The 288,358-nt window shown below is 34.9% G+C and overlaps 1 protein-coding gene and 2 long non-coding RNA genes across 3 annotated transcripts; 1 reads left to right on the top strand and 2 right to left on the bottom strand.

Annotated features, from left to right (window-relative positions):
• Nucleotides 1-37,792: 37,792 nt before the first annotated feature.
• Nucleotides 37,793-38,059, bottom strand: LOC101394054 (ATP synthase F(0) complex subunit f, mitochondrial-like). Its single transcript, XM_087432953.1, has 2 exons — nucleotides 37,939-38,059; nucleotides 37,793-37,821 (listed from the first exon to the last, which is right to left on the bottom strand). Exons 1-2 carry the CDS (start codon nucleotides 38,057-38,059, stop codon nucleotides 37,793-37,795), a joined length of 150 nt encoding a protein of 49 aa, XP_087289079.1.
• Nucleotides 38,060-94,477: 56,418 nt separating this feature from the next.
• On the top strand, nucleotides 94,478-120,136 carry LOC147916838 (uncharacterized). The gene is made up of 4 exons (XR_015552467.1): nucleotides 94,478-94,591; nucleotides 114,412-114,529; nucleotides 117,707-117,788; nucleotides 119,658-120,136. It is a non-coding gene; the product is annotated as an uncharacterized LOC147916838 (long non-coding RNA).
• Nucleotides 120,137-127,527: 7,391 nt separating this feature from the next.
• Nucleotides 127,528-225,773, bottom strand: LOC147916839 (uncharacterized). The gene is made up of 4 exons (XR_015552468.1): nucleotides 225,656-225,773; nucleotides 158,666-158,875; nucleotides 134,669-134,739; nucleotides 127,528-127,773 (listed from the first exon to the last, which is right to left on the bottom strand). It is a non-coding gene; the product is annotated as an uncharacterized LOC147916839 (long non-coding RNA).
• Nucleotides 225,774-288,358: the final 62,585 nt, after the last annotated feature.

The raw sequence follows: 288,358 nt of genomic DNA on the forward strand, positions 1-288,358 counted from the left end.
GACAATTTCCATGCTATATCACAGGAGTGAGGAGGGCAAACAAAGCACAACATGTCTGAGTTTGGGAAGGCCAAGATGGCTAGAACATGCAGGGCAGAAAAACAGAGATGTAGAACTATACAGAGAAGAAAAATTCCAGAAGCTGGCATAGGAGACACCATAAATCTTTGGCTAAATACCAACGTATGCATGGATAAGGTGAGAATCCACAAGTCCTAGTCCTAGGAAAGAAAAAAAATCACTGGGTAGCTGCGATCTAAAACATTTCCAGAGCACATAAATGACAGAGAATCATTCAAATTCCCACCAGACAGAGTGGGGAGACCGCAATAAACGCAAGCATCTTTTGATAGCAGTCTCAGAAGCGTCATACCTTATTAATGGGCCTAAACTCCCTCTGGGATAAAAGCTCCTCTACACCTGCCCTCTCTTCTCTCAAAAAGATCCATAAAATCAAGCCTTAAAGTGATAGATTAAAAACAGAAAGAAAACAACCAACCAACCAACCACTGATCCAAAAATGACTTAACTCACTTGAGAGAGAAAACCCAACACTTGAAAGGAATAGAGAAAAATCAGTAAAAAATGTGAAATTTATAATTTCCAGCCTCCAAGAAAAATTAATAGATTTTTGAAGAAGTAGAAAAATATTACCCATAACCAGGAGAAAAATAAACAGAAATGAAAGAGATGGTAAAATCTGTAGACAAAGGTATTTTAAAAGCTATTGTAAATATGCTCAATGCTCAAGTCTTTAAAGGTAAACGTGAATATAATAAATATAGCAATGGAAGATGTAGAAAAGAAGCAACTACAGTTCTTAAAGATAAAAAATACAATATTTGAGACAGACATTTCGCTGGAATTAGATTAACAATGAATTGGAGACTGCAGAACAAAGGATCAGTAAACTTGATAAAATAACAAAACAATTTTTTAAAAAGTAAAGCAAGATAAAATACGGAAATAAAAGGAATAGAGAAACAAAGATTTATGGTTTACTACCAAGCAATGTAACATACATGCAATTGGAGTGGAAAAAAAGAGAGATGGCATGGGAAAAAAAATTTGAAGAAATAATAAATAAAATATTTTCAAATATGATAAAAACTATAAACCCACAATGCAAGAAGCTCAAAAACATCTCAAGCATGAGAGCCAAAGAAAATTACACACAGACACATTAAAATCAAATTGCTGAAAATCAATGATAAAAAAAATCTTAATAGCAGCAAATGTCCAAAGTGCATTATTTTCAGAAGAACAAAGATAATAATAACAAAAGATTTATCAGGACCCATATAGTCTAGAAGACAATAAAAAATATCTTAATAAACTGACAAAAAATAAATAAAATCTTAAAATCAACAAAATATTTTTAAAAATTAAGACAAAATTAAGCTTTTTCAGACAACAAAAGCTGATAGGATCCATTGCCAGCAGACTTGCAGTAAAAAAAAATGTTAAAGGAAGTACATTAAGAAAAAAAAAACTTAGATCCTTAAAATTGAATGGAGAATGCTAAGAATGGTAAATTGGTAAATAAGGGGGTAAAGATAAAATATTTTTTCTCATTAAAACTTATTTAAGGTAATTATTTTAAACAAAAGTAATTATAATGTACTGTTGGAATTGTAACATACGTAAAAGTAAAATGTTAACAACAATAGCACAAAAAATTGGAAAGTAAATTGGAAATTTAGTGTGATAAGGATCTTACATTATATATGAGTGGTACAATATTATTTGAAAGCAGATTGTTGTAAGTTAAGGATACATATAAATTATTTGAAAGACACAAATTACCAAAACTGAGTCACAAAATAATAAAACACGTGAATAGACTTATAACGACAAAATAAATTAGATCCATATGCATATAATTTTTATAATAAAGAATACTCCATGCCTAAATGGTTTTGCCATTAAATTCTGTCATATCTTTGTGGATAACATACCATCCCTAGATAGACTTTTCAAATAATGAGGGAGGAAAATATACTTCTAGCTCACTTTTTGTGGCCAGTATTACATTTGTACCAAAAACTATATAAAGACATTACAAGAAAAGAAAATTATAGATGATATCGCGTATAAATATCAAATACTTCACAAAATATTTTGAGTCAAAATCAGAAACATATAAAATAATACATCATTACTAAGCAGGATTTATGACAGAAATGCAAGTTCGCTTTAACATTTTCAAAATCAATCAGTTTAACTCCCCATATTAACAGAATAAAATAAAAAATCTGAATATCTCAATAGATGCAGAAAAAATATTTCACAAAGTTCACACAAAGCTCATAATAAAAATACTCAGCAAATATCAATAGAAAGGAAATTCCTCAATCTGACAAAAGCATCTATGATAAAAACTTACAACAAATATCATAATTAATGGTAAATACTGAATGCTTTCTGCCTAAGATTTGGAATAACCATTTCAATTTTACATTGTAATGGAAATCCTAACCCAAGCCATAATATAATTAAAAGAAATAAAATTATACACCCTAGAAAAAAAGAAGTGAAGCTCTCTTATTCACACGAAATAGGATCATATTTGTGGAAAATGCTAGGTAAACTACAGAAAAAGCTTTTGGAACTAATAAGTCACATTAGCAAAATTGTAGGATACCACTACAAAGAAATCCATGTATTTCTATATATTAAAAATGAATAATTTGCAGTTGAAACTATACCATTTAAAATAACCTTCAAAATAATGATACATTTAACAAAATATACATAAAACCCGTGTACAGAGAACTATAAACATTGCTGAGAGAAATTAAAGAAACCTAAATAAATAGAAAGACATGAGATGTTTATGCATGAGAAGACATTATCAAGACGTCAACTGTCAACTTTTCAAAAATTGCATCCACAGGTTTCTTGCAATCCCAATCAACATCCCAGCAGGCATTTTTGTACAACATGCCAAGCTGATTCTAAAATTTGTATTGAGATGCAAATGAATTAAAATAATTTTGAAAACAAAGATAAAAGTAAAATAATTTACAATACCTGAATTCAAGATTTATCTTAGGTGTTTGATGTTGATGAGAAGGATATATTGGTGTAAGGATAAACATACAAATCAATGGAACAGAATCAAGAATTCAGAAACAGACAGCTTATAAGGTCAAATGATTTGCAACTGAGGTGCCAAAGTAATTCAGTGGAAAAAAATTCTCTAGAACAACTTAATAGCCACAAGAAAAATAATTAATCTTGACCTTTATCTCATGCTATCCATGAAATTAAGTCAATAGGATCATAAATCTAAATATAAAAGTAAAAAGCCATCTAAGGGGTGACATAGGACTAATTTTTGCAAAACCAGTACAGGCAAAGATTTCTTAGATGGGACACAAAAATCACAAACCAGAAAATATAAACTGATAAATTGGAACTCATCAAAATTTGAAATCTGATTAAATAAAATGACTCTTAAGAAAATGAAAAGGTAATCCACAGACTGAGAGAAAATATATTAAGTGTGTCAGAGGACATATATCCAGAGTATATAAAAGTTTCTTACAAATCGATAAAAAATGAAGGCTATTTGCACAGACATTTATCAAAAGGAGTTAAATGAATGACCAAAAAGCACATGAAAAAAATGAGCATAGTTACAGAAATTCAAATTAAAGACACAATGAAATATCACGACACATCATTGGAATGGGTGAAACTAAAGACTGACGATGTTGAGTGTTTGTGAAAATGTGGAGCACCTACAACTCACATTACTGTCAATTTGGCAGTTTATCTATTTCTTAAAAAGCTAAACATTCACATACCATATAACCCACTCATTTCACTCTTAATATTTACCCAAGAGAAATGAAAATGTGTGTCCTCACAAAAATATACACGCAAAAGTTCAGAGCAGCTTTATTTGTAATATCCCCAAACTAAAAACAACCCAAATATCATCAGCAACTCAGTAGATAAACTAAGTGTGGTATATGGGATGATATGTGATATGTGTGGTATGATACTATACAATGGGATCTGTAGTAAAAGGGACAAATAGATACATGCAACAGCATTGGTGAATCACAAGAAACATACAGATTAAAAGGTGTTAGTCTCAAGAGTACAAAGTGATTCAATTTACAGAAAATTTTAGAAAAGTCAAATGAAATCTATAGCTATGTAAGGTTGGAGCCAAAGGTAGGCAGAGGGAATTGACTGGGAAAGAGATTATGGTAATATTGGTTATCTTGATTGTGATGATTGGTACGCAAATGTATCTATTTGTCAAAACTCATGGAACTAATCAAATGGTTGCATTTTGTTGTATGTAAGTGAAGCCGAGTACCTAAGGGTTACTGTAAATAGTCAGTAAGAATATGGTTACCCTTAAACTTTGTTCCCAACACAGACACAGATAAAAAGAAGTTAATTCATACATCATTATAAGCTTGTTTATTTGGTGTTTTCTTATTTAACCTGAGGGGTGACTCAAGAGTCATAAGGATTTATGAGCTTGTTTTGCAGAAGAAAAAGAATGCCTTTAAGGAAGATAACCAGCCCGCCAGATGCTGCTGACACCCAGAAATCTGGTTGCCCAAGAGCTTATCTGGAGTGAAAGAAACACCCCCTTTGTTTCTCTGAAACTCCTCCTCCGGAGCCCCTTAGCTCTATAAAGACCCCTGCTTTCTTCTTTTGTCATGGTGGATTTGAGAGAACCCATCCTCCCACTTTCTTATTTTGAGCAATTTGAATAAACATTTCTCTACCTTCAAACACTAGCGTCTCAGTGATTGGCTTACTGTACATTGGGCACATGAACTTGAGATTAAGAGGTTCTGTATCATAAGTTATAATTCAATAAAGTGTATTAAAATAGGCAATAGGTAATGTGGGACCTCCACATGCTCTGCCAGTTGTTCTTGTGAGATGTACCTTCAGCTTATTTTTATGGAAAGTAAACAATAAAACAAATGGTAGAATATAATATGACTGAAAGAAATATAAATTTTTTGTTAATAAAGGTTAAATGTCCTATCCCAGAAATATCTCTTAAGAGCTCACTCTTTTAATCTCCACTTCTGAAATTGCTAATTTTCATTCCAGTTATCCCAAGAGAACAAATAAAAGGTCCATTCAAATTTAGTTTCTCCTGAGGATTCACACTCTTGAACACTGTCTCTTTACATACAAGAATGTTGAGTCACTAAGTCAGAAAAAAATAGGGTTATTTTTTCATAAACTGTCCTTATTTTTGGCTTGGTTCTTCTGGATATTTAACAAAAGAATTTACTTTACCTAGGAGTCATATTGTGATCTAAAGTGTAATAATAGTGGCTAATATTTATTTAGTCTTTACTCAATCCCGAGCTCTGTGCTTTACAGGTTTTAAGCCATTAGCCATTTAGCAGCCAAAGTAATTAAAAATAGTATAATGATGATGTAATTCAGCTACACTAGAGCACTGAGTTTTCCAAAAAGACTTAGGAAAATATACAAAATTAGTATCTGGTTTCTCTTATTCTCTCTCTAGCAGAATTTCATGACTTCAAGAAAAATGTATAGTGTCTTTACCGTTGTTAAACATGTGTGAATTTATACCTTACAGTTAGGTATTATTAATGTCAAAAAAATATGTGCTCTCTTTACATGTATATATTTAATTAAATTTGGAAATAGTATTTATTAAACTTCAAAATAAGAAACAGCAGAATCTTAAAAAACTGTCAAATTTTCAGATAAAGATTCTTTACCACAAGAAATATTGTTTCCTAACCAGCTCCTCTAGTTTGAGTAACAATGATTATGAAAAATGTTAAGTTGAAGTCATTTTTAAACATCCATATTTCAATTTTAGACAATATTGATTGACTCTCTGTTACGGAAGATGGGGAAATTTATGCTTTTTATATTTTCTCTTACCTCTCCTCCAGTTCATGTATTCTTATATCAAATAGAAAATATTTATTAATTTATATGCTTGCTTTTTTTAAGCAATGACCTTTCTTGCCTCTTAAGCTGAAGAAATTTTCCTACTGATCAGTTAACCTCTAATGAAAGGGCAAAACGTAATTTCTAAATCAAAGCACAATGACTCCTAATACTCATAACACAGGAGTGGTTTTGTCACTGACTGATGCCATGAGGAACATAATGGTGGGTTTGGAAGCATTTAACTGTTTTTCCAAGTTTTTTTTATGTTAAGGAGACAGAACCAGCAACCACCCTGAAGCTAACCAAGCCTCCCTACAAGAGCTGTGCCCATGACCTTGCCTTATTTTTAATTTGAAGATCTCTTCAAGAGGAGATTAAGCCTCATTACCATAATCTGCAGTGTACCTGGCTCTCCCTTTTGAATATTCATTCCCCAACCAAATAAAAGTTCCTTCTTCCCTTTGTTCGGGGTCGCCATGACTTTGGAAATGATTCCTCATGGCCTCCTATTTGCTGCAAATACAGTTTACTTTATGAGACAACTTCCACTGGTGTAGAGTCTTATTTAACTGGCCAGGAGGTGAGCCCACTTGGTTCAGTAACAGTTTTATAGATAAGTACCTAATTATTCGTTAGTCCCATGATCTCAGGAGATTCTTTTAAGGCTTGAATTGATTCTTCATTTTTTCCTGTTATACATAGAAACTGAAAAGTTTCCCACTTATGTAGATTAAAGCCATTTTTAGAATGAGTAAATAACTGAATCATCATAAGAAGATGGTTATTCAAGAATTTCAGTTTACATACTCAAATTGTGTGGATTTATCTGGATTACAAAATGATTATTTGCTCTGTAAAGAGATTTGCCAGATTTCTTTCAAAAGCAAATTGCCCTAGGACACTTAAAATTTATTTTGACTCATACAATGTGCGAAGTGTACATCTACAATTTAGTAACCACAAGTATGGTTCAAATAGCACACTAAAGTATGCGAGCACTTTTTCCAAATCGCATGTATCTCTCACAATGACAGCATGAGGTCAATATTATTATAATCTTTGTTTTAAATATGAGGAGACTGACACTCAAATAGATTAAACAAATTAGCCAAAGTTAGGCAGTTAATTCAAGTCTGAACCTAATCTTGTGTCATTACCAAAACTCTATGCTTATTAAAATTCTCATTCTCAGATGACCTAAGTCATTCTCTATTGACCCTTGAACTAATAACTTACAAACTCCCTCAGACTATTTTTTAAATTTGAAAGTTGATTTAAATCTATTAACTAAAAAGACAGTTTCTTCTTAAATAAATAAGGAAAATTATGGTAAATTTGTACAGGCACAAATGAACTAGCAGGCTTTCCATTGGTATTAAAATAGTGAGGTCTGTGTCATAGGTTGAGCAGGGTTGGGTAAGATTGGGTTATGAGAGGTACATATAACTTACAAATAAAAAACAAATATGCTCTTCTTTCAGCAATGGTATTCATGGTGCTTTATAGGTCATATACATTGGATTTTCACATATATTACTTTACTTGATTATCACATAAGTCCTGTGAAGTAAGTAAAGCATATACGCAATTTTATGGAAAAGAAAGCTGATAGGGTAGAAAGTAAAATGACTCACCTACGACCAAAATAACTACAAAGTTATTTGTTGGGAGTAAAAGGCAAAAAGACTTTGTTTTGACAAATTGACTCTAACTTATTTGGGACTATAAAGTCCAAGAATAGTCAATAACTCCTAAACAACATTTGGGAAAATGGCTACACCACTTATCAAATAATACAGAAGGAGAAAAATAGACAGATGGAACAGTATAGAGAGTTGACAGACTAACAGAAGTATAGAAATTTTGTTTATAATAGTTAAGTAATATTTATTTTATTTAAGGACTGGAAAATATTTTGAAAAGGAGGGACCGTTCAACAATTGGTACTGAAACAACTAATTCTGTATATAGAAAAGAAAATTTACCTCAAATTATAAAATGTCAACTTCACATGGATTTTACATTTAAATTCGAAAGGCAAAAGTATTTTTAAAAAGCTCTAGGATTTGAGGAATGAGGGAGATTTCTTAAATAAGACTCGATTCGTGCAAAGCTTAAGAGAAAGATTGATAGACTCAGCTACATTGAAATTAGAGTGTTCTGTTAAACAAAAGACATTATAAAATAAAAAGGATAAGCCACAGAGAGAATTTGTTTGTAATACATATTAATCCAAGCATCAGTATCCAGAATATAGAAAAGAAATTCTAAAATTTAATTATGAAAAGACAAACAATCCATTAGGAAGAAAGGGCTTAAAGACATAGGCAGATATTTCAGAGAGTAACACATAAACATGAAAAGATATTCAAGGCTTATTAGTAATCAGGAACATGCAAATTAAAAATCACATCCAGTATCATCATACCATTTGGCTAACTTAAAAAAAATAATAATCCGATAATATCAAGTGCTGCAGAGGATGTAGAGCTTTAGAAATTCTCATCAACTGATGGTCAATGCATACGTTCATGAAATCTGTTTTTCGTTTGCTTACTGAGATTGAAGATATGCACTCCTTAAAATCTAGAAATGATACCCATAGTTATATACTCTAGAGATATTCTTACTCATAGGTACCAGGAAACATAAAAGAATATTGATAGCAGCTCCGTATAGATACCTCCTGAAAACATCACAAATATACATTAGCAAGATAATGGATAAATATTGTGTGCAACAAAAATGAATGATCTGTAGAGCCAGCCCTGATGCCCTAGTGGTTAAAGTTCAGTGCGATCGCTTCAGCAGCTGGGGTTCAGTTCCCAGGTGCAGAACCACACCACTTGTCTGTCAGTAGCCATGTTGTGGCGGCAGTGCACGTAGGAGAACTAGGACTTACCACTAGAATATACAACTATGTACTGGGGCTTTGGAGAGGAAAAAAAAAAGAGAGAGAGGAAGATTGGTAACAGATGTTAGCTCAGGGCAAACTTTTCCCAGCAAGAAAAAATAAATGATCTATAATTAAAGGTATCAACATACCTAGAAAAAACCTAATGTTGAAAAATAGAAGCAATCACAGAAATCTATGTACATAAGAAAATATTGATGTAAATCTTTAAAAGTAAAAATATATGGATTAGGGATATTTATTATATACATGGTTTAGAGATATATATGACAAAATATATAAGAAAACTTAGAGAATGAATAATACATCATCATGGTGTGGTTATCTTTGTGGTACAGGGACAGGGCTGTGATAGGGAATAGGAATCCATTGAGCTTCTAAGGTAACAATAAAATTTTTGTTTCTTAAAGTATATGATGAACACAGGTATTCAATTCTTATTAGTTTAAAAATATGCATATGTGCATTTGTTAGTGCCATCAATCAATTCTGACTCCTAGCAACCCTGTGTACAGCAGAGCAGAACCCTGCCTGGTGTTTTAGCACCATCCTCTCACCTTTGGGCACTAATTCAGACAATTCTCCACTGCTCTTCATAGGGAATTCATGGCCAATTTTTTCAAAAGTGAGTGGTCAGGTCCTTCTTAGTCTGTCTTAGCCTGGAAGCTCCGCTGAAACCTGTCCACCATGGGTGACCCTGCTGGTATTCGAAATACTGATGGCATAGCTTTCAACATCACAGCAACAAGCAGCCACCACTGTGTGACAACCGACAGATGGTGGTGTGCTTCCCTGACTGGGCAATGAACCTAGGCCACGGCAATGAGAGCACCAAATCTTAACCACAGACCACCCAGGATGACTATCTGTGCATTGGATTTATATTTTACAGTAAAACTGTAACCACAGGCCCTCCAGGACCAGTTCAACTGACCTCATCTTATCAACAGAGTAATTAAGAGTTGTGTTTCAGGAACTTAGACCCCTTGTCCAGTTCAGGCAAGTTGAGATCACCAACCCATCAACTGGGCCTGCGCAAATGCTCGGAGAAGCTGACGTCGTAATTAATTGGCTTTTTTATGCACACTGGGCAAGAGAACCCCAATTTTGTGTAGTAACAAACTACTCCGAAGTTCTGTTTCAATCCTGGATTTGGAGGAAAAGATTGATTTTAACCTTAAATGGAAGTGATGTGGTATAGCAGAAAAAAATGCACAGGTTTTGGAACTGGACATACATAGGTTTGAATTTCCACTTGATAATTTTCAGCATTTCTAACAGCAAAACCTCAGAAAAAGTATTCTCTTGGCTTTAGTTCTCCAAAGTGTGTGTGAATTGAGAACTACAAGACTCTCGGCACATAACAACTCCATCTAAAACTCTGCACTAAGAAATGACCAAGCTCTAGCCTGGCTTCAAGCAGCTTAGGGCCGTGTCCCACATGTGGCTCCAGCCCCTCCTTAAAATGCCCACCTGAGTTTTCTCAAGGCTGCCAGGAGAATTTACTGCTTGTTCCGGCCAAAACCTGTTGGTAGGCAGATAGGCGCCTGAACCCCTTCTTAGAGGAGTTACTTTAGAACGCTTGAAATTATAAATCCTTTCTCTGTCCCTTGAGATGTAAAACTACTGCTCCAAACTGTTTTTCCATAAAAATTTCTGTCATTTCCTTTCTCCTACATTCTCACTCACTCCCAAGTTTCCTTGGTAGTTACTCCTTCTCAAATCGGTAAAGAATACATAAAAGTTTATAGGTGAAGTAAAGCACATTAAAATAGCACAGGGGAGCAGAATTTGTCACCTCAAAAGATGTCTCTTTGCCACAAGGATTATTTTAGGCTGGTTATTTTTGAGAAACAACAGACTTGGAAGAAGCTTTGAAAACCAAGTAGAAAGTTACCCTTTGTAAAAGATATTTACATTTGTAAGGGAAATCTCCATTTATAAAGATGTCTCCCTCTCTGCACCAGAAAGAGAGGGAGATGACCTTCTCTCTAGAAACTCTTAATGCAAAAGGCAACAACTTAAATCTGCATAACAAACTTATCCTTGTTTATTGTGCTTTTCCTGGTCACTTCCCATAAGTGACTCCCCCACCCTCAACACATTCTTTTGTCTTTAGCTGAAAATGGCATTTAAGATGGTGGTGTGGGACATTTTTGCAAGTTACTCAGTTTTCCAGAGTCTCTCCCATGTATACAGGAGGTATACGTTATTAACCTCCTGTTTGTTTTTCTCCTGTTAATCTGTCTCCTGTCGATTTAATTCTTAAACAAGCCCAGAAGAACTTAGAAAGGTAGAGGAGAAAATATTTTCTCCCCTACAATAGTATACCCAAAGCCCCATAAAGCAATTGCATGACTACAGAGTTCAACTCAAGTTAAAAGTTGAAACTATATGTAGCCAAGAAAATAGTTAAATGTGTAACATTTATTAGCATAAATCTGTGATTGTTAAACTTTGAGTCATAGGCTTCTCTGAATATTTATAAGACTACATATGCATTCTCTCCTTATATGTACATAAAATTGTTCTCATAATTTCCTTGAACTCAAGAAACCCTTATGGCCCATGATCTGTATATAAGAACCTCTAGCTTATGTTGTTATTTATTGAAAACCATTTCAATGCCTTAATATTTAAAAAGACAGGGATAACAAACAAGAACAACTTTTCTTACAAGATGTCAAAATTGACTTTAGTGGAGCCATTTTGAAATGGAGTTGGAGCTGCCTTGTCAGAGAAACTGCCATGCTGTCTTGAACCTTGGACTGGGCCAAACCTTTGGACTTAGCCAAAATGGCCATTGTTTTACAAGCAATTGTTTGAGAAGTCAGCAGAGAACAGACTTCTTGATCACAAAGACTGAGGATTGTGGACTTTCTGAAGATAGAATCAACAGTCAATCAATGTTTAGCCAAGACTAGGTCTCTGGGGCCGGTCCCGTGGCTTGGTGGTTAAGTGAGCGCGCTCCACTGCTGGCGACCCGGGTTCGGATCCCGGGCTCGCACCGACGCACTGCTTCTCCGGCCATGCTGAGGCCGCGTCCCACATACAGCAACTAGAAGGATGTGCAGCTATGACACACAACTATCTACTGGGGCTTTGGGGGGAAAAAATAAAAATAAATAAAATCTTTAAAAAAAAAAAAGACTAGGTCTCTGCCTCCAAATCCAATTAAAATTCTTTATATTAAGAACCTGCCTTCTTTGCCTTTAAGAGCCCCCGACTTTTACTCCCTACTGGGACACTATTTGGATTCCTACCTGAATCTGTGCTCCCCAAATTCCTCTTTGATACCAAATAAATACTTTGCCTTTTAAACTGGTTTCTGTTTTTGTAGGTTGACAGAGATAAGTTGATATTGCCCGCATAGAACTTTTTATTTTCAAATATTTCAGGTATGATTAATCAGGAGATAGGGCAAATGGAGTTTCCTAGTATGTCTTTACACTGTGTATCTTTTTACTCCTCTTCTATAACAGTAATAACCAGGAGAAATAAAAACGCTTGAGAGTAATTTACCATATCACTATGTATACTAGATGACCTTGTGTGAAAGGCTGATGAAATCTAATCAGTTATTAACGAAATCAAAAGCACCTTAATAAGGTTACATTTTGATGACCTTTTTCATTGTTGATAGTTATTCAAATATGTATTCTACAAAGGGTTTGGTGTATTTGATAATGTCATTATTAATCAATATGCAAATGTATGTTATTAAAGTGCAGTCTGTGATAGAGGATTTTACTAGCGATGAGAAAACTAATAAAGTGTCAGAAATAGAGAAAAGAAAATGTGGCATAATTATATTGCCAGCATTCTTTGAACAGTTTCCACCTATAAGAGATAGTTTAAATGTTAGAAAAAATGATTGGATAACTATATTTTGTAACTTGGCTATTGCCTTTTGAAACAGTAGATTTTGGTTAATGTTCTGGTAGACTACATTTGAAAATTCACTTTTTTTCTCTTTGAGGAAAAATAATTTTTTGCTTATCACTTAAAAAATTAATATAAATACACAAAAACATGATAATCTATTTATTCAATCAATTATTAAGCACATTAGATATATATATACACACTATATATACATAAATATATATTTATATGTGTAAATGTAGACGTGTGTGTGTATGTGTGTGTGTGTGTGTGTGTGTATATATATATATACACACACACACACACACACACACACATTTATATAACCACTCAGTTATTCAATGATTTTTGTGCCTATTATGTGCCAAATCCTGCTTTAGGTACCAGGGATCCAAATATGAATAAAATACAGTCCCTATATTCAACAAGCTCACAGCCTCCTTTGGAAGGTAGAAGTAGAAACAAATATTTATGATGCATATTATAATAAAAGTATATATTCACTTCGATAGTGGCACAAATACAGAAGAAATTCACAGTGCCTAGGCATGACATAGCATTAACCTTTCAAGAAACTTGAACTGTAGAGATATGTCTGGAACATGAGGCGCAGACATGGGTGATGGATGAGATTGGAGATCTTGTTGAACGTAATAGACATATATCAGGCAAAGTCATTTGTCCTCTATTCTATAAACAATGAAGAATAAATGACAAGTTTAATACAAAAGAGTAATAGAATTGTTTTTATGTTTTAGGGGAAAAATCATTTCATTGTATTGGGGAAAATTAAAGAAATGTGAAATAGCAGTAGAAAAATCACTTTGAAGACTACACTAAAAATCCAAGTTAGAAATTAAAAGAAAGTTCTTTAAGCCAATAGCTATATGTTGGACAAGAGATTCTGGAAATGACAGAATTGAGATACACATTACTTAACAGATATATTCAACTTAAGAGAAAAGGAATGAGAAGCTGAGGAAAACCCACATGATTTAATTGAAAAACCAGAATGTTGATAGTATCATGAACAAAAATAATGAATATCCATGGAAGGTCAAGTTCAGGAGAGAAGGTGAGAGTAAGAGGGACTAGTAATTGTTCCATGTTGGATTTGAGGTAATAAGGTGGAAATTTCCAGAAGACATTAGGGAATGTGGATTCTTGACTAGAGGTACATAAATGGAACTTATCATTTTAAGGATTATTGTCAAAACATGGTCTTTCACCTAAAAAGTTGTCAAATTGGTTTTTTTTATAGGACTAATATTTGAGTTTGTAGGGGAGGAAGAATTCTCTCCTTTCCCTTTATGGTTCTTATGGCTGGTTAAATAATTAAAATGGCATAAGGCAGGTTAACAGGAGAAAATGAAACAAAGTTTAATATGTGCACATGGGGAATTCATATAAGATGAGGAATTCCAGAGACAGGCAAAATTAGGTATATAGACCATTCTGGACTAAAGAGAAGGGAACAGGGGTCTGGGTCTTCAAAGAGAAAGGAGACAATTTACAGGAAGATGAAAAGAGTCAATGTTTGGTAAACAAATATTTGTTGAGCCATCTACAGACAATGGGACACAGAAAGAACTTTGATCAAAGGGACCTGGTTGGGTTCCTCCCTGTCTTTCACACCTAGTTCATGTTATACTGTAGTTACCTATAGTGATAGTTCCCTCCTGGAATAGGCCTTCTTGCTTAAATTCTTTTAGGCAATCAGGGGGAAAGTCATAGTTTCTTCCTGAGTCTTTTGTTCTTAAAAATAATCAGCCCAAAATAATCCTCAAGCCAAAGAGATAGATTTGGGGGTGGCAAATTCTGCTCTCCTATAAGGGTCTACCATCTACCATTGTTTTGTCTTGTGGGTACATAAGCATAATCAAGAAATACTTCTTCCCGTAAAAGATCAATAGAGTAGGAAAGATGGAAAAGTCACAAATATGTACAACTAAATGTGATATCTATAACCAAAATTTGGAAAATTATATCTGAAGTCAGTTTTTATTCAATTCACACCTTCTAAACAAGTGGTATCATCCTACCAGTTAGAAGTCAAAACAGGCCCTCTGAAATATATGTGTTGAGCCAAAAAGGACAATTTTTTAAGTCGTTGATCACATACTATTATGATTTGGGGCTGCTCATAAAGACAAACCTGAATTCTAAATAATGCCAATTAATAGGAAAACATACTAAAATTATTTTTTAAAAAGGAGATAATTCCTTAGGCACAGCTGTTGGGAAAATTCTTCTCTAATTTTATTCATGGTAAGTCTCTTCACCAATTCCCAGTAGGGATAGGATCATATGAGTTCAGAAATGAAAGAACTGTAGAAATAATCAGTCCTAAAAACCAGCTCTATTGCATTTGAGACAGGAAAGCCAGTAAATTGTGCAATTGTACTGAGTAAACTTAGGGTCTGATCTAAGTCTGAAGATAGTTTTCTGACTCCTACTCAACAATTTTATGTGAATTATTCTATCAATCAGGATAGTGTAGGGTGTGTTGCGCAAACAACGCGAAATTCTCAGTGACAACTAACATATATTTTTCTGCTCAAAATGACACGTCATTTCCACTCACGTTTAGCGGCCAAAGCAGGTCACATGGCTACTTCTGAGACTGACAGAACGGGAGTTTATAATCATCTTCCAATGAGGGGCACTAAATGTTTAGAACAATAATAAAATCTATCACAAAGACTTAGAGGACGACTTCCTCATGAAAAGAAACAGATCCAACGATAAAACTCTGCTCTGATTCAGGTACGTTCTGTGTCATGAATTCAATCACTAATTTAAAAAGAGAAGTAACAGGTGTGCAAGGGAGAGGGCATTGTATTGACCAGTGTTTCTCGGAAACTTTTTAGACTCCACACTAAATATATAAATCACATCACAGATATCTCATGAGAAAGGAAAAAAGTCAAATCACCATCTTTACTATAATTTATCTTCTATGTCTAAGGATTTTTACAATCCTATAATCATAGTTATTTCAGAGTAAGAGAGAGAAAAGGAGAGACGGAGAGAGAGAGAGAAAGAGAAACAGGTTATGAATCTGGTAATAAATAGAAATTTTCTATGTATAATAGTTTTCCTTCAACAATTACAAATAAACGGTTAGTTTTGGATACCATTCTAAAAGGAATGATTATCTCCTTGGAGAAAATTAATTTTAGTAGATCCTCATTCAATTGGTTCTCTTGCTATTGTGTTTATATCTCATTATTTAGCAAAGATCGGGAGTGAAATAGAACTAATGTATCCTATAAAATTTATCATAACAAGTCTCAGATTAAGAGACATTTATAATCTAATTCAATTAATTTAAAATGACTTTCTGAACAACTTTTAATTGCTCAGCACTCTAGCCTACAGGATGCCCAAAACATATATGATCTCTTTTAATTTTATTAGTCATGACACACTTAGAATTGTAGCAATTTATATTGCTGTCTCTGCTTCCTGAATGAGAAGACATTAAAGAAGTGGATGTGGGTTCCTACATCAGGATCCAGACTGGAAAAGAAAGCCCATGTTAGGTAGTTCAGTAGAGGGATTTAATAATCCCAACAACTGAGGAATTAGCAAGAGTGGGAAACATACAGTTGGAGACACAAAGGGAGCAACAGTGTTCCAACGTGAGTCCAGGAGCTGTAATTAAGGCAAAAGCTGCTAGATGGAGTCTGGAACATGGTGGGTGGGCCTGCCCAGCAGGAGCTAGAGCCACACAGACATTCCAGAAGCATAAAGAACGAATAATAAGGGCTTCTCCCATCCTCCTACCCTACATATTTGTGGTATCCTGTATTGGGCAAATCTAGTCCAATACAGTGGACAAGGAAGCCAGTGGACAAAGATGCTTTCAAAATGTGGTTTGAGTGAGACTCCCCATTGAGATATGGGCAGAGCATGGGAAGAGTATAATGGATCTGAATATAAAGAGGTAAGTTTTTATGACATATCTTAGTACATGAAGGGCTTTTGATTAACTGAGAATTCCCTTTCTTGGTGACTTTTGCATGTTCTCATACTTAAAATGTAGAAGAATAATATTATCCAAGAAAGAATGAAGAATAGGCTTATACTCACATGTTTTGCAAGATCTTTGCAGATAAATAGCCACAGTCCAATAAACTGAAAAATTTTGGTTCAAATCTCAGATATGAAGAGACAGTTAATAGATATCTGTAGGACTTAAAAAAGAAACTTTTGAAAGACATTCATTCCCCATACTACTCATTTACTTTCCCGACAAACTACCATAAAGTTCACCATTAAAATGGTTTCCTTTGTCATAAGGCACAAGATCTCCAGACATATCAATAATCACAGGGAAATGGTAGTACAATTACAATGGATAGTGGTCCAGGTCCACCTAAGTCCACTGATTCCTTTCAGGCTTCCATACATACACATAAGTGATACCATCACAGTCTTCTTGTTTCTAGTACTCAATGTGAAACCATCTACAGCCTAAAGATGCCCCACCTGACTTGTAGACTTAACCCAAATAGTAGGTACATAAACTGCACAGGTATGTCACCTCAAGTCATCATAGGCATAATTGCATATTGATCCAATATCGGTGATTTTATGGAAGACTAGATGAAAATTAGTGAGTAATAGCCTTCGTCTGATTACTTACTCTGTGTCACACACTTTATATGTGTTAGTGCGTAGACCATGGATTTAGATTGTCTGGGTTCAAGTCGAAATTCTCTTTGAATTTAGGCAAAAACTTTAAATTCCTTAATCTTCAATGCCCTCATCTATAAAATGTGTATTACAATAATAATAACAGTTATCATAGATTGGTTATGGATATAAAATGGGCTCATTCATCTGAAGAGCTTTATTCAATGCATGGCAGAGAGTAAGTACATACTTGTATTTTGTGTACATACGTTTAACTCTTGCATGTTGGCAAATAACTTAAATCCTCAGGAAAATGATGATATGATTGAAACATTTTTTTTTACCCACGTTTCACAAACTGAAATTCTTGGAATTCAAACTTACATGTGACTCCGCAACCAAGTTCAGCATTACATACCTATACATACGGCAATTGTGTACCCATTTAATCCAGAGCTAATACAGCTTAAATTTTATTCTCTTCTGATAAAAAAAAAAGTGACAAGAAATGACTTAGTGTGACCATTGTGGGATCTATTTAAGTTAGTGACAGCTGACTTTGTTAAAAATGACTGAGTGCAGTACCTTGGTGTTAGAATCATTTGAAGGGTCTCATTTAACTCGGGGAGTGATTGCTTTATTGTTATTTTTTCCTGAACTTTGAGAACAGAGGTTAAATAGTTGAGATTATTTCAAAGGATGTAATTAAGGTCCTTAAATAGATATTATGCTGGTTTAGAAATTTAAAAAAGCTTCAGGATATGAATTCGAGTACTGAAATTGCGTACCTGTAATATGCTTATTATAACAAATAGGCAGCTAATATGGAACGCAGCTGGGCAGTAGCCGTGGAGCCAGCCTCCAGGACATTGCATCATTATGTTATATTACTGAAGCGTACCCTCTTGCTGACATTATAATCCCTCTTTCTGCAATCTCAAGCATTTGACTAAACAGCTCATTTTCAAAATGCTACCAGATTAAAAACCTATGATCTAATGGCATTTAATTTCCCAACACTGATACAGGTTGGGTCTTTAATGAAATTAACAGAGGCCTAGCTTCTTATATTGAAAGGAAAGTTAGTGTCTAAGTCCTCATTTTACAAAGTGAGAAAATTGTGGATTTGAAAGGGAAGCAAATTGTCTGAAATCATAGACATAAGCATTGCTTGATCAGAGACTGTGACATGGGTCTTTTTGCTCAACCAACTTTAACTCTGCCTAGTTGTATTTCCAGGGACACAAGAAAAGCAAATATGCAAATTTATATTTATACTAAAAATATCTGGGCATTTATTTTCATTTAGCATAGTGGAAAAGTGAAAGGTGCTTTTTTGAGAGAATGATAACCATGTCCGTATATACAATAAAAAGCCCTGGGCTAGAACCTCAATTAAGTTACCTACCTTGTGAGATCCTTGAGGAGAGAGGCTCTATCTTATTTATCACCTTTCTTCCAAGTATTTTATGGTGCCCAGCATATGGTAAGCATGCAAAAGATGCTTGCTGAGTGAAGCTGCCTAAATTTGAACTGTGGAGGTGCCTACCTGCTGTCAGATTTGGGATATTGTCATATTTTCTGACAGCTGTGCAGGTTTTCTGACCATTGTGCAAATGCCTGTCTTATCTACTGAACTTATTTCTGAGCCAATGAAAAATGAAATGGGCTTGAAATCACTAGAAGAAAAAATTCTGCCAAACTCAAATAAAATGGTATATACAGTGTACTAATAATTCGGATCTTGGGCTCACCAAATAAAATGTTCCCACCAAATCAAATTAAAGATGCTCAACATATCAATATGTATTACAACTAGATTAATGGATCAACTACTATCGAATCATGTTCTAAATTATTCAGGAATTACTCCTGAAATACCTGTTGTATCTGATTTTCTGAAGGGGAATGTGTAGCATTTCGTAAAGAAGAGTTCCAAACTTTTGCTAATCTCAGGCAGAGGGCATAGCAGCCAAGGTAAATACTTCAAATTTCAGTGAGTAAATTTTCCATGGTCCTCGAAAAATCAGTTTTATTAAATTATAGGAAACTTCATAATTAAGAAGTTTGAGGGTTTTTTTTTAATGGAAACACTGCATTTATTGAATTCTCTTTGTCAAATATACTATGAAGCATATTTCTGCAGCATAAGTTAGTTCATACATAGTTGATAAATAGAAAGATGATGTCAGTATAATGTAAAAGTCAGATTTGTTCACCTCTGATATTTCCAAGAATCCCTGTGAACACTAAGCATGCTAACACAGCTGAGTGTGGAATGGAGAATTACAATCTTGTATACAAAGACAATTCACCCCATATTTTTCATACTTGCAGTATTTAGCCATGTGCTTAGTCTTGGAAGCACTTATTGGCCCATTTTGTTCTCTATGCTCTTTGTGACTTTTCTCTTGCCTTCATAACAGCAGCTTCAAATCCCCCTTATACTCCTTCTATCAAGCTAATTTTAGTTTTTATTAGTCTTTGCTATGGTCTATTCTATATACTAGAAAGTGAATATTACTTTTTAAATGTTTTAGAAGTAAAACTTAATCACCAGACTCTTGCAAATCCATACAATTTTGTTTTCTGTTAGCGTTTTAATTACAAGCTCACACTGATGTTTAGTGGCCTACCCAACTCTCCTTCTCCCATTAACTCTGTTATTTTTAGTCCACAATTTTGCAGAATGCAAGGTTTTGTAGGAATTCATTTATTCTACTATCATCCAATATTGGGCCACAATCTGGGGAACCTAAGATAATTAAGGTGAAACTAGAGTCTTAAAGGAGTTCAGTTTCATAAAACACTCAGACTCTGCAACTATAGATCTATAAACAAGGCATTATGAGACCTCAGAAAAGGGAAAGGTAATCCAACCTAGAGGTGGGGTTTGCCAAAAAGTTTCCAGGAGATGTTGCCACCTGGTTGAGTCAGGATGGGTAGGTGAGAAATGGAGTGGAGAACAGGACAGACCATTCCAAGCATGCTCACAGCCAACAAAAAAATAAACCAGCATGGTTTACAAAACAAACTTAGTATAAGGAGAGTTTTTCTAATTCCCAGGATGTCTAATCTGGTGCTAGAAACATAGTTATGGATTCATCATATATTTTTGGTCTGAGTTATTCTCTTTTTTGTTTGTTTGTTTTTGTTTTGTTTTGTTTGTGTGAGGAAGATTAGCCCTGAGCTAACATCTATCACCAATCCTCCTCTTATCGCTGAGCAAGATTGGCACTGGGCTAATATCCGTGTCCACCTTCCTCTACTTTTATATGGGACGCCATCACAGCATGGCTTGACAAGCGGTGCCTCAGTCAGTGCCTGGGATCCGAACCTGTGAACCCTGGGCCGCCGAAGCAGAGCTCGAGAACTTAACCACTACCCTACGGGGCCAGTCCCTGGTCTGAGTTATTCTGTAGGTTATGCAAAGATTATATTGTCAAGATTGAATGAACGACATTGAAGAGTTGGCAGTAGCAAGATGAGGGAGCAAGACAGTAATAACTAATGGAAAAAGTTTTAATACAAGAGAAAATATACCTTATTGTCAAAAAAAAATGTTTTCACAAAAAGTAGATTTTATAATAAAGCATGCAGGTTTTTATGTTGACAGCACCTACTTTACAGAAAAGAAGGAAAAAATGCTAGAAACCAAAACTAATCCAAGAGTTCACGGCCTAAGAATTGTAATTCACAAAAGAAATATTAGCATAAAACTTGGAGCCAGCAGAGTGCAGAGCACTCTCTAGACATGCAGGTTTTCAAACATTACACAAAGAAACAACAGACTGACATTTGCATTTTTTCCTGAGAATAAAAATAGTGGATTAATCTGCAGTGAACATATTCAGAATTTCATTACAAAGAAAGGCCAAAACATGAAGTCAACTCCTAAAATCAGAGGTGCAAATATGCAGTGCAAAGACCTGTGACAACTAGGCGTGTATTTAAAGGCTGGAGTCAGTAACAGCCATGGCTGGGCTTACAGGAGCAGTATAAGGAAATGCAATTCGATTCCTATTGTTATAAAACGATGTATTTCGCCTGGGCTTTTAGTGTTCTTACAATTCTATAATTAGAGATTAGTTAAGAAATGTCAGATAACCACTGTGTGGTTTCCGAAAGTGCAATATAAATTCAGAGAAGTATAAGAAATATAAGGCTTTGTTGATGCCTGGTGATTTTGAAACTTTGTGGCTATTTGATTAAAATAAACAGCTTGTTTTCAATGCACTGTTTTAAGATATTCAAGAACTAAGGGGAGAGGTATAAGCAATTATTTACAAAATATGAGATTGGATAGGTGGCCAAAAAGCAATACATAGCTTTGCTAAATAAACAGTGGTTTTGTGCAAATCTTATTTGGGGGAAAAAAAAACCAACTTTCAAAAGTCCTTCAAACTTTCTTAAAAGATTAAAATGGAGAAGATATGATCAAAGAAGGAAAAAATAAAATATTATTTGGATTAGATGACTCTATCTTTTAATCTGATGGTTTATTGTTAAAAAAATAATCTAGGTTATATTTTAACAAGTTGACTGGTTTTTCAATTTCACAATTGGAAAATATTTTAATATTTCTTCAAAGATGATATGTGCTGTTTAAACTGTGCTTCTCAATTCAATCAATTCTGCAACATTTATTAATTGCCTATTGTATGCAAAGGCATGATCCCTGCCTTTAAGAAGCTAAGATACTCATTATCACGGATAAATACACAAGATGATGGAGTGCGAAAATGGTGGCTAAATGAGCAACAAGCTGTGGGAACACAGAAGAAAAAGTCAATCTATGCTTAAAGAAATAAAGAGAGCTTTTTAGAAGAAATGCGTTTGAACTGGGCCTAAAAGTTTGGGGAGGAGTTTCATAGGGCCATCGGGAAGACAAAGGGGAAGCATACTATGGAGAAGGACTGGTTCAAACAACTGTGGGAAGGTAGGAAATCAATGTTGTTAACCAAGGTTCTTTGAGGCCTAGAATGCGTTCGGGAAAGAATAAGACCAAAGAATAGACTTGATTTGATAAAGATCATAGAGATTGGAGTAAAATTAAGAGGAATTTAAACTATACATGTTTTGGCAATAGATATCCATCAGAAATTGCTGATTAGCGGGTAAGTGGGCCAGAGTTTTCCTTTAGGAAAATTTCATTCATGCAACATGTGGAGTCTGGCTGACTCACAAAATAAAGCTCCGTCAACTGAGCAGAACTGCAAGAAAAGGCAATCAATTATGTCAATTGCCAACATCTCATAATTGGCTAAACAATATCTACCAAATTTACTTCCCTGAAAAAATAGTCACCAAAAACAGTTCTTAGTGAATCTTGTACTAATAATATTATGGTGAAATCCTATGAAATTGTTGCTATTCAACTGTTTTTGACTTACAAAAATGACAATATCATAAAGCTCACCTGAATCTAATCCATAATGACTTTGGTGCGATAAAATTAGTTCATTTATCAAGTTGTCTGATTTATGTTTCCAACAGAGTACATCTAGCCTTTATTTTTGGAGAAAAATGCTCTTGAGAATAGTGGAGAAAGTAAGGAAAAGCAAAGGTAAAAAAAAAAAGAAAGAGATGTCTGGTTTCAGCAAAATGGTGGACTGAGGTCATAGACTTCCTTTCATTCCACTGCCCTCCATTATCAAAACAAGAATGCTGAATAAAATCAAGTTATTTAAGAACAGTAGATTTATGGAAAAGCTATAAAGAAAGAAAGGAAGCTCTACGTGCTAGAAATAAAGGGGAACTTGGAACAAGTGCAACATGTCCTATAGGGACATCACCTATAGGTGATAGGCTAGTGTTTAATACTGGAGACACAGCTTTGGGCCCTGCAGGGTGGGGAGTGGGAAATGAGGCTGTTGCATAAAGAATGGAACCTTATGTTCCCTCAGTGAACAGCACATACAGAACTCTATCCACCTGCCAGGGAAGCCAGCATGAAGCTTGTATTTGCCCCACATTTTAGATGAAATTTTAAAAAATAAAATAATAAAAGCAAAACTTGCATTTCATGAAGGTACAGCAATATCCAAATTTGCAAACCAAGAAATTAACACAAGTCTGGTCTTCTGGTGGCCCAGCAGAGGCAAAAATATCATAGCACAAATCATAAGGAAATGGCAAATATAATGATGGCAAAATTTATATTGTGTTCACTGCTATTGGTATACATTGATTACTCTTGCAATCTAGCAACTCTATGAGGTAAGTCTTATTATAATCATACTTTCTACAAATAAGGAAACAGGCATGACAAGGATAGGATATATGGAGAAAGTTAAGCAAAATTGTTGAAACCGGACAGTTTGGGTCCAGAATTCATGCTCTGTTCAACCTCACTAAGATGCTTCTTCAATGTAAATAAAACTGTATTAAAATTTAAAATTAAAACAAATTTCTGGGAGCCGGCCCTGTGGCCTTGTTGTTGAGTCCAGTGTTTGGTGGCCCAGGTTCCTCCCAGGCACGAACCTACACCATTCATCAGCAGCCATGCTGTGGCAGTGACCTACATACAAAATAGAGGAAGATTGGCACAGATGTTAGCTCAGGAGGAATCTTCCTCAGCAAAAAAAAAAAAAAAAAAAAAAAAATTCTGTAAGCCACAACCCGTCTTAAACTAGGTAAAAACACAAGTCATAAATGGCAAGAAGATATAAATACACACAACTGACAAAAACTAGTAGCCAGAATATGTGTGCCTCAATTTTAAAAAAGGAAGGGGGAGACCTCAATAGAAAAATGGGCCCGGTTGTACAGACTTACTTCAGAGAAAACAGAATTTCAGTTTCAGAAGATAGGGTATTAATTGACGCTCAGTACCACTAGTACATAGAGAAATGCAGATATAAATTGTAATGTTTTATTATTTCACACGTCAGATCAAGTTTCTGAAAGGATATAGAGAAATGCTGCTAGTGGAAGTACAATTTGGTAAAATACTCTACAACCCTACACTTTCACTTCTACTTAAACACTTTAGGACAGAGCTTCCCAACCAGTGTGCTTTAAATAGATTACAGACCTGTTGAGATAATGATCTGCTTGGCCTCAGGGGTGACCAAGGGGCTCCTGGGTGATGGAGGGAAGGAATAACGAAACTGTGGTCTAGTGATACAATCGAATGCAGTAATTAATGTGAATGAACTTAACTGCATTTAACAAATGGATAAATCTCAGAAATCTAATTTTGAGTGGTTAAGAAGAAGTTTTTAGACAGCAAAAACAATTTATATTCATTGAAAAACAAAGAAAAATACTCCTAGTTGGTTAGAAGTATTTAATAAAAGTATAGAATATATATGTGAAGAATGCACACTAACTTCACGTTATCACATATTAGCTTTTTCCTGAGGAGGAATGGGAAAGATGTAGGTTAGCTCTCTCTATCTGATTTCATTTCTTAAAAAATATACATGAAGCAAATATGACAAAACGTCACCGTTTGTTAAATCTGGGTCATGAGTACATAGGTGTCTATTATGTGGTTTTTGTATTTTTGGATGCTTTTTAAATACTTCGATTAAAAATTTTTTTTGATGTTAAAGAATGAATGAAAACCAACAATATCATTAATAGTAGTCCGCTCTAACTTCACTCACTGTAGAGTCTAATTCAGAATCATAGCTAATGGACTAAAAAGACAACAAGCTCAGATGACATTGAGGAAACATGCAAATCCTCTTTAAAGGAAAAATACCATAGGGACGGCCCCGTGGCTTAGTGGTTAAGTGCGTGCGCTCTGCTTCTGGCGGCCCGGGTTCAGATCCCGGGCGCGCACCGACGCACTGGTTTTCTGGCCATGCTGAGGCCCGTCCCACATACAGCAACTAGAAGGATGTGCAGCTATGACACACAACTATCTACTGGGGCTTTGGGGAAGAAAAAAAGGAGGAGGACTGGCAATAGATGTTAGCTCAGAGCCGGTCTTCCTCAGCAAAGAGGAGGATTAGCACGGATGCTAGCTCAGGGCTGATCTTCCTCACACACACACAAAAAAAAAGGTGCTGCTTATTTAAAAAAAAAAGAAAAAAAAAAGAAAAATACCGTGATCTGTGATTTCTATTTACTGCATGTAATGTTTACTAAATAGAGACCTCATTAGAATATATCGATTTCATAGGCTATGAGGAAAGAAATTGAGTCAAAACTGTTTCAATTAGCACTGTTATACATCATTGCTCTCCTGCTACATAATGCTGACTCAGACAAATCTCATCACATTTTATCCCAAATATAACAGGTATAAATGGCCAATTACAAATCACACGGGTGCCATTATAACTTTATTTTTCTAATAGAACTTAATTTCCTTTATGAGTCCCTACTTCTATGTGGTATAAAAAATATAATGTTGCTTCAAGGTATTTTAATCTTTCAGTCTATCATAGATTTTTAAAATCAGTAAAATTCAAGTCAGATTAATAAAATAAGTGTTTAAAACTCTCTATGAACATTTTTCCCTCCTCACGGGTTTTCATATCTCCTTAGTCCTAGTTCTGTTCCTAATTTCATCAGCTTCACCTGGGCCCCTTGCCTGACAGCAGCAGGGATGCTGGTGTTAGCGTAGATTATTTCCCAAAGCTCAGTTCTTATTTGCAGAGTTCTCTAGGGCCAGCAGTCTCGAACTGCCCCAGGCTGGTGCCTGTTAGATGAATTGAATGTACTCCAACTGGCCCCCTAGCAAGTTCCTGACATGAGAGTTCCTATAGAAGCACCAACCCCCTTGCTCCCGATGAGCCTGATTAGTGGCCTTCTGTGGAGCTGGTGAGGCACCCCAGGCTCCCACTAACTTCTGCAGCCTACTCTTGGTTCCAGTGAAACAGATTTCCTCATTCCAAATTCATCTCCTTTGGAAATCATGACCAGTCTTATCTTCTGTGTAGATACAGTCCCGCACCATGGTTTTAAGGTTCTTTCCTCATATTGCCCGAATGCTAGGCTTTTCTGAGAGTTTGGCTGCTCAGAAAAGTTCAGAAAGGAAACTGATGATGCTTTTTTTTTTTTTCTTTTTTTTGTGAGGATGATCAGCCCTGAGCTAACATCCATGCTAATCCTCCTCTTTTTGCTGAGGAATACCGGCTCTGAGCTAACATCTATTGCCAATCCTCCTCCTTTTTTTCTTCCCCAAAGCCCCAGTAGATAGTTGTGTGTCATAGTCGCACATGCCTCTAGTTGCTGTATGTGGGACTGGCCTTAGCGTGGCTGGAGAAGCGGTGTGTCAGTCAGTGCACGCCCGGGATCCGAACCTGGGCCGCCAGCAGCGGAGCACGTGCACTTAACCACTAAGCCATGGCGCCAGCCCTGATGAGGCTTTGAGATCCACCCTTCCCCAACATCATTGGGTGGGTTATCTGGCAAACCACTCCTTCCCTCAGGGGTGAGGGGCTACATACACAATGATCCTCTTTGCCATTATCTCCAACTTTTGCCCAAATCTCTACAACCTAAAGCCTCATTTTTATGTCCATTTCATTGGCAAAAATGGTGCTTCCCAGCATGGGATGGGTCAGGAGAACTTACTCCTAGATAAGGGCTAATTTTTCAACTTAGCCTTTTGTAATGTTTTTATTCTCAGCAGTCATTGTTTGTGTGAAAGGAGCCAGGAAGAGAAATAGTTTCCATATTGTCCCACTTAGCTATTAAGAGCTACTAGCAGAAACCCAATCTATCGAATTGAAGAAGGAAAAAAGAGAAAGAATTCTCAGTTTAGTGCATTTATAAATTACAGTAAAAGAGTGTCGATAGAGTAAGAGTATTTTTCTTGTAAGAATTATGCAGGTTTCTCAAGAAAAAAAGGAAGTGAGGAGTGGAAGGTAGAAATCATACTACATAGATAAAATATAAAATGATTTTTATCTCAATATTTCTGTGTTTTCCATCATATACTGCATTGCACCTGATTAATGCATCGACAGTATAGGCATATAGTTAGTTGTAAAAATTCATATGGCATATGATTCTCTGTCACAAATGCAATTTAAAAAATTATTGGGGCCAGCCGGGTGGTGTAGTGGTTGAGTTCACACGCTCCACTTCGGTGGCCCGGGGTTCACGGGTTCAGATCCCCAGCACTAACCTACACACTGCTCATCAAGCCATGTTGTGGCGGCACCCCACATACGAAAAATAGAGGAAGACTGGCACAGTTGTTAACTCAGCGACAGTCTTCTTCAAGCAAAAAGAGGAAGATTGGCAACAGATGTTAGCTCAAGGCCAGCCCTCCTCATCAAAAAAAAAAAAATTATGGTACTTTTCAGTTAGCTAAACCTAAAATCAGATTTGGTTACTTAAAATATTCCCATATCTATGAATCAAATTCTAATTAAACAGTTATTTTAAAAATGTTTTTTAAAATTTCACTATGTAAAACAAAATACCTTAAGTGTATTAAGAAATAATATTTAATGAAAATTATCATAATCTGCACAAATATGAGAAAGAATAATAGTGAATTAGTCTTCAGCTATCATCAACTTAAGCTCTTAATAATCTGCGTATAGTTATAATACATTAGATAGATATGTAACACTTATATCCATGGTTGATTTGTTGTAATCATAGCAGTCTGTGTGGAAGCATGAGCAAGAGTTTAGTTACAGGTCTAAATAAGAAGAAAATGACCACAGTGTGAATAGGCCTATCAGCTGAAAGTTTCTTATTGCAGAATAAAGCTTGTTTTAGTCATTAGGACCATTCAAAGTAGTTAGCAAGATGACAAGAAAAAAGCACAATCAAAACTCAGCTATTTAGTTAACCTCTGGAAATGTATTATTATTAACAATTTCACCAAAAATTTAAAAATATTTTTTTACTCTTGGTTTGATTTTTTCCCTCAGGGTTTGCTATTCTTCTGTATTTGAGTGATTAAATTCAATATTCATTCTAAATAATCTAAAAACATTTATTACATCAGGCTATTTAATATCTCAATTCTGGAGCAATCAGTGTCACAATCACTGAGAGTGTGTCAAAATTAGAGACAAAATTTTAAAAGGCTATGTTCTAATGTAAAATAACACAACTTCTAATTAGATTCCTCCACTTCCATAATGAAACATATAGAAATTTCTATATACCTCAGTCATGTAAAATGTATCATATGCTTCACCTTTTGATTGTCTCAAGTTAGTATCAAGATCTTCCTATTTTAAAACTTCCATGTATTTATATAACAAAGGTTAATTTTGACCTGGCTTTTTTAAAGAGGCCTTCAGGATCCCCAAAGTTAATTTGCTTTTTATTTTTTTTCAAAATTCACTATACCAAAGGTTAGCTAAGTTAAACACACACACTCTACTAGAACTTTTCCAATGGCACCCTGTGAAACTCAAGTTCTGATGTCAGCAAAACCCCCTATATCCTCAAACTCTTCTCTGAATAGTTCCTTATAGTTTTAGCCTAAACTGAAATTTAGCACTCCCCTAAGGGTTTTTTCCTGTACTTTCTCCAATAGCAGCTGCATTCTCTCCCATGCCAAGGAATAGCATTGGATCTGGAGGTTGGTTAGCGCTTCTTTTCCCTTTATTACACCCCTGACCATTTCTCTTTATCCTCCATTACGATACAAAATACAACAAAACGACAACAAAAAGCCAGTTTGTAAGCTCGCACTATGAGATGCAGTTAGCTAGAGTTCACAGAACTACTCTTTATTCCTAGAGAGTTTAGCTTTTGACTCATTCTCATTCTTTCCAATCTATCTATGTTTATCATATTTCTTGGTCATTTCAATAGACCCACATGTAATCCAGGTCTCTCAACTCCTTAACTCATTCAATGATCCTGAGCTCCTCACTTCAGCAAGACACCCTCATGACTAATTTGTTGGTACTAATAATTACACTTCCTACATAACCTCATTTTTAAGCGTCCAACTCACTGATCACAAGTTTCCATTTTTCCAGCTTATTCTTTGAGTGTCCACGTTCCAACAACGCTTCCACCTAACTGGCACCAGAGATTCACTGATCCCACTATCTTTTCTTTACCCTCTCACCTCTTTCTTTCTTCAAGTTAGATCCATGATCCATTGTGATCATTATGATAATGGCTTCCTTTCACGCCACTCATCGTTTGCTCTTCTCTCTCTTCTTAGTACTCAACAGACAAAACCTCAGGCCCAGTTAAACCCAACACTTTCTGCTTCACGCTTGTGCTCTTTTAGTTGAACATAGTTGAAGAAAAACTCACAATTTATTCAACTGGCCTCAATTAAATCAATCATTCCTAACTTTCAGTGGACCATTAGTGCTATCTGTCAATCTCACAGCTTTCCTATTGTCCAATAATTTTCTCATACTGGGAAATTGGATAGACTCCTATGTCAACATTTCTAATCTCACCTCAAACCTCAGTGTAACTTCCACCCTCCACATTCTCAGCTGATGACTTGAGTTCCTATTTCTCACAGAAAATAGACACTAGATAGAGAACGTGGACATCATCCCACCTACATTTTTACTGACCTAACTGTATCTCCACATTTATACCGTGGCTTCCTTCCCCTTGCTATAGATGAACTGTTCTTACTCTTGTCTGAAGCCACTTGCAGAGTGGAACTTATATTTTCTCATCTAATCATGTTTATTATTCTAGCATTTGTCCTATATTATCATTTTTTCCTTTCTCATTGACCATTCCCATAAGAATACAAATATACGGAAAAGGGACATGTGTCAAAGCAAGGAGGCAAAATATTGTATAATATGTTTTTTTAAAAGCTTGTATAAGTCAACCAACTGGAATATAATTTGCGTGACAAAGATTACACAAAAACAGAAGTCACATTATGAAGGAGCTGGGTAAATTTTTGTTGGTCAGCCAATTAACTTTATCTCATTTCATTTCTTCTTTTTCTTCATATATTTCCCTCCAAAAATGATGTAGAGAGTAGGAATTATTTGACTACTATTTAGAGCTATGGTTGTAGTTCAGCTTTTGGTTTAATATACAATGGATAATTTCCATTTACAGATATCTTTTTATACTGTCAGAAACTATAGTTATTTCACCATTGATGTCTATGAGTTTGTAAATATTACATCAAAAAATAAAAATTATTTTATCTGAGGTTTAATCAACGTATTTAAAGTATAATTTATATCTCATTCTGCTTAATGTCACATAATAAATATAATGATTGACTACTATAACAGAAAATTTCTAGAAAATTAATTTTGAACGAGAGATAAATTGCAGGGCTAGCCCTATGTTTTTTCAATAAAATAAATATTATTTTATGCTTAAGTATCATGTTATGGTAGCAATTGTGGAAATGTGAATTAGGACTACATATATGACAATAGTAGTTAGAATGGTAAATTTCCTGGAGCATCATAATTTATTATATTTACGTGGAAAAATGCCTTTGTTCTAGGAGAATTACTGAAATAGTTCAGGAAAAAAAAGATATTTGAATCCATTATGGTAAAATGTTAGCAAAATATGGGGTGTTTATTGTATTATTCTTACAGATTTCATATAAATTTGGAAATTTTAAAAATAAAATTGGGATAAATAAAATTAAAGAACTAGAAGAATGGGATTTATTTTTAGTTAATTTCTTTAATAAAAAGATTTTTATATATATCCAAAGTAAGACAATATAAGATTTATTCAAATGGTTTATTTTTGTGTGTGTTAAAGAAAATCTTAATTAGTAATCTCCTGTCATTTATGTAACAAATTTTTATTTATCCTTATGCCATTGCATATGTTCCCTATGTTTATTTAACACCCATCCAGAATTAGATTTGAGGTAAGTTTTCAACTTACTCATCATTGTCTATATCTGTGAATATAGAAGTATTTCTTTACTCAAGTCACCTCATAGAGATGTATGGCTGACCTCAGAACACATTTTCTAAGCCTTTATTGTCCACTTCCTAAATCTGCTTGTGTGCGTGACATTTCATTTCTGGCTATGTTTCTATGTTGTGTTTATTTTTTATTATCAAAATTATTTGTTTTAAATCTAATAAAAACGAGAAAAAATTATGCTTGCTTATAAAAACATGATATTTTTAAAAACCTATTCTTTTTTTTTTTTTTTTTTTTTTTATTTATTTATTTTTCCCTCAAAGCCCCAGTAGATAGTTGTAGGTCGTAGTTGCACATCCTTCTAGTTGCTGTATGTGGGACGTGGCCTCAGCATGGCCAGAGAAGCCGTGCGTCCGTGCGCGCCTGGGATGCAAACCCGGGCCGCGAGCAGCGGAGTGTGCGCACTTAACCGTTAAGCCACGGGGCCGGTCCTAAAAACCTATTCTTAAGCATATTTGGATTTGATTTTTGGAACTTAAATATTATTCTAGGAAATTATTATTGTCAAAAACAATAATATTCTCCTGCTTTAGAATGTGTTTTACTTCATTTAAGATTTGTATATATTAGCACTATATAAATGGAATTATTCAGTTTAGCTCAATGTCCATTTTTGACAGCCTTATTAGGATAAATTTACATACAAAACAAGTCAACCATTTAAAGTATACAATTCAGTGGTTTTTACTATACTCCAGAGTTGTGCAACCATCACCGCAATTTAGGATATTGTCATCATCCTAAAAAGAAACCCCATACCCATTAGCAGTAACTCCCCATTTCCATTCCTCCCCCTCCAAACCCAATCCATAGCCCTAGGCAGTCATTAATCTACTTTTACTTAGCATAATATTTTCAAGGTTTATCCATGTGGTAGCACGTTTCAGTACTTCATTCCCTTTTATTGCTGAATAACATTGCATTGTGTTATCCATGTATCAATTGGTGGACATTTGGGTTGTCTCCACTTTGGGGCTATTATGAATAATTTGCCTGTGAGCATTTGTGTACAAGATTTTATGTGAACATATTTTTTCATTTCATTTGGGAATGGAATTTCTGTGTCATATGGTATCTCTTTGACATTTTGAGGAACAGTCAAACTCTTCTCATAGGTACAACATATTTTCACAAGAGTGATCAGATAAACTATTATTATATAATTAATTAATCAGTTATTTTAAAAGGGTGTCCTTGAGTGCAGGGACTTAGACTTATTCAAATTTATTCCCAGGAACACTTTTGTTTATTAATCATAATTGCAACTATAACCTTAAAATATTTCTTAGCTTAAAACAACTTATCCTTTGCAATTTTTATTATTTTATGCTTTGGGGGGTCAATATTTACTTCCAATTATTGACTTTTAGAAAGCATCTCAGAATCTTATACTGTTTATAGCCAAGAAGCTAATAGGTTAGGAAAAAATCTTTAAATTAGGATTTCAAAAATATCGAGCAATTTGACATTTTTTTCCATATATTTGACAACTTTTTCCTAGATTATAAACACAAATAAATTAAAGGAGTTCATATTATTAAGGACATTAGAAAGAGCTTTGCTCTCAAATTAGTCTTTTTTGTGCATGGAAAATACATTGGCCTTCCTTTGGCCTTGAGGGATACACGTGTATCTTAATAACCATAAAGAGATTAATTTACTATATTATGCTCTTCAGCATTATCCTTTTAAATTCTGTTTTATGTGGTGTATTCAAATGAAATGTGATCAAATAGAAGCTTTGAAATTAAGAATTTTAAATATCCTCTTCTCCTTCCCAAGTAACAAACTGGCTATAAAAGCAAGTCTCTGTATTAATTTGGAAACGAACAAGGACTTTGGAGTTATATCCACATTGGTCCCAGGCTGCTGTTGTATTAATTATTAGATAGATTAACTACACACTGAGCTGGCGCTTTTCATTAAACAGCTGCTAAAACACGAGGGATGAATAAGGCCTTGTGCTTTAGCTTCATGCGTGCATGCTGAGGCTGTTTAATATGCTTTAATAAGCTACCGTTTTCCATGCAGATAAATTTCACTTAGTTGGAGAATGTTCTGAGATGCCATAGGTCGGGACTTATCAATGTCTGTTGTCAACTTTCAAATAACAAAAATGTCAAACATAGGTACCTACTTAACTTTCTAAATTCATATTAAAAATATTTTAATTAAAATTTAGATAGTGTAAGTAAAGAAAATAAATACATCATGATATCAATAACCAATAAAGATAACCAGTAAAGGTCAAATGAGGCCATAAGGGTGGGTCCCTGACCAATAGGATTAGTTTCCTTATAAGAAGAAACGTCAGAGTACTCAAGCTCTCTTTTCTTCCACATGCATGCACCAAGAAAAGACCATGTGAGGACATCGCAAGAAGGAGGCCATTTGCAAGCCAGAAAGAGATCTCTCACCAGAAACTAAATCAGCTGGAACCTTCATCTTGGACTTTTAGCCTCCAGAACTGTGAGAAAATAAATTCCAGTTGTTTAAGACATGAAAAGTCTATGGCATTTTGCTATTGCAGCCCAAGCAGACTAATACACAATAAAAAGATGCAGAACCTCCATAGACTCCAAATCAAATAATCAGGAAATGTGTGATCCAAGCAATGTATAGTTTTCCTTTAAAGCACATGTTTTGTTCCATATAGCACAGTTCCAAAAAATTTCTGTAGCTACTATCATTCTTAGTGATGAGGAATTGGATGCTTTCTGCCCAAGATAGAGAACAAGTCATGGATGTCCCCTTTCATCATTCCTATTCAACACTATAATGGAAGAGTCCTAGCTATTGCATTAAGGCAATACAAATAAATAAATTTTTCCTTGAGCTTCCGTGTTGTGTATTTAAAATTCTGCTGAACAGACACAGCTAAACTCCCACAGGAGCCTCAATCTTGTCATCTCTAATCCTGAACTTACTTTCTTCTCCCCCAAATCGTCCCCTTTCTTATTTATTTCCTGTCAAAATTCATGACATTGTTATCGTCCCACTCACCTTGACTCTTTCTTTTTCCTTTCTTTCTTATCCATTCAACTAGCCAATTTTATTAGCTAACTATATCTTAAATCCGCCTTGACCTCCATAATGAACACTTTATTATCGCTCCATAAACTATCAAAGTAGGCTACATTTTTTTAAATATTAGCATTAAATACTGGATACTTACAAAAGAAAACGCATAATGTATAGCTTGAGCTTATATTGTACTTACTCTTCCAATTTAATTTGGATGAATTCACAAAGAAATGCCTGCTTGATGAAAAGGAAAAGGAAGAACAACAAAGACATGCTCCCAGGCAGAGATATCTGGATGCTGATAACTTCCCACCACTTACTCTATTCTTCTGTAACTTCATGAATGGAATAGATCCACTTGCACATATGCATGTAGTGATAATTCTCACCATTGTCAGTACATGATCATTTTAATAATTTCTATTATACAGGTAATTGATTTGTACCACAAGCCACACTCTTGCAGGTCTATTTTCTCTCTTTTGTAATACAGAAGCTGGAAAAAGGAGGGCATTTTATGCCTATGGGTTTATTTTATTTTATTTTTCTTTCATGCAAAGCTGGTTGATAACTGTGACATTTCAACCAAAGACTTATTATTATCTCATTAGTACTAAATCTCTAAATAATCAAACAAACAAGTATTAAATGCCCTAGAAGTTCACCAGCTCTATTTATATTCCAAACTTTATAAGATTCTCAGATCACTGTTGCTAGTTCTAAATTAATATATTTCACATGCAAAACAGATACATTGGAGTATTTTAATATTATATCTATTTATCCATCTCTATGGAAAATTACTTGAAAGACATAAACTACCAAACCTCACACAAGGAAAAATAGATAATCTGAATAGACCAATATCTATCAAAAAATTGGGTCAATAATTAATAACCTCCTAATTAGAAATCATCAGATCTAGAAGAAATAATAAGAATTTTCTAAAATTTCTTCCAGAGAATAGAAGCAGATGGAACACTTCATAACTCATTTTATGAGGCTGGTATTACCCTATTACCAAAACCAGATAAAGCCATTATATAAAAGAAAACTACAGATCAATATCTCTCATAAAAATAAATGTAAATATCTTCAACAAAATATTAGCAAATAAAGCACAATAGTGTATAAAATAAACATATGCTACAGTCATCTGAGATTTATTCCAGTATGTAAGGCTGGTACAACATTTGAAAATAAAATAATGTAATCCTCCAAAACACTAAGCTAAAGATGAAAAATCATATGATCATATCAATTGGTACAGGAAAACATTTTGAAAAAATACAAAGTCCATTCATGATAAAAACTCTTAGCAGGGCCGGCCCCGTGGCTTAGCGGTTAAGTGCGCGTGCGCTGCTACTGGCAGCCCGGGTTCGGATCCCGGGGATGCATCGATGCACCACTTTTCTGGCCATGCTGAGGCAGCGTCCCACATACAGCAACTAGAGGGATGTGCAACTATGACAGACAACTATCTATGGGGGCTTTGGGGGAAAAAAAGGAGGAGGATTGGCAATAGATGTTAGCTCAGAGCCGGTCTTCCTCAGCAAAAAAGGAGGATTAGCACAGGTGTTAGCTCAGGGCTGATCTTCCTCACATAAAAAAAAAAAAATTTTGGCAAACTAGGAATAGTGAAAAACTTAGTTTGACAAAGACATCTACAAAATAAAGAACACCTACAAAAAATTCTGTAGCTCCTATCATACTTAGTGATGAGGAACTGGATGCTTTCTGCCTGAGATAGAGAACAAGTCATGGATGTCCTCTTTCATCATTCTTATTCAACATTGTAATGGAAGAGTCCTAGATATTGCATTACAGCAATACAAATGACTAAAAGGTGTGCAGATTGGGAAGGAAGAAATAAAACTGTCTCTGTTTGCAGATGACATGACTTTATGTAGAAAACGCTAAAGAATTGACAAAAGTTTTCAGGATACAAAGTTAACATACAAAAGTGAAATGCTTTCCTATATAGCAGCAATGAATAATTGGCATTTGCAATTAAAAACACAATATGACTTATAATAGCACCAAAGAATAAAATATTTATATATAATTTTAACAAAATATAAGGCCTATATGTGGAAAACTACAACACTGATGAACTACATCAAAGAAGATCTAAATAAATGAAGAGATATCCATGTGCATGGATAGAAAGACTCAATATTGCTAAGATGTGAATTCTTCCAAACTTAGTTTATCGATTAAAGTCAATCCCAATCAAAATTCCAACAAACTCTTTTACAGACATTAATGAACTGATCCTAAAGTTTATATGGAAAGGCAAAGATCAAGAGTAGCCAACACAAAACTGAAGAACAACACTTGAGGACTTATATTACCAGACTTCAAGACTTACTATAAAGCTACAGTAATCAAGACAACACAAAAGTGACCAAAAAAACTAGACATATAAATCAATGGAACACAATAGGGAGCCTAGAAATCAACTCATACAAAGTGAATGGAGAAAGCATAGTCTTTTCAACAAATGGTGCCGTAGTAATTGAACATTCATATGCAAAAGAAAAGAAAAAAGAAAAAAGAATCCAGACACAGAATTTATGCCTTACAAAAAAAAAAAAAAAAACACTCAAAGTAGATCATAGACTTAAATGTAAAACACAAAACTATAAAACTTCTAGAATAAAACTTAAGAGAAAATCTAGGTGACCTTGGGTTTAGTATTGATGTTTTAAACACAACAACAAAAGCACAATCCTTGGGAGAAGAAAATCGACGTTAGTTTTGCTAAAATTAAATTTTTTTACTCTGTGAAAGACCCTGTTAAAAGAATGAAAAAACAAGTCTAGGAGAAAATATTCTCAAAACACATATCTGATTAAGGTGTCATATCCAAAATATAAAAGAATTTATGTAACCCAATAATTAGAAAACAAACAGCCCAATTAAAAAACAGACAAAATACTGCAAAAATGAGCTCATCAATGAAGATACACAGATGATAATAAGGATATGAAAATTTTCTCAAAATCATTTGGCATTAGAAATAAAAACAAAATTGAGATACAAATGTATTAAAATGGCTAAAACCAAACAAAAACAAAAACCCACAACATCAAATGCTGTTGAGATGGACAGCAGTAGGAACTCTCATTCATTGCTGGCAGAAATGGGAAACGGTACAGTCCTTTGGAAGACACTTGGGCAATTTCTTACAAGCACAAACAGTCTTACCATATGATCCAGCAATTGTGCTCCTTGTTATTTACCCAAAGGAGTTGAAAAACCTGCATGCAAATGTTCACAGCAGCTTTATTCATAATTGCCAAAATCTAGGAGCAACCAAAATGCCCTCAATAGGTGTATGCATAAACAAATTGTGGTACATCCGTACAATGGAATATTATTCAATGATAAAAAGAAATGAGCTATCAAGAAAAGAAGAGATGAACCTTAAATGCGTATTTTGTGTGTGTGTGTGTGTGTATGTACCAGTCATCTTTTATTGGGTCCTGAATTAGGATATGAAAGGATTCAAGGGTGCCGGGCAGAGGCCATGGTCAGGAATGCAGAGTGCACCTCCACACTGGGCTCTCTTCAGTGGTACTTGTGTAGCCGCTCGTGTTAGAGTTCCTTGTAAGAACGGCAGGAATTGAAAAGCTCGTAAGCTGCCAGCACCCGAGAAACTTCAGCAACGCTTCCTTTCTTCACATTGATATACTTATTGTAGTACCTATAGTAACCTCTTTGAAATGGTCCAGCAATGCCTTTACAGGTGAAATCCTGCATCAGTATCCAGGTTGGCAGCTCCCCTATTTTGACATCCAGGAGTTTCTTCTCCTTCACTGGTACCACTGACACCATCTTGGAGTCCTGGGTGTCTGCTGTCTAAAATGCATATTTAAAAAGACAGCCTGAAAAGCCTGTATGATTCCAACCTTATGACATTCTGGAAAAAAAACTGTAAAGACAGTAAAAGACACCAGTGGTTGCCAGCGATTTAGAGGGAGGGTGGGAAGATTGAAATGGGTGAACCACAGAAATTTGGGGGAGAAGCCATGAAACTATTCTGAATGATATTGTAATGGTGGATACATAGCATTATGCTTCTGGCAAAGCTCCTAGAACTTTGCAACACAGAGTCAACTTTAATGTATGTAAATTTTAAAAAATCAAACTTTTTTTTTGCTTGAATAAATTGAATTAGAAAAATCATTTATATGTTTGAGGAATCCCAGGAAGGAATACAGAGTATGACAAGATAATCTAACTATATTACAAATGAATGAAATATTCTTAGGGAAGTGAGCATAAAAGGTGCTGACCAAGTAACTTCCATAATGAGTGGAATCTTTAAGACTAAAGGTAAAGACGCTGCACATAAACTTTGTACTCTAGTTGATAAAGTATTTTATTTCCTATGGAACTATAAGTTAACAATTCTGATACAGCTATACATGTATACTGGAATTATATAATTAAGTAATCAGATAGTAGATGATGGGTGCCAATTTTTTCACCATTAGCCTGAGAGTTTCCAGATAAGTAAAGGGAGGAGTCTAGTATGATCCATGTGGTAATGGTTTAGAGTTGGCAAGATCAATATGAACTCATGTTTAGCTTAATACAGATATAGATGGTTGCATATAGAAATATCTACAGAGATATAAATATATATATACATGTTAGTATGCACAAATAATTTAAGTTGATATTCCTCCCTCAAGGAGGAGAACCAAAACTTCCTACTACTTAAATGTGAGCTGTTACTTCTTTCCAAAGAGTACAGTATGAAAAGGGGAATAAAGGGTAATTTTAAAGTGTAGAAATCTGAGAAACACTGTACCATCCTTGACATTGATCAAGGTCAATATCAACATTAACAGATCATGTTGGTAGTTGGTATGCTTGATATGAAGTGATGGAATTGGGAACTTAAGTCTGTGGTCTTCCTCCTGAAAAGCTACAATCCCAGTCTAATCACAAGGAAAACATCAAACACATTTCAATAAAGAGGCGTACTACAAAATAAATGACCAGAATATGTATAAATATCAAGATCATCAAAAACAAAGAAAGTTTGAGAAATTGTCACACCCAACCCAAGAGGAGCCTAAGGACACCTGACAACTAAATGTAATTTGCTCTCCCTGATGGAATTTTGGAACAGAAGACGACATTAGGTAAAAATTAAGGAAATGTGAATAAAGAGATGACTTTAACTTTTAAAAAAAGTTAATGGTACTACATTACTAATTGCTTAAATATAATATGATCTTGAGAATCAATATTCAGTCCCAAGATGCATGTTTTCCATAATCATCATCAAAATACTTATTATTTATTTTACTGTAACAACTTTTTGTGTGTGTGAGGAAGATTAGCCCTGAGCTAACATCTGTTGCCAGTCCTCCTCTTTTTGCTGAGGAAGGTTGGCCCTGGGTTAACATTCATGCCCATCTTCCTCTACTTTATATGTGGGATGCCTGCCACAGCATGGCGTGATAAGTGGTGTGTGGGTCTGCACCTGGGATCTAAACCAAACCGGGGCCGCCAAAGCTGAGTGCATGAACTTAACCACTACGCCACGGGGCTGGCCCCTATCTTACTGTAACAAATTTAGATAAGGATAAGAGATAGTTATAGCCTTCAGTGAAATCATATTAGTTTTTTTGCCAGTGAATATATATATTTTACTGTCAACACGTAAAAGGTATAAAAAAGAATAAAGCTGGACTATTTATTGAGCATCTACTATGAATCAAGTCATATATATGTATACACACACAAACTATACATATATACATATAACATAAATCCAAACTCATATCAGCCTTAAAGCAGTAGGCATTATTATTTCTATGTCCTAGAGAGATTATGGGATTGCCCAAGATTATTACTAATGTTTGTTAAAGCCCAAACTTACACACAAGCATGATTATTTCCAAAATACAAAATATAATCTTCATTCTAGAGTTAACAAAGAAAATATCAACATATTTTCTAGAGCTTCTATCAGCTTCTTGAGCTTGCGAGTTTCAGGTGTACTGCTGAGTAGGTGCTTAAAATAGGATACATTTAATAATATAATTCTCTTCCTGAACTCATTGTCCTTAATTCTGTTTTCTAGTATTGATGTCTCAAAAGACAACTAGAAAAAAACCTCTTGATTATGAAAATCTTAATTTATCAGATTTATTGACATAAGGGAGAAAACCATCTTGACAGAGTCTTATAGTCTAATGTCTCTATATGGGGGAAATAAAGAAAGGATTTATAGAATTTTAAGATATATGTGAGGTAATTTTGAGGCAGATTTTATAAAGTAGTAAACTGCTTGAGATTGGACAGCGTTCATGGCAATAATAGCTTTGAATTGGTGGGCAAAGAAAGTCAAAGATCTTTAAGCAAGTCTTTACTAGCAAGCTTTAATCTTAGTATGTCATATATTTAGAATGTTTGCTGTCTTACCTTTCAGGGCAGATATTTCCGAGAGCAAGCAGCTGGGTTCCTGCTTGGACTAAATGTATTTTAATATAGAGACGAGGAAGTACACAGTGACGGGAATTGTGATGGTTCTATTTCTCACCATATTTATTATGCTGTTCTTTCCTTTTCGACTGCAAGAGAAACAAAACAAAACAATGTATCTGGGGAAATAGGTTGGACATAGACATGGGATAAATTCATAAATTGTAGGAAGAATTAAGAAGTGAATTTTTCATCTAACATTTTATTATGAAAATATTCAAATATACAGAAAAATCGAAAGAATTTTGCAGTGAAAATTCATATACCTACCACGTATATTTCATAATGAACACTGTATCATACTTGCTTCTAGCCATATGTCTATAAACCCACTATTCATCCATCATTCCATCCTATATTTTATGTTTTTTATTCTCTTCAAAGCAAGTTGTAGACATAATGTGACATTTTGAAAATTAAAAAAATTAAAAAGTTTACCTTTGCAATGTCAGTGTAGAAAATTTGACCAGAAACACAGAGTTAACAAGAGGTCATACACAAAAGAGCATAAGTGGAATGCAAAAGACAAATCCTTCCAAATGAGATGAAGAAATCAGCAAGAGCTTCTCCACAGGTCCTTAATACACACAGTCCCAGGATCTATCTTGGCCTAGATACCAAAAATATATATGTACACACTGACAATCTTTTAGGAAGAAGATTGAGAACATTAATAAAATAATACTCTGTGCTAAAATATTTTAATAGTTCTTATCCTTTGAAAAAAGTGTATGCAGGGATTTTTTAACATATTTCCGATATAATCCTACCAGAAACCTTTCCAAGTATGTATTATTATCCATATTTTATTTAGGAGAGAACTGATGTTTAAAATATTTAACACATCCTCAAGGTAACAGAGCTAGTAACAGAGCTTGAGTTGAGAATCAAACCCAAATCATTAGTCTGTGTTAGGTACATGCCGTAGCTTCTTCTCTCTTAACCAAGAGGGATGAGTTTCGGCAAAACATAAACTATAGTTTAAAAATCCATAACACATAAAGATTTCTTAAAAATTTAATTTTAAAAAACCACACTATCTCTCCCCTATACACCAAATCTGAGGCTGCTTATGTTTGTGTTCAATTTGTAATTTCTATCTTTGCTTCCTGCTCCTGTTTTTCTTCTTAAAATGACTTTCACTCCCATTATTTCTTATAGTTAGAATTTATTATTTCTCTTATCTAAATGCCAGTAGTTTCCTAGGTTACAGCTAAATTCTGTGTAAGTACCACAACATTGTAATCAAAACTTCAATTATCTGTATTTGCGGCCTCATCGGTTCAGTTAAATAATGTTGTCTATACTAAGTGACAAATATCTGTATTCATATGACCTATATAGTAAAAACTCATAGCATGACCTTGAATATGTTTTGGGATATGTATGGGACAGCTTACATATTCAGTAATATTCTAAATTGATTTTTTTTCTTCTAGAATCTTCAGTTAGAATACTATACCAAGTCAATTGAAGCACTCTCTCTTTATGGGAATGTTGATTTCTGTTTCCATTAAATTTATGGAAGAAAGGAAAATGTTAAAATTGTGGCATAAAATCTCCAGAAAACCATCTCAAAATTTCATTCTATTCTATGAGTATAATCATTTCTTATGCCTTCTTGACAAAAGATATAAAGGTACCACATTATTTGCTTGGAGTTTTTGTTGCAGAATTCATTATTCTGGAGCTACTAATCATTCGTTTCTAGATAAATAGCTAATTAGAGCAGGTACAAATTTGGGAAGTATTTTCTAATTAAAAACTGGGGCATTAACATATCTATATTAGAAAATTTCAATCTATTTTTATTTTTGTAAATAAATGCAATATTTCTAATAATATTCATAAATATTCAAATTTATTTTGGATCGATAAATTCATTTAGGTTTGTTAAGAGATCATTTTGTTGAGGAATTGTATATAAAACTTTGCAAATGTTTAAATGGTGGTAACAGCATTTCCATTCTCGAGGGTAGGAATGACTTATTTTATTCCTTCCCACTTTTTTCCTCTTTCTTTTCCTGCTGTACTGAAACAATTTTAATTATGAAGGGTTGACTTTTTGAATAGACAGTTACTTTTGCAGTGTAATTTGAAGGGAGATAGGATAAATGAGTATTAACTAAATAATGTCTTTACCACAATGCCTGAAAATTCCATATTTTAAGTTTTAATTTTTTAATTCAACAAATCTTCATTAGGGGCCACTAAGCACTTGGCATAACATTATGTGCTAAGCTTGCAACTGTGTCTAAGACAGACAAGATCTATCGCATCGTGGTGCTTGCATTATAGTGAAAGAAGACAAGTAAAAGCAAATAGACAAAAATATTACAGTGTGTATAGAATCCTCTTAAGGAAAATAAAGAAATAAACAAAAGCAGGACATTGCCATTGAGAGTAGCAGGAAGAACTTAAGATTGGATGGTTGAGATTGGCCTTGCCAAGGTGATATTTAGATTAAGATCTGATAGGTAATGAGGCTGTCAATCAAAACTGGGAAAGGGAAGTAAATATTAGGGTAATATTTAGTAATAATTACTAATATTTAGTAATATTTATTAGAAACTGATGGAAAGTTTATAGAGCAGGAACGTAACAGGAGTAGGGTGAAAATTGTATGAGATGATGCATTTGGAAAGGTGGGCAGGAGCCATGTGATCAAAGCACAGTAGGCAACAACACTGTTTAATTTTTAGACATTGTAAACATTTTATTCTAAGTGCAGTGTGAAGCCATATCTATGCTTTACATGATCTTTGCACAGACACACAGAAAATTCATGTAATCCTAAAATAAGATCTTTTCCTGACTCACTATTATCATTTGTGAATCAGCTAATTGGTTTTTCTATTGAGATCATGGAAATATTGAGAGAGGGAAGAGAGATGGAGGACAAATGTTACTGAGAAGAGTGATGGGTGGAAAAGAAAATTTCCCTACTTTGAAATTCTAGCCCTGGCTGAGAGAGCTAATAATATTCTAATAATACAAAAACATCCTGAGCACATCTCCCATGGCTACAAGCAGAACGGGAAATTTACACTTAAAAGTAAATATAAGTTCTATTCCTGCCATACCACAGGGCAACAAGGCACCAGGTGATGAAATGCCAAGACTCTTGTGCCAATGCTCTGTCTCTGTCTAATTTTTCCACAGGATAGATTTCCTTTGAGAATCCTCCTAAGTCAATGATGCTGAGTCGTGTAGCTGCTTCCTAACCACTTTTTTTCTCTCCTCTAAGGAGGTAGAATAGGATAGATGAAAAGAATGGCATTAGGAATCGTAGAGTAAAATTCCTAGCTTCATAGTCACTCCTGGTTTTTATTTGTTTGTTTTCAATTTCACCAATTTTTTTTTAACTTTTGGAGACTTAATATACATATTTTGCTAAGTTGATTTTGAAACTATTTGAGATTGTTGGTGTTCCATAATTGTTTTTTATCTCACCTTATTGTCCTTTCACTCTCATAAGAGACTCCTAAGAAGTCTTGAGTTTGTGTGTGTGTTTTGAGAAAAGGGAAAGAAAAACATTTTATACAAACAAACTAGGATTTTATTGTTTAGGTGTGTATACCATGAGGGTCCTATCTTGAACCTATTGTCTTACTACAGGACACAAGTGTAATTTTCAACGATCTAACAAATAAGAACCCTAGAAATTTCTGACAGTAAGTAGACTACTAACTAAAAAGAAAGTATTCTTTCTGGCCATATATCCTGTAAAGAGTAATACTTGAAACGGACTGTTTTTGAAACTATGTAAGTTGAAGACAGGTCCAACTAGGCCTTGTTCAATTTCTGATGCCAATTTATTGAAGTAATAAAGCTCTTGAGAAAATCATAGGGCTTTGAGCAGCACTAAGGAATTAATACCTGAATCTTAGATAGAAGGATGAAAGTTAAGGAAAACAATTAGGAATTAGCATGCCCTAAATGAAAATTCAAAGGCCCACTTTAGAAAATTGGCTTTGATGTATTTTATTACCTAAGGGTATTACAGTAAAATTTTGGTTAATCAAATTTTATAGTAGTTAAAAGTTCTAACTCTTGAATATAAGAGCTGTGGGTTAGAATCCTGATTTCATCATTTCCTAGACATGGCTTTGGACAATTTCCCTCTCTCTCCGACTCAACTTTATTATCTGCAAAATTAAATTGTCTTGACAAATAAGTGAGTGTGTCATTCATATTATAAATGCTTAATAAATGTTAGTAATTATTAATTTTCACAAAGATCAAAATATTAGAAATACATACAGACATAATTTGGGGATAATATCATAATAATAAAGAAAATACTTTGAAAGTTTGTAATGTGATATGTAAATATACATTATTTTCTTTTTTGAATGAAAAGCAGTTCCAAATAAATAATATTTGAAACATATAAGAAAAAAGTAGATTTTGCTTTGTTCACCAAAGGTGAGTGAAGAGAAGCTCTGCTTATATAAAATGAATCAAAGAGTCTGATAAGTGGGTAGGCAGATATAAGATACAGGAGAAAAAAAGAAAATCTATACATTTTCTCCATTCTAGCAGTAAGCAGTTATAAAGTCTAATTTTTAAAAAATTTACTCCACTCGAAATAAAAATATACAAAATTAGGCAAAAATTTAATAAGACCTACAAGAAGATGTACAAATTTACCAAACTCCAAAGTTGCTAGCAAAAATGGAAATACATAATGTGTTACTGGAGAAGGTAATTTATTGTTGTGAAGATGCCATTTTCTTTCAGATTAATCTACCAATTTTTCATAATACCAATCAACATCATATCAGTATTTTTAAACAAAACTTGAAAAGTATATGCTAAATTTAATATGTATTGAAAAGAATTCAAGAACATCTTGAAAAAAGATAACAGAGAGAGTTTTGCCCCATTGGGTGTTAATACCAATTGTAAGTCCACTGAATTTATAACGCCATAGTATTGCACATAAACTAGTCGATGAATCTTCTCATCTTTTGTAATGTTTTCTAGGGAGATTGCTATGATCAATCTTTTAGTTTATTAATTCTCTCTTAGTGTCTGAGTCTAATTCACTACTTAATACGATGTTTTTTCTTAAATTTCAACAAACATGTTTCTCATTTCTAGAATTTCCATATGGTTGTTTATTAGATGTTTCTCTTCATTAATAAAAGTATATCATTGTTTGCTCATCTATGAGGTTGTAAAAAAATTCTTTAAACATTTTTAACATAGCTGTTTTATAATCTGTATCTGATAGTTCACACATCTGTAGTATTTTGGGGTTTAAATCTATAGTTTTTCATTTCTACTGATGTCTAATACAAGGTAGTTTACCATCAATTCTGCCTGGTGATCTTTGATGTGGACTGGTTATTTTATCTTAATCCGTGGCATTCTTAATTGAGGAAACTCTCAGAAGTGGAAAATTTCCTAATGTTTTTGCTGGAATACAGAAATATTCACCAAACTGGAACTTTTACTAGTCTCATTCAAAGGTATGTGCTAATCCCTGAGTCTCAGGTATAGCTCTCTAATCTTATTGCTGGACCAAGGCAAGACATCCCAATTGCAGTGCTATAATTGCTGTGTGCCCACAAGGCTGCACTGCCCCTCTCTGTGTCCCCCTTGTTCGTGTGTGCCATGAGAGCAATATCTCAACAAGAGGGCTCTATCATACGCATTTCTTCTAATCAGATTCCCTCATCTTATATAATTTTTCCCAGTATTGGAAGCAGATATCTAGTTAGATCCCCTCTTATAGTAAGAAAAATAATATATAGGCATATGTTTATTCTTTGTGGATTTTTATCTCTTTAGGTTTTAAATTTAAATTTATTTTTTATTTTTATTAATGTTTACAACTACTTCTCAATTTTTATTGTTATCATAGATTGATTCATGTACAATTTCCCTTTTTGGAACACATAGGTTTTTTTCTTTGTGATTTTATATAAAATTATTTTTATAAATAGCAATGTTAGTTTAAAATATATGTTTATGATAGGCTAATAAATCTGATTGATATCATTTAAGAATCTAGACTGATTTTTTTGTGTGTATGAGGAAGATCAGCCGTGAGCTAACATCCGATGCCAATCCTCCTCTTTTTGCCAAGGAAGATTGGCCCTGGGCTAACATCCGTGCCCATCTTCCTCTACTGTATATGGGACGCCGCCACAGCATGGCTTGACAAGCAGTGCAGTCAGTGTGTGCCCAGGATCCAAATCTGCGCACCCTCGGGCCACTGAGGCAGAGTGCACGCATTTAACCACTGGGCCACTGGGCTAGCCCCAAATCTAGACTGATTTTAAGGCTTATATTCCAATATCTGTTTATATTTTTACTTCATTGAGCTATTAGAAATGTAACTAATAAAATTAAAGAAAGAATTTTCCCCAATTTTGTATATTTAGAACTTTTATTATTCATTTTAATGCAAAGATAATTATTGCAATAAAATTTTGAAGTTATATCATAAGTATAAATTTTATCCTTTGTCATTATAAAATGCCATTTTAATATCATGATTCTTGGATTCAGTTTTTGATATTTATTTGCCACATCTTTATTTTAGGTATGTATCTTATAAATTCTAGTCAGTAAGATATTGTTGTTCAATCTGTAATATTTTTTCTTTTTAATATAAGAATTTACAATGCAATTATTTTAAGATCTGCTTATTGTATGCATGAATTACTGAATATCAGTTTTAAGTCTTTATTTACAATGACTAGTAAAAATTTAACCCATAAAAAAAGTAAAAGTCTAGGTAGTTTATATTAATACATAAATTTGAGACTTGAATACAGAAAATGCACAAATAAAAAGCCCCATTGGGAAATGTTCAAAAAGAAAAAGCATAAAATAGCATGTTGGAAATAAGATCACACATACGTCAGAAAAATAATGACTTAAGCATATTAAAATATTTTGCTTATGTTAACTGAAAATAAAATCTTGTAGGCTTGTTATAAGAGTAAAGTTATACACAGTACGTAAAATATTTTCAAATATATAAAGCACTATGTATATAAATAATTATTAATATTTTACTTCCTCTACAATTTGTCTGATGGGCTGAATAACACATTCTTAGAATAGCTTACTAGTGCATACAGGCTAGTTTTTTTCAGTGTGATTATAAATGAAAGCATGTTGCACTAAAAGTTTCATAAACATTTTTTATAAGAACATTAACCATCTTTCTTGCCTCTTTATTATATTTAGCTTAATTAGTAGAATTTTATGTATTTCATTTGAACTCCCAATAGCCACTAAATTTCATCTCTGTGTTAATTTTTTACAAATATTTTGGGAATCCACATTAAATTAGGGAAGCGTATCATGTGGATTTTCTCATTTGTAATGGTAATAATATTATCAACTAATACCATCAATAGTAACTACTAGCAAGTTTTCTAATTCCTATTCAAAGTGCTGCCTTAAAATAGATTTAATAATCCTCTTCCTCAAATATGTCAGGATCAAAGCAAAAGATGGAAGGATTTTTGAAAATAACATTGGTAAATATTTACTACTTTTCTTGATCCTGAAGAATCTCTAAAAGAGCTAAAGAACTTATACAAAGCAAGCCACTAAAAGGATTTTATTTGCCTCCATTAATGTCTATTCTGAAAGCTGTTTATTTGCCCTTGCATTTTGGCATCTCAAGAGAGCCATTAAAGCATTTGGGGTAATCATAAACATTATTGACAGGCAATAACTGCTTTTGAAAATATCCATCCAAAATTACTATAATAATCTCATTTGCATTACAATAGAGCTGCTTAAACTCTCAGACTATTTAGAGAAGAGAAAAAATGTGTTCCAAGCATTGTTGCTCCATAGATGATATTCTATTTGATACTAATTTTATCTCAAGGTGGAATATTGTAAGGGATTTGTATAGAAAACTTAACACGTAGAAACTAAAATTCTATTTATAAAATCTGTCATCTCTATATCTGACAAGGCTTGAGTACCAGCAACAGGAAAAGTACTATCTTTTCTCTTTATTCATCTTAAATATCTTTCATTTTTCTCACCTTCCCAACTGTTCTGTTTTTTTCTTACACTTCCAGCACGGCTTTAATTTCTCTTCAACCAAATTTATGTCACGTACACTTTACCCTCAATTAAACCCTTATTTCTCTTCCTGATACTAATCACCTATAATTAGTATTTTTATATTTTCTTCTATTAGAGGTTACATGTCCTAGAGTGCATTTCTTTAATAACTGACATAATAAAAATGTCTTCTAAATTCTACAAATGTCTGCATTATTAACCTATCAATATTGTCATTTTAATGCAATCAAGAAAATATAATAAAGAGAAAAGATGAAAATATTCAAATTGCTAGTTAAAACAGTCAAATTATACATGATTTTTTGAAGACACAAAAATATAGCATAGGCCAAAGCATTACAACTGTGAGAACCAAGGCCTCTAATACCACAGAATCTAAGATGACAGGGAAGGGAAACACATGTGATAAGGGGCAAATTCGGCTTCAATTCAAAGCTTCTCAGACAAGCGTATACCAGCTATTAGGCGCACAGCCCACATAGCAGGCATTTGTTGAGCTCATATGTCTTTTTTTTTTGAAGTATAGCGTACCAATCTCAGAATGTGTGCACTAGGCTGGCACCTTAGCTGAGAAATCAATGGATTATTCTACTTTTATACTACAGTGGCTGTCTCACATGTGATGGTGTAAATCATTAAAAACTAAAGCAAACCAAACAAACAAAAACAGTGAATCCTGTGGTCATTAGCTCATTGCTATAACTCCCTTGACAAAAGACGTGTCTGTCCTTTGGCCCAAGGCATGTTATATGACAGCATTTCAATACATTGGGCATTCTGTAAACTGTCTTGGGTGGTGGTGCTGGCTGAGGTACTGAAGGCAGAGAAGATAGTATCATACGCAAATATACACGGATTCTCTTAAAGATGAATTGCTACACCTACACGATTGAGGAGGTCCAACTAGTTAATTGGTCAACCAGAAAAATATTGCCCATCTAGGGATTAGTATCAGTCTCTCTTCCTGGCAGATTGGGTCCATGATGGCCATAGCTAGATCAGCCTTGATAAGAGTTAGCCATGTTTTAGAGTTCATCATCCCCGCTACCTGTTCATGAGCCCACTGCTCCCATACTGGGGGTAGTTGAGAGAGAGAAGCAGATTGAAGTTCATGTGTGAAAATAACCTGTCTACATGGTTATGGAGTGCCTCCTCTTAAGCAAGTGTCTTCTAATAGACATTAACATAAGACACAAAGATTCACATAATTTTACTCACTCCCATCAATAAATTCATATCTCTTCCTGGGACTTTCTTGCTTCTCTGAAATTCCACTCTTGTTTTCTGCAGGTCCCTACAAGAAGTTAGAATAAATCTATCTTTCACAACATTTATCCCTCCATACAACGTAAAACAACTCTACTGCTTAAAATAATGGGATGATTTTCTTTTACCACTGCCCTTCAGGGCTGTCCATGGGCCAGTCTTTAATGCTATAGCCATCCACTCCTGGCTAGCGTCAACATATTGCACTGGCTCATCCTTGGACACAGTTTGAGTCCTTTATTCCTCTGTTCTCAATGGGAATTTTGTCAAGCCTCTAGAGGTATATTGATGGAGAAGCACCAGAGGTATAGAAGTGGGTGACCTGATTACATAATTTCCTTGTGCCTTTGAGACTTGCCATGCTGAAGCCTAATCTTGAATGTATCACTTTCAACCTAAAATGGATTACTGCTGTGCCTGTGTAGCTTTTTGATTCAGTGTATTTTATTAACACTCTGCTCAAAATGAGAAGATCAGGTCACATAGACAATTAGTGTCCATAGTCAGGTTCTCAATTTTTTTTTTTCTGGAGTCCAATATCTTATCAGGAGTTGTTTTTCAAAAGGAAAGTAGTTGTATACCATAGACCTTCCTCCAAAAATCTATGAGTCTATACTGAGACTCTCCTAATGTGGTAGATCAAAGATGTCCACAAAGCATTTTTATCTACCTAAGACACCTCCGGAACCATGGTGGGTCTTATGGCCCATTGCAGGAAAGCCTGTCCTGGAGGCTGGAGTTATTGCAAAGCCCTCTCTTGTTCTAGGCCCCACTTGAAGGCAGTAGCCTTCCAAGTCACCTGTTAAATGAGGCAGAGTAGTATTCCTAAGATCACTGTATGTGCCTCTAAAATCCAAAGAGGACCACCAAACGTTGTGAATCTTCTTAATATGTGATGTGCAGTATCTCTTTTATCTTTGCTTTAGAGGAGATAACAAAATGCCTGGAACCACTGAAACCTAAACAATCTGTTGGCAGGACTCTAAATTTTCATAAGGTTTATTTTTCACCTTCTGGCATGAAATTATCTTATTAGCACATCTAGGTTACTTGAGAGTTTTTGCTCAGCAAGTTCAATTTGCACAATATCGCTAATCTAGAGGACCAGCATGATATTCTCCCAGTTGTCAAGATGATCAAGATCCCTGTCTATAGCTTTGCTAAGTAATGTTGCTATCATCAAGGAACTAGTTAGAAATGTAAAATTTCAGATTCCACCCCAGAACTACCTAATCAGAATCCGCATTTTAACATCTCCAGAGGATTTATATGTACATTAAAACTTAGATGCACTGGGCTACATTATGACGGAACTCAGGAGAGTTAACACAGCCTAGAGGTAAGACAGTGAAAGTACACTGCTATCTTTGGCAGGTAAAAGTGAATTCTTTAAGACCTGCTCTACTGGTGGGTGTGGAGAAAAGGCTTTGTAAAATCTATAGCCACTTACCAAGTGCTAGAGACTGTGTTGCTCTGCTCCAGTAAAGGTAAAAGATCTGACAGAACAATCTATGATTGTTAAGTTTATGTTAGTCAATTGCAATCTCACCATTATCCATCTGGTTTTTGCAAAAGCCAGAAAAGCGAATGGAGCCAGAATACGATGGAAGTCACAACTTTTGTGTGTCCAGGTTTCCTAATGACCATGTTATCTGCCCATTTTAATAATTATGTCCATCTTTCTTCTGATGAATATGCTGCCACCTGGCTTCTGTCATTCCAGAATCACGTAATCACCACTGATGGTAGCATCCAAACCATCAATCCTGGCCTACATGAGATATTCACCACTGAGCTGCCTCCTTCCTGTGCATTGTCCCTTACTTCTGTTAAAGGAGTTCCCTTCCCTTACCATTGGTAAGGAATCAGTCAGATGAGGATACCGTCACTTACATAGTAAATTGATTCTAATATAGACTTCTCTCTGAGTCTCCTGTTATTCGGCGTCTATATGAATTTAGTTAAGTTCCAACACATCATCTAATTTTCTGTACGTCGCGTTCATGTCTGAGTTTCAAGGAGACATCCCAACAAATGAACAGGAATAACTCCAAATGCCCCGACATAATATTGATTCCTTTGTTACAAGTGGGCATTCTTAGATCAGTGAGTTCTCCTATAAACAGTCTTATATTTTATTTCCTCTGGCCTAAAACCCTAAAAACCCACACACAGTTCTGTTCATGGTCTGTCACTTCTTGTCTAGTCCTGCAACTACTTAGCCTGTAGGCTATTTCTTCTGGGAGCATAGATTTTCTAGTGTAACCATTCTAAGACTTGACTCTTTTTTTATCTGAAAGCCATGAGTGTCAGTGAAGGCAGATCTTGAGGGAAAAATTGGTGCTCTTGTACGCTCTCTAGTGCAAGGTTTCAAGGGGTGGAGAGGAAGTTCTATTTTGGCAAGATGTTAATCATCGCTTCTACTATCTAGAAGTGGTTTTTTGGGGTTAAACATTCTCAGGCTTGTTAACTGAAATATTTCCATACTTGGTTTAAGAATCCCACTCTCTCACTCCCAGGGCTTTGAAATGTGACACCTTTTGAGACTGCATGTTTAATGTCTTTTTCAGCCTATTACTTTTATGATCAGATCCTGGAACTGATTTTCAGCACAGTGTTCCTAGAGTTAAAAAATGATGAGTCTTTTTTGAAACTACTGCAAAGGCTTCTGCTTTCTATAGCAAGTCTTAAGAATTAACTTCTAGCTTCCAACTTCAAGGATTTCAATCCACCAAACCTTCACAGTTTTTTAAATTATCCTTGTGCCTATACTGATAAAGTGAAGAAGCTAGTTGATATCCCAACCCCAAACTTCTCACATTCACCTCATCCCAATTAACCATAGATGAAAGCTTGAGTAATCATGATGTCACCAAATGACTAGAGCTATTACACACAATTTTTCACCTGCACTCTGGTTTCCCTTGTCTTCAGACAGGAGGACAAACCAACTCCAAAGTCAAGTCCTGAGGGTTTTCTTTTTGGCACTATTCTTGGACCTAGAATCCTAGTCTTCATTTTTCCCAGGAAAAAAAGGCCTCAAGAAAAAGTTACATGTTAACACTTTACAAGGATGGAGGAGAAGACAAGAATGGATAGAGGGATAGCCAATGCAAAGGGAAATATTATTGAGCCAGCCAAATCTCCACAATCAACGCTGCTGCTTGCTGAGTTTTGGTGGGATATCTTCAGAGAAGGCATATGAGAGCAGTGTATCTTGGAATGATCCATTGTGTGTAGGGAAGTCAAACAATTTATCTGCAGGCTTCCTCCTGTTGCTTTTCTCACATTGCTTAAATCCAAATCCTTCTCATAGGTGCCAACTTTCCCGTGATTCTGTGTTGCTAATTTAACCCTTACAAGCAACTTTTTGGACAACCAGAACTTTTGTGCATTCATGCCAGCCAAAGTATAGGAGCAATAGTCTCTCCTTGTTAGTTGGCATCTGTGCATGATGGCAGCAAGAACAGCAGTGGGAGCAGTGGGAACATGCAAGCATTAAGACTATAGGGATGGAATGAGCCTTTGATAAGTCCACTCCAGCCTGGAATCAAGGCAATGAATATTTATTGGCTGTATGCTATATAACACATGTATTATATGCTACACGTACTATATACCATATATTTTGCACATGTACAAGATATTGGATCTAAAGTAATGAATAAGAGATAAATTTACTCTACTTTCATGGAATACAGTGTTAGACTACAAATAAAGATAAGTAATGATAATAATAAGTTATAAATATTATGCTAGAAAAATAAACAATACTCTGGGATCACTCAGATTTAAAGGATCAATGAAGATTTTTCAATAAAACTATATTAAATCAAGAACTGAAAATAAATTGAGAATTAAATAGACAAAGATTATGGTAGAATGGATAAAATTAAACATTTTTTTTTAAGAAAATGGAACAGAAAGCACAAAATATTGAAAATATAAGCAGAAGATATACCACATTGGAAGATTTAAGACATTTTAAAGTGCTTGGGCTTTCAAAAAATGCTTTTATAGTAAAGAAGGGATTTTAAACATAAAAGAGAATATTTTATTGTTGGAGAGATTATTCTGACTTCAGCTGAAGAAAGAATTGAAAAACTTGTGACTAGAGACTAGAGACAAATCACGAGCTTATTGTAAATAATTTAGGAAGGTTAGTGGAATTTTGAAATGGGATTGAGTAAAATGGAGATATTAAAAAGAAAACTAAGAGGTCAAATTCACAGGTTGTGGTGATTGATTACAATGGAGGAAGTTCAGGAGAAGATTCAAGATTGTTGCCCATAATTTGGCTTTGAAATGTATAATTCTATATGCTTATATATTTTATATATTTATATATACATACACTCACACACATCTCTCTGCTTTTCTATTTCATTATACATCTGTCCTTCATTTTTCATTTTGTAGTCTTCAGAAAATTTTTCATAGGAGGGTTTTTGTGTACGTGTGTGAGGAAGACTAGCCCTGAGCTAACATCCAATGCCAATCCTCCTTTTTTTTTTGCTGAGGAAGATTGGCCCTGGGCTAACATCTGTGCTCATCTTCCTCCACTTTATATGGGACTCCATATAAAGTAGCAGCATGGCTTGAGAAGCAGTGTGTCTGTGCTCACCCGGGATCTGAACCTGCAACCTCTGGGCCACTGAAGCAGAGCGTGCGCACTTAACCGCTGCACCACAAGGTTGGCCCTATAGGAGGTTTTTTTTAATTATACAGGACAGAAATTATAATCAAACTCATTATGAATGAGATGTTTTATATTTGTATCCATTAGTTCCTGATCTAATATTTTCCCTGCTTCTTTTACTATTCACAATAGCCATAGATAGTTTGATCAATAAATATATTACTTCTGTTTTTAATTTTATTTCCCCAGAAATAAAGTTGATTTCACAAAATAGGGGGGAAATTAAACCTAAAATCATTACAAGTTACTTGTCAGAAATAAATGATAAGCTGTACTGTCATTCTCATATGCTTCACCCCAGATTCTTTCTCTGTTCTCCACTGTTAGGGTCTAATCCCTATGAACGTCATCACCCAGTTTCCCTTGCCCTCTCTTATCCCATTGGTTGCAACCAATGAGAGGTGCCAAGAGGAGACTGGAGGGCATACAGATGTTAGACTATTTATTGCCCCACTCAGTCCCTGTTTCTACTCCACAGTTTTGGCAGCATCAATAAGTCCTTACACTCTCTAGTCCTACCAGGAACCTGTGAGAGCTGGAGCTAAGGAGGGTCAAAGACATCATAAACTAAAGGAAAAATATGAGCTGTAAACTGGGACAAGGTATTACAGCATGTAAAATGGTCAGTGTATTAGTATAAAGAAGAAATAACAATTCCTACAAACCAAAGAGAAAAAGACAAACTTAGAAAGAGACAAATAGGCAAAGTATAAACAAGCATTTCACAGAAGAGGATGCACACATGGTCCAGAAGCCTGGAAGATCAACCTCACAAAATCAGGGAAATGCAAATTACTATATTCTCCCTTCCATCAAATGGCAAAATGTAAAAGTCTGACAATACCAAGTGATTGAGGAGCAACCAAAGGAACCGATTTTTATCAAACAAGTCTGGGGGATCATAAATTTGTAAACATATTTTGGAAAATATTTGACATTATCTAGTAAAGATGAACACGTATGCACCAAAAGACCCAGAAACTCATGCTGGATACATGTACAATAATTTTAATAACAGTAGTGTTCATTATTGAACAAAGAAAAAGCAATCTAAGAAAAAAATAGATAATTTTTGTTGTCTAGTCACAAAATGGAATGTTATATAGCAAGGAAAATGAATGGACAACAGTGGTGTCCAACATGAATGAATCTTAGAAATGCAATAATTATTGTAAAAAGAATTACTAATGAAAAGGTCTAAATATAAAAACATGTTTATATATTCATACATAATAATTGAAAAAGCAAGCAAATAATAAAAAAACCCAACTGTCAACATATTGTATCGAGATACACATGTACTAAAACCATACGCGCACACACACGCACAGAAATAATAAGCAAAATTTCATGCTAATAGTTACCTATTGAGGTAGAGAAAGGAAAGATATTTTATAGAGTGACACATGCAGGATTTAATAATATTCTCTTTCTTAATTTGGGTAGTAGGTATACTGGAGTATTAAAGTGTTTTTTATACCTTGTGTATATTTTACATCTATTATTTTGTATGCATCAAATATTTAATAATAAAACACAGAAAAATACTAAAGTTCCAGATGCTAGCTGGAAAAAAAAAAAAGTCTTTGAGTGTGTTGTTGGGTGTGTGGGTGCACTCTGTATGTTAATGTACATGATCCTTATATATAATGTAGTGTAATTATATAACTATGATCTACAAACAATTATGCATCAATGTGATGATTCTTCAGCTCACTCTGAAACTCTTGTGGAGCTGACAAATATGCCCTCTTCTTTTTATTTCAGCATCTTTCTCTTTACTTAATGCAGTAACATTTAATGAAGAAAAATAGTATTTCAGACTCAAAAATGAAAGGGCAGAAAAGCACACATAAAATAAAGCATCCTCCTTTCACTTCTCATGAAGGACCCACTCTTCTCACTGTGGAAAATGAAATATTGCTTGTGTAAAAATGGTCTCTGCAAAACACCCATTACATAGCCGTGAATAAACTATATATTTAATGCCCATAAATCAGATTTATTTATTAAGCTGAGCTTGGCATGCTTCAGACCCAGAGGGCTGTCCACAGAATGTGCTTTCATTTAGCTTGGCTGTATTCAGACATGAAGGCCATATCTTCCAAGAAATATTTCATAGGAGTAGATTGACCGTCACTAATTTATAAGTCTTCCAGCTGCGTAGCCTCTTTCCACTGTGTCAGAGTTTGTGGCAGGATTTTATCAGTTCCTAATGTTTTAAAACTCTGTTATGGATCTGATTTCTGTTCTTATAGCTTTTTTACAAGAGTAGTTAAAAGCTTGTGACTGAAGGGAGTAACAGTTGAGAAATATCACTACCTCTTTACCAATAAAAGAGCAATTCATGAATAGTTGACAGACATTAATAATATATTCTGCCACATTTAAATTTTGTCACCATGATATTTAGATTTTTAATTCTGCATGAAATCTTAAGACCAAATCTCAAAGGAAATATCAAGCCCATTGTTAACTTGGGAGATATATTTTGGGAAAGAAAACATGTTCATAATGTTTTAACAAGCTTGTACCTGCTAAAATGCATATATATAATCACTCTCATAGGTTTTAGAAAACATGTTTTTTCCAGTAGTTCATATTAATCAGCTTTTTATGGAAACAGTCTTTTCATTCTCTAAATAGACCTCACTATTTTTCACCTTTTCCATAACTAAATCTAAATCTGAAGGTGGTACTAAAAGCTTCTGAGAAAATCTTAAGGAAATTACAAAGGAATTAAAAGGACGCATTAGAAAGAGAGAAAGCAACATATTGTATACACTGTCAAGAAATCCTCCAGGAAAGAAAATATTCATATGTAAACAGCAACATTTCTAAGTGAAACCCAGTGTCCACCGAATCTTTGGCTCTTGTCTTGGGCATGTAGGGCTGACATGTAATCTGAATACCAGCGCTGAGGCTGAGAATAGGGAGAGATGACCTAAGGTTACTGGATTTGTGGAAAATGTAAAACTGAAGAGATAATTCAAGTGCAGTAAGGAACGATTGTGAAAATCGATTCCAGCTTGGTATATATGATATTATAACTCCTCTGACTGCTTATCCTGTTAGAATGTTTAAATACAGAATGGGTTCAAGACAGTTCAAGGGCATTGGCAATATTTATTTATTGTTTGTTTTTTACGTCAATGTGCCCCCTCTGCTTTCTCAAAATATAGAGCAGATCACACTATAGAACACACTTCAAACTGCCCAGTGGCCTCACCATTTCATTTGCCTGCTTTCATGGGATGACATAGGAGAGGGCAGAGACATAAAAGAGTCAACAAAGATCTACCCGCAAAATTGGAGCAATAAGAAAAAATGTAGTACACATAATGGTTGCTCAGTGAAAAATCAGCTTATTAAGCACTTGACTCCCGTATATTTTGGCACTTTTTTAGCAGATTGTCATCTATGCAATATATCATACTTTCTACAACTTGCAATTCAATTTATATTATCTATATCATTAAATATAAAAAATAAGATATAACTCAAAATAATTTATCATTTAATATTTTGTCTTCTGAATGTAGAGCATGTGATATTCAATTAGATCAGAAAGCAAAACAGAAAAATGAATATTTTTACGCATAAAATTTGTGCCTATCTTTGACAATATTTAGAAAACCCAAGAAATGATAGCACCTAATAAGAGATTACATTTAGTTTGCTTAAAATATTTTCAGGCTAGTATTTCAGGCCACCATCTCTTCTAAATAGTTTTGTACGTTTCTGAGCAAGTAACATAACATCTAACTAAAATTGGTTTACTCTAATAATAGATTCATTGTCTCCTTTAACTGAAAAGTCCAAGGATAATCAGCCTCAGGTATAGCTTGATAAAGATGCAAACAACATCCTAGAACATAGTTTTTCTCTCCTCAGTCTGCTGTCTACTATGCTGTGTCCATTCCTGGATGTCCCTCCACAAACGATTTTCAGAAGGCTACAAAAATTCCAGAGGCATACTCTTAGCATCAAGACCAACAGAAAAGAGACAGCATGCTTCCCTGAGGGTTCAAACATCATACCATTGGTCTTGTTGGTTCTAACCAGTCTGAACAGGGTTGTGTGCTCATCTCATGATTGAGCTAGTCACCGGATGGGAGAATTTTTCCTGAAGCACTTAGAGTAAGAGAAGGACAGTTTCTTGAAAGCAAGAGCAAGGTACTGTAAGTAACAAGATGGGGTGTGGCTGATGGGTGGGAAAGTAACAAACAAGAAACGTCCATTACAACTCCCATGCCCTGCATCTGTTCCCATACTCGAGGAAGAATATGTCAGAACCCAGAGAATATTAGGCTTCAGAGTAAGGAGATGCAGAAGTGTCCAGAACGATTTTGGTGCTGGACCAAGAGCCATTACAGTCACATGGTTACTTTTCATGAAAACAATTTATTTTTCTGTGTGGGTGCGGTGTGGGTGTGGGTGTGGGTGTGTGTGTGGTGGAGGAGTGGCTTAGTAAAGCAGCTTATGTGTTCCAGAGGCCTGGGTGTAGCCAGAACTGCTATGGGGAGAAATTTGTGCTGGAGCAAGGAAAAGAAAGACAGAGCTGATGAGTTGGCAGAAAGCTAAGCGGCTCAGGATATAAACTTTATCACCGTCTCCAAATCTTCAGTAAAGTTGCCAATTCTCAAATTATGAACAGGCATCATTATTTTATTTTGAAAGTTACTGTCAGGCTTTGGACCTGGATCGACAGCAGTTGATACCAAGGAGCATGACTAATCAGCCGAAGCCCGGTTTCTGTGTGGAGACTGAGCACTTAAGTCAGTCGAATTCAGAAATTTCAGGGATGAGTTTTGATTAAAAGAAGTTATGGGTTTGGAGATTAGACCCAAGTTCACTTTATCTCTGAGGATAGTATTGTTTGAGGGTTCTTTTCTCAGTTCAGTGAAGTGAGTATTGGAGACCACTAAACACTCAGTATCGTGTGTCCAAACCTTTCCATTATGACAAGAATTTCAGCTTTAAAAAGAAACTTGAAAATGAACCCCAGGCTTTCTAATCCCAACCTGTATGACCTTGCACACATAATGTAACCTACTCAATCTCAGTTTCCCCAATGGTAAAATTTGTCCATTTAACTTTGACACAACAGCTTTGGCCCCATTCATGACTGTTCATCCCAAAGTACTTATCAATTCCTAAAGGTAGCTCTCTACTTGAAAATCATATGCAAGAACTTAAATCAATACATAGAAGCCACCTGTTTCATTGCCTAGTATATAATAAGCCCTTAGTAATTATACACTATTTTTTCTTTACAGATAAAAATTGCACAAAAAGATTTCTCTACACACATTATTTATTATTTAACCGCAATAAAGATCATAGAATGAACAAAGAAATAAGCAAAGTCCCCTGACTTCAAGTGAATTTATTAAAGTGGATCTAGGCAATCAGGTATAGACAAAAAGATAAAAAAGAAAGAATATGTCTTTTAGTACCCATAATTTCATAAATAGTACCACTTTTGTGGAATTTCTGACATATTTGCGTTTCATTTTAGTTGAAGATACTTTACTGTTGTTGAATGGAAACTTTAAATGTGTATATCATCAAATCTGTTATTATCTTAACATATGTCATCCTTTGAAATTGTATTCCATCTCAGTTATATTAAAATACTTTTTCATATATTCTGTGTACTTTATTGCTTTAGGTTTTATTTCTATTTTATTTTGAGAATATTTAAAAATACAGAATAGTATGTTTTGTTTTTTTCAGTTGTGAATTTTATAATGATTTCAGACTATTTTTTTCTCAGTTTATAATGGATACCTTTCAGAAGAAAATTAAATTTGGTTCATGCAATTTACATGCAACTTATTGGATATTCTCTCTCGCATAATATGAGGTGTAATAGTAATATTTTAGTTGCTTTCCTTTCTCAGGAAAAGAAGAAGCCTCATAATCACAAATTTATGTATCGAGTGGCAAAAGAATAGAAGAGTCATCAAATGCATAGTCCACACAATAGGCAGAGCAAATTCAGTTTCATGTTGTGGGATATAGGGCGATGGCAAAGATTTTTTCATAACATTGACTATATTAGCAACTTTACATTGGGTAACTATGGGAAGGATAAAAGGTTGTGTTATTTTTCACTACTGAATAGCCCTCATATCCTCTTGAACATTGAAGCTTGTTTATAAGAAAATATTTTGTAAAAGATATGTATTTTCAAAAACTGATCTCTAACTGTCCATTGAAACTAAAGCAGACTAGCCTAAGCTGTTGACCAGAATGTAATTATTTATGAGGTAATAAGAGTTTTTCTCAAATGTTAAAGTGACATTTAGCAATTTTAGTTTAGAAATACTTTTATAAATGTTGTACATTGATTTATTCAATGAATATTATTTCAGAGCCTAATATGAGTGAGGTAAAGTTCTAGGTGCTAAATAAGAAGTTGGTAAGTCACAGCTCATTCTTCAAGGAGAGATAGCATTTTGGGAGGTGGTATATAAAGGGAGATATAAACAGCGTGAAATTTTATAATGCAATGTGTTAAGTGCTTTGGGCAATTAGAGCAGGTATGAAGCTCAATCTACAGACACAGCTTCATTATTAATTTTCCTGTACATTTTATACTTCATTTCTACTTTGTTTGGGAGAATCTTTAAGGAATTTCCAGGATCCCACAAACCCACAAAATAAAATTATGCCATCGTTCCAGAATTGTGTATTTTCCACGGCATCAATGTGAGGCATGGTGAGTCATCTACGATCTCATTCAGTGGGGCACTATAGGTTGCACAGCACTCTAGCTTTTCCGTATCATCCATATTTGCGGCAGAGGCAATTTTTGAAGGACCGCAGATTGTCCGGAGAGGCTCTTACCATATCACACAACCCTTTTCTCTCTAGGTTTTGCCAACTTCAACTGTTCCACTGGGAAGTTTCACAGCCACACCAAGCATAAGATGTTTCTTTCTCATTTTCTGAGCTGAAGAAAACTTTTCTTCATTATACCCAGTCAAGCGTATTTTCTTTTCCATAAGTCTCTCTTTCTTGCTTCTGACTAAAATTGTGTTTTCTATGCCCCGTGACTTCTCTCTCCTCTAGGGTTGGGATTAGGGACAAAAAAGGCATGACTATTCACAGGCTCTTTCCATTTTACTCCTTACATCATCCATACTTTTATGTTATTGCATCTTTATTGGCTGTCAGTGTCTTTGCTCATGATGACATGCCAGACATTGGCTTCTAAATGACTTTCTCAAATAAAATGAAGCAGGACTCCCTGGAGAAGCAGTTAATTCTGGGGTTCAAAGAGGGAAAGTTCACAATGATCCTGGAGAATATTGTGATGTCAAAATAAGAAAGTGCACAATAGCCAGTGTGAACCACTTCCAGTGGACAAAGTTGGAACAATTTGTCAAAAACAACAAAATAATGATAGTGTTGGTTTATAACCCATAGAATAGTCATAAACTCATACTGACATAAATAATAGAATGAATAAAGGAGAGAGAAGGGACAACTCTTCCTTATAGAAGAATTTAAATTATTAAATGTAGAATGAATAAGGGAGCTAAAAAATTATCCTAAGAACAGCACAGTAATAACTGCTGCAGGCAAGATCCACTCATAAATGCAAAATTTAGTGGTCAAAATTCTAAGAAAGAATAGAATATTTGCATCGTCACAGACTATCTTCCCCAAGATAGATATTAATTACAAAGAGAAAATAGTACCTTCATAGTGAAGAAACCTGTCAAAGATCATCTTAACCAGTGATTGAGGTCAACATTTCCAGTAATAAGACATCTTGACATCATATAACCTCAATATAATACGCTGAGAAGGCACATCACTTGTGTGGTATGCTTGCTAAAAATGCAAAACCACAATCTAGAAGTGAAAACATCAGGCAAATCCAAATAGAAGGACATTCAACAAAATAACTGACAAGTACTCTTGAAAAGTGTCAAAGTCATAAAAGATAAACACTGAAGAACTGTCACAGATTGGAGAATAAGGAGACATGACAACTAAATGCAATGTGAAATCCTAGATTGGATTCCGGAAAAGAAAAAGGACATCAATGGAAAAATTTATAAAAGCCAAATAAAGTATGTAGATTGGTTAATAGAATTGTACCAATGTTAATTTCTTGGTTTTGATAATTGCATTATGGTTATGCAAGATGTTAATATTAGAGGAAGCTAGGTAAAGGGCATATTTGAATTTCTTCATTATTTTTGCAACTTTTTGTAAATCTAAAATTATTTCAAAACAAGAAGTTAAAAAGCATACTTTAGCAGTATTATGAATATCAATAATTGCATTTAAGAGGCAATTATATTAATGTGATATATATACATATATTATCATCATCAATATATCAATTATACATATAATATTTATATATATATAAATAATACAATTATATATATAAAACAATAATGTCTGTACCAGGAAAGATGGCAGAGAAGAAAAGATTTATACGATGTTTAGAAGATTATGAGGCTTGTTGATCTAAGTGATGTGGAGTGAAGGAGTGGATAATATTAAAATTTATTTTCAGATTTCAGGCTTCAGCAAAAAGATGTCGATTATATTAGCAAATATAGATAAAATGAAACTAACTACATCTTAAGAAAAACAAGGTCAATACCAGAGAAGTTTGTATTCAATGTACCTATGGGACATCTAAAAATAGGAGAAAAAGTTGGAAGTTCAAGTCTGAATACCACAGTTAAAGTAATATATGAACAAGTTTAAGAGTGATTTTACCATCCTTACACATCTAAAAAATGTTGGAACCAAGTTCCCCTTTCTGCTAGTCTTGTGGTAGTTATTAAATGATAATCTCCTACAGAAAAAGATACTAAATGAAAATTCAAATGAACGGGAAATTATTCCGTGATGAGTTGTTCACCTAGAATTAGTGGAATTCCCACAGCAATCTGTCCAAAATATAGGCAGTAAGTTCTGTGGAGAAAAGTATATGATTATTATAATCATGTTATACCCAAAGAATCAATAATACATGATTGAAAATAAAAGTCCAATGAATGATAATGAATGAGAACATAAAGTTTTGGTAAACATTTTTTTTCTGACAAACTACATATATTAGCAAATAGGAATAAAAACATCACACAACCTGTTCTCATAAACCTGGGGCAGTTCTTCTTTCTGTCATCTGTTTCTTGCATGAACGGATCACTTCAGTCATATAGAGAGTATTCTGACTGCAGGACTAGGCAGCCCTACGTGGGGTCAGGAAATGGAGACCCCCATGAAGTGGTGGACCTGGATCCTGCGGACCAGTAGACACGCAGAGCTGCCTATAAGATGTGAGGCTCCGGGACCTAAGCTCTTCTGATACTGCGTTCATACAGGACAGTGGTGGCTCAACAGCCTCATATTCTGATATCTCATTTCACCAGTGACAAAATTACTTACAAAACCCATTTATGCTAATTAACTAACTCACAGGTGTAGATTTCTTTTTTTCTCCAGCTTTAAATATAATTGACAAAATTGTGTATATTTAAAGTGCACAACATGATAATTTGATATACATACACTTTGTGAAATGATTACCACATCAGGTTAATTAACACATCCATCATCTCTATAGTTACCTCTCTTTTTCTGTGTGTTGTGAGAACACTTAAGATCTACTCTAGGGCCAGCCCCGTGGCTTAGTGGTTAAGTGCTCGCGCTCCACTGATGGTGGCCCAGGTTCGGATCCCGGGCGTGCACCGACGCACCGCTTCTCCAGCCATGCTGAGGCCGTGCCCCACATGCAGCAACTAGAAGGATGTGCAGCTATGACATACAACTATCTACCGGGGCTTTGGGGGGAAAATAAAGAAAGAAAGAAAAAGATCTACTCTACTAGCAAATTTCAAGTATACAATACAGTATTATTAACTATAGTCAACATGTTGTACATTAGCTTCCCAGAACTTATTCACCTTATACATAAAGACGCGTACCTTTTGTCCAGTATCTCCTCATCTTCCCCACTTGCCAGCCCCTGGTAACCACCATTCTACTCTCTGTTTCTTAGAGTTCAACTTTTCTGTTTTTTTTAGATTCCACGTATAAGTGATATTATACAGTATTTGTCTTTCTCTGTCTGGCTAATTTCGCTTAGCATAATGTCCTTCAAGATCATCCATGTTGTTGCAAATGGCAAGATTTACAACTTTCTCATGGCTGAAAAATATTCCATTGTACACTAAGGTGTTGCCACAACTATCAAAATAGCAGAAAGATACGTAGTAATAGAGTAATCTAAGTCTGTTAAAAATTTGGGAATATTTGGGCTGAAGACATAATCTTAGTGAATCTTTCAAGATGCATTCATTTTATTGGAACTCTTTCCAACATGACCAGCATGACCAGTTGTGTCGCTAATAATCCTCATGAAGGCCGAGGCCTCTGGTCTATATCTACCTTTTTTTAAGAGTATAATATGGTACTATAACACTATGTGTTGCTAAAATCCAGACATACCATTCATACTTTTAATCCTGCCTATGAATTCCAATCACGTCACTAAAGGAAATCAATGCAGTCTGAAATGAAGTGTTCATTGTGAACTCACACTAGCTCTTCATCAAAGGATTAAGATCATTGACTTTAGAATGAGACAGATGTGTCTCTTGTCACAATTTATTCTCAATTTCCTTATAAATATGTACCCACTTGGAAAAGATTTTTTCTCCTTTGATTGAGATATGGATATAACAAATATTTTACTTCCCTCTCTCTGAACTTTCTATTAAAAATGACATTCAAAATCAATTAATGTAATAGAACTCATCAATAGAATAAAGGACAAAAGTCACATGAACATCTCAATAGACACTGAAAAAGAATTTGACAAAATTTAACACCCTTCATGAGAAAAACACTCAATAAGCTAGGAAGAGAAGGAAACTTCCTCATTCTGATAAAAAGCATCTGTAAAAAACCCAGAGCTAACATCACGTTTAATGGTGAAAGATTGATTACTTTCCCCCTAAAATCAGGAATGAAACAAAGATGTTCCCTTTCACCGCTTCTATTCAACATTGTTCTGGAGGTTCCAGTCAGGGTGATTAGGCAAGAAAATGAAATAAAAGGCATCCTAATTGGAAAAGAAGAAATAAAATTATATTTGCAGATAACATGATCTTGTATATAGATAATCCTAAAGAATCCACAAAAAAATCATTAGAGCTAATAAATGAGTCTAGCAAGATTACAGAGATGGAAAGTCAAGATGGCGGCATAGGCAGACTCTGAACTCACCTCGTCCTGCAGACACAGCCAATTTACAACTACTCTTGGAAAAATTACCCCTGAGAGAGAACTGAAAACTGGATACAAGGATCTCCTGACAAACGACAATCCTAATTGAGGTGGAAGAGGCAGAAATTCCCTTCTGGAGAAGAAAAACACCTACTGCACAAGCCGCAGTGCCTCACAGCCTCCTGGGAGCAGCACAAAGGTCCACAGCCCTCCCTAAGGGAGCGAGACCCTGAGCCGGGGAGCGCCCCCGCTGTAGGCATTTTTTGGACCCAGTACAATCGAGATGAGTGGCATAATATCTGACTTTGCTTGCTATTAAAACATTGGGGAGTACCTCCAAAAAAGCTGGTTCACAAAGAAATTAAAACCGGCTCTTAAAGCGCCCACGCACAAACTCATGCATTTCAGAAAGCAACCTAAAATCAGCAGAAAGAAAGGTGCACAGCCCTTTGAGGAAAAGAGACTCACCTGATAGGCTCTGAGTGCATCTTGGTGAGAGGTCTCACCTCTCACCTCCAGGGACTGCGACCATTGTCGTGGCCTGGTGCGAGCATGCCGACACAGATGCTGGCAGACGCCATTGGAGTTCTCCCTGGGGCCTGCTAGCCCAGACTCTGCCACCCACTAGAGCTCAGCCAGGGCAAGCAGCCCACCCTAGGGACTGGCCCCACCCAAGGACAAGCCCTTGGGCAACTTACGGGCCTGCTAAGGGAGCTTCCAGGATTCTCCATAGCCTGGTGAATGGGTCTGCCTCTGTAGGGCAGGGTGTGTGCAAGGAGTGGGTGGAGAGTGTGGGGCTCCCGCCTTGGAGAGACTGGGTCCACTTCAGGAGGTCCAGGCTCTATTATGGGGCAGGACTATGTTGACTGTGTGTGTGGAACTGTAGGTGGTGGGGCTTGTTAGCTGCAGAAGACTTGTGCTTCTCAAAGAGTGACATGGGGGTTTGCCCTACCTTCCAAAGCCTGAAACAACTGGGTGCTCCAGTGCCTGAGGTCAGCCCTACCCAGCTGCAATCCTCAGAGAGCTGACAAGAGACCTAAAGGCTAGAGGCTTATAGCAATTGTAAGCCCCTGAGCCTAACAACGTGCCACGCCAGGGGTCTACTCACTTAATAGAAATACAACAACAGGAATGTGCTATTAGACCTTGCAGCCAACTGTGCTGGGACCTCCCACACCTGATAAAGAGACTGAAGGGCCCACAACAGCTACACGCAGCTGAGCATTACAACAGCTGGCCAGGGGCATAGCTCAACCTCCCTGGACACCTATGGGGAGAACAACCTTGCCACAACAGAAGGACACGTAGCCCACACAGGGGCCGCTCCTGGAATATTTACAACTGGAGAGGAGAGGGAAGCACACTGCCAGGCCTCCTAAGGCATCACTTATATAAGTCACCTCTCCGAGAACAGGAGACGTAGCCAACCTACATAATACATAGACAAAAGCACAGGGAAAGAGGCAAAATGAGGAGGCAAAGGAATACGTTCCAAGTAAGGGAATAAGACAAAACCCCAGAAAAGGAACTAAGCGAAACAGAAATGAGCAACCTAACTGACAGGGAGTTCAAAAAAAGAGTATTAAGGATGCTCACTGATCTTGGGAGAAGAATGGATGAACTCAGTGAGAATGTCAATAAGGAAATGGAAGATATAAAAAAGAACCAATCAGAAATGAAGAATACAATACTGGAAATGAAAAATTCACTAGAGAGACTCAAAAGCAGAGTAGAGGATACAGAAGAATGGATCTGCAAGCTGTATGAAAGACTAGAAGAAATCATCCAAGCTGAACAGGTAAAAGAAAAAAGAATTAAAAAGAGTGAAGACAGTCTAAGGGACCTCTGGGACAATATCAAGTATACTAACATCTGTGTTATATGTGTCCCAGAAGGAGAAGAGCGAGACAAAGGGGTAGAGAATCTATTTGAAGAAATAATTGCTGAAAACTTCCCTAACCTAAGGAAGGAAACAGACATCCAGGTACAGGAATCACAGGGAGCACCAAACAAGATAAACCCAAAGAGGCCCACAGAAAGACACATCATAATTAAAATGACCAGAATCAAAGATAGAGAGAGAATCCTAAAAGCCACAAGAGAAAGAAGTTACATACAAAGGAAACCCCATAAGGCTATCAGCTGACTTCTCAGCAGAAACCTTACAGGCTAGAAGAGAGTGGCATGATACATTTAAAGTGCTAAAAGGAAAAAACTTACAGCCAAGAATACTCTACCCAGCAAGGTTATCATTCAAATTGGAAGGAGAGGTAAAAAGTTTCCCAGACAAGCAAAAATTAAAGGAGTTTGTTACCAAGAAACCAGTACTACAAGAAATGCTAAGGGTACTTATTTAAGGGGAAAAGAGAAGACCACAAATAGGAAAACATTATTTATTTCCATAATAAGAGGGTAATGGATACAAATGCACAAAAAAAAAAGGTTAGATATGGTATCAAAAACATAAAATGTGGGAGGAGGGGAGTTAAAGAGTAGAGCTTTCAGACAGAGGTCAAATTAAACAGACTATCAAATTAATTTAGACTGCTATATATGTAGGTTACTATATATGAACCCCATGGTAATCCCAAATTAGAAACCTATAATAAATACACAAAAAACTAAGAGAAAGGAACCCAAACATAATACTAAAGAAAGCCATCAAACCACAAGGGAAGAGAGCAAGAGAAGAAGAAAGGAACAGAAGAACTACTAAAACATCAAGAAAAAAAAGTTAAAAAATGGCAGTAAGTACATACTTATCAATTGCTACTTTAAACGTTAATGGACTAAATGCCCCAATTAAAAGGCATAAGGTGGTTGACTGGATAAATAAACAAGACCCATATATATGCTGCATACAAGAGACACGCTTCAGACCTAAAGACACTCACAAACTGAAAGTAAAGGGATGGAAAAAGATACTGAATGCTAATGGCAATGAAAAGAAAGCTGAGGTAGCAATACTCATATCAGAAAAAATAGACTTTAGAACAAAAACCGTAAAAAGAGACAAAGAAGGACACTACATAATGATCAAGGGAACAATCCAGCAAGAGTACATAACACTTGTAAATACCTATGCACCCAACGCAGGAACACCTAAATATATAAAGCAATTATTAACAGACATAAAAACAGAAATAGACAGTAACACAATAATAGTAGGGGACTTTAACACTCCACTTACACCAATGGATAGATCACTCAAACAGAAGATCAATAAGGAAACATTGGCCTTAAATGACACACTAGAACAGATGGACCTAATAGATATATACAGAATATTCCACCCAGAAACTGAAGAATACACATTCTTTTCAAAGGTACATGGAACATTCTCCAGGATTGATCACATATTAGGTCACAAAACAAGTTTCCATAAATTTAAGAAGATTGAAATAATACCAAGCATCTTTTCTGATCACAACAGTATGAAATTAGAAATCAACTATAGGAAGAAAGTCAGAAAAGCCACAAATATGTGGAGATTAAACAAAATGCTACTGAGCAACAATCGGGTCAATGAAGAAATCAAAGGAGAAATCAAAAAACACTTGGAGACAAATGAAAATGAAAATACGACATGCCAGAATTTATGGGATACAGGAAAAGCTGTTCTAGGAGGGAAGTTTATAGCAATACAGGCCTATCTCAACAAACAAGAAAAATCTCAAATAAACAATTTAACAATGCACCTAAAGGAACTGGAAAAAGAAGAACAAACAAAGCCCAAAATCAGTAGAAGAAGGGAAAAAATAAAAATCAGAGCAGAAATAAACGAAATAGAGACTAAAAAAAAAAGAAAAAAATTAATAAAACCAAGAGCTGGTTCTTTGAAAGGATAAACAAAATTGACAAACCTTTAGCTAGACTCACCAAGAAGAAAAGAGAGAAGGCTCAAATAAGTAAAATCAGAAATGAAAGAAGAGAAATTACAACGGACACCTCAGAAATACAAAAGATTATAAGAGAATACTATGAAAAGCTATATGCCAACCAATTTGACAATCTGGAAGAAATGGATAAATTCTTAGAATCATACAACCTTCCAAAACTGAACCAAGAAGAAATAGAAAATTTGAATAGACCAATTACCAGTAAGGAGATCAAAACAGTAATCAAAAACCTCCCCCAAAATAAAAGTCCAGGACCAGATGTTTGCCCTGGTGAATTCTACCAAACATTCAAAGAAGACTTAATACCTATCCTTCTCAAACTCTTCCAAAAAATTGAGGAGGGGGGGAAGCTCCCTAACTCATTCTACAAAGCCGACATTACCCTGATACCAAAACCAGACAAGGACAACACACAGAAAAAAAATTACAGGCCAATATCACTGAGGAACATTGATGCAAAAATCCTCAACAAAATATTAGCAAATCACATACAATAATACGTTAAAAAGATTATACACCTTTTAACGTAATAATAAATCCAGATATACCCTGGATTTATTCCAGGGATGCAGGGATGGTTCAACATTTGCAAATCAATCAATGTGATACACCACATTAATAAAATGAAGAATAAAAATCACATGATCATCTCAATAGATGCAGAGAAAGCATTTGATGAGATACAGCATCCATTTATGATAAAAACTCTGAATAAAATGGGTATAGAAGGACAATAGCTCAACATAATAAAGGCCATATATGACAAACCCACAGCTAATATCATCCTCAATGGTGAAAAACTGAAAGCTATCCCTCTAAGAACAGGAACCAGACAAGGATGCCCACTGTCACCACTCCTATTTAACATAGTACTGGAAGTCCTAGCCAGAGCAATCAGGCAAGAAAAAGAAATAAAAGGGATCCACATTGGAAAGGAAGGAGTGAAACTGTCACTATTTGCAGATGACATGATTTTATAGGTAGAAAACCCTAAAGAATCTACCAAAAAACTTTTAGAAGTAATAAACGAATATGGTAAAGTTGCAGGATACAAAATCAAATTACAAAAATCAGTTGCATTTCTATACACTAACAACAAAGTAGCAGCAAGAGAAATTAAGAATACCATCCCATTTACAATTGCAACAAAAAGAATAAAATACCTAGGAATAAACTTAACCAAAGAAGTGAAAGAGCTGTACACAGAAAACTATAAAACATTGCTGAAAGAAATTGAAGAAGACACAAAGAAATGGAAAGATATTCCCAGCTCTTGGATTGGAAGAATTAGCATAATTAAGATGTCCATACTTCCTAAATCAATCTATAGATTCAATGCAATCCCTATCAAAGTTCCAACAACATTTTTCACAGAAATAGAACAAAGAATCCTAAAATTTGTATGGAACAAGAAAAGACCCTGAATAGCTAAAGGAATCCTGAGAAAAAAGAACAAAGATGGAGGTATCATACTCTCTGATTTCAAAATATACTACAAAGCTGTAGTAACCAAAACAGCATGGTACTGGCACAAAAACAGACACAGAGATCAATGGAATAGAATCGAAAGCCCCGAAATAAACCCACACGTTTATAGACAGCTAATCTTTGACAAAGGAGCCAAGAACATACAATGGAGAGAGGAAAGTGTCTTCAACAAATGGTGTTGGGAAAACTGGACAGCCACATGCAAAAAAATGAAAGTAGACCATTACTTTGCACCATACACAAAAATTAACTCAAAATGGATTAAAGACTTGAATGTAAGACCTGAAACTATGAAACTTCTAGAAGAAAACATAGGCAGTAGGCTCTTCAACATTGGTCTTAGCAACATATTTTCAAGCACCATGTCTGACCTGACAAGAGAAACAATAGAAAAAATAAACAAATGGAACTACTTCAAACTAAAAACGTTCTGCACAGCAAAGGAAACCATCGACAAAACAAAAAGACAACCTAACAATTGGGAGAAGATATTTGCAAACCATACATCTGATAAGGGGATAATCTCCAAAATATATAAAGAACTCGTGCATCTCAACAACAAAAAAACTAACAACCCAATTAAAAAATGGGCAAAAGACCTGAACAGACATTTCTCCAAAGAAGATATACAGATGGCCAACAGACACATGAAAAGATGTTTAGCATCATTAACTATCAGGGAAATGCAAATCAAAACTACAATGAGATATCAGCTCACACCCATCAGAATGGCTATAATTAACAAGACAGGAAACAACAAGTGTTGGAGAGGATGTGGAGAGAAGGGAACTCTCATACACTGCTGGTGGGAGTGAAAACTGGTGCAGCCACTATGGAAAACAGTATGGAGATTCCTCAAAAAATTAAGGATAGAAATACCATATGATCCAGCTATTCCACTGTTGGGTATTCATCCAAAGAACTTGAAAACACCAATTCGTAAAGATACATGCACCCCTGTGTTCATTGCAGCGTTATTCACAATAGCCAAGACTTGGAAGCAACTTAAGTGCCCATCAATGGAAGAATGGATAAGGAAGATGTGGTATCTATTCACAATGGAATACTACTCAGCCATAAGAAATGATGAAATCTAGCCATTTGTGACAACATGGATGGACAATGAGGGTATTATGCAAAGTGAAATCGGTCAGATGGAGAAGGTCAAATACCATATGATCTCACTCATTAAGAGTAGATAATAACAACAACAAACACACATAGAGACAGAGATTGAATTGGTGGTTACCAGGGGGAAGGAGGGAGGGAGGAGGGTGAAAGGGATAATTAGGCACATGTATGTGGTGATGGATTGTAATTAGTATTTGGGTGGTGAACATGAGAACATGATGTAATCTGTGCAGAAATAGAAGTATAATGATGTACACCTGAAATTTATACAATGTTATAAACCAATCAATGTTACCACAATAAACCAAAAAAAAAAAAAAAAAGATTACAGAATACGTGCTTAATATACAAAAATCAATTGTGTTTGAATATGGTAGTAATAAAAAAACCAAAAACAAAATTAAGAAAACAGTTCCATTTAAATAGAATCAAAAGAAGAAAACACAGGAAACAATTTAACAAAAGACATGCAAAACATTTTCTGGAAACTACACAATGCTGTGGAAAGAAACGAAAGGATACCTAAATAGAGGAAAAGGTAGGCCATACTCATCAATTAGAAGACAACATTACGAAGATGATAGTATTCCACAAATTGATACACAGATCCAATGTAATCCTCATCAAAACCCCAGCTGACTTCTTTATAGAAATTGACAAGCTAATACTAAAATTCATATGGAAAGTCAAGGGATCCAGAATAGTCAAAACAATCTTGAAAAAGAAGAAAAATGAAAGGTTCTCAATTTCAAAACTTACTACAAAGCTACAGTAATCAAGAGAGTGTAGAACTGGCATAAGGATAAACATATAGATTAATGGAATGAGATTGTCTAGAAATCAACCTTCATGTTTTTGGTCAGTGGTTTTCAACAAAGTTTCCATGACAGTTAAATGGGGAAAGAATGGTCTCTTCAATAACACTTCTGGGACAACTGGATAACCATATGAAAAGACGGAAATTGGACGTCTATCTCATACTACATACAAAAATTAACACAAAATGTATCAAAGACTTAAACGTAAAAGGTTAATTATAATACATTTAGAAAAAACATGGAGGGTATAAATCTTCATGATCTTGGATTAGGTAATGGTTTCTTATATGTGATGCCAAAAGCACAAACAGGAAAAGGAAAAAAAAAGAAAATGAATATTATCAAAATTAAAAACTTTGTTCTTCTAATAAAACCATCAAGAAAGTCAAAAGACTATCCACCGAAGGGTGAATATTTTTACAAATCATATATCTTATAAAAGATTTATATCTAGAATATATAAAGAACCATAACAACACAATAATCGACAAATAACCCAATTAAAAATGGGCAAAGGATCTGAATAGGTATTTCTCTAAAGAAGATGTGCATGTGGCTAACAAGCACATGAAGTGATGCTTGTTATCATTAGCCATCAGGGAATTGCATATCAAAACCACAGTGAAATACCACTTCATACACACTATGTTGGATAGAATAAAAAAGACAGATAATAACAAGAGTTGCCAAAGATGTGGAGAAATTGGAACCCTCATACACGTGGTGGGAATGTGAAACGACGCGGCTGCTTGGAAAAACAGTCTAGTAGTTCCTTAAATGGTTAAACATAGAGTTACCGAATGATCCAGCAATTCTACTCCTAGGTATATATCTAAAAGAAATACAAATACATGCCCACGCAAAAACTTTTACACTAATGTTCACAGCAGCGTTGTCCATAATAGCCAAAAAATGGAAACAATCCAAATACCTAACAACTGAGGAAGGGATAAATAAAATATGATATACCCATACAATGGAACATTATTCAGCAATAAAAGTAAATTAAATACTGATACATGCTATAACATGGCTGAACCTTGAAAACACTACGCTGAGTAAAAGAAACCACTCACAAAGGACCAGATATTATATGAATCTATTTATATGACATATCCAGAATAGGCAAATCCATAGGGACAGAAAGTAGACTAATGGTCGTCTAGGGCTAGGGGACAGGGAGACTAAGGTTGACAGGTAAGGTGGGCAGAGATTTGGGGAGCATAACAAAAATGTTCTAAAATTGATTATGATGATGCTTGCACTACTCTATGAAGATATTAAAGCCATTGAATTGTACACTTTAAATGGGTGAGTTGTTTAGCATGTGAATTATATACTCATGAAGCTTTTTAAAAATAATTTTCAAGTGCTAAGAATGACAGTGACAGCCTCAGTGCTGAAAAAGGTGGAGACTGCAGGAAAGTAGGGAGTTATGGCCCATGTAAGGGCAACTGCTGTAATTCTATTCAAGCCTATTTTTGTCAATTAGGAATAGGGTCACAAGTTGCCAATTTTTCTGAGTTTACTTAAAAGAAAAAAAAAAACAAAGACCAAAAAACAGGAAATCCTGATACTAATGTAAACTCTCTTAATGCAAAATATTGTTGACTAATGCCACATTGGCCAAACAACACATTTGAAGTCAAGATTCGTCTTGCAGGTAGCCATTTTGCAACCTGTTATAATTTCCAGTATACTAATATTTCTCACGTTTGTGATTACAGGGGAGTGTGGTATCAATATGAACTTATCCATGCAATCAGTATTGTTTAGGTATGTATTATAATAATAACCATCAATATTTATTGCACATTAAAAATGTTCCAGGCCTGACCTAGGATTATAATGAATATTTTGACACCAATTCTATTAGTTAGGTCTTATTATTTTTCCCATTTTACAGATGAAGAATGTGTACTCCAGCAAGTTAAATGACTTGGCTGATGTTCTACAGTTAACAAGTGCTAAACTGGGATTTAAAAGCAGGCATCTGATGCTAGAGACTGTACTCTTGACAATTATGCTGTACTGCCTCACTACATGCTAAGCATCATGGACACACGGTCCCTGCCTTCAAGGTCCATGAAATCTAAGAAGGAGAAGATACGTGCACAATTCCAGCACAATGCAGTATGTACACTAGTGAAATACAATAGGATAGAAAGGGAAATCCCTTAACTTACGTGCAATAGTTGACACTTTAGCTGACATTTTTGATGTACAAACATGAATTTGCCAGAATGAAAAAGAGGGATAAACGATTTGAAGTGGAGAATGCTCAGCATATGCAAAGGTAGGAATGAAGAAGAATTAGAAATTTGCTCAGGAACTGTAAATACCATGATGTTACATAGAAAATGGTGTGAATACACTTGGATCTGGTTAGTGATAGATGAGGTCAAATCACAAAAGAAATAATTAAATATTATAAGTAGTGAGGAGCCTTTGAAGATTTATGCTTTAGAAGAAATACTATGGCATTAGGGTAGAGGCTGATTTTAAAAGAAGCAAGAAGATTATTTAAAAAGTGGTTACAATAGTACTAGTAAGAGATGATAGACATTCAAAGAGTAGCAAAAACATAGCTTTGTCTTTAAATGTGTGGCTAACTGGTTAATGATGTGATTGTGTGTGTGTGTGTTTCTCCAATCATTTGCTGCTGACATACATTTATGATCTTAGAAAAGTATTTGTGCATATCAAAATGTTAATTATTTAGACTGCATTTGTAACATATAATCTAAATTAAATTTGAAAAGCGAGAATAAAAACCTTTGTAGAGCAATAATAAGTATGTGGATAACAAAATTCTGATTTTAGATGCTTAAGCAAACATAGTAATTACTAACATAGATAAGAATATAAACAATGCCATCCTAACTTAAATTTCATTTCTCTATTGAGAAGTTCATTTTCCCCCTCACCACTACAAGCACTTCAGATTGCAAGGTAAAGTTTTGCAAACTGTGTCGAGTGTTGTGAAGACAAACAAGAATGAGCATATAGAAACATAATTTAAAGTATACTCATTGGATGTTTGATTCATAACCTGTTACACGTATTTGTGTTCCTCCTTTTAGAACATACTACATTACTGTGAATGAACACCTAGTATGTAAAATTTTTGGTGGGCAATACATTTCTAAAACATCTGCCACTTTTTAATTAAATTACCTCTTTGTAAATACTTTAAGATTCCATTATGGGCTGATTTAGAACGCAAATGAAGTTTTTTTTTTTATTCTTTGCAAAAGGAAAACAGTGCCACCTAATGTTGACTATCACTGGTAATATATGTGGAAGTTTACATAATCATACAGAAAAAATTGATCTTTCAAAAGATTTTCCTTAAAATAATTTTATGATTAATTAAATATTTAGGATGTATTGCATTTTAATATACTATAAAATTATAAATGATGTTATGATGTTTATATTTGCCATATATTCTTTTTATATTTTTAAGCCTATGTTTTTATGCTAAAAGAGAATTCTTGTAATTCCAAAAAGTTGTTGATGTTCTAAATTTTCTCACTTGTATTCATACAATTTTTAAAAAGTAAGAAAAATTTCAATAAAACGATATTCTTATTTTAATATTGAGAAACCCAGAACCCCATAATTATCATTAGTTTGAGTCTAAATTAGAACCCAGATATTTACGAATTAATTTAATGCTATCTTGTTATGTATTAAAATATAAAGAAAAAATTATGATTCCATCTTTAAATGTGCCTATGTGACTGAATATTATTCTTTAATTTTTATAGGAATCAGTTTTATGATCTCCTTTTAAATTTAATTTAATCCCCTGTCATTTCTCTATCATAGACAAATAAATTTAAATTAGCATATGAGAAACATGAATGCCTACTGTTGCTAGATTAAGGGGATGTGGATAATCAATTTTCCTATAACCATCTGTTCCTCAGGGAATTTACAAAATAATATTTATTGAAGTGTAACATACATACAGCAGCATGCACTGATCATATGTTGCTTGATGAATTTTCTCAAAGTGAACATGCATGTTTATCCAGAAGCCAATTCAAACAGAACATATTAGGTCCCCAGAGCACCCTCCCATCTCCCGCATTCAGACATTCCTTTAGTCACTAAATTGCCTCTGCTCCCCACCCACACACACTCAACAAAGGCAACCACTGTTCTGACTTTTATACCACAGATGGTCAGTTTATACGTGGAATTCTACAATTTGTACGTTTATATGTCTGGCTTCTTTCACTCAAAAATATGTGAGATTCATCCACGTTGATGCACGTAGCTACAGTCTGTTCATTCTCATAGGACTCTAATATGCCATTGTCTGTAATGCCACAAGTTATTTATCTATGCCATTGGTAGGGAAACTATGACCCAGAGGCCAAATCTGTCTGGCCACATTATTTTGTCACTAAAGTTGTATTGAAACACTCCCATGCCCACTTATTTATGTATTTTCTGTGGCTGCTTTCACACTACAATGGCAGAGTTGAGAAGCTGTGACAGAGACCATATGTCCTGCATATATATGTCCTAAATTATTTACCACCTGGTCTCCTATAAGAAGGGTTTGCTCACCTTGATCTATACTATGTATGATGGATATTTGATTTGTTTCTAGCTGGAGCTTTTAAGAGTAGGGCTGCTATGAACATTATTGAAAATGTAATTTGGTAAATATATGAACACATTTCTATAGGTCAATATCAAGGAGTAGAATCCTAGTTCAGCGGCTCTGGATATGTTTACTTTCAGATGATACTGGTAAAGGGTTTTCTAAAATAAGTTTACCAATTTACATTGTGTTCTAATTAAAAAACCTCTGCATCCAGGGAAAACTTGGTATATCTGCTTCATTTTAACCATTCTGCTTGGTGTGGAGTAGTGTCACATTGTGATTTTGATTTCCATTTCCTTAATAACTAATGAAGTTGAGCATCTTTTAATATGTTTACTGGCATTTGTTTATCTTCCTTCACAAGTGGCTTTTTGAAGTCTTTTCTCTGTTTCCCTGTTAGGTTGTCTTCCTTTTCTGTGTTGTGGAAATATATCATGAATGTGAGTCATTTGCAGATATGTTTATTGCAAAATATTTTTTCTACACTGTGGTTTGCGTTTTCACTCTCTGAATTACGTATTTTGAAAGAACAGAAGTTGTTAACTTCAAAGTGGTCTAATTTATGCATTTTTTTCCCTAAATGTTGGAAATGTTATTGTCCTTTTTGAGAAACTTTCGACTACTCCAAATACTTGAGGAGATTTTCCTATGTTTCCTTTTAAAAGATTTACTATGTTGCCTACACATGTGGATCCTGAAGGTGCCTGAATTTGATGTTAGTGTGTTGAGTGAGGTAGAGACTGTAGTCTGTTTTTTTTTCAGTATGAATATTCAATTTACCCAACATCATTCTAAAACACAATTCTTTCCCCACTCCACTGCAGTGTCATCTTCACCACATTGGATTTTAATGTCTTTTCTTCCACATATCAAATTTCCTTATATCTTTGGGTCTATTTTCAGATTATCTAGTATGTACCATTGTTGCTAATTGGTGCTAGTACTATAACTTCCTGTGTCTCGATATCTGGTAAGGCAACTAACCTTACATAATTTCTCAAAAATGTCTTAGGTTTTTTTTTTTTTTATGAAGATGGTAATGCTCATCAAATATTCCACATGCTGTCTTTCACTTATTTTCCTTCTTGAAGTTAGGCAGAGCCAGGTGGTTAGTCCTCTTGAACAGGTGATAGGCAGGAGTGTCACTTCTGGGCCAAAGCATTAAAGAGGAAATGTAAGTGTTCCATGCACCCTCTTCACCTCTGACATTGAGTGAAGAGGCCCATTGCTGAGCTAGGGAAAGAATAGGGTAAAAAAAAAAAAAAAAAAACACCTAGATTCCTAAGTCACCACAAGACAACTACCCTGGAGAATCACCAAACCTACAAGAGACTTTGCATGCACAAGAAAATTTGAGAGGAGAAGCCACTGAGGTTTTTAGGAAGTTTGCTATTTTAGCAAAATCCTTTACTATTCTGACTAATTCAACTAATCTTGGTAGAGTTTTTATTTCTAAGATAAAGGGCATCACTATCTATTGAAGTCTAATTACATGGAAGTTAAAGGTGCAGATGCTTTATTTATTACCATAGCCATTTCAGTTAGATAGATTATGCTGCCATCTCACTTGAAAAGCCAATGTGGATAAATAAAGGTAATGTATGCATCAGGAACAAAAGTACTCTGTCTATTGTATCTCTTAAAAGGTGCAGCAACATTTATTTCACATAGACATAGAGCCATTTACTTTTTTGGAACTTGACTTCTAGCACTAAAAGAGTCCACTTCCTTCTTGTGCCCCTTTTGATATCTTGACCTAACATAAATCAGACAAAATCTGAGGAAATGTTATTTTTCATAAGATGCTCCTCCCCTACCCCCGCCCACCATAATATAGGAGTCAAGCAAAGCCCCAGCTGGATCTCAACACAGAATTAGTTTTTCACAAAGATTTTATAACAACGAATTTCTTGGTCTTCATTCACCACTCCTACGTCTTCCGTCTTCCCCAGCAGGACACTATAAATCTCTGCACTGTTCCTGTCATATCCCTCTTCATCACTTTCTGGGAGCAATATTAGATATTTTCATTAACATCGTCTCCATATACATTTTGTGTTCTTTCCTATGTGAAACAGTTATTAAAAAGAAGGTAAGCTATGGATTTTGGGTGATTATGGTGTGTCAATGTAGGCTTATCAATTGTAACAAATGTACCACTCTGGTGAGGGGATGTTGATAATGGAGGAGGCTGTGCATGTGTGGGGACATAGGTATATGGGAAATCTCTGTACCTTCCTCTCAATTTTGCTGTGAACCTAAAACAGCTCTAAAAAAATTGAATAGGCACATTTTATAATCATATAATATACATAGCAAACATGGAAAAAAAAAGAGTGCTTGAGGCTGGCCCAATGGCATAGTTAAGTTCAATACACTCCTCTTTGGCAGCCTAGGGTTCACAGGTTTGGATCCTGGGCCCAGACCTACACCACTCATCAACCTATGCTATGGCAGCAACTCACACACAAATTAGAGGAAGATTGGCACAGATGTTAGCTCAGGGCCACTCTTCCTCACCAAAAAAAAAAAAAAAAAAGAATGCTTTAGCATTTCAAATTGTGTTTTAAAAAATCTAAACTATGTTCATTATATAGACAAAACATCACCTTTTCTACCTATATTATGAACAGGAGCAGAGATTGACCCTAAGTGAATAGATTCTTGCACTTAATATAATTATAAATTAGTTAATGTAGTATTAAACTAATTTTGAAAAATAACGCACATATGTCTAGAATTTCAAATTCATCCTATGTTAAGAAAATGTCATTTAGTGGGAGACAGAACAGACTTGCCTACCTTCTGAGATCTCCATTTAATTAATGCAGATCTCTGTGTGATTATTAGTAATATACCCAATTATTTATTCAGAGACAAGACACTGGAGCATAGACTGGTATTCATTCACAAGATAGGTTTTACCCTGTCATCCACAAATGAGTCTCCAGTTCAGTACAGGTCTTGTCAACCAATATGGCAGAGCTCTCTATTAAGAAAGAGATAATCAGGGGCGGGCCCAGTGGTGCAAGCAGTTAAGTGAGTGCGCTCCACTGCGGCAGCCCAGGGTTTGCCGGTTTAGATCCCGGGCGTGCACCAACGCACTGCTTGGCGAGCCATGCTGTGGCAGCATCCCATATAAAGTGGAGGAAGATGGGCACGGATGTTAGCACAGGGCCAGTCTTCCTCAGCAAAAAAAAAAAAAAGAGGAAAATTGGCAGATGTTAGCACAGGACTGATCTTCCTCACAAAAAGAAAAAGAGAGAGATAATCAGGTACATGTAGTTTCACGTAAAGTAGCTTACTTCATACTTCTCAAGAAAAAACACAGTCTCAAGAATCTGCTTGAGCCAAGTCATAACTTAACAAGAACAATTCCACTGTTACTATAGAAACCAGCATCAAGAGGCATCACGTTTTTGCATTCTCCCTCCCCTTCCAAATCCCCAGAGACTTTGGGCACAGAATCATAAACTAATTCCCAGCCACCAAGGTCACAAAGTCTGATGATAAGTGATGGAGACACTGCATTGGCTTGACCACTGATCCACACCTCACATTGGGACAATATAGCAAGTGCAAGCAATGAAAATCATAGATAAGGAGAGAACAGGCTTTTTCAGGATGAGCTATAAAAAGAAGCACCTAAAGTAAGAACCCAACATATGTTACATTGAAAATACTGGCAAAGCAAACTCATTCAATTACCTCCTTCCAAATCAACTGTGTATTAACATTTAAAGAACAAAAGCATTAAAATATTTAAAAATGAATAGCTCAGTGAAATAAGCTTTTCAGGAAAAATAATAACATGACATATAAATTAGTAATCAATAAATTTCTGTTTCCTATAGTTATTTAAGGGAAAAAAGGGAAAAAATGCAAAAATATTTCTGTACATGCAAAAAGATGAACACAGATTTTAGAAAATTAAGTTGTCTCACACGAGAGAAAAGAAAAAGATTAAAGGAAAATATTTCAGTAAATGTTGCTTTATAGAGTATTTCATATGTACACACACACATCCATGTATGTTCCTTTGCTGATCTTTTACTAGACATAGAACACATAAAACATGTTAACTCATTATGGTTACCTGAAGAATATTCTTTTTGGATTCAGGTGCCTTTTTAGGACCTCTTTGTGCTCATTGGAACTAAGAATCACTCACTTATGCCCCAATTATATACTTATGTTTGGGTGTGTGTGTATATATATATATATTTTCCCCACCATGTACCTCCAGATGTACGTGAACAACTTGTTCCAACTATTTCTTCTAGGATCCTATACTGTAATAATGGTACTTGGGCTCTTCTGATTAGAGTGATAGTTTCAGCTTAATGTAAGGCAGAGAGCAATGTGAGAGCTTAAGTAACTCTTTCAGATCATCTGATCCTATATACATTAAAGATATATTTTGATTCTGCATTTGGGGATACCATCAAAGTCTTGTTGTAGTTAAGCATGTATTAGGAGAATCATGGAAAGCTTCCAGGTGAGGATGTCTATAGCCCACATTCTCAAACTGCCTAACCGCATGGGCTGATCAATCCAATCCAATTTACCCAACACTTATTGAGCGCTAAAAAACATGAAAACCCTACAATCATTACTGTGGAGATATTAGATAGAAGGAAATAAATCTTATCATAAAATGTTAGAAAATGCTATTAGAATAAAGAGGATATTAAATGTTATTTTAGTATCAGAGATGGCTTCAGAGTTGCCGTTTCTTCAATGTGCTTGAAGTATAGGCGAGAGTTTGATAGAAGAGAAAGGTAGAAGAAAATTTCAGGTAAGGGAACAGCATGTACAACAACAGAGTATATGAAATATTAAAGGATGTTACTTGAGTCAATATCAATCAAGACTTTCCCAGCTCCAAATTATTATATATCAACATTCAGTATTTCTGATCTCACATTATTGTGAATTTTAGTAACTTAGATATACCTTCTATACTTCCCTTCAAGGAAAATTAATTTTAGTTCAAAAGTTACATGACCAGAGTTTCACTGCTGGATTACATTACTGATTCATGTCAGCTTCTTAAAATTTACATTTCTTTCATGCTTACTAACCTGAGGATATTTTTGAAATATTTTGTAAATTCAAAACTTGATTTTCAGTCTGGGCTTATTTCAAAATCTTTAGCAGTCTTCCTTCATTTTATTTCCCTTTTCATTTGAAGTGTTTTGCTCTGTCTTGAATAATGAGACATTGCACACTGATATTTCAATATGTTACAAAATGCAAAAACTCAGATATGGGCCAAATCTTTTAGAAATGTCAAACATCGTGGGTGAAATATCAACTGATACACAATATATTTCAATAGTTGTTAAAATTTCAGAATAAACTTAGTGTTTGTGGTTATAGTTATTCAGAAAATAGATATTAAATGTAGATATAGAGACATTGTCATAATTTTCATAGGAAAAAATCCATTTTAAGGCTATAACAACATTAATATCATTAATAGTTAATCATAGATTTTTGGTGTATTACCATTTTTACTGTATATATTTTATTATTATTAATTATAATTCTATAATTTGCAATTTAGGAATATATATCTTGATTGATTCCTTATTCTGAAGGAAACAACCAAAGTGCTTGGTTTGAAATCCCAAACCTTCCATAATTAAGTCTCAAAAAACTTGCCAAGATTTACCCCACTTTTATTTGCATGATGTCTCTAATTCTTTTGAAAATGTCTATGAGAACTTTAATCATCCCGCCTTTATGTATTGACTAGGAAAATGACATTAATTATTCTTTTTTAACCTATCCAACTAGTCTTGCATGAATTACAAAATCCAGCGGAAGTGCCGTTTTCTTCTTTGAAATCTTCCAGGTCTCACTCATCTTTTCTAATTTAACATCCTCGGTAATTTCCATTGTCTTTCTAATGACATGTAACATGCTCACGCAAAATACATTCTCATCAGTAATAGTATATTGCTACCAACTGTAACATGTCAGTCTATAAACTAGACACAATCTCCACCTTTTTCCACACACCTATCCAATATGCACTGGCAGTAATGTTAAAAACCTTTGGTATATATTACCAATCACTTTTATCCATGTACTGCCTACGACAAGTTTTCATATTATTTTACTGTTGTTATTTAAACATATAATAGAATGTATGTTTATACATTTGAATATTTATACTAGATATTCTATTCTATGTTTTGTTTATTTTATGTATTATTGCATATTATTATTTATTCTAAATATTATATGTTTCTAAAATAGAATATACCCTATGTTTGACATTATGATTATAACTTATTGTTGATTGTAACATATAGCTTATAATGTCATAAGCTTTAAACTTAGTAAACATTATTGATTTCAGAAAAAGATCTAATGCCTTTCAATATTTTAAAGAATCAAATTATTTTCAACTTTTCAGTGATAACTGTTGTCTACAAAAGTACCATGAAGGTTGTGCCAAGAATATGCATCTCTTGCCATCAACGAGTTTACAATCTAATTAATGTTAACATCTAAGCAACAACAGAAAATATAAATAATTTTGCAAGTCCTCAAACTCGTGTATTATAATGAAAGTTCATGAAAGATTTGGGGTAAGTAAATGAAGACAATAATCTTAGGGATTGTATTTCCTCATCACGTTTATGAACATCAAGGAAACAAACAATATGATAACTCAAGCCTTTCTCAAAATTTGAGCAAGTTTTATTTCTGTCATAAAAAAAGAACACTTTTCTATTCACAGTAATCTAGAATCCTCTCTGAGTTTCACCTTAATTCCTTTAATATATTTACTATCACATGAAAGAGGAAAAAGAATGGAAGTTGACTTTGTCTAACTCATAGTTACACTTTATTACTAATTTGAAAAGGTTAGATTTCTTGCAGATTTCTTCAGTTTTCTATGTTTGAGAATTAAACACTTTCCAACTTAGAACTTCTGCCCATGAGCTACAATCTTAAAGAATTGCGTGGACATCTTTTGGGTTCATCAATAGAGAAGAGAACTGCTAGATTATTAACTAAAAGAAATGTGATTTCAGGGCCGGCCCGGTAGCATGGCGGTTAAGTGCGTACACTCTGCTTCGGGGCCCAGGGTTTGGATCCTGGGCGCGCACCTATGTACCACTTGTCAAGTCATGCTAGGGTGGCATCCCATATAAAGTAGAGACAGATGGGCACAGGTGTTAGCCCAGGGCCAGTCTTCTTCAGCAAAAAAGAGGAGGATTGGCATCAGATGTTAGCTCAGGGCTGATCTTCCTCACAAAAAAAAAAAAAGAAAGAAATGTGATTGCAAATATTTGAGACCAAAAGGAGTTCAGGCACTATTTTACATATTTATGTTGATATGCTATAGTTTTATTTCTTCTATTTTATAAACAAATAAATGCACTGTATCAAAGGCTTTGACATCTGTTAATCTCAAAGAATATAAGCGAGATATATCTATCAGAGCCAATTTCACTCCAAATCTCTATACTGAACCAGGAAATAAAAGAAAAAAAAAACTCTTAAAATTGTTTATTTCCCCTTCATTGAGACCTCTCAAAAAAAAAAATAATAACAGTTATACAGGGCAAGAAATATTACAAAGCACAAATGTCTCAAGGCTTGATTAGTTGCCAAATGATGTTACTAACAATTAGTGTTAACATAATTTGAAATTCGGCATACTGTGTTTATGAAAGATATGCTCATATGCATATCTGTTAATTCTCTTTTGCGCATTTTATCTGACATCAAAAACATATTATCAATGAGATAGCATTGTCTGAAAATGGGACAAATTGCATACATTGCCATTTTAGAATATTATTGCCACCCTTTTCAATCTGTTCTGGCTAAAACTCCAATTCGCTTTGAAGATGAAGGTTTGTTTAGGTAAATCAAATAATTATAGCACTTGTATATTAAGAGTAAGACCACAGCCAATCAAAAATATTGTTTATAAAGAGTTTTAAATAGCCCCTAAAGAAGTTTAGAAAATCATAATATTGACTGAAAAGTACATAGTTTAAATCTGTATGTTTTCACTTATTGCATAATCTCATCTAAGTTATATATATGTAAGTATATACAGGTATATATGCATATATATGTATTTATGATGCACATATATATGTACATGTATAGTAGAATGACTTAAAGTAAGCATAACAAAATAGAATCAGTAGTTGAATCTGAATGCTTCTGATCGTCATGGTAACTATCAATGATCACCAGATTCACTATATTTAATTTTCACAGCAGCACTGCTTTGTCATGAATGTTCTGCTTACATAGATACACTTCATTGGCCTCGCCTTCCCCGTAGCAGCTGCAATTGAGCAGACATTTTGTAAAATGTAACTCTGTTTCCTTCCTCACAGTGAATTGGACTCAGGCTGAGCACTGGCCCAACTCGGGTGAATCAGAGTACCTTTCATGGTTATTTGTTATCTGACCTAAGAACTAGAGAAAGAAGAATGAGGCTACATATGACAAGGAAAATAGAAGTGGGAGATGGTGAACAATTACTCCTTTATTTTCACATCCCCTCCAATCCCAGTTTTTCACCTTTTTGAGGTCCCACTATATTTCCGTATCTGAATTTATGAGATGCTCTATTTGTATACTTACAATTCATTTCTGAATATACTCCTGTGAAATTGAAGTGATTTATTTATAACCAAGATAGTCTTAACAAGTATAATTACACTAACCATTTAATACATGAGGAAATTCGGCATCAGGGAAGTTAAGTATCTTTCTTCAAAGTCATACAGCTGTTGGAGGTCAGAGACATCTTTTGGACACAGTTCTGACTCCAAAGTCTGTGCTCATTCTCTTAAACCAAGATCAGGATGAGTGAGAGATTATTGATGATTCACGATCTTTTAAAATTATTCTCTATTTTCCAAATTTTCTACAATAACCATACACTTATGAATGAAAATATAAAAGTAATTTATTTTTGAAAGACATATAAAACCCATACATTCAGTAACATTCTATACTAAAAATTGAGAGCTTGGGCGTGTAATAGATATCTGGAACTGGGGATTGGAGTATTGAGTTCTGTGAGAATGGTGAAGTGTGTTGAAATGATACCAGAGACAAATTTCATCTATTTTACCTCTGTTTGTTTTTATATTTTATGGTCAATTGTTGGATATAGTCTTTGTTTGCTTAAGAGTATGTATTATGTAGTTGGGGGCTATATATATACATATATGTTCCATAATAAATCAGGTTAGTTACCCTTATTCAAGTCATCCTTACTCATACCTAAATTTTGGCGTATTCTAGCAGGTACTGAGAGAGGTTTCTAAAAAATTTTCCACTTCAATTTCAGACATGTCTCTTTTTCCCTACCGATCTGCACTTTTTTGCTGTATATATTTTGAGGCTATGCTATTAGGTGCATATAAATGTATAATTGATATGTTTTCCGGGTGTATTAAAACTTTATCATTATAAAATATCTCTTTTTAACTTTATTAATGCCTTTTGCCTTAAAGTCTGATTTAGCAGTATAAATATAGCTACATCAACTTTCTATAGGTTGACGTTTTTATTATATTTATTGTATATGATATTTTATTATATGTTTATATACAGTGGATGCCTGAAACCGTAGATAGTACTGAATCCTATATATACTATGTTTTTTCCTATACCTATAATAAAGTTAAATTTATAAATTAGGCATAGTAAGAGATTAACAACTAATAATAAAATAGAACAATTATAACAGTATACTATAATAAAATTCCAGTAGATCTTAGCATCCTCAGCATACAATTTTTTGTCTTTCCCTATTAAGTCCAGAACTTGCATCTTTTCACTTAAAGGAAACACTTTACACTTCTCTTTGACATATCTGAATTGCCAGCATCACCGCTCTTGTGCTTTGCCGCCATTATTAAGTAAAATAAAGATTACTTGAACATCAGCACTATGATACCAAGACAGTCAATCTGATAACCCAGATGGCGGTTACTAAGTGACTAACAGGTAGGTAGTATATACAGAGTGAATATGCTAAACAAAGGGATGATTACTGTTCAGGGTGGGAAGGAGCAGGAAGGAAGGTGTCAGATTTCATCACACTACTCAGAACAGTGCACAATTTAAAACTTATGAATTGTTTATTCCTGGAATTTTCCATTTAATATTTTCAGACTGCGGTTGACTTCAGGTAACTGAAACTGGGGAAAGTGAAAACATGGATAAGGGGAGACTACTAAGTGAGTGTGTGTGTATAAATAGGTATATATACATATATGTATTTATTTTTGTTTGTTTGTTTTTTTTGTTTGTTTTCAATATTTGTTTTGTTTTTTTTTTAACAGTTTAATTTTTTTTTTTTTTTAATTTTTTGTTTATTGCTGTAACATTGGTTTGTAACATTGTAAAAATTTCAGGTGTACGTCATTGTACTTCTATTTCTGCATGGACTACATCATGTTCACCACCAAAATACTAATTACAACCCATCACCACACACATGTACCGAATTATCCCTTTCACCCTCCTCCCTCCCCCCTTCCCCTCTGGTAACCACCAATCCAATCTCTGTCCCTATGTATTTGTTTATTGTTGTTATTATCTACAACTTAATGAAGGAAATCATACGGTATTTGACCTTCTCCCTCTGACTTATTTCACTTTGCATTATACCCTCAATGTCCATCCATGTTGTCACAAATGGCTGGATTTCGTCGTTTCTTATGGCTGAGTAGTATTCCATTGTGTATATATACCACAGCTTCTTTATCCATTCGTCCCTTGATGGGCACTTAGGTTGCTTCCAAGTCTTGGCTATCGTGAATAAGGCTGCAATGAACACAGGGGTGCATGTACCTTTGCAAATTGGTGTTTTCAAGTTCTTTGGTTAAATACCCAACAGTGGAATAGCTGGATCATATGGTAGTTCTATCGTTGATTTTTTGAGGAATCTCCATACTGTTTTCCATAGTGGCTGCACCAGTTTGCACTCCCACCAGCAGTGTATGAGAGTTCCCTTCTCTCCACATCCTCTCCAACACATGTTGTTTCATGTCTTGTTAATTATAGCCATTCTGACGGGCGTGAGGTGATATCTCATTGTAGTTTTGATTTGCATTTCCCTGATAGTTAGTGATTTTGAACATCTTTTCATGTGTCTGTTGGCCATCTGTAATCTGTATATCTTCTTTGGAGAAATGTCTGTTCAGGTCTTTTGCCCATTTTTTAATTGGGTTGGTAGTTTTTTTGTTGTTGAGATGCATGAGTTCTTTATATATTTTGGAGATTAAGCCCTTATCAGATGTATGGTTTGCAAATATCTTCTCCCAATTGTTAGGTTGTCTTTTCGTTTTGTTGATGGTTTCCTTTGCTGTGCAGAAGCTTTTTAGTTTGATGTAGTCCCGTTTGTTTATTTTTTCTATTGTTTCTCTTGCCCGGTCAGATGTGGTGTTTGAAAAGATGTTGCTAAGACCGATGTCGAAGAGCGTACTGCCTATGTTTTCTTCTAGAACTTTCACAGTTTCAGGTCTTACATTCAAGTCTTTAATCCATTTGGAGTTAATTTTTGTGTATGGTGTAAGGTAAGGATCTACTTTCATTTTTTTGCATGTGGCTATCCAGTTTTCCCAACACCATTTGTTGAAGAGACTTTCTTTTCCCCATTGTATGTTCTTGCCTCCTTTGTCAAAGATTAGCTGTCCATAGATGTGTGGGTTTATTTCTGGGCTTTCGATTCTATTCCATTGATCTGTGTGTCTGTTTTTGTGCCAGTACCATGCTGTTTTGGTTACTACAGCTTTGTAGTATATTTTGAAATCAGGGAGTGTGATACCTCCAGCTTTGTTCTCTTTTCTCAGGATTCCTTTAGCTATTCGGGGTCTTTTGTTGTTCCATATAAATTTTAGAATTCTTTGTTCTATTTCTGTGAAAAATGTTGTTGGAACTTTGATAGGGATTGCATTGAATCTATAGATGGCTTTAGGAAGTATGGACATCTTAACTATGTTAATTCTTCCAATCCAAGAGCACGGAATATCTTTCCATTTCTTTGTGTCTTCTTCAATTTCTTTCAGAAATGTTTTATAGTTTTCAGTGTACAGATCTTTCACCTCTTTGGTTAAGTTTATTCCTAGGTATTTAATTCTTTTGTTGCAATTGTAAATGGGATGGTATTCTTAATTTCTCTTTCTGCTACTTCGTTGTTAGTGTACAGAAATGCAACTGATTTTTGTATGTTGATTTTGTATCCTGCAACTTTACCATATTCGTTTATTACTTCTAAAAGTTTTCTGGTGGATTCTTTGGGGTTTTCTATATATAAAATCATGTCATCTGCAAATAGTGACAGTTTCACTTCTTCCTTTCCAATTTGGATCCCTTTTATTTCTTTCTCTTGCCTGATTGCTCTGGCTAGGACTTCCAATACTATGTTAAATAGGAGTGGTGACAGTGGGCATCCTTGTCTGGTTCCTGTTCTTAGAGGGATAGCTTTCAGTTTTTCACCATTGAGGATGATATTAGCTGTGGGTTTCTCATATATGGTCTTTATTATGTTGAGGTACTTTCCTTCTATACCCATTTTATTCAGAGTTTTTATCATAAATGGATGCTGGATCTTGTCAAATGCTTTCTCTGCATCTATTGAGATGATCATGTGATTTTTGTTCTTCATTTTATTAATGTGGTGTATTACGTTGATTGATTTGCGAATGTTAAACCATCCCTGCATACCTGGAATAAATCCCACTTGATCATGGTGTATAATCTTTCAACGTATTGTTGTATGCGATTTGCTAGTATTTTGTTGAGGATTTTCGCATCGATGTTCATCAGTGATATTGGCCTGTAATTTTCTTTTTTTTGTGTTGTCCTTGTCTGGTTTTGGTATCAGGGTAATGTCAGCTTCGTAGAATGAGTTAGGGAGCTTCCCCCCCTCCTCAATTGTTTGGAAGAGTTTGAGAAGGATAGGTATTAAGTCTTCTTTGAATGTTTGGTAGAATTCACCAGGGAAGCCGTCTGGTCCTGGACTTTTATTTTTGGGGAGGTTTGTGATTACTGTTTCGATCTCCTTACTGGTGATTTGTCTATTCAAATTCTCTACTTCTTCTTGATCCAGTTTTGGAAGGTTGTATGATTCTAAGAATTTATCCATTTCTTCCAGATTGTCGAATTGGTTGGCATATAGTTTTTCATAGTAGTCTCTTATAATCTTTTGTATTTCTGAGGTGTCTGTTGAAAGAGGTGTCTCCTCTTTCATTTCTGATTTTCCTTATTTGTGCCTTCTCTCTTTTTTTCTTGGTGAGTCTAGCTAAAGGTTTGTCTATTTTGTTGATCTTTTCAAAGAACCAGCTCTTGGTTTTATTAATTTTTTCTATTGTTTTTTTGGTCTCCATTTCATTTATTTCTGCTCTGATTTTTATTATTTGCCTTCTTCTACTGATTTTGGGCTTTGTTTGTTCTTTTTCCAGTTCCTTTAGGTGCATTGTTAGATTGTTTATATGAGATTTTTCTTGTTTGTTGAGATAGGCCTGTATTGCTATAAACTTCCCTCTTAGAACCGCTTTTGCTGTATCCCATAAATTCTGGCATGTTGTATTTTCATTTTCATTTGTCTCCAGGTATTTTTTGATTTCTTCTTTGATTTCTTCGTTAACCCAGTCGTTGTTCAGTAGCATTTTGTTTAATCTCCATGTATTTGTGGCTTTTCTGATTTTCTTCCTATAGTTGATTTCTAGTTTCATACCGTTGTGGTCAGAAAAGATGCTTGGTATTATTTCAATCTTCTTAAATTTATGGAGACTTGTTTTGTGGCCTAATATGTGATCAATCCTGGAGAATGTTCCATGTGCATTTGAAAAGAACGTGTATTCTTCGGTTTTTGGATGGAATGCTCTGTATATATCTACTAGGTCCATCTGTTCTAGTGTGTCGTTTAAGGCCAATGTTTCCTTATTGATCTTCTGTTTGGATGATCTATCCGTTGGTGTAAGTGGAGTGTTAAAGTCCCCTACTATTATTGTGTTACTGTCTATTTCTGTTTTTATGTCTGTTAATAATTGCTTTATATATTTAGGTGCACCTACATTGGAGTGCGTAGATATTTACAAGTGTTATATCCTCTTGTTGGATTGTTCCCTTGATCATTATGTAATGCCCTTCTTTGTCTCTTTTTACAGTTTTTGTTTTAAAGTCTATTTTGTCTGATATGAGTACTGCTACCCCAGCTTTCTTTTCATTGCCATTTGCGTGGAGTATCTTTTTCCATCCCTTCACTTTCAGTTTGTGAGTGTCTTTAGGTCTGAAGTGTGTCTCTTGTATGCAGCATATATATGGGTCTTGTTTTTTTATCCAGTCAGCCACCCTATGCCTTTTAATTGGAGCATTTAGTCCATTGACGTTTAAAGTAGCTATTGATAAGTATGTACTTACTGCCATTTTTTAACTTTTTTTTTTTCCCCTCAGTGTTTTAGTAGTCCTTCTCTGTTCCTTACTTCTTCTATACAGAATTGATGGTCACTTTAGTTTGACCTCTGTCTGAAAGCTGTACTCTTTAACTACCCTCCTCCCTCCTTTTGTGTTTTTTATATCATATCTAACCTCTTTTTTGTGCATTTGTATCCATTACGTTCTAATCGTGGAAATAGATAATTTTTCCTATTTGTGGTCTTCTCTTTTCCCCTTAAATCAGTCCCTTTAACATTTCTTGTAACACTGGTTTCTTGGTGACAAACTCCTTTAATTTTTGCTTATCTGGGAAAATTTTGATCTCTCCTTCCATTTTGAACAATAACCTTGCTGGGTAGAGTATTCTTGGCTGTAAGTTTTTTCCTTTTAGCACTTTAAATATATCGTGCCATTCTCTTCTAGCCTGTAAGGTTTCTGCTGAGAAGTCAGCTGATAGCCTTATGGGGTTTCCTTTTTATGTAACTTGACATTCTCTTGCGGCTTTTAGGATTCTCTCTTTATCTTTAATTCTGGACATTTTGATTATGATGTGTCTTGGTTTGGGCCTCTTGGGGTTTATCTTGTTTGGGGCTCTCTGTGCCTCCTGTACCTGGATGTCTGTTTCCTTCCTTAGGTTAGGGAAGTTTTCATATATTATTTCTTGAAATAGATTCTCTGCCCCCTTGTCTCGCTCTTCTCCTTCCGGGACACCTATAACACGGATGTTAGTGCGCTTGATGTTGTCCCAGAGGTCCCTTAGACTGTCCTCACTCTTTTTAATTCTTTTCTCTTTTACCTGTTCACCTTGGGTAATTTCTTCTAGTCTTTCTTCCAGCTCACAGATCCGTTCTTCTGTATCCTCTACTCTGCTTTTGAGTCCCTCTAATGATTTTTTCATTTCCAGTATTGTATTCTTCATTTCTGATTGGTTCTTTTTTATATCTTCCATTTCTTTGTTGACATTCTCACTGAGTTCATCTATTCTTCTCCCCAGATCAGTGAGCATCCTTAACACTCTTAGTTTGAACTCTCTGTCGGGTAGGTTGCTCATTTCTGTTTCACTTAGTTCCTTTTCTGGGGTTTTGTCCTGTTCCCTTACTTGGAATGTATTCTTTTGCCTCCTCATTTTGCCTCTTTCCCTGTGCTTGTGTCTACGTATTAGGTAGGTCAGCTACGTCTCCTGCTCTTGGATAGGTGACCTTATGTAAGTGATGGCTTAGGAGGCTTCCAGTGTGCTTCCCTCAGTTCTCAATGTTCCAGGGGTGACTCCTATGTGGGCTATGTGTGTCCTTCTATTGTGGCCTATTAGCTCTCCCTATAGGTGCCCAGGGAGGCTGAGTTATGCTCCTGGCCAGCTGTTGTAATGCTCAGCTGCTTGTAGTTGTTGTGGGCCCTTCAGTCTCTTTATCAGGTGTGGGGAGCCCCAGCACAGTTGGCTGTAAGTTCTAATACCACATTTGTGTTGCAGTATTTCTTTTAAGTGAGTAGGCCCCCAGTGTGGCAGGTTGTTAGGCTCAGGGCCTTACAATTGCTATAAGCCTCTAGCCTATTAGGTCTCTTGTCAGCTCTCTGAGGATTGCAGCTGGGTGGGGCTGGCCTCAGGCACAGGAGCACCCAATTGTTTCAGGCTTTGGAAGGTGGGGCAAACCTCCTATTTGGGTCTTTGAGAAGCACAAGTCTTCTGCAGCTGACAAGCCCTGTTGCCCACAGGTCCACACACACAGTCAACACAGTCCTGCCCCGTGTGAGCACCCCGACCTCCCCAAGCGGACCCAGTCTCTCCACGGCGGGAGCCCCACACACTCCGCCACCACCCCACACTCTCCACCCGCTCCTTGTGCACACCCTGCCCCACTCAAGTCAGCTCAGTTGCCAGGCTGCAGAGAATCCAGCCACCAATCTATGCAGGCCCACAGGTTGCCTGAGGGCTTGTTGTTGGGTGGGGCCAGTCTCTAGGGTGGGCTGCCTGCCCTGGCTGAGCTGGATTAAATCGGTGCTCTAGCGGGTGGAGCAGACCCTGGGCTAGCAGGTCTCAGGGAGAACTCCAATGGCGTCTGTGTCAGCACGCTCACACCAGGCCACAACAATGGCCGCCGCCAATGTCCCAGTCCCTGGAGAGGTCTCACCCCTCACCGAGATGCACTCAGGGCCTATTAGGTGAGTCTCTTGTCACCAAAGCACTGTGTACCTTTCTTTCTGGTGATTTTAGGATGCTTTCTGGAACGGGTGAGTTTGTGCACGGGCCCTTTAAGAGCCAGTTTTAGTTTCTTTGTGAATCGGGTTTTCTGGGGGTGCTACCCAATGCTTTAGTAGCAGGCAAAGTCAGATATTATGCCACTGGTGTCGATTGTGCTGGGTCCACGAAATGCCCACAGCGGGGGCGCTCCCCGGCTCAGGACCCCGCGCCTCCAGGGAGGCTGCGTACCTGTGAGCTGCTCCCGGCGGCCGTGACGCTGGCGGCTTGTGAAGGCGGCATTTTTCCTCTCCAGAAGGGAGTCTCTGTCTCTTCTACCCCAGTTAGCATTGTCCGTTGTTGCAGGAGTTCCTCTTATCCAGTTTTCAGTTCTGTCTCAGGGGTAATTTTTCCACGAGTAGTTGTAAATTGGCAGTGTCCATGGGAGGAGGTGAGTTCAGAGTCTGCCTACGCCGCCATCTTGACTCCTCTCCTCCATATATGTATTTATTTTTAAACTTTCTATATCCTTATATTTTAGATATGCTTCTTATAAAAAGAAAGGTTTTGTGGGTTTTTTTCCTCTATTTATTTATTTATTTTGTATAGATGTCATAGTAGTCTATAACATTTGAAATTTTAGTTGTACATTATTGTTTGTCTGTCACCATATAAATGAGTCCCTTCAGCCCTTGTGCTCACTCTTCCAATCCCTTTCTCCATGGTAACCACCAAACTGTTCTCTCTGTCAGTGTGTTAGTTTACCTTTCACGTATGAGTGAAATCATGCAGTCTTTGTTTTTCTCTGTCTGGTTTATTTTGCTTAACATAATACCCTCCAGGTCCATCCATGTTGTTGCAAATGGGACAGTTTTGTCTTTTTTACAGCTGAGTAGTATGCCATTGTGTATATATATATATATATATATACCACATCTTAGTTTTGTGTTTTTTTTTAAGTGGGATAATCTTTGACTTATGATTGGACTCTGGCCCACTGACATTTATTCTTAAATCAATATATTTGATATAAATCAAACTATTTTTGGATTGTTTTATCATTTTGATGGCTCTATCTCTTCTTGTTTCTCTCATTTTTTGTCTTCTGTTTGAATAATTAATTTTTATCCTCCTATTTTTTACACTCTGTTAGCTTGAAATTTACACACTGTACTATTATCATTAGTGATTTCCCTAGAGATTTCAAAATGATTCTCAACTTATCAAAGGCTAAATATCAAACACCTTTTTTCCCCTTCTACAAAAAAATTCAAGGACCATATTAAAATACAGTTCCATTTATGCCCTTCTGATTAATCCTCCTGCATCTCCAACATTCAAATTGGGAGCATTTTTCTTCTGCCAAGAGAACATCTTTTAGTACTTCCTTTTGTGTCATCAGCTGATCAAAAATTTTTCTCAGTTTTTGTCTGAAAATGTCTTTAATTTCTCTTCATCCTTGAAGACTGTTTCTTTCTGTGGAATTCCAAGTCAACAGTTTGGTGTTGCTGTTACTTTTGTTTCAAGATTTTGAAACAGGAATTAGTAAACAAGGTAAAAGGAAAATTGGCCCCAAATACTGGGCTTGCTTCTCTGAACATCATGAAATCTGGTTTCTGGCCTGCTGTGAAAGGTAACTATAGTGGCATTTCAAGTCACCTGTTGGTTAAAACAATTCCTATGTATTATTTCTCGCAAATGAATGAATTGCCTGAATGATTCTTGTCTGGGCCAGATGTGGCAGTTCTTGGCTGGGCATGCCCATGTATTTACAGATGGGTGGTGGGTTGACTAAGGGCTGGCTGGTCTAGGATGTCCTTGCCTGGGCTGGCTCAGCTCCATTCCACGTGTTATCTTGTTCTCTAGCAGGATCACATGGGCTCGTTCTAATTATAGTGACAGGGTTCCAAGAATGGAAGCTTGAATTCTCTTTTGAAACCTAGGCTCAGAACTGGCAAGTTGCCCCTTCTGCCCAATTACTTTGGCCAAAGCAAGTTCCAAGGCCAGCACAGATTTAAAAGGGCAGAAAAAAACCTCCACCTTTTGTTGGGAGGAAGCAGAGAGTCACATTTTAAAGGGCACAGATATTCCAATTAATCTATTACACCTGCTGATTCTTTATGAATTTATTAGTACCCCATTGCTTTTAAGATGATATTGAGGTATATCTTGCTTTTCTAGTTATCCTCTGAGGGAGAGTTGATCTGATTTACTTAGTCTGCCGTTACTGGAAGACTGTTATTTCTGTTTCTAGGAACTTTTATTGTACAAATTGGTACAGCTAACAATAATGGAACTATGATATTTTTGTTAACGAAAGACAATAATTATTTTAGTAGCATTGCCTTTTTTTCCCACTAAGCAGTAATATTCACTCACAGTCACACAAAGTACTCTGGCTAGGAGGTCAGGCAGTTTCTTAGTGATACTCCGTTTGTCCCCAAGGAGTTCATGTACCAGCATGCTTAGTTATGTTTACTTCAAGTGGATATGTCATGTAAATTTAGTTCTTGACATGCAATTCAGGAAATTGAGTCTCTTTTACAGTCCACTGATTGTAAAGTCCATGAACAGTTTATCGGGTAGTTTCCACTCAATCAGTCTGCCTGGTGTAATTCTTCCCAAGGGACTGAAACTCCATGTCATTATTTCAACGCCAAGTAGGTCTGCTTGCCTTGTAATAGTTGGGAATTCATGATTACCCCTTACAGGGACTTTCCAGACTTGTTATTAAACCGCTGTTTTTCTTTCCCTGTTATTCTAGCAGCAACCCCAGAAAAAAGAAGCAGTGGTAAATAAAATAAGACTATATATTGTATGCTCCATTAAACAAAGAACTTATGGGGATATTTCCTATTATTTTTCTTTTATTCTACATCAGAAAAAAGAAAATTATAAATTTGTAGAAAATATCTACTGGTTTCTCTTTCACAATGTCACTATTTTTAAATCCTGCACTCCCCCAATAACATCACTCTTTATCAAGTTATCATTAAATTGATGTTTAGCATGAGTGAAGAGTCAACATGACTTATCTCAATAGCCACTTAACTGAAGAATAATGCAGGTTTCAAAGGCCATGTGGTATTGTTCAGCACCATTATGCTTTCTTTCTTTCTTTTTTGTTTCTTTGATGAGAAAGATTAGCCCTGAGCTAACATCTGTAGTCAATCCTCCCCTTTTTGCTGAGGAAGATTGGCCCTGTGCTAACATCCATGCCCATTTTCCTCTACTTTATATGTGGTCCACCTGCCACAGCATGGCTTGAGAGTGATGCATAGGTCCACACTCGGGATCCGAACCTGTGAACCCGGGGCCCCCTGAGGTGGAGTGCACAAACTTAACCACTATGCCACCTGCCGGGCCAGCCCCATGCTTTCTTTTTTTTAATATTTATTTTTCTAAATCTGATTCACAGATACATCAGTCAGCAAATATTTGTTAATCTTCCACTTTATGACTATCACTAAACTCTGCACTTTCAGAAATAAAGATAAAAAGCATGACAAATATCCCTCTTTAGAAGAAGTGAGGTAGAAAAATACTAACATTAAAAAAAAAACCAACATCAATATTTATTGTCCAGACTAATTAAATGCATATATATACACATTTTTAATATTTATTCAGAAAATTCATGCCCTGAGACTGATTTTTAAGGACCATATAAAACACTGTAATTCCTATAAAGTCTTTCCTGTTGCTTTAAGTCTGCAAAAATGTCTACCTCCTCAGAACTCTCAAAGCAGTAAAATTTATATTAGTTTTATACATGTATCATGATCTACTTTCCTTTTGTAGTTTTTTATGACTGTATGATACTTTATTCTAGAGAATAAATACTTTGATTAGCAGAGTCTATGTCCTATTTATCTACATGTGCTCCATAATGCCCAATATAATTATCTGCACATAATAAGTGATCAATAAAGAGCAGTGAATGATTAAATAGTTATTGAACAAAAGGATAAAAATCAGTGTACATTGACTAATTTAAAATTTCTTAGAGGTTTTAAAGTAAAGAGTATCTAATAAGCAAATTTCTGAGAAGAACATTGTAGAAAAGCAGAAAGAATTAAAAAAAACAAATCTGGAGACAGTGAATATATTTTCCCAGCTGAAATAAAAGAGGCCATTGTTGATTATGGTGGATAGAATGATAATTTGAAGTCAATCTATAGAGGGACCTGAAAATCAGATGTCAGACTCTACGCTTTATGACAAATAATTAGTGTCAGTCCTGGTCTTGATTAATGGAATAACATCCTGAAAGCAAATCAACTTATCTCTCTCCTTTTCACTAACCACCAGCTGGACATGTTTGTCTTAACACATGGTATAAGTCCTGTGAACTAACAATTTCAGCCCGACTAAGCAGGGGGATTTTTCTCAAAGCATTCCTCTGCTAGACCACTTGTGCTTTACTCTATCTTTTGCTCCTGCCTACTAAAATATCAATGTAGACCTAAACTAATCTAACAAATCCCCTTCCCCACACCAACCTCAAAAGACCTACTTTGTGTGTTCTCTCTAAAGTATCACTTGGATTATTAGTACAAATCTTTTCTTTCTGCCAGTAAAACCTACAAGCCTCTTTAAAGCATTCACAGAACGCACCTCTTGTTTTAATAACAGCATCTAGCATACAGCCCGGCACACTGAACTGCCCAAGGTCTGATATTTGAACAAGCGTCTACTATGAGCATGGCCCTTTGCTAATGCCATGGGTGCTACATAGCAAAATCATGGCTTCTGCCTCCAAATGCCTACAGTCAAGTTAGACAAAAAAGATAGTCTGAAAGACGTTAAAGAACAATAAAAAAAAAACCCACAATCAATATAAAACATACGAAGTTGTCTATGCAGTGAATAGTATAGATGATTTCTTTGGTTTTAGATCTGCAGTTTTAGGAAGGAATCACAAATGAGAGAGGATTTGAGCTGAGAGTCAAAGGATCCATAAGATAAGCTAGGAGACAGGAGGACAAAGAAAAACCCAAGTGACATTTAGTCTAAACAAGTAAAAAAAGAAAACAGAGAATTATAAGGTATATTCCGTGAGTGCAGAGCAGACCAGTTTAGCAGTGCAGAAGATCATACAGGAAGTAGTAAATGGTAAAACTGGATGACCAAATCAGGGATAGATTGGGTGAAGGGGGTCAGAAGGTATAAACTTCCAGTTATAAAATAAATAAGTCATAAGAATGTAATATACAGCACGGTGACTATAGTTAATACTGTACTGCATAGTTGCTAAGAAAGTAGATCTTAAAAGTTCTCAACGTAAGAAAGGAAAATTTTGTAACTAGGTATGGTGACAGATGTTACCTAGACTTATTGTGGTGATCATTTTGCATTATATACAAATATTAAATCATTATATTCTACACCTGAAACTAATATAATGTTATACATCAATTATATCTCAAAAAAAATTAGGGATACATTATGAACACTCTTTAATGATGGCTCTGGGATGTAAGATTCAGATAGAAACTCCTCTAAGACAGAAAGTGGGAAGGCCAGAGGATCAGAGCCTTAGTCCTTCAAAAGTATCACCTGCGTGAATTGCCACCCATGTTGTTATTAAGGCAGATCAGCCAAATTCTGCCTGATTGAAATCTTAAGTTTGAGACAATTGTAAAATATTCTGATGAACATTTCTAGTAAGGCATGGAAGATGGAGGACAAAAATATAATAAGACACATATGTAGAAAACAGATTTTTGACAAATATGTAAAAGCAAGTCATTGGAGAAATGATAGTGTTTCAACAAACAATGCTGGAACAACTCAATATCCACAGGCAAAAAATGTGAGCTTTAATCCTTTTTGCACCTATAAGAAAAATTACTTCAAAGTGAATCATACACCTAAATGTAAAACCTAAAACTATAAACGTTCTAGGAGAGAACATAGGAGAAAAATCTTTATGACATTGGGTTAGGTGAGGGTTCCTCAAGTACAACGCAACAGCACAATCAACGAAAGAGTAAATTGATAAATTAGACTTCATCAAAATTAAATTTTTCTTCTCTTCAATAAGATACAGTTATAAAATGGAAAGAAAAGCCACAGACTAGTTTAACGTAATTGCAAAGCAGGGCCAGCCCCATGGCATAGCAGTTAAGTGCATGCACTCTGCTGCTGGTAGCCTGGGTTCAGATCCCGGGTGTGCACTCATGCACCCCTTGTTAGGCCATGCTGTGGCGGCGTCCCACATAAAGTAGAGGAAGATGAGCACAGATGTTAGCCCAGGGTCAGTCTTCCTCAGCAAAAAGAGGAGGATTGGCATGGATGTTAGTCAGGGCTGATTTTCCTCACAAAAAAAAAAAAACTTCCTCACAAAAAAAAAAACTTCCTCACAAAAAAAAAAAGTAATTGCAAAGCATATAAATGATAAAGGTCTTGTATCTAGAGTATATTAAGAACTCTTAAACCTGAATAATAATAAAAAACCAACCCAATAAAAATGGACCAAACATTTAAATAGTAACTTAACTGAAAAATACATGTGGATGGCAAATAAGCACGTAAAGAGATGCTCAACATTTTTGTCACTGGGAAAATGCAAATTAAAAACACAATGAAATACCACTAATCACAAGAATGGCTAAAATTAAAAGACTGACTATATGGAGTGTTGACTACTGTATGGAGGAACTGGAACTCTCCAGCTCCTCTGATGGAAATGTAGATTGGTACAACCACTTTGGAAAACAATGTGGCAGTTTCTTAAAAAGATAAGTGTACATCTACCACTTGATGTAGTTATTCCACTCCCCCAAATATCCAAGAGAAAAGAAAATATATGCCAATACATAGACTTGTGCATGAATATGCATTTGAATCAATAGTTCATACAACCTGAATAAATTTCAAAATAACTATGCTGAGTGAAATCAGTCAAAATAAGACAAAATAAGACAAAAAGAGTACATACTGTGTCATTCCGTTTTTATAAAGCTCTAGAAAAGGCAAACTAATATATAGTGACAGACTGCAGATCAGTGGTTGCCTGGAGGAAGGAACAAGGAGAAACAGGAAGGAGGATTTACAAAGAGGCACAAGGCCACTTCTGGGGGTGGTGGATATCTTCACTATTTTGACTGTACTGATGGTTTCAAGACAGCACACACATATGCAAAAACTTCTCAAATTGTACACTTTAAATATGTGCAGTTTATTGCATGTCAATTATAACTCAATAAAGGTATTCAAATTAAAAATAATAAATAATGAAGTGTGAGCAGGGACAGAAAGTATGGGGGTTTTTGGAAGTTATTTTCAGCAAAGGTGGTATTCAAACTTTGGTAACTGATTCAGATCACATAAGAAAATGGTGGACTAACATATTCCTTTCTTTTCCTTTCTCTCTCTCTCTGTCTTCCTGCCTTCTTCTCTCCTTCTTTTCTTTTTCTTTAATTATTTCTTTTGGGAAGTATGGTAAAGCAACACTGTTTGTTGGCTTACTAGTCTGATTTTGCTATTTCTAGTTTTCCACTTTTAATTGTGTCTACTATATGTAAGCTTGATTAAATATTATCTATATTCACTTCAGCTCTTGGTAAAGTTTCATCAATATTGTATGCAGCAAAAAAGTGTAGGCAAAAAAACCAAACCAAATTGCAAATGAATATAAAAGTTTAATACTAACAAAAAATTTTATTTAGTTAATTTTAAGATTTTTTTAGAATATTAATTTATTTCATATTGCAGGGTAGCACTCTGTTCTGGTAAGATTATATTTTTTTCCTTCTATGATATTCCATTGCTGAATTTTATTGCCATATAAATAAATGGAATTTAAAGAAATAAGAAACTTGACTAAGTGGTGTATATTACCTAAATGTCATTAAGATGTTATGGAGATATTTATCATTCTGGTTTTAAATCCACTTGTTTCATTCATTGTGCTACTCTAATATTTGTCTCTTTTATTTTTTTACTTAGCTAACATAAGACAGGTATAAATTCTCTTAGGTGAATCTTACATAAAATGACTATGGCTAATCTAAAACTAATTGTCTGTCTTTATAAACTGAGGTCAAAAGATCTCTGATTAAAAAGATCTTCCTTGATTGCTAAAACTGAAGTTTGTTATCTAGAAAGTCATCAATGCAGCTAAAAATGAAAATATAATTTGGTTGAAGTCAGTGTGATGAAATCTATGTGTCACTGTGAACAGTGCCTTCTACATATCAACTAAACAAGTTCGTCTTCAGATGGTATTTAATTTCCTTTATTTTTCTATGAGTCAGTTTTGTATTTGGAACAGACAAATACAAGTTAAATCATTTTATCTGCTATCATTCAGAGAGACCTTATGTAAACTGATGTTAAGTTTATCTTGTTCCACAGAAACGACAAATGATCAAATGCCTGGAGTTACTCGATATAAGTTTTTGTCTCCACCCTGAGCTGACAGCATAGTGGATCAATGCCTCAATATTTTGATATGATTGAGAAGACTTTTCTTAATTTATTTAAAGCATTTTTCTGATTATGTGCTTCAATTTTTTTTTAAGCACAGAGAAATGAATTTTTAAATATATTGTAATGTTTCTCCTCTAAAGATAAATATTTCCATCAGTTTGGTGCATCTATGGCAGCTGTAGATATGGATTGATTAATCACTTTATTTACCTATCTACCTATCTATCTGTCTATCTGTCATCTATCTATCTACCTATCTACTGCGCATTCTGAAAAGTACATGTAACTCAGTCAAATATGCAGTCTTTACGTGAATGAATGACATTGTGCACACATTTTATGTCATTTTTGTCATTGTGCAACTTGTGCTCACAATTTATGTCATTTTTCCTCTTAGATTATTGCCTTTTTCTCTATTATTTCCCATTCTTAAATCATTGATTAATTTTATAAAAGTTAGTTTCTCTTTTGCTATATTGTTTATTTGCTTTATTTTGTCATTGATTTTTCAGTTATATACCTTTTGAAAAGACATTTTCACAATATATGAGTTAACTTCAAAGAATAGTTTTTAATCAGTTGTATTCTGTTTCGTCATCACATTTATCAAGAGTATTTAAAATTGTCTTTATGTTTTCAAATGACTTCATGTTTTAACTGAGTTTGTGAATAATACATTATCCTCACTAACAGACTCTTAATTTAGATTCATAACAAGTAGAAAGAGTAGTCTTATAGCTTTTTCAAAAACAGAAAATGAATAGTTGCCAGTTGGAGAGCTGGTCTCAGGGTAACTTTGGTTGAAAATAGCATACATATTAATAATAGAGGTGTATACAATAAGACAATGTGGTGGCTCAACTGACTATAAATTCCGTGTGTAAGACTGGCTTCATAGTTGGTTTAACAATGTCCTCAATGACATTAGATCTTCCCATCTTTCCACAGTGCAAGGAAAATTTTCTTTGACTGTTTTTGTGTTTATAAGATGGCTGCAACAGCTCTGGTTAAAGCACTTCCTTACTCAGAGATGAGGGGGTGGAGAGGGAGGGAGAGACAGAGAGACAGAGACAGGGATTTTCTTCCAAAAGGAAGCAAGCAATATGTTCTGCTTTCTATTTTGATGGAACTAATTTGAAGCAATGATCAGTGATTGCTGCCAGGGAAATGCTACATACTGATTGCCTTGGATCTGACTTCAAACCCAGATCAAATAACTATGGAAAAGGGGATAGATTCATTCCACCAGAATTGTGCTTTTTTTTTTGGAAGAAGTGATAATAATAAACTATTTTCTTTCTTTCTGGATGTTAATAGGATTTATATTTAAAATGTACGTATGTGTGTATGTGTGTGTACATACACCTATACAATATATATGTTCACTTAATTTTTCAAGCTTATCCTAATTTTTTTAAAACTGACATATATTTCGGTCATCCTGGCTTCTTTCTCAGAAACCTCTAGAATGTGTAGTTATATGCTCTGTTATATGCTTTTGTAGTCTATAGATTTCACCTCTCATAATTTTCTTAACTACTCTTCTACTCTGACTTCTCATGTTTTCCATATACATCACTGATCAAACACATACAGTGTCAATTCTGTATTTTAATACATACATTTTGAAATTTTTTTCTGTTTTTGAGAGTTTTTTTACAGTTTTATTGAGATATAATTGACATACAGCACTCTATATATTTAGGGAGTACAACACAATGATTTGATTTACATATATTGTGAAATGATTACCACAATAAATTTAGTTAATATCCATCATCTCATAGACACACAAAAAAAGGAAAAAGAAAAAGATGTTTTTTACCTTGTGATGAGAATTCTTGGGATCTACTCTCAACAACTTTCAAACATATCATACAGCAGCATTAACTATATCTGCTTGTGAATCTTAGTTTCCTTCTAATTCTTCCTTATTTCATCAGTCTCTCTTTTTATTTTGTCCTGTTGTCTTTCATCTTGGCCAATTCCCTCATAAGGTTTTCCTGCTTCTATTTCATATTAAAAATATGTTTTTGTATTATATTGATGATTTCAAATATTTCCTAATTTTTTTAATTCAGGGATTCTTTTTCTTCCTAGATTTTAGGATCGTTTTCTTTTTTTTTTTTTTGTGAGGAAGATCAGCCCTGAGCTAACATCCATGCCAATCCTCCTCTTTTTGCTGAGAAAGACTGCCCCTGAGCTAACATCGATTGCCAATCCTCCTCCTTTTTTTTTTCCCTTTTTCTCCCCAAAATCCCAGTAGATAGTTGTATGTCATAGTTGCACATCCTTCTAGTTGCTGTATGTGGGACGCTGCCTCAGCATGGCCGGACAAGCAGTGCGGACAAATGGTGTGTCGGTTCACGCCAGGGATCTGAATCCGGGCGCCAGTAGGGGAGCACATGCACTTAACCACTAAGCCACGGGGCCGACCTCCAATTTTAGGATCATTTTCAATGTCCCTTGGTTTTGTCTTGTTTTTATGGTAGGCTTCATTTTTCCCTAATGTTTACTCATCATAAAATAAAGAGATGTATATCCAGACCTGGCGTTTGTCAATCGACGAAGTATGTGGCATGCCCTAATATGTACTAATATTAGGACACATTTTATCAATAGCTGTGTGTATCAGTCAACTTCTGCCATACTAATTCTAACAAACAAATCCAGGGGTCTCACTAGCTTAGAACAACAAAGTTTTGTCATTTTACTCATACTACATGTCGACTATGGGTTGCTGTGATTCTGAATGTTTGTTGCTATGTTGTACTCAAGGCTGCTGATTGACTATAGGTCTGTTCCCTACAGATCTGCAGTGTTTTCCTATTTTAATATGCAAGTCTGATCCCTGTGATTAAGGAGAAAAGCAAAAGCACCCAGGCTAAACTATGCAATCCCTAAAGCTTCTGCCAGGATAGAGCAAAATTTATTGTGCACCCATCCCACTGGCCAAAGGATGTCACATTACCAAGCCCTAAATCAATGAGACAAGAATGTATACAACTCCCATTGGATCTTCAGGCAAGTCACATGGCAATGGATAAAGAGATTTAATTCTATCACAGAGAGAGAACAAATAGTTGGGGATAATTATCTGGTCTACATCCATCAATTTTTAGGAAAATTTTAAAATGCCATTGACTGGTTCTGCTTTTGAGAACACGAGGCAATGTTACAGTATCTTGGAAATCTTAGAAAATATTTTAGGTGTCACTGTGTTCACTCTGGGAGATAGAATAATTAACTTCAAGAGAATAATTTAAAATAGACATCCTGAAATAACTTCACATATAAAAGGGCAAAGTCCTTCCTACCATTGCAATATATCAAAATTCCTTCCAATTTCAGTTCTATCCCAACACTGTAAAATCCCATCACACATTTTATGATAAAAGATAAGCAGAGCTATTAAGGAAAAATTGGAAAACTCCCTCTGCCACTATGATATTCAACCTTAAGCCAGAAATGCCAGCCCTGCGTGTTACTTCATATGTTCTCTTATGAACTTGACACATCCCGTGATATTCATGTAAATACAATTGGATCACTCCTGTATGTACAAGTTTTCGGATTCTATATAACTATATACCAACATCTATAAGGATAAACATGATTATTCTAAAATATTTGAAAACCTGGGCTACGAAAAAGTATTTCTAGTCTCTGCTCAACATCAGTTTAATTAGAATCTCTGAGATAGGATCCTAGCCAATGATTAAAATGTGCTTTCAAGGCTAAGAAGCACTCTTCTGAGAAAGGTACAATTATAAAATATCACCAGGTGACTCTGTTTATTAAATAAGAAGTTACAGCGATTATGGAGGCAAGGTTGAATCATTGCTTAATCTCGAGGCAATACTGACCTGTGGGGGGCCGGCCCTACAGCTTAGCGGTTAAGTGCGCAGGCTCTGCTACTGGCGGCCCGTGTTAGGATCCCAGGCGCTCACCAATGCACCGCTTGTCCGGCCATGCTGAGGCCGCATCCCACATGCAGCAACTAGAAGGATGTGCAACTATGACATACAACTATCTACTGGGGCTTTGGGGAGAAAAAAGGGAAAAAGAGAGAAAAAAAAGGAGGAGGATTGGCAACACATGTTAGCTCGGGGCTGGTCTTCCTCAGCAAAAAGAGGAAGATTGGCATGGATGTTAGCTCAGGGCTGATCTTCCTCACAAAAAAAAAAAGAAAAATACTGACCTGTGGGACCTCAGAATAACTCCTCCATTTCAAATTAAAGCTACCCGCATCATTCTCTGTGTCCCTTGAATACTGGTTGAATATCCTTCTCACGATCTACAGGTGATTTACGAATATATCTTCTAGACTCCCATTTAAGATGTATATGAGGGAAAGTCCAGAAGGCACATAAAATACAATATGTACTCCTGTGATAGTTTCTTCTGGGAATTGCACGTGCTGGCCTTTTGAGGGATACCACAAGCCACATGTTGACATGGAAACACTACTCCTGGAAGAAAATATTCAACTGACAAATTCATATTGACTCTGCATCTACATATGCATTATTCCTGGGCTGGCACAGAAAATGTAATGTGCAACAACCCGTGCATCTTAGAAGACTGTTAGTCTTTGTTTTTAGATTGTCCTGCATACACACAGTCTGATATTTCAAAAAGGCAGGCAATGGGAAAACCACAAAGTTTCCCTGCTGCTCCATAAGTTTCAGAAAATTTATTAATATTTTTTTAGTACCATAAATCACATTCATGCAAGTTATCTTTGTCTCTTCCTTAGAGATATTTCACAACTCTTTTAACTTAGAATGGGGGGAAGTCGTTTCTTAGCTTCACACTGACGAGCCATATGAATTGTTTTCCTCTTTGCAGAAGCTACAATTAGGGGATACTATCAACACTGGGTTTATGGTCTATGTGAGACAACAACATTCAACAACGACGAATTAAAATATTGATTGGCCATTGATTCTATCATCTCTAAAATAAGGTGTATTCTGATGGGGATCAGTTGTCAAGATGTCCTTAATTCTGTCTTAACTGTTTTTAGACCAGGAGTTTGCTACCCTGGAGGCATATAAAAAATTATCTGTGGAACTTTTAAAAAAGTGAAGACATCTAGTTTCCAAGAGATAGTCAGTTATAGTAAGTTTAATGTGGAAATAAGGCACATCTATTTTGTGTAAATTCCATAGTGGATTCTTTCTTATAATCATTCAAGTTAAGAACTAACTTCAATCTACTGAAATTTTTCTTTATTTGCCTGGCTCATGTTTCTGATACATTGAAACAAGACTAAGTTCAGGAAAGTGCAGAGGAAATAAAGCCTGGGAGAGAACAGGTGTTTACAGGTGTAGCTGAATACAGACTCTATCATGACTTGTGGCTCTCAATTAATCCCTGCTTGTGTGTCAACTGTTACCCTCCATTACATGGCGAAAATTACATGTGGTTTTACTCTCTTAAATCAAGGAGTGTCCCTATTGTTTCGGAACTGAAGGAAATCAAGGCAAATATAACATGCTCGCTTCTAAGTGGGCCATCAAACAAGTTTCTCACATGACAGCGAATACCAAGGTGGTCTTGGGAGGTGTTCCAGTGGGTTTAGAGAGATTCCAGTGTTAAATTATGGGTCCTTTTCAAAACTCACTCAAGGAAAGTGAGTTTTTCTCACTAAATAAGGAATTTTCTTTAGGAAAATTACAAAAGAACTTTTATATACTCATAAAGTCTTTTTAAGGAAAAATGTCCAAGAGCGCCTTAAACAAGTTTTCAAGCTAAAGACAAGTGTTTTGTGTGTATGAGAAATTCAAGATTATATCTGAGAGGAAGTGCGGATGATTCTGTAAGAGTTAGGTGCTAGGAACAGGGACAAGGGAAAAGTAGGAAAGCATGTCCATAAAAATCTGTGAGGGGATTGAAGGGATGACATTATTAGGAAAGCATTTTTTAGTTTCTAGCTATAATGGATTGTCTAGCCTATCTTCTGTCTCTATCCAAGGATGGGACCCAAGTGGTGGTTCTAGATAAGATCTTTCTCCTCTCAGATGTGTGAGTGGGCTATAGGCACCAATCACAGCATAAATCATAACCAAAGATAATAATGCGAAACTAAAACTACTTCCATCTGAGTAAAGCAGAATGATGCTCTAGTTAAAAATATACAACCAGCTGCAGTTATAGTATAAATCATTTGTAATGTTATTTTATAAAACATAGCTCTGAGATAATATCTGGAAAAGATTTGTTTCCAGGCAGAGTGGGCTGATCCACAGCAGTATACGAGCAGCACCCAGACATTCCTCCTAAAATGGGAAATTCCAGTTGCCTTATTTTCACTTGTTTTTAAAAATTGTTTTAGAGAAATGCTCCATCATCTACTAGCTCTCCTAAGCACATCAACTCTTTCATTTTTACTTTATTCATTCTATTTGAGACTATTTTCTGATATATGTAGCCAGAATGACATTTGTTTACTACATCAAAAGAAGCTATTTCTAGATGCAATTATGAAGTAATTTGTCTTCTGTCAATATTACTCCATTTTTCTTAAGCTAACTCAAATATGAAGTCACACAGACAGCTCCCATTTGTTCTTATTTCACAATGCCTTTCCTTTCCTAGAATATTTGTCTATGCTTTAGTGGGAACTTCCAAAACCTAATTTAAAAAGAAATTCCTCTTAAATAGTTTGACTGGGTCAGTTCTTCAAGTAATTGCATATATAGCAAAAAACAAACAAAAACAACTGTAAATGAAAGTTGAAGTATAATATTAAAATCATGTTTTCTGAAAATTTTACTATTAATATTTTATTGAAAGCAAAAAAGAATTTTCACTGAAAATCAAAGTATGGATTACTGAAAATCGATGAAAAAGAACCCATAGAAGTTAACACGATGCACCAACAATGTATCCCACTTTATATTTGACCCAGTTATTAAACACAAAGCTTAGTTTTGTTTTTTATTAAACTGGAATTAAGTATATTGCCATGTTGCTATTTGATTATTAATTCAGAGAATTCATCTCACTCCTCACCACATATGCTGATATGCTGATTCTTCCAGAATTTTTAAAATATTTACAAAAAACTATATGTATATTAAAAGAGACATATTTTAAGTATAAGTGGCATAAAATATCTAATAACAACAGTAACTAATATGTATGTGTACGTATCATATACCAGGCATGTTAAGATACTCTGTATAATTATATACTTGATCTTCACACACACTGTCAACCCTTGTCCACTATATGCATCTCTGTTCCAATCTCACAGCTTAGGTAAGACTTCAAAACCGTTCCACCACTATTCCAGACAGATTCACCTTTGAAGGTTTGCATAGGACCTCATTTCTTTTTTTTCAGAATTACTAATACTGTTAGAAATTATATACTGATTATTGTGATTATTTTTTCTAATACATCACTCATCCCATATAATGTAAACTCCCTCACACCAAACAATATCCAACCTTTTCTCATTTTTAATAACTCTAGCATCTCGCATATTTTTGAGCACATAGTAGGTGCCCAATAAATGTTTATTATTATTTAATTATTTAATATGTTTGCCTATAAAACTCTATGAACATAGCACTCATTTTGAGACGTAGATCTTGACTTACTTTTCCATTTCTTTTTGCCTTTTTGTATCTTGTATGTCGATATTTTACCAAAAAAATCAACAACTTTATGTTGGTTTTTCAAGCTTATTAATATATAACTGTACCAATCTCTGCCATAACATTTTTAATCTACTTTTCTGTAATTATATTCCATATATAAATGCAAACAATGTATTTATATACACATAATGTATATAATATATAATTATAAATATAATGTACTAGATTTGTAATGTATATATATTCTATATATATAAATATTTTCTATATTTGGTCCAAATAAAGTTTGTATTCCAAATTTTCATATATTATATGAATTTCTTAAAATATGTGTCATCAGATATGATTGCTTTTTTTATCTTCATTTATTTCTGCTTTATCATTTCCTTCCTCACACTTTTAAAAGTTTAATTTGCTGCACATTTACCTGTGTTAAGAGATAATTTATTTGTTTTCTGCTTGCTTTATAATAAGTGTATTTAAATTGATACAGTTTCTTTATGGTACCACTTTGGCCACATTAGGAAGGTTTTGATTCTTCATGCTATAGTGTTATTTATCATTAGATAAATACTCTCAAAGTCATTAGTTATTTCACTTATTTTTTGTTCTTAAATTTTAAATTTTAATGAATTGTAATTAGATAGAATAGTGTACATGTTTTCTTCATTTTTAGACTTTATTAAGGTTTTCCAAAAAATTTGATATGGGGTTGGCCCCGTGGCTTAGTGGTTAAGTGCACGCGCTCTGATACTGGCTGCCTGGGTTCAGACCCCGGGCACGTACCACGCACCGCTTCTCTGGCCATGCTGAGGCTGCATCCCACATACAGCAACTGGAAGAATGTGCAACTATGACATACAACTATCTACTGGGGCTTTGGGGAAAAAACAAAAAAGGAGGAGGATTAGCAATAAATGTTAGCTCAGAGCCGGTCCTCCTCAGCAAAAAGAGGAAGATTAGCATGGATGTTAGCTCAGGGCTGATTTTCCTCACACACACACACAAAAAAAAAATTTGATAGCCAAGATATCACTAATCTTTGTGAATATTTCATGGATATTTGAAAACAACGACATTCTTTATTTTGCTACAGTTGTTGGAGATTTTAATATACATAATTCTTTGTACACTTACGGATAGGACATATTATTTTATTCAGGTCCTTTAACTGTTTTCTAGTTTTGGGTCTAGGTGCCCTTGGAATTTGAGCATAGGATGTTCTGAAATCCCACACTGTGGCTCTCAGGAGTCCCTGCGATGGAGCTTTGAGGGGCAGCAAGGTTTGCAGCTGTGTGGTTCCTAAGACTCCAAATACAGTCAGTACTGGGTTTGAGAAACGAATAGGAAAGAAAATATGTCTTTATCATTCTTAGATATTTTGCCATAGTTTTATTTTTTAACCGTACTGATTCAGATATTTTAAGTTATTTGGTTACTAAAATGTGAGATGTTGCAAAAACTTAGTTATAAATTATAATATTTATAGAATTATCCTTCATTTTTAATAAATGCCTACATTTTCAAAACTAAAGGATGACACAGTCTCTGAGTTGAGAGGCATACCACTTACTTAAGTTTACTCTGAAAACTACAAAATCAGTTATTTTTTGCTGACTTCAAATATTACTAAAGCAAACATATCCAATAGCTATTTTGCAAAAAATATTTCTGGCCAACTTGATTAAACTAAGAATCTTCAATTTGGTACTGGTCTCCTAGTGAAGTTAATCTATCTGCTTAGGGTACATTTATAATCTATTATTGCACATTTCCACATTTAAAAGAGTAACTTATCTTGACATCTTACCCATGAAATAGTTAAAGACCTGGATGCAATCTCAAAGTGACCTTTAAGTTAAAGGGTCATTTTAATTGATACTCCAAAGGTTAACAGGATCAACTGTCAAAATTTACTTTTGATTTATAAGCAGATGTATTGTCTACCTATTGAGGCACAAGTTTCAATATCTGTATTTAAATCCAAGTTTAAGAAACCTGATGTTCCCTTCCTAAATGTTTCAAAGCGTGTATTTATTTATTCACTGTGCATTTTAATTATTTTTTTAATTTTTTATTTTTTAATTTTTTTATTTATTTATTTTTTCCTCCAAAGCCCCAGTAGATAGCTGTACATCATAGCTGCACATCCTTCTAGTTGCTGTATGTGGGACGCGGCCTCAGCATGGCCGGAGAAGCGGTGCGTCGGTGTGCGCCCAGGATCCGAACCCAGGCTGCCAGCAGCAGAGCGCGAGCACTTAACTGCTAAGCCACTGGGCCTGCCCTGTGCATTTTAATTATATGTTCCACTATACTCTCTTGCAAACTAGACACTCACCAAACAATTCTTGGTTTTGTGTCCATATTCTAATATATGTATTTTAGCCCTTTGGTCTTTTTTGTTTGTTTGTTTGTTTTTGTGAAGAGGATCAGCCCTGAGCTAGCATCCATGTTAATCCTCCTCTTTTTGCTGAGGAAGACTGGTTCTGAGCTAACATCTATTGCCAAACCTCCTCCGTTTTTTTCCCCCAAAACCCCAGTAGATAGCTGTATGTCACAGCTGCACATCCTTCTAGTTGCTGTATGTGGGACGCGGTCTCAGCATGGCCGGACAAGTGGTGTGTCGGTGGGCGCCCAGGATCTGAACCTGGGCTGCCAGTAGCGGAGTGTGCGCACTTAACGACTAAGCCTCGGGCTGGCCCAGCCCTTTGGTCTTTCTTTAAGCTTTTATCTCTATCCTGCAATTCAGATGCCTTACCCTGTGTTAAAAGCTTATGCATTATTCATAGCCTATCCCAAATTTTATTGTACTGGCAGTCTTAACTTGCCTCCCAGTTAAAAATTATATTTACCTATTTTAAATTTTTTCAAAATGTATCTTAACATGTTGGGTACAAGTCATCATTTTCAACTCAAATATTATTTGTATGCTTCTTCTTTATCTGTTTATACCACAAATACTTCATTTTACCTTGCCTAAGTCATAAGTAAATGATTGAATAATTTAGCGATTGAAGAAATAAATGAATTATTTTCCAGTAGGAGATGATTAAGGGGACCACTTGTTATGGTGTATAGGGTTACTTCACAAGGAAATGGATAGTACTGGATTATTCAGCTTTGGTATTGTAATAAATGACTCAAACCTCAGTACCTCACAACAAGAATGGTTTATTTTTCTCTAATGCTACCAGTTTCATCTTCTTCTGGGATCTAGGCTGAAGGAGCAAACCCTTCCTCAGATGTGACTTTCTCATGGCAACAAGAGCAAAAGTGCTAAGAAAAACACTCCTTTGCACTTAAAGCTTTTGCTTGGATATGGTGTTATTACCTTCACGCATGTCAGTGGCCAAAGGGAAGGCCATAGTTAAAACCACCATCCGTGGAATGTGAAGGTAAACGTTTCCCATGGGCACTTTACATCACAAGGCGATGGGAAGGAATGTTTAATCCTTTTATCAGAAGAGCGAATGACTCTTTGAATGCAAAAATCAGCCTACCACAACAATGTATTAGATTTAATAAGTATAAACAATGTCTTTATTTAGAACATATATTGTTGCTGACCTGCTACCTAACAGGACAAAATCAATAAGAGGAAACAAAAAACAAACAAAGTCATTTTAGACCATCTAATTGTAAGAAGAAAATAAAACTAGGTGATGTGATAGAGAGATAATAGGGAAAGAGAAAATCTACTTCCAGACCTGGGTAGAAGGGACTTAAGTGACAAACTGTTTTTATTCTTTCCTCAGAAAACCTTGGAATCTGCCTGTCCTTCTGGGTTGTCTCTCTCCAGTGGTTGGGAAAAGAGCTAGAAAAATAATGAGGTGTTATCAGTCACCAGCATCAAGAGTAATTTCCTCTTGACAGGTATTTGGTGCTAATCCGTCTTCAATGAGACAATCTACCTTCCAATCAGGACAAAATTGAAGGTCAAATTCTAACACAAGTTACATCTAGGGAACAAAAGTAGAAGAGGAGCCACACCTCTTGAAGAACAAGCCATTGGCATACTACTCGTTCACCTGTTCTCATGTCCCTGCCAGGATTCTGAGTAGACAAAGTCTTCGCTGAGAGAATATAACCACAATCTTGCCTTTATATGAGTCTGCATTTACATAAAAAAAATCAAGATTGGATATTATCTTTAAAAAATTGCAGATTAGAATGGCCTCAAGGTGGCTCAAGCAAGCAGAAATCCTCTGGGTGACAATCATCCTTAGATGAAAAGATTTCTACAGAACAAGATGAGCCATCTGAATATGAACTCAACAATCAAAATTATAAGCACATATAGAAACTAACCACCAATAAGTGAGAATTGGAGGAAAAAATAAAAAAGAATGTAAAGACACAGATTATGGATTTGTAAGATGAAAATAAATGAATCTAAGCTATTTAAGTATATAGAAAGGGAATCAAAATGTTACCTTTTTCTTAAAGTAAATTTGTAAAAAACTTAAAGGAGATTCTAGAAGTAAAATATGTGATATTTGAAACTAAAATCCCAAAGAATAGACTAATTACAGATTATACGCAGATACAAATACGCTAAAACTCGTTATCAATCAGGGACATGCAAATCAATAATACAATGAAATACCATTCTACACCCATTTATTGACATATGTTAAGAAATTTGAGCATACCAAATGCTGGAGAGAATGTAAATTGATACAACTACTTGTAAAACAGTTTGTTATTTTCTTGCGAAAGGGAACAAAATTTGCCACCCCAAAATGTGTCTCTATAGCATGAGGATTATTTTAGGCTGATTATTTTTAAGAAACAAAAGACTCAGAAAGTTTTTCTTGTTACCATCCCCTTAACTGCCTAAAAGAATTTGGATAACTGGCCTGTAACAGGAACAGAGCTATCACCAGAGATATCCACAAAGACTATGAGCTAAGTGTGGTGGGGGAGCCTTGGCAGGACCTAGAGATCAGAGTCGTCTCCATGTCCCACTGTCTCTGCATGGTATGGCACTCATCATAGAATGCAAGGACATAGATTATGGATTTGTAATATGAAAATAAATGAACCTTGTTAAGCCCATTTTTATCCAAGTTCTCTCTCTTGGGTCACACTGTCTACAGATGGCCCAGCAAACATTTGTTTACCAAACATTTGCTTTTCCATCTCCATGTGAATTGCCTTCCTCCCCTTTGAAGTCCCAAACCACTACCCCAACATCCTCTTTTGTCTCTAGCTGAAGATGGTATTTAAGGTGGTGGCTTTGGTCATTTTGGTGAGTTACTCAGTTTACCTGGGTCTCTCCCATGCATACATATTGTTAAACTTTGATTTTCTCCTGTTGATTTGTCTCATGTCAATTTAATTCTTAGACCAGCCAGAAGAACTTAGAAGAGTAGAGAAAAATTTCTTCCTCCTTCATACTTGTACACTTGAAACATTCCTTAATTTATGTTTCAAGAGTTCATTTCTAGAAATATCCAAGAGAAGCTCCAGTGCATGTTCAATAAGAGATATGTACAATAATGCTATAGTAGCACTGTTTATAATAGCAAAGACTTGAAACAACCCAAATTCCACAGAAGAATGGATGAAGTATGTTATAACCACACAATGGAAAATTCTATATAAGGAAGGAGAGGAAACCACAACTATCCTGAACAATATACTAAATCTCAGTAGTTGTTGAGTAAAAAAGTAATTCCTAGAAAATTAAATACAGCAAAGTAGACTTTGATAAATTTCAGAAAAAATTTAAACTACATATATCATTTAGACATACAAATCCACAGGATAAAATTATTTTTAAAAATATATTTTCTTATAAAGATTTATATATAAATGCTCATAGCAGTTTTATTCACATTATACAAAAACTGAAATCAAGCCAAATGTCCAACCAAGGATGAATGGATTAACAAATTGTGGTTTATCCATATAATTAAAATACATAGCAAGAAAAAGGAAACAAATACTGATATATAACAACATATAACAACACGAATGAATCTTAAAAACAGTATAATCTAAAACAATCTCAAAAGTAATATATACAATTTGTTTCCATTTATGTGATACTCTATAACAATGATCAGCAAATTACTGCCCATGGGCCAAATCCAACTGCTTACTGGTTTAAAATCAGGTTTTATTGTAACAGAACCAAACTCATTTGTTTACATATTGTCTATGGTTTTTTAAAGTTCTACAAAGGTAGAGTCGAATAGTTGGGACAGAGACTTTATCACCCACAAAGGCTAAAATATTAACTGTTTATTCACAGAAAACATTTGGTGGCTCCTGCTTTAGGTTAAAAAAAAAATCTATAGCTACAGAAAGTATATTAGTGATTGCCTTGGTCCATGAATAATTGGGATATTGACTAGAAAGGGGCTCCAAGAATCTTTATGATGTTTAAAATGTTGTATATCTTTATTATATTGGTGGTTTCACAGGTGTATGCATTTGTCAAAAGTCATTTTACTGAATACTTAATATGGTACATCTGACCGTATGTAAAGTACACCTTGATTAAGTTGATTAAAAAAACAAGGGAATATTGAACATAATTCAGATAAGGCTTACTTATAGCTGAGGGAGACAGAGCAACAAGACAAGAATGGAAACATAGATTTAACTATTTTCAGTGGTATACTTAGGCTGACTGTTGAATTTATGAGAGCTCATTTCACATTAAATTAACCAACAAAATAAGGAATCCGCTTCTATCTCAAGCTTTATAAGAGTTGTTAACATAAATGAGTATTGAATTTTATCAAGTCCTTTTTTTCTGTACCTACTAAGATGAATAGATACATCTATTCTTTGTCATTTTTTTTTGGAAATATGGTGAATTCCATGGGTTTTCTATGAGTTTGTGTTTCTATAATAAACCCCACTTGGTCATAATGTATTAATGTATGATTGGTTTTATTTAGTAATATTTTGTTTAAAAGTGTTGCATCTAAGTTCATGGAAGAAATGGTTCTCTAATTTTTATTTATTGAAAATCCTCAGATTTGATAAGATTTGGGGAAAATGAGCTACAGCTGGGGATTTTTTTTTCTTTTTCAGTCCTCTGAGATTTGCTATAATATTGGTGCCTAAGAGTTTGGGAAAATTTACCAGTGAAACCATCTGGACCTGGAGTTTCTTTGTGAGTATGTTTTAATTTAATATATATATATATATCATCCACTCACCATATCTGCAAAAACATAAATGTCTGAGAATAGCAATTTTATGACTACTAGAGAGCCTCAGAAAAGCCCATATTTTGCTATTATAAATTGATGAGACTACTTTAGAAAAACAATTTGGCATTTTCTAGTGAAGCTAAAAATTCATATACCCACTCAGCAAGACCACCAACAGGAAAACATTCAAGTATATCCCTTGTTTACGTGCACCAGGAAATATGTACAAAAATAGTTATAGCAATGTTTTTTTCCAATAGCAAAACTGGAAATACTAAAAACATTTATTACTGATATTTGGACATAAAATGGTAATATAGTCACAAAATGGAATCACGTATAGAAATAAACAGCAAAGAGTCACAGCTATATAAAACAAGAGTTCAAATTCATAAACATAATACTGAGCAAAAGAAACAAAAAAAAGGAAGAATTTGGACAGGTCTGCATAAGATTCCATTCCTATAATGTGTAAAACTATAATTTTAAGATTCAATTATACACACAAAGTGTATAAATAAAAACAAAGGGATGACTATTACTTAAGCCAAAGTAATGCTTAACACTTAGAGAGGCAAAAGTGTTTGGCTAGGGAACAGTAAACAGGAAATATCTGGAGTGCTGGCAATGTAATTTTTCTCGACTTGGTTGGCGCTACAAATCTGTCAAATTTATACTTAAAAAAACACTAAACTCTCTTTTATGTATATGAAGTATTTCACCATAAACAATAGAAGAATAAAAGACAAAAAAAAAATTATGTGCCAATGGTCCAAATTACAGGCATTAATTTGCAACAGGAAAGTTCCCCTTATTATTCCCCGGGGTGAATAAGCAACTAAGAGTTATGCACCTGATGATGGTTAATAATGATCTCAGCCCACTCATTCAGGGTCATATATATATACATATACATGGGCATATTTACATACACATGAAATTCAGGGAAATATGATTTAAAAATTGAAAATGTTCATTCCAGATGTTCAAAGTGCTTATAGTGGGAAGATAGCCTGATGAGGTGGATGTACATGAAGTTGGTTTGGAAATGGAAGTAAAAAAATGACAAAGATTTTGGATATATAATTATTTTTATAAAGGTGACTCAGAGACAACTTTGTGAAATAAACATTGAAATGTGTCAGTTATAGAGATGTAAGATAAAATTCAGAATCTTACAGATAAAAATAAATGCAACTTAGGGCAGGAGGTATGTATGAGAGAGCAAGTCTTCTTTTAGTATAATTTTTATAATCAGTAACTTTCCTCAAGTATTGTACCAGGTGAGATCTTACAGAAAGCAATAGCCTTTCACTTTATGCATCAAGATTAAGAATGGAAAATTTCTTTGACTTAGGTTCATTTTAAAACGTTGATTTTTAGATCTAACTTGACTAATTTAACTACCTCTGCACCATCCCACTCTCCCCTGAAGAGCAATATGAATGCAGTTCTTAATTGATTTAGGTGAGCTTCACTTTTCATTTACTGCCAAATTCCACAAATGCCGGTTTTCCTCTAAGTCTCTAGAAGAACACACATACGCACCATATATGCAAGCAAAAACTAAAATACTGCACACATTTTGGAAATTCTCTATGAGGAGATTTATAAGTTATTTCAAACAATTGCTGATTTGAATGGAGGATACTTTTATTTTCAAAATGTAGTTTTCTAGTGGCAAATAACGTTGGCCAGGTACCAATTGGGATGTCTCAGGCTCTATATTACCATCCTGAACAAGGAAAGCCAACAACGCCTAGAGAGTGCACCTTTATAACCAGCATGATGGAAAAGACTTAACATATGTAACTATCTACATTTAACAGGTTAAGCTGATTGGATCCTCAGTGAGGAGATTATACGAATCAAGGCAAAGCTTTATGTAAACAGCTCAATTATTTTGTAGTTATTTTATTAAGCAATTTTCAATACAATTAATTGAACTTTAATTGTGAAAGAGAAGCTCAGACCAATGTTTGACATATTGGTCGTGAATTTTTGGCATTAGAGACAGTAATAAAAACTACAGTTTTCAAAGACTGTATATGTAAAATTGCCAATACCATAAGCGGAAAGTTTGAAAGTTCAGCCAAAGTAAAAACATATTGTGTGCCAGATAAAATAGAAATACAGGGGCTGGCCCTGTGGCATAGTGGTTAAGTTTGGCGCACTCTGCTTTGGCAGCCCAGGTTCAGATCCCAGGGGCAGACCTACACTACTCATCAGCCATGCTGTGGCTGCAACCCATAAACAAAAATAGAGGGATACTGGCACAGATGTTAGCTCAGGGCAAATATTCCTCAACAACAACAAAAAAATAGAAATACAATTAGGATTCTATAAAATTAATTGTTTGACTAGATTAAACATGTATGGTCTTTAAAAACATCTTAATTTGACCAAAGAACCTTATATATAACTGCATTCTTAACTACCTTCTTGTTAAACACACAAAACATCACTGAAGACAGTTTTTGTATCAAGTAATCAAAAAAATAAAATTAAACTTCTCTAGTTGGAGCTGTGATTACGGGCTTCAGCGAGATCAAGTGATGCCTTACAGATCTTAGGAAAATAGAATCTTATTTAAGTTCTGATGATGTGAATAAAAATAATTTACTCTGAAGAGAACTAAAGAGATCAAATTTACTTTAGGAATGTTGTAAATGAACTCTTTTAAAACTTGAAAGTAAGAGCATGTAGAAATCTAACCCTTTATTCATGAATACATAACAACTTTCTTTATTATTAATTATTTTGACATTACCAATATTCATTATTTATCTTAAATATTGAGCAGCCTGAATTTTAAAAAGATATTAAAAGGCCCTAAATGGATTATCTTTAGGATAATGTTGTTTAAACAAATGTAGAGAAACACTATTTAATAAAAATTTAGAAGGCTAGCAATTATTTACTACATTTTAAAGGGCAACTAGAAGTGTAATAAATTTCAGTCTATAAAATATCCTGAAGTATTAGTTGTAGCATTAAAAATAGTAAAAGCATACAAAGGTTTTAGTAACACTTTGTCATATTTCACACATACGAACAAAATCAACACAATATACCAAGAAAAATAAAGAAAGTGAATATGGGTTAGTAAAGAGCAAAAATGAAACTGCAATTATTTGCAGGTAATATGAATGTTTGCATTAAGAAAAACAAAAAATATACAACTAAGTTTTAGAATTAATAAGAGAATTTAAATAGGTTGATGGATATAAGATTAATATTTAGGCCAGCAAATGTTGATTGTATTTTTGTGTGTGTGAGGAAGACTAGCCCTGAGCTAACATCTGTTGCCAATCCTCCTCTTTTTGCTGAGGAAGATTGGCCCTGGGCTAACATCCGTGCCCATCTCCCTGTATTTTATGTGGGATGCCTTCCACAGCATGGCTTGACAAACAGTGCGTAGGTCCGCGCCTGGGATTCAAGCCTGCAAATCCCAGGCCGCCAAAGGGGATCGTGAACTAAAGCACTATGCTACCAGGCTGGCCCTATTGATTGTATTTTCTAAAGGCATATTTTAAAATATAAGATTATTTCTATAAAAAATTTAATAGAGGGGCCGGCCCAGTGGTGTAGCAGTTAAGTTCATGCGCTTCGCTTCAGCAGCCTGGGGTTCTCAGTTTCAGATCCCAAGCGCGGACTGATGCACTGCTTGTCAAGCCATGCTGTGGCGGCATCCCACATAAAGTAGAGGAAGATGGGCACAGATGTTAGCTGAGGGCTAATCTTCCTCAGCTAAAAGAGGAGGATTGGCATTGGATGTTAGCTCAGGGCTAATCTTCCTCACCAAAAAAAAAAAAAAAAATTTAATGGAAGATGGGAATAACAGTTAGTTTAAAATGTGTTAAACTTAATTGAATAATTTTTTAAAAGACGAATGGCAGAGTATAACACATCTTAGAATGGAAGACTGAATATCCTAAATTCCACATCTACTTTTGAAATAATTTCAATCAAAAGTTTAGGGGGGAACTTTAAATTGACAAGTTGATTCAAAAAAAATATAAAGAAATGCAGAAGTCAAAGGACAGCTAAGACACTGAGGAATAAAAATAAGGCGCAGGTACCTGTTCTATCAGATATCACAACTTACTATAAACCTATTATAATTAAGTCAGTGAATGGTAATGGCACATTGATAAACAACTAGATCAATGGAACTGACAAGAAAGCTTAGAAACAATCTCATCACACATATGAATTCATTATATGTGACAGAAGTGGTATTAAGTGACACTGAAAACATGCAACTATCAATAAACGTTCCTGAGATAGTTGGCGATTCAGATGCTGAAATGCGAGAGAGAGAGAGAGAGAGAGAGAGAGGGAAGGAAGGAAAGAAAGAAGCAAGAGATGGGGGAAGGGAGGAAAGAGACTGGACCAACCACTATCTATTTATACACACAAAATTAAGTTCTGAGAGCGAAATTAAGATCTAAATGTGAAAGGAAAAAAGTACATCATTTAAAAAGAATGTTTGTGTTCGCTGGGCGGAGAAGATCTTAAAACAAAGAAATGAATCTACATTAAAATTAGGAATTTCTATTCACCAAATCCATGGTGAATATATATTTCAGTATGCATACGTATATGAACAATGAGACTATTATCCACAATATATAAACCTCTTATGAACCAATGAGAAAATAATACACAAAACCAAAATGAAAAACAGGCAAAGAAATTAACAAAAATATTATAGTAGTGAAAGTACGAATGGCCAATAAACATATAAAGAGATGTTCAAGCTAATTATTTATTAAAGTAATATGAATTGAAATCCTGATGAAATATCTTTCTACAAACATAAAGAAGTCAAACTTTAGATTTCTGACAATTCCAAGTTTTGCTAGTGTGTGTAGCAAAGGGAACTCTCATTCACAAAAGGTAGGAGTGGAATTTAGCAAAACCAGGTTGGAAAACAGTTGGACATTGTCTAGTAATGCCTAGTTCTAGTAACATAGAACATCAATATATACCACGACTCAGCTATTCCATTACTAGGTACATGCATAAGAGAAATTCACATGCGAAATATATTTATATATAGAAAATATGCAAAACTCACGCAATACACACATGATATTATAACAAACATTATTTGTATTACCAAAATCTTGAAATAACTCAAATTTTCAACAAGAATAGAGTGTATAAAAATATATATTGTAGGGGCCAGCCCCATGGCGTAGTGGTTAAGTTAGCACTCTCTGCTTGGGCAGCCCGGGGTTCACAGGTTCGGATCCCAGGCGTGGACCTATGCACCACTCATTGAGCCATGCTGTGGCAGCATCCCATACACAAAATAGAGAAAAATGGGCACAGATGTTAGCTCAGGGCTAATCTTCTTCAGTAAAAAAAGAGGAAGCTTGGCAACAGATGTTAGCTCAGGGCCGATCTTCCTCACACAAAAATAAATAAATTAATTAATTAAAAATATATATTGTAGAACATTCATATTATAGAGCACTATGCTGCAATGAGGACAAACAGCCAATAGTCACACACTTCAATATGAATGAATTACAAGTAATAATTACAAATAATATTCAGTCAACCAAGAAAAATCATAGAAATATATACATACAGCCTGAATCCATTTATGTAAGTTCAAAAATAGACAAACTAAATCAGTGTTTTGTTTGGGGAAACATAAGCGGTAGAAATAACAAAGAAAATAAAATAATAAAATTTAAGATATTGGTTACTTCTGGAGGAAATAAAATGAGATGAGATCTTAGGAATATAAGGAGGGAGGTTTTGTGGTTAGTAATATTTGATTTCTTTTCTGGCTGGTAGGTATATAAGTATTCATTATATACACAAGTGTACATATATATTTTCATATTCTTTTTGTATATATTCTTTATTTCACAATGTTTTAAAATATTTGAATATGTTTCACATATACTTCATAATTTAAAAAAAATTCTCATTACTGTCAGAGATTAAGTTATGCATACTCAACAAAAAACCCAAAACATAGTGACTTAAAACAATGACATTTATTTTACTCACAAATCTGCAATTTGGACAGAGCTCAGCCAAGTAACTTGGCATCAGTAAACTTGAGACATCTCAAAGGCTGGGAGATGGAATCATCTAAAGCATTGCTGTCCAAGGGAAATATATTGCAAGTCGAACATGTAATTTTAAAAATTTTAGTTGCCACTGCTGAAATAAATTTCTAGGCCCAAGATGGAGCCACACTTGCCCTTTTAACTGTTTGCTTTACCAGAAGCACAGTACAGTCGTCTCCCACTTATCCATGGTTTCACTTTCCACAGTTTCAGTCACCTGTGATCAACCGTGGTCCAAAAATATTAAATGGAAAATTCCAGAAATAGAGAATTCATAAATTTTAAATTGCAAGTCTTCTGAGTGGCATGATGAAATCTCAAGCCACCTCGCCCTGTCCTGTCTGGGATGTGAATCATCCCTTTGTCCAGCTATCCGTGCTGTATACACTACCCACCAGTGAGTTGCTTAGTAGCCATCTGGGTTATCAGATCCGCTGTTGCAGTAGGGCAGTGCTTGTGTTTAAGCAACTCTTATTTTAATAGTGGCCACAAAGGGCAAGAGTAGTGATGCCGACAATTTGGATGTGTCAACGAGAAGTCATAAAGTGCTTCCTTTACGCAAGAAGGTGAAAGTTCACTTAATAAGGAAAGAAAAAATCATATGCTGAGGTTGCTAAGAATTACAGTAAATTTTATTATGGCATATTGTTATAATTGTTCTATTTTATTATTAGTTATTGTTCTTAATCTCTTACTGTGCCTAATTTATAAATTAAACTTTATCATATGTATGTACGTATAGGAAAAAACACAGTATATATAGGGTTCAGTACTATCTGAGGTTTCAGGCATCCACTGGGGGGCTTGGAACATATCCCTCGCAGATAAGGGGAGCTGCTGTATATCCAGTTAGCCAATCCCCAAACACCAAGCCAATTCTGGGCCTTCTCACCCGAAACAAGGTTGATGATGTGTCCCCAGCCAATCAGATATTTTCTATTTGTCTTTTTTTTTGTTCTTCATTTGTTATACTGTAAAAGCTTCTTGCCTTCTGCCCCATTTTACAGTTCTCTTAAAGACTGTCTGCTTCACGAAGTGTTAAATAAAGTTTGTTTGTATCACCTAAATTGCCTTTAATCATTTTTTAAGACCACATTAAAGAAAAAGTAAAAGGAAATAGGTAAAATTAATGTAATAATAGTTTATTTAACCTAATATATTCTAAGTGTTATCATTTCATCATGTAATCAATATTAAAATATTGTTGAAATATTTCACTTTTTTAAAATCCTATTAAATCTTTGAAATCCAGTGCGTATTTGGCATTTCTAGCACATCTCAATTTGAAATAGTCACATTTCAAGTGCTCAATAGCCACTCAATAATCCAAAGCACAACTTTAACAGCTTGCTCACACACATATCTAGCAACTGATGCTGTCCATAACCTAAAATCCTAGCTGAGACCAACAGCTGGATCACCCACATGCTTCCTCTCCATGTGGTCTAGACGTCTTTTCTAACAAGGTAAATCGGTTTCAAGGACATGCATTGAGAGAGGTGGAGGGAGAAGGGGAGGGAGGGAGGCAGAGAGGGAAAGAGAGAGAAAGAGAACAGCCGGTGAAATGAGTTACGCATTTTATGAGTAATCCAGACGTTATATAACATCACTTTTTTTAATGATTACTCACAACAGTCACAAGCTTGCCGAGGTTCAAGGGGAAGTGTGTAATGCAATCAATAAATAAACTTTTTAAGTTTATTTCTCAAAATTTAGAAGCTTGCATGCAGAAAATTGACCATTCAATGGGTAGGAATAAAGGCCTAGGTGTCAGTTAACCGATGGAACTGGTAAAATGATAGATAGCATTGATCACTAATATCCTCTGACCTGGATATTATATAATGAGAAAGGTGCATTCAGAAAAAGAATGATAGTTTTATGGAATAGGAAAGGTTGAAGGATTTATATGTATTTGATACACAGGCAAACATTCACTTCTGCTTTATTTCAAACACTGATAATTGATCACAAGTCTTTCCTGTGAAGCCATGACCTCAGCTTCAGAATTCTCAGTATAGTGCTGCAAGCAGCCACCGTGAATTGATAGAATATCGATAAAAAGTATTTTTCACCCCTGGATTAGAAGTCGTATTGCACTTGAGAATAGGTATACTGGAGGAGACTATGAAAAAGAAGTAGGACAAAGAAAATTTGTTACATAGTGCAGGCTTTTATGTTTGAGATTTTAGAGGTGAAATAATTCATGATGGCAAGAGCAAAAGTGTGACAACCAACATAGGTTGCTAAAGTAGACTGAGTCCACCAATAAATTCCACAGGTGTAAGGATTACACATTCGATCCGCAGAAGACATCAAAGATTGTGCAATCACAGCCCAAGTCCCAAGTCTACAAGGAATATGGATGTTGGTATAGTATGGCTACAAGAAAGAGAATAAGGTAATATTCAAAGATGGTATATAATTCATAGGAGTAGAAAATGAACAAAATAAAAGTACAAAATATTATACGAAAATACATGAGAGAATAAAACGAAAGCTACCCCAAGCTTCTAGTTCTAAATAGTGGTTGCACAACAAAAAGAAGAATCTGCTCCTGAGGGCATTATAAGGAAAATAGTATTTTTTAAGATAAATTTGCAGTTAAAATTAGGAAATTGAAAGGAGTAATGATGATGTGATGATGGAAAATATTAATGATTGCATTTAATCCTTGCAGCATGTTTTTAACAGGTATTCTTATTATAACTGTTTAAGATGAGAAAACTGAGGTCTCAAGAAGTTGTTAGCCCTATAAAAAATAATATCCCATACCTAGGAAGCAGTTTAGGTAGGATTCCAAAGCTTGTAATTATAATTATCATTATCCTGTATAAAGTGTTCCAATACTAAGAAACAGTTTATCAGGCTGATAGTTGTTTTAATAATATTTATGAGAAGAGAAACACAAATTTACTTAATGCTAACTGTGTAGTGTCAATTTTGCAGCCAGAAATTTTTTTCTTTTATTGATGTACTGAATTTTTCCCCTCCCTCAACCTCTCTTCTTTTCCACTAGATCGTTCACTCAATAGATAAACATTCTATATTATTCAGCATTACTCTGATTAAAAGGCAATGATTGTTGATAAAGTAAAGCCATTTTCACTTTGTAATCCCATTGAGTTCAACCTTTTCAATAATTTATACATTTGCATATATTATAGTATACATAATACAATTGGAAGGGAATGCAGAATAATGCTAAATCAATCAGTGATAAAAATATTTATTGTGAGCATTTTCCAAAGATTACCTATGCCCCAAACATGTCTTTTTAAATCATATACATATATTAATTCTAAAATAAAGTTAAAACCATGAAAAATAAACCAAATTAGAGAGATAGTTTAACATATCTGTTTTGGTTCTTGTGGAAAAAAATTCATGATAGACTTCTTTTTTACTCTTTAAGCACTATACCTTTCTTTATGTCATTGCTCAGTAACTACATTTTAGAATCAGAAAGTAGTAAGTACTCTAGTATTTATTCATTTTCTTCATGTTTTTATTTTAACTTCTCATGTAGTTGATCAATGTGCTTGTAGTTGCAGTGAAAATCTTTCTAAATCAAAAAGCTTTCACAAAATTTGTTTTTCAGTTTCTTCAAAAGCATTCATTTATTGTATCCTTAATGATTCAGCTATTAATGCTACGGCAAAATGTATATGCTGCAAAGGAATCTATCTTAATGACTAAAAACAAGAAAACTAATAAATGATACATACCTTACTGTAAAAACTTCACATCAATCTCTTAAATACACTTACGTGTTCATGAGTTCAATGTTGAATACAATGGCATTAAATCACTTTTCATCTTGTCATTGCATAAACCATTTGGTTGTTTGCTGAAATTATAGTTAAATATAAAATTTGTGAATAGATTGTATAAAGCCTACTTATGAAAATGTACCTAGTAAAGTTTGTAAAAGCCATGATAGCATTTTAATGATAATGGCTGAAATTGGACCTGTGGGGATTTTTAAGATTTCTAGTGCCTAGGATTTACAAAGCACACCGTATCTTTCTCATTGTCATATCTCTCAGCAGGTTAAATTAGTGGAGATTTTATTTTTGCCCAGTAATAACACCATTTAGGTGTATTCAAATAGAGTATTTTACTAATATAAATGTTATATTTACTAATATAATAACATAGTCATATTTACCAATATAAATGTTGTAAAAATAATTAAAAATAAAAAGAACTTCAAAAAAATAGGGGAAAAAAGAGGAAAGAATGATAACCACTGGTCATATTCTTTCAAAGACATGGCAGTATAGAAGAGGAAGAAATAGCCCTAAACTAGGATTCTGAAGATAGGACTAGTAATAATCAATTCTGAGCTTCTTCAAATCATTTACTTTTTCTGAACTTGAATTTTTTTTTTTCCTTTGCTGAGGAACATTTGCCCTGAGCTAACATCTGTTGCCAATCTTCCTCCTTTTGCTTGAGGAAGAGTCGCCCTGAGCTAAGACCTGTTATAATCTCCCTCTATTTTGTATGTGGGACCTCACCACAGCATGGCTGCTGATGAGTGGCGCAGGTCCACACCTGGGAACCAAACCTGGGCCACGGAAGTGGAGCATGCCGAACTTAACCACTAGGCCACAGGGCTCACCCTGAACTGAGTTTCTTTATCTTTAAAATGGAGTTAATCTTCCACATCATGTTTATGCCACTCGTTAGGGTGTTCTGTGAGTTTAAATGAAATTATATGTATGGTATTGTTTTAAAAAATTGTAAAATGTTATTTACAATACACTACTATTGTTATATGTTCAGATTACATGCATTCATTTTTCTAGACTAGCAATCGTGAAAATAGTTTCAGAAAACACTCTCAAAATTTAGTAATGGATCTCTGGCCTGTTGTCATAAAGAAAAAAAAGAATTAAACAAAGTCTGTCTCCATTACTAGAAGTATATATAACAGTCACAACAAGGGAAATAATAGCTTGTATTGAGCTAAGGTTTCAACTCTGTTTATTAGTTCAGTCTCCAATATCCATGAAAGCAGGGACACCTGGATCTTGCTCCTTGTTCTCTCTCTAACAGGTAGCACGGGCACATAGTAGAATCTCAATAAAGTTTCATGAACGAATTAGTGAAGGAACAACATTATAAGGTTACACAGTGAGAAGTAGAATATGTGTGAGGGAAGGTTGTGATGATAAAAAATATAAAAACCACTAAGAATAGGTTAACAAAACAGGCCATGTATTGTAGAAAAAAATGAATGGTAACATGAAACTTATCTTGAAGTATTTACAGAATAGTCATATGGAGGAGAAGTTAGATTTATGTTGTTTCTCTGCAGAATAAACAATGAAAAATATTGAGTTAGAAGTTAGAGAAAGGTTGATTTCCTGTCTATAAAATAACAACAATTATAGCTGGTCAAAAATGAGATGTATTTTCTCATGAGAAAGTATACTTCCTTAATATCAGAGGGGTAAACCAAAAGGTCGATGATAATTTGTTAGGATTCTCTACAAAAGAAATTGGTGAAGGAGGAAAGGAAAGTGGTGAAGAGCCAGCCTCGGATTGTCTGGACAAGCTCCACATAGAACATGCTATCTCTGTGACGAGCTAAACGCCTCTCAAAATTCAATGTGCAAATGAATCACATTGCTAAATCTCACTAAAATGCAGATTCAGGTTGGATAGACCTAAGATGGGGCCTGGGATTCTGTATTTCTAAGGAGCTTATGCTTTGCTGCTTTAGGCCTAACTTTGAGTAACAAGAATCTATTGCAAATTATTTCATTTATCTCTACCTCAGTGTTCTAAACTCTATGAATCATAAGGTGTTTGCTAGCATTAAATACAAAAATCCCCACAAAAAAACAAACAAATCTGTGATAATATGGTTATCTCTTCAAAAATTCTGGAGAATTGAAATTCACAATTTATGACATCTGTCAAAGCTAACACTTGAAGGAAATAACTGATGATTTAACAACTATATACCTCATTCTTTAAAAAATGCGTTGTGTTCACTCAGCACCAACATTTTGTATGTAGGCTTAATGTAAAACAAACAAACATGTTTCTTGAAATGACAGCTGCTACTGTATTAATATTTGCAAGTGTTGGTATAGAAAAATATCAGAGGAACAGGAATCTTTTTTAAAAAGAAAAAGTAGACACATCTGTCAATTGATGAAAGGAATTTTCAATAAATGATGATATATACCATATTAATGGATGTAAAGTCTTTATATTGGAAAAGTGTCAATTCTTCACAAATTCTTTTATACTTTCAGCATGATTGCAATCCAAATCCTAAAAGGACTTTTTATGATGCTTAAAAGCTAATTTTAAAATTTATATGTAATAGTAGATAAGATAATTTTGAATAAAAGAACAAAGGTAGATAGTTTTAACAATCATCAAGTTATATAATGAAGCTGTAATTTAAATAATGATACTTTGGTATATAAAAATCACAAATAAATGAATCAAACAGAAAATGGAGCCCTTCCAGGTCTGGAAATGACATAGTACAGGACTTTAATTTTCTTTTGCTGCAGGTCCTCTGATATTCCTCTCTATATTTGGAGAAATCCATTTGAATTTTGATATCTAGGGAACTTTGGCTTTATCTCTACTTTTATAACTTATTTTTCAGAGATATGTCAGATGATTTAGTTCTTGTTTAACTTAAAAATAGTTTACACATTGATAAAACTGGAAAGGTATTCCAAAATGTTAAGGATGATAGCTTCTAGGTGCTGGTAATATTTAAAACTTGTCTACTTATTTTTTAATTTTCTGTCTTTTTCCAATATCTTATGTCACAGCATGTTGTTAAAAGTTAAAAACAGACGAAAGAGATACCACTTTGGCTTCAGAACTCTTGTACTGCCCAAATAGAAAACCTGGGAAATCTAAAAAGATAAACTCTAGATGACAGAAAAGCAGCAAGAAGACTGTATAGGTTCCTCAAGTGGTAGAGCGTATGGAGAACCCACAGAGATCATTATAATTACAAAACGGCAGACAAATGGCATTTTTTTCCAATGGAAAGGTAATCGTTAGGAACCTTGACCGTTTGCTAAACTGAACATTTCCCCAAAACAGCTAATGAGTACAGTGGCACATCTCCTTGTTATGTTTTATTTGAAGAACTAATTAACTTTTGCATAACAGGTTTAAGAAGAATAGTTTAAATTAGGAAGTTTTGTAGGTGCACCAAGATACAACAGTTGATAAATCAAAAGCAAAATAACGAAAGAAGCTTTTCCAGTCTATTCATGATTACGCGTTTTTTGTTTCTCTGCCGTTTATCTATGTTACCAAAAGGAAAATATCCAGGGAACACATCACTTGTGAAAATGTATTCTACCAAACGTATTCACAGTATGGACAAATTTCTCCATTTAATAAATGCATAAGTTAGTGGTAAGACTTTAAATTTTAATAAATTCTAGTAAAATTGATGATATATAAACATATTTTTGCATGTTGACCTTATGTCATTTCTATCTCTTCTTCCATTTTATGTAACTTCTCTTGTCTCATCAACACATTCATGCACTGATTGGCATCATCTCCTGAAAATATCTATTTTGGGTATGTTCATGATTGTATTTAGATTAAACTTGAAGAATAAAATGCAAAGTGATATAAATGTATTTGAAAAAATAAATCTACAAAGAAATGTGCTTTCTGTCATCAAGAATGTGATACATACATGCACAAACATATATGTATGTGTGTGTTGTACATACAGAAGAGTCCAGAGAGTAATACAAACTGTATTTAACATATTTCAACTTGTTCCTACTTCTTCTTCAAATATTTTTCTTTGTCTATGAAATAAGGAATTACAGATACATTTGAAGGTCTCTGTGTACCACTCTTCAAATACATCCCCCATCCAACTCTAAAGGAAACCAAATCCTGGAAACAATGTAACGTCTTCACTAAGTAAAATGTTAATTCTACCTGGAAGTAAACACTGTCTCCCTTTCTTGAATATCCAAGATTTCAACAAATAACAAAATTTGCATCGGATGTCTCAGTAGCAGTGCAAAAGGCTAAAAGAAAACAAAGCTCTGCCTTTGTAGTTCTGAGGAAAAATCATTTCAAATCTAGAATTTTTTTTTTTTTTTGCAGAGAAGGATTTGCCCGGAGCTAACATCTGTTGCCAGTCTTCCTCTTTTCTTTTCTCTCCAAAGCCCCAGCGCACGGTTGTATATCCTAGTTGTAGGTCCTTCTAGTTCTTCTATGTGAGCTGCTGCCACAGCTTGGCAGCTTACAGAGGGGTGGTGTGGTTCCGCGACTGGGAAACCAACACGGGCCACTGAAGCAGTGAGAGTGCCGAACTTGAACCACCAGGCCATCATGTCTGGCTCAAAATCTAAAATTTTAATTCCTGTCAAGTTATTTATCAAATGAAATGAGGAAATATACACTTAAAATATTACTTAAAGTTGAGCATACATATATTCAAAACATGCATCAAAGATTGAGGAAAACAAGGAATCCAAGAATGCAATAAAAAGAAATTTCTACATGATACTTGTTTGGCCACCATAGAGAGCAGATTAATCTCTCTTAGAAACATATATGCAAAAATCCTACACAAATTATTAGCAAAATTAATGCACCAGTTCCTAAACAGAATCTTATCTCATGACCAAGCTGAGTTTAACTCATGAATGCTACGTTGTTTTATTAATACAACAAACGTCAGCAAATAAAGGAGAGAAATCACGTAATTATCTGAATAGTTGCAAAACTTATTTGATAACATTCAACATCTATTTAAAATGAAGAAGAATGTTTCTTAGAACACTAGGAATAGAAGGAAATTTTTGTAATCTAATATGGTGTATCTACATAAGACCTACAGAAACAATTGCATTTTATGGCAAAATATTGAAAGCTGTACTTTGAAATGAAGAAAAGGCAGGGATGTCCATCATCCCCATTTCTATTCTACATTGTACAGGAAGTCTAACCAATGAAGTAAGGTAAGAAAAATAAATAAAAGGAAAACCATATAGAACATAGAAATAAAACTGTTAATTTTCAAACGATGTAATTTTATGTATAAATAATTAAATAATAACATCTATTATAATTAATACAAATTTAGTATGAGTATTTGTAATAATATTTATATATATGTGAAAAAATATTACAAACTGGAAGTGGAATTTAAAAATATGTCTTTAAAAATAGCATTAAATGTATAATAAGAACAAGAGCATGAGAAAGTGATAATAGCCACGGCAGAAGTTTTGCATCTTCCTATGTCTCCACATAAAAATGGAGCAATGAGGTAGTCTTGCCAGAGAGAGCAAATTAAAGTCTGATCAAATTTCTGTATCCAGCATCCCATCTGCACTAAATAGAGTGGAAAGAGGAGTGTTGAATACAATAAGCAAAATAGAGACCATGGGAAATTACAGGTTAGAGAGTACAGGTTCTCAACAGATACATCATAAAATAAAGAAAGGAATGAGTGGGGTTGTAAATTAAAAGAGACTTGAAAGGCATAAAAAGTTAAAAAGTGAGAGGGACTAAATTATCTGACTAGTGATGTACATTTGTATGACGAAACTAGCAAAAAACACTACGGAAGTTTTTACTATAATAGAATAGTGTTTACTTTGGGTAGGAGGAAAAGAGATGGCTGTCATTGGGTTTGGGCACGTGAGGGACTTCTGAACTGGCTGGCAAAGTTCTGTTTCTTGATGAAAATGGTAGTTACAAGTGTGTTCACCTTATAATAATTATAACCTTAAAATAATTTAATAATTCCGATCCATTAACAAGTTGCATTTCTCCACTTAACATATCTCAATGAAGTTTTAAAATCTTTCCTATAAAGGCTTTGCACAACTTTGTTATGTTTATTCAAGAGTGCTTTATTTTAAAAATATATTGTAAAATAAAACAAACATACAACAACAAATGTACTCCTTAGTAAATTATTATTTGACTTGATATGTTGATTCTAAAATTAAATGGGTAGCATATGGCTAAAAATAGCAAAAAAATTTAAATAAAAAGCTATTAAAGATTAAAAAAACACAGTGGAGCATTTACCCAAACAATTATCTAGACTTTTATAAATCTAAACATCACAAGCATGGTAGTAACACTGAAGTAATATACAAATAGAAAAACGTAAGAGTTTAGAGATACAAGAAACAGATCTACTTATACATAAATATCAGATTTATGTCAAAAATACCAGCCAGGATAATTGGGAAAGGACACTCTTGACCGGTGCTAGGACAATTGTGCATCCATATGAAAAAAATGAGTTTGAATCTCTATCTCATACCATAACATAACAAAATTTGATTTTCAGTGAATAATAGACCTATTGTGACAGGTAAATCAATACATTGCCAGAAAATATTATTGAAATATCATCATGACCCCAGGAAGGTACATATGTCTTAAATAAGATACAAAAAGCACTGTGTGTAAAGAAATGGCTAATAAATTCAATGATATTCAAATGAAAACCTCATTTCCTCAAATGACTGCATAAATAGAATGAGTGGGAGAAGATAGTTAAAACTCATGAAACTGATAAATGTCCAGAATCCAGAACAAAGAATTTCTCAGAATAAATAAGAAATAGAAAAATGAGAAAAAGACTTAAATAGACACGTCACAAAAGCCAATAAAAATAGAGAAAAAAAGGTTGTGAACCTCATTTGTATCAAGGAAATGCAAAATAAAACGACAGTGAGCTATTACTACGTACCTACCATTAAGACTTCATGGGCATGGCAATATTCTATTTCTTGTCTTTGACCTTGGAGGTGGATATATATAAAGCCTAGGAAGACATTGGAAAAGTTCATATGTTTCAAATAAGATACTAAAAACAAACAATCCACAAGGAAATTGTTATAATTGATTTGTTCAATTATAATGCATACTTTATGTAGTTTATTTCAGAATTGAAAGCAGTTAAATTTTGTTTAATCAAAAACATTCCAAAATACATTTGTTTTTTGAGGGACAAAAAGAAACTCAAAATTGGACGTTTGGTATTCAATTTATGAGTGAAGTTTTTGATAATGAAAACTTTCTCCTTTGTGAGTTAATTTCATGGTCATGTTCTTCCTTTTGCAAAAATAAAAAATATTTATTGGAACCATATAAACTTGCCTGATATTTCACTGGTTTTGACTTAGAAAATTCACATTTCAAGACAGTATGTATATTATAGAAAAAATTTTTTAGAAAAATTAAAAGTATTATTCTGGTATTATTCTGGTATCTAGTTTTATATATATAATATATATAACATGTATATATACATGTATATATATGTATATATAACATGTATATATACATATATATATAATATATATACATGTATATATACATATATATATATATTATATATATATATGTATATATATGCAGAACTGATCCTCATTATTCAGATTCCATATTTAGGAACTTGCCCACTCTCTAAAATCAACACTCATGTCGCTTTTGTGGTCATTTGCAGACATGTACAGGGTGACAAAAAATTTGAACGCCCCTCGTGCACATTCCCAGCTTAATTCAAACAAGGAGAAACTTCGACTTCTTGTTTCATCTCTGCAAACAGCTGTCTTTTTCATGGTGTATATTGCGCCATATATTTTGCATTTTTTACTTTTTCTTGATGATTTTACTGTTTAAAATGGCCCCTAGGCATAGCGCTGAAGTGCTGACTAGTGTTCCTAAACACAAGAAGGCTGTGATGTCTCTTATGGAGAAAACATGTGTGATAGATAAGCTTTGTTCAAGTGGATTATAGTGCTGTTTTGCTGTGAGTTCAATGTCAATGAATCAACTATATATATATATTTTTTTGACAATATATATTAAGTAAGGTGTTTTTAAACAGAAACATCCATAAGGCAAGGTTAAATGTTGCTCGATTGACAAAAATGTAACCAGAGGCTCACAGGAACCTAATCCTGTATTTCTTCTGTATTTCTTCTAGAAGCAATGGTTCAATATCACTAATTCAGTGTTTGTAGCCACCTTACAGAATATAACGGCTCAGGCCGGCCTGGTGGCTTAGCGGTTAAGTGTGCACGCTCTGCTACTGGCGGCCCCGGTTCGGATCCTGGGCGTGCACCGACGCACCGCTTCTCCAGCCATGCTGAAGCCTCGTCCCACATACAGCAGCTAGAAGGATGTGCAACTATGACATACAACTATCTACTGGGGCTTTGGGAATAAAAGGAGGAGGACTGGCGATAGATGTTAGCTCAGAGCCAGTCTTCCTCAGCAAAAAAAAAAAAGAGGATTAGCACAGATGTTAGCTCAGCGCTGATCTTCCTCAAAAAAAAAAAAAAGGAATATGACTGCTGCAAATAAGGAGAAATTATGCCTCACACACAATGAGAGGAAGAGAGGAAGGCTATACCGTATATATAAAATCAAGTATCTTTATGATAAACATACTATCATCTGATAGAGTATGTGCTAAGCAATTCTTTTCTTCACAACATTTTCCTGGATATTCTTGGACATATAATCTTCCAAAATTACTCATGATTATTCTCATATTACTTTAAAATTCTATGGGATTTATAACTAGGAGCCCTTCAAATATGTAGGTAATATTAAGACTACTCATCCAGGAATTTAAACTACTTTTTCCCCCATTAAAATCATCTTTTTAATTTGTTATTAAAGTTTTATACATATTTCCATGAAAACCAGAAAAATTAAATAGGTAACAACATTCAAAAGTAAAATCCAAGACTTTTTTTCTTTAAATGGAGAAAAGTCTGAATATTCTAATTAAAATATCTCCCTAAGTACCAGAAAGAAATATGAAAGAGACATCTAAACACAGCCAGATGACAGTCTTACAGAAAAGACAATCCTCTGCTAGCAACTTAAGATATTCGGGTGAAGCAATCTTCATGGTTTTTTTTTTTTTCTGATAAATGAGTCTTTTTTCTCAAACTTAAACATTATACAATAGTTTAACATACTGATGAATAAATTGAGTCCTTTAAAATTATGAAGAAAGGCAATTTATAGGAGTGCAATCAATCTTAATGACAGAAATTGTACTTCATTTAAATATTGATGATTTTAAGTGTTATAATACCAAGGAAATGTTATGTATGTCAAAATTTTACTGTTAAACACTACGCGAAATTTATATGAAATTGTGTTGTAGTCGGTCTATAACCAAACACAAATCAAGTCACTCATGACTCATGGTCCTTTTGAATATCGTACACATTTACCTGATCAGAAACATAACTGAATATATAGTTATTTTGACAGAAAATTATTCAAGCACGGCATTTTGTTAGTTCTGTTATGAAAACTTAAGATTTCAAACTCAATTATACAATTATATGTATAATTTAAATAAAAGTGACTAAGATATAACACGTTTAAAATTTTCATTACTTATGTTCTATTTTTGTAAGGAAAATGACCATACTTAATAATTTGCCATCAAAAACAAAAAAGATTCAAACTAATGGGACATTTCTTGAGCAAAAATTTAGAAGCTATTTGAATGAACTAATTAGAAATCAATTACTGCCTTACCGCCATCGAAAATAAATTTTAAAAATTTTGAAAGCGTTCAAAGAAAAATTCAGAGGCCTCTTTCTTGAAAGACTTCTAGAAGGGCGTTAACAACATACGATTTAATTCTTAAACCAGTAGCTTCTGCTTGTAAGTGTCATCTCTAAGGATTCAAAATTATATATATTAGGTCTTGCATTAAAACCCTAGTCAAGGAATTTGATACCATTTATAAATTTCTTTCATTGTAGTAAAAGATCCTTTACATTAGATGTCCATCAAAACACACAGTGGTTTATCGCTATGTTTTTTTCAAGTCTTCTGAAAATAGACCCTAAGTCTGAGTTTTTCCAAAAGACCCTGAGGCAGAGATTTGAATAGTCCTAGTTCGTATAGGAGGATCAAAGAGGGGCACAGGGGAGTGGTACCCGGAAGGGAAGGCAGCCAGTAAAGGCGCACTAGTAAGCCTGCTATCACCACAGACAACTTGAGTTTATCCCACTTGAGAACTTCAGGAAAAGTTCTTAAACACACACCATGGAATTCTCATACTGGAGGCAAGCACCAATTCTCAGGAATCATTCACCGAGGGCTGCTACTAGGGGGTGTTAATTCACCCCAATAACAGTCTGACACACAGCAGTGCTCCAGAGATTCTGGAAAAAGCCCTTCTGGTTCAGAGAGGCTGGAGCTGGAAGTTCTCAGGAGCAAATCAAGATGCTTATGGATATAGGCTGGGCATGGGGTCTGCTACAAAGGTTACCCTATATGATTTCAGTGAAAAATATGAATTTGACCTATACACAGTTTTTAAAAGCAATTCAAATTCATAAAAAAGAAAAGAAATCACAGTGGCTAAAATGGTAGCATGACATGCATTTCATTTTTATATTAGGCTTTTAAAGGAATAGACATTTTGTGTCCACATATAACTATTTTTGTTATATTTGCCAAATGGTAACAACCATTTAAATTTTATGTTTGTTGTGTTTCTACATTTATACTGTTTTTATACATCTATAACTTGAAACATAAACATAGAAAATATCTACCAAATTTTGTTAATATTTTCTCTTTGTATTTTGGTTCTGAAATTTTGCAAAGTTGAGTCTCTAGGTGGGTCTTTTTTTATTTATCACATGATTTCATACTTTCAATCAAAGACAATATCTTTCTTCAGCTCTGTGAATTTTTCTCCTATTTTTTCTTTATTTGTTTCTGTCAAATCAATTTATTTATTCTCATTTTTATAGAAATCCTGGTACATGAATATAGTGCTTTCTGGATTTGTCCTGTATTTCTTTGATTTTTTTTTCCAGTAAATATTCAACTGGTTTTCTTTTCTTTTCCAGTTTTATTGTAATATAATTGACATATTACTTGTATAAGTTTAAGGTATACAACATAATGATTTGATATATGTATATATTGAAAAACGATTATCACAATAAATTTAGTTAACATCCATCACCTTGTGTAGGTACAGTTTTTTTCCTTGTGATAAGAACTTTTAAGATCCACTCTCTTAGCAACTTTCAAATATACACTCCAGTATTGTTAACGATAGTCATCATGTTGCACATTACATCTCAGAACTTATTTATCTCATAACTGGAAGTTTGTACCTTTTGACCACTTTCACCCAATTTCCTCCCTCCCCCTTCTGGCAACCACAAATCTGATCTCTGTTTCTATCAGTTTGGTTTTTTCAGATTCCACGTTAGTGAGATCATACAGTATTTGTTTTTCTCTGTCTGACTTATACCACTTAACATAATGCCCTCAATGTCCATCTACATTGTAACAAATAGTAGGATTTCCCTCTTTTTGTGGCTGAATAGTACTCCGTTGTGTGTGTGTGTGTATACATATACATACATATATAATCACATTTTCTTTATCCATTTAGGACACTTAAGTTGTTTCCATGTCTTGGCTATTGTAAATAATACTGCAATGAACATGGGGGTATAGATATCTCTTTGGGATAATGATTTCATTTCCTTTGGGTATATTCCCAGAAGTGGAATTGCTGGACCATATGATAGTTCTATTTTTAATTTTTTTTTTTTTTTTGTGAGGAAGATCAGCCCTGAGCTAACATCTGCCAATCTTCCTCTTTTCTTTTAGCTGAGGAAGACTGGCCCTGGGCTAACATCCGTGCCCATCTTTCTCTACTTTATATGGGATGCCGCCACAGCATGGCTTGCCAAGCGGTGCGTCGGCGCGTGCCTGGGATCCGAACCTGCGAACCCCGGGCCACCACAGCAGAGCACGAGCACTCAACCACTTGAGCCACTGGGCCGATCCTGGTATATTTTTAATTTTTTGAGGAAGCATCATACTGTTTTCCATAGTGGAAAGTGCATAAGGATTCCCTTTTCTTTGCATCCTCGCCAGAATTTGTTATTTCTTGTCTTTTTGAGGATAGCCATTCTAACAAAGGTGAGGTGATATCTAATTATGATTTTGATTTGCATATCCCTGATGATCAGTGATGTTGAGCACCTTTTCACGTACTTTTTTGGCCATTTGAATATCCTTTTTGAAAAAATGTCTATTCAGGTCCTTTGCCCATTTTTTAATTGGATATTTGTTATTTTGCTGAGTTGCATGAGTTCCTTATATATTTTGATTATTAACCCCTTACCAGGTATGCAGCTTGTGAATATTGTCTCCCAATTTGTAGATTGCCTTTTCATTTTGTTGATCGTCTCTTTTGCTGTGCAGAAGCTTTTGAGTTTGATGTAGTCCCACTTGTTTATTTTTCATTTTGTTGCTTGTGCTGTAGGAGTCACATCTGAAAAAAATCATTGCCAAAACTTATGTCAAGAAGCTTTTACCCTCTGTTTTCTTCTTGAATTTTTATGATTTCGGATCTTACATTTGTTGGGGCCCACGGCAGGCCACCACAAAATATACCACAATGGCATTTGATTATTTCGAATTAAAGTTACTTGAGAAGCAGCCAATGTAAAAAAAACAAAAAACAAACAAACAAACAAAAAAAACAGCATTTTGATCCTCTTCTCTCTGTTTCTCCTGAAAGCAGGAAATAAATCTCCCATGTGCAAGGTACCCTTCCCGAACCAGGAGATAGGCATCCTTATCCCCAAAGCTAGGGAATTCAGGGCCAAGAAGATTGTGTAAACAAATCTTTTTACTTTTACTAATTTACTACCTCAAGCTGAAACTTTGTTTAAATTCCTCACTTATTAATTACCCCAAACATAAGTTTCTTTGTCCTTCCATTCTTCACAAATTTATTGCTTGTGTAAAAAGATATATAATCTGCCTGCTTTGTTAACTTAAAGAGCATCATTTCTCTATGATCTCCAATAAGTACATATTAAATTAGGTTTTCTTCTGTTAATTTAGTCTTGTGTCAATTTTATTATTAGTCCAGCCGTAAGAACACAAGAAGGACAGAAGGAGGAGTTTCCTCCTCCTCAACACATTTAAGTCTTTAACCCATTTCAAGTTAATTTTTGTGAGTAGTGTAAGATAGGGGTCTAGATTTATTCTTTTACATGTGAATATCCAATTTTCTCAGCACTATTTATTGAAGACTGTCTATTGTCCATTAAGTATTCTTAGCTCCTTTGTCAAATATTAATTGATTGTATATCAACTGGTTTTCTATATACTCTCAGGTCTATGTTCAATTTTCCCCATACGACTCATTGCATATTCACCCTTTAACATTTTATTATTAATTTTATCCAGTAAATTTTTTATATCAGTAGTCATACTCTAATTTTCAAGAACTCTTTCTTCTTTTATTTTTCTCCTTTTTTGGATAGCCTCTTTGCGTTTTACATCTATAATATTTTCTCAATTTCTGTGAATACCTAATATAAATTTTAAAGTTATTTTCTAATCCCCTAATAATTTTCTTGAAAGTCCTTTTTCTGTTTATTCTTCTGAGTCTTTTTTGTTCATGTTGTTGGGTTTCTTCAGATATCTATTTTTTATTGCTTTTCCATTCAGATTTATGAAAGCACAATTCCCTCAGTACAGATGCCTAGTGCAACTTACCTCTGTAGTTGTGACATGTATATTTCTCCAAAGGGCTTCCCTTCTGATGCAAGTGTTGATAGATCAGCTACCCTGGAGAGAGTGTGGATTTGACGTAAGCAGGCAGGTAAAACCCCAAAACTGCTCTGATAAAGAAAGTCTTGGAGGAACATTTTAGATTTCACTTTAGGGGAAAGATTTATATTCTGTCCTTTCTCCCTCTCCATATTTCCTTAAGTCTCTTGGTCTCTTAGGTTTTTCTCTATTTCTTTTCACAAGAATTAATATCCTTCCTTAGACTTCTCAGGTAGAGTGCAATTTCTTCTAAAAAGTTTCTTGGACTTTGCCTAGGAACAGAGGCCACAGTTGCCAGCTGTTAGTTGTCTGGAGGAAAGGAAGAGCATTGTAGCTGCAGCAATTTACAAATACAGTTCTCACCACCCACATCCATCTTTGATCTTTGTATAGTTTTTGGCAGATTTGGAGCTTCTCTGGTGACTCCCTTGGGAAGCCATATACTGTGGCTGTTGTCTTAGATTTGTGTTCCTCTAGTCTCTTTCTACCATCTGCTCTCTCTTTTTCAAAATCTCATCAGCATTTCTAGTCTGCTAATATGATAGTTTTTAAAAATTTTTTACACCATAGTTATTTCTCCTTTATTTTTCATGTTGATTGTTTCTTAATTAATATATTTTATGTTTTTAGAGCAGGTTTATGTTTCCAGGAAAATTGAGTGGAAAACACAGAGAATCCCCAAATACATCTCCTTCCTTATGCACACAGTTCACAGTTTATCATATTAACACTTTGCATTAATGTGGTACATTCATTACAATTGATGAGCCATATTGATAGTTTTTCAGCTTTATTGAGGTATAATTGAAAATAAAATTATAAGGTATTTATAGTGTCTAATATGATGATTTAATATATATATTCATTGTGAGAAGATTCCCCCATGGAGCTAATTGACACATCTATCACCTCACGTATTTACCTGTTTTTGTTTCTTTTTTTGATGAGAACATTTAAGCTCTACCCTCTTAGAAAATTTCAATTGTGCAGTACAGTATTACCAAGTATAGTCACCATCTTGTACATTAGATCCTCAGACCTTATTCATCTTGTAATTAATGTTTGCAACCTTTGCCAACCTCTACTTTCCCTACCCTCAAGCCCCTGGCAACCACTGTTCTATTTTCTATTTCTCTGTTTCTATGACATCAATATTTTTTTTTATTCCACATATAAGTGATACCATGCAGTATTTGTCTTTCTCTGTCTGGCTTATTTTGCTTAGCAAAATGCCGTCCAGTTTCATCCTTGTAGTCACACACACACACACACACACACACACAAGAATTTCATTCTTTTTTAAGGCTGAATAATATTCCTTAGTATATATACAAACCACAGTTTCTTTATCCATTCATCCATCGATGGACACAGGTTTTTCCCTACTTTGACTATTGTGAATAATGCTGCAATAAACATGGGAGTGAAGATATTTCTTTGAAATAATGATTTTGTTTCCTTTGGGTATATAACCAGATGTGGGATTGCTGGTAGATTTATTTTTAATTTTTTGACAAACCTCCATGCTGTTTTTCCCTAGTGGTTGCACCAATTTACACACCTACCAACAGTGTGTAAGGGTTCCCTTTTCCCCACATCATTGTCAGTATTTATTATCTCTGTCTTTTTGATAATAGCCGTCCTAACAGGTGTGAGGTGATACCTCATTGTAGTTTTTCATTTGTATTTCTCTGATGATTAGTGATGTTGATTTGCATGTCTTTTTTTGAGAAATGTCTATTCAGGTCCTTTGTCCATTTTTTAATTAATTGTTTGCTTTTTTGGTATTGAGTTGTATAAGTTTCTTGTATATTTTAGGTATTAACCCTTTATCAGGTTTGTGATTTGCAAATATTTTCTCCCATTCCTATGTTGCCTTTTCATTTTGTTGATGGTTTCCTTTGCTGTGCAGAAGCTTTTCAGTTTGATATACTCCCACTTGTTTATTTTTGCTTTTGTTGCCTTTGCTTTTAGCATCAAATCGAAAAAGTTATTGCAAAGACCAATGTCAAGTAGCTTAACTCTTGTGTTTTCTTCTAGGAGTTTTACATTTTCAGTTATGTTCAAGTCTTAATTCATTCTGAATTGATTTTTGTTTATGGTGTAAGATAGGGATCAAGTTTCATTCTTTTGCATGTAGCTATCCAGTTTTCCCAACATTATTTTTTGAAGAGACTATCCTTTCCTGTTTTGTTTGGGTAGCAAAAATTATGCTCAGAGACAGAGATTGCCTTTGCCAATGTTTTATTTAACCAAAGTTTGGTGAGGGAATTATAATTTATAATAATAATATTTCACAAGCCACTAACATATAAGATAACGTCTCTTAATAAACCAATAAAGAAATAACATACTCCAAACCAATGACAGATAACTCACACTATTTTTCCGGGCTAAGGAAAGATGAGAGAAATAAAGTCCAAATTTAGTGGAGGTGTACCTTTCCACAAGTCAGTTCTTTGGAGAGACGGCTTATCTAACCAAGAGCTGATGTCTAGCTGACTTCTAGCCACCAGCATGCAAAGGGAAAGTCCCTTGTTGCTAGGGCATGTTGCTGGGAAAATGAAGGCACCAGGATTGGCTGACAAGATAATTTCCTTCATTGAACCACTCACAGTTTTCACCACTGCTGGAAAAGAGTCACCTTCCCATAGCAGGAGCTAATTCTTTTTTTTTTTTTTTTTGGTAAGGAAGATCAGCCCTGAGTTAACATCCATGCCAATCCTCCTCTTTTTTTTGCTGAGGAAGACCAGCTCTGAGCTAACATCTATTGCCAAGCCTCCTCCTTTTTTTTTTCCCCTTTTTCTCCCCAAAGCCCCAGTAGATAGTTGTATGTCATAGTTACACATCCTTCTAGTTGCTGTATGTGGGACGCCACTTCAGCATGGCTGGAGAAGCAGTGCGTTGGTGCGCGCCGGGGGTAGAACCCGGCCGCCAGTAGCAGACAACGTGCACTTAACCGCTAAGCCATGGGACCGGCCCCCAGGAGCTAATTCTTTAGAGTCTTCGGAGAGCTATTTAGATAGCAAAGAGTCACCTTGCCCAGAGAGAACACTCTCAGGTAAGTTCTTACAAACTCTTGGTATTTAAAGGTTAAATGTCCCCTAGCTGTAGTTGCTTCTCCACATGTTCTTACTGATAAGCCCCCAGCAGGGCCGTCATCAGCTGACCTACTGAGTGCTTATCAACAATAGATGTTGGGGCCGGCCCCGTGGCTTAGCGGTTAGGTGTGTGCGCTCCGCTACTGGTGACCCGGGTTCGGATCCCGGGCGCGCACCAACGCACCACTTCTCTGGTCCTGCTGAGGCCGCGTCCCACATACAGCAACTAGAAGGATATGCAACTATGACGTGCAACTATCTACTGGGTCTTTGGGGGGAAAAAAAAATAGATGTTGATGACAACATCCTGAGGCAGCTTCCTCAATTTTGACAACTTCACTCTTAGATCAAAACGACTTCATTTAAGCCATAACAAGTGGATTTGAAATCACATCAAACCAATACACAACATTTCCCCATTGTATATTCTTGGCTCCTTTTCCATAAATTAATTGACCATATATGCATGGGTTTACTTCTGGGTTATTCTACATCTAGTGCCCCAACTTTTAAGACTCCGACCTGAGTGATGGGCCCTCAAAACCCTAGGCTCTGAAAGCCAAAGAGACTTGCATCCATGAGATCCACAAAACTATAGAAAACAAAGAAACAGTTCTTAACAAGCATGCAAGGAAACACTGCAGCTATCTTCCCAGGGCTCAGTGCAGAGGGAGCAGGTAAAAATGCCCATCTCCCAATGTTTCCATGAAAGGATTCATCTGCGTACTTTAAAAGCTGCTGCCTGAGGGTCAGGCTTCTAATTTAGTACACAACTAAATGTTGTGTACTGGCTACAATGTTCCCAGGAGCCTGCAGATGCCTCCATTGGCTTCTCCTTCCAACCCACTCCAACTCACCAGTATCTCCCCGGAAGGAGCTTGTACATATTCTATACCCTAGCTTTTATGGCTGCTGCCTGAGGGACTGGTCTGCAGATTGTCTGGCTCTGATAGCCAACAGGGCTTCCATTCGTGAGTCTCATAGGACTAAAGCAAACATAGAAGCAGTTCTTAAGCTGCTATCCACTCACTGTTCAACACAGAGGGAACCAGGATAAGATGCCCATCTCCAAGTCTTTCCCTGAAAGAGTTTTATCAGCATATCTTAAAAGCTGCTGCCTGAGGGCCAGGCTTCTAATTTTGCATACAACAGGGCTGCTGAAATCCTCCCCAAAGACTGGAGGAGCCTGTGGACATCCCCGGCTCCCTCCAACCCACCCAACAACAACAACAACAACAAAAACAAGTCACAAGTTTCTCCCTGGAACAAGATTGTAGACACTTCTGGCATCCCAACTTTTGAGGCAGCTGACTGAGGGATGGACCCCTGGTGGGTCATCTTGTTCTGATAGCCATCTGTAGTGATTTTTATTGAGTGACAGGAGAATTAACATTGTCAAAATGTCCGTATTACCCAAAGTCATCTACAGATTCAATGCATTCCCTACCAAAATGCCAACGGCATTCTTCACAGAAACAGAAAAAAATAATCCTAAAACCTGTATGGAACCACAAAAGATCCTGAAGACAGAGCAATTTTGAGAAAGAACAAAGTTGGAGGCATCACACTTTCTTGTGACCTGTGGGTGGGAATGTAAATTGGTCCAGCTGTTACTGAACCAGGGTGGGTTTGCTCCTTGGGGAATTGAAATCAAAGCCTTCAGCAGAAGCAGTTGTCACACAAAGTACAGCTTATTTATAACAAATAAGGAGAGCACAGGGAATTCCTTCCAAAGCTGTGGTTCTCCAAGCAAGGGAAAGCAGGAGCCTTTTATTTCCAATGGGGAATGAATATTCAAAAGAGAGAGAATATAAATTTTCATACCTCAAACAAAATAAGTCTTATTATTTGTTGCCTTTTTATTTCTGGAATATTTGGTATTATAAGAATTTTAAATAAAATTTAAATTCACTCACACAGACACAGTTTGAAAACATGCTTCCACATACACCACATGTTCTGGTAATAAGGCCTAAGCTCCTCCTGGGGCAGAGATCTTAACATTAAAATGAAGCAAAGGTAGCTCTTGGGTGCTTCTTGGCCTGTCTCCACAGCCATTGCTCTTAGGATGGGGTTTGGACCAGTTTGCGATGGTTGGTAATTGCATCTCTTAACTTAACTGAAAAACAGTTTTGAGAAAGTTATGTGCTTCTGAAACCTCCTTGAATTACTCGGGATAGTTAGTCAGTGACACAACCGTTATGAAAAATAGTATAGAGGTTCCTCAAAAAATTAAAAATAAATCTACCAGCCATCCCACTTCTGGTTATATATGCAAAGAAAACAAAATCATTATCTCAAGGAAATATCTTTACTCCCATGTTCATTGCAGCATTATTCACAACAGCCAAAGTATGAAACGTGTTTGGATATATCATGCATGGTTTTACTGCTAAAAATCAGGAGTTAGATTTATAAATTAACTTAACTGCATATACGATATGGGTAACTAAGCACTTAAATTTCTTTTTTTTTCAGATTATAAGAAAGTATAAGGATATTGGCATATTTGGACTATAATGAATGAAATTAGTTGCAATGCTTTTTCAAAAGATAATCACTGGCTTACAGTTTTCATTTAAAATTCTTATAATACCAAATATTCCAGAAATAAAAAGACAATAAATAATAAGACATTTTGTTTGAGGTATGAGAATTTATATCAATTTATAACTAACTCCTATTCAGCCACAACACAATGGATGTGGATTTGATCTTTCTTATTATCTTCACTCATGTCCCCTTTCCTCATAATCCTCTTTCTCTTTTCCTCTCATCATTTGCATAAATCATTCCATTATCTTATCTCATATGTTCAGCATACCCTAGTTATTCCTCCATACTAATATCATTTAAACTTTACAAGTAAAACAATCTGCCACATGTATCATAACAGTAGGACTTACTTCCACCATTGAACCCAGATAATAAGTGAATCATGACGTCAAATTTTTAGAAAGGATGTGTATAACAGATAATAGGGGAATGAAACTCAGTGTCATATTAAATACATAGCAGATTCCCAAACTTTGAATTGAGGTACAAATCTGACATCTCAAAGAATGTATAGGTGCAATGAATTAATTGTAGGTTATCGTAAATATATTCAGAGCACAAGAGGAAATAGAAAATAGTGTTTATCTTTCAGGTCAACTTTGGAAGTACATTGATAAACTACTCTTCTTCTTGGAATCTCTCCCCTTATCTTTTCCTACACCTTCCCCTCTCAAAGACCTGGGTTCACCTTGCTTATACTCTCAATGATCAAGGGTAAGCTAATTAATGGCCAAGCAATGGATCCTTATGGGCAAGATCCTCCTAAGCTAGTACAATTAATTTGTTTAGATTTTTCAGGGTAGAATATTTATAAGATAAATAAGTCATTCTCCTAACAATACTGTCCTTCTATCATAGCATTAAACTGATATATTCTTGTAAGAGAAAACGATTCTCTAATAGAGAGAAGAAATCAGGGGGGTAAGAAAAAAAGGAAAACTGTTCTGACCCGAGCATACCAAACAATTTTCATCTATGCCCCGGGCTCACTAATGAGGGAAATATTTTATCTAGTTCTGAAAGAAAAAACACATCCCTAATCACAGAACATATAAAATGAATATTTAGCATTTACCTCATAACAAGAATTCCAATGCACAAAAATGAATCTGAGAAAGTCTCTGAATAAGACCTATAGTGGTGGGTCACTAATTTACTGACTCTGCTATTGAGATGTGTAAAGAAAATGTAACTCTTCTCTTTCTCTGTAGCTGATTTTATCTTCTTCATAAATTTTACCATCTGCTTGGGAACAAATAAAAGATCTACATTTATAAAATCAAGGCTAAAATTTAGTACTATTCAGAAATTTAAACGGTTCTTTCAGGTTTAAATCATTCCTTTAGATTGTTCTCTCCTCTTGCCTGCTTCTTTTACAGATTTTGGCTGGATGCATTGGATGAACTAGTGTTTGAAAGTAGGAGGAGACCAATAAGATCTGAACAGAAAGCCTCACACTATAACCACCTAGAAGTAATGAGCAAAATATAATATATAAAATATAGTTTATATTGATGGGACGTTTACCTCTGGAAGAAATTGAATTAAATCCACAAGTGCCAGAAGTGAAGGGAAAGTGAAAAGCCATTAATCAGTTAATATTTTCATTGATTCAACAAATATTATGGCGTGCAACAACACACCAGGATTGTTCAAGCTTTCCATAGACATGAATAAGACCAAAGTCTTTCTGATATCAGGTCTAGAATAGTAAATGCGTAACATTTCTAGATCATGGGAATTATTGGACAAGGGCTGAGTTTTCACGCCCACATTCTTTTCTTGAAGCAAAGAATCTTCAAGAATACTAAAGATGAGGGACTGAAACTGAGATCCTGTGTGAAGAGATGAACTTTCTCTATAGTCAAATGTGTTTAGCACCATCTCTCTACTAGAGATCTCAGTGAATTAAAAATTATTTATCAGGGCAAACGAAACCTCTGGCTTGCATCTCAGGTATGTTTGGACTTTGACTTTATAAGCAGCCTGGTGACTTGGTAAATGAAATCCCTGTTGAAAGCCAACTCTTTCCAAAGACCAAGGTACTAATCTGTCGACAACCCAAAGTTATAAACATGCCACAGTAAAGGAGAACACTACTTTGAGAGAGCCTTACAGGGGAAATTATAGATGAATGTTTACATGGTTTTGGACTCTGAGCTCAAGTTGTCTTTTAAGAGCACTACTTGTTGAGATTGTGTAAAGTTTGTGACATAATAGTTCAGGATTGTTGGACACAGCAAAACATAGGCTTTGAAGTAATTCTTGGTAAGTAAATTGTTTGATTAATATCTAATTGCTCAGATGAGCAAACAGTTTGGTTAGATAAGTTAGTTTCATCACTCTCTTAAAATAATACAGTGCTCGGGCCGGCCCTGCGGCTTGGTGGTTAAGTGCGCGCGCTGCGATGCTGGTGGCCCGGGTTCGGATCCCGGGTGCGCATCGAGGCACCACTTCTCCGTTCATCCTGAGGCCGAGTCCCGCATACAGCAACTAGAAGGATGTGCAGCTACGACATACAACTATCCACTGGGGCTTTGGGGGGAAAAAATAAAATCTTAAAAAAAAAAAAATAATAATAATAATAATAATACAGTGCAGTGAAGGTTTACAGTTTTCTTCTTGCCTTCTTGGGCAAGAATTTCCTGGACCAAAAGCATGTGAACACTGATGGCCTCAGATCTAGCCCTGACCATTCTTCATCCTGGGTTAGAGAATAGAACATCGTCATCTGTGGACATGATCAACCCAAATTGGAGCAGCTTATTAAGGAATAGTGGTTGTATATTAAGTTTCTAGTGATGGTCATTTCAATTTCTAGGAACATGAGGTTCTCTGTTCCTTTTATGAATGATCAATTGTTGGATGTTTTGATGAGACAGCAAATATGCAATAGCAATTTAATTTGTCTTTGCAGAGCTCATCTCTAAATACCTCAACATGAGCTTTTTGGTTATTTCCTGAATCATTTAAGTAATATCAAGGCAATGTAAATGCTAATATAATATTATTCCATTATGACAGTCCATGTTTCACGTGCTGAGTATAACCGCCTGCCCAATCTTATTCAATTCTCACACGAGGTGTTCTTACCTGGAACCAGGGGAGAAGTGGAGCTTGGGGAGAATTTCTGTCTCAATGAGAGCATTCAGGAAGCTGAGCGAGCTATCATTAATTCTCCTTTTTCTTGGTCCTGGTGTCCCAAATGTGGAACCTCTATGCCTCCTGCTAGTTTCTCCGGAGAGGAAACCTCTTGCTTCCTGCTGGGTGAGGGCTGTTCACCAGGCTATGCAAAATGGAAATTGGGAAAGACAATATGGGGGATCTAACTGTTCCTTGGACAGAATTTCAACTAATCCTCCTTCTTTAATCCTGACCTCTAGCTACTGTCTTGGGGTATATTTGGTATTACTCACAGTAGAGTATTTGGGGGGTTTAGTGATGCAAATGGCTCAGTTCTTGTTGAGTTTTCTCTCTTCTAGGACATTCTACCTGTCCATACATTTTTGCATTTTCCATCTTCCAAAGTTTAGTGGACATCTTCATCTAGTGTCAGCTCCTAACCAATATATATATTCCTTTATGATCATTTTAAGAGAAGGGTAGAAATGCATGCATGTTTTCAATCAGTCATTTTAAACCAGAGATCCCACGTGATATTGTTCTAGAGAAAGTAAAATCTCTATTATGTATGAAAACATTTTGGCTCTATGTTAGCTCTGTTGGCTATATAATATTTGAAGAAATTATATTCCAGTTTAAATAAATCTTAAATGAATAAAACAGAAATTAACGAAACAGAAACACTGGACATTATCAATAAAAATCTAGAAATGAAGTTTTATTTTTTTATTATGGTAACATTGGTTTACAACATTGTATAAATTTCAGGTGTACGTCGTGTTCTCATGTTCACCACAAATAGTAATTACAATCCATCACCAACACATGTGCCTAATCATCCCTTTCACCCTCCTCCCTCCCCACTTCCCCTCTGGTAACCACCAATCCACTCTCTGTCTCTATGTGTTTGTTTGTTGTTGTTGTTATCTACTACTTATGAGTGAGATCATATGGTATTTGACCTTCTCTCTCTGACTTATTTCACTTTGCATAAGACCCTCAATGTCCATGCGTGTTGTCACAAATGACTGAGTAGTATTCCATTGTGTATATATACCATATCTTCTTCATTGTCCCTTGACGGGCATTTAGGTTGCTTCCAAGTCTTGGCTATTGTGAATAACGCTGCAATGAATACAGGGGTGCATGTATCTTTACGCATTGATGTTTTCACATTCTTTGTATAAGTACCCAGCAGTAGAATAGCTGGATCGTATGGTAGTTCTATCCTTAATTTTTTGAGGAATCTCCATACTGTTTCCATAGTGGCTGCACCAGTTTGCACTCCCACCAGCCGTGTATGAGAGTTCCCTTCTTTCCACATCCTCTTCAACACTTGTTGTTTCCTGTCTTGTGAATTATAGCCATTCTGACGGGTGTGAGGTGATATCTCATTGTAGTTTTGATTTCCATTTCCCTGATAGTTAATGGTGTTGAACATCTTTTCATGGGCCTATTGGCCATATGTATATCTTCTTTGGAGAAATGTCTGTTCAGGTCTTTTGCCCATTTTTTAATTGGGTTGTTAGTTTTTTTCTTGTTGAGATGTATAAGTTCTTTACATATTTTGGATATTAACCCCTTATCAGATGTTTGGCTTGCAAATATCTTCTCCCAATTGTTAGGTTGTCTTTTCATTTTGTTGATGGGTTCCTTTGCTGTGCAGAAACTTTTTAGTTTGATGTAGTCCCATTTGTTTATTTTTTCTATTGTTTCTCTTGTCCGGTCAGACATGGTGCTTGAAAATATGTTGCTAAGACTGATGTCGAAGAGAGTACTGCCTATGTTTTCTTCTAGAAGTTTCATGATTTCAGGTCTTATATTCAAGTATTTAATCCATTTTAAGTTAATTTTTGTGTATGGTGTAAGATAATGGTAGAAATGAAGTTTTTTAAAAAAAGGTTAAAACTGGAATGATGGTACTGAGTTATAGCATAACTGAAATTTACTGAGAGTCAATATTAAGGCACTATTGATCACGAAGCTCTACCTCAATTCCTTTCCTAATGGTGAGGATAAATTAAAAGAGACAGTCAGCTATGAAGCCAAAATGCTGAACAAAAACGAGCTAATGTGACATTTAATTTTAGACTTGTCAGCAATAGTCTTTGTGATTTTGGAAAGTACACTTAATGTCTACGCATCTCAATTACGTTATCTGTAAAATGAGAGAGTTAGATTGAAAGGTCTCTAAATTCTTTTCTAGGTGCTGATTGCTTATAAACTTAACATATATGTTTAACTATGAATGATTATTTGAAGTGTTAAAAAGTAGATCAATTATTTTTTATAATATCCACTTGATGCTTAAAATACTATAGTATAAACACTATAGTATAAAATACTAAGCATAAACTTTTAATTATTTTTATCACACTTTAAATGTAGTACCAAAAATAACTGAGTAAGAAAATATAATTTTTTGTAATATTATAAAGTGTTAATATTTATTGAATACTTTATATTTGTCAGACACAAGATGTTATTATTAAATTCATGCTATAATGATGGAAGTTGAGTAACTTGACCAAGAGTCTATAATCCCTATAAGACAAATATAAAACCCAGTCTAATTATCAATTACAGATTGGTGTGCATACTGCAACATCTTTTCTGTACTGGTTTGTGGGATTTATGCTCTATTATGTCTACTTTCCATCAAGATTTATTATCTGTTAGGTAAAAAAAAGCTCCTTTTAGAATGTAAGAAGTAGTTTCATTTTCATTAGCAATTATTTCTTACAACTGTAAAGTGATTTTTAAAATATGTCTGCCTTTTTGTCTTCTGAATCAGTTTCGAAAACTGCATGAATTAATATTGTGTTTGTTCTTTATAGATAAAGAGTAATACTATTTGCTAACTTTCCTTTCATTTAGAGTAAAATAAGTAAACAAATATATTTCACACCTTAAATCAATATGTTTTACATTTCTTGTCATAACAGAGAACCATCTCCTTGTTACTACTACTATATTATTATTATTATTTTTGCTGAGGAAGATTTGCCCTGAGCTAACATCCACTGCCAATATTCCACTTTGTATGTGAGCTGCCACCCCAGCATGGCCACTGACAGACGAGTAGTATAGCTCTGTACCCGGGAACCGAACCCTGGGCTGCTGAAGTGGAGCATGCCAAACTTAACCACTAGGCCACTGGAGATGGCCCTCTTTGTTATTATTTTAAGATGCTTTCTTATAAAGATATTAGCAGTAAAAATAACAAATAATTTTGAGCAAGTTCTCACTTTATTCTTTATGCATTGTCATATTGATGCAACAATCAACTATGTAGAAAGCACAATTTTTCTATTTATAAATGAGAAAACTGAAACAGAGGATTGTCTCAAATAACCTGCCAATTTACCAAAGCTAGTAAATGAGAATTGTGAGTAAAAATGGAAATTATTGGTGTGAATTTGAGATCTTTTGGTTGAGAAAATAATTCAACAAAACATTTTAAGCCTCTGAAAGATCAGTGTGAATTTTTTTTTGCTAGGCACAGCCTTCTGGGTATTGAACATGGAAACAGCAAAGTGAGAATTTTCTCAGTGTAAGAAAACACAGTAAAGTTTCATGTTCTTGAAAATACCTTGTATTCCTCATGTCCAAAGAAGTGGGGTAATGGCAGATTTATTTGAGGTTTGCCATTAAAATTACTGTAGTTTTGGAATCTACATTTCTCCTCACGGATAGGGCCACTCCAAGTTGACAGCTGCCTTCTACAATGAAAATGCAACACCTTGAAGGCAACTTAGTTCATCAAAGAACTTTCACAGTTGAATTTTCTTCAAATTCATAAGTGAATTTCACAATGCAAAAAAAAATCTCAGTGACAATTTCTAACAACCCAAATTCATTGTGAATTCCTGGGCTGGTTGTAGAATTTCTGGCTTGGCTTTCCAAGCTAGTTGCTGCAGAGGATGTAGGTCAGAGTTCTATTGTCATATACGGTCCGTCCATTTATCATTTGTATATTCAGTCACTCAACATTTACTGAATCATAGAGCACCTATGCCAATTGAGATTAAGTTTCATTTTGGAGATTTATAATGAATGGTGTTTAAGTTCTTGGTTCTCATCTTAAAAAATACAACATATTTCCCTCAATAATTTATGTAGAAATCACTTTAATTCTCACTATGCTATGGTGTACTGTTACACTAATTTTACGGTTGTGGCTAAATCACAATGGGAGCCATGGCCAGGGCCATCTGGGGAATCAGCAGAGTAGGATTTGACACTAACTCCTGTTAACTTTTGTTCAAGGCTGGCAAAGCCACTCTTTAAAAGTTTATGTCCCCAAATAAATATTCTCCCTTCTGATCTTCTTTAAAGTTGAGATAAGAAAATCAACAATTTTATATGTAGGCAACAACATGTAAAGTCCAGAATTCTGTGGTAGCCCAAGGGGGTTCAGAATAATCATGACATTGGCCAATCTAAATGCCCATAGATTAATATTCATTGGAATGATAAGGAGCTACTCTATATGTTTACTCTATATAATTTACTCTTGGCATTTAGCAAGCAATACCAAAATAAAATATTTTAGAATGATAAGAACAGTTATTTTTATTGTTCTTACTTCTCCAAATTTTTCACAATAGATGTGTGCTAAATGTATAATCAGAATAAAAAGGATATGCAATATCGAAATGAAGCATATTTTATTTGTTTTACATATTCATTTTTATCTCTATTATGGCTCAAAATCAATGTGATTTGTAATATGCATGGAAAAAGACTCTTTTCACTGAAATAGAAAACATCTGGCAATAGCAAATAAGAACAAGCTCTTTTAAGCATCTAAGTATGATTTGTTTGCACAGAGGATAGAACTGGAAAATATCCACTAAAAATAATTCCACAATTGACAGTAGAAACATTACAATAATCTCTCACTTTTCCCCAAAAGACTTTTTAATCAGATAACTTTAAGGATATTACTCTGTGGGATGTAGTTGAGGGGAAAATAGGAGGAGTGACAGGTAATGGAGTCTGGGGTATGAAATGATTATTCAAAGACTTCAACATTTAGGATATTAAGGTATATAAAAGAACATTTTTGCTACACAACACTGGGAATGAGGTAAAAATACTACTAAAACTATGTCATATAGTCTTCCTTCCTTCCTCCCCTCCTTCTGTACCTCTCCCCTTCTTCATTCCTTCCCCACCTGTTAGGTACCAAGCATTGTTTTAGGCAGGGAAACACTTGGTTGCAAAACACACAAAATAACCTGACCTCATAGAGGTTATATGCAGGTTATTAAAAATTTAGTTTCAGATCTGGTCCAGCATCCTATGAGCTAATATTTCTATGATTTCGGCCAAGTTTCTTAAACTTCATGAACCTCAATTTCCCCACCTATAAAATGTGCATTAAAATGATAGCAGTTTGTAGAGATAATATGAATACATTGTTTAATGTTAGTATTAAAAGACTCTTGCCTTATGACCTCACAGATGATCTAACATGGAGAATCTTCCCTGTGCATTTGAGAAGAATTTATATTCTGCTGCTGTTGGATGGAATTTTCTGTATATGTGTGTTAGGTCCATTTGGTCTAAAGTCTAGTTCAAGCTCATTATTTCGTTATTGATTTTCTATTTGGATGATCTATCCATCCTTGAAAGTGGAGTGTTGAAGTCCCCTAGTATTATTGCATTACTGTGTATTTCTGCCTTCATTTGCTTAATATATTTAGATGCTCCAATTATAAACACATTGACAACTATTATATTCTCTTGATGAATTGACACCTTTATCATTACATAATGACATTTTTGTTTCTTGTTACGGTTTTTGACTTAAATTCTATTTTGTCTGATATAAGTATAGCTATCTCTGCTCTCTTTTGGTTTCCAGTTGTATGAAATATCTTTTTCTATCCCTCTACTTTGAGCCTATGTATGTCCTTAAAGCTGAAGTGAGTCTTTTGTAGGCAGCATATAGTTGAGTCTTGTTTTTTTCTTTTCTCATTCAGTCACTTTATGTTTTTTGATTAGACAATTTAATCCATTTACATTTAAAGTAACTATTGATAGGCAAGGACTTACTATTGCCATTTTGTTAATTATTGTCTGGCTGTTTTGTAGTCCCCTTGTTCCTTTCTTCCTCTCTCCCTGTCTTCCTTTGTGATTTCATCATTTTCTGTAGTAATATGCTTTGATTTCTTTCTCTTTAGCTTTTGTGTATTTATTATAGATTTTTGCTTTGTTGTTACCATGAGACTTATATATAAAACATCTTATAGTTATAGCAGTCTATTTTAAGCTGATGACTTAACTTCTATTACATACAAAAACTCTACAATTTTACATCCCTTCCCCCATATTTTACGTTTTTGACATCACTTTTTACATCTTTTTATATTGTGTATTCATTAACTAATTATTGTAGCTATGGTTATTTTTAACACTTGTCTTTTAAGCTTTATACTATAGTGATTTACATACCACCATAACAGTATTAGAATAATCTGAATTTGACTATACTTACCTTTACCAGTGAGCTTCATACTTTCATATGTTTTCCTGTCACTAATTAGCTTCATTTTGTTTCAGCTTGAAGAATTCCTTTCACTATTTCTTGTAAGGCAAGTCTAGTGGTGATGAATTCCCTCAGCTTTTGTTTGTCTGAGAAAATCTTTATTTCTGAAGGATTGCTTTGCCAAGTAAAGTATTCTTGGTGGCAGTATTTTTATTCTTCCTTTCAGCACTGTAAATATATCATTCCACTTTCTCCTAGCCTGCAATTCTGCGGAGAAATCTGCTAATAGCCTTATGGGGTTTTCCTTCTATGAACTGGATTTCTTTTCTCTTGCTGCTTTCAAAATTACTTCTTTGTCTTTGAATTTTGACAGTTTTATTATAATGCATCTCAGTGAAGTCCTCTCTGGATTGAGTCTATATAGGGACCTCTGAGCTTCATGTACCTGGATGTCCACATTTCTGCCCAGGTTTAGGAAGTTTTCAGCCATTCTATCTTCAAATAAGCTTGCTGCCCATGTCTATCTCTCTTCTCCTTATGGGACTTCCATAAGGTGAATTTTGTTTTGGTTGATGGTGTCTCATAATTCACACAGGCTTTTCTTCACTCTTTTTTCTTTTTTCTCCTTTGACTGGATAATTTCAAATAACTTGTCTTTGAGTTCACAGATTCTTTCTTCTGATTGATCAAGTATGCCATTGATGCTGTTTATTGCATTTTATCATTTCATTCATTGTATTCTGTACCTCTAGAATATATGTTTGGTTCTTTTTTATGATTTCTGTGTCTCTAATGAACCTCTCATTTTGTTCATTTATTGATTTCCTGATATGATTTAGTTGTTTATGTGTGTTCTCTTGTAGTTCATTGAGTTTCCTTAAAACAATTATTTTGAATTTTTTGTCCAGCAGTCATAGATCTCTTCTTCTTTAGGGTCAATTACTGGAAAATTATTGTATTCCTTTGGTAGTGTCATGTTTCCTTGATTTTTCATGTTCCTTGAACTCTTGCACTGCTGTCTTTGCATTTAAAGAAGCAGTCACCTCCTCCAGTCTCTATTGATTGGCTGTGGGAGAGAGGTACCTTTACTTGTCAGTCTGGCTAAGGATTCTGAAGCTTTCTCAGACTTTTTCTACGGATGCACCCATTCCATATTTCTTTTTCCTTCCTGGGCAGTGGGGGATTCTTAAAATTTTATGCCTTCACTCAATCTTGCAAAGCCAGTTTGGGTACTGAGAGCCTCCCATTTGTTTTCCTGAGAGTGGTGCCTGAAATGCTCAAGTGTGTGAGCCTTCTCCCAATCTCACACAGTCAGACCAGCTTTTTGCACTTGCTCACTAGCTGGCTGCAAAGGTTCACTCTCACTGTCTGTGGGAGCACACCAGGAGCTGGCCACAGGAGAGGTAAGGGAGTTTTGATGAGGCATGCAGAGCATTGGGGGTCCCATGGGCCAGCTGGGGGGGGGGGGTCCACAAGTGAGGCATTCCCAGTGGCTTGTAGGCAGGTTTTATGATAGAGTCCATCAATTGGTTAGTAGGAAGAACTGAGATGTGATTAGTAGTATCCCTTCGATGAGTTCTGAGACCTAACTGTTTTTCTCTGAGCCACTCCTAATCCCTCAAATTTACCAATCACCTCAGTAATCTGGATGAGACAAGAAAGAAGTAAGCCTCCTAACAGCACACTGTATGGCTGAGGAAGTTGGGTGGTCACTCCCACTATCTCACTTTCTCTCAAGGGATAAATCAAAGGCCATGGGGGTCCCTCCAGGCAATGAGCAATGCCACCTTTGGGGAGGGGTGATACGGGTAAAGTAAAACTGTTACTCTTACCCTCTTCAATGCATCTCTTCTTGGATTTTTTTTTTCCTCCAACAGAACACTGGAACTTCTTCAATAGACTCCCGGACTCCCACCTGGGTACTCTTGTGCATGGGTGACTGCCAAAACAGATGTTCTGTGAGGGCAGACAGAGAGAACTCCTATTCTGACATTGTACTGACATCACTCCACCAATTTGACAGCATATGCTTCTTTCAGTTCCTGATAAAAGAGAAAGTAGGATGTAAATTTTTAATCTTCAGATAGATTGAAATCATATTACATATCTTTTACAACCACAATGGTATAAAACTAGAAATGATTAACAAGAGGAAAGCTGGAATATTCACAAATATGTGGAAATTAAACAACCCACTCTTGAAAAAACAATGGGTTAAAGAAGAAATCAAAAGAGAAATATAAAAATATCTTGAGATGAACAAAAATGGAAACACAATTGAAGAAAATTTATGGGATGCAGCAAAAGCAATTCTAAGATGGAAGTTTATAGAGATAAATGCCTACATTTAAGTGCTTACTCTTAAAACTAATAAACAAATTCAGTGAAGTTGCAGGATATACAATCAACATACAAAAATCAGTTGCACTTCTATAAACTAACAATGAACTATCTGAAAAAGAGATTAAGAAAAGTATAATTTACAATAGCATCAAAACCAAAAATACTTAGGAATAAATTTAACCAAGTTGGTGAAAGATGTGTACACTGAAACTATAGGACATCGATGAAAGAAATTGAAGAAGACACAAATAAATGCAAAGATATTTCCTTTCATATATTAGAAAAATGAACATAGATAAGATATCCATACTACCCAAAATGATCTACGGATTCAATGTAATCTCTATCAAAATTCCAATGGCCTTTTTCATAGAAATAGAAAAAAAATCTTAAAATTCATCTAGAACCACAAAAGATCTCAAATAGCCAAAATAAACTTAAGAAAGAAGAACAAAGCTGGAGGATCACACTTCCTAATTTCAAACTATATTACAAAGCTATAGTAATCGAAACAGTATGATACTGGCATAAAAACAAACATGTAGACCAATGGATCAAATTAGAGAGCCCAGAAATAAATCCATATATTTACAGTCAACTGATCTTCAACTAGGATGCCAAGAACACACAACGGGGAAAGGATAGTCTTTTCAATAAGTCATGTTAAAAAAATTAGATATTCACATGCAAAAGAATTAAAACTGGACTCCTGTCTTATACTACTGACAAAAATTAACTTGAAGTGGATTAAAGACTTAAATGTAAAAACTGAAACTGTAAAACTCCTAGATTTTTGGAATATGACACCAAAAGCACAGGCAAAAAAACAAAAATTAACAAGTGGGACTACTTCAAACTAAAAAGCTTCTGCATCAGCAAAGGAAACAATCAACAAAATGAAAAGGCAATCTATGGAATGAGAGGAAATATTTGCAAATCATATATCTGATAAGAGGTTAATATCTAAAATATATAAGGAACTCATACAACTCAATAGCAATAATCGAATATTGTTATTAAAAAACAGGCAAAGGAACTGCATAGACATTTTTCCAGAGCAGACTTAAAAATGACCAACAGGTATATTTAAAGGTGTTTAACATCACTAATCACCAGGGAAATGCAAATCAAAACCACAATAAGATATCACCTCATACATGTTAGGATGGCTAGCATCAAAAAGACAAGAGATAACATATGTTGGCAAGGATGTGGAGAAAAGGGAATCATTTTGGATTGGTGGAAATTGGATTCCACTATTGGTGGAAATGTAAATTTGTATACCCACTATGGAAAAGACTATGGAGTTTCCTCAAAACAATTAAAAATAGAGCTACCTATTGTTAATTGGCAGCAATTGGTAGCAATTTTTAATTTCTGGCATGGTCCAGCAATCCTACTTCTGAGTATGTATCCAAAGGAAATGATACAGTACCTCAAAGAGATATCTGTACTCCCATGTTCACTGCAGCATCATTCACAATAGCCAAGATATGGAAACAACCTATGTGTCCATCAATGGATGAATGGATAAAGAAAAAATATATATATATATATTACAATATTATTTAGTCATAAAAAAGAAGGATATCCTGACATTCGCAGCAACATGTATGAACCAGGAGGGAATTGTGCTAAGTGAAATATGCTAGACAGAGAAAGACAAATACTGTATGGTATCACTTATACGTGAAATTAAAGAAAAAAGGTTGAACTCACAGAAACAGAAAGTAGAATGGGAGTTGCTAGAGGTTGGGGGATGTGGGAAATGGGAAATGGGGAGATGTTGCTCAAAGGGTACAAACTTTCAGTTATAAGATGAATATCTTCTGAGGATCTAATATACAGCATGGTGACCAAAGTTAATAATATGTGTTGCATACATGAAATTGGTTAAGAGGATAGATTTAAGCATTCTCACTGCACACATACAAAAGACAACTATGTGAGGTGATGAATATGTTAATTAACTTGATTGTAGTAAATATTTCATAATGTATACAAATTTCAAATCATCACCTTTACATTTTAAATATATCTAATTTTTTTTTTGTTAATTTTACCTCAGTGAAAGTGAGGGGAAAAAAAGACTTGTTTATGTTTTTGCACAGGCCACAGACGCTTTAATAATTGCTTCTATTTTCCTTCTCACTTAATATTACAAAAATAAACGAACAGTAAGAAATCTTTACCCAAAGTTAAAAACATCTTTTCCAAATTGACTAGGACCAAATTACCCATTTTCTGTTGGAATTTGACCATGTTGCAACAAGCAAGCACACTCACTATGTGCTCTTTTTTTTTTTCAGTAATTCACTTTTTAGTATATTTTATGAGTGTCATCCCACTATGGATTGGATAAAAGAAAAAGGTCTTTCACCACAGAGAGTTTGAGAAGCATTGACATAATGAGTCAGTCCACAGTTCTCAAGGTGATCATTTGATATTTCCACATCAATATATTTATTCACCTCCCTGGGAAAAAACTCATCCAGGGCACCAAATAACGGAGAACACGATGAAAGAATGCTAACTGATGCTATCTCAGACACGCAATAATGAAACAGTTATGTGGAGGCAACTGGCTGTCACTGGTAATCTGCAGAAACTCAAGCCCTAATTGGCTCATTTGTGGCTTGCTTTTAGAGCCATAGTTCTCAACCAGGATGATTTTGCATCCCCGGGAACATCTGGCAATATTTGGAGATATTTTTGATGGTCACCACTGGAGGGGTACTACTGGTATCTTGTGGGTAGAGACCAAGGATGTTTTAAACATTTTACAATGAACAGGAAATCTTTCTTCCCTCCCCCAACAAAGAATCATCTAGCTCAGATTTTCAATAGTGCTGAGATTGAGAAATCCCATTGTAGAGAAATTTGACAATAGCAGAATGAGAAACTTTGTTCAGTAACCTGAGCTGAATAGAGTATTCATTTTATAATATCTGATGTGTAAATTTTCTTATGTATTTTTACTTATTCGGCCATGTTTTTATCCATGAATGACAGGTACTGTGCCAAGCCATCATAACAATGTAGTGAGTAAAACAAAATTTATGTAATTCTCTACCACCTTCTATGATTAAACAAAAAATAAATGATTAATATATTAACAAGTCATTATTTTGAACTGGATGTACCTGTGAGAGTAAATAGATATACAAATAGAGAGCTTGTGACATTGTGACTGGTAAGAAATATTTTTTGGTCTTCACCTCCTTTCCTGGTACAGAGCTCCTAAAACCCTCAGAATTTCCTAAGCAATGAGAACTATAAAGGTATCTTTTGTTATGTTGATGAGGTGACTTTTGGAAAGCACCTAAAGATAGGGGCTGGTTGTCAGTGGAGCCAACCATGTATTTAGAGTGTTGGAACTTGCAGTCTCCCCTCAGCCTCTGTATTGAGTTCAATTGCCAATGGCCAATGATGTAATCAATCATGCCAAAGTAATAAGGTCTCCATAAAAACCCAAAAGCATGGGGTTTGGAGAGCTTCCATGCTGGTGAACACTTGGAGATTCTGGGAGACTGGCACTCCAAAAGACAGCATGGAAGCTCCAAGCCCTTTCCCCACACCCTGCCCTACACATCTCTTGTATCTGGCTGTTCATGAGTTATACTCTTTTATAATAAACCAGTAATGTAGTAAGTAAAATATTTCTCTGAGTTCTGTGAGCCACTCTAGCAAATTAATCGAATCCAAAGGGAGAGGAGGTTGTTGGAATCTCCAATACATAGCCAGTCAGTCAGAAACACACATAACAACCTGGACTTGCCACTGGCCTCTGCAGTGGGGGTGGGGGACAGTCTTCTAGGACCGAGCCCTTAACCTGTGGAATCTGATGCTAACTCCAGGTCAGAGGAGAAATAAGAATTGAATTAAGTTGAATTGTTGGTGGTGTGGAACACTCCCCCTGCTTCCACATTGGAACTGAGTGCAGAATTTTAGAGCTCTTTCTAACCATTGGTTCACAGAAACAGAGACAATTATCTGGTGACATTCTAAAACTAGGATAACTGAAAATTCCCCAAAATTCAAGTAACTTTTTCCCCTGATAGGCATTTTTCTCTACTTAATATTTGGTTATAGAAAGAGGATGTGATGATAAAAGAGCAATAAAACAGCCTGGAGAAAGTTGGATGAATCATCGTCAGGTGCAGAGGAACTCTCTGAAAAAATATATTGATAAAGAAGCAAAAGAGAGGAATTATTTAGCATTTGCTCCTTTTCTCTACTTTCCGCGTTGCTTCTGAGTTGCTTCAGTGTATAAATAAGCCAGGAAGCCTCCACTGCATAACCATCAGTGACATACAACAAAATCAAAACCTAAATTTCCAATAGAGTGCAAAAGAGAATGAAATATAATGCTCTCATTGACAGTATACCTTACTAATAAACTCTGATGAACACAGCAATCTTGCAAATACACAAATTTCAAATAGATTATACTTTATCTCTCAAAAATAAGCAATTTAGTTAATCTGCAGTATTTCTTTTCTTCTGGAGATACTTCAATTCTATAAAGTTTTATCCTTTGTTTTGTTTACTTGACTTTTATATTGTTTTTCTTTATAACATGTGCTGCTCATTCAAAATAGCCTTTACTCAAAACACAAATACTGCTCATAATTGAAACACACAAGTAAATGAACAACCAGCATAAAAAAAAATAGTTTACATTTTACAGACCAAGTTTCCTTGAAAAGACAAATTGGAGTATTCAATAGCCTGCATAGTATCTACATTCTTCTTGTGGAAAATGAATTATTGCGGGTCCTGTTTATGTTTATTCTGAGTAAAAACATTAGCGAATATCTAAAAGGTAGGATAGAGGTTATATTAAGCATTAAAAAAAAAAGGTCTTGTCAGAAATTTCCGTTCTGTACACGTCAGGAATGACAATGCAATTTCTGGCTTAATAGCACAAAACACGATTTTATGTTGCTCTAGGTGGCATTTACCTGACAATTTTTAATTCCAGAGGAATAATTTAAAATGTTCTTTTGAACTCCACCTCTATACAGAAGAAAAATTATACCTAAAGGAGTAACAGCATGAAAAGCTCGGCAATAGCGTTCACTGAAGACTCCCACTCAGCAGATACTACGCCAGGCGCTCCAATGCATTATCTCATCTCACGTGTTAAAGAACATTATCTCCTTTAATCCTCACAACTGTATGCAAAATAGATACTGCTCTCGTCTTTAGTATACAAATAAGAAAAGTGACGCTTGAAAAGTAGCTTTCCAAAGATCACATTTCTCTTAGATGACAGAGTGTGGAAGACTCTCTGGAAGAAGAGGAGGAGCCAACTTGACATACAGTGTAATGTATAACAGATTTTATTTCATTATTACCATCAACGGGGTAGCTAAAACCACAGAAATGTATTTTCAGCCGTTCTGGAGGCTGGGAAATCTGAGATCAGGGTGCCAGCATGATCAGGTTCTGGTGAGATCCTCCTCCTGGTTTGCAAATGGTTGTCTTCTCTCTGTGGCCTTACATGGGGGAGAAAGCTGGCTCTGGTGTCTCTTTCCCGTCTTATAAGAATGCTAATTCCATCATAGGGGCTCTAGCATCATAACTTTATCTAAACCTAGTTCCTTCCCCAAACTGCCACTTTTAAATACCATCACATCAGGTGTTAGTGTTTCAAAATATAAATTTTGGGAGGACACAAACACACAGTCCATAACAACTATAAAATAGGATTGCTAAATAGAAGAAAAATATCATTAAAGCCTAGAATATGTTTCAAACAAAAAGCACTAGAATGTGAGGCTGGTAGGAAAAAAAAATCACGTTTAACTGGATGTCTTCATACTCATGCATGTTTTTATGATCTGCTGAATTCACATTTTAATTCATGGAGATTTGAAGTGAGGAAAAGACTGTACTTTATCTAGGGGAAAATGACCTATATTTACGTGAATAAAAAGATAAAGGCAAACTTCTGTAATAAAGAATTTGGACAATTATTAAAATATACCAACTGTCATTCAAAGCTCCTTTCAAATCAACTTATGGAGACACACATAAATCAGGTGTGACACTTTTGGCATACATAAAAAGAGATCAAGCTATATGCTAATCCACAAAATAGAGCCATCTTAATATTTAACATATTTTTTAAAAATTTGGCAACTTGTATACATCTACTTTTGGTAATGCAGTCCAGATAATTTCAAATAAATTATACTGCTGAAGTCAAGAAAACAATCTCTGGATGAAAAAGTTAATATTTTCCTAAAAGCATTAAACATTTGATGAGAATCTCCAGATTGAGATCCAGAAGAAGACAGAAATCCAAACAAGTTAGGCTTGCATGTAGTCTCATTTTTCCCCCAGGAGGTGTTTATAGATACGTATGAGAGCCTAAGCAGTGCTTTGGCAAATTTGTAGAGCTAGGAGGACGAAGTCTTAAGTCTAAAACCTGCCGGGGTGGGGCCTGGAAAACTAAAGGGAAACTGGGGATGGGAAAAACTAAAACACCCTTTCAGTAAGGGTAAAGCATCCTGAGTGTGGAGTGCATCCCAGGTTCCAGTCACCAGATGTGTCAGAAAGTCTCAACATCTGAAAATGAACTAAGGTGACCCTAGATTTCTAGAGCCCAACTGATTAGTAAAAGCAAAGCGATGTCCTCTCTGAAGGAAAATAAGATCAGAGGCCACACATCATTTCCATAAATAATTTTTAAAACACAAGTACAGAAAAGAGTCAAAGATAACAATTTATAAAAGATAACACGAATGGAAAGCAGTACAAAATATGACCATAGAAAAAGACCCACAGATATTTCCAGTAGTGGAATTAACAGACACAAGTTTTAAAACAACAGTGATTACTCTGCTTATGAAATAAAAACAAATAAACATTTTTAAGCAAAGAAGTAAAACTAGAAAAGAATGAAATAGATTTTTAAAAATACAACTAAAATTTGTTGAAATAAAAAAATATAATAAACACAATTAAGAGATCTAAGCTTCAAAAGTCCAATGTATTTCAAGGAAGGATAAAAAAGAAATTCACATCAAGAAACAATACAGTTTAGTTGCATAAAACACAACAGACACATACACACACACAATCCTAAAGGCACGTGTGGTGGGGGGGAGATTATCGTCAAATGAGCAACATTTAAACTGATAGTTCACCTCTCAAAAGCAATAATGTAATCTAGAATATAGAAGAAGGATATTTTTAATATACTAAAAGAAGATAACTTCTAAATTAGAATTCTGGATCTGGTAAAAAAAATATATCCCTCAATGATAAGAGTGAAATAAATACATTATTGTATTAATTTAAAAAATGAGAGGCTTCACAATCAGCAGACTTGCATTAAAGGAAAGTATAAAAGTTAACTTCAGTCAGGATGTTAACCTCAGGCAATGATCCCTGTCTGAAGCACAGAGATGGGAGAAGGAAAGGAAAAGAATGGACAGTAAAGTTAACACAAACGAAAATTGACTTTTAAAATATATGTGGACATATAAATTCAAGAAAAATAATATATTTATGCCAGGAGAGGAGGAAATAGAGTCAAAGCGCTCTAAGGTCTGTGCATTTTCCTAGTGGGATAAAGATGCCAATCAACATTAGACTTTTGTAAGTCAAAGATCCAAATTATTATATCTCTGATATTTGTTAATTGAATAACAAATGAATGAATCACTTCTTAACTAGCATAAAAAGAAGGAATCATGAAACATATTAAAGCAAAACAATAAGGAGAAAGAGATAAGCAACCATACGGATATATGAATACATCTCCCAGTATTTGTTAAAACAAGTAGATTAAACATTAGTAAGTATATAAATGTTTCAAACAGCCCACTAACAAACAGGAACTAATGGATCTAAACAGGAAATTGTACACAATAATTTCAGGATACACCTCTTCAAGCACATGTGAAACATTTTTCCAAGATGCACCTATATTTAACCATAAAGCAAGTCTCAACACATTTGAATGATTTGAATTCATATAGAGCCAGGGTCAGCAAACATTTTATGTAAAGTGACAGAGTGTAAATATGCTAGGTTTTGTGGGCAATATATTCTCTGCTATTGTAGTGTGAAAGCAGCCATAGACAATATGAAAAAAATGAGCATGGCTGTGTTCTAAGAAAACTACTTTAAAAAAAACCTGGGTTTGGCCCTCAGGCCGTAGTTTGATAACCTCTGATATAGGTTATATATCTTAGCTACAATACAATTAAATTAGAAAAGAATAACCAAAAGAAAGTTAGAATATTCTCATACCTGTAAAAATTAAGGACCTCACTTCAAAGAAACATCACAATAAGATGGAAAATATGTTAAAGTAAATGAAAAAAAAAATCATATCAAAAATCTGTGTTATTTTCTAAAATGTAATGAGTCCTTAGGGAATTGACTGTTTCAACATCTGGCAGGATATGAACAAGATAAGCCAGAAACATACTGTGACAAGAGAAGTGAAAAAAATTTTTCAAAAATCAGTGGAAAACCCACCATCTCAGAAGCCATTTTAAAGATAATTCCACAATGTTGGGACAATTTACGTATCAAAAAAAAAAAAAATGAAGTCTTCAATGATTTGAAAAACATCAAATATGTTAAAATTCTGTAAGGCCTTAAATATAGTAAAAAAAAATAGTTATGATTAACTTTAGAAGACAATGAGGTGTCAACGCATGAAATTGGTAATTAGGAAAATTATTTTCCCTCACTTTCCTGTATGAATTGTACATTGGAATAACCAAGTACTATTTGATGAAAATATTTTAATAGAAAAATTTTAGCTAATAAAACAAAGAATGATTAATAGAAAGATAATATCATTATCTTATAACCTCTACTAAAATAATGGATAAAGGTAATCACCATCAATGGCTGCTAAAACAATAGGTGAAGTAGTGATAGGAAAACTTACAATGGATAAATTAAACAGATAACAACTGAACCTGCTCATCACTTTCAACATCCCAAACCAAAGAGAGACGAACAGAAGACATGCCTTGGTAAGCAAAGTAAATTCAAACCTTGATCTGATCAAGCCTGTAGATCTAACAAGAAATTCAGAATAAATAGGAATATGTTAAAGGCAGCACAAGATGTAATGAGCACATTCCCAAATTTAGGAATATCTATGGAATAAATGGCATCATATCTTCAACAAATAGATTGCAAGGAAAAAAATTAGGAAGTAAAAATTTTAGTTTAAAAGGCATTTGAAATATATAAAAATCCAATTCAATGTGTGGATATTTTCTTTACATTGTGATTTGACCAAACTGACTATAAAAGGAAAGATGAAAAACTTAGGAAAGTTTGGACATTGACTAGATATTTGAGTATATTAACAATTTGTTACTAAAAATGTTAGATGGTGATAATATATTATGTTTTGAGAAGTGTCCTATTGTTCTGTGATAAATACTGCAATGTTTATGGATGAAATTATAAAATATACATAAATCTTCCTGAAATATTAAATGGTGGAAAGAAGATAGATATAAATCAGATTGGCCATGAATTGGTAGTGATGTATGCTGGAGTTTGTGTACATAGGTGGAGGATGTAATTTCACTATTTTCTTTACTTTGTATATATTTGAAAGTTTTCTTAATAAAATATTTTAAAACCTTTAAAAAATGTGTGGGAAGTAGCCAAAGCAGTGCCAGAGGAAATAATATAGCCTAAAGTTCATATATAAGAAAAGGAAATACTATATAAAGAGCTAGCATCTATATTTAAGGTGAGAAAAAGAACAGCAAATAAACTCCAAAGAAAACACAAAGAATTAAAATGATATAGATCAAAAATGAATAAAATGAAATAGAAACATAATAAAGAGAATAAAAAAGACAAATTATTTTTGAAAAATCTATCAAATTGATGTTTCTAGTGAGATGATGAATCAAATGTGGAAAAGTTGCCAATGGTGAAAGTCAATGTCAAGGATAAATAGTGGCATTACAACAGATAATGCAGATATTACAAAAAACAATAAAATACAGTCATAAAAACACGCCAATAAATTTAGAGAATTTAGATTAAGTGGATGATTGCCTGGAAAAATACAACCTACCAAATACTACGACACAAGAAATAAAACTCTTGAACATTATATATTATTTTAAATATTGAATTCATATTTTCAAAGTTTTCTAAATGCTTTACTGAGGAATTATACCAATTATTTAAGAAAGAATTACAGTCAATCTTACAGAAAGTTTTCCAGCAAATTGAATATCTGGGAAGAGTACCAACTTGTATTATGAGTCCATCATAACCTTTATGCCAAATAGATCAGGAGTTTTAATAGAGGGAAAATTACTGGTCTCTTATAATAAACATTGAAGCAAAAATCTTAAATCCAAAAGGATATTGAGTGAATAATAAATGAACAACATGCTTAATTTATTCAAGGAATATATGTTTCATTTAACATTTAAAAATCAGTCATTATAGTTTGCCTCCTCAATAGATTAAAGAAGAAAAGTCATATAAAGTCATTTTCAGTAGATGCAAATAAAATGGTTGATAAAATTCAACATCCATGCGTAATAAAAAAAAACTAGTAATAGAAAGGAATTTCCTTGATCTGATAAAGCATATTTTCACAAGCTATAGAGCAAACACTCTGGTGAAACAGAACGCCATCTTTTTAAGCTCTGGTATCTTACCAGGTCAGGTAAAATCAGCTTGATTTTCACCTCCAAGCATCTACATCCTGTTGCCTGAGGGCTTTCTCCTGCTGCTGGAGCCAGTCTTGTTGCCCCTGGGGCAGGCCAGATGTCCCAGGGAATGAACAGCCCCTGGGAGTAACTTTCCACAGGGCTGACAGGAGTCAATGCACACATATCCCACCACATGCACCCTGACTCCTGGCTGGGATCACTGCCAGAATCCTTGTCTCAGTGTGTGCGTCTTGGGGAATCCAAAGAAATTCATAATATAATTTTTGAAGTTCTGTTTATTTGATAGTAAATTCCCTTCTAAAACAATTTTTTTCACTGATTTTCCTCCTGCCAACTTTCTCATCATTAAAAAATCTCATGATTAATATTGATATCTGTTCAAAGGAATTCAGAGATTATAAACAAACAAAACACTCAAATTAAAAACAACCCATTATAGTCACACTCATTTAGGTTGAACAAAAATGCACTCTGCCTTAACACAGGTAGTTAATAGTCAAGTCAAGCCTTTCGTAATCACAGGAATATATTTCAACATTTTTACAGGCAAATATGAGTATACAAACCTGTATGTGCAGGCGTTTTTACATCAAGCACTATTGCTAATTCAAATTTCAAATTCAAATTTCAGAGTAGATATAAAACTCACTAAAGAATATTGTGGCAACAGAGGTGTTTTCCCTTCCTACCTTCTAATTCTTGCACATGGAAGTATTTAAGGTAATAAGTGACATTACTGGTCTTTCCTTACACCTCGTTTATTCTTCTTCCTGGGAGGAGGAGAGATTTATTTGATTCATTCGTTTGGGAGAATGAACTGGCTCTGATTAGCTCACTGGCTTTTCATTTGGAGCCAGCCTGTGGATAAGATGTATGAATTCTGTGAGGGCCTTCCTCCCCAGCAGCACCCTGGGATTGTCTACACTGCAGGTGACTCGCTGGGCAGACTGTCCAACTCAGGAGGGAAGCATGAGTAAACCCACTTAGCTGCAAACCAAAAGCTGCATTCTCAATACTACAATCGGTTAACAATATTTTCATCCCCATCTGTTTAACTCCCACACGTATCTGCTACATGTCTGAACTTAGGAGGAAAGAAAGGGATGTCATTTACTGGCCCCCTAAAATTGCAAACTACTGACTAAGAATTTCCAGGGATGTTGACAAGCTCCACAGATGATTCTGATGCACACTGAACTTCGAGAAGACAATGATATATAAGCACACAATATACTTTTCTGCAGAGAAGCTTATATTCAAAGTTTTAAATTTGAAATATTTGAAGGTTTTGTATAAATTTTCATGAAGTATGGACGCAGAATTTTTTTAAATCATTACTTTAAAATTATAGTTTTGTTGTAACTAAATGTATAATTACATTACACTTAATTAGGTCTGGTGTAGAAAATACAAATACCTAATAAAAATCTTAAAATTTATTTAAAATTACCTACTGATAAAAATTAAAATATTTGTTGTTCTTTCAATTTGCCCAATAGTATCCCAGCATATTGAGAAATACTCTTCAAGTTCTGTTCAGGATTATTTTGACTAGGGGAAAGACTGTCCTTCAATGACTACATCTTCACTCAAGATATCCAGAGTCCACATACCCAGTGGGCTTCTGTAAATTCAAGTTTCCAGGACTGTTAGTCAGTTGAGTTGAACTAAGAGAATAGATGGCGGTTTTTTGTGGATGTTCACATATTAGAAGAGCTAGAAGCTGAGCTAGAAGCTCCTATCTGTGCCTGAGGCTTTCTTCCCTTTCCTCACTGAAGGATTTTGTCCCCTTTATATCTTCCTCTTCACTTCAATCCTCTGTTCTCTAGTTGGGGGAATGGACAAACTAGCTCTGCAAGCATGGATCCAAATCTTTCTATCTCATGCTAAAGCCAATGCTTTCTTTAGCCTTTGATTTTGCTTTGTGTTAGCTGGTGAAGTAAAATTAACACTAATGAGAGAACAAAGAAGAAAGAAAAATTTTAAAAGTACGTAAATCAGTACTCCAGAATATAATACAATCATGTTAAAGAGAAGCTAAAAATAAGCAAATAAGACTTGCCTATAAATTTCAAAACATATTCTAGATGAATGGACTAGAATAGATGATGAGAAACCATCCATATAAATATGTGTGTATGTGCGTTTCTGACTTCAATATCATATCGATTTATCCCTCCCTTCCTCCTTTTCTCCCTCCGTCCCTTTGTCTCTTCCCATATATATTATTCAGGGTAAGCAAAGGTCCAGATAATAAATATTTTAATCTTTACAAACATACAGTCTTTATCACAACTACTTAATTTTGCCTTGTAGTGCAAAAGCAACCGTATACAAAACATAAACAATGTATAAACAAGCGTGGCTGTGTTCCAATGGAACTTTATTTACAAAAGCAAGTGGTGGAATGAATTTTGCTGACCCTTGGTATGATTTAATATGTTATAATCAGAAAGAGAGAAAGGGTGGACTATTTGGTAAATGGCATGGTAATATTTTTCAAATCTCCACTAAACATCCACAAATAACCTCCATACGGTACTGAAAAAAATTCTGATTATTTAACATATCACCCATTTTCAAAAACACATATAAGAAATAGTAGAATAAATCTATTTAATACAGGTCATTTTCCTGAGAGAATTTTGGATAGTCTCATTTAAAAATTGAACATGTAGTTTCTTTTTAGTCTTCACAACCAAGTGTGACTACAGTACAGCTTGGGAGCAATAATAAAGCACAGAGAAATAAGATATGAAAGTAAAACTTTTAAAAACAAGTAATGCAATTGCCCTAAACTTAATTCAATACCTTCTATATATTTACCGCTTCAGTGATAATTTACATGCTCCATATTCGCCTTGAGATCCACTCAAATCACTCTTATTCTAGATATGAAATTTATTTGGTTATATTTCCATAATTATTTTGATGCTGTCATAATAAACATTAATGAAAAGCTTTGGAACATATATGCATGTGGTCTCATCAACACTACCTAAAAATATAAAGGGCAACATAGAATTACAAGAAATTGCATTATCTGTTTCCATTAATTTGGTTTGCATTTGTGAAATATCACTAAAATTTATTCTACTTTTTTAACAGAAGGGCTAAAATGGGCGTGGGTAATTAGTGAGACCTTCAAGATTTAATTTCATGAAAACAAAAAATGTAGCGTGTTTTCTCTTAAGGTCCAGTCTCTCCTTTTGTTAAGAGTACTGTCTGCAGCTGTGAATCTAGATACTGTCAAAGTAAGCTTCTTGTGCCAAAACCATCACTCCATGGTTATACCTTTCCAAGGAATAAACTGCCTCTATTTGCTGAAACAGGTACCACCAAGTTCTCCAATTCCAGGTAAGCTGATTCCTCCAAATAGCACTGTTATCTCACATATATTTCTTTTACTATAATTGTAAGGCAACTCATTTGAAATATTAATTTTCTTTGAAAAGTGATAAATGTATCCCTCACATCTGACAAGATGCCATATTTAAATACCAACCACAGATGAGATAATGTGGTTATAAATGCAGCATCAGCTGCTTGAGGACCAATACACATCTATCATATAATTGGAATAAGATCTATTATGAGAGAGACATTTGGTAGTAAGCACTTCTCCGTGATAAAAATCACCCTAATTGCTAGTAATTACTTTAACATCTTTATTAGTTGTAGACACAGTTATAAAATGATCTGCATTATAAAATTGGATTTCAGAATGATTGAGATTATGATCGATGGGAAAATAAATGTAGGGAGTTTTGCTGTAGTGTAAAAATTTTTGAATTTGTGTCCAGATGAAGGGATTTGAATCTGAGTGCCTCCAGTGAAGGGGTCACATCTCTAAAACTCAGCCGCATCATTATAAAAATGGTTCCAATAATCATTTCTTACTACACATATTTTTAAAAATGTTCTGCAATGATGTGAGAATGGGAATGGTCATTGTAAAACTGAAAGTAAGCAAAGGTGTTGTCATTTCTGATTAATCAATAAATTCTTGGCTTTTTTTTAAGTATATGCTATTATTCTCTAATTTTGCCTCTTCATAAAATTCCTCTGGGATAATTGTTTCAAATGTAGCTTCCCAGAGGAAAAAGCTTCCTTTTTCACCAGAGATTATAATTGAATATTATTATAGAGGATCCCAAGAATATTTTTTTTTTCAGTCAAGACATATATATCTTTCTAATCATCAGACAAGTTTGGAAAATATTGACCTACATCCTTGATCTCAGGGAAAGTGTGTGAACACAGCAATTCAAATGTTAAAGCATTTGAACTGAAATAAAATTTCAAGTACTAAAAAATGAAACAAAATTTCTCCCCCTTGGAGAACACAGCAATTTGTCTTTTTTTACCCCTTTCTGTCTTTTTAATTACCAATGGTATACCAGACATGAAACATACTCAATCAACCTCTTCCTTTTGTTGGTATGACATCTTCAGGAATTAAGACATTTTGCCATCTTCCTCACAACATTTCTTAAGTAGAGAGATACATTAGAATCAATTTTCTAACTGTTTGCCTAGAGAATCAATTGTCAACACATGTTAACATTATACAACGAGAAATAATAGTCAGTCATTTTATTCCTCCTGGTGAAAGAATACAAAATCTCCTATGTTCTCCTGTATGAAGAAGATAAAAACATACTATCTGACCCATAAAAAGTCAGCAAACTCCAGAAAGTGGAAACTCAATAGAATATCAGTCCAGCTTCATCAACAAATAAATTGATAGAAAAAAAAAAAGATGGAGAGAACTTATAGATTAAAAGAAACAGAAGACTATAGACGTTCCTTACTTTAACCCTGATTTATACAAATTTTAAAAAAGGGGAGGAGATAACTAGAAATTTTAACACTTACAATATATTTGATGATATTAAGGAACTATTTTTATTTGTTTTAGGTATGATGATGGTATTGTGGTGATGTTAAAGTCTTTGTCTTTTAGAGATACATACCAAAATAATTGTGGAGGAAACAATATGATGTCTGGGATTGCTTTAAAATATTCCAAGAAGGGGGAAATGGATAAGGTCCTAGATGAAGCACAATTGACAAGTCTGCTGGTTGTTGGGGATAGGTGGGTATACGAGGATGCATTTTTCAGTCTTTATACTTTTAAGTATATTCAAAATGCTCCATAATAGAAGGTTAAACATAATGAATATATATCTAAGCCCATTTCTAGAGGTACTGACTCCGCAGATCTGGGGTAAACCCCAGGCATTTATATCTTAAGTAAGCGGTACAGATGCATCTGATATAGAACCATAGATTTAGACATACCATAAAAGTTAATGTGTATATTTAATAAATATGCTTATATTTCCACTATTTTAGTTCTTTCTATGTGGGGCATCCATAGAACTCATCTTGATGAACAATCTAAGTAATTAAGCAAGCTAAATATTTTTTTCTTTTCACAGATTTGAAATATTAGCCAATAAATCAATTGCAGATATGTCTTGTGATTCTATAAATACAGTCAATCAAAAACAGATAATCAATTTGTTATTTTGATGCAATGCAGTATTCCTAATAAAACTTCCTATTCTTAAAAATCTTAGAGTAAAGGCTTGGGAAAGTCCATTTTGCATCAATACAAGAATTCTGTTGGGAGAGGGCAGAAAAAAAAATAAACACACAGGTAAGTAAATATGCAGACTCAGAGTTAATAAAAGAGGATAATAGTCAAACATTTTTATTGAACACTTAGAGAAGATGTAATCATCAATACGCATTGAATCACGATGAAAGAAAAAATCACTACCAACTACAGCCATCGGTGTACAATTCTGATTATATTAAACTTACTTGAAAGATTTTTTAAGCTACTAATGCCCACACCCCTAACTCTAAATATTTGGATGCCATCAGTCTGGAGTGAGGTCTGAATATTGGTACAGTTTAGAGTTCTTCAGATAATTCTAATATGCTGCCTGGGTTGAGAAATATTTCGCTGTAGACAAAATAACTCTCTATTTGAATACAAATTTTGAAGATTGCTCATGGTATCAACTTGGAGAACTATACAGCCAGATTAAAACAATAAGGGGATTTCACAATAAGTTCAACATCTGAGAGGTGTGAATTAGTGCATTAATTTCAATCTGACCCTTGGTATTGAATTTTTTTCTTACTACTGACTTGTGTATAGTGTAACAAAATATTTACTAAATGTATGCTCTATCTAGATAACTGTTGAATGTCATATGTTAGCATACGAAGAGTCAAACGCATTCCTTGCTTCCGTGGTGATATTAATCAAGGCCAAAGTTAGACATGCAACCATGCAACCAGCCAACATATATGTATTGGTTGACTACTATGTGTGGGGCCTTCTACCAGGCGCTAGGAGGCACTACAGTGAATGAGACTTTAAACTCCAGTGGATTTAATCCAAATGGATAAAATGAAGAGCAAGCAAATAAGTGTGAACATATTGGTTTCAGATTCTGATAAATTACACAGGTAATGTGATGGAGAGTGATGGGATAGAGAGTTACTTTCCACAGGGTGCTAAGGGAAAGCATCTCTTAAAGGTCCTTTCTGATCAGAAACAGGAATGAGGAGAAGTCAGCTGTGTAGATATGGGGAATTGTTTTCCAAGTAGCAGAAATAGCCTCATACAATACAACTCAGAAAAGAGCCTGCACAGCCCACAAACAGTAAGCACAGTGTGGACGGAGCCTATTGAACAAGAGCAAGGGAGAGAGAGATGAAAAGAGGTCAGAGAAGTAAGCAGAAATCAAATCAAGTAGTGTCTTTAGGCTGCAGCAAAGACGTTTTATTTGTTTTGTTTTATTTTGTTTTTCCTCAAGGGCAATGGGAAGCCTTTTAACAGGTCTAAGCAGGGAAGTGACATGATCTGACTTATAATTTTGAAAGGTCACTCTAGCTTCTGTGCAGAAAAAGGATTATAAGGCAAGAGTGGAAATAGATAGGTAGAAAGTAATTGCCATAGTCCATCAGTGTGAATACAGAAGACTACTTATCAAATTTACAGACTATCCAAATCTAGAAAACAGAACCATTAGTTGGTTCATTATTTAGCTCAAATTTTTATGTTAAATTCCATCTAGTTGATAAACTGTGAGCTATTATTCTAGATTTTTGAAAGCATATTAAAACTTAATTCTTTCACCTAATAGTTATGACAGTCTTTCACAGCTTTGTGCCAGCCTGCATGTTAGTGTTATAAAATAAAGATAGATGCCATAGAATGAATTTAGATTTTATAAAAGCATAGTGAGAATTAACTGAGGATTCTTAAGCAGGGGAGTTACATGATTTGATTTCTGCTTTAAAAAGGTCAGTCTTAGAATTGTCTGAGATAGTCAAGAGCAAAAAAGAAAGACTAGTTAGAAGATTATTGCCTTTTGAAATTATAAATCAGATGATGTTAACTTCCCTGCTTAGAATTCTTAAATCCAGACAAAAATGATGTTATCCCAGGCAGCTATGGAGAGGATGAGAAGTGACAGGATGCATTTCGGAGGAAGACCCACATGGATTAAAATTCAGAAGCGAAGGAAAGAGAGAATTCAAAGCTAATTCCTTGGGTTTTGTATGAAATAACTGGATGACTGCTAATGCCATAAACTGAAGTGAAGACTAGGGAGAGAAATATTTTTTAGGGAGAAATAAAGAATTCCATTTTGGGAATGTGAAGTTTATAGTGTCTTAAGGATCAAGTGGAGATGTTAAGAATTGAGCATAGAAGACAGAGATCCAGAAGACATTAGGGATCTGAGATGTAGATTAAATCCACAGGCCTGAAAGAAATGATCCAGACAGAAACAAAGACCATGAGGTGGGCTAAGGACTTATCTCTGAGGTCTTCTAATATTTAAGAGAGGGTGGGATACCAGCAAAGAAATCCAACAAGAAGTGATATAGGCAGAGAATCTGAGATGTTTGCTAGCCTGGAATTCAGCAGATGAAAATATTTCAAGAAGCCAGTGATAGTAAAATGTATGAGATGCTGGTAAGATATAAATAAATCTTGTAAATTCTCCATCCAAGGACAGAGATGGAATAAGAATTAATTGATGATATTTGAAAAGGATTGACGCTTAATATATAAGGTAAACACAAATTACATTAGTTGAGGTAGGTAGCCTGCTGACGACAATGAGCCTGAACATCTCACTGGTGGTTGAGGAGCTCTGCTGTACTTAGTCATTTAGCCACACAGACTCTCTGTTTAGTGGCTTCTGTGGATCATGTACATCCAGTCAGCAAGCAGAAGAGAGAAGAAAGAGAGAGAGAATAAATAGGGGCTTTTTAGGCTTTTAAGTACCTTGGCCAGGAAATGATATATCACGTTTGCCCACTTTCCATTGGAAAGAACTAATCAATATGGCAAGTGGGGTGAGACATAATCAATATGGCAAGTAGGGTGAGACATTTAATTTATTGGTGCGTATTGCAACAGGAAGTGAGTTCAGTAGTTTCTAGCCAGTTTCTTCCACACAGATGTTTTTTGAAATCACTTCAATAACTCTAATTTTTTTAATCTATAAAAATATTGGAACATTATTCCATTGATCATTTAGGTTGGTACTTTAATTCAATACATATGATCTCTTTGCTTTGCCTTCACCAAGTACAGACCTTCATCATTATGCTACTATGTGATTTAAATTATTTGATTTGTTAATTTGATTTACCAGGTGCTCTAGGATCCATTTGATTCACAGATGAAATACAGTTTATACCTTTGTATCAGATACGTGTCTCATTTAAACTGTCTTTATATCATAAAAATATAGTATACTAATAAGTTGATCAGAGTATTATATATTAATTTTATAACACCATTGTCTTTTCATCTCCATATTGTCTTTATCATATTAGAGTACTATTTTCAAGTCTACCTATTTATTTCAACCAAACATGTTGTCATTAGATATTGATAGTAAATATAGATATTTTAATGGTAATATTATGTCCTATATAGTCAGTTTAAAAATTCATCATATTATGGGAAATTTGATGAATAGTAAATAAGAATAGAGAATCAGGAAAGATTCTATTGGTTAATAGACACAAATTAGAGTTTTTAATAAAACTGCTTGCATATTCAGTATTCCATAAGTTGCTTCTGTGATAATTGCACTAATAACAAATTAGATAAATTAAAAGTAATGTATCTGCTAACTCCAAGTTACATTTCACTAGATATATAAATGATGAAGATTTTAATATGAAGCACATCATGACTTTAAATTACAGTATTTGAAAAGAGATTTTTTTAAGTTATTACTGTTATTGGTGTGAACTTTCCTATAAAGAACTGGTTAGGTGAATGATGATACTATTGACCTGCTGAGAGTGCTCTGAATGATAATATCTAACACTAATGAATTAGTTTCAGCTGTCCTAATAGCAGCTAGTCTTTCCCATACAATTTCTAAAAATAATTAGCAAAAGCAGCAGGGGTAACCTATACCTATGATTGGTCTCATTAATAGTATGCTCATATCCATCATATCAATTACCATAAGTAGAAAAGAATTGCAAAATGGGTGTATATAGATTAGCCAATGTCCTACTCTTCACTTGTTTTCTGACTCCAAATCAGTTTCAGTTTGTGTTGATTTAGGAATTTGCTTACCCAATTAGTGATAGAATGTCAAATATTCACTCAGTCAGGTATTAATATTTTAAAACAGTATAAAATTAAGTAGTTTATTTGAAAAAAATTTTATTTGAGAAATTTAGTCCACAAAATGAATTAGCCTACAGTATATGGTTTTCTAAAATGTAAATTTAAATATATCTATTTATACACATATATATTCCTGTGTATGTAAATGTATATGTGTGCATAAATGTATATATACACATACCTATACATATATACAATATATGTATGTGCATATATAGTGCATATATATTCAAATAAGTATATATGTGTGGTATATGTATATACATATGTGTATATGTCTGTGTGTGTGTTTATATATTCAAATAAAGAACACAAAAATGCAAGAATGAATAATCACAAAAGATTCAGTTAAGCAGAGATCAAGTAACCATGCCACAGTCACTTTCACCTAAAATTCCATGAAATGACAAAATAAATGTAAAAGAGAACAAATATATTTAAAGCAGCACAGGAAAACATAAAACAGTGACATTCCAAAAAAAAAAAACCCAAAAGATAGAAAGAAAATAGGATCAGATGCTTAGGTATTCCAAAAATGGAAGATATTATGGCACAAATGCATTAAGGATAAAAAGCATTAAGAATTAAATGCATTGAGGATAAACATCTTAGCACTAAAGCAAGCTGGAAGCCCAGTCCAATTCATACCAGAAGTGGCAGAGGGCCCATTTGGAAAAACAAAATAGTTGACCTCTCTCTCTCCTGGATTAGTGCTAAGCAATAAGTAAAAATATCATTAACCCAGAGGTTAAGCAATTAGTGTGGAAATTGGAACAGTAGAATCAGGAGAGTGTCTCCAATAGCTGCTAAGCAGGTAACAACCACCCTGAGAAGATAATCACGATGAAACCTAAACTTAAATCATGTAGCATGTCTTACTGTTGTTTTTACTCCACTACAGATTGAACTGACATGTAAATTATAGTTATCACTTTAAAACAGTATGCAGACAATCAAGAATCATAAAACAAAAGAGCAAAAACAATAAAAAAGAGGCACCAAACCAGACAAATTGAACCAATGCTAAAAGAAAAATGGTTTGTAATGCAAACAAGTTAATGATAGAATAAATACCAATACTATCCAAATTAATTACCTGCCTCAAACCTCACACAAAAACCAATGCAGGAGAGATTGTAGGCAACGTGTGAAACATGAAACAATAAAGCTTCCTAGTGGAAATATATTCATGACTATGGGATAGGCAATGATTATTTAAATAGGACCCAAATGTAGCCATTATAAAGGAAAAGTTGATAGAGTGGTCTTAATCCGAATCAAGATCGTTTTATTCAAAAGACACGATTAACAGAGCTAAAATGCAAGCCAAAATCTGAGAGAAGCTCTTCCTAATACTGATATTAGACAAAGAAAGTGTATCTGGAATACTCCAAGAAATGTTATAAATCAATAAGACAGCCTAGTAAAAGGCCAAAATCGTGGAGAGGCACTTTACAAAAGAAGATACCTAATGGCCGATAAGGTGTAAGAAGATGTTCACCATTGTTAGTTATCAGAGAAAAATGGAAACTTCAATGATACGCCTCTAAAACTCTCATCAGCTTGACTAAAAGGAAAAAGAAAACTCAAAGTTTGGGCAAAGATGTGTAGCAAGTAGACCTCTCAAACACTGCTGGTAGTATCCCTTAAAGACAAATACATGCAAAACATATGGCCCAGCAATTCCATCCTTGCTACATACTACATGGAAAGATATAGAAATGTACACACATGCTGACAGGTATGCTGTTGGTAATAGTTTATTATCGTATCATTTTTCTCTATAACCAAATATTAAGTAGAGAAAAATCCTGGTGAAGGGGAAAAATGTCATTTGGATATTTTGAAGATTTGAGTTATCAGATAAATCTCTCTCTTTCCAGGATCTGATGGCCAAAGTACTCACTCTCTCTCTTCCCCCTTCCTCCTTGTTTCCTTTTACACACACATAAACACACACACGTACTCCAACATAAATACTTAATCTATTTATCCTTTACTTTATGATCAGCCATTAAAACTAGTGGGGTTCTCACATGCTTATGGAGGCTGAGAATTTCCACGATCTGCCCTCTGCAAGCTGGAGACCCAGTAAAGCCAATCATGTAATTCAGTCTGAGTTCGAAGGCCTGAAAACCAGGAAAGCCAATGGTTTAAATCCCAGTCAGAGGGCTAGAGAAGATGAAATGAAATGTCCCAACTCAACCAGGCAGGCAGGAAACAAAAAGGGGCAAATTTCTCCTTTCTCTGCTTTTTGTTCTATTCAGGCCTTCAAAGGATTCGATGATGCCCACCCACACTGGGAAAGGTAATCTACTCTATTAAATCAACCAGTGCAAATGGTAATCTCATCTGGAAACACCTCACGGACACACCCAGATATAATGTTTAATCTGGGTACCCGGCTGCCAGTCAGGTTGACACACAAAATTTATCATACTTACTTACTACTCTATCACTATGGCTTAGCAGTGTCTTGCATATTTTAATGACTTAATAAACATTTGCTGAATAAAAGATTTTAAAATTAGTGATTATGAATAGATGTGGAAAAGTTGCAAAGCTGAAGTTATAAAATGAATAACTATTTTAGTGAGCTTGGACTTCCAGTCAGGGCTTTCTACTCTTTCTCTCTCCTTTATTTCTTTAAAAATGGTGCACGAATGACCAGATCCTGGCTTTCTGTGTCTATCAATAATACCTAAACGCCTGCTTTCATTAAATGTGCTCATCCCATGTGATGTAGCTCCAGTTTACTTTCTCAGGATGTTTTCACTACACTGGGGCTCTTGACGTGTTAATCCCCAGTGGATGAGCAAACCCATTGAAACGCAAGAGGTTGAAGAATTAACTGGTCACTTCAATAACTGTGGACTCACTATGTTCATGCTTCTCAAATTACCTTTTTTATAACTTCTTAACTATCATGGATTGATACAATGAAAAATAACTACTCGAAGAATAATGACATGTTTGACATGCCATGACAATGTCAAATTGCTATAAAAGTCTCTAAATACCTTTTGGTACTTATATCTTTATAGGCAGCAGTAAGCAGTTTGGAGACATCAGTCCATGGACCACACTGGGAGCATTGGTGCTCTAAGTTACATAGGAGAGAGTGAAGATCAAGGTCTCAGGACAAAACAGATGACACAATGAAATTAAGGTTATTTGAGGAGGTTTTAGTATATGAGCTATTTGCAAAAGTATGATCAAGGAATAGAGAAAAATCAAGAGTAGTTACCAGAACCTCTATTGCAGGCGAGAATTCTTAGTCTCATAGAAGTTAAATAAATTAAACAAAGTCTCACAGCAAATAAATCCTTGCTCCAAGATTTCAACCCATGCTGACTGAGCCCTAAGGAAACAGATGATCTTTTGAGGAGCCTTAATTGGACACCCAGAGCTTATCAAAATAAGGAATGGTAGGCTACTTAACAATCTAGGAAATAGTATAAAACAACAAAGTATAGATTGAACACTTACTAAAGAGATTTAGTAAGTCTCTTACTAAAGAGACTAAGAGAGGATGATCAGAAGAAAATAGTGAAAAATTAGTGAAGCTAATCAATATATATCTACTCGAGAAACTACTGAGTTCCAGAGTAGACAGTACTGAACATGTAACATTGATGAAAAAGATTACTAGTGGTGTGAATTGTGGCATGAGAAGAGTGACCAAGGTGTGCTCCAGCAATTTCTATCTGGAAGTATCCAAAGGTTCCCTCAATCAACACAGAGGGTGTATACTGGAAAATAACACGAGATGACTCTGAAGTAGCTCTGTGTCATGATCCACGGACTTGCAGAGCAGCAGATCACAGACTAAATAACTATTTTCTAATGGATCCCTGGCAAAGGACTCTCCTCAGATGTACATAACATTGACATCTTTACTTTATACTTTACTCTTCTATTGGTGAATAGTAAAAACGACTATGCAGCTTTCAAGTTCAAAAAAATATCAGGTAGAATAGAAAATTGTTACTGCTCCCACTTCAATAATTAGCTAAGGAAATTTATTCTGAGGTTTAATGGAACCTTTGAAAAAGTTTGTTAAAAAGCAGAGTCATCACCTTAAATTTTACCATTTTCCATCTGTCACTCTGCCATGAATACCTCTTCATTTGTATTAATTTTGCAAAATTAGACATAAAACATTTGATGTGGATAATGGTGTCTATCTCAATTTGTTAGGCAAACTGTAAAATAAACCCAAATATGCAGTTAATTGAGATTTAGTAAGAATTGCATGTTGGTTAAATAATAAATCACAAGGACTTTGAATCAAAGCCTTTTACCTGGCAAGAACATAATGAACTCCTAAAATGGATTAATATATCAGTCCTGAGGATTTGCAAAAACCTGTTAGGCAAGCACACCACTATAAAATTTATTCAAGTCAAAAAATTATAAAATTCTTGCCAGTTTTCTCAAATAAGAAAGTAGATGAAAAGGTAGCCTTCTTTTCCGCAGTTTACTGGTTCTAAACCAAGCATAAAATGTTACAGTGATTGTTACAATAAATTTCAGAGATTAAAGGTTCAATTATCAGCCTAGACATACTAAGCCACTATGAGTTTATTATGTCATACAGAGCCTATAAATATGAGTTCCATATTTAAATATATTCAATTTATTTTATGAAGGCTTTTAATCTTAGCCTCTTTAGGATAGTTACTTATGCAGACCTACTCTCAAGGTATGTTAATTTGGTGTTAATAAAATAGTGAATTATAGAACAGCACTTTAAGGTGTGTTAGTTGAATGACTTTTAATTTTTTTCTCATCTGCAATAGCTTCTGCTTCATGCCCTAAATGAGCAGCTTTGAGCAAAATTTTGCTTTTACAATATGTGGTGGTGAATTAATAAATAAATGTAACTGTTAGCATGACACACTCTAACATATTTCCCATATGTAGTGTTCTATGAACTTTAAAAAGTACAAATCACAAAAATGAAATATATCAGAACAATTTAAAATGTAACTAAACAGAAAGCCACCCAGGTGATATTACAAATCATGTGTTTTCAATTAGGTACCCATAGTCTGTAAGTTAATTTAGTTAGACCAATGTATATGCATCATCAACAAAAATATTCATCATCATTATCACTTTTCAGCAGGCAGAAATTAGCAGCAGATGTTATGGAAGTTTTCCATGTCTATATTCAGAGATGTTCAACATTCCCCTGTGAATTCAAAATAGGAAAACACAATGAATCATGTCCCCGCAGTCACAGCAAACCATATTTTGCATCATAATAACCATTTGTTTAATGGAAATTCATCTCAGATTTGTTTCCCCTCAAAGATAAGGAAGCTAAAGAACAGTTGATCTCAATAAAAATGCTCTTCGTATTGCTCAGACTAAAAAATAAAAAATAGTTTTGTTTAGGGCTGGCCCCGTGGCTTAGCGGTTAAGTGCATGCGCTCCGCTGCTGGCGGCCCGGGTTCGGATCCCGGGCATGCACCGATGCACCACTTCTCCGGCCATGCTGAGGCCGTGTCCCACATACAGCAACTAGAAGGATGTGCAGCTATGACATACAACTATCTACTGGGGCTTTGGGGGAAAAAAATAAAATAAATAAAAATTTAAAAAAAAATAGTTTTGTTTGTATAATATTCTGCAGAATCCAATAAAATAACCAGATCTCTCTATTGTACTAGTTTATTGTTCAACTTTATATATTAAAGAAATATTCATTTAAGTTTTATACTCCTTTATTATCACCCCTTAAAAACTAATGAAAGGGGCTGGCCCCATAGCGTAATGGTTAAGTCTGGTGCGCTCTGCTTCGGCAGCCCAGGTTCACAGGTTTGGATCCCCGGTGCAGACCTACACCACTCATCAGCCATGCTGTGGCAGCCACCCACATACAAAATAGAGGAAGAATTGCATAGATATTAGCTCAGAGCCAATCTTCCTCAAGCAAAAAAAGAAGAAGATTGGCAATGGATGTTAGCTCAGTGTGAATATTCCTCACCAAAAAAAATAAAATTAAATTAATGAAGACTATTTCTTCTCATTTTAAAGTAAAGAAGTAGCTTTCTTAAATACGATATGAAACAAGACAAACATTGCAAAAGGGCAAAAATAATTAAATGTTCCAATGTTATGAGACACTTAGAATGAGCTTGTAACTCTAGTTTAACATTGCACTTAGCACTGAATTTACTCATAGCAAAGCCAAAAAGAAATTCATCTTATAAGCATAAACATTTTTCTAATATCAATTTTGAGAAGTAATTGCTGTGTGGGTTTTGATATAAGAAGATGTGAGTACTGTGAGGGATGACATTTTCAACTGAGTTTGCAGTAGAAATAAAAGCACTTTCTAAATGATATAACCTATCAAACACTTAAAAAATGACATTGAATTATAAACCCTGCAGGCATTGGGAGCAATCAGGGTTAGACTGGGTATATAAATTTCTGGTGATGTTAATAAATAGAACATTAAAGTGTCTAGTTAGGGAGTTCTAGAATGGTTTCCCAAAGTTATTTTTTGGGGCACTAAACCACTAAGATGCTCTGAGAGAAAACTATTTCTTGCTTAAATAATGTTGGGAGTCATTACATGCTATCTGATCCTCTAAATTTTCATAATTCGTTGTAGTATATTAATACCTATGGGAAGTCCTGCCACAAAAAATCTGGTTATATTTGCAAACTTTGTATTTCTTAAAGTTATTTAACCTTAAAACTCAACTCATTTTTCATATAACATGTATTTAAAAAGTGATGTATTCTTCGAATAATATTCCAGAGAACAGATTTTATAACTTTCTGATATGGCAGGATTGATAACTGGCATGTGCCCAAATAGAGTAATTCAACTAAAACATTCAATCATAATGACTGGTTGTCACTTCATAGTTGCTTTCTCTGCTGGGTGCCCATCACTTTGTTGTTTTTCAAAGTTGTTAAGAAGCTTTGTACAACATGTATATGACACACAACATGGACATTTGTCAGGGAAATTAAGAACTGGATTTTAACCCAAATGGAAAGTCAATTTGTTTTTGCCTAGAGTTGAGCCACAGAGTTCTGTTGGGAAGAACTTTTAAAAAAATAATTAAAAAGGAGCTTTGAATTTGCTTAAATCTTTTCGGGAAAAACATTGCTTAAAAGTATCTTCAGTTGGATTCTCTAGAATCAGAGCCCGATATGGGGATTCTCGTTCAAGTGTTCTATAAAGTGAGGAAAACAGGACAGATTGGGGCAAAAAGTTAACCAGAGGTGTCCTTTTAATGAAGAAAACTAGCCTCAGCCTGGTCCTGTCAGGGGCTCTACAATGTGTTTTGAGGGTGAGGTAGGGGAGTGTAGCCCTTTCAGATCTCTCCAGTAGTGCAGCCTGGTCAGTTTTCTGGAGAAGAGTGGAGTTGAAAAAGATAAAAGGCCAATACTCACTCCCTGTTAAAGGGTGGGAAACGAATATGAGGGGCACCAGTGGCAAACAGCATCTACTACAGGTATATTTTGGCCTTTTAAATTTTAAAAGTTTAGCAGTCTGTCTCTTTAAAAATAGTGCCATTGGCAGTTTATTAATAATATAAAACTCAGAAAATGATTTATAAAGGAACTGTCTAAAACTGGGTCATCTCCAGTTCCTCATTGGTCATTCCCAGTTTCTCATATGCAACAACACGTTTTTACATTTCCACTCAAATGTCACAAAGTTCAACAGATACAACATGATGAAAGCTAAATTAATGAACTATGTATCCCAACCCAGATTGAGCCTTCCTCCACCTTCTGTATCTCAGTAAATGGCAGTAACATCTTGTCAGGAGATATCTTTAATGCCTCTCTTTTTCACTCCACATATCCCATCAATAACCGAGTTCCCTTGTTTTAGCTCTGAAATATCTCTTGAATCCATTTATTTTCCTTCATTTCTTAGCTAAAAAATATCAGTACAAACTACCATCATTTCTAGCTGAGATAACTTAAAATATCTCCTTATGTAATTTATTCCATTTCATTTAACCCCCCTTTAATATATTTCCACATTGCAGCTAGAGCTATCTTTCAAAAGCATATCTGATTACATATTGTTCCTTTGTAAAACCTGCTGTTGCATTTCCATTGTTCTTAGGACAAAGACCCAAATCACTAACATGGCCTAGAAGGCTCTGTGGGATTTGTCTTCTTCCTGTATCTTTAGCCTATTCTAGTTTAATTTTTTCTGCTTATCCATGTATTTTAACCACTCTGGATTTCCTTCAAGTCCTCCGAACATATTCCCCTCTAATTCATGATCTTCACACATGATGTTTCCATCTACCTGGCATTCTAATTCTCTACTCATGAATCCAAATACACACACACACACAATTACTTGCCCACCAGTGTACTCTCGAAAGTTAATTCTTTAATGTTCTTCATATCTCATCTAAATCGTCAGTTTCTCAGGGACAGACCAGAGAACTTTTGGCCACCCACTCACATAATCTTGGCCTTACCTCTAGCCATATTTTTACCACATTTACCCCCAAAACATTCACTTCCCTAAAGACATAATGTGGGAAGCTATTGGAGATACTTTGCAGTCACATAAGCAGAACCTAGAAGTGTGGGAGAGTTAATGCTTCACAGAAAAACCCCATCAACCAGTGCTCCTCCCGTTATTTCAGAAATAGATCATTCTGAGGCCTGTTCCTAGTGGGGAGGGGAGGAAGGCTTGTTTTTAAAGTAGTGAACAGATATACAACACACCCTTGTATTTGATTTATCTTCTCCTTGCTTTGCTTCAATCTCACTGATTATTCACTCCTGTTCCCTGGCACCACTTTCCCAGAGTAAACCCTTTATCTCAGTCTCTAATTGTGACGTAGGCCTCAGGCTAAGACAGTTGGTACCAGTGTAACCCTTGAAAGCTGCTCTTCAGATGAGATGCCGGAAGTGAATCACTCAATAGCACACGACAACATGGGCACCATGACTGGTGGTAAGTCAGGTGGTGATAATATTTGGTATGTAGTAATTTCACATTACAAGACTCTCACTGATGGAGGCTGGGATGAGGGAACTTGGGGAGGTGAAGCATTGCCTGATAAAGTAGTGGTGGCATGTGAACAGTATGGATTACCTACGTAATCAAGGTCCTTAACATCTCCATATCACCCCATGCAATTGTCAGTTCTCAGTCTTATCTTACTTGAACTAATAAAATTATTTGATACAGTTGATAATTAGTTCCTTCTTGGCCTCTGGTACTAGAAGAGGCTTAGCCTACTGTACTTAGAAAATATTGTCCCTAGTTCTCATATTTCACAGGCACTTTTCCTTAATATTTTATGGGTCTTGTGAATTTGACCAACCTCAAAATATTAGAAAGTCCTAGAGCTCAGTTCTTAACCCTGTTCTGTTCACTGTCTTCTCTCACTCTCTAAGTGACCTTGTACAGTCTCAGAGATTTTAATGCCAGTTCTATGCTGGGATTTGATACCTCTAATCTTTACTTCACCTTTACACACCAGATATATATCCAAATTGCCTATTCAACATCTCCACTGGCTATTTAATAGATACCACAATATCCAGTTTTGATACCTTTTTTCTAGCTCCATTTACACAAAATCCATCAACATTCCTATCAGCTTTTCCTGAGAAAGATAGCCAAAACCTGATTACTTTTCACTACCTTACCATCCTAGTCCAAACTGTATTATTCCTCATCACTCGTCTGTATTCTTGCATCATAACTGGTCCCCAAATTCCATCTTGCCACCTACATGCCCTATTCTACACAGTTGCCACATGATTATCTTAAACACAAATCAACTTATGTCATTTCTTTACTCAAAACCATCTGATTTATCTGCACTTTGCTCCACGCAAGTCCTTATTACCTAAAGGATTGTACAAGTCCCAATCGTGGCTAACTCTCTGACCTCACGTCTTATAATTCTTTCCGTGCTCATGCTGCTCTAACCATACTTGGTTTTTTGCTGTTCCTCAATCATGTTTTTCCCAAAATGTGTAAATGGCTCACTTTCCTTTATTTTTCATATCATTGTTTTTTTTTTTTTATTTATTTTTCCCCCAAAGCCCCAGTAGATAGTTGTATGTCATAGTTGCACATCCTTCTAGTTGCTGTATGTGGGACACGGCCTCAGCATGGCCAGAGAAGCGGTGCGTCGATGCGCGCCCGGGATCCGAACCTGGGCCGCCAGCAGCGGAGCGTGCACACTTAACCACTAAGCCATGGGACTGGCCCATATCATCGTTTAAATATTACCCTTTTTTAAAAAAAAATTACGCCCTTTTACAGTATTGCTCTCTATCACATTACTCCTTTAATATTTTTGTAACATTTATTATCACCTCTGGATATTTGTTTATGATCTGATTGACCCTAATGTAATGCCCATTCTTCAAAAGCAAGGTCTGCATTTTATTTAATTTCTATTCCTTAGCACTGAGTACCTGAGACATAATATGGGTTAAAAAAATATTTTTGATAGAATCAATGACAGTTCAATTTCTATTTATTCAACTAAGCCAATACAATCTCTCTAAGTTTCTTTAAATATGTGTCAAGATCCCTAGGCATACTTTTTCTCTTACCTCTCTATCTTTAGAGTTAGAACACTTACATTATGTATATGACTAAAAACAGTTATATTTATCATTACATGTTGTATCCTGCATGTGTGTCATACCATAGGTAACTTTTTTCTTTCCCTCCTATTCTTTAACCTCCTAGGATAAGGCAGTGAATGGAGCAGACATTTAACAAACAGTCCTAAATGATAAAAAGACAATATTAGCAATTTTTGGCAAAATGGCTACCATTGTAAACAATATCAAGTTTACTTGAATCGGTAATGATGCTCTATGCAAATAAGAATGGTTATTTGTGGTAAAGTTTCACTCAATAAAATTTTATTGTGGAAAATCGCTCTAATACAAAAATTTAAATCAACATTATAGCAGATTACTTCATTTCATTTATGGCAGCACTGAAACGTCCAATAGGATTATTATGTTAAATTCCTATGGCTGGATCTCAAAGCTATCCATTATGTGGTTCCACCTCAACTCCCATCATCTGAAAACTTTATTTCACACTATTCTAGTGTAATACTAGGATCAGATTTTACCTTCAAAAAACACACCCCTGCCCACATGACTGCCTTTATTGATTGTGTTCCCAAATCATAGAAAGCCATTTCTTCTCAACATAATCTGCTCAAAGTGTACCCATCATACAAAGTACAGTCAGAGATCCAGGTTTCCTCTGAAGCCTTTTCTGATTATTCTTAGTGATAATATTCTGATAAGCACAGATACACTCCACATCACACAACAAATTAATTAATCTCACGTGTTCAACTTTATTTTAAAGTTACTTATTAGTGTTTTTCTAATCTCCTAAACTACAATATAAACTACTTGAGGCCCAAAACCATGTTGCTTATAACATTGACAAATGAATTTGGCTAAAAAGCAATGCAAACTTGATAATGGTAAATAAATGAAATAGGGGTTTGTTTCTCTTATATTATAAGAATGCTATAGGTCAACAACTCAGGATAGGAATTATGTCTTAATGACATCAGCATCCTAGGCTCCTTCAGTCTTGTCTTCCCACAATCCTTAGTGTCTTGGCTTTTTTTCTTATGATTGTTGCCTTATGATTTCAAGATGGATGCAAAACCATCAGATTTCATGTCCAGGCTCCAGGCAGGACAAAGAGAATAAAGCGAAGGAGTAGGCTAACAACTAAAGGACTTTCTCCTAGAGAAGACTTGCTGTGTATTGAGAAGGAAGCCGTCTCCAAAGACCTTTGCCCACATAATATTGACACAAACTATGACAATTCACCCACTTAGTGCATTTCTAACAAGCTCGCAGATGTGGTCCATGGACCACACTCTGAGTAGCAACTTATATACTATACTTTCAAAAACATATGCTATCGTCTAAGATCTGCTCAGGTTCATATAATGGCTCTGATTCTTTGCTAGCTGAGGGATCTGAGCATTATTTTTAACTGTCAATTTTCCCATCTGTAAGCTGAGGATAACAATAAAACCAATTTTATAGGTCTTTAAGAAAATTAAATGTCATAATCCATATGAAGCATTGCATTTAACATAATGGCTATCCCAAAAGAAGTGTTCAATTTCCTTTTAGCAATTTCTGATATTTATATCATTATAACCTGAAGCTTGCGTTTTCCAAAGTGTCTTCCATGATATATTCAAAGCTGTTCCCTAAAAAGCATAATAAGAATTTTGGAAAAAACATAGGTTAAATAGATTTAACTAAATTAAAGCACCTAAAAAGCTCCATCATAAATAGAATTTCTGAAATCTTGTAATTTACTAACATGATTTGTGAGTCTCCAAGAGGGAATATCGTATTTAGCATTTCACAAAACTATCGACCAATTAAACTATTTTTACAAGCAGAGCCCAAGAAATTGCTGTAGAGCCATAATATTGTTAAACTCCCTCTTAGTTTATGTGAAAATTTTTCCTGAATTTGTTCAGGGAACTGCCTTCATGACTGTATGCAGCAACTCTGCACTAGTGTCTAATCTCAGGACAAAGTTTGAGAAACGACTCAGGACACATTTGACGTAATTAGGTGAGAGATCCCACCAGAAGAGAGGATGTTGCAATCATCAGCATACAAAATGTGTATGCTTCAAAAGGAGAATCAAGAAGACTTTCCAGAAATATCGGAGAGGGAAAAGGAAAGAGGAGGAGGAGGAAGGGCAGGAGAAGGTGGAAGGAGAATTTTTATCTCCAAGAAGTTCTACGAACATCCCTCGATTGCCATGCATCAGCGAACCTTAAACTAAGGGCGAGAAATTACTTCCAATGCAACTGTATCACAGCTGTTGTGATGAACTTTGTTCCATAGATGGTTAGCAATTAATTGTTTCACAGACTTTCTTTTACTAAGGAAAATGAGAATAAGATCAACGAACTCGGTATATTGTGTCAGAAGATGGACTTATATTTATAAATATCCATACTGGATACACAAATACTGAGTTAATATGTATTTGAATAAAAGTGTTAAATTTGATACCAAAATCAGGATCATTGATAAAATAGGTTAATTAAAAAGGACTCTCCAGGAAATCTTCCTGTCCTCTTTCTTAGCCATCCCTGCAAAATGAGGCCCAGTAAATTTGTGGTTACTGTTTGAGGTGCATATTTTTTTCCCCTTCAAAGTGCAGTGCCACTCAAAGTAGCATAAAGGGCAAGTGTTTTGGAATTAAAACATGGACTATATCCAGAAAAATATCATTATTGATACTATAAATTCAGAGATCCACTAATAAACTTGGATGGCATAAAAATTGAAATCAACACTTTGAAATGGCTTCTCAAAACACCCTTGTAATCTCATCTGATGAAACTTAAATGTTATTAAATGAATGCTCTGAAAGAGCATCAAAAGGATAAGCTAACACCAAGGTAAAAGACACTGGCATTCATAAGATGTTGTGTACTGCTCGTAGAACCAAAGAACTGGCAGATCTTCACTGTGATGTCCCCGACATTCTTTCAAGGGCATGTAATATTGAAATGATTTCAGACAGCCACGCAGAATGTCACTAGAAGGCAATACCTTGAATGTGGTTGTCCACTAAGCATTGGAGACATTATGATCACAAGATTCTTGTGGAAAAAATACCCTCATAGGAAGAGATATTGGACTTAATATTTTTTCAAGGGCACTCAAAGTTGATTTCTTCTGAGGACTCTGTGCAGGAAAGAAAACAGACTTTTTAATCAAAGTTCTGCACAAAAGTACTGGGTAGAAAAAAATTCTTAATGTTTTCTTACCCAAAACAAATGCCATGTCACAAATACACAGAGAGTAATTATTACCTACTCTATCTTCCATGAGCAGAGCCTTCTTTCATGTCAATTCTGTCCGTTTCTGCACAAAATGGTTTCTTTTTTTACAACTGAGTTTCCCTCCTAAACTAAATAATACAATTGACAAATAAATGAGTCATATAGGTGCCAGAATGTTATAAGAATATACAATTTATTTGGAGTCATCGAAATGATTAGATGGATTAATGGATTTCAAAATCAAATAATCAGTTTCTTTAGAGAATCTGTACAAAATTGGGAGCACTACAATCTTGAAGAAGAATGATTAAAATAGTTCTATATAAATAGAAGTATGGGAGAACGTTTCAGACATCTAAGACTCTGGAGACAATGTACGACCCTGTCTCTGTCCATCTTAAACAAACAATTTCTTGAATACTTCTAGACAGAATCTTTCCCCCTCACAGCTCCTAGGAAACAGAGTTACTTCATCCTTCAACTAGGGCCAGTGAAGAAATAGCTGTTTCATATTGTCTCCGAAAATGTCTGCATCTCAATGTCGTTTCCTTCTTATCCTGTCCTCATAAAAATGTAGAGTAATCAGGTGTTTGGGGTGGGTTGGAGCCAGAATATGCTGCATGGAGGTTTTACATGATCTAGAAAAGGTGCTTAATCTAGAGAGATAGCCTGAACTCAGTAGCAGGACCTGAGTGTTGCAAGGCAGTGGATTTTCCTGATACAATAAGGTGTGTTTGAACTCACCTCAACATAGCTTCATAACTCCCTCTTTCTGAGCACTTGAGGGCTAAGAAGGAGAGGACTAAACTAAAAGGCTGCTATTTCCAGGAGCCTCAGTTATTGTACTTTGTGATCCAGCTTCCAGAAAGAAACACCAGAATAGGAAAGCATATTCTCTCTGCAGAAGGAGTGATGCTGGGAGATCAGCGGCAAAAGGTAAGAAATTCTAGATGGCCAGACTATGATAGGAACTGCCTTAAGGCATCTGAAAAGTAGTGCCACTTGGTGGGCAGCAAAACATGACATTAAAGTAGTAGATAGGAGAGGCAGAACATGAAATATCAACAGGAGAATGAATATATTAACTCTGTGGTAGCCACACAATAAAATACTATTCAGAAATTATAATGAATAATCTATGCTATATACAACCATATGGATAGATATCACATTCATGGAGCAGAAGTCAGACAAAAAATGTACATATGTATGATTCTTTTTATATAAAGAAAAAATAGACAGAACTATTTGATACTGGAGAGATTAGAATAGTAGTCACTCTTGAGAAGTGTAGTGTCAGGAAGGGGACACAAAGGAAACTTCTAGAACACTGGTAACATTCTATTTCTTGATCTGAGTGCTGATTATTCAAGGAATTACATTTGAGACAATTTATTGAGACATATATCTATGATGTGTAGACTTTTTATAGGTATATTGTACTTCAATGAGAACTTTTTATAAGCTTGAAAATACAACAAAAGGCTCTTAAAGTTTCATAGAGAGAAACAGCAAGAAAAGGCTATTAGAGTCTCAGAGAGAGGAGTAGAGATAAGATGCTATTACATGGCAGATAGGGATGCTGAACCTAATCTGCTTACGTACTGCTACCTCAAGCTGATGTTATCTTACAGTCACTCAGCCTCATATCCCCGTTCTTATTTTTTTTTAGAAAAATATATCAATTTATAAGGTTCTTACATTGCAAAAAAACAGATTAAAAGAAAAAACAATCTTTTAAGGATGAGTAGAATATCTCACTTTATGTAAAGTAAAACTATAGCAAATCTGTCGTTCAAAAACAAAAGGGAGCAGCCGGCCCAGTGGTGGCCAGGGATTCATGGGTTCAGATCACAGGTGAGGACATATGCACCGCTCATCAGGCCATGCTGTGGTGGCATCCCACATACAAAAAATAGAGGAAGATTGGCACAGATGTGAGCTCAGCGACAGTCTTCCTCAAGCGAAAAAAAAAACAAAAACAAAAGGAAAAAATCCTGTCGTTCCATATGTAGATATATAAAGTGAAAAAAATGGTAGTTGTACCCAGTTCTAGAGATAAAAAGAAATCTCCTTAGTAAATAAATAGCTATAGTAAATAAACAAAAATATATTATTGGTTTTCAGAAGGGCAAAATCACTAACAGTCAAGAGATAACATATCAATTTTTTTCGGGGAAAAAATGAGAAAGTTGCTAATGTAAAATGAATTACAAATTATCTCAGTGGTTTTAAAATGATGTTTCTGATCTTACACATAAACAAGCAAACAGAAAAACATAAACAAAAAATAAGCAAAACTCTGACACCATCAGACCATAAAATTATCTCCATATTATATAGTTTTTTTGGTCCACTTCTGAGTTTGAACGATGTGGCTGTGACCACACTAAAGAAATGTAGGTAATTCATACTAGAAGCATAACGGAGAGTCTACTAAGAAGACAAGGCTATTCTATAGTAGACTTCCAGACCCTAATTTCACCAATGAGCATTGCATTTCCTCTAGGATTTTAGGAAGTTTAGAAGTATTCTAAGTGCGGGATTAAAGAGTGAGTCTAGAGATTTTGGAAATTGTCAGGCAAATCAGAAAATTAAACTGATTGCTTTTTAGTATCCATTAAACTATTACTATTTCTAAAATAACACAGTTTAAAGTTTTTCAGCAACCCTAAATAAATATGTTCCTAGACATGAATTCTTGAAAAACATTTGTTAGGTCTTTTGGGGTCTGACAGCATCATATAACCCATTCCCAAGAAATAGAATTATGAGACCAATCTCTTTGACTGAGTAAATCAGTTTCCATAGATGTCATCCTTAGAATTCCACTTGCTGGTGCTATGTGTAAGCGTGTTCAAATAAAATAGTTATTAAAAATTTAGTTTCAGTATACAAAAACACATAAATCATTTGAAGGAATGTATTGTATTGAGGATATTAACCATATATCTGTGCATTGTGTTACAAGCATTTTAGGATTTTTGTTTTTTTTGTTTGTATGTTTGGTTTTAGTGAATTTCCAAGTAACTAGTTTTTAAAGATGTAGGCAAATTAATCAATTATTTTCTGATTTCTCAGTTTTGTGTCATACTTGGAAAGCCTTTTCCATCTAAGGTCATTATCTGAAGAATAAAAAGCTCCTGTGTTTTCTCTCTAGAAGCTGTAGAGCTTCTTTTCTGTTTTGGTGTTTACATCTCTGATTCATCTGGAAATTATATTTGTGCAAGGAGTGGGGTAGATATAGACTTGACTTTTTTCCTGATGGATAGTCTGTTGTCCCAGGAGCAATTTTTGAACAATCTGCTCCCCACTCCACATTCAACGTCATGTCTATGTATCTGGGTACTTTTGTTGATTCTTAGTTATATATCGTTGATCTGTTTACAGGATTTAATTCCACTGCTTTATTTACTATGACTTTATGTTCATTATCTCCATTGGGATCATATCTCCCAATCATTTAACATGTAAAATCCACTTTTCAAATTTAACATTAATCACCGTTAAGGACATCTTTCCATGTCAATAAATATAGAAAAGCGTCATCAATTGCAGACATAGATTACACAAATTACAAAGAGCACGTATATGATTCTGTACTACGACACCGAAAGAGTGATTATGTTGGAATTGAATGTTAGAAACATATTCTGCAATATCATATACCCCAAATGTTAGCACAGAGTATCTCTAAGTTATAAGTTGGTAGTAGAATGAATATTCTTACTTTCCTTTTTTGTATTTTTCTCTCTATTTTCTAAATTACTTGTTGATTATTTAAGCATATTATTAATTTTTTTAAAATTAAAAAAAAAATGGCTTTTTCTCCTCCTCTTCAAAACTCTATTGATCTTGTTTCCATAAGAAAAATATGAGATTTCTTAACATGGCATTTAAAAAATGTCCTTCACCATCTGACCACAAAATACCTCAGATTGAATTTTTCACATTGACCTGAGTATCACATATTCCTCTGTCTCTGTAACTTCTGTCTTTTTTCTGACAGTTTCTCTCTTTTCTCCTCTGATAGCTTCTCTCTCTTTTCTGGAGTTTAACAGTTATTTGCTTCCTTTTTTCTATACTTGAAGAATTTTGTTTATACCTTTATTAGATCACACATTATGTTGTATTATATATTTTTTTCCTATATATGACTGTATCCTCCAGTATGCTGAGTTCCTTAGAGCAGGCCCTTCTATAAATCTCCTGTGTATCCCCCTCAGTGTATTCAACCACTAGCAAGTGGTCAGTAAATGTTTGTTAAATGAATAAGTGAGTGAATGAATGCATCAGATCAAGACACTGGTAGTTTTAATCTGAAGTCTATAGGTTGGACTAGAGTGATAGAGAAATAGAAGTTTAGAACCCCCAAATCTCATCAAATAATGAACACGAATTTTAAAATTTTATTTAGGACAATTGGACAATTATGTAAATATCATTGATTTTTTTGTCCCTTGTAATTTTAAAACACAAAGATAATGCTAAACCATGCGGGGAAAAAACAACAGCATTCATTAATTCATTCATTTATGTGTTCAACAAATATGAATTGAACATCTAAAAGAGATAGAAAAAATGAAAAACTTAAAACATTTGTCCTCAAGGGCTCACAATTTTCTAGATGATCAGAAAAACATAACCAGCCTGTATAAGAATTTTGACCCAATTATGATATTAAATAATTAGATGACTAAAAGGGCCAAATTTCAAGACCAACCTGAGTTAGCTTACTGTTCCTATATCTTACCAAATTGCCTTATGTCATGAATTTATCATCAGACGGAAAAATCTCTACAACATATTACATCCACTTACCCTGCTCAAATCTAAATTCTTAAAGCAGGTAGACAGTGTCTCCTTTTTCTACACCATTGTATCTCCAAACCTGTCAGAGTACCCAGTTCCTAGAAGCGGTTGATAAACAGTTATTGAATGAATAAAGAATGAATGAGTGAATGAACCACATTCTCAGCATCATAAATTTTAGGACATAAATGTCTATTCTGTAACTTTGTACTCAAACAAGTTACACTACTCAACTAGAAGGGAAGAAATGGAGGAGAAATGGGAACAAAATCATGCATTAGAAAATAAAGAGAAATGTGTATTGTGAGTTTTAAAGGGAAGGTGCAACTCTGGAAATTTGCTCCCTCTTCACCCGGGCTCTGTGGTACTACTTTATGTGTGAGTTTAACTCATGGGTAAATGTGCCTTACTATGAGATAATTTGGCACCATGAAATACCATAATGACAAAGTTTAAATAATCTTTCATACAGTGACTTCTGTTCTTTAACAGCTTGAAAGAATGTCATAAAAGATTTGTGAGACCAATTCTCCTCTCACCTTGAGCTGAAGTATACGGGCTGGGGTGGAGGAATGACACATCTTATGAGAATTGGAAAATTATACAAATATTATCGGCTTCTCAAGGACAACTTTTTTTGATCTCTTGTATACAAACAAACAGATACACATCTTAAGTTTTCTTTTCATGTAAGTAAATTTGAAATAAATTTTATTTACAGAGTTGTAAGGATTAGAGATTAAGGTTTGGGTCACCAAAAATGTTCTTCAAAGGGAAGAATCAAACTCAGAGAATTTATGTGTCAGGAAAAAAAGCTTATTTCCTTAAATGCATTGTTCTCACGGTGCTTTAACTTTTATTTCCATGTATATAATGTTACCACAGTTGGTATCACATAATTATATTTTAATTTTAGCTCCTGAAACATGAAAACTATTAAATTATTACTTATAAGTATTCTACTGGCCAATACATGTTACCTATTTACTGTTTTATTAGAATGAATTATGTATATGTTCATATCAATATTTACTTTGTTTAAGCCTATAAGCAATGTAGCCTAATAGTCACTACTTCCCTAGAAATTAAATGTATCTTGGCGATTGCAGACGTAAGCACACCTGTACCAGACCTTCAGCTGGGCTGATAAATGGTAGAGTGTTTTTTTCAAATCATCTGGGACAAGTCAGGTGACAAATGATTTCCATTAGCTTCGGCAGAATGGAAACAAAACAGATCAATACAAATGATTTGCAGCAAGTTTAGATCATAAATTTCCTTTTGCCCTCGTACATCATTTTAATATAGAAGTTTTTTCTTTTCATAGCAGAGAAAAAAGTCATTAGAGAATTGAAAGTTCTAGTTACAGCAAACCGTCCCTGATTTAAGGTGAGACCATTTTAATGCACTATTAATTTTATCCAACGGTACATAACAATATTATTTTAAAATATGGCAAACAATAAAAATGTTAATGAGCCACGTTCCAGAAAATTAATTTCACCTGTAAGTTGTGTAAAAACCATAAAATGCTTAAGTCTACAAAATTAGCTCTTTTGTTTCTATTTTAATTTAAGAACTTTGTTGGTTAAATTTTTGTCTTTAGTTCTATTTCTTAAGCATTTTCATTATAATCACTTTTTGGTAGGTAAAAGTATCTTCACTTTCTTGCTTCATATTCAAAAGATGTGTTTTAGCTTCACGCATTATGTTTCAATAATAGTAAAGTATGGAAAGGAAGAAAGCTGGGAAAGCAAGAAGAGAAAGGAAAAGAAAAAACATGAAATTTTAAAAAACAAATCAGAGTTACTTTTCCTTCTGCCTGAATGATTCCAAAATAAATAGCTTTTTTATATAGTTGTGGAGGAATGTACAAAAACCCATAGGACCACACCCAGTGGTTACCAAGGGATTCCTGGCAGTTAATAGAATTATTTATTTATATGACTTTGTGGACCCCTAAAGAGATAAGCATAAAACTGTCAGTCATGCTACATGCACTAAGATCATCCATTCTGAGTAATGTGCTGCAATACTCAAGGAAAATGTATGAAGACATTTACTGCCCACGTGGGACTCCCCTCACTGCTGTAATAAGCAAATATTTTTTACCTCAGCACAGAAGATGAAGTTCAGACTCACGACCACTACTTGAGAGACAGCAAGAGAGTGGCCAGGATGCATGGGCCTGCTTCAGCTGACACCTACTGACTCACGGACAAGGGCCAAGGGGCAGTGTCCCTGCTTCCATAGCCGCCTTCTTAAGTCAATTAACCTTTCTCAAGACTATAAGAAACTCCTTTATAATTTAAATCACAAGGATACGGCACAAGAAGAAAGTCAGTTTGGGATGGGGATAGATAGGAAGAGAAAGAAGCAGCTACTATACTTAATTTAAGATCCAAACAGCATTTATGGAGTCCCAACCTTTTTGGGGGTGAGAGAGGGGTGGCTGGGAGGACATGAAAGTGAGGTCAGGTCCAGGATGCTGCCATGTTCCCAAGATCAGATCTCAGAGGAAAGCTTCAAATTTCACCTAAGTTTTCTTAGTAGTTAATTTCTCTAGATTTGTATGATGATTCAGAGAGATAGAGAGCTCTAGACTCCGTCTGAATACCTGGCTTCCAATCCTGATTCCTTTCTTTATTCTCTGTATGATCTCTAAAAATCATTTAAATAGTCTGGTCTTCAGTTTCTTCATGTGTAAATTGTGTAAAATATTATCTGCTTTATCTAAACTTTAACGTCTATAAGCGTCTGGTTTCCAACTTGTCCTAATGAGTCCGAAGTGTACATACAGCAGGGTAACGTAATGCAAAAGAGTGTGGAGTCCTGAGGGAGCCTGCCTGGATTCAAATCCAGCTTTGCAACTTACTAGCTTTGTTAACTTGTGCAAGCTATTTAACCTCTCTGTGACTCAGTTTCTTCAACTGTGAAATGGAGAAATAATCATATCTATCAAATAGGATTGGGATGAGGATTAAAGGTGTTAATATAGTAAAGTGCTTATAACAGCACCTGGATCATATTGTTGGCTATTATTGTTACTATTTTTGTTACTATTATTATTGTTGTGGTTATTATTATTATCATTATGATGATGATGTATGTACAAAAATAGCAAAGACAATTTGAAACAGGAGTTGAAGACTTTGGGAGAAGGTAATAGAGGCTTAGAAGTCATGTAAAAAAGTTTTTGCCAGAGAGAATGTGCTACAACTTACAGATCTGCCAAGTTTCAGTGACATTTATGAAGTAATGGGGAACCTGTCAGAGTATTCACCTAGCTCACCCAATTTCAAAGCTGCATGGATCACGGATCACGGACAGTAGTGAAAAATTCACCCAGCACACAAATCTCATGGTGGTTTTACCTCATCAGTCAAGACTAACCCTCATAAAAGCTACTGTAAAATAAGCAGGGGTTGAATTCCATTGGCTAATTCAAGCATCTCATATTCTAAGTAAATGTTTTGATGAAATACAGCATATAGAGAGAAAAGTTCACAAATCATAAGCAGATTGATGAATTTTCACGAACTGAACAAATCCATGGAAGCAGCATCTAGATCAGCAAATGATACATTATCAGCACGTCGAAACAGTAGCAATTTTAATTCATTCTCCTTGCTGTAAAAGTATTGCTCTTTACCATCAAATACCACCACTTATTTACACATTCTTCTGTTGATGCAGGTTTAAGGTTTTGTTTGTTGTTGTTGTTGTTGTTTACTATTATAAATGGTGCTTCTGTGAACATTTTTTTTACATGCCTTTTGGTGAACATATGCGTGCATGTTTGTTCATTATATACCCAGGGGTGGAATTTCTGGGGCATTAACTCTGTACATAATTGGCTGTGGTAGATAATGTCCAAGGTTGTTACAAAGCTGTTGTACACATTTACATTTCCACCAAAACTGTAGCAGAATTTAAGTTACTCTACATATTTGCCAAAAATTGACATTCTTAGAATTGTAATTTTGACCATTCTGGAAGGCATGTAAATGTTATCAAGATATGGATTTATTTATCATTTTCCCTGTTAGTAATTAACTTGGCACATTTTCACATCTACTGACTCTTTACATATTCTCTATAGTGAAATGCCTACTTGAATCTTTTGTCCATTTTTTTCTGTTAGGTTGTTTGACTCTTTTCTTGTTAATTTTAGAATATCAAGTGCTTTGTTAGATACAGGAATTGTAAGTAACTACTCTAAATCTGTGGCATGACTTTCACCTTATTAATGGTGACTTTTGGTGGTATCATCAATAATTTCTTAATATTAATGTAATCCAATTTGTGTTTCAATATAACCAAATGATCATTTTTCCCTATATTTAGCACTAGTTAAATAATTGTGTACCTCAAGATCATGAAGATAATATCCTATGCTTTCTTCTAGTAGTTTTATTCATTTTACTTTTCCCATTTAGATCTAAAATCTATTAAGAATTGGTTTTTTTATAAGTATGTGGTATATGGTAGGAGTCAAGATTTATTGTTTTCCATGTTAATATCCAAACAATCAAGCACCAGTTATTGAAAAGATCATTTTTTCTTCAATGCACTACAGTGGCACCTTTCTCAAAGTGACTGAAATATGGGTCTGTTTCTAGACAATCTATTCTTTTCCATTGATCTATTTCTCTCTCCTTGTAAAAATACCATATTTTCCTAATTGTTATAAGTTTGTAATAGCTTTTTTTTATGGTGAGGAAGATTGTCACTGAGATAACATCTGTGCCAATATTCCTCTATTTTTTATGTGGGATGCACCACAGCTTGGCTTGATGCGACATGTGTAGGTCCATGCCTGGGATCCAAACCTGAGAGCCCCGGCCGCCGAAGTGGAGCACGCGAACTTAACCACTACACCACCGGGCCACCCCCTTTAATAACTTTTTTTTTGTGAGGAAGATCAGCCCTGAGCTAACATCCGATGCCAATCCTCCTCTTTTTTGCTGAGGAGGATTGGCCCTGGGCTAACATCTGCACCCATCTTCCTCTACTTTACATGGGACACAGCCACAGCATGGCTTGACAAGCGGTGCTTCGGTGCATACTTGGGATCTGAACCTGTGAACCTGTGAACCCAGGGCCGCTGCAGTGGAGTGCGCTCACTTAACCACTGCGCCACCGGGTTGGCCCTATAATAATTTTTGATATCTGGTAGTGATGTCCTCCTGCTGTATTCTTCAAGATTATCTCTGGCGTTCTTTGAAGAGGGATTGCTTTAGAATCTCTAGATCAATTGGAGAAAATTGATATCCTAACAATATTGAGTTTTCCAATCAATGAAATATAGTGTGTCCTTTCATTTATCTAAGTCTTTTTAAAAATTTCCATTGACCTTAACCATCTTTTATTAGATTTATCCCAGGTTTTGATGTTATTTTATGCTTTTTTGAATTATTTCCTTCTCATTTATTAATAAACAAAATAAAATTGATTTTATATTAATCTTTTATCCAGTTATCTAACTAAATTTACTTAATTCAAGTACTGTACCTATACCATTAAAAAATATTTTTCTATCTATCCAATCATTTCATCTGCAAATAATTACAAATTTAATCCCCTCTAATTACTTTTTTCTTCCATATTGAATGACTAAGACCTTCAGTACAATATTGAGTGAAATAGTGACAGCAAGCATCCTTCTCTGTTTCCCCCTCTCAGGGATAAACATTTAAAAAAGTCACCATAGAAATTGCTTGCTGTAGGCTTTTTAATTTTTAGATACTCTTTGTCACATTAAGTATGTTCTTTTATATTCATTGTTGGGTAAGATTTGGGTTTTTAAATCATGAATAGGGGTAAAATTTGATTAATCACTTCATCTGCATCTATTGAAATTACCTTATTTTTAAATTTCTGTTAATAAGGTAAATTATACCCATTGATTACTATGTGTTTTTTATTTGACCAATCTTTTTTATACTCGTGTTTCTCTCCCTTTTTTCTGTCTTTTGGATTAACCAAACATATTCCATTATGCTCCTTTTTTTGCATTATTAAATTTTAGGTTGCATATATTTTACTATTCTTTTATTACTTCTCCCAGAGATTACAGAATAACCCTTACCTTTTCACAGTTTAATATACCCCCTTTACTATTTCATTCACAATATTAGAATTCTAGAACATTTTGCATCTTACCTTTTGTGTTACTGTTGATATGCATTCTCTTTTATTCATACTTTAATCCTAAAATACACAGTTATTTGAATAGTATTTATTAACATATACATATATTATGTATAATATATTAATATATGTATAATATGTTATATGTATGAATAGAAGTGGCAAGACTGGACATCTTTGTCTTATCTTGCTGATCTTAGAGGTAAAACTTCAGTTTTTCATTGTTGAGTATGATGTTAGCTGTGGGCTTGTCATATACGGCCTTTATTATGGTGAGCTACATTCCTTCTATACCTAATTTTTTGAGATTTTTTATCATGAAATGATGTTGAATTCTGTCAAATGCTTTTTATGCATCTATTAAGATGCTCATATGATTTTTATCCTTCCTTCTGTTAATGTGGTGTATCATATTTATTGATTTTGCATATGTTGAACCATCCTTGCATCCCAGAGGTAAATCCCACCTTATCATGGTGTATGATTCTTTTAATATGCTGTTGAATTGCTGTTTTGATGAAGCTCTGTTAAAAGTATTTTTTCCCCTGCACCTAGTCTTCCAGGAATTCCAAATAAGATCTTGATCGTTCTTTGGGGCTCCTCTCCTCAGCTCTGTGAGGTGACCAAATTCATGCTTTTCAGAGACTTATCTTGTTAGTCTTCCACCTGGCACAACTTAATAATTCAGCAAATATCTTAAAGAGAAATTAAGTTCAGTGGTCGTTTCTAACATGTCATGTCTGCAAATGTTTTGATACTCATCCCATTGAGAGGTAAGGTGCTTGTCTTGTCCTCTTGAATTTGGGTGGGCTGTGACAGCTACAGCCAATAGTGTGTGATAGAAATGATGCTACCTGACCGGACACTAGGTCATACAACACCTGCAACTTTGTTTGGTTTTCCTGGGAAGAAATCTGACTACCCTGAGACTACAATGCTAGAGAAGCCTCGTATAGGTTCTTTGGTCACCAGATTTGGCTGGGTTTCTAGGTGACAGACAGCATTAACAGCTGTAAGAATGAGCCATATTAAATGCCTAGTCTGCTCCAAATGGCAAATGAGTACAGCTCAGCTAAAAACTGACTGCCAAGGACATTAGTTACTCCCAGCCGGGAGCTGCCCAGCTGAAGCTTTCTTGAACTCCAGATATGTAACATCATGAGCAACACAAAATGGTGCATTGCTTGAAAGTGCTAAGTTTGGGGAATATTTATTATGCAGTTAATAGCAACAGAACAGTGTCAGCTCTGTCTTCTGTTCCTATCACTTTTTGTCTTTTTAGTCCTTTAATTTTTCTCCCTCCTACCTTCATTTGTGACCTTGCATCTATGCTATTTACCTGAACTCTGAGTCCAGGTAACCAGTATTGGCAAATACTCTGAGGAAAAAAAAAATGTAGCTGAATGCTGGTTCATCTTTTCAAGAATGTCCTACTCTGGAATCTTGGTCTCTCAAGCCCTGTTTGCCATGTTATTTCTTTACTGCCTTTAAATAATTTTGTTTTGTTCCGTTTTTTGTTTTTTTTTGTTGTTGTTATTTTTATTTTTTTCCCCCAAAGCCCCAGTAGATAGTTGTATGTCACAGCTGCACATCCTTCTAGTTGCTGTATGTGGGACGCGGCCTTCAGCATGGCCAGACAAGCGGTGCGTCAGTGCGCACCCGGGATCCGAACCAGGGCTGCCAGCAGCAGAGTGCGCGCATTTAACCACTAAGCCACTGGGCCGGCCCTCCATTTTGTCTTAAATGTTATTTGGTTTTCTAGTTGTTCTTAGCAGGAACACGTGTCTACAGAAAGCTACCCTTTCTTCACCAGAAACAAAATTATTCTTTACTTTAAGTAATAGGGATTGGATTATAAAATTATTCTTGACTCAATTGTTTCATCATACATAGGAAACTAGAATTTGACTCACATTTGAATTCAAAAGATTTTATCTTACCCATAAATTATTTAGATGTGCTCTACTTCTTTAACCATACTCTTCAATAACATTGCTTTCTGAACACAACCCATCTCCTCGAAATTTCTCAGCCCAGGACTAACCATCAAGCCATTCATCACTGTCAAGACTTCCCCTGCATCTTCTCTCCATCTTAGTCAGCTGATGTTCTGCGGAATGAGAACACTTGCTTTCCTGTGGAGGCAGCATTCCATGGGTGACCATCCAAAGTACTCCCTTGACAGCGTCTTTAAGTCATCAGTCCTTTTCTGCACATTCTCAACCTGGGATCAGTCATGTATTTCCCTTTGCTCTTTCACTTGGAATTTCAGGTGAAATAGAGAAAAGCAACAACACGTAAATTGAAGCTAATGCAAATTTACAATTCTGGACCTGTACTTATAGAGTGGAGACTTCAGTATTCTGCTAATTTTTTAGTTTTATATTTTCCGAATAACGTTGGAGGCCCTAGATAATGAAGTAAGTCACGGGAAAGCTACAGATATAGAAAAGGAAGAAACAAAATTTCACTTTGCAAAAATAAATGATTGAGTTTGTACAAAATTTAAAAGAATACTCATAATAATTTTCAAATTAATATGACTTTTTAAAAGATAGTGGATAAAAGTAAACATACATTGCATTAATCTATTTCAATAACAAACAGTTTAAAGTTAAATATTAAAAATGCCATTTAAAATATTATCAAATATAAAATGTCTAGGAATAAATCAAACAAAAGTAACATGCCACTTATTTGGACAAACTATGAAATATTATTTAGAGGAATTTAAAGGTATCTAAATTAATGGGGAGCTATATTATGGTCAGGTTTGGAAGTCTCATTATAAAAGATGTCAATTTCACCCAAATTAATATATAGTTCAAAATTATAATATATTTTTTAATCCTTGTCAAGATTATTTAATTTATTTATAAAAATTGAAGCCAAAATTAGCCAAGATTCCCTTAAGGAAGAACAATGTGGCAAGACTTGTTCTACAGATACAATTCTTTTATATAAAGTTACAGTATTTAGCACAGTATGGTATTGTTGGAAGGACAGACAAATGGGCCAATGGAATCAAATTCAGGTACCCAAAAGAGACCACGCATATATGTACATCTAATTTAAGACAATGGGAACACTACTGAGAAGTGGAAAAGTGCAATCTTTTTACTAAATGGTAATGAGACAATTGGGTATGCTTATCTGAAAAAAAAGTGAACCTCAACTCACCTGGCTGAAAAAAAATTTCCACGTAAATGTAGAACAAAATATGAAAAGCAAAACACTAAAAGATCTAGACGTTAATATGGATTAATATATTTACCACTTCAAGTACATAAATATTTTAAGCAGAACACAAAAAGCACTAATCATAAAGTTCATCAAAATTAATACTTGGTCATAAAAATTTGGTCATAAAAAATGAGTTAAAGTCAGAAACCATATTTGAAACTTATAACAACAAAAAACACTTATAACCAGAAAATATAAAGAACTAAAATATAAATACAAAGAACTAAAATATAAATAAGAAAAATGTAAACATACCCCCCAAAAAGGCGAGAGATTTGAATAAAGAGGAAATTTAAATGTGTAATCAGCAATTGAAAAGCTGTCCAATTTCATTGGTCATCAAGGAAAAGCAATTTAATTGTCCAATGAATTACATCCAAAAGAAGGGATAAATTAAATTCCAGGTGTCTGTGTGAATGTAGAGAAACCCATACCGTTGCTTTGAGAGAATGCAAATTCATTCTGCTTTGGAAACTGCTTTGGAAAGCAGTTTGATATTATCTAGTAATTTAAAGATATGCGAAACTCAGCAATTCTCCTCCTGGGTACACACACAACAAGAATGTATTCATATGTGAACTCAGAGACATATGCAAGAATATTCATAGCAGCATTGATCATAAAAGCCCTAAACTGGAAACTACCCAAATGCCTACTAGCAGGAAAACTGGTATACAAATTGTGGTATATTCATATACTGAAATACTTTACAACAATCACAAGAAAATGAAACTATAGCTACACACAATAATGTGGATTCATCTCTTAAGTATAATATTGAACAAGAGAAGGCAAACTTAAATTAGTATATAAGGTGTAATTCCATTCACATAATGTTCAAAAATAGACAAAACAAAACTATTTCATTTAGACATGTATGCTTAGGTAGTAACACTACAAAGAAAGTGAGGGAGTGATTATCTTTAGATGGAGGTTAGTGGTTGCCTTTAGAAAAAAAGGAGCAGTTTGTGAGTGAGACGGTATTTTCAGGGCACTCATAACATTTTATTTCTTGACCTTGAACGTGGTTATAGGAAAGCTCACTATATAATAATTTTTTTAGTGTTCATTTAAATTTTATGCAATTTTCTGCATGTGTTTTTAATTCAGTATAAAAAGGATTTAAAAGTAGTCAGCATCTCATTTCTTTTATATTAACATCTTTTCCTTCATCAACCTCTGCCAATTAATTTTATTTAAAAAAATGAGTAAATTTAATTAGAAGAGTAGGGAAAAGAATGGAAGCTATTAAAGAGATGCTGTGGAAACTCCATATGGGAAAGGAAATGTCATGACGAATACTCACTGCTGTTTCAGTTGAGGGAGGTCATGTTTAACTAGCCTTCTGGAATTATTTGAAAATATTACATCCATAATAGATGATAGAAATTCAATGATGTAGTACCCTTGTATTTTTCTGCAGGCAAATAGCCGTGTTACACATGAGAGATTAATGACTAAAGTAATGAGTTATTGAATAAGAGGTTAGAAATAGTGCTGGATAGAAAACTGACAGTAGCATTCCTTTTACTCAGACATAAAACTCTTCCTCCAATGTCTTTTTCTGGAATATCCTGATTAGAAGAGGCCAGCCATCCTGCTGGAACTGCTGAGACTTTGAGGACTGAAGGAATCAAGGAAGCCACGATTCACTTAAACTTCTACCCCAGGGCCACCTCATTCAAAACAAATACTGATCTTTCTCTGTGTCTGTCTGTCTGTCTGTCTCTCTCTCATTTTTCTCTCCTCTCTTCTTCTTTCCTTATCTTCTTTATTCATTCCTTTCTTTTTTGCATTCATGCTTTTTTCCATCTCTCTCTTGGGAGCAGGGGGAGGGAGAACTTTCCAGCTAGAGGGAAATATTACCTGACAGTTATTTAGCAAGTCTGCTCCTATTATCTCAAGAAACTATGAGCAAGGGTTGTGAAAGCAGAATTATCTATCCTGTTTCTGAAATTCAAAGACAGACATAATTTGGATGAAAAGATCAAAAATTCAGTAAGTTTTTCATTGTCTTATGTTATAATGATCATTCTCTTAGAGAAGGAATATAAGGGAGATATGTCAGCCTCTATTTAAGCTCATTGCTTTAACAAAGAGCAGGAAAAAACAAGATTTAGCAGTCATTTAATTCATTTAGACAAGCACACTTTTAATAGACATCATAGAAACCAATTTTGCCTGCATTGTTGGTGGTCTATAAGAATCACAATAACCAGATCATTTCCAAGTCCTCATTTTATCTTTACTTCCAAGACTGGTTTCTGGAATCTATTTGCTAGAGCTTATTCACACACACACACGCACATACACAAACATATACTATGAGAAACATCATAAATATTACATTAATTTTGCCGCAGTTATATCAGACTGATACTAAGGACAAACAATCATATCAGAACTGACTTTCTCTAGACATTTTGAATGAAACCATCTTTGAAGCATTGGCGTAAGTTTTGCTCAGGTATTACTTGCTTTTCTGGTAACTTGGTGTTTGATGTGGCAAAACTGGTTTATATTAGGAAATTAATTAGATTCATAAATATAAATTGTCATTCTTAATAATCATTTGAAGGGAAAATTTCTATACCAATGAACATAAATATCAAAATCCCAAATTAATCAGTGGTTTTTTGTATATATTATCATGTGTGGAGAATGGGGGTATGTCACTTTTAGGAATATCCCCTAACATCCAAGGCTGGGTTTGCTGCCTCTATTTTGTGCACCATTTATCATATTTTATTACTAATGTCTATCTCATTTCCATTTCCTCCTCCATACCAGTATCCATTACCGTACCTCCTCCATTTCCATTCTGTGATGATGCAAATGATATACATTTGTGCTGTCCAGTATGTTAGCTACCAGCCACATGTGGCTATAAATCTCTTGAAATATAGCTAGTCCCAACTGGAATACACTGTGATGCAAACTACACATCATATTTCAAAAGTTAGTGCAAAAATTAGAATGTAAAATATCTCATTAATTTTTTACATCAAATGTACATTGAGATGATCATATTTTGGATACATTTGGGTAAATAAAATATTATTAAAATTAATTTCATCCATTTCTTTCTACTTTTTAAAAAGTGACTACTCGGAAGTTTAAAATCACATCTATGGTAGCATTTGTGGCTATTTTGTATTTCTATTGAGCAGATCTGTTATAAAATGTTTGTGAAAAAAATAATTTTCTAGGTATGGTATTTTGTAAGGCCGTATTCTAAGATTTACATTTTTAATTTTTATATTCTACTAAATAGAATAGATATGTCTCACTATTAATAGCAAACATAGTTTGTACGGGACCTTTTATCTATCTTAGGGTTTTTTTTCTTTCTTAGTGCACCTTATAGTTGATTATAAATTAGCTCCAATAAACAATGTTTTATTAGTAAGTTTGCCATATAGAAATGCAGTGCAAATCAGTTGATTCTTACTTCCTTTGAATTATCTTCTAGTACCTTTTTGGAAAGTAACATCTTATTTTGAAACTGTTTAAGTTAGAGTATGCTTGCAAAAAGGGTAATTATTCAGAAGAGTATTAGCAAGTACTTAAATGAAATGTTAACCTTTATGGAAATAATTGAAGTGGATTATTCTTTTCTTTCCTAGAAATATTATTACAACCATTTCAAATAAACCTAAGTATTTACTTTAGGTAGAATAACTGAGAATTTGAATGATGCCTCAAAGTTTTATTGATAATAATATTTCTAACCAACAATTACATGGCAGATTTGCATTGCATGTTTATATTGCCGGGAAGAAAGGGCTGGGAATATCTGAGGAAAGAAAGGATTTAAGAAATGTAAAATTAGGCAAATATACTTCACTGCTAATATTTATTGTTTTGGGGGCTTTTTGCTTTAAATATAATATATGATACAAAAAGTAATAAATACAGATGGTGTCAGTAATCAATACAGTAATAAACACAGATGGATACAGGGGTATCATGGCCCATCTCAAAGCACCTCCAATTCTGCTCCCCAGTGGCAACTCCTTCAATCTTTGTAACTTTAGTATTTCTGGTAGCCCCAGTTAGCTCTACATCGTATGTTATCATCTCTCTGTCTTAATTTATCAACTTTAACAAAAATCTACTGACTCCCAACAATTAAACATAAAGAAAATACAGAGTCAAATTGACCCCTATTTTCCCCTAACATCTTCTCATAGTCAATAGTTATACTATGCTTAGCTTAGCTTTCTGTAGGTTAACTTTGCACCTTGAGAAAAATATATAATATAATGTAATGCAACATAATATATCATAATAAAACATAATATAATAAATATAACATAATGTAATAATGTAAACCATTTCATCTTTTTAATTGTTCTATTAACATATAACAATATCTCTTAATTCACCACATCCTCATATTGGAAAATAAGGGTTTTAGTACTTCTATATCAATTTTTCCTGCTCTTTATATCTTCTTTCCCTCTTCTCATTTCTGTCATTCACCTTTTAAATTGCTAAGATATTTCAAATTTACTTTCTTAATACGACCATAACTGTTTCAAATGTTGATTCTTCTATAGGTTCTAAAGTTGAAACCCATTGGCATCATTTATACTATTATGATTATGTAAATATTATCCACAGCCAAATCAAATCTAACTCTAAGGCTTTATATCTTTACCCTCACTTCAATGTGTTGACCTTAAAAAGATGAAAGTACTTATTTCTAGTTTTTAATAAAATGCATATACCTTGTAAACACACTTTTATAACAGTCGAGACAGCTCATTTTAGCAAAAATTTCCTGACTTTTTGTTCCACAAATAGTGTACTTTGAAAAATGCAGTTCCATGTGGTTTGAATTATCAGGGTTAATAATGTGTATTCCTGATAGAAAAAGGAAAACAATGGCTTTTGGTGGTAAAATTGTAACAGTATTGGGTTTGTAGTAGAGTCTAAGCAAATATTTATTAAATGAATGAATAAATTTATTTTTCAAAGTTCCAATATCTAGGTGTATAAACATTTTAAATCCAGGAATAATGTTCTATTGTACTAAATGAAGCAGGTGAGAATAAGCTATTAAAATGATTATTAATATACTTTTGAGGTAAGAAGACTAAGAAAGAACTAACTGGATCTTTTAGATCCAGAATTATAATTACATTAGTCAAACCCCGAAAAACATTTGGATTAAATATGTGAATTTATCACAATATGAGAATACTTGACCACAAATTTTTAACACAATATTGTCTAGTTAAAATCAATTAAAGAGGATTTCTAGTCACTGAAAATACATGAAAATTAAAATTAAATTGAAGAAAATATTGTGACTCTTTCAAGCAGTAGACATTAGTATTTTCTTTAGATAAACATGCTCTTGATCTTCAAATAAGGCATAATTGAGGTGGGAGCTAGATAGCAGCTACTTTGCAAAAGGGAAAGGTGCAATAATTCTATTGGGGTTTTTTTTTATGAAATATATTTTGAAATTACTGATGGTTTTAAAAATTAGTAAAATATTTAATAAATAGCATTTGTCATAAAACCATACAAATTGTTATGAAAGGAATGTTAATGGCAGTAAGATCACCCTTTTGATTCCACGAGAAAAAGTCTGAATGGAATTGTAGAAAGACAAGGCATTTCCTCTTAAAACTACTCCATAAGCAACTAGAAGGATGTGCAACTATGACATACAGCTATCTACTGGGGCTTTGGGGGAAAAAAAGGAGGAGGATTGGCAATAGATGTTAGCTCAGAGCCAGTCTTCCTCAGCAAAAAGAGGAGGATTAGCACAGATGTTAGCTCAGGGATGATCTTCCTCACAAAAAAAAAAAAAAAAAAAGACTACTCTATGGAAGTGCCTCCTAACCAGCAGCAAGATTGAGGACCCTGGACCAAGAGACAAACCTTTTTGAATCCTTGCATGATGGAGGTGGGACCACCTTACACACGGGTGGGTGTAAAGGAGTGATCTTGTCATTATCATATTTGTAATTAATAGGAAAAATTAATAAATGCCCATAAGATATATGGGAAATAAATGCCTATAAAATTAGGAGGACATTATTTTCTGTGTGACATAGAGTACTCCCATAATCAGTGTGATTTCACTTCCATACCATGTATTTTAAAGAATTTCAACCACTCTGGTATCTCCTGGATTGCTTTCATCTTCATAAGCACAGGCTATCTTATCCCCTTTTGATTGATTTAACACATGGCTGAAACAGGACATAGAAGCATGGGCTGGATATATCTGTAATTGAGCTACTACTCATTAGAAGAAATGTTTAGTTTCACCTTGGGGTATTTAGAAACAGAAAAGGAAAGTCTAGGAAGATAAGATAGAACATGAAGCATATGGAGTGATTAGGAGAAATGAAGAAATGTAAAATCACCATGAGAAACAGTTATATTCTAACCCCCTCTATCATAAATTGTGTAATAGATGCTCTCATTCACCACACCCAGTGTGGTGCTCCATGCACAGCAGGCACTCAGTAAAGGCTGTTGACAGACTGGAAATAAACTTCAAAACTTTGGGACTTATTTAGCATGTCAAACTGAGAATGTTTCTTTAAATACTACATTTGTTTCTAGTTAAGATTGAATGCTATATTCAACTATTCAAAAAATCATGATTGCAAACAGTTCCCTAAGGAAATATTTCTCCACATGAGTGAATTTTTACCTGGCTGTATTTTATTTTATTGTGTTAGGAAGTTATAGACTATGAGGGAGTTCTTCTGTGGATGACTGTTTTATGTAGTTGTGAATACCTAAGAGATGCTTCTATAAATGATTTAATTTATAGAATTAATTATAAAAAATATTAAGATTGTCTTTAAAATTTTAATTAAAATTATGAAAAAAATGCCAAAAATGTAGGAAAAAATTTGATATACTTTAGATCAAATACTGATCATTGTTGCATTCTGACATACAGAATCCATATAAACATAAAATAGGAAATTCAAGCTTTAGGTCCATTAAATACTGTAAGGTTCCCTAATTTATCACAATCACAGAAACTTCTGCACTGAATAACACCCTGCTGATGTTATATATAATGTGTAGAGTGCTCACTTATTCTAATATATTTTTTATTCTTTTATATTAGCTCATATATTGGTTCACTAGAGGCAACTGTACCCAGGAGATCACAGCAAATACATTTCTCATACAAAGGTGTTTTATTGCTGGCAGTGATTCTGGGAATTTTTTTCCAGGACCTCCCTAAAAGCAGGAATATAAAAAATAAATACAACAAGGCTGAAATGAAGTACCATGAGCCACTATTGAATAAATATTTTATAACAGCTGGTAATCCTAACACTCTGCTAATACTGTAGTATTGTGGTAACATACAACTTATAGCTGGATGTTATTGTTAGCTTTTGCTTTGTAACAAACCATCCCAAAACTCAATGCTGGAAACATTTATTAGCTCACCATTGTGTGAATTTTAAGTACAGATTTGAGTCAGGTCGGTGGTTTTTCTATTGATATTGCTTGGGCTTACACATTCACCATCAGTCAGCTAGGGACTGGTTTGTTTGGAGTGAACTAACTCACAGGTCTGGAGTTAGTGCTAGCAATCACCTGGGGTTATGACCAGCAGGCTAGCCTGGGCTGATTCCCATGATGGTGGCCACAGTTTTCACAGGAACAACAAAGTAAGGCAAGCGCCAAAGCCTAAGCACTTTTCAAGTCCCTCCTTGTGTCACATATACTTTTGTCCCATTGTCCAAACCAAGTCACATGGTCAAGCCCAGTGTAAGTGGACTCTAGTCTTCCCAAGAACATGGATACGGACAGTTGTAATGAACCCAGGGGCTATTACTGTTACAATCCATAAACTTGAGATGATGGTTTGCTAACAAAATAGAAACAGATCATATCTTTACATTGCCCTAGTCAAACCAAATTAATACATTAGTTAATACATGCATTTTTTCTTTATCTATACATTCATTGATATATTCACGTATTGATTCATTAAATTCACGGTAAAATGTAGAATTGAAACACGTGACTTAGAATCAAGTCCAAAGACGAGCTTTCTATTCTCTCCTTCCCCATTCTGGTTTAAATATTCAGAACTGGATGTTTAGGTCTACAGCAGAGAGAGAAAAAGATAGCTGGTCCTCACGTGGCACTTTGAGTACACACACACTCACGGCCATATAAAATTAGAGCACAGAGAGCCATGACAAAACACAGGAAAAAGAATTGTAAGAGGTAGAAGATGCCATCTTAACTTTAATGCACAATAACGCTGTACACTATTTGCTAAGCCCCTATCCAAGTAGAAAATTCTCTTCACATAGAAAGGAGAGCAGGGCCGGCCCCATGGCTTAGTGGTTAAGTGCACGCGCTCCGCTGCTGGCGGCCCGGGTTCGGATCCCGGGCCCGCACCGATGCACCGCTTCTCTGGCCATGCTGAGGCCGCGTCCCACATACAGCAACTAGAAGGACGTGCAGCTATGACATACAACTATCTACTGGGGCTTTGGGGAAAAAAATAAATAAATAAATAAAATTATAAAAAAAAAAAAAAGGAGAGCAAAAGAGGTTAGACAAAGTGGGACTAGGTTTGAGAGAGAGATGAAAAATTCCACTAGAGAAATAATTTCATAACTAATATCATTTTTAAATGATAAAACCCAATGCTGCATATACATCCTGCTTAGGTAAGATGGTAAAACATATGGAAAATGTAATGATGATACATGGAAAAGATGAGGAAAATGTCACTATATAACAATAATTCCACGCTTAAGAAAGCATCCTAAGAAAATTAGTCAACGCAGTGTTCTCCATTAACAATAAACTATTTTGAGAAACTGAAAGCAATTTTAGAGAAATGGTTTAATTATAATTTAACATCAAGATAATTAGGTAGTCACTAAAATAGTAATTACGAAGTTGTTTAAACATAGAAAATATTTAACATATGAGTAGTGTTAAGGAAGAGAGATAATCCCCCTCCGCCCTTTCTCTTAGGATTCTTATAGCTGGCCAAATAATTAAAAGACAGATTAGCAGGAGAAAATCAAACAAAGTTTAATAACTGGACAAAACTAGGAAACTGAGTTTCTCAACAAATGGAGGAAGTTTTTCACCTTAAATGGATTTAGATAAAGACAAAGGAGGATGTTGGGGGTGGGGAGGGAGACAGGAGGGAGCCAGAAATCACAATAATCAAGAGTATGCAGATGTAAATCCTCTCCTTCCATACTGATAAGCATTTCTGGAGATAAGGTCATCCTCCCTCTTCCCAGTACAAAGAGGCAGATACTTTTACAAATGGAGATTTCCCTTATAAATGTAAATGTTTGGTGAACAGAACTTTAAAAAGAATGGGCTTAGCAAGAACTCTCCCGGTCTGTCATTTTTCTGTAAGTTTGGGGGAAGGTTAAAGCTTCTTTCAGAGAAAATAATCGAGGTAAAGAGATATATTTTGGGATAGCCAAATTTTGATCTCCCACAGTAGCACTGAGTGAAAATGCTAGTGTATATTATGTCACTACACGTTTTATACACATGCAATTACATATGTATATATGTAAAAAAGATGTAAGCTCTGATTGAGTTAGACTGAATTCATGGATAATTATTTTAAAGGAGAAAGTTTATATATCTCTGTGTATTAAATTTGACATACAACAACACTCCTTAAAATAACTATATCCTGATTCTTTAACCAAATTCATAAAAACAGTCTAAAATAAAAGCAGAACATATGAAACCAGTTTTATACCTTAGCTACCAATTATTTCAATTCAATGTTATTGACTTTGGCCTGTGCATTAATAGGTTACATAGCACAGTGAGTCTATCTACTAATGTTTATGCATTCTGTTGTTTAAAAGACTCAAAAAATACAGTAGGAAACAGAGAGAATTATAATTATATTTAAAACTAAAAAAAAAAAAAAGTTCCAAAAGTGCAAATCAAGCAAAAACGCTTATTTAATATGAATAACCAGGATAATTGATGTAACAGCTTACTTTTACATGTACACACAATCTGAGAAGAAAATATATTCAATGCTTTAGTTATATCAGGCATGATATTTCTAGGCGAAATGTGTTTCTCAAATATCAGTAAGTAAATTTCAACTTGGCTTTCAAACCAAATTATTTGTATTTCTAGAATATCCATCTCTTTTGCCCTGTTTTGACTTACTCAAAATGTAACCCTAAGTTATGAAGCTTGGGTAATTGAAATGGTAATCTAGATGCGGGCTGTTTTCAGCTCAGTTAGGAAGCATGCAATTGCAATTGAATATGCTCAGCAGCAAATACTGCTTGAGCCTGAAGGCCTTTCATATTTTTAAGCAGCTCACGTAAATGATTACAGCATATGGCAGTGCTGTCTTTCTTTCCTCCCTAAATAAAAGGAATGTTAGTAGTATTTAACTTTGACCCAGAAACACAATGCTATTCTCATTGTAAAATGTCAATGCCATTTGTGAAGTTTAAGATAGATATTTCAGGTTAGAATTTTTTACTTGAAGGAAAACACTGAACAGTATATATATACTGTGATGAAAACAAAGACATTGGAGTATTTAGGAAAGAATTATGTTAATTTACTATTTCATTTAAAAAATTTGTGAACTTTATTTAGCATGATATGTGTTTATGTCTCAAAAGGAGAAACACAATTGAAAATGAGCAAAATGGATAGGAAAGTTACTTAGCTGTAGTATAAGTTTCAGGAGAGTTATCTTTCATGTAGGCTGTGAGAAGTCTCTAAACACCAATAAATTAGACTTGCCAATATAGTTCTCAGAATTTTGATGTTTCAAGATTCCTGATATTGTACTAACTTCTGAGGAAATTCAAAGAATTTAAGTAATAACTCATTCAACTTTGCTTAATATAAAGAAACAAAAAAAAGTGGCACTCATGCCAGTTTTATAATATGGATATCTAATTGATTAGGAAGGAGGGGAAGAGAAAGAAAAAGAGTCAACATTTCACATTTTTTGCATGTCCTAAACCTGAAACTTATTGTATGTTTGGGAAACCTTCCATTATTTGGATCCAAAACATGATTTTAATTGTAGTTGTGACCTCTTAGTCTCTATCGTCTCCTTTTTTTATGAACATTGCTCCAGAAATCCTCCCACATTTTTTGAGAAATCTCATGTTTTTGAAATATTTTCCTTACCTGTTTAAATTAATCAGAGTTTGTTATTATTCTTTGCCTCAGAAAACATGAATTTGAAGAAATTATGTGAGAGTGGGTTGCAGGTGTCGGGAGAGAGGGAGACTCTCCCTCTGCCCTTTTCCTTAAGGTTCTTACGGCTGGCCAAATAATTAACAAGACAGGTTAGCAGGAGAAAATAATACCAAGTTTAATAACATGTATACATGCGAGGAGCTGCCAGACAAACATTTACATTTATAAGGGAAATCTCCATTTGTAAATGTATCTCCCTCTCTGTATTGGGAAGAGGGGGGAAGACCTCATTTCTAGAAACTTATCAATGTGGAAGGTGAGGCCTTAAATCTGCATAATAACCTTACTCTTGTTTACTGTGCTTTAGTGGTAATCTCCTGTAACTGACACCCCCACCCCCAACATCCTCCTTTGTCTTTATCCGAAGATGGTATTTAAGACGAGAATTTCTGCTATTGTGTTGAGAAATGCAGTGTCCCTGCTTTATCCCGTGTATACATGTTATTAAACTTGGTATTATTTTCTCCTGCTAACCTGTCTTGTTAATTACTTGGCCAGCCATAAGAACCTTAAGGAAAAGGGCAGAGGGAGATTCTCCCTCTCTCCCAACAGTTTTGGCGACCACGAAGGGACCCTAACTGGCTGGCAAGTTGCCTTCTTTGGCTGGAAGAACTGCCTTCTCCCTGGAGTACTGCAGATGATGAGATACGGGAACGCCTGACGAAAGCCGGCAAAAGGTAAGACTTCTTACCACGTCAGCCTCCCTACCACGTCAGCCTCCCGGAATCTCTATCTGCGGAGTCCGGTGGAAGGAAGTGGTGAGAATTTTTTTCTCTTTCTAAATTTAGATTGGCAGGAAAATATTTGGGAAACTAGTTTCTTGTGCTTTTAGTGATTCTGGTAAATTTGGTAGAGTACTCTTGGTTTTGGTCTTGATCCCTTTTCCTCCCAGAGTTAGTCTCTGTTTTTCTTTTGTCTGTGTCTTTTGTCATAAGAAGGAAATAGCATAGGGTAGGACGCAGGCATAGGCCCTATAAGCCTGCTGTCCGGGCCGGCCCCACAGACTGGTGAGTTTGCGGGTCTCGCCAGACCGGAGTCTATTTAGACAAACTTTGCTATGGGTTAATATACACATGAAGTGAAGGCCATTGCCAAGGGCATTTTGGAAGCCAAAAAGGCTGCAAATTTGGTGGGCACAGGTGGAGCAGTTAAGAGCCATTAGGGCGCTCGCCACTTTCAGAAGACTCCCGTGACAAGACAAGTTGGGTCACGGAATGGGGTAGATGACACAGGTCCCCTGCCAACTGCAAGAAAATGTCCGTGCAACGACGAGGTACTCTGTAAAGCACACAGTCCCCAACCCTGAGGCACCTCCCCCCCCAGGTATTATTCTAGCTCCAAGAGACCTAAGGCGTGGCTAAAGCTGTCATTGTGCACATAAGAAAAAAATCGGACGAGGTTTTTCCTTCTGTCTCGTTCTGTGTCCTGAGAAAACTTGGCTTTGTGACCAGTGAGAATATTCTCCTTGGTCTCCACCATACGGAAGGTGCATTTACCGGGGTGCCCCTTGGTGGCCAGTCGAGTAGACTGGGGTTCCGAACTGTCTTTGTCCGGCTGTGCCAAGCTCTCAGGTGTGTTTGTCATAAAGGGCCCAGTCCATAAGGGCTTTTGTCATCTTAACCTTTGTTGCTTGTTAGTGCTGGAAAAATCCCATTCCAGTATCACCTGCCTGGTGTCACAGATTAGCGGGTCTGTGACTGGAGGCATCCCACACTATTGTGGGAGACCGGAGACACCGTTTTCACTACACCATCCTTACTGCCTGTGCAACGAAGGTCTTTACTTTATCTGAATATCTTTGGGAGTGAATTCTGTGGATCATGGGGGCTACATCATCTGCGCTCTCACCAGGGACGCCTCTTGCATCCGTGGTAAAGATTTATTCTAAGCGTGGAAAGTCACCTCCGGGTCTTTCCTTAAAAAGGCTTATTGGATCGAGTCACTATTGGAACAAATACACAAATGAAGATCCTACTCGTCAATGGCCAGACGACGGATACTTTGAATTGGAAAAACTTCTAAATTGGGGGGAAAAAAAATGTTTTGAGAGCTCTCACATAATTGTTTAATTGGTAACTATGAAAAGGCCTGAAAAAGGAAGGGAAAATTTTGACTAGCCTTAAGACCTTGACTCAGGTTACAATTGAACTGAGAACATGTAAAAGTGTAAGTGTTGATAAGATTATAAAGGTTGGAATGTTTGAGCTAATTTTATATAAAGAGGTTACATCAACTTTGCCTGAGTATGTTTTAAAATGTCTGACTGGGAATGCTTCCCTTGTCCAAAATTTGAAGACCAAGACCTATTGATAAAAGTCTTAATGAAAACTATGTCTAGAGGTATAAGAGGTGATGAGGCCCCGTGGCTTAGCGGTTAAGTGCGTGCGCTTCGCTGCCGGCGGCCGGGGTTCGGATCCCGGGTGCGCACCGAGGCACCACTCCTCCAGCCATGCTGAGGCCGCGTCCCACATACAGCAACTAGAAGGATGTGCAGCTATGACAGACAACTATGTACTGGGGCTTTGGGGGAAAAATAAATAAATAAAATCTTTAAAAAAAAAAAAAAAAAAAAATAAGAGGTGATGAAATTTACATGAAATTTTGTAGAAAAACTGATGTTATTTATATTACAGAACTGGTTAACAAAAATAATCACTTAAATTACGGCTAATTTTATCTAATGTCTTATGAAGTCTTGTAGGCAATCTAAATAATTATTGGGAACAAGTAACTAAATAGTTGTGAAAAAGATGAATGTTGGGTGAACTTTAAACAATAATTATTTGTTACGGTGGTTACAGCTTCCAAACTCTTTTTGGTGACTTAAAACTTTAGAGTTTTGCTAAATTTTATGATAAAAATTCATTAAGTATCTAGATCATTTCCAAATAAGATATTAGACGTTGATTGCTAAATATAGGTTTGTCTACTTTGGCTTTTTTTTATTGCAGGAAAACTAAAAGATATTTTGGGTCTACTAGTAAACATGTCTTGTGTTTTATTAAGAGATTGTACTATAAAGTAACATGTTTCCAGAAATTATGAAGTGTTTATAAATTTTCCAAGCCACAAGATACTAATGTAAAAAGAAGTTTATAATTGTTTACTTAGTTTTTACTTACAAATTAAGGTTTCCAAGGGTTAAAATTTCTAATTAGTATATGTGATTGAAGCCACTAAAAAATTAAGAAAAACATGGCTGTGTACAAGGAAAGTTATAGGTTTATGGAAGAGGAATTCTGGAAAAGGAGTTTTATGCATGGTCAATTTGGCTAAGATTAAAATGAAGTTAAGTAAGTAAATGAGTTTTAATATAGGAAGTAAGCTGGTACAAAATTATAATTTGGTCTTATTTCTCTTAAAGAGATAATTTCTTGAACTTGATAAAGAGGTTATAAAAGATTTTTCTTTACCTTTGTGTCAGTCTACCTAAAAAAAAAAAACCTGTTAAAATAGTTTCCTGTGTTCAAAAGACTGAAGTCTCTCTATCAAGGCTTTTTGGACTGTTAATGCTCTGTTTGCTTTGACTTTTTATATTTTTGACAAGCTCCCCCAAAATTCATATCTTAAATAAAGTCTTTTTTTTACTTTTTTTTCTTTGGGCATTTTCAAAGGGCCCTGAAACTTCTCAAAGAAATTTTCTCTCTTCCTGTAAGGAGAAAGATACTAAACTTATTAGGCTTATTCAGTACGTTAAATTACATGGAAAGCATTGTCAGACAAGTGATGATAAGCCTGCTTACGTGAAAATTGTATAACATTACTGAAATTCTGATCTGTCCTGGTTATCAGTCATAATTCTGGTTATTATTATTTTAAAGTGTTGTATGTCACAAAATTAACCAAATTTCTTTGTCAATTGCCATTTTGAGGCCTTGTTTACAGACATTTCTTTGCTCTAGTGCTTTTGCAAAATGTTTCAACTTCAGAAAAATTCATGGAAAGGACTCTGACATTTACACTGGAGTACAGGTTTCTGACAAACTTTCTGATCATAGAACTGAACTTGGTAAGAAATTACAGAACTCTGATGAAGAGACTGATAACTTCATGAAGCTGCTAACAAAAAGATCGAAATCAAGAATGGATTACACAGGACTGAATGAACTGATAAGGATGATTATAATTTTTATGATTTTTCATTTGAAGTATTGCTGAATTTTTAATGTTTTATTTTTTTCAGATTTAAGGAAAACTTTTTCTCTTTTCTCCTGAGCTAGCTATGATTTATAGCAATTTGGTAAATGATACTTTTGTAAGCAAAATTGAAATATTTTTCTTTTTCTCTCTACCTGATCCCTCCAGAATTTAAAAACTCTTAGTAAGTGAGTATTGTTGTTTTCATGGCAATATAGTTATTTGCATAAGTTCAATAAGAATCTGTTCTCCTTGTAACAGGACACAATTGGAAACACTGGTTATATTACCAAGGCTGTAACTGGAAAATCATATTTGCAATATAACCATACAGCTTTTGAGGAATGAAGATAGGACTTTATGGAATAAAGCCACGTGGAAATATTGGCCTGGTACCTTATGTACCAAGCAACACTTAACAGGATAAGTAAAGAATGTCACTTATATGGCAGGTACAAGGAACCTTGAAATATTTTGGGGGAACCTCGGAAGAGAGGAATTCACCCAAATCTGTAGGTATTACAGGCGAAGTCTGATGACAAAATCCTTGGCTTGGCTTTCCTGGCCTCGAGAGGCCTTTAAAGTTCAATCTGAGATTCCTTATAAAAAGTTCCAGCAAAGCAGATTTAAAAGAGCTTATATGATTAATTGCTATTCTTGCTGTACTTATGTAAATAATTGGGCCAACTTTATTGGAACTAGACTTATTTTACAAACTAGTTAGTCTAAATTTGGCTATCTTTGATAAAAATGAGGGTGATTTTAGAGAGAAAAATTATATTTCAGTAAAAACTATAGTTTACATTTGCGGATATTAGATCCTAGTTTTGTTAATTGTCTTTGGGGGTTTTTGTTTTATATCTGTTGACTGGACTGGATCCTGATTTCTTCTAGTCTCCTGAAATATCTGGCTACAGATATCCAAACTAATGTTTTTGATTTTTTCCATTATTTTCATTTGAAATCACTGAGAACTGAACCTGCCCTTTTTCCTGAAGTCTTACAAACTGAAGCCGATGGACTTGATACAAACTGGAGAGATTACCTGATGACATCATAAGGGACATTTAAACTGCAAAAGATACTTTGACGCTGACATCTAAAAATCTTAACTGGCTGTCCTCTGAACTCAGAAACTGGTTTACAATTTGTTCCAACCATTAAGTTTGTTTTTCTTTTGTTTCCATAGAAATGCTTCTTATTAAATACTTGATTGCTTACTTCCACAAAATATAAAGCCTAACCTTGAGAGCCCACCTGCATCACCACCTTCTAAAATGAACTTAATTAAACTGATCTATTATCAGGACTAAGAAATGTGTTCAGTGGGATGAAACAATCTACCAACTCAGCTTCTGGACTATGAAACTTCTTTAAGTTTCAAAAGGACTGTGAAACTTTTAGTTTCAAAGGCAGGACTGTGGGAGATCAAGATTTGGCCACCCTGAAATATATCTGTTTACCTTGATTGTTTTCTCTGAGGGACATTTGACCTCCCCCACTACCTGCCTAAAGAATTTGACATAGTAACTCCTTCCTGGAACAGATCTTCTATCTGATGGCTGTAATATAATGTAAATAGATGTTACAATAGAAAAGGCATCAACAAGCCCATCTGATGTCTCTCTGGCCACATTCTCTGGATGGCCCTGCGAGGAGTTGCCAGACAATCATTTACATTTATAAGAGAAATCTCCATTTGTAAATGTATCTCCCTCTCTGTATTGGGAAAAGGGAGGATGGCCTCATTTCTAGAGACTTATCAATGTGGAAGGTGAGGCCTTGGGGCTGCATAATAACCTTACTCTTGTTTACTGTGCTTTAGTGGTAATCTCCTGTAACTGACTCCCCCCACCCCCAAAATCCTCCTTTGTCATTGGCTGAAAATGGTATTTAAGACGAGAATTTCTGCTATTGTGTTGAGAAATGCAGTGTCCCTGCTTTCTCCCATGTATACATGTTATTAAACTTGGTATTATTTTCTCCTGCTAACCTGTCTTGTTAATTATTTGGCCAGCCGTAAGAACCTTAAGGAAAAGGGCAGAAGGAGATTCTCCCTTTCTCCCGACACGACACAGGCAACAGACTTGAGATCTAGTATTGGTCACTGGCCTAGGGGAGAATGAAAAGTGAAGTCCAATTAGTATTAAGAAAATTGGGAGAGGGAGTCAAGATGGCGGCGTAGGCAGACTCTGAACTCACCTCCTCCCGTGGACACAGCCAATTTACAACTACTCGTGGAAAAATTACCCCTGAGACAGAGCTGAAAACTGGATAAGAGGAACTCCTGCAACAACGGACAATCCTAACTGGGGTGGAAGAGGCAGAGACTCCCTTCCAGAGAGGAAAAACGCCGCCTTCACAAGCCGCCAGCTTCACGGCCGCCGGGAGCAGCTCACAGGTACGCAGCCTCCCTGGAGGCGCGGGGCCCTGAGCCGGGAGCGCCCCCGCTGTGGGCATTGTGTGGACCCAGCACAATCGAGACCAGCGGCATAATATCTGACTTTGCTGCTACTAAAGCATTGGGTAGCATCCCCAGAAAACCCGGCTCACAAAGAAACTAAAACTGGCTCTTAAAGGGCCCGCGCACAAACTCACCCGTTCCAGAAAGCATCCTAAAATCACCAGAAAGAAAGGTGCACACTGCTTTGGTGACAAGAGACTCACCTAATAGGCCCTGAGTGCATCTCGGTGAGGGGTGAGACCTCTCCAGGGACTGGGACATTGGCGGCGGCCATTGTTGTGGCCTGGTGTGAGCGTGCTGACACAGACGCCATTGGAGTTTTCCCTGAGACCTGCTAGCCCAGGGTCTGCTCCACCCGCTAGAGCACCGATTTAATCCAGCTCAGCCAGGGCAGGCAGCCCACCCTAGAGACTGGCCCCACCTAACAACAAACCCTCAGGCAACGTGTGGGCCTGCATAGATTGGTGACTGGATTTTCTGCAGCCTGGCAACTGAGCTGACTTGAGCGGGGCAGGGTGTGCACAAGGAGCGGTGGAGAGTGTGGGGTGGTGGCGGAGTGTGTGGGGCTCCCGCCGTGGAGAGACTGGGTCCGCTTGGGAGGTCGGGCGCTCACACGGGCAGGACTGTGTTGACTGTGTGTGTGGACCTGTGGGCGGCAGGGCTTGTCAGCTGCAGAAGACTTGTGCTTCTCAAAGACCCACATAGGAGGTTTGCCCCACCTTCCAAAGCCTGAAACAATTGGGTGCTCCTGTGCCTGAGGCCAGCCCCACCCAGCTGCAACCCTCAGAGAGCTGACAAGAGACCTAATAGGCTAGAGGTTTACAGCAATTCTAAGGCCCTGAGCCTAACAACCTGCCACGCTGGGGGCCTACTCACTTAAAAGAAATACTGCAACACAGATGTGGTATTAGAACTTGCAGCCAACTGTGCTGGGGCTCCTCACACCTGATAAAGAGACTGAAGGGCCCACAACAACTACAAGCAGCTGAGCATTACAACAGCTGGCCAGGAGCATAACTCAGCCTCCCTGGGCGCCTATAGGGAGAGCTAACAGGCCACAATAGAAGCACACACGTAGCCCACATAGGGGCCACCCTTGGAACATTGAGAACTGAGGGAAGCACACTGGAAGCCTCCTAAGCCATCACTTACATAAGGTCACCTATCCAAGAGCAGGAGACGTAGCTGACCTACCTAATACATAGACACAAGCACAGGGAAAGAGGCAAAATGAGGAGGCAAGAGAATACATTCCAAGTAAGGGAACAGGACAAAACCCCAGAAAAGGAACTAAGTGAAACAGAAATGAGCAACCTACCCGACAGAGAGTTCAAACTAAGAGTGTTAAGGATGCTAACTGATCTGGGGAGAAGAATAGATGAACTCAGTGAGAATGTCAACAAAGAAATGGAAGATATAAAAAGAACCAATCAGAAATGAAGAATACAATACTGGAAATGAAAAATTCATTAGAGGGACTCAAAAGCAGAGTAGAGGATACAGAAGAACGGATCTGTGAGCTGGAAGAAAGACTAGAAGAAATTACCCAAGGTGAACAGGTAAAAGAGAAAAGAATTAAAAAGAGTGAGGACAGTCTAAGGGACCTCTGGGACAACATCAAGCGCACTAACATCCGTGTTATAGGTGTCCCGGAAGGAGAAGAGCGAGACAAGGGGGCAGAGAATCTATTTCAAGAAATAATAGATGAAAACTTCCCTAACCTAAGGAAGGAAACAGACATCCAGGTACAGGAGGCACAGAGAGCCCCAAACAAGATAAACCCAAAGAGGCCCACACCAAGACACATCATAATCAAAATGTCCAGAATTAAAGATAAAGAGAGAATCCTAAAAGCCACAAGAGAATGTCAAGTTACATACAAAGGAAACCCCATAAGGCTATCAGCTGACTTCTCAGCAGAAACCTTACAGGCTAGAAGAGAATGGCACGATATATTTAAAGTGCTAAAAGGAAAAAACTTACAGCCAAGAATACTCTACCCAGCAAGGTTATCGTTCAAAATGGAAGGAGAGATCAAAAATTTCCCAGACAAGCAAAAATTAAAGGAGTTTGTCACCAAGAAACCAGTGTTACAAGAAATGTTAAAGGGACTGATTTAAGGGGAAAAGAGAAGACCACAAATAGGAAAAATTATCTATTTCCACGATTAGAACGTAATGGATACAAATGCACAAAAAGAAGTTGGATATGATATCAAAAACATAAAAGGAGGGAGGAGGGTAGTTAAAGAGTACAGCTTTCAGACAGAGGTCAAACTAAAGTGACCATCAATTCTGTATAGAAGAAGTAAGGAACAGAGAAGGACTACTAAAACACTGAGGGAAAAAAAAAAAAAAAGTTAAAAAATGGCAGTAAGTACATACTTATCAATAGCTACTTTAAACGTCAATGGACTAAATGCTCCAATTAAAAGGCATAGGGTGGCTGACTGGATAATAAAACAAGACCCATATATATGCTGCATACAAGAGACACACTTCAGACCTAAAGACACTCACAAACTGAAAGTGAAGGGATGGAAAAAGATACTCCACGCAAATGGCAATGAAAAGAAAGCAGGGGTAGCAGTACTCATATCAGACAAAATAGACTTTAAAACAAAAACTCTAAAACCAGAGAAAGAAAGGCATTACATAATGATCAAGGGAACAATCCAACAAGAGGATATAACACTTGTAAATATCTACGCACCCAATGTAGGTGGACCTAAATATATAAAGCAATTATTAACAGACATAAAAACAGAAATAGACAGTAACACAATAATAGTAGGGGACTTTAACACTCCACTTACACCAACGGATAGATCATCCAAACAGAAGATCAATAAGGAAACATTGGCCTTAAACGACACACTAGAACAGATGGACCTAGTAGATATATACAGAGCATTCCATCCAAAAACCGAAGAATACACGTTCTTTTCAAATGCACATGGAACATTCTCCAGGATTGATCACATATTAGGCCACAAAACAAGTCTCCATAAATTTAAGAAGATTGAAATAATACCAACCATCTTTTCTGACCACAACGGTATGAAACTAGAAATCAACTATAGGAAGAAAATCAGAAAAGCCACAAATACATGGAGATTAAACAAAATGCTACTGAACAACGATTGGGTTAACGAAGAAATCAAAGAAGAAATCAAAAAATACCTGGAGACAAATGAAAATGAAAATACGACATGCCAGAATTTATGGGATACAGCAAAAGCGGTTCTAAGAGGGAAGTTTATAGCAATACAGGCCTATCTCAACAAACAAGAAAAATCTCATATAAACAATCTAACAATGCACCTAAAGGAACTGGAAAAAGAAGAACAAACAAAGCCCAAAATCAGTAGAAGAAGGGAAATAATAAAAATCAGAGCAGAAATAAATGAAATAGAGACCAAAAAAACAATAGAAAAAATTAATAAAACCAAGAGCTGGTTCTTTGAAAAGATAAACAAAATTGACAAACCTTTAGCTAGACTCACCAAGAAAAAAAGAGAGAAGGCACAAATAAGTAAAATCAGAAATGAAAGAGGAGAGGTTACAACAGACACCTCAGAAATACAAAAGATTATAAGAGAATACTATGAAAAACTATATGCCAACAAATTCGACAATCTGGAAGAAATGGATAAATTCTTAGAATCATACAACCTTCCAAAACTGGATCAAGAAGAAGTAGAGAATTTGAATAGACCAATCACCAGTAAGGAGATCGAAACAGTAATCAAAAACCTCCCCAAAAATAAAAGTCCAGGACCAGATGGCTTCCCTGGTGAATTCTACCAAACATTCAAAGAAGAGTTAATACCTATCCTTCTCAAACTCTTCCAAACAATTGAGGAGGGGGAAGCTCCTAACTCATTCTACGAAGCTGACATTACCCTGATACCAAAACCAGACAAGGACAACACAAAAAAAGAAAATTACAGGCCAATATCACTGATGAACATCGATGCGAAAATCCTCAACAAAATACTAGCAAATCACATACAACAATACGTTAAAAAGATTATACACCATGATCAAGTGGGATTTATTCCAGGTATGCAGGGATGGTTTAACATTCGCAAATCAATCAACGTAATACACCACATTAATAAAATGAAGAATAAAAATCACATGATCATCTCAATAGATGCAGAGAAAGCATTTGACAGGATACAGCATCCATTTATGATAAAAACTCTGAATAAAATGGGTATAGAAGGAAAGTACCTCAACATAATAAAGACCATATATGAGAAACCCACAGCTAATATCATCCTCAATGGTGAAAAACTGAAAGCTATCCCTCTAAGAACAGGAACCAGACAAGGATGCCCACTCTCACCACTCCTATTTAACATAGTATTGGAAGTCCTAGCCAGAGCAATCAGGCAAGAGAAAGAAATAAAAGGGATCCAAATTGGAAAGGAAGAAGTGAAACTGTCACTATTTGCAGATGACATGATTTTATATATAGAAAACCCTAAAGAATCCACCAGAAAACTTTTAGAAGTAATAAATGACTATGGTAAAGTTGCAGGATACAAAATCAACATACAAAAATCAGTTGCATTTCTGTACACTAACAACGAAGTAGCAGAAAGAGAAATTAAGAATACCATCCCATTTACAATTGCAACAAAAAGAATAAAATACCTAGGAATAAACTTAACCAAAGAGGTGAAAGATCTGTACACCGAAAACTATAAAACATTGCTGAAAGAAATTGAAGAGGACACAAAGAAATGGAAAGATATTCCGTGCTCTTGGATTGGAAGAATTAACATAGTTAAGATGTCCATACTTCCTAAAGCCATCTATAGATTCAATGCAATCCCTATCAAAGTTCCAACAACATTTTTCACAGAAATAGAACAAAGAATCCTAAAATTTATATGGAACAACAAAAGACCCCGAATAGCTAAAGGAATCCTGAGAAAAAAGAACAAAGCTGGAGGTATCACACTCCCCGATTTCAAAATATACTACAAAGGTATAGTAACCAAAACAGCATGGTACTGGCACAAAAACAGACACACAGATCAATGGAATAGAATCGAAAGCCCAGAAATAAACCCACACATCTATGGACAGCTAATCTTCGACAAAGGAGCCAAGAACATACAATGGGGAAAAGAAAGTCTCTTCAACAAATGGTGTTGGGAAAACTGGATAGCCACATGCAAAAATGAAAGTAGACCCTTACCTTACACCATACACAAAAATTAACTCCAAATGGATTAAAGACTTGAATGTAAGACCTGAAACTGTGAAACCTGTAGGAGAAAACATAGACAGTACGCTCTTCCACATCAAGCTTAGCAACATCTTTTTCAAACACCACATCTGACCAGGCAAGAGAAACAATAGAAAAAATAAACAAATGGGACTACATCAAACTAAAAAGCTTCTGCACAGCAAAGGAAACCATCAACAAAACGAAAAGACAACCTAACAATTGGGAGAAGATATTTGCAAACCATACATCTGATAAGGGCTTAATCTCCAAAATATATAAAGAACTCATGCATCTCAACAACAAAAAAACTACCAACCCAATTAAAAAATGGGCAAAAGACCTGAACAGACATTTCTCCAAAGAAGATATACAGATGGCCAACAGACACATGAAAAGATGTTCAAAATCACTAACTATCAGGGAAATGCAAATCAAAACTACAATGAGATATCACCTCACGCCCGTCAGAATGGCTATAATTAACAAGACAGGAAACAACATGTGTTGGAGAGGTTGTGGAGAGAAGGGAACTCTCATACACTGCTGGTGGGAGTGCAAACTGGTGCAGCCACTATGGAAAACAGTATGGAGATTCCTCAAAAAATCAACAATAGAACTACCATATGATCCAGCTATTCCACTGTTGCGTATTTATCCAAAGAACTTGAAAACACCAATTTGCAAAGGTACATGCACCCCTGTGTTCATTGCAGCCTTATTCACGATAGCCAAGACTTGGAAGCAACCTAAGTGCCCATCAAGGGACGAATGGATAAAGAAGCTGTGGTATATATACACAATGGAATACTACTCAGCCATAAGAAACGACGAAATCCAGCCATTTGTGACAACATGGATGGACATTGAGGGTATAATGCAAAGTGAAATAAGTCAGAGGGAGAAGGTCAAATACCATATGATTTCCTTCATTAAGTAGTAGATAATAACAACAATAAACAAACACATAGGGACAGAGATTGGATTGGTGGTTACCAGAGGGGAAGGGGGGAGGGAGGAGGGTGAAAGGGATAATTCGGTACATGTGTGTGGTGATGGGTTGTAATTAGTATTTTGGTGGTGAACATGATGTAGTCCATGCAGAAATAGAAGTACAATGATGTACACCTGAAATTTTTACAATGTTATAAACCAATGTTACTGCAATAAACAAAAAATTAAAAAAAATAAAAAATAAAAAAATAAAATAAAATAAAATAAAACCATTTTTACTTCTATTGACCAGTCAAAAAAAAAAAAAAAGAAAATTGGATTTGGCATCCTATGATTTGCAAGGTGAAACAGTTAAAATAACTATCTATAATGAACTGTGAAGACCAAGCTCTGAGGATGGATGGCAGGGAACTTTCACTACTATAAGAGAATATGTACTACATGAAAAACATAATCCCTATGGAGTGACTGGACTGAAACCAATAGTTTTGGACGGTTTAGAGAAATAAAATAACAAGTTCAAATTGTCATAAAGGTTTGCACAATGTGACTTGATCTCTCTTGTTCCTGCTACTCACCCTGACAAAACCATCTCACCATTCACCATGAGAAAAATATCTCTGGATAACAGCTGGGCGCGGAGGATGGGAGAAATGTAGTGGCAAGCTTGAACCTATTTCAAACAGACAAGCAGCCTAAGCAGAGCCCCTCAACCACACCCATCCTAGATTAGTCCAGCTGTATTCAACCTGCAGCCCATGGGCATGAGAACAATCTTTTTTTTTTTGGTAAACCTTCGAGAGTCGGAGATTGCTTGTTATGCAGCATTAATTTGGCAATAGCTGGATAATTCAACATTGGATTTGGCAGTTTGAAATTATGTAGTTATTTTGCCAATTCTGTCTGGAACAAAATCTTGATTAGAGTGGATTAAAGAAAAATGGGAGGAAAATGCAGAAAGCAAGTGTAGGAAATTCTTTTGAGAAATTTATATTTAAATAGAGAGAAAGTATGATGATATGAAGTGGAATGAATGTGGAGTAAGAAGTTTTCTTTATTTTTTGTTTCAAAATGCTCTAATCGCAGACTATCTTTCACAATTTAACTTCAAACAATATTTTTGTTTCTCAAGCAAGCCTACATCCACAGGTAATATCAGGAAAATAAAAATGTTTTATTGATTTGGTCTACATCAACTAAAACAGCCCTGGGGATGAGGAAAATTTCTAAGACTCAGAATTGTGTTGTTTCAATAACATCATGATCTGTGTAATCTTTTCTGATTTCCTCCACTTAGTTAGTTAAATAGAATGCTATTACGGGGAAGAAAAATCCCATCACCAACTCCCTCATTATATCACTCTCGGGAATATCTTAGATTTAGAGCAAAGATTCTTGCTGAAAAAGTGTGTTAAGAGGTTTAATTAATAGAAAATTATACTTCACACATATATCAACTATTAAACGCATGCACAGCACATGAACACAGAAATCTTGAGTAATCTTGCTTTACAACACCCATTTGCCAGACATACTAAAATGGCAGTGTGGGAGATTAAAATTTGGCTACCCCAAAATATATCTCTTTACCTTATTTTCTCTGAAAGAAACTTTAACCTTCCCCCAAACTTAAGCCTAAAAGTGACAGACTGGGAGTGTTCTCACTAAGCCCATTCTTTTCAAAGTTCTGTTTACCAAACATTTACATTTATAAGAGAAATCTCCATTTGTAAAAGTATCTCCCTCTCCGTACTGGGAAGAGGGGGGATGACCTTATCTCTAGAAACTCTTATCAGTATGGAAGGAGAGAACTTAAATCTGCATACTCTTGATTACTGTGATTTCTGTCTCCCTCCTGTCTCCCTCCCCACCCCCAACATCCTCCTTTGTCTTTATCAAAATCTATTTAAGGTGAAAAACCTCCACCATTTGTTGAGAAACTCAGTTTCCCTGGTTTCTCCCACGTAGACGTGTTATTAAACTTTGATTTTTCTCCTGCTATTCGGTGTCATTTCAATTTAATTTGTAACCCAGCCAGGAAGGACCCAGAGTGGGTAGAGGATACTCTTCCTCCCCCAACAGCAGTATTTACCTTTGCTGTGCAAGTTCTGTGAGAATTTGCAGATGTTGAGTCTCAGAATTCCTTTTTTCTCGGAACTACACATAGATAGAATAAGAGCAAAAAAAATTGTTCCTTTGCCCTTTAGCACCTCTGGATCCTCCTCCTTGATTGTGTGGAGATCTGGAAATGTCCTGTCCTAGACAGAATATATGGATGATGTGTGTGAATGGACTTTAGAAGCTTGTGGAAGATCTTTGAGCTCCCCAGAATCGTGAGATAGTGAGACGTAAACCCTTTTTGGGGAGGAATGGTAGAGCTTTCACCAAAACCATTAAAATCACCTAAACTTGAAAGTTACAAATATCCTTCGTGGGGAGATAACTTATCTGTTGGGCTTAAACTTGTTGGATTGTTTCTCTCCATCACTCTACTGTTTTTGCTCTTGAGAAAAGTCTTTCCATCTCTCCTATGTTATCCTGAGATTTCAATAGGGGAAATATTTGAATGGGAATAATATCAGCTATCTCATCTGTCTCACAGTTGTTCCGAAGACCAGGTAATTTCTAAATGGACAGAAGGGCAGGTGCCCCTTTTTGGTTTGTATGTATTTTTTCAGTTATATTCACTTCGAAGACGAGATTGAATTTTACAGATATGTCCTCGTCCTATGGGACAAAGACATCCCTTCATGTATTTGACAAATATTTATTGAGCACATTGGTGAACTAGAAAACACAATCCCTATGTTCATGAAGCTAACATTTTAGTGGTAGACAAACTATACACAAAGGAACAAATAAAATAACTGCAGATAGTGGCAAATGCTATGAAAAATTAAACAGTGATAAAATTCAGCAAGTGACTAGAGAAAGTTGCTGTTTTGAGGAGTTGATCAGATAAAAAGTCTTTCTGCAGAGATAACAATTGACCTGAGACCTGACTTATGAGAAGGTGCCAGACAAGCAACATCTGTGGGAAAAGCATTCTGAACAAAAGGAACAGCAAATGGAAATGCTTCAAGAAAAAATAACCTTGGCATATTTTAGATAAAGAATTCAACACCTCTCAAACGTAGTGAAAATGGAGAGAGTATAAGATCAGAAAAATAGACAGGGAATAGATCATGTGTGGAGTTGATCTTCCTTCAAAAAACACTAATAGTCTCCTTTGGTAATGTTGACTATGTTTACAAGTTGACCCACTGAAAAAGCCTGGCAATGATTTGTGAGAAGAGATAGAGTGTTAGGAGAGTGAATTCACATTGCTACTTCACTGTGGACATAACAGAGGCTGCCTCTATATGAGAGAAACTGAAATGAATATCTGGAATGAAAATAAACAGCTTGGGAAACCCTACGTTAGCTGTTTGACTTGTGTATATTATTCCAATTGTCTGTATTTTAGGGATCATCCATATGTTCCATTTACTTTTTTTAATAAACTTTTTATCTTAGAACAGTTTTAGATTTACCAAAAAATTGAGAAGATGGTACAGATACTTCCCATAAAGCCTGTACTCTGTTTCCCCTATTATTAACATCTTATATTTGTATGGTATATATGTCACAATTAATGAAACAATAATGATACACTATTATTAACTAAATCCATACTTTATTCAGATTTCTATAGTTTTCCCCTAAAGAGCTTTTTCTGTTCCAGTATCTCAGCCAGGTAACCACATCACCTTTAGCTGTCGTGTCTCTTCTTGACTATGACAGTTCCTTGGACTTTTCTTGATTTTACTGACCTTGACAGCTTTGAGAAGTACTGATCAGCTATTTTATAAAATATCTTTCAATATGGATTTTTCTGATGTTTTTCTCATGATTAGACTAGGAGTATGTAGTTTTGAGAAGAAGACCATAAAGGTAAAGTGCTGTTTTCATCACATCATACCAACACGACTTATCACCGTGGATGTTGACCTTGATCTCCTGGCTGTGGTAGTGTTTGTTCAGGTTTCTCCACTGTGTTGTTACTTCCCTCCCCACTTTCCATTCTGTACTCTTTGCAAGAAAGTCACCATGTATAGCCCACACTTACAGGCGTTATGCTCTGCCTCATTGAACAACATCTACATAAATTATTTGGAGTTGTTCTACATAGGAGATTTGTCTTTTCTCCCTATTTCTTTATTCATTCATTTGTTTATATTAGTATGGATTCATGAATATTTATTTTATACTTTAGGTTATAATCCAATACTTCTCTATTTTGTTATTTAAATGTTCCACTTCAGCCATTAAGCATTCTTTCTGTTTGTTCTTTGTTCCTTTGACATTCCCCATCATTATGAGTTTCTTTGTGAGAATTTGCTTACTTTCAAGCACCACGAGGTGCTTCATGCTCATTTTGCACATCTCCTTCTCCAGTCCTAGAAGCAGCCATTTATGCAAGAATCCCTGGATCCTTTTATTTCTGAATGGTATTAGAAACTAAGACCTGGCATTTGGTGGGATCCTTTTTGCTAAGATGTTCTTGCTTTTAGGCCCTTTCAGGAGACAGAGCAAGGAAATATACGTGCATATACTAAGATACATATATATATATATACTCATATTTATAAGTATTTATATATGTAACCATCTGTATCAATATATAGCTAAATATGATTTCATACTAAATATGATGTCTTGAACTCTACTCCATTACTACATGGACAATTCTAGCCTCCTCCTCTTTCTTTATCTGTAACCTCCCACTTTAACAGTGAAAAATCTGACTCCCACAATTTGCCATCCATTTACTTAATTGTTCATTTCCCATAAACATGTATAATGGTATCAGTTATCCTGTACTCCCTTGGGAAATAACATCATCAACTAGAATACATTACTTTTCTACGGTGTCTCTTGCCTTTAGTCTTACAAACTTTTCTCATTTCTAAAGTTATTTAGATCTACATTTTTCCTCCACTCCCCTTCAGCGAGGTTATTTTACACACGTGTAATACAGTTAGATTCTCTTCCTGCAGACTATATTCCACCCTGAAATCCTCTGACTTCCTAAACGATTTATCTAAATTCGCATATGCTGAGATTCTCTCTTAGTGCTACAAAGTTCTATGAATTTTGACAAATAAATAATGTCATGGATCTACAATTGCAGTATCATATAGACTAGTTCCACCACCCTAGAAATTCCCCTATACTTCACCTAGTCAACCCTCTATCACTCTCCAAAACCTGGCAACCACAGATCTTATTATCGTTGCTATAGTTTTGTCCTTCGAGACTGTCTCATAATTGGAATCCTACAGTATGTAGTCTAGTAACCTGTTTTCCTTGGGGAGTAAGCCGTTGTTATAGAGAACTCTCTGGGCATATTTCACAATGATTACTTTTCTCCTCCCCCAGTCAGAGCCATAAGGTGATCTTTCTTGGATCTTTACCACGAGAATTTGGTGGGGCTCCTGTAGGTAAAATCCAAGAAAGTGCAAGCCCTCCCCCCACAAGACTGTGACTCCCATGAGTTTCTCACTCTCGTGCTGTCTACACTAGCCTCTAAGAATTGGTCAAAATTACCATTTAAGTGCTCCAACCAGTTTACGGCCCCCGTGGTTTCTGCTCCAGATTTCATAGTGGCAATTTTCCCTTCAACTTCAGTTTTCTGTTGAGTACAGGAAAAGTTATTGATATTCAGTTTAAGTTTTTCATATTGTAAGAACTGGCATGGCAACTCTAAATTGTTTCCATGTTGGAGCTAAAACTGGAAGTCATTTTTCTATTTATTTTTTCATTAAATAAGTTAATATCTTCCTAAATTTTCCCTCTGACTCTGCTTCTCCAGCACTGGAATACTCCCACTGAATTTTTCATTAATTGGGTTTTTTTTTTTTTTTTTTACATGTTTAGCATAGTACATACATTCTCAAGGAATCTAAATAAATTCCTCTATCTTTGTATCCTGCACTTTCCTTTTTCTTTCTTTTTATTTGCTCTTTTTCTTTTGTTTGTTCATAGTAGAAGTTTGATAAAACTATTATCTGGATAATGATTAATTCATTAATAAATAATAAACAAATGTACATAATAAGAATAAGGAATTCAGTCTTTATTCATCCAATAAAAAATGCCATGCTAGTTTAAATTTTAAAATCAGTTTTATACTTGGGTTCTTTGTGACTTAAAGCAATGAAAATAATAATCATTTTAAATAATCATAACCTAGGCTATAGGCTAAAACAACCCACTGAAAATTGTATAGTTACCAAGATGACATCTTTCACACCAAAACCTATTGTCATCACCAACAAAGACTTTATGAAGGCCAATCTGGGAACTAATTGAGTGATACAGAGAGTAATTTTTCTTTATTTAACAGAGACCCTTACCATTTGCTGACATTTACTATGAGAGTTGTAATAAACTTAATGATATGCCTTGAAATAAAATTTTCATATAAAAACAAAAACATAATCCCTTTCTAAATGATGATAAAGATCTCCCCAAGAATTAGACATTAAAAGGTACACAGCACATTCCATTCATTTTAATTTTTTTCCTCCAATATAAGTATGAATAGTTGTTTTTTTTTTCCCTGAAGTGTGGCAAAAGTCAAAGAAATAATTTTAAAATATAACATTTTTACCCAGATCCCACATTCATATTCTGTTATTGGAGGTGGTATGTTATAACAAAGTTCTGCATTTTAACATCTGAGTCCCTCAGACTGCCTTCAACCTTCATTGAACTTGTAATTAAATCAGGCTTCTCTAAAAATATTCATGTTGTCTTCAAATGAATCGGTGACAGACAGGCTCAAGATCTCTGCACATCTCCAACAAGGAATAAATTCCCTATAATACCACCTAAGTAAGTAAAATAGTCTATTTATGAGGATCCAGTTTTTCATATTATCTAGGCAATTTTATTTTATTATTTTTTGTGTGTGTGAGGAAGATCAGCCCTGAGCTAACATCCATGCTAATCCTCCTCTTTTTGCTGAGGAAGACCGGCTCTGAGCTAACATCTATTGCCAAACCTCCTCCTTTTTTTTTTTCCCCCAAAGCCCCAGTAGACAGTTGTGTGTCCTAGTTGCACATCCTTCTAGTTGCTGTATGTGGGAGGCAGCCTCAGCATGGTGGAAGAAGTGGTGCATCAGACGCGCCCGGGGATCCGAACCCGGGCGCCAGCATCAGAGCGCGCGCACTTAACCGCTAAGCCACGGGGCCGGCCCATATCTAGGCAATTTTAAAGAGACAACTTTGGAAAAGGCATTGACTCTTTCAGACTGTCCAAGCTGTGAATGCGTTGAAGCAGTAACAATTTGACTTAAGAACAGAATGTGATACAATGTAGTGTGTGGAAAGCAGCTCCTACCCCTGGATCGCTGAGCTCCAATCCGATTCTGACACTAATTTACTGACACAGTTTCAGGATCTTAGTTTAGGCACACATGACAGGCACGCGCATGTGCTTGACCATACAAATTTGATTCATATGAATGCTAAAACTATTATTTTTGTTCATCCCATGGATTTAGCAGGTTTTTCATCTCATCCTCAGTAATTAGGTTCGTTTGATAAGACATGTTCTTTAAAAAGCAATATTATGTTAGTAGACTCCTTAATGATATTTAGATCATCTGTTGATCCCGATAATTATGCTATAAAAGCCATGGTTTAACTTTGATTACAATTAACAACAGCTCCATCTAGTGCGTGATTGTTTGACATTGATTTTCCTTGGATTTAAATAAGCTGTTGTTAAAGAAGAAACAGTTTTGATAACTCAGTTCACTTTTGTCTGAGGATTCCCTCTTCAACTGTCTCCCTGTTTCCGTGATGATTCTTACATGAGAAACACCTCCAATCCCTCATTTCATCCCTTACACATTTTTCCTCATGTATAAGTTAATTCGTTGGTGGAATGGCAATATTCTAAAATACATCGGTTCGTGCTCCCCATTTAATAGAGTTAAAGTGTTACAGTATTACTAGTCTCAGTTGCCCTACCCTTTTCTTCTTTTTTGGATAGCTGAAAATCGGATACCTTAACAAGGCCAATTCCAAGACATAAGCACCCTTGGGCCAAACAGAGGACCTGCCTTCTTAGAAACACATCTATAAGACTCATTCTGTCTCTTTAAATGTGTCCTCATACAAGACAGTCAATATATCCCATTGCATAAAGTCAAGTAAGTGTGGTATAAATACAATCTCACTCATGCGCAGATCCCAAGCTCTAGACTTGGGTGAGTATATACGGCAGCATGGAATGACTGCTTTGGGCTACAATTCTCAGTGAGATTCTCCAATTCAAATTTACCACACTAAAACTGATAAATATTTTGATTTTCCATGTAACTCACATATCTAATTTTTTTTAAACCCCAATATGAAAAAAATATTGTAAATATGAAAGTATACATTTCCCTTCTAAATTACTTGAATAAGAATTTATTGAAAAAAATTTGGGGAAATTAACTCTATACACATGTTTATTATTTACATAAATATATTTTAACATGGCTTATGGAAACATCAAATTGTTATAAGACAGCAAGCTGATGTAAATTACTTATTTCATTCCATGTATCATTTTGCGATGTAAAAGCACACACATCTATATATATGCATTATAGGAAATTACAAATAACTCAAGTAAAAGCTCTTTGATAGAAATAAATGTCTTCAATAATTCTGTACCAAATCATATTATTTCTTTTGTAGACATCATGATCCAAACAGTGTAACTTTAATTATTTTTCCATTTGTGCTTAAATAAAAGTGCTTATTTTATAGTCTATACATTTTTAGATGTGGTTGAATATAAAAATGTCAATCAAGTTTGTTCTTTAAAAAAAGGCTCCCTTAACTAATGCTGATGGGAAATTCAGTGAAACGAGATAATTTGAGATAGATATAATACTAGGACAATTCTTCTCTAGGGAGAATTGGCAAGACTAATTATAGAACCAATTATTATGTGTAGGTGGCTTGTTATACTGTAGGAATGGTATATGGTCATGTAACTATCTTTACCAACCTCCAGGCTATTGCTAAACTATCACTGCTCTAATGATGACTATGAAGACTAATATGAGCTCCCAGAACACACTTGACTTGATCTAAGCTTAGTTTTTGGTGGCTACCCAGACCTTACAACCAAGTTGATTCCATCATTCTCCCTTGACCACTAGTCTACTAGTCTTTGCATCTCTTTCATCTCTACCTTATCATTCTTTCTTTATAAACTCATTTCCTTTGTTTCCTGATGCACATAATGGAAAAGTTGCCCTCCAGTTCCAAATTTCTTTGCTGAGCACTAATTTTGAATTGTTGTGAGAGAGAATAGGATTGTCACAGCTTGATTTAGGTTTTCACTTTGGTGTGGTTGCAGGGTGGAAGGAGGGTGGCAGGAGAGTGAGGAGGAGGTGAATCTCAAGTAGTTTAATGCAAACATAGCTACCACTTTTATGGCAAAATATCTGAAAATTCCTACATCAAAATGTTAATGATGGAGAGTAGGATTTTGTTTAAAAATTTAAATACACTATTTAGCTGCATTTTGTAGAGTTTCTATTATGATTATATTATGTCTGTTTTTTAAACTTTTTTATAATCAAAGAATAGCAAAGTTAAATTGAATGGACTATCAATTTTATCAGGGTAGCTAGGGTTTTTTAAATAATAGGAGACAAAGTTAATTTTATTTAAGGGAAGTGAGCATGCTCACACAGTGCTAACACAACTTTGAACAGTTATAATCTTCTTTCACAGGAAATTTGGCAATATGCAGTGAAGTTCACTTCTTTTGAGTCATCATTTTCAATTTTGCTAGGTCAGTTCTAGAGTTGTTTCACTTTGTTCTGGCCTTCATGATTTCTGGTGAAACATCCATGGCCTTTTCAATCATTGTTTCCAAATATGTATTGTTCATTTTTCTCTCACTGCTTTGAATATATTTTTCTTTATCTTTAGAGTTTTACAGTTGATTTTAATGTATCTAGGCACAGTTTTCTTTGAGTGTATCCTATTTGGGATTCACTGGACTTTTTGAATCTGTAAATTTCTGTCAGTCAACAATTGGGAAAATATTCTGCCATTATTTTTTCTGATATCTTTTTTGTCCCAATTATTTCCTCCTGTCCTTTGGGACTCCAATTACTCGCAAGTTATATCTTTTGTCTCACAGTTGCCTGCCTGAGCCCGTTATTTTTTTTAAATGTTTTCCCTTATGTTCTTTATATTGGATAATTGTGATCTATTTCAAGTCACTGACTCTTTTCTCTGCTATCTCTACTCTGCCACTAGGCCTTAGTGAGTTTTTTTTTTTTTAATTTTAGATACTTTATTTTTTAGTTCTAAAAATATACTGATTTTCTTCTTTTTATAGTTTCCACTTCTCTGTAGATAATTTATATATATTTATTTATTGCAAGTATACTTTCTTTTATCTCATGGAGAATAATTATAACATTATATTTTGAAATCTTTCTCTGATAGCTTCAACACCCGAGTCATCTTGTGGTTGGTATCTGTTGATTAATTTTCTTTTGAAAATTGGTCACATTTTCCTGGTTCTTTGAATGTTGAGAATTTTGGATTGTATCCTGAACATTGTGAATATTATATTGTGTATAGACCCTGAGCCCTGTGTCCTTATTTGGAGAATACCAATGTTTCTGTTTTTGTGGGCAATCACTTGGTTATGTTAGACTGTACATCCTCTCTTGCCTCTGTAGGCAATGCTTCAAATCTCACTTCTGTTATCTAGGCCTTGTTTGTGTTTGTTCTCAGCGTGCATAGTTCAAAAATTAATCTGAGACTTGTATGGGTATTACAAACATCCTTTCTGTTTCCTAAGCCTTTACTATGCTGGCTTGGATTTGGGTTGCACATGTGTAGATTATGGGTTATACTGAGGTTTGTGTAGATTCAAACATAGGAAGAGAGTTTTCTTTTCTCCAGAATTCTTCCACATGCTGTCTAGCACACAGAAGTCCTTTTCCCTGATTTCTCTGGCCAGAAATATGGGACTGTTTTGGATTTTAGCCACTTGTGCCATGGCATCATCCCTTGCATGAAGACTGTGCTTGGAGTAAAGCTGCAGGATAAAAACAAAACAAAACATACAAACAAAAACAAGAAAACTCACCCTTGTGCAATCACTTCTCCAAGTTTTGACTCCTTTCCAATACTGCCTTCTTTTGTTTATTTCCAGAGGTTTCAGGTGGTTGCTGTTTTTTGTTTTGTTTTCTACAGAATTTTTACTTGTAATCTGTCGGAAGGACAACGTGTAGTAAATCCATCACCATAGTGGAACTGGAAGTGTGTGGGATTTTATTTCCTGATTTTATGATTTTAAAGTTTCAAAAACTTCTACTACGAGTTTATGCAACTTGTACAACATTTTAAAGTGAAAATTATTACTCATACAATTTCATTCAGCAATATAATTTGTAATAATTCATTCTTGAGCAAATAAGAATGTCTATGGCTATATATCAAGACTTACTTCCAAAATGTTTATAAGCAAAAAAAAATAAAAATAAAAGAAACCAAACTCATAGGGAGTGGCTTAAATAAACAATAGTGCATACAGAAAATAAAGTATTAGCCAATAATTAATATTTATGTTGAAAATATGAATTGCTTAGACTGACCTTCACTTAGTTTTAGGTAAAACATGTACGTTAATACTCAGATATGAATAATAGGGTCCAGGTTCACACATACACACCCGCTGTGGTAGATAGTGTTATTTGACTTCCCCAAAGCCAGTCCCAAAACCTTTTTTTATTCCCTTGCCTTCCCATCTTATAAAGGTTGAAAAGTTCAAACTTTTAGTTTCCTTGGCTTTCCTATAAAACAGTGTTGTGTGTGACCTCGTTCTGGTAGGTAGTCTTGAAGAGAAGGATAACTAGGGCCTCTGAGAAAGCATTTTACAGTCTCTTAAGAGTAAAGATGGAAAGCTCACTCATGACATTGGCTATCTGCTGGCTTCTCACCTTTAGTAGAAATCCAAAGAATATGACATTGAAGTTGAATCAAACAATTTGAAAACACAAAAAGTTGAGGAAAATCATAGACACTGACTCAATATTTGATTTCATATATCTGTTTAACCAAAACTGGAACTCTCCATCTACAGTCTACTAAGTAAACAGTATGCTTTATGCTTGAGCACTATTTGTTGGATTTTTCTCTTGTTGTAAACCAATTCATCCCACAGGCCAGTACACATACACCCTAGTTATATAACTATGCATTGTTGTAGAAAGCTCTACACCAGCATATGAAATGTGTTTGCATCTGAGTGATAGGCTTGCCATTCAATGATGTTTTCTTTCTTGTGCATGTTTTCTAAATTTTCTAAAAAGGATTATTTTATTAAAATATTGGAAATGTTCAATTCCACTTCATCGAACTCTATGTTGATTATTAGTTTAAAAAAATGTTTTGCTATTTAACAATTTGTATTAATTTGGATTTTTCCAGTAACAAATATTGTTCAACATTTTCCACATGTTCGTACTAGGTATAATTCCTCTTTGGTGAATTCTAGGTTTACAAGCTTTATTCGTGTTAATATGTAAATGAAAATCCAAGTAATATTTAGATTTAGAAACTGTCAGAAACAATCAAGATTATTTTAAAATTTCTATGCAAGTTAACCCCAAATAAGCTATTATTTCAGATACTGAAAATTATAACCTGGGTTTTATAGTTGGGGTGAGACAAGGAACTAAAATTTTTGAATAAAATGATGTTTATAACATAAACTCCTACACTAGCCATGCTTTATGGCATTACATAATTATCTAAACATATCTTATGGATCTGAAAACAATAAAAGTTTACATTTTAAATGTAGAATTTGACAGCATGAGAGTTCTTACAGTGTTACATTAAAGATGAAGAAAAAAATTAGAAAATGTTGAGGTTATGATAGAACAAACAATAAACTTCTTTATGGTTTAAAATTATGTTTTCTCATTAATGTAAACACATACCTTATTTATGTACACGTTTATGCATTAAATTTTTTAGAAAGCTAAACACCACCATATTAAAATATTTATGATCTTATTTAAGGACTTTAACTTGATTAGTTTAAAAAATAGGTTCTTTGTTTAAAGTCCTGGACTCTACATACCCCCAGCATCCTTTAGTAGCAAAAATAAATACTTTACAACATAGTGTAAGTACAATCTTTGATGTATTTTAGATTTATTTCACACTTTTCCTTTAATCTAATGTAATTCCTTTTTCTAAATAAAGATTCAAATACATGATTTTTTGAATTTTTCTTAAAGAGAAGCCATATTATTGTTTTTATTCATTTAAATATAGAGGTCTTAAGGACTTAAGGACTTGAATAAAACTCGTATACAATAAGTGTAAATATATACTACACATATTTGTTTCTTGCATTTATTATTTGTTGATCTTCAAAATTATTTTAACTTAGTCAAATCTGTTACTTTTTTTTTTTTTTGAGGAAGATTGGCCCAATGCTAACATCTGTTGCCAATCTTCCTCTTTTTTTTTTTCTTTTTTCTCCCCAAAGCCCCAGTATATAGTTGTGTATCATAGCTGTAGAGTCGTAGCTCTTCTATATGGGAAGCTGTCTCAGCATGGCTTGATGAGTGGTGAGTAGGTCTGCGCCCAGGATCCGAACCAGCAAACCCCAGGATGCCAAAGTGGAATGCGAGAACTTAACCATTACACCACTGAGATGGTCCCTCAAATCTCTTACTTTTATCTTTTGATCTCTTATCTCTCTGGAATTTAGAAAGATGTTCTCATTTTCAATTTTCACAAGAAGTTATTTCCATATAATTTTTCAATTGTTTCACACACATACACACACACATACACATACTAACCATTTAAAATATATCTTGTAGTATAAAATATATTTTTTCTCAACGTTGCCAGTAAACTGTCCCAATGCCATTTAAACATTAATTCTTCCATTCTCTGTTGGCTCCTGTAGCATATGACAAATTCTTGCACGTGATAGATCTATTTGTAGGCTACTTTGTTCCACTGAAAGCAAACTTTTCCTTATTTTACCACCAGTGTTCATCTCACCACACTGTAACTGCTCTGAATAACCTTGTTGGTACGCTTCCTAACAGAACTCCAGCCTCTAGAACTCCTTTGGATGGATACAGCTCAATGAATGTCAATCAGATCTATTTTGGAACCAATTCGGTATGTTCCAAGTAATTTAAAAGTTCATGGATCTGGCTCGATATGGGTTACAGTGGTTCACATACACAAGATCTGCCTCAAAGTGTACTGAATAGCTCCATATGAATAAAAACACTTTGCATACACATCCAAATTTTGCAGGGAATCCAAGAAAATGTAGCAGCTTTTGTTAAGCAAAAGTGTCATCTGCCATAACAACTCCCACAATTGTAACACACAAACTGCAGACAAAACTTCTTTCATGTTCCAATGTGTATGTTTATGCCTCAGGATCTGCTAACAGTTCTCAAGTGGAAAACATTTGCTGTTGAAACAAATAGTTCCTTTATAAATCTCCAACTGGGCTGTGAAGACACTGACAATTCTGTTGATTTTAGGAACTGTCATCGTTCATGCCTCATCCAAGTAAAAATATGTTATTTTTTCTTAGAGAGAGTTATATTATCTAAGTATTAAATTTAAGAGAAAACATATCCATTTATATAACCATTATAATCGTATATTAACTTATTCATTTATTTTTTTCAATACACAGTGTTTGTCTACTCTACCTGCACAAGGTACTTGGGATACAAAAATGAGTAAGAAAAAGAAGTAAAGGGCTTGGCATGACTCTACCCTCAAATAGATTGAATATGAATAAGAGGAGAATACATATATTAGAATGCATAATATGTACTTATGTTTCTATCTGTTAAATGCCAGCATAAAATGACATCAGCTACATCCTAAATGGCTCATATAAACAATTCTACTAGGAATTCAGAGGAGAATCAACAGTGAAGGATGCAGTATTCAGACAGAAATATTGAGACTTTAATGGCTTTTGAATGAAGAGTCGGACTTATGAAAAAGAAGCAGGTAGAAAATTGCAAAGAAAAGAGTTAGAAATGTATATAAAATGTTAAAGGGAAATTTAGTAGAACAATTTGGCTAAAGTCAATTGTTTATATAAGAGAAGAGTGAGAAGTAATGTTGGATGTATCAGTAGAAGTTACCCCGAAGAGTGTTTTAACGTTGGGATACTGCTTCACTAAGAATATTCGAGATGCAGGATGCCAACGAAGACACTGAAGTGGGTAACTAACACCAATGTGTTTATGGTATGTGTATGGACTGGATGAGAAAGAGAGATGAGGTTGGCATAGCAACTAGAACACTATAGCAGTTGTCTAATTATAACATTGTATTAGTTCTTCTAAGAATGCCTTCTTTTTGTTTGTTTGAGAGAAGAGTATTTTTTTTAATTAGTTAATTTTTGAAAATGGAAAAACTGTAGAAGCAGCAGAAGAGGCACTTCAGATTATGCCAATGGAAAACAAGTACCCATCCATTGTTTTGGAGAATGTTTAAATGCAGTGAAGTCATTTGAACAGAGATGTTTCAGATTAAAAAGTTACAAGATTTCTTTAATCATGTTACTTTTACTTGAGTACATATTTCAGCACTCCAGAAATTGACTTTATTTTTTAAGACTACATTTTCTAAAAATTTCTAGAACTCCAGTTTCAAAGTCACTTGGTGATACTTAAAAATGCAGATTCCTAAAGCCCACTTCATGCTTACTAAATCAGAATCCTCGTAAGTGGATCCAAGGAATTTACTTTTTTTAAAGAAGGATAGGTGGTTCTTAAGAACATAAGGTGTATTCAAACTCAGCCTTGGGAAGATTTTTTTTTTTTTCCTATGTGTAGTTTAAGACATCTCAGTGCTATATTATTGCTAGTTCTTGAGGAGTTGTAGGAAATTTTTGTCCATATGTGTGTGCTATTATTTAAGCTTTTTACACACAAGAATTTAAGAACAGACCTTAAAACTGTAGGAAAGTAATATAAAACTGATAACTTCTGTTCACAATGGATGAGAAACCATTTAAAAAGCAAAACTATTTTGTAGTGATGTTGGTGTTTTCTTATCCGAACCACACTATTAATGTCCTACACATGATAAAAAGACTAAATAAACAGAATGTTGGAGAAGTCCAGAAACTAGTCTACTTTGATTGCCTTGGTGGGTTCATAGAGTCAGACCATATCCCACATCTTAAATGAAGAGCTGTTTTCACAGTCAATTGTCCTTGGGAAGAGGATAATGAATGTAGAAAATGAGGACTGGGGGCAATATTAATCTAGCAAAAAGGGGATACATTCCTCTCTCTGGAGCTTAATTTTTCCTGATTTTTAAATGTGGAAATGATTCAAGCAAACTGTTGCTTAAAATTCAACCATCTTGTACCATAGAGCTAGTCTGAGAGTTATCCAGAGCGGTGGCCTGTAAGGGACTCTCAGGAAGTGTGGTGCATCAGTGATTACCAGAGGAGAAGAATATCAGTGCCCAGCAGAGAAGCAGAAGCATGAGAAACCAGCAGCAGAGAAAGTAGTGTGGTTATAGGATAAGCCAATTTTAGTGAAAGAACATGAAAGATACTTCCTGAGTACAAGTGAGGTAATACTATGGAACACATTGAGTGTAGATATTTTTCTAATGATTATTTCTTGTTGGGGTTGGCACTCTTATAATTTGGATTTTTAAATTATGGATTTATTTTATAGCAACATATTAGTATGATCTATGACATTTGGTTAGACTTTATTATCTTAGTTTAATTTAAAACATGATATCATGAACTTGCTGAAGAATTTCCAGATTACTACTTCCTTCTTTGGCCAAATCTGTCAAATACAACTCAATATCTACGAGGCAAACAAGTAGGTTTAGCACAACTTTTCCTCATAGCTTGTAAACAAGCTCCTTAGGAAGTGTGTTCCATGACAAAGATTATATTCATATGTGTACAGTACATGAGATTCTCAGGTGGGTACTAAACAACCATTTAGAAAACTTGCATTGATCAGGGTCTATTGAGAACATTTATTGTGACTGGAGGGCATAATCATGAGGCCAACAGGCTCCCTTGTATAGTTACTCTAGTGTATTAACCAAAGTATAGTAGGAAGGATAACTTCTGAAAAGTTCTGCACTGGAGTTCTGGGGGTCAAGTAAATTTGAGACATAGGGTACACCTGTACCCTGACAATACACTTGCTTTGACAGTGAGTATAGTAAGGCCAGCAGTAAAGAGACTGCTATAACTGATTATTCCAACCCAATCTTATCGGAACATAGAAACCTGTTTTTCATGTTAAACTTGCTAAGATATTAGGTAACACGCTTCAGATAATTCTACTAAAATGGAAAGATTAGAGGCCTTGTTATCATGTATGTGTATTTTAATGCCAGCATAGCCTCTTACTACCTGTGACCCATCATTTGTGAAATATTTACAAATGAAGATAGGTACCTTCCAGGGAGTTTTTTAAACAATCAATTGAAACAATGTGAATAAAGAATCTAGGGAAATTCTGGTCAATATAGGTGCTTAAAAAAAAATACTAGGGAGCCAGCCCAGTGGCTTAGCGGTTAAGTGCATGTGCTCCGCTACTGGTGGCCCGGGTGTGGATCCCGGGCGGCACTGACGCACTGTTTCTCAGGCCATGCTGAGGCAGCGTCCCACATACAGCAACTAGAAGGATGTGCAACTATGACATACAACTATCTACTGGGTTTTGGGGAGAAAAAGGGTAAAAAAGGAGGAGGATTGGCAATAGATGTTAGCTCAGTGCCGGTCTTCCTCAGCAAGAAGAGGAGGATTGGCATGGATGTTAGCTCAGGGCTGATCTTCCTCACAAAAAACAAAAACAAAAACAAAAATTACTAGTTCCTTACTCATCTTCAGAATTTCCCAACCAAAACCTCTGAAACTCTTCCTAAGTCAATATTTTGAACTTAGTTAAAGATCAAAAGGGCAGGATCTCAGTAAATAACATAAATATATTTATAAGCAGAGTGGTACTGTTAAGGAATAGCACAAAATATAGAAAAAATAAAGAAAATATTGGTGAGATTGTATTAGCAATCTTTAATAAAGGAATCTGCTCATTTCCTTTCCTTCTAGAGAGAAATGAGGACTAACTAAATGCATAAAAAGTTACTCCAGTTAGAGATAATTCTACTTTATCACACTATTAAACTCAATAAGTAAAGAAAAAAAAAATTGCTCAGGAAAGACAAGTTACTACCCTCCTTAAAATGTGCGGTTTATTCATTTAACTTCAAAAGAACTGGGCACACAGGATTCTTTGGCCATAGCCGAAGAAGACCCAATTAAAATTTGTAGACCTATTGATCCTACTTCTGTTTGGTTGACCTTGCATGTGCATCTTGCTCATAAATAAGGTGACATAAAAAAGGAGCTATTGATTTTTGCATGATCTTTTGCTTGTCTTTTTCTCCCAGCCACACTTAAAATGATACAGACTAGTCTCAAAATAAAGCTCCTAGGATAAGCAAGAGTAGACTCTGTTTGACAAGTATCAGAAAAATCACAACAATATAATGAATCTAATTCACTTCATTCTAATAATCTTCAAATGTTTTTTCTCATTCCTAAACACCTAATAAGGATGTAAAAATCAAATTTGGGGTAAGTCACTGCCTCATCATGCAATGAGTAAAGATTGTATGAATAGCATTACTTCTTCTTCATTTAAGTAATGTGTCTTTGGGAAGAATCCTACTGAGATTCTACTTATCAAAGGTTATGGCTAATTTCGGACAGGAAAATCTGTCTCAAAATTCCTATCCTCTCCTATATACCTCTGCTCAAGCTTCTTGCAACATCTAGGAACCAAATTCCCATCCTTCAAGTCTGATCTTACTTATAACACTAACACTGAAAGAGAGAATAATGAAAAGAGCCTGGATGGGGAATTAGGAAATCCAAAAGTTAATCCTGGATAATCCTGGCTTTCTTCCTACTTCACTGCATAATCTTTGACAAACGCCTTGAGCTTGTCTGAGCCTCAAACTTGTTATCTGTTTTGTAGCTTGGATGGACTTTAACTGATCTCTAAAGTTCCTCTCAAATATTACATATGTTTTTAATTCAAAAGCCCAGTCTCTCCTTTACAATCTATCAAAAAACGTTTAGTAATAAATGATGAAGTAGACTGGATCACTGTAGAGTAATATGTTTGTGATTGTAAGCCATCTCCTGGAGCCTCACACAGTCTTTACTCTCCAACCAGATAAACAACACAATAACCCACAGAAAATGGAATAGAGGAAGAGACCATCAAGAGTCAGAGGGTCACCCAATTGTGAGACCTGAAGGACTCATCATTAACCAGTGTTGAATATAGCAGAGACAGATAGCAAATGATGATAAGTCAATATAACAATCAGTATTATGGAATAATTAAGAATTGCCAATACCTATGTATGTAGGGGCACCAATCAGCTAGGAAAAAAATAATAAAAGATTCTAGACTAGACAAGAGCTTTCATCAGAAAGACTGGTGAGAGGAAAAGCAACTTTACATATGGTTTCAAGTCCCTGTAATTTCTCCCTTCTTGGATTTCTCCTCCATTGATTTCTACCATCCCACTCTGTATAACCCCTTTCCAAACTTCAGTCCCATTTTTCTTCTTTTAATCTAAAGATGATTTCTTAAAATTCTTTCATCTTTATCCTTTTAGTATAGTGATATAGGATAAGATTTCAGAATTTTCCCCCAAATAAAAGAAGACCAAAGGGAATGAAACATAAAATACACATGTTCTCTAGTTTGTGTTAATTCAACTTAAGATATTTCCTCACCTTCTGGAAAATTCCTCAGGGTAAACAAAGCACACCTTCCTTTGTACCACCAATATTCATATTTACCACCAAAATAAGCTTAGAAATCCATTGTGAAAAGAAAGTGTGATACATTGAATATGAGGTAAAAAAATGTTTCAAGTTAGCAGATGTAATATTCAGTAGAGCTGAATGAATATAATTATGAACCAAATAGAGTTTCATTAATACATGTTCTTTCACGGAAATGTTTAAGAACAGATATTGAGGCAACAAAGGAAGAGGATCTTAGATTGTACAAAGGGTGGTATGATGGCTTCAGAGAGAGAAACGCTTGACCTCCCATCCTAGTTCTGCACATAGTTACAGATACCAATAAAGATGACTTTCAACTTATTGACTTGTTCTCTTTTTTTTCTGGCAACCAATTAATTTGTTTACAGGTTTGGAGTTAATAACACTAAAATTATAAAATTATTAAGCTATATTTTGAGGCTTTTTATGCTATTATTGTGCCTAGCATAATGGGAAATGCATAATGGGAAAATTAAAAAACTAGAGATTATACAAGGTAATTTTTACACTAGTTAACTATAGATTCAGATCAGAGAGACTCCGTAAACCAATGGGAAGAGGGGAAGGATGTAACAAATAAAGAAATCTGAGCAACAGTAACCATAGAAACATGTCAATTAACTACAGGTAGGGCTTTTCATTAAGAGACAGTTCTAATAATCATTAAGCATCCGGTTCTCTGTCCTGTGATCCCCAGAAATGCTTTAGTCTCTGAAGCTTTTCCTTCACTTATAGGAGCTAGGCCAGTATTCTTCCAATAATTCCCCTTTCTTATTTTTGTTTGTATGAGTTGGATTTCTATTACTTACATTTGAAATAATTCTATTTCATATTTGTAATATATATGGTTCCTTAAAGTATTTGTTGATATATGTAAAATGTTTTGAAAACCATCAAGTACTTTACAAATATTACTCATTATCTCATTACAATTATCATTATTAATATTTCAAAAGCTAATGACACCAGTACTGTGTATTCTATAGCCTCTTTTTTAAAAATTGCAAATTATTATAAGTGCTTGTTTATGAAACCTTTTAGTGAAAGACAATAAATGTGTCACATTTTGTACAGTAAAGTAGAAAAATAGACAATAATGATATATGTGGACACACCCCAAAGGGAACAATAAAATCACCAAGCAAGTATTTACACAGATTTAAATAACTTGAGACCAGACCTATGCATTTTTAAGAAACAGCATATAGGACTATTTGTTCACATTAAGCTCAGGTTTCTAAAGCCCTCCAATTTGCATTCATCTGTAAAACAGAAATGAAGACAGAGGCAACTTTCATTGACATAGTATGACCTATGTATTACTGGCTAGAATCATGAGATTTCTGTGAGAACTGTTAATCTAAATCCTGGTCTAGATCAGCTGGTCTAAATGGTAAAACTGTCTAACATTTAAGCTATCATTTTAATAAGGAAAGAGTAATAAATGTCCCTCAAAATAAAGGTCCCCAATTAATTCTATGCACAATAAAACACTTGCTGTATACACACCTAATCAATACTCAATATATTAGTAATAGCAAATACTGGTTAACATAAAAGTCTGTGTCTTAGAGAAGAAAAATTTAAAACACACCCCGTCAGTTTCTTTATCTGTGCGTATTTCTGATGAAATAATAATATGAGCTCCTTCAGTGTACTGCTTTGCTATTTCCACCAGTGTCAGTGGTTTGCTGACTCAAGTAACTTACTGACAGCAATCGAAGGAGGTGAAATTGATACAGAACCAAGTGGGCTCGCCTCCTGGTGAGTTAAATAAGACTCTACACCAGTGGAGGTTGTCTCACAAAGTAAAGTGTATTTGCAGCAAATAGGAGGCCATGAGGAATCATTTCCAAAGTTATGGCGTCCTCGAACAAAGGGAAGCAGGAACTTTTATTTGGTTGGGGAATGAATATTCAAAAGGGAGAGGCAGGTATTCGCTTGCGCAGGCTCAGTTGGAGAACATGCTTCCACATAATGAGGCCTAAGCTCCTCCTGGAGAGATCTTTGCATTAAAATAAGGCAAAGGTCATGGGCGTGGCTCTTGTGGTGAGGCTTGGTCAGTTTCAGGATGGCTGGAGGTTACAGCTCCTTAACATACAAAAGGAAAAGAAACAACTTTGAAAAACAGTTAATTGCTTCCAAACCCACCTTTGAGTTCCTGGGGGCACCTAGTGGTGACAAAATCGGAAGATCCAGAAGCCAAATTAGAAGACGTTTTCAATTTTTTTTTAAATTTTTATCTCCACTTTAAAATGCACTCATTGTTTTCAAAGATGGCAAATGACTCTACCACTTTCAATTTCTACCTCTCTATTTTACCCAAGGTGCCATAGGTATAACTACATGACATAGCAAATGCCAGCTAATGGTCTTATCAAATACTAGCACAAGTGTTATGTACTGCGTACATTTGGACATATTTATTCATATCTATGTAAGTATTTTAATTATTTAATAACCTTGAGGAAATCTGAGCCATAAGAATGAAGAGAATAGCCAAGTTATTTCAATGAGATTAAGTTTTACTATAATATTAAAAATTCAAATTGAAAATTTCCTGAAAATTAATGACTTTTAAATTATTTTCTAAATTTTGTAAATGCTCTTTCAATGTCTTATAAATGCTTGGAAACTCTTCAAGCCGTAATAAGATTCTGATGACCAGGCAGTTACAGCATCAACCTTACAGATTCAATCAGCAAATAACCTTAATGCTGAGTAACAAACGAACTTGAATTTTGCACTACAAAGACAAGGAGATTCCATTAGGGTTATTTAGTTAATGGTGTTTTAAGACTTTGGGAGGACTACGGTAGAGTTGAAACATATAAACCAACCATAAATCAAGATAATATAAAGTACTTGGTGAATATAACTCTTTGAATCTATATTTTATGATCTTCTGCGTGTCCAGAATTTTCTGCCTGTGAATGCTTCAATAAAAGGTGGTTTTTGAAGGAAAGATATGAATAAGGCCATATTCAAGCACTTTTTCAGATATCTGAGTAAGACTTAACAAGATGGGTCCTAGAAAGTGTCCATACAAGTCAATGAGTAGAAAATTAAAATCTCCAGGAATATATGGAAAGCATGAATGAAGAAATCACAAAAAGAAGTACCAAAATTTAAAGTACCAAAATTTAAATATTCAAATTCAAATGATTTAGATGCTTTTGACTATCAAATTAACAAAATGCTTTGTGTTAGAATTTAATGCTGGAAAAATGCAGTAAAGCATGAACTAATATGAGAGAGTGACAATAGCATGACATATAAAGAACAAGAACTGTGAAAAGTTTATTTAATCTAGTAATTCAGCTTCTAGGAATCTATTTTAAGGAAAATAAAACCCTCACTTTTGCAAACATACATGCAAAAAATGTTCATTCTGATAAATATATATTTATAAAAGAAAACCAACTAGACACAATCTAATTGTTCACCAATTTAATAATGGTTATTAAATTATGATAAACATGCTGTGACTATCATACTATTTTTCATGATGGCTTTTTTAAAGACACAGGAACATTTCTTATGATTAAATACTAAGTGATAACACAAGATAGAAAGCGTATGTATACTATAATATCTATTTCTCATACACATGCACACACATACATTTCCAGAAAGAAACATATCAACACGCTAAAAATTTTAAGACGACATTTTTCTTTCTTCTTTCTCTCACACTTTCTCATCGTTTGTCTGATGATAGAATCTTCACGACCTACAGCAACCCCATTCCCCCATTCCCTGTGGTTCATAAGAACATGATCCAGCTCTCCTTTCTGCCCTCAGTCACAGAGTACTTCTTCCAGAAACCAGTACTTAGTGCAGAACTGGGCAAATGATAAAAAGAATCTTCCCTGAGATTTGCTAGATGGGTGTTAAAAAAGAGAGAACTTTCTTCTCAAGTAATGACCTATGAGCATGTGAACTAAGAGCTACAATATACCTATGGCTCAAGATGTGTATAGAGAACTATGCAAGAAAGAATCCCACACCGAGAGAAGCAAAGGTTAGAAATGGAGAAAAACATTTAGGCAAGGCCTTAAAGACTTTGTCTGAAACCCCAGATCAAACAATGGCTAAAGTTATCACCAGGCAATTATTGAAAACATATATATAAGAACATGTATATATATTTTTTTAATTCAATTTCTTGGGGATAGGCTTTTGTCATCTGAAAAACTAGAAAATTTATAGATAGATCTGAGTAACATGGATCTGTTTAGGTGATAAGATTATGAAGATTTGAAATATAATTGTATATTTCTATATTTTGTAATTGTTCTAAAGTACATTTATGTTTTTATAATCATATTAATATCATATATGTTGTTGAAAAGCATCTGGCAAATATTCTAAGTTATTAAATCAATAACTTTAATAATCCTAGTTGATACTCAATAAAGTGAATAATATAAGCCCAGAAAATATTCTCTTGAGAACTGAAATAACACTATGACTTTAACTCCACATGTCAGGGAGGCTTAGTGGTATCAGCAGCATTCTCTTGTTTCATCAATGTTTCAAGTGACTGCTTTTTTAAATTCATGCAATCCACTCTTTTTTCTTTGAAATTTAACAAGCCATCCCATCTCAGCCCCTACCTTCTCTTCACTGGCATCACCTATCTATTTGAGTTTTTCTTTTGTGCTCTTTCAATGGAAACCTTGAAGTGAAATTCTCAATCTCACATTGGAAACATTAAATTTATTCTTTTTAAGATTGGGGCCAGATAAAGTTGCTATGTTTAATATAGTTCTGTACTGTCTGTATATCTATATAGTTAACCTTGGCCAACACAATAAGAAAAGAAAAAGAAAAGTAAGGAAAAGAAGATAAAGCTGCCATTATTTGCAGATGACAAAATCATCTATCTGGAAAAGCTAATAGAATCTACAAATAAACTGTCATGAAATAAAAGATTTAAACAAATTTGCCAGATGCCAGATAGACCTAAAAACTCTATTTCATTTCTTTATACCAGCAACAATCCATCTAGAATATATATTTTAAAATATGATATCATTCACATTAGTAACGCTTCTATAAAATAATCCAACCAAGATTCCCAAGTTGGTTTGGTTACAGAGAATCTTTTAACATCCAAATGAAAGACGTAGAGCATGATCTGAATAAATAGAGAGGTATATATAATATGATATTTAAAAATATAGTTGTTGTTTCTTCACAAATTTATAGATAAACTAAACAAAAACCAAATAACATTCGAGTTTGATTTTTTTGAGGAACTCAAACATATTCTAAATTTATATGCAGAAAAAATTCATGAATAGCTAAGTCAACCTCAGAAGAGTAAAGAGGGAGTATTGCTCTTTTGAATCTTAAGACATGCTACAACAAAACCACAGCAATAAAAATAATTTGGAATTGCCACAAGATAAAAAATTAAGCGAACAAGACTGAGAGATCAGAGATAGAACCGAGTATGCACAGGATTTAATATATGAAAAAATCTGTATCAAATATCAATGGAAATCATAGATTATGTATAAATACTGTTTGGAAAACTGCTTCATTTAATAAATAAAATAAAAGTAGATCTTTTCTTGACGTCAAAAAAAATGTTTAAATCTAGTTAAAGATAAAAATATGAAAGATGAACCTAATAGTGAATAGAAAAAAATAAAAGAGAACATTTTTATCCAGATGCAGATAAACAAAATATTAAAAGCATGAATTCCAAGTAATATTGATGAATTTGGTGACATAAAAAATAATGTTTTCTGTTCCATAAAAGGTGTCCTGAACAAATTTACAAGATAAATGACTGAATGAGAAAGTATATGAACTTTTTATGAACAGGTAATTTCTAAAAGAGGAAATTCAAAAAATTTTTGATTATCTGAAATGATGCTCAAAATAACTAGTAAATAGTAAAATACAAATTAAATTACTGAGATATTACCTTGCACCTATTTGTCCAGAAAAAAAAATTAGAAAATTGTATAATTCCAGATGTTGGTGTATACTTATTAGTATAGGAACCCTCACATTCTGGCACTGTTTTTGGAAGTGTGGACCTGTTGAGCCATACTGGATAGAAATTTGGCATGCTTACAATGTATATAGTCCAAACAAATTCTCAATAAATTTCACAGAGGACGTATATGATGATGGTCTTTATTGCAATATTTGTGGGAATAGGAGGTTGGAGGTTAATGGCTGTCTGTCACCAGGAGAAGAGATAGGTAAAATGGGCTGTGTGCACATGCTGGAATATTATGCAATAATTAGAAGCAAAAATTATACACATGGCTAGATCTTTAAAATTTAAGGCTTAGTAAAAAAAGTAAGAAAGAGAATGAAACATATCTATCTATATATATAGTGTATATATATATACACATGCACATATATAATGATATCTCACTGTATATAGTGAGATGTGAAAAATCATGATACATGTGTGTGAATACATATATATAAATCACATGCATTCATAACAGCAATATGAACTTTGCAATAACATATACAAAAACCAAAGACACCTTAGAACATATAATAGCTGTTTATAGCTATTATGGGGCAAAGAAAGTAGAATACAGGAATAAAATTGAATGAGTGAATAAAACAAAATCAAACTAACAGACCAAACCAAGAAGGGACCATGCATGGGCCAATGATGAGACTTTGCCTTGAAGTGAAAAGTACAATAAACTCAAATATCACCCCTGTGCTACCAAAATAAAATGAAATATTCTGTTATCAAATTACTAGCTTCACAGTGATCCATGTAGTGAGCCCAAACAAGTAATGCCAGTGCAAAAATATTCACTGTAGGATATAAGTAAGCAATCACTTTAATACCACAGAGCTAGTGTCAGCTTTCATGTGTAGGGCAAGAAGAAATTTTAATCCAGTTTTTTTGTAAAACTTTAACTTAAAAATTGAATTACTCTACTTATAAATCAAGGGAATTTTAATATCTGATTTTAAGGAGACTTTGATTAACGTTTGGTCCCTTTGTAAAACTTAATTAACTAAACCCAATTAACATTTTAAATGCATTTATAAATTTAATATATTCAATTTCTTTTCAATTATTTAAATCGTTTGACTACCAAACTAAATCTTCCCAAGCACTAAAGTAAATCTTATAAATCGATTACGTTAAACTTGTAAATAAGCTGATTAGATTTTCTTAAGTGTCTCAAAGCTATTTATAAATTTAGAACAATTTAAATATAAAACTATTGATTTTAAGTTGAAATTAAGTTATTGATTTTAAGTTGAAATCAGAAATGCATTTTCCTAGACACTTATGTATGATAAATTTTCTTGATTATTGAAAATATTTAAAATACCAAATATACACAGACTATTCCTTAATACAATAAATAATGCTATAATTTAGATTTATATCATCCTTCTAACAATGATTTTATATTCTTTGTGGTTAACATATACTTACTAACTAGGGAAAAATATAATCTTGTTTTCTCATGTTAAGCAAGTTGATCTTTCCACCCATTGCATTGGTTTCTTAACAACTAGAAAGACCCAAGCTAGGACACTGGTCTAGATCTTGCCCTCAACAAGGAGGAGTGTCTTAAATCCTATTATAAACAACATAAAAAAGAAATCTCATCCCTAAAGGGAGTAAGCATTGAATCCATATCCTTGGGTTCAAGTAATGTAAATTTTCAAACTGTAGTAAAATTATCCCTAATATCATTCACTACTCCAGTTGTATTTGTATATATTTAACTCGCTTCCTGGCTATAAGGAAATTTTACATTGACATATTTTGCATAACTCCTTCTGATTCTGTGGTTACAATGTGTAAATATATTTTACTGAGGAATGAATAACAGTCCCTTTGTCTTTGGGTTGCTTGTTTAGGAGTGAAAGTTCTGGCTGGGACATGCCAAAGTTATGTCATGTGGCTGAGAAAGAGCTGTTAGAACAGTTAGACAGAGAGAATCTGGCGTCTTCCGCTTCACAACAGAAGCAGCAATATTCCTCCTTTAGAGGACAGGTTTAGATTTTGGATAGTTAGAAATAACAAATGATTATCATAGCCTTCCTACTTCCTATATCCCCATTATGCGCCTTGGGGGGTGTTCCAGCTCTCTCTGCATGTTATTTCCCCAAACCTGTAAGATTTTCTATTGACTCTGGACGAATTCTTATTCTGGCTCTTATCTGTTAGCTGTATTTCTCACTACTCCTTTTATGCCCACAAAGTCTGCTGAAATGGGATGATCTATCCTTTCCCTAACACATTTATAAAACATTTTGTTGGTCTCTTTTTTCTTAATACTATGGATTGAAATAGACAATTCAGTTTATTGTTTGTTTTATAAAGCTGTGTCCTGATGGATGACTTAGAATACAGACAGCAAAGAAATCAGTGAAAAGGAACAGGAGTAGTTTAGGAAGGAAGTCGTAGTCACCTGCTGGGGCTAAGCAGATCCTATGAGGAAGTTCTCATTAACCTAAAAAATAAAAAAAAATAAAAAATCTGAAAAACAGGGACCATATAGTTAAATTTTAATTTAAATTTAACCAAATTAGACACATCTATTACACTTTAAGACTATGCTTTTTCTTTGTTTGGCAGAGGTGTCCTTTCTTTAAAAAATTATGATGCTAGAAGACAGATTTTTTAATATATATTATTAACAACTTCAGTTAACAAAAATTAATTAATAGGTATTCTATTACCTCAATTACCTCTTTTAAAAAGTTACCTCTCCATGAAATCCAAAAATCTGTGATAGTAGTAGTTAAGGTCTTTTTCATAAGCTGAGGGCTGCCTCTCTCTAGAAACAGTAGAAATGAAATATTCCAAAACTTACAATAAACCCTTTGTGAGAGGGAAAAAGGCTACGAAAAGGTATTTTCAACTAATACTTACTTCGGTGTTTTCCCTTTAATTAATGTTTTGATATTCTAGTTGAGCCTAGAGGTGATTTTGTTTTATTTTGTTCAGTTTTGTTATTAAGGACTTGACAGGGTTTTTAAATGAAAATAAACAAGCGTACACACTTAGGGGATAGTTGGCCCAGGTCTATTTAGAAGGGTATATATATTTAATCCAAATATTTGACTGCTCTGCAAACCACATTATGCCTTCCAGTTAAAAACTGAAAAGCAAATGAATTAAAGAGGTGAGTATACTTGCAAAAAGCCTGCTCTCTAGCTATGGTTTTATTGCTCAAGAACTGGGAGACTTTAGATTTAAGTCTCAATTTCCTTACCTTTTTTTTTTTTTGTAGGAGAAAATAATACCAAGTTTAATAACATGTATACATGGGAGAAACCCAGGAAACTGAGTTTCTCCTCAATTTCCTTACTTTTTAATGTATGATTATAATTATTATTGAAAATGCTCTTCTGACTCTTGTTTGGAAATTTTGCAAGAGTACTGACATTTTAGGGCTTGAAATAGATCTTTACTACAGTAGGTGGGTGGCATGACTGTAAAAAACAGACATAATCTAAAGAGCAAGCGTGACTGCTCTTTGAGAGAGACAAAAGCCAACACTCTAGGAGCAGAATCAAGTGTCAGATCTGAGGCCATATGTTAGAAAATAAAGTGAAAGATTGGAAGCCTAGGAAATCAGAAATGGTTTGAAAAGTTAAATTACAAAGCAGCACTAGAACAAATATTTTCGGAAATAGGTTGTGAGAAAAAAAATGAGTATTTTGTTTGTACTTGTATTTATATTCATTTTGATTGTGTGGTTCTAGATCAATTCTTTTGACTTAGGGGCACAGAGCTAGTGGGGCCATAATCAGAGCAGCTTTGAATAGCAAATAAAATGTCAGTGCAAAAACACCAGCAATTATGTAATTATTATTTTCTCCATGTGCCAAATGAACATATAAAATTAAATGCATTCACATTAGAGTTTCTTTCTCTGACTCAAAAGTAATTATTTAGTGTCCTCTGTGTCAGGGAATATGGCTAATGTTGGAGAAATATAAATAAAATAAAATCTCCCAAGCCAAAAATTCTTTCCACAAAGTTAGTAGAGAAAGAAAATACTTTTATTATTTAATAAACATTAGATCAGAATGTGATGCTCATCCAAGGCGATCCACTAAGAGATTGCAAAGCCAGGGAGAAATATCACCTTTTTATACAGCCAAACAGATACAACCCATTGTACACATGTTCTCAAGATAAATGGTAACTAATCCTTCAGTAAGAGCATTTGATGGCACAATTTGCCAAACATAGTTCATTCCCAATTTATCTGGTAATTGGCGTGACCATCTATAAAATTAGCTAATTGGCTTTGCCCAGAGGAAAAATAAACTTCATATCTTTATTACAGGAGGTAGTTTTATAATTTGGAGCAAAGTGACCACCAAAATGAGGATCCTACCCAACCACAGAAACTGGGAGAAAGGGGCCCTATCTACCTTGATGATTGCATTTCATAGAGATGGCTCCCAGTCTTTGAGAAAGACATTCCTGGTCACCAAGTTTACAAAAAGCCTATCTTCCTTTCAAAAGGATTTATATATATTTTAAAGAGAGCAGAAAGTACTTAAGATTACAAGTTTCCTAAAGTAAATGCTCTAAGAAAAGGGAGAGAGAGGCAGTCTTTCCGTATTTTCAACAGGAAGAATTAAACCTCTTATTTGTATTTTGTATTTGTCCTTACGCTAGACACTGTAGGGGATATAACAATGAAAAAGATAAAGTGTATGCCCTAAAGACATTTGTAGAAAAGGTACCTGAATTGGGACCAGAATTTTCATGTTCACTCTCTGTTTCCAATTTATAAGATCAAAACCTCCTAAGTGAATATTGCAATAACTTTTATTTTCACCCTGACCAAATTAGCATGTAGTAATGAACTTAAATAGGATCACTCAATTCACTTTCTTTATTTCAAGTTGATAAAATAATTTCATGTGTTCATGATACCTAATGAAAACAAAACTAATTTTGAGAAATAGAAAATGCTTAACGGGCCAGCCGGGTGGTGCAAGTGGTTAAGTGTGTGTGCTGCGCTGCGCGGCCCCTTGGTTCAGCAGTTCGGATCCCAGGCGTGCGCTGATGCACTGCTTGTCAAGCCATGCTGTGGCGGCATCCCATATAAAGTAGAGGAAGATGGGTGTGGATGTTAGCCCAGGGCCAGTCTTCCTCAGCAAAAAGAGGAGGATTGGCAGATGTTAGCTCAGGGCCAATCTTCCTCACAAAAAAAAAAAAAAAGAAAGAAAGAAAATGCTTAAAATGGTAATTACTTTCAATTAATATAAAAAAGATACGTATAGAATATCAGTGAAAAAGCAATTCACTTGTTTTGAGTGGTGTATGGGAGGAGGACCAAGGAAAAGCCTTTGGTATTTGAATCTATGTGACACAGCTATAAAGATTGGTTATGGAAAAGGGTGTCTGCATTAGAGGGACTGAAATGTGCAAAGAAAAGAAAAAGCAGCCTGAAGATTCTTTAGCTTACTCTAGGTTTCCTATTGTTAGTCATAATTATCACGTTGAATAACAGGCATTGTTATATTCCCTATATAAATGACAAAATGGAAGCTTAAAATGGTTTATTAATGTAGCCCGATGCTTCTCAAACTATTGGTGGTAAGGGGCCAGTTATTCGTACTTCCAGTCCATCAGGTACCAATACTTTTGTAAAATATAATAAAAAATTAACATAAAATGGAATTAAAAAACCCTACATATGTTCTAAGTTTTTATTAGATTCAGTAGTCATATTTTAATAAATGCAGCCAGAATAGATAAAACCTAGGGAAAAAGAAAATAGTTATAAACACTGAATGTATTGTTTATTGAAAATGTGTATATAGGTAATTAATACAGATAGTTACTATTACACTTACAATTTTTGTTATTCCTCTATCATAAGTAAACAAAAAGTTTTGAATTAAAAGAAATTCCTCATATTAAATGCCTGTTTACATTTTGAATGAACAATATGCAACCAGTATTTAAACGTTTTAATGTAATGGAGGATCTGGATTTCCACACGTTAATTTATTTAATTTAAGTTGGATGATGACAACGTTATTTAATATGGTTAATTATATTTAATATATATTTAATATAGTTAAATATATCTATGTTTTGTTTGAATGATGCTCATAATAACCAGTCTCAGAGAAGTATATGAATAGAAATGGAAGAAGAAATTTAAAAAATATACTTTGGCAAGCTCAGTATATTCATTTTTAACTTTCATCCAAAATGATGCAAGTGATACTATACTTTCAAAATTCATCTTCAATTCTCATCAGTAGCCAGTGTCGGGGGAAGAGGGAGAATCTCCCTCTGCCCTTTTCCTTAAGGTTCTTATGGCTGGCCAAATAATTAACAAGACAGGTTAGCAGGAGAAAATAATACCAAGTTTAATAACATGTATACATGGGATAAAGCAGGGACACTGCGTTTCTCAACACAATAGCAGAAATTCTCGTCTTAAATACCATGTTCAGCCAATGACAAAGGAGGATTTTGGGGGTGGGGGGAGTCAGTTACAGGAGATTACCACTAAAGCACAGTAAACAAGAGTAAGGTTATTATGCAGATTTAAGGCCTCACCTTCCACATTGATAAGCCTCTAGAAATGAGGCCATCCCCCTCTCTTCTCAAAACAGAGAGGGAGATACCTTTACAAATGGAGATTTCCCTTATAAATGTAAATGATTGTCTGGCAACTCCTCGCAGGGCCATCCAGAGAATGTGGCCAGAGAGACAGAACTTCCGATAAGATGGGCCTGTTGGTGCCTTTCCTATTGTAACATTTATCCTACATTATCTTTACAGCCATCATGATAGATCTGTTCCAGGAAGGAGCCACCATGTCAAATTCTTTAGGCAGTTAGTGGGGGAGGTCAAATGTCCTCAGAGAAAACAACCAAGGTAAAGAGATAGATTTCAGGGTGGCCAAATCTTGATCTCCCACACCAGTCTCACCAATTTATCTTATAAACTTTATCTCATAGTTAAATTTAAATTATCTTTTAATGAAACAAATAAAATCTGCATCCAGGAGTTTCCTATGTATGGATTTCCTTTTGAGGGAAAATAAAATTAAAATGATATATCAAATGGTTAAGGTGTTCATTGACAATCTTTTTGCAAATAGCCAACAATTAAAATCATCACCCACTTCATTTATAATTGTTGTTAATTATGGAATGTGTTATAGTAATCTGTAGACACTGTTCTAAACTTTTAACTTTTGTATGTGCCCTTGGTTTATCTGCCATTGAAATCATGTTAAATTTCTTCATTGCATGGAAGTAATAAATAATTAAAAATACCAAATATATCAGACCAATAAGCAAGTCTGGCTGTTCAATTCACTTCCTTAAAACTGTGACAAAACCAGTTTATCTTGAAGAGTATTTGCAGTTTGTTCCATATTTCAAGCACTCAATGAAACATTTTTGTCAAATTTCTATCATATTCCCCCATGCAATATCAGTCATTTATGATCATCTTACATATTATCATATCATTAAAAGACTATTTTAAAATATAACATTGCATTCATGTAATTTACATCTAAACCAACTATATAGTTGACAGTTGATTTTTTTTTTTTTTTTTGGCAATATTTTCTCTGTGAAGAAGTAGTGTTTCAATTTACATTCTGTCACAAGCTTCTTATTCTGGGTGACTACCCCACAGAACACACTCCTACACAAAACTTAAATTCCAAACCACATTTGTTGACAATGCTATCTTTCACAGTTTTGCACAATTCAGGGCTAGTTGTGTTTGTCAGCAATTAATCTGAAAAATGCTCCTCAATCATATCACTGTAATGTTTAAACGGCATAAATTCTAAAAGAATTACCATGTTATGCTACGAATTCATCAAGTTGTAATAAAAAATACTTTGCTAGCTTTATTTTTTCTATAAGTTGGTCTTCTATCTCATTAGCCAATTTTGAATATGTCAAGTTATAGTTTTATTGGAAAGTGGTGCTCGAGAAACTCGCTCTGCCATAGATACATTTCCAGATAAACTCTTTGATACAGTTGTTCACTAGTTTCTCAGTAATTGTGTATGATGTTTTTATTCTCAGGAAACTCAAGTGCTACATTACACAAAGCCTGCAAAACAGTAAAGTTTATATGTGAAATATTGAACATCTGCTACTGTCAGCTTTTTATTGCAATACTGTTTCTTTCAAAGAATTCTTGTGGCTTTGGATGTATTTCTTTATGCTGTGTATGTAAATGCCACTTGAGTTTTAATGGTTTAATTGCTTCCGTAGCTAATTCTTCTCAGCAAATAACACTCTTTTTTTTTATCACTTTATCACCAATTATAGGTACAAAAGGAATTTAATATATGAGGGATAATAGTTCTGAGTAAAACTAGTTTGACCTCTTTTGGTCTTCATTTCTTTGAAACAACTTCCATTATCACTATTCAATACACTGCTGATAGAAAAGGTGTGTCATTTCTTGACAAAAACAGTCCAGTGAATCTTCTTTCACCATGTGTAAATTAGGGTTAAAATTTCTCCTTCATTCCTTGAAATAACTTCCATTATTACTATTTGATATAGTACTACTGAAAGAAAAGATGTGTCATTTCTTGACAAAAAAATTCTTGTAGATATTTACCATCTGCAAATTAGAGTTAAAATTTAATTCCTTAATTTATCCAATAGTGGCAAACTATAAATTTGAAATATGTTTGATGAAAATTTAACTGATTTTTAAAATAAATAGCCACACATTTTCTTCTTATTTTTATTTAATTATTCCTGACAAACTAACCCTAAAATATCACCTTGTCTCCCGGTCCTACTGTGCATAACTAAAATGCAGCTCGTGTCCCATGTGACTCACCAGGCAAGTTGAACAGCGCTTGGACTAGTCTATACCCCATTCAGTGAGACAAATCCACGGATCACAAATGTGATCTCACAGAAATGACAACTTGGTAAACAGTTTTTATACGCTTACTCCTCACCTTCTGTTCTTAGTACAGACCTATGATGACCAACTCACAGATAAGCATCATTCCTCCTTTCACGTTTGAGTAAGTAGCGTTGGTAGAGCTCCAAGCTCTCAGCTAGTAATTTCCAGAGCTGGGTATCACACCCAAATCGGTTGTACTCCAAAGCCCACGAACTTGCTTTTGCACCATAATACCCCTCTAAGCGGTGGACATACTTCACTCTGTACCAAATCAATTCTGCACTCATTGCTTCTATTCCCTTCTCTTCCCAGAAGATAGGGCCTTCCCAGAGATAATGCAGCTGCTCCCTATTAATAACTCTACTTCTTGCGCTTCCCACAAATTATTTAAGGACAATTAGCTGTTCTTAAAAGAATTCTCAACATTAGGGAACAGAGGATTAAGGAAGAAAGTACAATAGAAAAGACTATCTCTAGGTATCTTTTCCTTACGTTAAATTGTGAAACAGTAAAAACTATTTCAAAGCTAGAGGAACTATTTTAATACTTGACTTTTGAAATGTGCTCTCATCCCAATTTCTTTCACTGTCTAAGTACCAAAAGACAAGTGAGATGATAACGTCCTAGATTGGACATTAGTTTCTTAGAAAAGCCTTCCTATCATTGAACAAAATTAATCCATTTTGACTTGATTTTTGTGAACAGTGTATGGTAAGGTTTCAATTTCATTTTTTTTGCATGTGGATATACAGCTTTTCCAGCACCATTTGTTGAAGAGACAATCATTTCCCATTGTGTATTCTTGGTGCCCTTGTCAAACATCAGCTGACCGTATATGTGTGGGTTTATTTCTGGGTTCTCTATTCTGTTCCATTGGTCTATATGTCTATCTTTATGCTAGTACTAAACTGTTTCAATTACTATAGCTTTGTAATATAGCTTGAAATCAGAGTGTGATGTTTCCAGTTTTGTTCTTCTTTCTCAAGATCACTTTGGCTATTCTGGATCTTTTGTAGCTCCACATGAACTTTAGGATTGTCTTTTCTATTTCTATAAAAAATGCCATTGGGATTTTTATGGAGATAGCATTGAATCTGTCAATTGCTTTGAGTAGTACTAATATCTTGACAATATTAAGCCTTTCAATCCCTGAACACAGGGTGTCTTTCCATATTTTTGTGTTCCTTTTAATTTTGTTCTTCAATGTTTTGTAGTTTTCAGTGTATAAGCCTTTAACTTCCCTGGTTAAGTTTATTTTATTCTTTTTGATGCTATTATAATTGGGATTGTTTTCTTAATTTCCTTTTCAGATGGTTCATTGTTAGTGTATAGAAACACAACTGATTCTTGCTTGTTGGCTTTGTATCCAACAACTTAACTGAATTTGTTTATTAGTTCTAACAGGTTTTCTCTGTGTATGAACATAGGGCAAAAGCTTCTTGGGGCTGGCCCAGTGGCACAAGCAGTTAAGTGCGCGCACTCCGCTACGGCAGCCCAGGGTTGGCCGGTTTGGATCCTGGGTGCCCACCAACGCACTGCTTGGTAGGACCTGCTGTGGCAGTGTCCTGTATAAAGTGGAGGAAGATGGGCATGGATGTTAGCCCAGGGCCCGTCTTCCTCAGCTAAAAACAAGGAGGATTGGCAGATGTTAGCACAGGGCTGATCTCCTCACAAAAAGAAAAAAGCTTCTTGACATTGGTCTTGGCAATGATTTCTTGGCTATTACACCAAAAGCAAGGAAACAAAAGCAAAAGTAGACAAGTGGGACTACATCAAATTAAAGAGCTTCTGCACAGCAAGGAAACAATCAACAAAATGAAAAGGCACCCTATGGAATGGGAGAAAATATTTTCAAACCATATATCTGATAAGAATTTAGTTTCCAAAATACGTAAGGAACTCTTACAACTCAAAAGCAAAAAAAAAAAAAGCAACACAATTAAAAGGCAGGCAAAGGACTTGAACAGATATTTCTCCAAAGAAGACATAGAAATGACCAATAGATATATGAAAATATGCTCCACATTATTAATTATCAAGGAATTCCAAATCAAAACAACAATGAGATATCATCTCACTCATGTTAGGATGGCTATTATAAAAAAAAAAACTGATAAGTGTTAGCAAAGACGTGGAGAAACCAGAACGTTTATACACTGTTGACAAGAATCTAAAATGGTACAGCTGCTATGGTAAACAGTATGGTTATTCCTCAAAAAATTAAAAATAGAACTTCCATATGATCCAGCAATCCCACTTCTGGGTATATATCCAAAAATATTGAAATCCGGATTGTGAAGAGATATTTGTGCTCCAATGTTCATTGCAGCATTAGTCACAGTAGCCAAAATATAGAAACAATCTAAAGTGTTTATTGACAGATGAATGGATTAAAAAAATGTGGTATATAATACAGTGGAATATTATTTAACTTTAAAATATGATGAAATTCTACCATTTGTGACAACATGGAGGGACCTGGAGGACACTATGCTCACTAATGCTTATTGAAGTAAACCAATCACAGAAGTACAAATACTAAATGAGTCTACTTATATGAAGCATCTAAAATAGTCAAACTCATAGAGGCAGAGAATACAATAGTGGTTTCCAGGGGCTGGAAGGTGGAGGAAATAGGAAGTTGTTGTTCAATGAATATAAAATTTCAGTTATGCTAGATGAATAAGTTCTAGAGATCTGTTGTACAACATATTGCCTATAGTTAACATTACAGTATTGTGCACTTTAAAATTTGTTACGAGAGTACATCTCATCTTAAGTTTCTTACCACACACACACACAAAATTAAAACAAAAACAAAGGAAACTTTGGGAGATGTTGGATATGTCTATTACGTTTATTGTGGTGATGGTATCACAGGTGTTTGCATATATAAAAACTCATCAAATTGTACACTGTAAATATGTGTAGTTTCTTGTATATCAATTATGCCTCAATAAATCTGTTTTTAAAAAAGAGAAGAAAATAAATACTGTAAATTAAAAAAAGACAAATAGAAAAACTATACTGGTTGCTTACCAAACAAATACTTTGTCACAATTTTAACTAAATAATTACTGAGAATATTTATTATCAGGAGCTAAATTTAAATACAAAATTATATTCTCATATAAAGCATGGTGCCAAACAGAAAAAAAATCCAATAACAAAGCCTCAATTCTAACACTTAAAGCAATGGATGAACTTGGAAGACATTGTGCTAACTAAAATAAGCCAGTCACAAAAATATAAGTGCTATATGATTTCACTTTTATGAGATATTGAGAGTAATTAAACTGATAGAAAGTAGAATGGTGTTTGCCAGGGCCTGGGAGGAGAGAGAAATAGAGAGTTGTTTAATAATAGGTGTAGAGTTTCAGTTTTGCAAGGTGAAAAATTTTGGAGACTGGTTGCATAAGAAAGTGAATATACATAACACTACTGGATTGTACTTTTAAAAATAGTTCAGATAGCAAATTCTATTTTACGTGTATTTTACCACAATATAAGCAAAAATTGTTATATTTGTTTCCTCTCATACTTCATTTCATAGGAATTTTCAATAACCTTTATCTCTTAAACCACAATGATCAGTGTTTCTACCAGTACACAGAACCTGTCTTCCAGAAACAAAATCTTCATTTAGCTATAATAAAAGATGAAAAGTATTTGTGAGTACCTGTGTCAAATTGTGCGCACCAGAAACATTGCTGAAATAATATGATTATATTCATTTGAGAAAATAAATTAGGGGTCATTATAATGTATCTAAATAGTGTTGGTGACAGATATGCTGGCTAGTAATCCCTTTCTCAAAGAGAGGAATTTATTGAGAGTGAAAAGAGAGGGTATATTTTTATTTTATGAAATAATATTAGCATGATCATTTATTGGAGTATGATTTTATTTATTCAGCAATTTTTTAAGCAAAATGGAAGAATAGTGCCCTCAACTTTTTACTGGGTTATTCTGTGAGAACCATACATTGGAGAGACACTGTAGCAATAAGAAATGAAATTTGCTATTTTGCCCTCATCTTAGTGGAAAACAGGAAAAATGTGATGTCTATAACTCCCATCACATTCTGATAATTCTTGTACAGCTACAGGATTCCAAAGAGGAAAACATCAATGCCCTACTATCTAGTATTTAAGAGTTTGGGCTTATCATTTTTATACAAAAATATTTGCAAAGTATTGAATTTATAGAGGAGAGAATTAAAATAACTCAAAAGAGCAAACAGTATGTGTGACAGAAACTGCTTATTACCTAAACAATTATCCATCTCTTTCTTTAGTAAAAGAACCCAAGTTTTATTCAGCATAGCATGTAAGAAGCAAAAGGAATCTATTTCATCTATTTCTTAGCCTCTCTTCCTGGGTGAGACCATGTGAATAAATTCTGGGCAATGCAGCTTAAGCAAATGTGTTGTGTTACTTCAAGGTAACACTCATAAGGATAAGCCGACACAAGTCCTTTGCTACTTTCCTCTTTCTTCCTTCTTGATGGCTGCATAGCAACGTGATGACTGGAACTCCTACAGCTCTGGGCCAGAAGGTCATAAGCTAAGGATGGCTTAGCAGCCAGGTAGTAGAAGGCTGAGCCTCAACAGTGTGGAGACATTTAACTCCAAATTTATTTTAAATAAAAAGGTAATAAGGGGGCCGGCCCCGTGGCCAGGTGGTTAAGTTCGGCATGCTCCCTTCCGCTGACCCAGGTTCAAATCCTGGGTGTGGAACTATACAACACATCAGCAGCCATGCTGTGGTGGCAACCCACATACAAAATAGAGGAAGATTGGCACAGATGTTAGCTCAGGGAGAAATTTCTTCAAACAAAAAGAGGAAGATTGGCAACAGATGTTAGCTCAGGGTGACTTTTCCTCAGCAAAAAAAAAAAAAAAAAAAGTAATAAGTCCATGTCTTACTTACATAACAATTATTTTGGGCTGTTCTGTCATATGTAGGTGAACCTAATCCTAACTGTGCAAATTCAAAGTAGAGTATAAAACCAGGATCACTAAATGGAAATACGATGGGAGGGGAATCTTAACAGTAACAGCAACAAAATGTAAATATATATGTTATTAAAATGTTTATTATAGACAATTGCTGTTTAACTTAGTTGTATACTTACTGTCAACTATTTACAAATAGAATCTGATTGGTCTACAAAGTTTGTTATAATAGAAAAAAGAAGGCATTTCGTAATCCCTTTCTATTTCCTGTTCCATAGAGGCAACAATTTTCAAATCTGTCTAGTAAATTCCTCTATTTTTTAATAAAATATATCCAAATAGTACACATATATTCTCTCTGCCTTTGTCTCTATTTCTGTCTCCCTCCCTCTCTTTCTTTTTCTCTCTCTTCTTTAGTTAGTCCAATCTTTTGACCTCTCATTTTGGAAGATGAGAATCTAGCTCTCCTTCACCCTCCTGCTCCACAAAATACCCAGAGACATTTCATCCACCTAATATATTTGTATCTTAAATTTTGTTAGGTCAACATTCAATTTGAATATTAATATTGGCTATGTCAATGCTAGTCACATCTGAACCCCCATTATGTTATGATTGCTTTTCCTTCCCTCTACATTTTGCTTTTCCTAGAGATGGTAATTTTCTTGTTTTATCCATTTATTTTGTTTTCCAGGTACTTAACATCAATTCTACACTAATGTCCTCTCAGTGTTATAAAATTCCTCTCAATATTGCCACTCATTATCATCAATCAATTCCACATTTTTTGATGAAATCTCCAATGGAGCTATTTGGCCTGCTCCAATCTGGCCAGGTTTCTCCGGAGGCAGGTTGATCACGTTTCACCTTGGGCTGTGTACACGTCACCTCATCTCTTCCTAGCGTTGGATTCTATTTCCTAAATTGCTTGAGTCTCTCTGTCTGGGTTATTGCAACTTTTGATGAGGAATATTCCTCATCTGCTTCCTGAAGGTGTATAAGAGTAAATTTGTTTAGATCTGGCATGCTGAAAATGATCTTCATTCTATCTCATGTTTAATTGACTTTCTGAAAAGTGACTGGGTAAAGCATTTTAATTAGAAATGAGATTCTCCTAAAATTTTGAAAACGTTTTAATTGACTTCTGGCACCCAGTTTTGCTGTTGAGAAATCCGATGCTTCTCTTTTTCTTGAACATTTCATTTTCCCTTTTCAGAAATTTTAGGCAGTTCTTTCTCCAGTGTTTTGAAATTTCACGAATAAATGCCTTCTGGTAGGTCAGTATTAATGCATTTTGCAGGACACTGAAATGAACCCTATCAATTTGGAAATTGTTCTTTCTTGGAAATTTCTTTCAATTAACAGTTGGATAATATTTGTATTCCATCACTTTTTCTAGAATTATTATTTGGAAGTAAAGCCTGCCCTATAGGTCCTCTAATTTTCTTATCTTTTCTGTTTCCCATTTCTAATTTTTTTTTAATCTTAGGATATATTTTCACTTTTTTCCTTAATGTTGAGCTTTTCTTTTCTTCCCTCATGTATTTAATTTCCAAGAACTTCTTTTTTGTTTCTAAGATGGTCTTTTTTTTCTATCTATAATTTCATGGATTCAATACCATCCTTTATCTTTTTGATGATTATTAGTGATAGAGTATTTTAAATTTTCCTCTTCCTCTATAGTCTCTTTTTCTTTCAATTGAATTTTCTCTTTGTCTGTTTGTTTCTCTGATTTTTATTTTAGATGCTTTCCTCAACTAGCAATCTTAGCTATTCATTCATATTCAAGTTTGTATAGGCTCCTTTTATACCTATTGCCTTTATTATAAGAAGACTTGACTGTCCCATCTCATTAAGAAACTCCCAACATCACTATCCATAAATCTTTTTTAGAGGATTGGTCAGGTTCCCAAAAGGAGATTTCTCCAAACTCCTGCTTGGGGGGAGGATAGAGAGAGGTATATATTTGGCTGCCAGCCTTTGGGATCCCAATAGGGGAATAAAATACTGGGCTTTCAATATTTATTATTAAACTCTTATTTAGTATGCTCATGACACACTAATCCGAAGGGCTCGGGTTTGTATTCTGAGAGCAGGGCGGAGAGCACATTGTGAGGGCCTGAAGTTTGGAGGGAGTCATTCCCACCCAGCACAACTGCAGATGTTAGAAGTTTACAGATTTGCCAATAATAGTGTTTTGGAAAAACTGATGTCCAGATACCAGGAAGAGTACATACATCAGCAATTCTGAAATCAGAGGAACTCATTCAAGATTAGTGTTACAAAGCCATTACTTTAGGCAACACGAGAAAGGGCCAGTTCATGGAAGATCAGGAATAAGGTCAGGATTTAACGTGGATAGAGTGGGGAAGGGAGTCTGGTTTCGGACCAATAGTGCAAACCTGAATGTGCCAGCCTCTCCCCTGTCAGGTTCAATCAGCAGGACAGACGGCGAAATTCTCAGACTTTCTGACTCTTCTATTCCCTTCCATATTAAGTATCGATCTTTAACACAGAACTCAAAGTAGTTATGTGAATGAAAGGGCATTTCAGGTTAATCATCCAATTATATGAAGTGCATTTTTGGCTGCTATCTATATACCACATTTCCTTGATTCTAAAACACCTTCAATTATAAAATACGTTATTGATGTAATAAGAGTCTTTAGAGAAAAACAATTTCTATCACGTTAAATGTACATACTGATTGAAAGACGTATCTCAATTTCAGAAACTAAAATAAGAAAACTTTGACATCCTATCCTTGAGAAACACAGAACAAAGCTTCTGCTTCTCTGCACTTGCAATTCAAGCGTATCTTCAAATAGAAATTAACACATATGATTTCGCCTCCATAAATAGTATTGTAAACAGTGCCTCTAAGAAAGGGCGTTGTCAACTCCTCATGGAGTTGGCCTATTCAAGTAAGAAGCACAGAATCTTTTGCTTGTCTGAGAACTAAAAACAACTACAGAAGTAATTTAAAGACTGTTCTGAGAAATACAAATGTTATTTTATTGTATGTAAATTGGAAAATATACAAATATATTTGTCTAGTGATGATCTTAAATATCAGTGAATTTTTCTCCAATTGTCTCTATAATTGTTGGGAAGTTTGATATTTCAAATATGGCACTGAGTGTGGTAACATAACAAAGACGTCTCCCAGCTGGAAGAGTCTCATGCAAGGTCAGCCTTGTGCACCTATCAATGATATTAGGGTCATTGAGTAGGTAGGGTGGCAAATGTAATTTTCACAGCTATACAATATCATATACAGCTGGATGCATAGACGTGTTCTAAAAACACTTGCCTTGGATTTGAGTATCTGTCCCCAGGAAGCACTCTGGATGAAGAGGTGGAAGAAAATTCCTGAATATTATTGTTCCCATCACCATTCTTGGGTTTGTCTCTTTCATTATACAGTAAAGAGTATGGTAGACACAGCCCCATTTTTAATGATTACCTGAGAAATGTGAAAGCTTTAGCCATTTGCCAAATCATAGTCTATTATGGCAGTAAAATAAGATTTTTCTGAAAAAAATCCATTCTGTTGTTTTAAATAAGAAATCTATTTGGGGCATTTTGTTTTGTTTTATCTTAATTTTTCTGAAAAAGGAGAGACCATGTAAAGCTAAAATACAAGTAAAATATTTTCTGTTTCTGTGCTCCATGCTTTAGGTCCCCTATCCATTAATCACACAGCACAGTGATCAACAGAAAATGGAATAACTGTACCTGATCAGTGTGACTTGCTTGGGTATGTCATTCATTCTCTAGCTTTCATTGTTCAGACCCAGAGTCAGTCATTTGTTTGCAATTCATACGTATCTTCAAAGGGAACGCTGAACAAGAAAGAAGTAATATCACTCTCTGTATCTCATTGCAATTACTTTTCTTATATGCAACCCATCCACAGGATGGAGTAATTACAAGATAACATGTCATTTCATAACCAACTATATCTATTTTTGCATAAATCCATTATATCTTTTTTCATTATAAGAGTTAGATATGAAAACAATTCATTTCTTGCAGAAACCAGTGCAATTACTTTTCCTATCCACTCAGTGCTAGACTAGAAGTTATTTCAAGAGCAGATGCTGGAATAGAGATTATAGAGTCCATAGCATCAGCCCGCATAACATCCAGTGCTTTCAAGAGTATTTTTTATACCCTATATATTGTTTTCCTACTACATTTTTCACACCATTTATTTTGAACTCATCCCATCATTAGTTCCATCCTCATCCTTTTTGATATGCTTTCCTTTAACAGATGCATTAATTCAAATATGCATTCATTTATTCATTCACTCAACAGCTATTTATTTCATACCTACTCTCTGTAAGACTTTGCTTGGGCACTGAAGATACCAAAGATAAGATCCCTGTCCTCATGTATTGTGTATTCTTGTGAACAAAGACAGGAAATTTTAAAAATAAGCTGTAAGTATGATCACAATCAGGGAAGGAGACAAATAGCTACCAAGGAAGCCTGTAACAAAAGGACTTCACCTAGTCCGAGAGAGAGGGAATCAGAGGATCCTTCCCTAAGGGATGGCAGTGCTGGTCTCCTCTCCTGGTGCATACCAGGGACTTATTTATATGGAAGACCTATGTCTTCTAATAAAAATACTGGTTTTGGAGAGAAACCAGACAAGAATAGGAGAGAATATCCTTTAGTGTATATTCCTGGATTCACTCAAGAACTAAGTTAGAGTTTTCGCATCATTACACCATCGACTGCTTCACTCGTCATAACGTACACTAACCAGTGACCCTCAAATCATGCCTGTAGGTTTGTTTCAAATATTGGTGGAGTACTAATCAGAGATCTAAAGTGAAAACAATTGAAATATACTCTGGGCAATTTAAGCTGTATATATACAAAACAGAAATTAATTTGAAAAGCCAGATAAACAGGCTTGGAGTCTGCATGGGCAAAAACCTTGCCTCAACCCTCACTGCAGAACTGGCCCAGTGAAGACATGATTGTCACCACCAGAGGTGATCGGAACTTCAAGCTGCATCTCCCACTCCACCACATGGACACAGGATCCCATGACAGTCTTCACCGCTATTGCTGACCCAAAAAGTGGATGCAGCTGCAACCTCTGCCATCACTTTCTGCCCAAAATGAGTTCTACAAGGACCTTATTTTATCCTCTTACTACCTCCCAAAATAGAATCTGGGTGAGTGGATCTGATTGTCAGAAACTTGATTGCCTGCTTGTGTCTTAATTACAAGCTAGGCTAAGAAAGTGACATCAGGCATGTCGGCCTGTATAAGGGACAGTAGACTGTACATTGAAAGGTGAAGAATAGCCCTAAAGAGAGAGAGTTACCGGCCGGCGCTGTGGCTTAATGGTTAAGTGCACGCGCTCTGCTACTGGTGGCCCGGTTTCGGATCCCGGGCGCGCACCGACGCGCTACTTCTCTGGCCATGCTGAGGCCGTGTCCCACATACAGCAACTAGAAGGATGTGCAACTATGACATACAACTATCTACTGGGGCTTTGGGGAAAAAAAAAGGAGGAGGATTGGCAACAAATGTTAGCTCAGAGCTGGTCTTCCTCAGCAAAAAGAGGAGGATTAGCATGGATGTTAGCTCAGGGCTGATCTTCCTCACACAAAAAAATAAATAAATATAAACTTCATGTAAACATAAAAAAAAAAAAAAAGAATGAGTGTTAGATCTGAGAAGCCAAGAAAAATGATGAATTTCCTCTAGAGTTAAGTCTTTTGACTACCCAGTACCCCATTCTTTCTACCTTTAGACTTAAAAAGATTTTCCAGCTAGCATGATTCAACTATCTCACATAACACATGAAAAAATGTTCTCACTCCTTCCCCAAAGGGTCACTTCAACACCAATCTGTGATTGTATCTAGATCCAAATTCGGGAACTCTCCGTAAGGTCATGACTTCACCTAAGAATGCAATAATCTCTCCAAAATAGGCTGTAATAAGTGAACCAAAATATAAATTTTATAACCAACAATACATCTCACATGAAAGATAAAGAATGAGAGGAAATTATTTAAAATATATACATACAATTTGAAACAAAAGAAAGGTAAAACTGTTTCATTCCTCATTTCCATAATTGGCCATACAATATCATAGACCCACAATTTTGGGCCAAATCTCTTTCCAAACCAAATAGAACCATTTCAAGTTCTGATCACAGAAAGGATTTCCCTTCCCCACCATTCTTCAAGACCACCACTGTGTGGAACTTGAATGTTTCTATCCTCTCTTCCTGGGCTGGTGCCAAAATGTTGTGTAGAGCTGTGTGTCGATAAGGTTTCAACATTTTTCTCCTCAGACAACTAGTCAGAGGGAACTCCCAAGTCATCCAATGTGGGTCTGGTATAAATATATTAGGAGTATGAGCCACCTGTTCTTGCAACATACTTGTGCCTTCAGGACATATAAGGGCTTCTTCTCCTGAAGACCATTGGCACTTGATGATGGAGCTATCTGGGGATGCTCAACTTTAGATATTAGTGGGACAAATAGAACATGCCCATGTTGCCTGTTAAACTGTGCCCCATAGTCAGGTCTTCAGTCTCTAATAGGGGCAACAGCAACAAAAATAATTAAAAAAACAAAAACAAAAAGAGTTGAGCAAAAAGAGTGTGACTATGATATTATTCCACATTTCTAGACGCTGCTGCTCTGATTCTGCAACAAGACTCCAAACAGCACCCAGACCTGCTAAAAACACTGTGGCCACCGTTGAATCAGTTGTAACCTAAAAGACAAACAGCAGAGAAGCTTGTTCTACAGACTACATCACATGTAAAGTCTTCTTTTGCTGGGCCCCATTCAGGCATTCGGGTCAATTGATAATGAGTCAAAGCCACTAATGTGATATGTAGTGCCTTTGAAATCCAAGGAGCACACTAAGAAAGATGGCTCTATATCATTAGCAGATACAACATACTACAACTTAAACTTCACTTTGGATGAGACATAATAACATTCCTGTGAACTGTAGAATCCTCATTAAGGCAATAGTCTTCAGAATCTCTGAAAATTTACTTCTGATTTCATGGCATGCATGTATATTCTCAGGTACCTAAATCCCCATTTTGACGAGAAATTTCAACTGGAACCACCAGTTAATTAATATGACCAATGAAGGATGGGCTTTTGACATCATATTAGGATTTTTTTAATTTTCAAATTTATTTTTCATGGGCACCATTGAGTCCATATTCTAGAAGAACTAAGAAAATAATAAGAACCACTCAAAAATTCTTGAGCTAGCACATTGAATCCAAACTTTCTGATAAATGTACTTTTAACTTCGCTATTTTCTTGGTCTAGCACACCAAAATTCATTCGTATAAGTATTCTCCAAGTTTTTCCACAATTTAAACAAAATCTTATAATTGGGAGTGGAGGAAATCTATTCATTCTAGGTTTTCTTATGTAAGTGGCTGCTTGAACCTTGGATTGGTTTCTAGTTATAGGTCAGGAGACAGCAAGAGGGGTTTGGATAGAGCTAGGGACAGTTTTTCCGTGGGGCTGTTTTCCATGGGCATATTGGCTGGCTCTTCCTGGTGTTTTAGATTAAATTTTGAATCAAAATCTGGGGTTGATGAATCTGATTGATGGCGCCTGGGACAAATGATCGTACTCATAGGACAGCTTGAGATAGTAAGTATCCAGCATTTTTATCTTTAAAAGTGGAAATCAAGCACTGCTTGATAAGTTGAAAATTACTGTGCATGAGAAGGTGGTCAGATTCTGGGCAGCAAAAGGAAAGTAAAATGTGCACTAGATAATTCCCCATTAAAGCTGAGCTTAAAACAGTAAACTTGGTCTCGAGACAACGTAAGGGGTCTTACGGGCCTCCTAAGGTTGTTGATTTTTTACAACCTGGGATATAATTCAAAAGATTAGGATAACCAAATGTTTGTCCCTTACATATTTTTTGTTTTTAATAGACTATTTTTTAGAGCAGTTTTAGATTCATAGATTTATAGCATAGAATAGATTTTAGATTCACAGTAGTATTGAGCAGAAGATAGAGATTTCCCAAATATTCCCTGCCTCCACACACATAAATAGCTTCCCCCATTATCAACATCCCCCACTGGAGTGGTACACTCATTAGAACTGGTGAACCTACATTAATATATTAATGTATATTAATTAAAATATATTAACATTAATATACCATTATCATCCAAAGTTCGTACTTTACATTAGGGTTCACTCTTGGTGTTGTATATTCCATGAGTTTGGACAAATGTGTAATGACATGTATCTACCATTATAGTAACATACAGAGTATTTTCCTGTCCTTAAAATCCTATATGCTTAGCCTATTCATCCATCCCCCTTCCCACAACCCCTGGCAACCACTGATGTTTCTACTGTCTCCATAGTTTTACCTTTTCCAGAATATCATATAGTTGCAATCATACAATGTGTAGCCTTTTAGATTGGCTTCTTTCACTTAGTAATATGAATTGAGTTTCCTCCATGTCTTTTCATGGCTTTATAGCTCATTTCTTTTTAGTGCTGAGTAATATCCCGTTGTCTGGATGTGCCAGTTTATTTATTCACTCACCTACTGAGAGACATCTTGGTTGCTTCCAAGTTTTGGCAATTATGAATAAAGCTGCAGGTTTTTGTGTGGACATAAAATTTCAACTTTAAGCAAATATCAAGGAACACAATTGCTGGATTATATGATAAGGATATGTTTAGTTTTGTAAGAAACTTCCAAACTGTCTTCCATAGTGACCATACCATTCTGAATTCCCACCAGCAGTGAATGAGAGTTCCTGTTACTCCACATCCTCACCTGCATTTGGTATTGTCAATGTTCTAGATGTTGGACATTCTAATAGGTGTATGGTGGCATCTCATTATTATTTTAATTTGCATTTCTCTGATGACATTTGATGTGGAATGTCTTTTCATATGCTTAATTGCCATCTGTATATCTTCTTTGGTGAGGTGTCAGTTAAGATAAGTTTAGAAAACCTTGGGCCAGCCTAAAAATTATATATTTTTCTAGGAGTCAAGTGGGAACATGGGATATGTAAAGAATTATCTTGCCTAATAGGTAACCTGGGCTAAGTGAAGGAAGCACCCTAGATATAGATTTTATAAAGAGACTGGTTCTATTATTTTAGATTCATATCATACAACCAGAGTTAAAGGCAGCTTTTAAAATCATTTACTCCAACTTCTCATGAAACAAGTATTCCCTCTTCACCAATTCCAGTTCATGGTCACCTTGCTTCTGCTTGACTATTTCTAAAAATGGAGAACTCACAGTCTCTAGAGGCAGTCCATACTATTATTTTAAGGCAATTCTACTTGTGGGAAAGTTCTCCCTAATGTTGAACCCAAATTTCTCTGTGTCTTAAGCTAGATTCCCAGAAATAGCCTTCAAGATGGAGATTTGTATACAGATTTATGGCAAGGTGCCCCCTAAATCAACACTGCTGGGGAAGTGAAAGAAGTAGGATTGGGTGGAGGGGGGAGTTTAATCATGGTTGCAGGAGGCCTCAGTTGATCCTTTGTGGAGTTTGAGCTGGCCCTTTTAAGTTGTCCTGCCTTGCATGAAGGAAGAGGGTAGAGTTCTACTCTCCCTCATCAACCAGCTATTAGATTTGGGTTGCATCCAGGGAGGGGACCTGCTCTTGGGTGAGAAGACCCTCTTCAGTTGAGCATAATTATCAAGGAGCCACCATCACTCTCAGCAGCTGAAGTGTTGCCTCAATTCTGAGTTGCCTCAATTCTCAATTCTAAGCTTAACATTCATTACTACCTATAACTTTTCCCTACTATTCCCTGTCTGCCTTTGAGAGCCAATGAAGCTCAATTCCTCTTCCGCATAGGCCAAGAATATCAGAGCACACATTTTTACCATTCACAAGTCTCTTAATTTTTCTCATTTATGATGGTTGTAATCACATACAGTTACGTATCACATAACGTTTTGGTCAACAACGGATCACAAATGTGACAGTGATCCCATAGGATTAATACCGTATAGCCTAGGTGTGTAGTAGGCTATACCATCTAGGTTTGTGTAAGTACTCTCCATGATGTTCACACAAAGATGAAATCACCTAACGGCACATTTCTCAGAATGTATCCCCGTCATTAAGCAACACATGACTATATGTTGTATATTGACCTGGTTTCTCTTAAATTATGAAACATAGAATTGAATGAATAACATGGATGTGTTCTTGATGCGTAGTGTACAGTAAGATGACTATTATCCATATGCTCTTTATATTTTAACTCATTCTAAAATCACATTACTTTTTTTTTTTTTTTAATTGATGTTTTAATGGTTTCTAACATTGTGAAATTTTGGGTTGTACATTTTTGTTTGTCCATCACCATATATATGACTCCCTTCACCCCTTGTGCCCACCCCCCACTCCCACTGCCCCTGGTAACCACAGTCCAGTTTTCTCTGTCCATGTGTTGGTTTATATTCCACATATGAGTGAGATCATATAGTGTTTGTCTTTCTCTTTCTGGCTTATTTCACTTAACATAATACCCTCAAGGCCTATCCATGTTGTTGCAAATGGGACGATTTTGTCTTTTTTTATGGCTGAGTAGTATTCCATTGTATATATATATACCACATTGTCTTAATCCAATCGTCAGTCGAGGGACACTTAGGTTGCTTCCACTTCTTGGCTATGGTGAATAATGCTGCAATGAACATAGGGGTGCATAAGCCTCTTTGGATTGTTGATTTCAGGTTCATTGGATAGATTCCCAGTAGTGGGATGGCTGGATCATAGGGCATCTCTATTTTTAATTCGTTGAGGAATCTCCATACCGTTTTCCATAGAGGCTGCACCAATTTGCATTCCCACCAGCTGTGTATGAGGGTTCCTGTTTCTCCACATCCTCTCCAACATTTGTTGTTTTTTGTCTTGGTGATTATAGCCATTCTAACAGGCATGAGGTGGTATCTTAGTGTTGTTTTGATTTGCATTTCCCTGATGATTAATGATGTTGAGCATCTTTTCATGTGCCTATTGGCCATCTGTATATCTCCCTTGGAGAAGTGTCTGTTCATTTCCTCTGCCCATTTTTTGATCAGGTTGTTTGTTTTTTTGTTGTTCAGTTGTGTGAGTTCTTTATATATTATGGAGATCAACCCCTTGTCAGATGTATGTTTTGCAAATATTCTCTCCCAGCTGGTTGGTTGTCTGTTCATCTTGATTCTGGTTTCATTTGTCTTATAAAAGCTCTTTAATCTGATAAAGTCCCACTTGTTTATTTTTTCTTTAGTTTCCCTAGTCTGGGTAGGCATGTCATCCAAAAAGATTCCTTTAAAACCAATGTCAAATAGTGTGTTGCCTATATTTTCTTCTATGAGTTTTATAGTTTCGGGTCTCACCTTCAGGTCTTTGATCCATTTTGAGTTAATTTTTGTGAATGGCGATAGCACATGGCCCACTTTCATTCTTTTGCATGTGGCTGTCCAGTTTTCCCAACACCATTTATTGAAGAGACTTTCCTTTCTCCATTGCATGTTCTTAGCACCTTTGTCAAAAATTAGCTGTCCGTATATGTGTGGTTTTATTTCTGGGCTTTCAATTCTGTTCCATTGATCTGTGTATCTGTTTTTGTACCAGTACCATGCTGTTTTGATTACTATTGTTTTGTATTATGTTTTGAAGTCAGAGATTGTGATGCCTCCTGCTTTGTTCTTTTTTCTTAGGATTTCTTTAGCTATTCGGGGTCTTTTGTTGCCCCATATAAATTTTAGTATTCTTTTTTCTATTTCTGTGAAGAATGTCATTGGGATTCTGATTGGGATTGCATTGAATCTGTAGATTGCTTTAGGTAATATAGACATTTTAATTATGTTTATTCTTCCAATCCACGTGCATGGGATATCTTTCCATTTCTTTATGTCATCATTGATTTCTTTCAATAATGTCTTGTAGTTCTCATTGTATAGGTCCTTCACCTCCTTGGTAAGATTTATTCCTAGGTATTTTATTCTTTTTGATGCAATTGTAAATGGTATTATCTTTTTGAGCTCTCTTTCTGTTAGTTCATTATTAGCATACAGAAATGCAACTGATTTTTGTAGATTGATTTTGTACCCTGCAACTTTGCTGTAGTTGTTGATTGTTTCTAATAGTTTTCCAACAGATTCTTTAGGGTTTTCTGTATACAATCATGTCATTTGCAAATAGTGAGAGTTTCACTTCTTCGTTACCTATTTGGATTCCTTTTATTCCTTTTTCTTGCCTAATTGCTCTGGCCAAAACCTCCAGTACTATGTTGAATAGGAGTGGTGAGAGTGGGCAGCCCTGCCTCGTTCCTGTTCTCAGAGGAATGGCTTTCAGTCTTTCCCCATTGAGTATGTTGTTGGCTGTGGGTTTGTCATATATGGCCTTTATTATGTTGAGGTACTTTCCTTCTATTCCCATTTTATTGAGAGTTTTTATCATAAATGGATGTTGTATCTTGTCAAATGCCTTCTCTGCGTCTATTGAGATGATCATGTGGTTTTTATTCTTTGTTTTGTTGATGTGATGTATCACGTTGATTGATTTGCGGATGTTGAACCATCCCTGCGTCCCTGGTATAAATCCCACTTGATCATGGTGTATGATCTTTTTAATGTATTGTTGTATTCGGTTTGCCAATATTTTGTTGAGGATTTTTGCATCAATGTTCATCAGCGATATTGGCCTGTAATTTTCTTTCTTTGTATTGTCTTTGTCTGGCTTTGGTATCAGGGTGATGTTGGCCTCGTAGAATGATTTAGGAAGTGTTCCATCTTCCTCTATTTTTTGGAATAGTTTGAGAAGGATGGGTATTAAATCTTCTTTGAATGTTTGGTAAAATTCACCGGAGAAGCCATCTGGTCTTGGACTTTTATTTTTTGGGAGGTTTTTGATTACTATTTCAATCTCTTTACTTGTTATTGGTCTATTCAGATTCTCCATTTCTTCTTGGTTCAATTTTGGGAGGTTGTATAAGTCTAAGAATTTATCCATTTCTTCTAGATTGTCCAATTTGTTGGCATATAATTTCTCATAGTATTCTCTTATAATCCTCTGTATTTCCATGGTATCCATTGTAATTTCTCCTCTTTCATTTCTAATTTTATTTACTTGAGCCTTTTCCCTTTTTTTCTTAGTAAGCCTGGCTAAGGGTTTGTCGATTTTGTTTATCTTCTCGAAGAACCAACTCTTTGTTTCATTAATCCTTTCTACTGTTTTTTTGGTCTCAATTTCATTTATTTCTGCTCTGATTTTTATTATTTCTCTCCTTCTGCTGGCTTTGGGCTTTGTTTGTTCTTCTTTTTCTAGTTCTGTTAGGTGTAGTTTAAGGTTGCCTATTTAGGCTTTTTCTTGTTTGTTAAGGTGGGCTTGTATCACTATGAGTTTCCCTCGCAGGACCACTTTTGCTGCATCCCATGTGGTTTGATATGGCATATTGTCATTTTCATTTGTTTCCAGATAGTTTTTGATTTCTCCTTTAATTTCATCAATGATCCATTGGTTGTTCAGTAGCATGTTGTTTAATCTTCACATTTTTGTCACTTTCCCAGTTTTTTTTTCATGGTTCATTTCCAGTTTCATAGACTTATGGTCTGAAAAGATGCTTGTTATGATTTCAATCTTCTTAAATTTATTGAGGCTTGCTTTGTTGTCCAACATATGGTCTATCCTAGAGAATGTTCCATGCACATTTGAGAAGAATGTGTAGTCAGCTGTTTTTGGATGGAGTGCTCTTTATATGTCTACTAGGTTCATCTCGTCCGGTTTTTCATTTAAGTCTACTATTTCTTTATTGACTTTTTGTGTGGATGATCTATCCATTGTTGTAAGTGGGGTGTTTAGATCCCCTACTATTATTGTGTTGTTGTTGATGTCTCCTTTTAGGTTTGTTAATAGTTGCTTTATGTACATTGGTGCTCCTATGTTGGGTGCATATATATTTATAAGTGATATGTCTTCTTGGTGGAGTGTCCCTTTTATCATTATATATTTCCCTTCTTTGTCTTTCTTAACCTGTTTTATCTTGAAGTCTACTTTGTCTGATATGAGTATGGCAACATCTGCTTTCTTTTGTTTGCCATTAGCTTGGAGTATTGTCTTCCATCCTTTCATTCTGAGCCTGTGCTTGTCTTTAGTGCTAAGATGTGTTTCCTGAAGGCAGCATATTGTTGGGTCTTGCTTTTTAATCCATCCTGCCACTCTGTATCTTTTGATTGGAGAGTTCAATCCATTTACATTTAGGGTAATTATTGATATATGAGGGCTTAAGGTTGCTGTTTTGTCACTTATTTTCTGGTTCTTTTGCATTTCCTTTGTTTCTTGTCCCATTTGTTTCGGACTGCCAATTCAGTTTGGTTGTTCTGTCTTATGACTCTTCTAGTTTTCTCTTTGTTTATCATATGTGGTTTTGTTTTGGTTAATTGTTTAGTGGTTACCTTGAGGTTTGGGCAAAAAATATTGTGTATGAGATAGTCCATTATCTGATAGCCTCCTATTTCCTTATACTAAGTCAATTTAATCACTTTCCTCTTCCCTTTCTAAGTTGTTCTTGTTATACCTTATTCTATCTTGTGTTGTGGCTGTGTGTTTACAGTGATGAGGTTAAATTTATTTTTGGTGCGTTTCTTCCTTTGATCTTTGAATTTAGTATTTAAGTGGTTGCTAACCTATTCCGGTAAAGATCTACTATTTTTCTGGGTTTGTCTACCTACTTTTCTCCTTGCTCCAAGCTTTGTGTTCCCTTTCTCTTCTTTTTTTCAGGCCTGAGGGCCTTCTTGAGTATTTCTTGTAGTGGGGGTCTCGTGGCCATGAACTCCCTTAGCTTTTGTTTATCTGGGAGAGTTAATCACATTACTTTTTTGAAAGTTTCATCCCATCATTGACTAACACTAGTGATAGTCAATGAATATCCATAAATTTTTCTCATATATTGCTATTTTGCTTTATTCCTTTGTTCTGTTCTTCTACAAATAGTTTTATTGTACCCAAGAGCAGAAACTCACATATTTCTAAAAAATTGGAACTAGCCTCATTCTAAATTGTACAAATTTTCTAAAGATATTGTCTTATTCTCTACCCATAGTATCTAGTCTAGAACATAGTAGGTCCTCAATCAATGTTTTTTGAATGAATAAGGGAGTTTAATTTCTAACTGACATGTAAATTTCTTTAATTAAATCTAAACACAAAAACCATGGGGGTTCTTACATGAAATGTGGCCTTTCTACTGTTACTCACATGCTTTATATCAGTGATTTGATGAAATGTAATGAAGACAAGAGAGCCAGATAGTCTCATGATTCTGGCCTTATTTGTTTCAATTCTCTTGCATTTTCTTGTGTGTAAGAAAGCAGCTTTGTTAACAGGCTCTTGTGATTTCAAAGAGTGATGAGAAAATTCCAAACCAATTCTTCATTTTTAATTTAATTATATTGATGGAGCCCTACAATGAGAGTAACACTAACTATCAATCAACTTTACCTACTTTTGTGCTGGAAAAACTCATCTCAGCTCTTTTTTTTTCCCTCTTTCATCACTGTCTTCCTTTTTGTGATTAAGCTAAGATCAACTATCTTTCCAAAAAGAAGTCAGTATTCAGTTCAAATTCATTTTTGGTGGCCAAAGCAATTGGATGCATTTTCCCCATGATGTAGCTCATCATTCACTAAGTTTGAATTTGTATTGTTTTCCTCACAATCGGAACATATTTGTGATCAATATCCTCTTTATGAGGGATGATTACTTTTTAGCCAAGGGCCATCACATAGAAAATTTCAAGGAAAAGGGATACGAAATAGTTTGCACCAGGCAAAGTTAATGGACCAGCCAATTCCTCACACTCTCTAATTCAGCCTGAATATCTGTTTTAATTGCAGCACAAAATTTGGTTATTGATGAAAACTTCACATATAATTACAATCCCATATAATTCAGAGTTATTTCAGTTTGATGCTAGGAGATGGTAGGAAAGTAGCAATTGCTTTTCAGGTAGTAGCCTTGTTCTTTACAAATTACATATACTCAAAGTAATTACTTGAAGTTCCTTGTAGACCAAAGCTACGTTTTTTATAGCACAAAAAAAGGGCAAGAACTTAAAATTTTTCTAATGACCTATTGCTATGTGAATGTTAAATTCGATAAAATTAAAACATTTTTTCAACATGAAAAAGCAATGTTTTAAGTGCTTTATTTGTAATAGCTCATTTAAACTTACATGTCAGGAGTTATCCTCATTTTACAAATGAGGGAACTGAGACACAGTGAAGTTAAGTAAATTGTCCAAGTTCACAGAGCTGGCAAAGGTATTGTCTAGATTTGAGCCCAGGCAGTCTGATGCCAAATCCGTGTTCTAAACAATATGCCCTACTGCTTCTCTGAAGAAAGAATTATCTGCAGACTGTAGATGAATGCACATTCCCTCTTGGCTAATTTTCCTTATTGTTAAACTAAAATGTTTTTATTTTTATTTTTATAAATTTCCTCATCCACTTTTACTTTCCCAAATAGTATGATAGTCCTTGATACTAAGTCAGTCAATGTTTAACTTAATGGTATTATCTGTCAGGATTCTACTATGGAATGCTAAACTTAAATGGAATAACATGTTGTTTTGGAGAGTCTAGTGGATAAGCCTGTTCAAAGTCTCTACGTATAATAAGGAGTCCAATGTGTGTCACTAATTTTGTAACTTTGCTTTTCACTTGATAAGTCTAGATTTTAAAATTTCAGGCCTTAAACTAAGGCATGTAAACTAAGTACTAAACTTTCATTTCTAGATAATTGAAACATCACTGTGCCTTTATCACAATCATCATAACCATCATCCGTATCATTTGTTGAGCACATCCTATGTGATTTGCAAATATTAT

Source organism: Ceratotherium simum, chromosome 6, assembly GCF_057802395.1.
Source record: "Ceratotherium simum simum isolate JZ-2026a chromosome 6, ASM5780239v1, whole genome shotgun sequence".
NCBI lineage: Eukaryota > Metazoa > Chordata > Mammalia > Perissodactyla > Rhinocerotidae > Ceratotherium > Ceratotherium simum.

What these genes read in the sequence shown, in the direction of transcription:
- LOC101394054 (XM_087432953.1), bottom strand. Translation starts at nt 38,059, where the DNA reads ATGGTGTCAGTGGTACCAGTGAAGGAGAAGAAACTCCTGGATGTCAAA. An exon ending in TGCTGGACCATTTCAAAGAG is followed by an intron (nt 37,822 to 37,938) that starts GTTACTATAGGT and finishes ACAAGGAACTCT; the next exon opens with AACACGAGCGGCTACACAAG.